Source organism: Zalophus californianus, chromosome 11 (genome assembly GCF_009762305.2).
Source record: "Zalophus californianus isolate mZalCal1 chromosome 11, mZalCal1.pri.v2, whole genome shotgun sequence".
Lineage (NCBI taxonomy): Eukaryota > Metazoa > Chordata > Mammalia > Carnivora > Otariidae > Zalophus > Zalophus californianus.
The window spans coordinates 24131254-24381736 of NC_045605.1; the positions used below are offsets into that span (position 1 = coordinate 24131254).

Sequence of the window (250483 nt, forward strand, 5' to 3'; positions counted from 1 at the left end):
CTCCTACGTAATCACTACGATTGTGAAAATTATAACATAATGTGTTCACTTAAATTAAAATATAATTTCAACAAATTTTAACATGTTCTACAATGTTTCAGCTTTAAAATAACTCCCAAGATTCTTTGTTAACTTTAACTAGGTCTGACATCAAATTTGGCTAATCTTTGCACACTTCGATAATCTCTAAGTAAGATAGAATACTCAAACATTGATCATAATATATATCCTAATTTATAGATTTTTATTTCTTACTTTTATATGTTATATGAGAATATACCTCTGGGTCACATTATTGATGATATTCATTTTCATCCATTTAGAAAGGCAAAAGTGGCTACAGGCAGTTGTACCATGTGATACCCTTGCAAGTCTGCTAAAATGTTTGCAAAAGGACAAATAATTATCAACCATCTACCTCCCAATTTTTTCATATAAAAGTGGAAGTTAAGTAATTTAGTTACAAGTTACAGTTAATATGGGTCATTAAGACCATTCTAGTGGAGACAGTGGGTCTCCAGCAGGCTGGAGACCCAGGGAAGAACTGATGCTGCAGTTTAAATCCAAAGGCTGTCTGCTGACAGGATTCCCTTTTGTTCCAGAGAGGTCAGCCTTTTGTTCTAAGTCAAGCCTTCAACCAATTAGATGTGGCCCACCTGCATTATAGAGAGCAACCTGCTCTACTCAAAATCCACCAATTTAAATGTTAATCTCAGCCAAAAACATCCCCACAGACACATCCAGAATAATGTTTGACCAATTATCTGGACACCTTGGCTTAACCAAGGTTAAGCCAAGTTAACAAATTAACTAAAACACTATTGTTTCTCAGGTGCCCATAATACTATCTTAATCTACTTTGAGAACTCTTGAATTTATTTTCCTGAGATCGTATTCTAAATTGGAAAAAAAACTGAACCACTATAATGTACACCTGAAAGAGATATAACACTGTATGTTAACTATACTGGAATTAAAATTTAAAAACTTAATACAAAATAAATAAATTTGGACCCCCCCCCCAAAAAAAAGCAGTTTCTTTTATACCCAAAACTATTTTGGGGATTTCCCAGAAAGCCCTGGACAATCACAAAGATTTATTCTTTCATGTAATATAAAGAAAAATACTAGAAGTGATTAGGTATACTTGGTATGGTCTGTAATTTTTAATTAGCTCAGTGATATTTCCAGAGCTGCATGGGAAGAGTTGTTAAATCAAAGGATCATTTTATGTAGGTAAAATGTCATTAATATAAATGTTTCAGAGATTGTACACTTTATGAATTAAAAGTACCTGGAGATTTATTAATGTCTTCACTCTCTATAATATGTTCTTATCCTCAGGGGAAACATTTGTCAAACCCTTATGAAACAGTTATGTATTGTCCTCCAATAGAGAAGTTTGCGTACCTCCGTTTGGATATTATTGATGACTGTAATAAATTAAGGACACAAGCTATGATTAATTTAATTTCATCCACAAATATTTTCTGCTTTCCCCTGATGCTTACCGCCTTTTTTGTGTGTGCTCAACAAAGGACAATGTCAGAGCCTCATGCAAAGGACTCCATTTTTAATTACCGAAATTCAGAGTAGAAATTCCTAAGGGTGGGCTTCAGAGCTTAAAGCTTAAAGCCTTTTTAGTTCAAAAGCAGATGAATTCAAGAACACAGACTGAATCCAGCATCTAGCAACACAAGAATTAATTGCATGGACAGAATGAATAGATAAGGGATAGTTCGTTAAGTTCATTATGGTTATTTATTTGGCAGATTCTCTTCATTTCCAATATTTTGATGGAAATAATAAGGAAGACCTTTCCTTTCTCTTCATAATCCACCTCAAACTTTCAGTGTGGTAAACTATGCTTTTGTGAACTTAAACTTGTGTAAATAGTATCTGATTCTCAATGACCACTCAGAAGTCAGAAACAGTTTGAGGGTTTGCAGACCGTATGGTCTCTGTGGCCACTGCTTAATTCTGATAAGTAGATCAAAATAAACATAGTGGTGAGTATATCTAAATTCTAAGGCAGCCATGGGTTATATGCAAATGAATACATATAGTTGTGTTCCAGTAAAACTTTATTTAGAAAAACAGGTGCTGGGCCTGATTTTACCAGGTGGGTCATATTTCATCAACACCTGAACTCAAACATCCAGAAATTTCTCATTTGCTGCCCTACGGCCTTGACTATTCCAGCATCCACCTAATTGCAAAGTCTAAAGTTTATCAGGCACAAGCTTTTGTGGGTAAATCATTTTTAGGGTCTGGATTGGTGAGGCTTTTCCTCTACCTCTGTCTAAATGGATATTTTATCTCTAATGTGGTAGAGGCTAATAAGCACCAGTCATCTTCCACCCAAAGTGGGAATTAATTAAGAAACATGGGAGTTAGACAGGCAGGAATCAAAATGGCACTTTTACTGCAGATAAAATGTATTTTGGGAGAATGCAGCCGAGGTTTGCAGTCAAGTGGGAATGCTAGTACTTGATTCTGAATTTGGCAGGCTTGCTTACACACTTACAAGCTCGTTTGGAAGCAGACCCTCCTTGTGGACCTATCCTGTAAGAATCAGAGTGCAAGTAACAAGAATGAATACACTCTGCAGGAATAGCTTAGCAAAGGCATAAGGAGGGGGCTGGATAATTCATGCCCGGATTTTATCTCCCAAATTCTCAATCAGAAAATCCTCACTCCCTAGGGGGTAATTGAACTAGGGGATTCTGATGCCAGGAGTATTTCTGTAATGGAGGTTTATTCACAATGAAATATAAACCGGGGGAAGAAGAAAGGGTTTCTCCCAATACCTAAATAATCTCTGATCCTTAAACTCTCCTGATCAAAATGTTCAATGACCCCTCTTTCCTTAGAGCACCAATTCTGGTATCTTAGTCTGGTATTGAGCTATCTGGTTTTAATTTACCAATGTAATCTTCTTAGTTACTACCCATTGTGACTCTGGCCAGATGAGTGGACTCATGATTTCTAGAAGATGACATTCATACTCCTGCCTCCTTTCTTTTCCCATGCCATGGCTTCCACCTGAAATGCCCTCCCTAATTTTCTTCTTCAATTCATATCTATCCTTTAGGGCCTAATCCAGCCTCTGGGGAAACTTCCTTGGTCATTCTAATTCTCTTCACCCTTGAACTTCTAAATTCCTTCATGACTGTCCCGCTCATTAGGTATTTGCAGTGTGTGTTGTCAGTAAATTTTGCATGATTGCATTCTATTGCCAAACTTAGATTTTTCAGTTCCTTAAAGATCAGAAGTGTGTAGTAGTATTCTTTGGATTCTCAAAGCCGCTAGCATAGTGATTTCACCTAAGGTCGGTACTCAGATGTTCGCTCGTTGATTGTTACGTACCTCTTAGAATGATTTGTTAAACGCTTACAAATTTCTAACACTAGGATTCTTCACTGATCCAAACTACTCCCATCAGTAAAAATTAATGAGGAATTGCTGTATTCAGAATAAGTTTCCAGGCAATTTTACAGGTTTTTGTGCTGTTGTTGACCCAGAACCATTAAATGAGTTTTTAGCAGCGTTGTTCTCAGCCCTGTGGAAATGCAGGCATGCTGGACTTCCTGCCCACTCCTTATGTGAACAGCTCAGATATTAAAGTTATTTGTTTCCAGGGAGAGAAATGGACTAGATTCGGGCACCTGGGAGGCTCAGATCGTTAAGCGACTACCTTCGGCTCAGGTCATGATCCTGGAGTCCCCGGGCCGCATTGGGCTCCCTGCTCAGCGGGGAGTCTGTTTCTCCCTCTGACCCTCCCCCCTCTCATGTGCTCTCTCTCTCTCATTCTCTCTCTCAAGTAAATAAATGGAATCTTAAAAAATAAATAAATAAATATTAAAAAAAAAGAAATGGACTAGATTCTTTCTTTCTCCTCCAAGGAAGTGTTGAATCATCTTTCGCAATAATACAAGGTAATTTGGAAGGCTTAGAACGCTTGTATGGATTGCGTGAGTTCTTTTAAAGAACACTGTTCCCTGGGTGATGGACATTGGGGAGGGTATGTGTTATGGTGAGCACTGTGAATTATGTAAGACTGATGAATCACAGACTTGTACCCCTGAAACAAATAATACATTATATGTTAATAAAAATTAAAAAAAAAATAAATAACACTGTTCCATGAAACATTAACGTTAATTTGTTAAAGCAATTTTTTTTTACATCAGTGGTTCAATGCAGAGGTAGCTCCATGCTGGTAAAATAGCCTTAGAAATCTGAAGTGAATTTTAGGTTGTCACCATATCGAGAGGGGATGCTACTGTCATTTAGCAGGCAATGGCCAGGGATGCTAATCATGGAATGTATAGGACATCACCATGCAATCAACAACTAACTTCAGAGAGTTTTCAAATGTCCCTCCAGACATTCATGTGGGTGGAAACCTATTTATAATTCTCTGAGCCTAATACTTAATTGCATTTACAATAAACACCTAGGGCCTAACTTTTGTATAATTTTAAAACATGGTTTTGTGCGGTTTGAATTTTCCATAAATGCAACTGTAAATCGAGGGAAGATTGCATTTTGGCTTGTGTGGAAATTTAACAAGCTTCGTTATCATTCTGAAAATCATATTTCCAATGGCAGTACCACTTATGGCATTTGACTGCCCATTGCAACACACTCTCAGATATAGAATCATTTCAGATTTCCTCTGTAAAGCATTTTCCAGAAACTTCTTTTCTCCAGCTGTATTCAACCCACTAATCTACACTGCTCTTATCAATACTAAAAACATCCTCAATTGTACTTATTAATGTGGGCTACAATCTTTATTAATGTTCATGTACCAGTTTCTAAACTGTGAACTACCTTAAGAGCAAAGACTATGCCTTATTCATTCTTATACCTTTAAAATCTTGCATGGTACCTAATATATAGAAGGCACTTTAGAAATGTTTTGTGAATATATTAATTCATCCTTGCATTTGTTTTATAACAAATATTTATTTAGCACTTACCATGTATAAAATAATGCTAGATGATAGGAATATTTCAGGGAGCAAATCAAATATAGTCTCTGATCTCATGGAGCTTAACCTCTAATCAGAGAGAGAAAAAGTATTATTTACACAATTTTTAGCTTTGATAGAATTGTCATACCTACTACAGTTGACAAGCATAAGGTGCTATGAAAGTGGTAAGTGGGAGAACCAGATCTAGGCTAGAAGAGAAATAGGAAGTCATATTAGAGTGTATGAGCTATCTACCGCTGCATAACAAATCAACCTAAAGTGAGTGGCTTAAAACAACCACCATTTATTGTTGCTCACAAGTCTGGAGATCACTTGAAAGTTTCTGTTGATCTGAGCCAGGCTCTGATCTCAGCTAGGCTTCCTCATGAGTTTTGGGGGCTAGAGTTAAGTTGTTTGGTCTGGGATGGTCTCAGCTAGGATTCTCCAGGAAGTCAGACCAGGGCCATTCACATGGTGATGGTGGGGTTCCAGGAGAGGAAGCAGAGCCTGCAAGCCCAGCTGAGGCTCAGGCTCAGAACTAACATATCTCTTCTACAGCATTCTACTGATCATGGTAAGTTGCATAGGCAGCTCAGATTCCAAGGGTGGGCAGAGGGACCTCCCACCTCTTAATGGAAAGAGCTGCAAAATCACGTGGCAAAAAATGCAGAGGGGTGGGAAATTATGGCCTTTTTTGTAATCAGCTGCCAGGTTAAGACCAAAAGAATAAGTAGGAGTCAAGCAGACAAACAGAGAAGAGAATTGTGGTCCGCGTATAAAGACCCTAAAGCGGAAAGAAGATTGAATCCTTCCAGGAAGTCAAGAAAGCCAGAGAGGCAGTGTGCTGAGTGAGAGGATGAGCTGTATCAAAGGAGGCTGGTGAAGAGGGAGGGGCCACATAGTCATGTTAAGAATCTGGACCTTTCTCTAGGAAAATGGCTTAAGCACAAGAGGGACGTGATCAGATTTTATACACATATATATTTAGATCTTTTATCTTATGCATGGACCACATCTCAGACAGGTTAAATCAGTATTTCTGGGACAAGGTACCTGTACTAGTAAAATCTTCCCAAGTCATAACAGTTTGCAGCCAAGGTGGAAACTCTCTCTATCAGAGAGAGGCAAGGTGTAGAATGTTATTACTACCTGTTGTCTAGGTGAAAGATGGTAGTAGCTTGAATTAGCTTCTTTACTGAGTGAATGAATGAATGAATGAGTAAATGAGTGAATGAATGCAATCGAACCTAAGTGAGAGGTTTAGGACCTGCTGTAGAACTGCCTTGTTTCAAAACACAGCTCCATCGCATACCAGCTGGGGGATCTTGGGCACCCTACTTACTCTCGTTGAGCTTGCACATCCTCATCTGCAAGATGAGGATGGCAATCATACCCACCTGTGCAATGTGTTATGCAGACTAACGAGGTAATCCTCCCAGGGTGCCGAACCCTGGGCCAGTGTCCTCATAGGCATGCAGTAAACATTAGCAGCCGTTCCTAGCAAACGGATGGTAAATGGATGAAATCTACAACAGTACGTGGTCTCACGCTGTGAACAGCTTCACCCCCATTAGTCTCCCCGAGGACACTCTATGCTAAATGCAACCACACTATGCAGCCCCGAGTTTGCTCATGTGGTTGCGATTAAACCAAGGCCTGAGCTGGGACAAGATAGTGTCCATTTCTGCTTGGCTAGCCGTCGACCCCCAGTCTGCTCCTCCTCGGAGCTAATGTTCTGTCATCTGGCTTCAGCCCATCTGGGGGAGGACAAGTAGAAGCCAGACAGCCGTGAATCTTGCTGTCTGCTCGCAATGTCTGCCGTCTAGGGAGGATTGAGAGGAGCTCCTGTCAAGGGAAATGTATAGCTCAGTAGCAGAGGCGGATGCCCTTTGGCTGTACCACAGCCCAGGGTCAGCTGAAATCTTTCCAGAGAGAGCAGGGCTCAGGTGGGGCCTGGGTTTACCACAGACTCCTGTGCGACTCCCAAGTGATAAGCAAAGGAAAAAAGTGGGCACCAGAGCCTGAGCCAGAGCTGTTTTTGAGTGTATAGAGCTGGAGACTAGAGTAGAGTTCAATTCCCAAGAAAGAGGTGATCTTGCACCATTACACGTAAAGAACTGTTTTGACTCAATTACATGTTTTAAGGAGGCCTGGACAGAAGACGGAACACTAAGATATCGGAATGATAATGGTGATTGTCTCTGAGTAGTCAGATTAGGGGTGTTTTCATTTTCTTCACCCCCCTTCTCAATATTGTTATGTTTTGCCACCAAGCCTGCAGTGAAAATTTAAAAAATCGAATGTTAAGTATGTCAGGAGTTTCCCCCCGCATTCTTACTGAATTAATGAATTGTTCTTTATAATTCTATAGAGTGGTTCTGGAGAAAAGAAGGTTTCACTTACAAACAATCCCAAGGTACTCCGCCTGGTTGTCTTAGATAACTATGGGACCCCAACGAAGCAGACCCACAGTCTCCCCTTGCCTTTCCCCTTTTATGCCTCCTCTCCATCAGCTCCTGCTACTTGAGATTTCCCGTACCCACTCCTTAGGGCTCAAGAGCCCAGTTTATGGTATTAGAGGTGAGCTGAATATGAATCAGACACTTCTCAGTCATATAAGCCTAACTGGATCCTCAACTCAAGCCCATCATCTGTAAAATGAAGATAAAAGTAGTGCCTGTATCACAGAATGTTTGTGAAAATTAAGTGAGATCTTAGATAGAAAGTACTTAACAGTACCTGGTGTATAGTGACATTTAAGGAAGTATGATCTTTAGTTCAGCCTCTCTCACTCTAATGCACTTGATATTGACTGTAATCTGTGGGCTCTGGTTCTTTGCCTGATAGAAAATATAAACAGAAAATAAAAATTAAGTCAAATAACAAAAACAGGTCAGTTTTTATTATGGCAGGATATGCCCTGTTGAAATCACCTGGGTGGTGTTGGCAAACACCAAGTGTTTTCTGAGGAGTTTGAGTGGAGAGGATGCTGCCCCAAGTATCTCCCCACCTGATAAGAGGCCTCTGCCTGAAACTGATGGTGGTTAGGAGCAGAGCTTTGAAGACAGACCTTGTCCACACCCTCTTTCCCCTCTTGATAGCTGTGGGACTTGAGCAAGCTGCTCTGAGGGTTTTTTATGTCTCCCTGGGGTAATGACACCTACCCGAAGAGCCGGGGTGCAGGTCCTAGTCTGTGATGCCTTCCAGCATGGGCCCAAGAACCACCCCGAGGGCTCCTTCACTTCTCTCAGGCTCTGATCAAACAGCAACTTCTTGGAAGACCTTCTCTGATCACCCGGCATCCAACAGAGGCTCTCCTCCATCCATCCCCACACATGCCCATGCCCATACTGGCTCTCCCTCACCTCCAAGATGAGCTCCCCACAGCTCGATGTGAGAGGAAGTCCTGACTGGTCTCAGCCAATTAATTACTCAGTGAATACAATGCTGGGCTAGTACACTGCTCTCTGAGCCTCAGTTTCTCCATCTCTAAAGGCAATACCATACTTACCTCAAACAGCTAGGCAGAGGATAAATTTCAATCGTGGAAATAAATCTGCCTTGAACACTGTAAATCACCATATAAAAAGGAGATGTTAGCAACACTTTTTTTTAAGTAACACAGCAGTTTATTTCCTGGGTGACACCCTAAAACAAGAAAAAAAAATGTTCCAGTCAGAATGGGACAAAGAGAAACACTTCATTTGGGACCAAAGTCTGATTTGAAACCTTGTTGCCTCTACCTGACTCACCCAACACCCCCTCACCCCCTCACTCGCCTCGGCCTCAGCTAGCTGCACAGGCACTGCTGGGAGCTGGGCTCTGGAACCCTCCATCCATCCTGGCCAGCAACACGCCTTTGGCACATCCCGCCCTGGAGCCAGCCCAGGCTTAGTAATGGGATACAGAGCTTCTTGCTGGGCGAAGTAGAGTTTTGCGTCAGGAGAGTTGTCGCTTTCTGCTGGTTGCCTGGTGACCCTAATGGAAAATGAGCTGTGGCGGACAATACCACAGAAACCACTCCCTCAGCTGGCGGGCTCCTCGGAAAGCCCTAGTGCCACGGGAGGGGGAGGGGGCTGCCTCCAGAAGCGTTGTCACTGGGAGCCTCTCTGTAGGTGGCGGTAGGGATAGGCACACAAGGGCAAGGCCCGAGGAGGGCTGGGCCACAGCATGGCTCTCCTCTCTGCCTGACCTGTTGCTCATGAAGGAAGGGTGGGCCCCACACACTCATGAATGCTGGTCCAGGGCCCAATTTTAGATAAAAGCGCACACACACACACACACACACACACACACACACAAAGTTCCATCTGCATTGACACTCCATAGCTCCCACAGCATGTGAGGATGCATTCTGAAGCTTCCATGAGGCCCTCTCTCAGACTCACGGCCCGAGCTGGAAGGCTGGGCACACTCGGTGGAGTGACCCAGCCAAGAGAAGCAGCTCACCCAGGACAGGAGGAGGCTTTCTGGTTGGGTGGCCTATAGGAAAGAATACAAAGAGGACACTGGTTAGTTGTGAAAATATGTGGTGAGTGTCATCAGTGGGAAAATAAATTACGAAGTACACTTAAAAGAGCTCGTGCCAGAGCCAGGCCCGCTGAAAAGGCCAACTTATCAAAAGTGTGCAGAGACCCTACTGTGTGCTGAATACGCTCTCCCATTCTTGTCTCATTTAATCCCCAGGTTATTATGATAATATCTGTAGCTATGAAAAGTCTGGATTTAGAGATGAAATTGAAGCTCAGAGAGATTGGACAATTTGTCTGAGGGTCACACAGCTACTCAGAGTCAGGATTTGACACTTGCTCTTCTGATTTGAAGTCTAGTGTTCCTTCCCTAACATCCCCCCACCAAGCCCCAAAGAAAATTCTTTTCCACCACCACGCCACCCCTCTTTCCCTCCACTATTCCCCTTCACCCAATCTCTGGCAAGCAACATGCCCCACCCCAGGGGTGCCTTAGTCTGACCTTGATTCATCGAGAACAAATGTTATTGATTTAAGTCAGTCAGTCAGTCACTCAGCCCTTGACCAACTCTTCTGTGAGGCAAATTTCAGGCCATCAAGCCTAGGTGCCGGGGCTGCCACAGCAAACTTAGGGGCACCCCCCCATCCTCAAGGAGTTGTATTTGTTTATCCCTTGACAAGATAGCTTCCAGACTTGCGAAGCAGTTTCACAAATAAGCGACAGCCAATACCCTGCTCCACACTGCGCTCCCCATTACGCCTCCCGCTATATTTGGAAAGAAATATAATCTGCATTTTTTTCCATCCTCCTCTATTCAAATGACTGCCTCAGCGGCATGTCCCTCATCTTCCCAGTCATGCTAGTGATTAGTGTCTGTCCAATGAAAAGGTTATGAAAAATAACAAGGAATATTGTCTTGATTCATATTTTTGTTTTAGGCTTTGAAAAGGATTTTGCTGAAAGTATTTCAATGAATTTGTTACCAGCACTTACATAATGGTCTGAGTGCAATGAATAATGGCTGAGAGCACAGCTGAGATCAATTCCATTCATGAGCAAATGAGTCAGGGAGACCCTGCCAGGAGTTCAACCCTCCCTGTCCGCCTCCAGGCCTCGGAGTTTGGAGCAATCCTCAGGTTTCTGGGTGCTTCAGTTCATTTGTACTTGGCTGAAGACAGTTTCCTGTTTCTAAGAAAAGACTGCTCGGATGTCTTACAAAGTCCTTTGGACAGCAAGTCCTGCTGGCCCAGCTAGGCATGGCCCAGGGGTGGCACGGTAGCGGGGGAGGGGAAGCTACACAGGCAGGGTTGGTTCTCATTAACCCCCTGAAGCCCAAAGGCGTCCTGGGATTCACAGAATGAGGTGAGTACAAATATTTGTCAGACCGGCTGAAAAGTGAAGAGAAGGGTAGGACTGGGCCAAGTACGCCCAAGCTCTTCGAAGAACATCTGGATTTGCTCAGCCTCAACCAAAAGACAAGACATGACAAGGCCCACAGAAAGGGACAGGTGCGCGGCGCACCTTCCAGCCCTGGCGGGGAAGCCACCCATCGGGGCGGCGGAGCCCGGGTTCTCTCCAGCCCCCAGCTCCTGCCTGCAGCTCGGCGGTCCTACCGATCGCTTTTCCAGCCACACCGCAGGCTGTTACCATGGAGGCAGCTGTTAGGGCAAAACAGAGCTGTCAGATCTTCACCCTGTGGCTTGCAACCCCAGGCCCGACGTGGAGGGGAGCCATCCTGTGGCCACAGGCCTCGGTGGGGCGCTCTGGGGACAGACGTAATGGGAACCGGGGGGAGGCGTGGTAGCCGGAATGAGACCCCGTGGGGAAAGCCCACGGGAGGGTGGAGCCCAGCCTCCTGCTACAAGGAGGCCAACTCCCCGGGCACCAACCCCAACCCAACCCCAGCTGGACTCTTCTCCCCATCCCAACGGTTGGCTAGCCACAGGTGACAGCATCACGCAGTGACTTACACAGGCTTTTGGTGGGAGAAACCGTGCACTGAAGTTTTATCAACATAGGCTCTGGAAGCAGAGCCTTCAGGGTTGGAATCTTATCTCTATTGCTTACTCCGGGGTATGGCCTCCCTAAGGCCACTCAGGCTCCCTGAAGCCTCAATTTCTCAATTAAGAAAATAGCATGTCACCGCTTGTCATGTTGTTGTGATCATCAGTTGAGATAATCCTCCTGACAGATCTCCCGATTTTCACTCTTGCTTCATTCTGATTCTTACGAAGAGCCAGAGAGCTCTTGTTAAAACGCGAATCAGATTATGTTGCCTCTCCCGAAATGATCCAATGGCTTCCACTGGAAAGAAGAGTCTTAGCGGGTCCCACAAGGCCACACTCATTGGCAGCCGCATAAAGCTCAGCTGCTGCCCCGGTCCTGCTCATGGGTCTGCTGCACCACCTAGGACCACTTTCCCCTCTTCAAGTTTGCTTCTGCCTCAGGACCTTTACACTTGCTCTTCTCTTCTCCCAGGAACACCTCCCCCGCTCCATGTGGGTGCCTTCTTGGTTGGTCTCTTCTATCTCAGGCAACATCTCAGAAGGCAACCATCTATGTGAAACTGCTGTGCTCCCACCCCCAGAGACTCTCTATCTCATTTTCTGTATCATTTACTTCTTGGTAGTCATTCAAGTCCGAAATTGTCTTCATTACCTTTGTACAATTGTTTACTCTCTCTCTCTCCCCCAGAAGAAAGTTTAAGTCCCAGGAGAGGAAGGATATTGTTTTCAACCTTATTGCCAGTTCCTACAACAGTGCCTGACACATAGTGGGGCACTTAAATAAATGTCTTATTAAGTTAAATTATTTAATGAAATGTCTGTTAAGTAAATATTAGCTGCTTATATTATTAACTGATAGCATAATAAATATATATCATTAACGGATAACCTACTACCTTGTTTGAGTGGTGATAGCAGTCACCTCAGACACAGAACGGTCCATTACAGATTTACGAGAGGTTTTCACATTCATGCCTCACTTGAGCCTTACGGCTAGCCTACAAAATGGCCAGCATACTTTTGCTTGTAGATGGGGCTGGAGGAGACTCGGCAACGTGCTGGACTTGAAACTAGGCCTTCACCTTCAGACTCCAAGACAGAGTTTCAACCACCCATACGATCTGCCTTCAGATAACATCACTTCTCAAACTAGGAAAAAATCATGCTTATCCTCTTCAGAAGGCCTCACTCCTGAGGTGAGGGGAGGCCAGGATTTCAGGCCCTGTGGCAGGCAATGGTGGGAGCCCCCTCTGGTCACCTTCAAATCTCAATTGCCTCCATTGCCAAGAAGAGCTCTTTCTGACTGGTATCACCTCGGTTGGCACATCTTCCAGCACTCATGGTCTGAGGCACAGATTCCCTCCATCTCAACAGCTTCCTCCCGGCCCTCCTTCCCCTAGCCCTTGTCCCTTTAAGGCAGTTAGAAGATATGCAAATCAAGGCCTGGGAGAGCCTACTGTGGGCTCTGAGGGCCCCAAGAATGCAGAGCTTGCTTAAAGGTCACAGCTGAGGGAAGAGAGTTTGGAGCCCACTCACCCGCTCTGCTTTCTCATCTCTCCAAAAGGTCAACAGGGAGTTCCCCATCCAAGTGTGGAGCACTGGGGCCAGAGGAAGAGAGGAGGCTCTGGGGCTAGAGCCTTTGTGAAGACTGAGGCAAGGGGACATTCCCTTCTTCACACTGTGGGATGCATTCATCAAAATAGTCAAAATAGTAATAATGCAGGTCCCTGCCCAGGGTGACCACCTATGAGATGTCCTACTGAGCTCTAGGATATTGCGGAAGGACCCAGGTCCCTCTGGATGAGCTGGTTGATCATAGGACATTCCCCCTGGTTCGCTCAGACCGCAGAACACTTAATCACTGTTAGCTGTCATGCTTGCTCCTCTCGTTGTTTCTATCATGTCAAAGTGCGCGGGGAAGGTTGGAGGGATAGAATCACCCATCTCTTCTCACATTTCCTTTGGATTTGCTCAAGGAAATTGTATAGTTGTGTCCTGGCATTTCCAGGAATATTAATACTCCTTTACACATTTTCAGTAGGTAACAACAGCTAAGGCTTCCATTCCCACCCACATCCAGCCACTGAAATGGAACTAACATGAGAGCCAGAACTAGAGATTTGACCAGGAATTATTCTCAGGAAGAAGGAAAAGAAAAATGTTGAGCATCCAATTCCTGGAGACCTGTTGTCTCAGTACCCGACATATCAGTGGGGGGACTAGTTAAGGTAGCAAGGGTACATCACGTGACACTGTGAGGACATTCAGGGCTGAATGCTGACTTATGATTCAGAGCTCACAGTTTCTAGAGAAGGAGCAAACATGGCTGGGGTGAGTATACCCTCTGTAGTCAATCAGCTGGGGTACAAATAACTACTTATTAGTTGCATGCATTTGGGCAGGCTGTTTATCCTCTCCCCCCCGGCCTCAGTGTTCCCATACACAAAATGGGGGTAATAAGAGTCCTTTCCTTTTAGCATCGTCGTGACAATTAAATGACATCATTTATGCAGTATGATTGGCACAGTGCCTGGCACAGACTCAACAAATGGTAGATGTTGTCATTGCCATTACTATTATCATTCAGTCGAGGCCATGTACACTGCTGGATTCAAACATGCTTGCGCATTTCTGTCAAATTCATAGCTGAGGCCATCTCCAAATTTTTACTTTTATTAGCCATGCAGGGTATCTGGGAGAGAACTCATTCAAAGGAAAGTTGGAACTAGGTACAGCTATAGTGAATTATCTCAGGAACAAAGCTTTAGCCAAACAAGGCTGTGGGGAGATTCTCAGAGGCTCCTGTAAATGGAATCAAGACCCTTCCAATGGGACCTTGCACCTTTGTCTCTAGTAGGGATGGTGGGGGGCGGGGGGTCATCTGTTCATTTCAGTGTAGACATTCAAAGTCTCTCGCCATTGCCCTTGGGCTCTGATATTAGTCATTTACCTCTTAGTATGAATTTTGCCAGGCTCTCCGATCTCCCTCACAGTAGGAGCATTAAAAACTCATTCTCTGGGCCAAATGGAAGTCTGTAGCAAGTGCTGTGGAAAGCGGGAGTTTCTTCCTTGAGATCCTAAAAGACACATGGGAAAGACACTTGTATAATGGGAACTTTGAGTCCTAGGTTGTCAGGAATGGTCTCAATTTCAAACAATCTCATCTGTTACTCTCATGACCCATCAACTTTTTCTGGAAACTACATTTCCCAGGCTTTTCCTCACACTTGGATGTGGTACAGAAATCCTTTTTTATACCATACAAGTCTCAGATTTGGTCTGTTAGAGGGGGCCAGTTCATTAACAGAAAGAACTCTAGATGAGAATCAATTCTGCTCTCAGCCGAGGACTTTGATGGGCTAAGAAGTGGAAGAATTCATGGAACATAACTCAAACCAAGCACTCTACCACAAGGGCCCATTCTAGATCCTTTCAAGGCCTTCAGAAAGAACCACCAGTCCCTGAAATTTCAGTAAAAATCTCCCTGCAAGAATGATGGAGTTCATAATAGAGAAATAGATTAACACCATCCCTTGGGAATCTTAAAACAAAATATACTTAGTCCTAATACGCATCATTTGAATTTGAAAGGCTGGTCTAACAAAGACCTGGGGCCTGAACCATCTATGGCAAGTTTCAGTGTCTATCAGAGGAATTGGACTGGAACTTGATTGTCCTAACAGGTTCATCTGTGATTGTGTTAGCCCATGAACCTAGGGCCCTAATCTGGCTCTCACCAAATGTCAACATAAAATAGCTTCATTGGGACACCTGGGTGGCTCAATTGGTTAAGCATCGGCCTTTGGCTCAGGTCATGATGCCAGGGTCCTGGGATCGAGCCCTGCATTGGGCTCCTTGCTTGGCAGGGGACCTATTTCTCCCTCTGCCTACTGATCCCCCCCCCACTCTCTCTCTGACAAATACATAAATAAATTTTTTACGAAAAATATCTTCATTAAATAGAAAGCAGCTTAAATTTAAAAGGTGACACTGTTACAGAGAAACTCAGTTTCACCACCAGCCCTACAGAGATTCCACAAATGGCATTTCCTATTACTTAATTCTGATGCTCTCAGCCTCTGCCTCACTCTGTTCTAATTTGGCCACTATTCCAAGTCATTTGGGTGTGCTCTCCCTGCCCCTGTTTACTTTGCTGTGAAGTCCGTGGGCGGCAAGCAGAGAGCAGGAGCTCCAGCACAGACCTGGTCTCTGCAGAGGCTTCCTCATGGAGGGACACCCTTGTGCTTAGTGGGCTGGGGCAGGCTAGTGTGCAGAAGGCTGTCAAGGCTCAGCTGCCTAGAGACTTTGACTCTCTGATTCCTACCAAGAGGTGTAAGGAAAGGTCTGAGCCCTAACCTGGATTCACACACACAGGCGCACACACACACACACACGTATATACTGCCCCCATCCCCCCACCTCCCACTCATTGTACGGAGGAGAAACAGAGCAGAGATCTCCCATGCCTGGCTTTCTTTACCAGCGCTCACCAGCCCTCACCAGCCTCTGCCGGATTTGGCTCTTTCCAGTGAAAAATGAGCCCTAAAGCCCTGGAGCCTTCTTGGTGATTTACCGAGAACTTTACTTCCACATGGGCTTTCCGGCTGCATCCAACCCCAAAGAGGCAGGGGGAGGAAGAGGGAGAAAATCATAAATGGATAGTAAGATGAGAAACAGATGTTTGGAGCCTTCACTGGCAGGGAATTCTCCCCTTCGACCCCCTCTTTTCATGAGATTAGAAGGGCTGAGTCCCTGAAAGCAGTCTCTTGCTCTACCTACATTTCTCCTTCCTCCCGACCAAACCCCCATCTGCCACTCCATCTTGCAAAGCTCTTCACGGCACCTTGCCATGTGGGTATCTACCTGGTTAGGTTATTTCTTTCTGATAACAAATGAATGCTAGGTGCTCTGACCATAGGCATGTATTAGACATAATCCTTTGCCATCGAGGAGCTCACGAGCTAGCAAGGGAGGCAGGGAAATAAACAGGCAGTTCCAAGAGGGTAGGGTCTATCCTAGGACAGAGGTCAATGCTGGACATTCTGGAAGCACATGGGAGGGACCCTGAACCCAGTCTTGGGGCTCAGATGAGTGCTGGAATGTCAGAGGACATGTGATCTGAGTTTTGAAGATGTTATTCAATGAAAGGTGGATAGAAGTCAATTTGGATGTATTAACTTAGCAGCCTTCAAGAGCTTCATATATTTATTTAGTATAACACAACGGTTAGGGGAAACCTCCCCAAAGCCAGGCTGCCTGAGCTTGAAACCCCAGATCAGCAACTTATTATCCCATTAGGCAAGTTAATGAATCTCTGTACCTCACTTTCCTGATTTGTAACGTGAAGACAATTATACCCATCCTGTAGGGCTGCTGCAGGAAGTATGTGAAATATTACTTCTAAGGCATTTAGACTAGCACTTGGCACATAGTAGGCACTATACCATACGTGTTTTTCAAAGAAAAGAAATGGAAAGCTTAAGAAGTATTTTGAGCCTGCTGTATATCAGGCAATACGCAAGGCCCTCTGGATACTTAAAAGTCACAGTCTGTTTTTTCGAGGAAGCCCTGAACGAGTGTGGTTGAATTCTCAGTGAATTATAATGCAGTACTTTAGGAGGGAAGAGAGAGTCATCATAGGCATGGCATCTTCTCCATCCTTCCAGATGATCAAACCTGTTCTAGGAGCCAGTGTGGACCCTTCCACAGCCCACCCCCAACCTCTCACTTCCCACTGGCGTATCCTACAGAGTTAACTACTTAATGATCTGTTGAATCCCACCCCTTTGCTCCTTTCCTGTTGCTGATGCTTCTTCTGGTTCCTTGTGACCTCGCACGAGGACTAGTGAGTGCAGAGCCAGGCTCCGTACCTCCAGCTCTCTCCTACCCACCGAGTCAGTTCCTTTCCTTCTTCCTTTCCTTTTTCTTTGGAGAAATGTTTATTCAAGTTATTTTTAAAATTGTGTTATTTGAGGTTTTGTTTTGTTTTTTGGGGGGGGGTTTGCTATTGAGTTGGAGGAATTCCTCACCTATTTTGGAAATTAACCCCTTGCCATATGCATGCTTTGCAATATTTTCTCCAGTTATGTGGGTTACCTTTTCACTCTGTTGGTGCTTTCCTTTGCCATGCAGAAGCTTTTTAGTATGCAGGAGTTCCACCTGTCTATTTTTGCTTTTGCTGTCTGTACCTTTGATGTCATAGTGATGAAATCCTCAGACCAATGTCATGACACTTTTCCTCTATGTTTTCTTCCAGGGGTTTTAAAGTTTAGGTCTTATTTTAAATCTTTAACCCATTTTCAGTTGATTTTTGTGCATGATGTGAAAAGGGTCCATTTTCATCCTTTTGCGTGTGGATATCCAATTCTCCCAGCACAAGTTGTTGAAAAGACTGTCTTTTTACTATTGTATATTCTTGGCACCCTAGTCAAAGATCAGTTGACCATCTATGCTTGGAATTATTTCTGGGCTCTCTCTTATGCTCCATTGGTCTATAATGTCTTTTTTAAGGCCAATAACATATGGTTCTAATTATCAAATCTGTTTTTTACTGCGCTAGAGTCATGTTTTCTGTACTCAAATTTCCTCATAGCATTCCCCAACTCAGAATTTCTCCATTGATCCTCCATTGGCTACAGACAAATATCTAAATTCCTTAACATGGAAGAGCCCTTTGTGACCCGATTCTTATTTTTCTTCCCACTTACATCTCTGGACACCCTCAACCCCTCAACCCAGCTGACACATCCTTCTGTGAAATCACTGTGTTGTTCACGTGAGCGTTGCTCTCCATGTTAAGGATGTGCATCCTACTTCTTTACTACAGAGTGCATGCATCCTCTATAACAAATTCTCTGATCCCTCCAGTTCTGTTTTCATCAAAGTTCCTTGCAGCCTGAACCTAACTACACAATGATGGGGAGAGATTGAGGGGACAGCCCATAGCACCCATTTTTCCTATATGAGCCCTGAAATAATTTTTTTTTTAAAAAGACCAAATAGAAAAAAAAAACTGTACTCATTAAAAAATACTTTTGAGCATTTAAAAAAAAAAGACCAAAAAAGTAGATGGAATAAGATCCCCAAATATTACCCTCATCAGTGATAAAGCCAACATAATAGTGTGAAGTTAATGGCAATGGGCAACTGGACAAAGGAGCTTCCTAATAATAACCCCAGAATTTGGCTATCTTAACCTTCAAGTCACAGACTCCAGTGGACTGCATCAGTCTTCCTGACGGCAGGGCCTATGACTGTAAGATTTAGAGCATGGGCTAACACAAGAGAATATGAATCTTAAGAGCAGGACTAATTTCTTCTTTCAAAACTCAGCAAATATATTAGTCCTTGGAGTGGAGCAAGTAAAGGACAGAGAAAGGCTAGGAGTGTTACACTAATGGAGCTCCTTCCACATTAAAGAAAACACCAGGAATAGAGAAGACAATTACCTATCCCTGGTCTGGTCTCAGGAATTCAGCTGGTTAGGGATCAAACCATTCTGAACACCTACGAACTCAACAGGAGCTCGAAGGAAAGGATAGCAACAACTCTCTGAATAGAAAAGCGACCACTTACTGGAAGGTAGGACGTGTGGAGAAGTGAATCCGAGGCGATATTCGGGAGGATAGATGGCGGGGGAGGGGGCCTCCGTCGGCCGCTTCTGGCAAGTGCTAGAGCCACGGAGCACAAAATCGGAACTTATAGAAGCCGGCTCCGCTGAGGGATGTCGCTCCAGTGGCTAAGCGGGGGGTGGAACCCTCGCGGGACAGTGTGGTCTCAGGACCCTCGGGGTCACAGAAAGACCGGGGGTGCCTGAGTGCGGCAGAGCTCCCAGGTATCGGAGCGGGGAAGCTGGCTGCAGAGACAGAGCCAAGGCACGGGCTCTCAGCTTGGGGTTGCCATAAACTGTGATTGGTGACACAGTCGGGCCACTGCTCTTCCAGCAGGGACCCAACAAGCAGCAGATCCGGGGAGACTCCCCTCCCTCCCCCGGGAGGAGCGGCGCGGGAGTGCACTGCAGGGATCTGCTGGGTTTGGAGACTCCACACGGGGTCGGGTGCCAGAGATAGAAACACTCGGTCACAGGCTGGGTGAGCACGGAGTGTGGCCGGGGACCAGGGAGACAGGAGTGATGGACTGCTTTTCTCTGGGGGCGCACTGAGGAGCGGGGCCCCGAGTTCTCGGCTCCTCCCAGGCGGAGATTGGGAGGCCGCCATTTTCACTCTTGTCCTCCAAAGCTGTACGGAGAGCTTGCAGGGAACAAAAGCTCCCGAGAGCAAACCTGAGCAGATTACTTAGCACAGACCCGACAAGGGCGGGGCAATTCCGCCTCGGGCAAAGACACTTGGGAACCACGGCAACAGGCCCCTCCCCCAGAATATCAGCAAGAACAGCCCGCCAAGACCAAGTTTACCGATCAATGAGAACGGGAGAACCCCAGCGCTACAGGAATACTGCACATAGAATTCATGGCTTTTTTACCATGATTCATTAGTCTTTCAAAGTTAATTTTTTTAAACTGTTTTTTCTGTTTTTGAATTTTTCTTTTTCCCTTTTCCAAACAACATCTTATCAATCCCTTTAAAAAAAAAAAACATTTTTATTTTTGATATTTAGAGTCATATTCTATCCCTTCATAGTAGTTACCTTTATTTTTGGCATATATATATACATATATAAGTTGCTCTCTCTTTAAAATTTTGAGATACAGTTTCTTCTAACATATCAAAATATACCCTAAATCTCTAGTGTATGGCTTTTTTCCAGTCTCCTGACTGATCACATTCTCTTCCCTTTTCTTTCTTTCTTTCGTTCCTTTTTTTTTTTTAATCCTCTTCTTTATTTTTTCAAACACCTTCTGATCAATTCCTTTTTTAAAATTTTTTATAATTTTCATTTTTATACTCATATTACATCCCTTCATCGTATCAACCCTTATTTTGTACATATATAAGTCTTTCTTTAAAATTTTAGGAGTCACTTTCTTCTAACAGACCAAAATACACCCAAAATCTAGTGTGTGGCACTGATCTATGCACCAGCCTGATCATATTTGATCATATTCTGTTTTTGTTTGTTTTTATCTTTTTCTTTTTCTTTTTTTTTTCTCTTTTTTCTTTCTTTCCCTTTTTCCCCCACCAGTTTCGGGTCTCTTCTGATTTGTTTAGAGTATATTTTCCGGGGACGTTGTTAACCTGGTAGCATTTTGTTCTCTCATTCATCTCTTCTCCTCTGGACAAAATGACAAGATGAAAAAATCACCTCAACAAAAAGAACAAGAGGTAGTACCATCTGCCAGGGACCTACTCAATACGGACTTTAGTGCGATGTCGGACCTAGAGTTCAGAATCATGATTTTAAAGATACTAGCTGGGCTTGAAAAAAGCATGGAAGTTATTAGAGAAACCCTTTCTGGAGAAATAAAAGAACTAAAATCTAACCAAGTCGAAATCAAAAAGGCTTTGATGAGCTGCAATCAAAAATGGGGGCACTAACTGCTAGGATAAATGAGGCAGAAGAGAGGATCAGTGATATAGAAGACCAAATGATGGAAAATAAAGAAGCTGAGAAAAAGAGAGATAAACAACAACTGGATCACGAGGGCGGAATTCGAGAGATAAACAATACCATAAGATGAAACAACATTAGAATAATTGGGATCCCAGAAGAAGAAGAAAGAGAGAGAGGGGCAGAAGGTATATTGGAGCAAATTATAGCAGAGAACTTCCCTAATGTGGGGAAGGAAACAGGCATCAAAATCCAGGAGGCACAGAGAACCCCTCTCAAAATCAATGAAAATAGGTGAACACCCGACATCTAATAGTAAAACTTACGAGTCTCAGTGACAAAGAGAAAATCCTGAAAGCAGATTGGGAGAAGAGATATGTAACCTATAATGGTAGAAACATTAGATTGGCAACAGGCCTATCCACAGAGACCTGGCAGGCCAGAAAGGATTGGCATGATATCTTCAGAGCACTAAACGAGAAAAATATCCAGCCAAGAATACTATATCCAGCTAGGCTGTCATTGAAAATAGAAGGAGAGATAAAAAGCTTCCAGGACAAACAAAAACTAAAGGAATTTGCAAACACGAAACCAACCCTACAAGAAATATTGGAAGGGGTCCTCTTAGCAAAGAGAGAACCTAAAAGCAGCATAGACCAGAAAGGAACACAGACAATATACAGTTACAGTCACCTTACAGGCAATACAATGGCACTAAATTCATACCTTTCAATAGTTACCCTGAATGTAAATGGGCTAAATGCCCCAATCAAAAGACATAGGCTATCAGATTGGATTAAAAAACAAGACCCATCCATATGCTGTCTGCAAGAGACTCATTTTAGACCCAAAGATACCCCCAGATTGAAAGTGAGGGAGTGGAAAACAATTTACCATGCTAATGGACACCAAAAGAAAGCTGGGGTGGCCATCCTTAGATCAGACAAGTTAGATTTTAAACCAAAGACTGTAATAAGAGATGAGGAAGGACACTATATCCTACTTAAAGGGTCTATCCAACAAGAAGATCTAACAATTGTAAATATCTATGCCCCTAACGTGGGAGCAGCCAATTATATACAGCAATTAATAACAAAAGCAAAGAAACACATTGACAACAATACAATAAGAGTGGGGGACTTTAACACCCCCCTGACTGAAATGGACAGATCATCTAAGCAAAAGATCAACAAGGAAATAAAGACTTTAAATGACACCCTGGACCAAATGGACTTCACAGACGTATTCAGAACATTCCATCCCAAAGCAACGGAATACACATTCTTCTCGAGTGCCCATGGAACATTCTCCAGAATTGATCACATCCTAGGTCACAAATCAGGTCTCAACCAGTACGAAAAGTTTGGGATTATTCCCTGCATATTTTCAGACCACAATGCTTTGAAACTAGAACTCAATCACAAGAGGAAAGTCAGAAAGAACTCAAATACATGGAGGCTAAAGAGCATCCTACTAAAGAATGAATGGGTCAACCAGGAAATTAAAGAAGAATTAAAAAAATTCATGGAAACCAATGAAAATGAAAACACAACTGTTCAAAATCGTTGGGATGCAGCAAAGGCAGTCCTGAGAGGAAAGTATATAGCAATAGAAGCCTTTCTCAAGAAACAAGAAAGGTCTCAAATACACAACTTAAACCTACACCTAAAGGAGCTAGAGAAAAACCAGCAAATAAAGCCTGAACCCAGCAGGAGAAGAGAAATAATAAAGATCAGAGCAGAAATCAATGAAAGAGAGACCAAAAGAACAGTACAACAGATCAACAAAACTAGGAGCTGGTTCTTTGAAAGAATTAACAAGATTCATAAACCCCTGGCCAGACTGATCAAAAAGAAAAGAGAAAGGACCCAAATCAACAAAATCATGAATGAAAGAGGAGAGATCACAACCAACACCAAAGAAATACAAACAATTATAAGAACATATTATGAGCAACTCCATGCCAGCAAATTAGATAACCTGGAAGAAATGGGTGCATTCCTAGAGATGTATCAACTACCAAAATTGAACCAGGAAGAAATAGAAACCCTGAACAGACCTATAACCACTAAGGAAATTGAAGCAGTCATCCAAAATCTCCCAACAAACAAAAGCCCAGGGCCAGATGGGCTTCCCAGGGGAATTCTACCAAACATTTCAAGAAGAATTAATACCTATTCTCCTGAAACTGTTCAAAAAAAATAGAAATGGAAGGAAAACTTCCAAACTCATTTTATGAGGCCACCGTTACCTTGATCCCAAAACCAGACAAAGATCCCATCAAAAAGGAAAATTACAGACCGATATCCCTGATGAACATGGACACAAAAATTCTCACCAAAATACTAACCAATAGGATCCAACAGTACATTGAAAGGATTAATCACCACTACCAAGTGGGATTTATCCCTGGGCTGCAAGGTTGGTTCAACATCCGCAAATCAATCAACGTGATACAATACATTAACAAAAGAAAGAACAAGAATCATATGATCCTCTCAATAGATGCAGAAAAAGCATTTGACAAAGTACAGCATCCTTTCTTGATCAAAACTCTTCAGAGTATAGGCATAGAGGGTACATACCTCAATATCATAAAAGCCATCTAGGAAAAACTTACAGCGAATATCATTCTCAATGGGGAAAAACTGAGAACTTTCCCCTTAAGGTCAGGAACGCAACAGGGATGTCCACTATCACCACTGCTATTCAACATAGTATTAGAAGTCCCAGCCACAGCAATCAGACAACAAAAAGAAATCAAAGGCACCTAAATCGGCAAATAGGAAATCAAACTCTCACTCTTTGCAGATGATATGATATTATATGTGGAAAACCCAAAAGACTCCACCCCAAAACTGCTAGAACTCATACAGGAATTCAGTCAAGTGGCAGGCTATAAAATCAATGCACAGAAATCAGTGGCATTCCTATACACCAACAACAAGACAGAAGAGAGAGAAATTAAGGAGTCGATCCCATTCACAATTGCACCCAAAACCATAAGATACCTAGGAAGAAATCTAACCAAAGCGGCAAAGGATCTGTACTTAGAAAACTATAAAATACTCATGAAAAAAAATTGAGGAAGACACAAAGAAATGGAAAAACGTTCCATGCTCATGGATTGGAAGAACACACATTGTGAAGATGTCAATGCTACCTAGAGCAATCTACACATTCAATGCAATCCCCATCAAAATACCATCCATTTTTTCAAGTATATGGAACAAATAATCCTAAAATATATATGGAACCAGAAGAGACCCCGAATAGCCAGAGGAATGTTGAAAAAGAAAAGCAAAGCTGGCGGCATCACAATTCCGGACTTCCAGCTCTATTACAAAGCTGTCATCATCAAGACAGTATGGTACTGGCACAAAAACAGACACATAGATCAATGGAACAGAATCGAGAGCCCAGAAATGGGCCCTCAACTCTATGGTCAACTAATCTTCAACAAAGCAGGAAAGAATGTCCAATGGAAAAAAGTCTCTTCAACAAATGGTGTTGGGAAAATTGGACAGCCGCATGCAGAAGAATGAAACGGGACCATTTCCTTACCCCACACACAAAAATAGACTCAAAATGGTTGAAAGACCTAAATGTGAGACAGGAGTCCATCAAAATCCTAAAGGAGAACACAGACAACAACCTCTTCAACCTCAGCCACAGCAACTTCTTCCTGGAAACATCCCCAAAGGCAAGGGAAGCAACGGCAAAAATGAACTATTGGGACTTCATCAAGATAAAAAGCTTTTGCACAGCAAAAGAAACAGTCCACAAAACCAAAAGACAACCGGCAGAATGGGAGAAGATATTTGCAAATGACATATCAGATAAAGGGCTAGTATCCAAAATCTATAAAGAACTTATCCAACTCAACACCCAAAAAACAAATAATCCAATCAAGAAATGGGCAGAAGACATGAACAGACATTTTTCCAAAGAAGACATCCAAATGGCCAACAGACACATGAAAAAGTGCTCAACATTGCTCAGCATCAGGGAAATCCAAATCAAAACCTCAATGAGAAATCACCTCAAACCCGTCAGAATGGCTAAAATTAACAAGTCAGGAAACGACAGATGTTGGCAGGGATGTGGAGAAAGGGGAACCCTCCTACACTGTTGGTGAGAATGCAAGCTGGTGCAACCACTCTGGAAAACAGTATGGAGGTTCCTCAAGTTGAAAATAGAGCTACCATACGATCCAGCAATTGCAGTCCTGGGTATTTACCACAAAGATACAAATGTAGGGATCCAAAGGGGTACATGCAATCCAATGTTTATAGCAGCAATGTCCACAATAGCCAAACTGTGCAAAGAGCCAAGATGTCCATCGACAGATGAATGGATAAAGAAGAAGTGGTATATATACACAATGGAATATTATGCAGCCATTAAAAGGAATGAGATCTTGCCATTTGCAACGACGTGGATGGAACTGGAGGGTGTTATGCTGAGTGAAATAAGTCAATCAGAGAAAGACATGTATCATATGTCCTCACTGAATGAGGAATTCTTAATCTCAGGAAACAAACTGAGGGTTGCTGGAGTGGGGGTGGGGTGGGAGGGTTGGGGTGGCTGGGTGATAGACATTGGGGAGGGTATGTGCTATGGTGAGCACTGTGAATTGTGCAAGACTGTTGAATCACAGATCTGTACCTCTGAAACAAATAATGCAATATATGTTAAAAAAAGAAGAAGAAGGAGAAGAAGAAGAAGAAGAAGAAGAAGAAGAAGAAGAAGAAGAAGAAGAAGAAGAAGAAGAAGAAGAAGAAGAAGAAGAAGAAGAAGAAGACAGCAGGAGGGGAAGAATGAAGGGGGCAAAATCGGAGGGGGAGACGAACCATGAGAGATGATGGACTCTGAAAAACAAACTGAGGGTTCTAGAGGGGACGGGGGTAGGGGGATGGGTTAGCCTGGTGATGGGTATTAAAGAGGGCACGTTCTGCATGGAGCACTGGGTGTTAGGCACAAACAATGAATCATGGAACACTACATCAAAAACTAAAAAAAAAAGAAAAGAAAAGAAAAGAAAATTACCTATCCCTTCCCCTACACACACACACATTATAACTCTTTATCATCTTATATGGTGTTTTCCTTTTTTTGCCTCTCCATGAGATTAAAAGATACTTGTAGACAAGAAACATGCCTTTTCATCTTATATAAGTATAAGTCAAATACTTATACTTGACTCAAAGTAGGTGTTCAGCCTATTTGTTAAACGTTGAAGAGTGAAGAGCCAAAGAGTGGCAGGTTAACTTGAGGAGGAACAGCTCTATCAGCAGAAGTTGGAGGAGAAGGATAAATTGGGAGGAAGACTTCATGAAAGAGGAGATATCTGAGCTGAACTTTGGCAAATATGTAGGCTCTTACTACACAAAAAAGCCAAAGGCAACCACAGTTGCATAAACCCAGAGGCGTGAGATTTTATAGCAGGTCCCTGGATGAATGTAGTATATAGAGTGTGGGAGATGAGGCAGGAAGGGCTAATTGTGTTTCTCCACCCTGGAATACTTAATAGAAATACTGAAAAATTTAACAGCCGAAAGAGTGACTCTGTCCATGAGTTTAATTTTTTTTTTCTTTTAGTTTAATTTTGATCGTTAGTATAGTAGGGAGAGCACTTTAAGCTATAGAGAAGCTTCCTCTAGACCTGTCTGCTTACTGTTCCTAATCCAAAAACTCATACTAAGAGTACTAAGAGCCTCTGGGCTCACATCTGGGAAAAACCCACAATGCTGATGTCACTCCAGCAGCATGAAGCAACAGGGAGTTGGAGCCACAAACCTTGGCATCAGGGGAATCACATACTGCATGTCTAGATGATGAAAAATGAGAGTCTGAAAAGGCTGCTAGTTGCAGATGGTGTGATTTTTCTATTGAAATAAAAATGAGGAAGATAAGATGATGTTTCCTTTATTTGCATTTTCAGGATTTTTTTTCATGAAATAATAACATAAAATTTTCCAGCATAAACTTAAGCTTTATTTACTCAGGAAATCTATATTTGAACCTAAAGTTCATCAACAATGTGTGGAATATATCCCAAATTTTGATTTCGGATAATATTTGAAACTCTATGATGTTTCGGTGACTCATGTAATGACCACCTACAGAGTTTTCCTCCCGGACCCTCTTTTCTGGGAACAACATGCCCCACCCACAGGGGCTGGTAACCAGTCATATTTCTGCTGTGTGACCCTGACCCCTGGCTATAACTAATTGGTTCAGAAATAGGAACGTGACTCACGCAGAGAATTTGGATTTGGGACTGAGTTAATTTGTCCTTTATGTGACTTAAATTATAAAATCTAAACTTGGGAGCTGAAGATCTGCCATTTGTTGTCTTTTTGTGGACTGAATAATAGAGATGGATGGTGAGCAGAAGGGAAAGAAAGACGCCTACATGGATGGCCAAAAAACATGGCAAGAGACTGGACACAGCAAAGGAGGGAAAAGGAGTAGTCCAGGTTGATGTCTCGGTTTCTGGCCATCAATATTGTAAGAAATTATCGTACTAACAACAGAATAGAAAAGCAGTTAGGAAGGGGATATGGATATTGAAGATCAATATTATAAAAGTGCTAAATGAAGTTACGAGAGTTGGTAAGTTCCTGAGAGGGTGCACTCCCTGAGTGCCGAGTCCAGATCCTTTGAGGCCACCCAAAATTAGGGGCAGAAGAAAAAGAGACTCTAGGAAAGGAGTTAAGGAATGAGTTAAAGACACAGGAGAGATGTTCCACTTTAGGAAAAAGATGAAATGTTAGATTCTCTCTCTCCACTATTTTAATTATCTATTCTTTTAAAGATTTTATTCATTTATTAGAGAGAGAGAGTGAGAGAGAGAGAGCACCAGCAGGGGGAGGAGGGGCAGAAGGAGAAGTAGGCAGGGAGCCTGACGCCAGGCTCTATCCCAGGACCCTGAGATCATGACCTGAGCCAAAGGCAGACGCTTAACCGACCGAGCCACCCAGGTGCCCCTCCAATATTTTAATTACCTAAATTGAGTATTACAATTATCTAAACTGAATATTACATGACTACTTGGATTAGTGGGACAGACTACAGAGTTGTTATTTTATTTAGAAATAGTTGCTTATATACACTATCAGTGGAAAAGTAGACCATTTTGGAGGAAAACATGGTGATATACATTAAAATTCTTACATTCCTAGACTTTGACCCAGTACAGTTCCTACCCAGACAATCCTCTCTAGACACTGCCTGCCCTACCCACAAGAGAAGCTCCTGGAAGGAGGGTACCTTTCCCATTGCTACATGCCAGAGGTGAGCACTTGACCCATGCTGAACTACTCAGAGCCCTTTCCTCGGGATTTTAAAAATTATGACAGAGAAAGAGAGAGATTAGGTTTCTTGTTATATGGTTGGACCCATGCCACCTAAACTCTGGAACTTTACAAGGCCATGTTTCCTATCATATGGAACAAGAAAAATGGTGGAAGCTTGCCTACAAAGAGAAGGAATAAAGCTGCAGAAGTACAGAAAGTAGAAATAGGAGATGGACAGGAAGTCCTGATGATCTTTCAGCCTCTGGTTCTGGAAACTTCATAGTTCCACCTGCCTTCCTGACAGCCACAGAGGCCCATCACTCACCCCTGAATCCATAAAATGCATATTTCCCTAGGATACCTCAAGATGTCTTCTATTACTTGTAACTAAACAAGTATCAACAGTAATCCCATTGGATGGTGATGGATGTTAACTAGATTTATTGTGGTGAACATTTTGTATTATATACACATATAGAATTATTATGTTGTACACCCGATACTACTATAATGTTGTATGTCAATTATACCTCAACAAAAACAATTTTTAATAAAAGGCACTAAGAGTTTGGCCTTAGGAAATAGTTGCAGGTGTGTGAAGTTATATATACGTTAAGGAGAGAGCGCCGAATCCTAACCACTAGACCACCAGGGATATATACGTTAAGGATAAATATCACTCTTCCCATACAATCCAGCAATCAGACTTTTTTTTTAATATTTAAAAATATATTTATTGGCCATTTGGGTTTTCCCTTGTGGATATGCATATTCACATGCTCCAACCTTTATTTTATTATTTTACTTTATTTTATTTTATTTTATTTTATTTTATTTTATTTTATTATGTTATGTTATGTTATGTTATGTTAGTCACCATACAGTACATCATTAGTTTTTGATGTGGTGATCCACGATTCATTGTTTTCGTATAACACCCAGTGCTCCATGCAGTACGTACCCTCCTTAATACCCATCACTGGGCTAACCCATCCCCCCCTCCCCTCTAAAACTCTCAGTTTGTTTCTCAGGGTCCATAGTCTCTCATGTTTCATCTCTCCCTCCGATTTCCCCCCCTCATTTTTCCCTTCCTTCTCCTAATGTCCTCCATGCTGTTCCTTATGTTCCACAAATAAGTGAAACCATATGATAATTGACTTTCTCTGCTTGACTCATTTCACTTAGCATCATCTCCTCCAGTCCCATCCATGTTGATGTAAAAGTTGGGTATTCATCCTTTCTGATGGCTGAGTAATATTCCACAGTATATATGGACCACATCTCCTTTATCCATTCATCTGTTGAAGGGCATCTCGGCTCTTTCCACAGTTTGGCTATTGAGGACATTGCTGCTATGAACATTGGGGCACATATGGCCCTTCTTTTCACCAGATCTGTGTCTTTGGGGTAAATACCCAGGAGTGCAATTGCTGGGTCAGAGGGTAGCTCTATTTTTAATTTTTTGAGGAACCTCCATACTGTTTTCCAAAGTGGCTGTACCAAGTTGCATTCCCACCAACAGTGTAAGAGGGTTCCCCTTTCTCCACAACCTCTCCAACATTTGCTGTTTCTTTCCCTGTCCATTTTTGCCATTCTAACTGGTGTAAGGTGGTATCTCAATGTGGTTTTGATTTGAATTTCCCTGATGGCTAATGATGATGAACATTTTTTCATGTGTCTGTTAGCTATTTGTATGTCTTCTTCAGAGAAGTTTCTTTTCATGTCTTCTGCCCATTTTTTGACTATGAAGGACCTCAGTGTGAGACAGGAATCCATCAAAATCCTAGAGGAGAACATAGGCAGTAACCTATATGACATTGGCCACAGCAACTTCTTTCAAGATACATCTCCAAAAGCTAGTGAAACTAAAGTAAAAATGAACTTTTGGGACTTCTTCAAGATAAAAAGCTTCTGCACAGCAAAGGAAACAGTCAACAAAACAAAGAGGCAACCCACAGAATGGGAGAAGATATTTGCAAATACACTACAGATAAAGCGTGGTATCCAAGATCTATAAAGAACTTCTCAAACTCAGCAATCAGACTTTTTGATGTTTTACCAAAGGAGTGGAAAACTTAGTACACACAAACCTCAATAAAATTTCTTTATAATGTTATCAGTGGTTGATTAGCTCAGGTGGTTGATGTCCAATGTCAGTGAGGCCAAGACCATGAGCTTGAGTCATTCATAGGCCAGTTAGTTTCTCTATTTCCAGCAGCAATAAAATGCACCTGTATTTTTCCTCAATTTGGGGTCATTGAATTACCATGTGAATGGCTTAGGGAAATTCATACATAACCACTATAAGGAAAATACAATTTCTTCAAGTAAATTGTTTATAGGCAATGGATCTTAGCAGACCCTTGGCTGTAATGGAGAGCACTGTATTTTCTAAAAGTGGTTTCTAACTAAAGTATACTAAACTGCACCCATATAAAGTGTATAATTTGATCTGCTTGGAAATATGTATCGTCTCATAAGACCGACACCACAATCAAAATAACAAATATTTCATCAACTCAAAAATTTCCTTCAAGTCCCTTTGTAATCCATTCTTCCCTCCCCCTCATTCCCAGCAATGATAGAACTGCTTTCTTCAAAGCTGACAAATTTGCTTTTCTCTATCATTTTATATAAATGGAATCAAACAGTAGGTACTATTGTATCCCTCATTATATTTTAATATCTTTAGAAACCAGCTATGCCACCTTTCTTATTCCTGATATCAGTAATTTGGTTCTTCTCCCTTTTTATTTCCTGACTAGTCTAGCTAGAAGTTAATTGATTTTAATGAGCTTCTCGAAAAACCATTTTTTTTCTTTTTTTATTAACATATAATGTATTATTTATTTCAGAGGTGCAGGTCTGTGATGCAGCAGTCTTACACAATTCACAGCACTCACCATAGCACATACCCTCCCCAATGTCCATCACCCAGCCACCCCATCCCTCCCACCCCCCTCCACTCCAGCAACCCTCAGTTTGTTTCCTGAGATTAAGAGTCTCTTATGGTTTGTCTCCCTCTCCAATTTCGTCTTGTTTCATTTTTCCCTCCCTTCCCCTATGATCCTCTGTCTTGTTTCTCAAATTCTTCATATCAGTGAGATCATATGATAATTGTCTTTCTCTGATTGACTTATTTTACTTAGCATAATACCCTCTAGTTGTATCCACGTCATTGCAAATGGCAAGATTTCATTTTTTGATAGCTGCAAATATTCCATTGTATATATATATACACCACATCTTCTTTATCCATTCATCTGTTGATGGACATCTAGGCTCTCTCCATAGTTTGGCTATTGTGGACATTGCTACTATAAACATCGGGGTGCACCTGCCTCTTCAGATTACTACATTTGTATCTTTGGAGTAAATACCCAGTAGTGCAATTGCTGGATCATATGGTAGCTCTATTTTCAACTTTTTGAGGAACCTCCGTACTGTTCTCCGGAGTGGCTGCACCAGCTTGCATTCCTACCAACAGTGTAGGAGGGTCCCCTTTTCTCTGCATCCTCACCAACATCTGTCATTTCCTGACTTGTTAATTTTAGCCATTCTGACTGGTGTGAGGTGGTATCTCATTGAGATTTTGATTTGGAGTTCCCTGACGCTGAGCGACGTTGAGCACTTTTTCATGTGTCTGTTGGCCATTTGGATGTTTTCTTTGCAGATATGTCCGTTCATGTCTTCTGCCCATTTTTTGACTGGATCATTTGTTCTTTGGGTGTTGAGTTGGATAAGTTCTTTATAGATTTTGGATACTAGCCCTTTATCTGATATGTCATTTGCAAATATCTTCTCCCATTCTGTCGGTTGTCTTTTGGTTTTGTGGACTGTTTCTTTTGCTGTGCAAAAGCTTTTTATCTTGACGAAGTCCCAAGAGTTCATTTTTGCCCTTGCTTCCCTTGCCTTTAGCAATGTTTCTAGGAAGAAGTTGCTGTGGCTGAGGTTGAAGAGGTTGCTGCCTGTGTTCTCCTTTAGGATTTTTTTATTATTGTTATGTTAATCACCATACATTACATCATTAGTTTTTGATGTAGTGTTCCACGATTCATTGTTTGCATATAACACCCAGTGCCCCATGCAGAACGTGCCCTCCTCAATACCCATTACCAGGCCAACCCATCCTCCGATCCCCCTCCCCTCTAGAACCCTCAGTTTGTTTTTCAGAGTCCATCATTTCTCATGGTTCATCTCCCGCTCCGATTTCCGCCCCCCTTCATTCTTCCCCTTTCTGCTATCTTCTTCTTCTTTTTTTTTTTTAACATATAATGTATTAGTTGTTTCAGAGGTACAGATCTGTGATTCAACAGTCTTGCACAATTCACAGCGCTCACCATAGCACATACCCTCCCCAATGTCTATCACCCAGCCACCTCATCCCTCCCACCCCCCACCACTCCAGCAATCCTCAGTTTGTTTCCTGAGATTAAGAATTCCTCATAACAGTGATGCCACATGATATATGTATTTCTCTGATTGACTTATTTCGCTCAGCATAACACTCTCCAGTTCCATCCACATCATTGCAAATGGTAAAAATCTCATTCCTTTTGATGGCTGCATAATATTCCATTGTATAAATATACCACCTCTTCTTTATCCATTCATCTGTTGATGGACATCTAGGCTCTTTCCATAGTTTGACTATTGTGGACATTGCTGCTATAAACATCGGGGTGCATGTACCCCTTTGGATCCCTACATTTGTATCTTTGGGGTAAATACCCAGTAGTGCGATTGCTGGATCATATGGTAGCTCTATTTTCAACTGTTTGAGGAACCTCCATACTGTTCTCCAGAGTGGCTGCACCAGCTTGCATTCCCACCAACAGTGTAGGAGGGTTCCCCTTTCTCCGCATCCCCGCCAACATCTGTCATTTCCTGACTTGTTAATTTTAGCCATTCTGATGGGTGTGAGGTGGTTTCTCATTGAGGTTTTGATTTGGATTTCCCTGATGCCGAGCAATGCTGAGCACTTTTTCATGTGTCTGTTGGCCATTGGATGTCTTCTTTGGAAAAATGTCTGTTCATGTCTTCTGCCCATTTCTTGATTGGATTATTTGTTCTTTGGGTGTTGAGTTGGATAAGTTCTTTATAGATTTTGGATACTAGCCCTTTATCTGATATGTCATTTGCAAATATCTTCTCCCATTCTGTCGGTTGTCTTTTGGTTTTGTGGACTGTTTCTTTTGCTGTGCAAAAGCTTTTTATCTTGATAAAGTCCCAAGAGTTCATTTTTGCCCTGGCTTCCCTTGCCTTTGGCGATGTTTTTAGGAAGAAGTTCCTGTGGCTGAGGTCGAAGAGGTTGCTGCCTGTGTTCTCCTTTAGGATTTTGATGGACTCCTGTCTCACATTTAGGTCTTTCAACCATTTGGAGTCTATTTTTGTGTGTGGGGTAAGAAAATGGTCCAGTTTCATTCTTCTGCATGCGGCTGTCCAATTTTCCAAACACCATTTGTTAAAGAGACTGTCTTTTTTCCATTGGACATTCTTTCCTGCTTTGTTGAAGATTAGTTGACCATAGAGTTGAGGGTCCATTTCTGGGCTCTCGATTCTGTTCCATTGATCTATGTGTCTGTTTTTGTGCCAGTACCATACTGTCTTGATGATGACAGCTTTGTAATAGAGCTGGAAGTCCGGAATTGTGATGCCGCCAGCTTTGCTTTGCTTTTTCAACATTCCTCTGGGTATTCAGGGTCTTTTCCAGTTCCATATAAATTTTAGGATTATTTGTTCCATTTATTTGAAAAAAGTTGATGGTATTTTGATGGGGATTGCATTAAATGTGTAGATTGCTCTAGGTAGCATAGACATTTTCACAATATTTTTTCTTCCAGTACATGAGCATGGAATGTTTTTCCATTTCTTTGTGTCTTCCTCAATTTCTTTCATGAGTATTCTATAGTTTTCTGAGTACTGATTCTTTGCCTCTTTGGTTAGATTTATTCCTAGGTATCTTATGGTTTTGGGTGCAGTTGTAAATGGGATCGACTCCTTAATTTCTCTCTCTTCTGTCTTGCTATTGGTGTATAGGAATGCCACTGATTTCTGTGCATTGATTTTATGTCCTGCCAGTTTGTTGAATTCCTGTATGAGTTCTAGCAGTTTTGGGGTGGAGTCTTTTGGGTTTTCCACATAAAGTATCAGATCATCTGCAAAGGGTGAGCATTTGACTTCTTCTTTGCCAATTCAGATGCTTTTTATTTGAAAAACCATTTCCTGATTTCATTGATTTTCTCAATTGCTTCTCTATTTTCTAGTTCATTGATTTGGGCTCTGATTGTCCTGTGTCTTTTCTTTCTTTAGGTTTCATTTGCTTTTCTTTTTCTAGTTTCTTTTATTTATTTTTTAGTAAGGTTTTAATTTCAATTCTGGTATAGTTAACATACAGTGTTACATTAGTTTCAGGGGTACAGTATAGTGTTTCAACACCTCCATATTACTCAGTGCTCATCCTGATAGGTGTACTCTTAATCCACACTGCCTTTTCACCCACCACCCCACCCACTCACCTCTCCTCTGGTAACCACGAGTTTGTTCCCTGTAGTTAAGAGCCTGTTTCTTGGTTTGTTTTTCTGTTCTTTTTTTCCTTTTCCTGTTGCTTTGTTTCTTAAATTCCACACATGAGTAAAATCGTATAATATTTGTCTTTCTCTGACTGCCTTATTTTGCTTAGTGTAACACTCTCTCACTCCATGTTGTTGCAAATGGCAAGATTTCATTCCTTTTTATGGCTGAGTAATAGTCCATTGTATATATCTACCACATCTTCTTTATCCATTCATCTGTTGATGGACACCTGGGTTGCTTCCATAATGTGGCTATTGTATATAATGCTGTAATAAGCATACAGGGTGCATGTATCCCTTTACATTAGTGCTTTCATATTTTTGAGGTAAATATCCAGTAGTGCGATTACTGGATCATAGGGTAGTTCTATTTTTAACTTTGTGAGGAACCTCCATACTGTCTTCCAGAGTGGCTGCACGAGTTTGCATTCCCACCAATAATGCACAAGTGTTCCTTTTTCTCCTCATCCTTGCCAACACTTGTTATTTATTGTGTTTTGATTTTAGCCATTCTGACAGATATGAGATGATATCTCATTATATGTCTGATTTGCATTTCCCTAACGATGAGAGGTGTTGAGCACCTTTTCATGTATCTGTTGGCCCTCTGGATGTCTTCTTAAGGTAGAAGCTGAGTTCATTGATTTGAGGTCTTTTTTTTTCTTTTCTACTATGAGAACTTTTGTGCTATAAATGTTCCTGTAAGTACTACTTGAATCCACATCTTCTAGTATTAGGTGTGTGTGTGTGTTAGTTTTTTTATTTTTGCTCAGTTCAAAATACTTGGCAGCTTCTCCTTTGATTTATTCTAAAACCCATGAGTTATTTATGAATGTTAGCCTCGGACTACTTGGGGATTTTCCAGCTATCTTTCTGATACTAATTTGTAATTTAATTCCATAAATAAAAATCTGTTATAGAACAGATTTTCTATGATTTGACTCCTTTTAAATTAATTAGATTTGTTTTGTAATACAACATATGGTCTGTGTTGGTAAATGTTTCATTGATACTTGAAAAGAAAGTACATTCTGCTGTTGTTGGATACAGTGTTCTATAATTGTCAATTAAGTCAATTTGATTAATAATGTTCCAATCTTCTGGATACTTACTGACTTTCCGTCTATAATTTCTATCAATTACTGAAATCTTTGACTATAAATGTGGATCCGTTTGTTTCTCCCAGTGGTTCATCCTTTTCTGTCTCATGTTTAGTGTAGCTCAGTTGTTAAGGGCATAAATATTTAGGATTGTTATATCATCTTGGCAAATTGACTAGTTTGTCATTATTAAACGGCCCTCTTTATCCCTGGTTATATTCTTTGTTCTAAAATCTACTTTTCCTGATATTAATATACCTACTCTAGCTTTATTTTGACTAGTATTAACATTGTATATCATTTTCCTTCTTTTAATCTTAACCCATTTGCACCTTTATTTTTGAAGTGCATTCTTCTAACAAACGTATAGCTGGGACTTTCTTTTTATCACTGTGACATTTCTGACTCTCAATTTGGGCTGTTTAAACTATTTCTGTTTAATGTGATTATGTACGTGATTGGTTTTAAATTTACCAGCTGGCTAATTTTTTCTATTCCATCTGTTTTTTGTGACTTTTGTCTACTCCTTATGCTCTCTTTTGGACTAATGGCACATTTTTATTATTCCATTTTATCTCTTTTTTGTAGTTTTTGAATGGTTGATTTAGGGTTCATAGAATATGTCTTTAATTTATCACAGTCTGCCTTCACGTAATAGTGTGCCTCTTCACATACATTAAAAGAAACTTCCAACAATACACTTCCCTCCCCTTCTTCATGGACTTTGGGTGACTGTTGCTGTACATTTTATTTCTTCATAAGCCCCACATACGGTGCTCTTATGTTTGCCTTAAACAATCAGTGTTCTTGCAGAAAGATTTAAATAATGAGAAAAAAGTATATTTTATATTTCTCCATATTATTACCATTGCCAAGGCTTTTAATTCTATTGCACACATTTCCATCTGGGATTATTTTCCATCCTTATGGTATCTTTTTTTTTAATTGTTTATTTTATTTTATACTTTTAAAAAATATTTTAAATTTTATTTTAATTCCAGTATTGTTAACATGCAGTGTTACATTAGTTTCAGGTGTACAACATAGAGATTCAACAATTCTATACATCACTCAGTGCTCATCAAGATAAGTGTGCCCTTAATCCCCCTCACATTTCACCCACCCACCTCCACCTCCACTCTGGTAACCATCATTTGTTTTTTAGAGTTAGGAGTCTGTTTTTTGGTTTGTCTCTTTTTTTTATTTCCCTTTGTCCATTTGTTTTGTTTCTCCAATCCACATATGAACGAAATCGTATGATATTTGTCTTACTCTGACTGACTTGTTTTGCTTAGGATTATAATCATTGGATCCATCTATGATTTTGCAAATGGCAAGATTTTATTCTTTTTTATGGCTGAATAATATTCCAGTGTGTGTGTGTGTGTGTGTGTGTGTGTGTGTGTGTGTGTGTATGTATGCCACATCTTCTTTATCCATTCATCTAGCAATGGACGCTTGGGCTGTTTCTATAATTTGGCTATTGTAAATAATGCTGCAATAAACAAAGGGGTGCATATATCCTTTCAGAGTAGTGTTTTCATATTGTTTGGGGAAATACCCAGTAACATGATTACTGGATCATAGCATAGTTCTATTTTTAATTTTTTTAAAGATTTTTATGTATTTATTTGAGAGAGAGTGAGATCAAGAAAGAGAGAGCATGAGCGGGGTGAGGGGCAGAGGGAGAAGCAGACTCCCGCTGAGCAGGGAGCCCAGTACAGGGCTCGATCCTGGGATTCTGGGATAATGACCCAAGCTGAAGGCAGATGCTTAATGGACTGAGCCACCCAAGCACCCCTATTTTTAATTTTTTGAGGAATCAAAAATTTTGAGTGGTTTCACCCCCTTGCATTCCCACCAACAGTATAAGAGGTTCCTTTTTCTCCACATCCTCACCGACACTTGTTGTTCTTGTGTTTTTTATTTTGTCCATTCTGACAGGTGTGAGGTTATTTTATTTTCTTCTTGATTAAATATCTCTGTATGTTGTGAAATGATCACAGTAAGTCTAGTTAACATCTCTCACCACATATAATTACAAATGGTTGTCTTATACTGACAACTTTTAAGACTTGATGATTTCTCAGAGTGCAGTTATGCTAGTGATAAAATATTTCAATATTTTATATCTGAAAAAAACTTACTTTGCTGTTGTTTTTGATATTTTCACTAGGTATAAATTCTCGGTTGACTTATTTTTTCTTTCTGTTCTTTAAAGGTGTACACTGTCTTCTTGCTTGAATTGCTTTTGATGAGAAATCTGCTATTATTCTTACTTCTTGTTCTCTGTATGTATCTTTTTCCTTTCATTACCTTTAAGGTTTCCTTTTTTATCACTGGTTTTCAGCAATTTAACTGCCATGTACTTTGCTAAATTGTTTTCAAGTTTCTTGTTCTTGGGGTTTGTTGGACTTCTATATCTTGGATCTTTGAGTCTATAGTTTTAAGCAACTCTGGGACAATTTCAAGCATTAACAATTCTTTAAATATTTTTTTCTATCACACTCTCTGCCTCTTTGGGGACTCCAGTTACATGTTTATTCAGACACTTAAAATTTTCTCACAGCTCGCTGGCTCTCTGTTCATTTTCCTTTCAGTCTTTCTTTTCTATGTGCTTGATTTTGGCTAGTTGCTATTGCTATGACTTCAAGTTCACCTTTTTTTCTTCTGTTGTGTTAAATCTGCCCTCAATTCCATCCATTGTATCTTTCACCTCTTACCTTATAGTTTTCATCTCTAGAAGTTTGAATTGGGTCTCTTTTTTTTATGTTCCACATCTCTACTTAACATGTTCAATCTTTTCAATAGCTGTTTGAACATGTGAAATTGTTACTCTCCTCTAATGTCTTATGCACTAATTCTATTACCTGTGTCATTTCTGGGAAATTTCCCAACTGATTTTTTTTCCTCCTTATGGGTCATATTTTTCTGCTTCTTTGTATGACTGGTAATTTTTTATTGGATGCCAGACACTGTGGATTTGTTGGGTATTTTTGTATTCCTAAAAATATTCTTTTTTTTTAAGATTTTATTTATTCATTTGAGACACAGAGATACAGAGAGAGAGAGAGGGAAAGCATGAGCAGGGAGAGAGGCAGAGGGAGAGGGAGAAGCAGGCTCCCCGCTGAGCCAGGAGCCTGATATGGGGCTCGATCCCAGGATCCCCGGATCATGACCTGAGCCGAAGGCAGACGCTTAACCATCTGAGCCACCCAGGCACCCTCCTAAAAGTATTCTTGAGCTAAGTTACTTAGAAATAGTTTGACCACTTTGAGTCTTGCTTTTAAGCTTTACTAGGCAGGAGTACACAGCATTTAGTCTAGGGCTAATTTTGTTCCATGACTGATGCAAAACCTTTCTCAGTACTCAACCCAATGCCTTATGAATTATGAAGTTCGAGAACTGGCAAAACTAACCAATGGTAATAGTAATCGGAATAGCGATTCACTGTAGGTGGATTTGGGAACTTTCTGGAGTGTTGTGTACACAGATATATCATATTGAACAATTAAGTTTTGTGAATATTCACAAATATCTTCATTTATAAGTTTTACCTCAATAAAAAGTGTGTTTAGTATTAAATACACACGTATTCAATAGTTAAGAACATTAGGTGATCTGTAAAATTATCTTCTGAATATTTTTCATTTACTTAAGTTTTCAGTAAATGTACAATCTTTTTAAAACATAGGTAAAACTAATATTAAAAAACGAATTAAGGTATTCTGGGGGGACTCTCTGCCTTGTAGAAAGGATGAAGGAGAGAAAACAAATGTTTACTGGGCATTTGCTATATATTAGCCCTTTAAAATCACTTTATTACATTATTCCATTTGATCAAAATGACAGCTCTGTGAAGTAGATATCCCATTTACAAAAGAAGAAATGATGGTTCAGGCAGATAGTTACTAGTTCAAGGTCCCTTGACTTGATCTCAGGTCTGCCTGTTTCTGGAGTCCACATTTTGATTCTAAAAAGAGACTTAAGCTCCTGGTATGGTCTTTGGAAATTCAGAGAATAAAGAAGAATTGGCAGGATGGGAAAGTCCCAGGAATATATCACTGTCTGCAGGCCGAGGAATTGGCACCTGGACTCGGGGAGTTCACTCTCTGGCAAAGTGAATTATTGGTCAAAGCAGCCATGAATCAAGTATAGTTAATCTGAAACTCAAGGAAGTCTGATCTAAGACAAGAAAAGTGGGTGGTACAGAGAAAATCCAACCAATCTAGGACCCTGCATGGCTAATGGTGGGAGCTGGAGCGATGTGTTTTTCCTAACAATTTGTCAACAGCTTATAAGGACAAAGGCTGCTTTGTCCCCAGATGGAGTAACCCCTCTAAGGTCAGGGGTTGGCTGTCAAGTTACAGGAATGGGTGCATTCCCTGTATCAGCTGCCTCCTGCCCAGGCAAGCCTGACTCACAGGTTGGTCACCTGTCTGGAATGGACTGTGGGAGAGCACACCAGTGAGGTCACCCAGAGAGCAGTGGGCCAGAGCTGTTTCCTTGTCAACTTGTTCAGGTCACACCAGCTCACTCCACCTTTTGTTGAATGCTCTTTCTTTGTGTAGTGAGTCTCTTTCAATAACTACAACATACTTTGACTGCTAGGCTTTAAAAATCCTCATTTGCTTTCTATTTATTGGTCATTTTCTTAAAGCTTGTGGTATGGAAACTCTGATTTCTCAAAAACCCTCCCAGGTCCAATTGTAAGGGGAGCGGGGAGATCTGGGATTGACTTGAACCTAAATTTAGAATGGGGTGGGGGTGGGCTCTGACAGCTATGTGCAAGCTGGTCGGTGTTCTCTCAAAGCTAGCATATGACTAGGGATCATCGAAATCCTAGTCTGAGCATCATTTATGGAGGGGAGTTGGCAGAGAGGAAGAGTATGGCTCTCACACTCCAATGTGAGAATGTGAGCACCCTTCATCTTGTATCCTTGTGTGCAAAATGGGAGCTGGGGAGAGGAACCAGAAGAACTGAGCCTCACTCCCCACGCCACCCCCACACACTGCCTCTTTTATAACAGGGCTGGGCTGGGCCAAATCCTCTGCCAAAGGCCAGGCCCCAGGCTCGGTGGGGGCTTCCCAGTTTCCATGGCTCATTCACTTCTGAGACCTTTGGCTGAGTTGCATGACGGGGGGCTAATTACTGCCAATTGTAGGGCTACCTTCTGACGTAAAAAAAAAATGGTCTGCTGGGAACTGGGCTAAAACCAACATAAAACCATTTATTGCACACTTGTTAAGAAGCCACCAGGAAGGCCTACCCAGAGTGGTTTTTAAACATACACATGCAAACCTTTCCTCTTAGAGCCAAGAACAGCCAATCAGTGATTATTTTGAAAAGCAGAGGCTTACCTTCTCAACCCCAAGGGAAGGACGCTCTCTGAGGGGCAGTAGTTAAGATTTCATGGAGAATGAGCTTCCACTTAAACCCTTGGATCTTCCCTAGTTTCCCAGCAGAAGCAAGATGAGAATGGGAAAGCAAAACATTTCTTTAGTGCTTACTATATGGTAAGTACTATTCTGTGCACTTAATATAAATGAATTGATCCTCAAAATTGACCAGTGAGTTAACTGCTCTCGTTGTCATTTTGTGAAAACTGAGGCTCAGAGAAATTATATGGATTCCCAGAGACACATAGCTTATTAAGTGTTGGAGTCAGAAGTTAAACTCAGATTTTAACTGAATGCAAATGCTAAGCTTCCTCCACCATAAACAGAAATCTCGCAGGCCCACAGCATTTATTCCAAACTTTTCTGACCCTGTATTCCCATCAGTAAATATCTTGAAGCACCGCCTCCAATATATGCATATTTCTTTATAAATTAGAGGCACTAGTTAATAGCTATTGGCATTGATCGATAATACAATACCCCAGGGCATTTATTCTCGTTATTGACAATAGTTGTAAATCGACATTTAATATAATGTTGATAATTTGGAAATTTTTTTGGCCGAATCTAATTAAATTATTGTTGTTTTAACTTCAGTATGTGACTGACAATTTGTTCCAGGAGTAGAAGTCATCTGGCTTTTATTCTTATCTTTGTGTGCCAGAATGGTTCTTATGTCAACAACCCAGTTTCATTACAGCAAACACTGGAAGGCACTGGTCCACTCTGTGAAGGTTATTTGGTTAAAATTAGATATTCTCGTTTGTAAATCTATTCATCGTGTATATGCAAACCATAAAACACCGTAAGATGCTAAAAATGAAAAAAGAAATAAGCGCACCACCGTACACACCCCTTTTCCATTGCATAGTTCCCACTTTCTCCTAGGGTGTTTGGAATATATGCAAATGACCCAAAGAAGCCTACCCTAGGCACCAGGGTCAACATGTACATTCAATATTAGTAAATAAAAATGTATTTCCCAGTTTTAGACTAAAAACAAATATGAGTAGAACTTCTAAATGGTTTCTTCCACACCCCATGTCTTCCTCTGCAATTCCCGGAGCGTGCACAATCTCCCTGGGAGACCCCTGCCCTAAAGGAAACTGACGCTATATTCCCACGCAGATACAGAAGGCTGAGGGTTTGGAGAAGAAAAGCAGCCAGTCAGGAACTGCGGAGTCAGCGCGTGGGGCTGGGACGAGAAGATGCCCAGGCTGCAGGTCCACAGTACGTGCTTGGAGCACAGGCAAGAGAAAGGCTCCAGGGCCATCCAGCAGACCCCCCACCCAGGAAGGGTCGGTCAGTCCAACAGCCTGGTTTTCTAGATTTCATCCTTTCTGAATCCAGGTCTTTGAGAGGCCTCCCTCTTAACTGCGTGAATACCAGAGTAAATGAAAACACTCTGCAGCACAATGACCCCTTAAGGTTTGTTTTCCAAGATGGAAAATAAAGGCATTTCAGCCCTTCCATGGATAAAAATAACTCGCCGTTGATTTTGAAATCCCTTTCATTTGTCTCCCACAGACCAGCCCCATACAATGGCACTTTGTGTGAGAACTTTCGGCATGGGCCAGCCAGGCCCTGCTTCCTTCTGCCTGCCAATGGGAGGAGATGAGAGGCAGGCTCCAAGCCTGGCGGTGGGAGAGGACTTTGGGCAGGCCCAACGTTGCTGTTGGACGTCATTCAGAAGTCCCCACTCCGTGGGGGGAGTCCAAAGAGGAAAGCAAACAAAGCAAGGAGTAGTGGAAAATGCTGAGTCCTGGAGCAGCATTTGCCTTTCCATGCTCAGAGCCAGGCGCACTGCCCACCTGCAGCTGTCATAGCAAGCAGGCCCACAGAGAGCAGGGAGGCCTGGGCCCCCAGCACCCTGGCCAAGGGCTAGGAGGGCAGGGGACAGGACTGGGAAGGGAAGGACTCCCGTCCCTGCAGACAGGCCCTCCAGAGCCTGTGCCCTGAATGTGAGGTTTTCTCCTTGTCCGGGGACTCTGGGGGCAGGGCTGGGGGGAGAAAGTTTTTCAAAGAAAGTAGAAAAAGACTTTCTTGAGCTGTAGTTTCAGATTTACTAATAGCTCCCACTTACATGACACTCCGTGTCAAACACCAACATATATTAATTGGCAATCACCATGTCAGTGGGGTTGATACTATTGTTCCTATTTTATGGATGAAGAAATTGAGGCACAGAGAGGTGAAATAATTTGCCCAAGTCAAATAGCTCAAAAGCAGCAGGGCTAGGATTTATCACTGTGCAATTTTGCATCAGAACCCGTATTCTTCAATGTTACCGACCTTCTCTTTAGCCTGTCACATACATTTCCTCTCTAGAAATAGACAATATGAAGGACAGAGAGAAGGAACTCAGATGAAGAATAAAAAGGAATGGATGAGGAAAGAGAGAGGAGTGGTCACCAAGGACTGGAATAATAGACTTAAAAAAAAAAAAAAAAAAGAGAGAGACAGGAGGCTATCAGTCTAGAAGGCGTGTGAGACCAAGGTAGAGAGATGGCAAGAAATGCGGGGTTGGGAATGGAAGCCATGACCACATGGCTAAACAGACACCTGTTCTTTTGTATTTCCAGAGAAATAATACTCAGAGATCACTCAGCAAATGGCGCTCAGACAGCTCTCAGGGAGGCTGGAGAGCAGGCAGCTGGAGCAGAGAAACGAGCACCTTCTCTCTCTTCCAATTACAGCCTGGGGTGGAGGCAGGTGTCCACGGCTCCAGGGAGAGATTATTCCCCTGATGAGAAGAGATAGCCTGTGTCAGTCACCCAGGGAGCCCTGTCACATCCATTTGTAAGCTGAATAGTTCTTGTTCCCGGAGGAAGGAAGAGTAGGAAAGAAAGAAGGGAGGGAAGGAAGAAAGGAGGGAGGGAAGGAAGAGAGAGGTTATTTGGAGGGACAAGCCCTTGACCCTCATCAGATACATAGGATTGGCCTTGGAGTCAGAAGACCTATGACCTAATTTTGTCTCTGTCACCAGTTAGCAAGATGATCTCAGATCCATCACCTAAACCCTCTTACCTTAAACACTTTATCTATACAATGAGGGGATTTGACTTTGTCTCTAAGATTTTTCCAGATCTAAACTCCATAGAATGGTGATCTTGGGACCAAGGATAAGTCATCTTTGCATAGTCCCCAAGTGCTGGTCCTAGCCCAGTGGCCACCACCCATCCACACCAACCAATCACCAAGTCCTAACCATTCAATCTCCCGAGTACCTATCTGCTCTGCTCACTGCTAATTCTCTTGGAGGCTTCTTTTCTGGACAAATGAAGCCATTTTCCAACCAGTCCCTCCATCCTTGGGCCCTCTGATGCATTCTCTGCTTTACAAATAGAATGATTTTTCTAAGACCAGATCGGATCATGTGACTTGGCCTGCAGGAAGGTCCTCCGACCTCTGCCTTACCCTTTGCATGGGACAAGAGTTTCCTCATCATCTCTTCACCACTCACCATACTCCATTTCACCCTGTGCTCTGGTTCTGCAAAAGGACTTCCAGTTTCTCTAGCAGTCCACGAACTTTCTCACATCTAGGCCTCAACCTGAGCCTCCTTCTCTTTCCGCTTGGCTGACCACTATTCACCTTTAGGGCATAAATTCTTCCAGGCTGGGTGCTTCTCCTAGATATCAAATCATAACGTTATTGCACTGGACAGTCATTCTCTCTTTACTTGCCTATATAGTCTTCATTTACTAAAAGCAGAATCATGGTAAAAGTTGTGCCTACCTTTTCCTTATGGTTCCCTAATACTCAGTCCAGTGCCAACCACAGAGCAGGTATTCGATGAGTGTTTGCTACCTGAATAAATTTGTTGAGTAGTATCATCACATAGGGTACCTTCCAGCCCTGACATCCTATAGTCTCATAGACGGCAGTCTCATACCTCCCGCATGTTCAGTTTCTGAAAACCAGATGTTAAGACCTTCCACCACCCAAGGATCTCCCATTCCCAACCTGAACATGAGCACCTAGCTGATTGTTGGAATCCACCAGAACTCATAGAAAGAATTGTCATGATCAATTCTGAATCTACTAGGATCAACTTTAAACTAAGATGTGTTGCCTGGAAATTGGATGAGATCCAATACAGTAGAGAAAGGAGAGGGCTGGGAGCACACAGGGAGAATCAGATCTACTTTCTAGTAGGAAGTCTGTCTAGAATAGACAGATCTGTCTAGATCTACTGTTCTAGTAGAAAGTCTATTTCTGTCACTAATCAGGTGACTTTGGGCAAGTCTTTTGGCCTTGGGTTCATGCATGCCTCATTGAAAAGGCTGGACTAGATAATCTTTCAGGTCCCTTTTAACTTGAAAATGTAGAATTTCGAATTCTGGTGTTTGCTCTTTCACTCATCAGCTGCTAGGCCATTCATGAGTTTTATGAGGAGACCATGTAAAGTATCATGGAAGTGGAAGGAATTGCTATGAATAATTATTCCAGGACAATGGGTTTACCCCGGGACTGTCCCAGGTACACAAGTCTTTGTGGTCACCCTTGTTTTAATTCAGTCTTTGTTGGCTGGGTTTCAGGTTTGTGGTTGTTACTTGTGGTGGCCGAGAAGACAATTTGGAATTTGTGGGATTTCTGCTCTAGGATTTCAAGCAGGCTGCACACACTGGTGCCCAGAACAGCTTACATGCCCCACCTGGTTCCCCTACCTGCTCCCGAGCAAGAAGCCTAAGCACAGGTGAGTCCGTTCCCTACCCCAGTGGTCTGAATTCAGTCAGTGAAGAAAATACTTTAAATCCCCTTGGGTTCAAGTACACAGCTCTGTGCTATCATCATGAAAACTTGACCACAGAGAAAACATACCTGAATGAAATGTCTATTTACCCTCCAAACAATGGTCATTGTCTTTACCATCATTCTTACCTTTCCCCTAATATGTAAACATCTCAGACAAAAGGTGCCTTGGCTGCACTCTGATTGTAAATTTTCTTAATCCCATGGAAACCAGAACAAATGGGACAAAATTGGTCTGTCTGAGAAGTAGATTAGCAGAGAAGATTCCCCAGTTCAATCACCCTTGAGGTTCTGAACTTGCATTCCCCTGAGATCTGTAGGAGCAAGGACCCATTCATACGAACACTACACCATTCTCAAAGCCCTTTCGAATTTCCCAATCTCATCTCTCCTTCTCCCATTTGGAATATTCTTGCCTCAAAAAGCCAGATCCCAGATCAAAGCCCAAAGTCGTCATCAAACTTTCCAGCCGTGTGAAGACTGTTGCCACCTCTTTGAGTCACTGTTTCCAGGCACATCTGGGGGACAGCCCTCGAAAGGGGAGAAGAAGGGACACAGCTGAAATTTCGGGATTTGCCTTAAAAATAACCTGCTACTGCCCAGGGTCAGTGTGGAATGGGCAGGGAGAAGAAGATAGTGGCTCTCTCTTGACCTCCTGTAATTCCCACAAGTGGCTGCTGGAAACTTCCGCGTTCCTCCCCACAGCACCCCATGGAGTAAGCAGAGCTAACCCGACATCAAAGCTCTGTGAAAATGCTGTGGCTGAGAGAGCACTGGAGCCAGAGTGGCCGGGCAGAGAGATTAGGGACAGGACTGTGAACTCACAAGGGCTTTGGGGATCGCACATGTCATGAGACCTGGTGGTCATTGTTGATTCTCTTGCGTTGCCATGGGCAGATGAGCGTCACTCTCATTACTTTGGACGTCAGCACACTGAGATAGACCAGGCAATTGAATGAACCTTTCTCAGGATAGAAATATTTTCCAGGAAAATGGAAAAGGGAAAAGGGATCGGAACACTGAGTAAAACAGGAAATGGCAGTGGCCAAGGGGCAGAGGCAGAGCCACCTGAATCCCTGATGTGCAGTTTGAAATTCTTATTAAGGGTTTCTTACCTCAATTTCAAGCCTTTTCTAATTTTCACCTATTGATCAACACCTGCTTTTATCAGCATCCCCAAATCTCTGCCTCCTTGCCAGCAGTGCCAAGAAAGTACTTTTCTCTTCTGTCATCTGTTGTTCTTAGGTGAGGATCCTCAAAGCATGGAGGGGTCCTCAAGAGCAGTAAACAACCAGCAGCATGCTGAGTCTGTTTACCCAAAAAATGGCAGAGCCAGCTACCCAGGTCAAGTATCCCTGTATCTGAACCAGAGAAAGGCCTCTGTACAACTGAACTTGCATTACATACCACTTTCCTGGAGCCACCACTGGGGAAAGACAGAGGAAGGGTTGTGGAAGCGGAAATGCTTCCTTATAGAAAGAAGACGTCCTTGTCCCGTGTTTGATGTATGAAGTGTATCTCCTAATAACTGGGGCTGTGGCTCCCGTGGACGGGGGCCATTAGCCAACATCATCAAAAGAGACCTTCTGGAGCTGCTGGGTGGCAACATAGCCTAATGGAAAGAACAAGGGCTCAGAAGCCAGATAGTGCTGATGAACATGATGACCTTTTGTACTCCCTTCCACAGTAGGTTCTAGAATAAAATGAGCTTCCTGCCAAGTAAACATGGAATGTGAATAGATAGATATCATCATAAGGGTCACAAAGTCAAATTCTACAGGGACCAGGCAGGAGTATAAATGTGTGGGGCTGACCTCCTGGAGACAGGAGACTCATGTTCACTTTGAGGGGCACCTCACACTCAGTGTCGACCGTGGGTGCTTGCTATAAAAGAACACTGGTATTCAAAGACCTCCCATGACCCTACTGGATACATGAGTCCCAACGCTGTGAAGGCTGAACTGAACATCTTTAAGGCACACGATCAGCCCACAGTCTGCCCACATGTAACATCTTATCTACATTGCCTGCCTCGTTTTACCCAAAGCACAAATCACAGTCTTCTTCCTTTTTAGATTAAAATAGTTATACCTCATTATACAGGAAGCTCTGTTGCTGTTGTTTTGGGGGTTGTTTATTTATTTGTTTGTGTGGCATGAGTGTTATAGTTTGCTCCAAAGCTGTAGCAGTGGTGAGCCAGATTACCCTTGGTCTATTACTTTATCCCATAACTTCCTGAAAGCCTGTCAAATCTAGATTTTTGGTGACCCACTTCTGAATGAGTCCCCTTTTCATTGCATCTCTTTTTATCCTCACCCTACCCTATACCCCCAAATCCTGCAGTTGTTTTAGAAGAAATGGTCTTGGCCCAGTTGCAATATGGTGGCCTCGGTAATATCATTAAGAGAAATCACTTCCCCTCAACTCTAGCTCCTAGTTGGAGAAACAGAGGTCTAAGCTTATTTCAGTCAAGCATATCTTGTCTCTTTTAACCTGGTCAGCATTAAATCAGATACTTTGGGAGAGAACAGCAACTTGGCACCGAAGCTAAGCTCTTTGACCAAATTCTTGACTGAGGCAGAAACCTATTCTCTGTGCACTGTTTATTCAGTGGGAGAGAGCTCAGATGTGGCCTCAGGTTGGCTCAGGAGTTGTGGCTTTGCTTGGGGCTTGCAGCTGAAGACTAAAAAATATAAGGACTTGAAGCCAACTTCCCAAAGTCTCCCAGTGAGTGGTGGTGGCTTGACTGAGGTGTAGGACCCCGAGCCCCCCCTCGCGGCCAGTCCAGCTCTATAACCACTAGACCACACAGTCGGTGTTCAACGTGCACTCAGCAAACCTCAAGCTCCGAGCCGGGAGAAACAGATTTTCCAAAAACAGAGCTGTCTTTGTGAACAATTCAGCAAAAATTCTCTTTCCAGCTGTGAGTCGGGGATTCATGTTGCAAATGCTGGTGTTAATTAAAAACATCCACCTTCTACAGTTTCAACAACAAGAGAAAAGTACCATGCAGGATGTGTTCCTAAGCACTCCTCCCCAAAGGCACTTATAAATATGATTTTATTTACGACACGGGCTTCTGGGGGTTCAGACAGATATTATCATTCCCCCTTTTCAGCCCCCAGTGAAAGAGTTGGGGCCAAGAAGATGAAGGTGAGGGGTCCAAATGTGCACAGAGCAAAATCAGTATCAGAAGAAGAAACCAGAATACTGTTCGTGTCCAAAGCATCAGCTAAGCTGTTCAAATTTCTGTGTTAATATCAGGAACTTTACCCAGTTAAAATCAAATGTTTATCTGTTGAGTCATTAAAAACTGATGCTTCACGTGGCTCTTCGTTCCTTCAGACATGAGCAAAACACGGTGTGACGAGGCCAGGAACATTCCACAAAGGATGACACCATTTATTCAATAATCGGGGCATTGCATTATACTTCCCTGTGTTCTCTTTACAGGTTTAGTAGGAAATCTTTATCTGAGCTGGTCTTGAGATCGTGAGATCAGCAAGATTGAACTATATTTCTTCCTCAGCTTGTCTCTGGTTGGAGAGTCTGTCCTGCTTTTTCACACGTGCACCAGACAGGAAAGAATCGAGCCAAACCCACATTGTTATGAATGAATTTCTTTGTTTTTAATCTCACACAGTTTAAAATACAATATGAAATCAGGCTACAGTATATAAAAAACTCTCCAGCAAAATGATGTGCCAGCATCAGCTACTAAAATAAACAAACAAAAAACTCCCCCATAAGAAATTTTTTTTTGCATTTAAAAAAAAAAACACATAGACACTTACATCGCTACATCTCTAAGCTACCTCAGTTCTGATTTTTAAAAAGCACCTGCTTTTCCTTTTTTCATCTTGCTTTTAAATTTTCAGCTTTTAAAAAATATAAATTATATGAAAATACAAGTTGGAAAATAGTCAAACACAATATAACATCTTTTTCACCCCTAGACTTCTCAGCTTAAAAAAAAAAAGTATTCTTAAAAAAAGTTCAGTAACTGAGGCAGTATTCCTGATAGAGATAATTTCATTTTAATATATATACTTTATATATGTATATGTATACATATATTTATGGTTCCTCGAAACTTCTTTGGAATGTAGATATGAGTTCAACGCATTTACATAGACCCCAACAGAAAGCAGCATGCACAGCATGACTAGAACAGAGAAGGGGTGATTTTCACCATGAAGATTAGGCAGGTTAATGCTCTAAAACCCAGAGTGTTCGTCTCCAAAGTGAGGAAAAGCACATCTGATCTTTGAATGCTACTTCCAATCCCCAAAGCCACAAAATCAGGGCTCTGTGTAGGGAAGTCCCTCCCCTGCTTGGAGAAGGAAACAAAAGTGACCCCGAACCCGACAGCCAAAACCAACATGGGCTAAGGCATCTCCAGGAAAATAAGGGTTTCGTCAGCTCAACCAGATTTGCCCATCCTTCCTCTGAAGTTAACATGTGTTTTTAAAAAGCATAAATGCAACAATTCTGCTACATTTCCAGTGTATAAACCACCCACCACTCTTCCTGGGATGGTCTCTGGCCTCTGGACAGAAGGAGAAAAAGCATCTGGCCAGATGGACAAAGCTGTCTTCACTAGCGCACTATCTACAAATACTGAAAACGGTGGACCTAGAGAGCAAGGCATCTTAGCAAACAAGCGGGCTGAGGAGTAGGAGGAGGCACTTTCTTATCTCTTATCTGCTACGGAGTTCTTGCAGGACTTAGACACGCTCACACAAGGGGAGTTTCCAGCAGAAATGCAAGAGGAAAGGTGGATGCACTGAGAAAGTCATGTTAGGCCTGGTTGCGAATAGCAAGCAATGACCGATGCCCTGCCTTGGTTCTACTCTTGCCCGTTGCTGAAATGTGGAAAGACTTAACTGGAAAACCCAGGTATTATTTTAGCGGCAGTTCTGCACGTCTGCACACACACACACACACACACACACACACACACGCACACACGCACCCACACACGCGTGCGCACGCACCCGCACATACGCTCACCTTTGCCAGTGCCCAACAAAGATCACATAATCTAAGAGAAAACAATGGAATCCAACAGTTCCGCCTAACACTCCCTGAGCAGCTCCTAAAATATTTCGAGAGCTTCGTTAAGGCACCTGCATCCGGAAGAAGATGAGAATACACAGCTGGGCCAACTCTGCCTTTGCTTTCCAAGTGGACACTCCAATTTATCAGTATGAGGAAACTCATGAATCACAGAGCTAAGTTCCTGATAATTCAGGGTCTGCAAGAGGACCTGGGAGTAAACGATCCACTTTCTTGAAGATACGCTAGCAGGTAGTTAAGTACTTCCAGTCTCTCAGCCGGAGCCCAAGAAGGGCTCGCCCTGAGAAGCCCACCTTAAATGTCTCTCCGCCTCTCCCACGGAAGTCAGGGAGAGCTGTCCCTCTGTCATCACCATTCTTGATCAGGCATCTATGTGGGGGAGGTGGGGTTCAAGTGTTTTAGGCACTTCTCCTCATGGGTTAGATGTTGCTTCCCGCCCTCCCCACCCTGGAAAAAGATCCAAACCTTTGAAGACCACCCTTCAACAATGCCCCAGTCAATTGAGCTTGTCGTTGAACTTTGGAGGAACTAGAAATCTACTCGAATCTCACGACCACCTCGTTTTCTCAAGCTCCTTTTCTTGTTCCTTTGCCTTCAAGTCATTCTTCCCTTCTGCAATTAACCTTCACTTACCCTGTGCCAAGGTAACAGCTGATCCAAGCACGGGCCGAATAGTGTCTGCACTCTTCACTCTGCATACACGGCCCCACCTGACTCCACTAGCTTAAACCCTTCAAAGGAAAGCCTTGCACTTCTCCTCCCAAAGACAGCCAAGCCACATTTTGCTTCTATCCAACCTTAATTCCCATTGTTCCTAAAACCCAGGACTTCGAAATGGCTTTGTCTGATACTCTTCACCTCATGTCATGACTGCCTTTCTCTCTACTGGGTAACAGGGTGGGGGGAAGGAATAAACATGAGATGCTGGGACAATGACACATAAAGGAGAAAGAGTAGAGTGTTGGTTTGGAATGACATGCATTCAGGACTTACTTCCTAAGACCGGAGGGGTAATGCCCATGCACACAGCTTTTATTCCAAGTCATATATGTTACAGGTATAGAACCAATAAAGAACCAAGTCAGTCCTCCTCCTTCGATCTCTTTTCTATGACTTCAACAGTGCTCCTACATTGACTGTGGTCCAAAACCAGGGCTGCAAAATACATTCAGTTCAAAGACTTAATGCTTCTTAGTTCAACGTTAAGTCCAAACCCCAAGAATCCACTAATGACAAGTAAGCAGAGGGGCGTGATCATTTTTTAAAACACAGATGAAATTCACATGCACAGGTCCCGTGTACCCAAATCAGCATGATTTTCTTTTCCTTCATATAGAAGTCACATGAATTTGGGATCCCCGATCTCAGTGACAGCACTTTGCATTTCCAGTGGGGTCTATATAAACAGTTTCCTTGCACTGTGACAGAATCCTCAGCCGGCAAATAAAAACAAACTTGCATGATACCGCAATACTGAGACCACCTTAGAGCTTAAGACGATTTTTAAGAAAAAAAAAAAAATACTGGCACAAAATTTAATAAAATAAATTTTAACACAAAAACAGTTTGGGCCCCTCCCCACTGAAGTCCATCTTTGTTTCAAAAGTTGAGTAAAAAGTAAATAGTCCTTGGTTTTTAGTGCATCCCCCAAACAAATGTTTTATCCCACCTCCCTCTTTTTTGCCCTCCCAGACCTAAAAACAAAAGCAAATCAATTGCCTTTTCATGGGTCTCATGACTCCTGATGTGTCAATCTCTTTTGCTAATAGGTCCATAACTCAAGACACATTTTTTTCATGGACGATTTAAAAAAAATAATGGGACACGTTAGTCTCCTCCTCCCTTAAGCCAGATTCTTCAAGCTTCTAAGAAGACCCTTCTCTCTCTCTCTCTCTCTCTCTCTCTCTCTCTCTCTCTCTCTCCCCTGAAAATTTGCTCAAGAATTTCTCGTCCCACCCACCCCACAAGTCCTGGCTCTCTTTTTCCAACTGCGCACAACTGACTATAGCTGCAGCTCACTTAGCTCCCACCCCTGAATGTAAAAAATGAGTTCTGAAAAATTAAAAATAGAATAACGATTAAAAATTAAGAGTCCGACCGACGTGGTTGTTCTTTGAAATGTCTCAGCAGAGTTTTCCCCGACCCTTTTGGTGTCCATCACTCATCAGCGTCAGGTTTGACGTCCAGCATGGCATGGAGTTCCTCGGGCGTGTAGCCCAGGAGGCTCTGCAGGTCACACACAAAGCGATACACGTAGCGTTTACCAGCTGTCTTGTGGATGATGTTTTTGTCATAATAGTAGCGTAGGCCACGGCTCAGTTTCTCATAATTCATCTTAGGCTTGTTTTTCCTTTTTCCCCATCTCCTGGCCACCTGAAATTAAAAGAATAAAAAGTGAAAAAGAGACGGGGTAAACACCTAGAAGATAACCCAAGTAGACACACTGATATGCCCCTATATCCATTCATGGTGACCCATGATATCTAAGGAAGATGGCTAAAGAGTCACGTACATGGAAGATCTTCTTCTCACCCACCCATTCTGAATTCCCATCTTCAAGAGATGGGCAAGATTCTTTAAATTAATGAAAATACATTGACCCTGTGTTTCTGTGTAATACAGTTAAAATACTGGAAAGCATTAAAGAATTGGGGGGAAAAAAAAGACATGCAACACTATAGGCTCCTCTCTCCTTATGTTGTTGGTAGCCTAATCTCGCTTTGAAAGCGTGAAATTTAGTGTGAGGGAGTGGGGCCGATCATGCCTGCGTTTCCTCAAAGGGAAGCATTTTTTCTGTACTGGGATGCACTATCTTGTCGCATCTGCCAGACCAGAGATGTTGTCTCTCTTGTTCAATGTTTTCAAGTCTGTCATGCTCAGAGTTGGGCATGCCACAGAGCAACCGTCAACATGCATTTGTTGAGTAAAACAAGACATTAGGGAACAGATTATACTGATCTTCCAGGATCTCTTGAATTGTCCAACCCCTTCCAGAAAAGGCAACCCATATTGACGAAGGGCCCACTATGTGCCAGGCATTTCTCGTGTATCATATCCGTGAATCTTGGAAAACAAATGGGCAATGTAGATATTTCCTCTATTGTCCAAAGGATGCAACTCAGCCTCAGACAGGCTACGTAACTGGTTCGAGATCATACAAGTACCAAGGGGCAGAGGTGGGGCTGGAATCCCAGGAAATGTCATCCCGGCCCACATAACCACTTTCCAGAGTTCACTCTCATCCCCCTTCCACACGACGCTCGCAAGTCACTCCCTTCTTACCTCATCTGGGTCAGAAAGCTTGAACTCCCAGCCATCTCCTGTCCAGCTGATAAAAGACTGACAGGACTTATCAGTGAGTAATTCCAGAAGAAACTGCCACAGCTGGATTGGTCCACTGCCTGGAAACACAAGCCATTGTGAATCATTACACCAGATGCTCAGCACCGCCAGCAATGAATCCCATTATACACAGCATTCCTCCTGCCTGCTCCCTAGTCCACCCAGGCCCAAGAGGATGAAGGCGGCACATAGCACAAATGTTGGAGGAGGTGCTATGAGTTCAAAAGGACTGAAAGGTGAAAAACTTCCTACCCCCTCCTCGAAAAAGCACTTACAATATACCATTATCTTATCAATATTATTTTGATTGACTTGAAGGTCAGTCCATTTTTATTGCCATGAAAACTCTAGAAAGAAAATTACTGGATCTATCCTCTGAGACAGTCTAAGGCAGCATAATCTTTGGTGCCTTCAAGAACTAAGTCATTATTTTTGCCTTAATTAGCAAGAAAGATTAAGGAATATCTTTGCCACTTCCTATCTGAAGTCAAAGCTCATAAGCGCTTCTCGATATCAGAGAGCCTTTGGCGCCTGATTTGTAAGTGACAAGGATCGCTATCCTGGGGTCATCTAACAAGGACAGAGAAGTGAGACATTCTTTTGGTCATAAGGTCATAAAACTCTCCACCACCATCCCGTCCCCCCAGGCCGCTTACCACAGGCACCCAAACTAAGAAAGGAGAACATCATCACTCTATAAGGGATTAACCTGCCACCCACGAAATCCTCAGAGGTCAGGTGAGGACTGTCTCAGAAATTCTTCATGGGTCCGTATATTCTAACTTACACACACACACACACACACACACACACACACACACACACACTTTTCTTGTCTTAGCCATCAACACTGCCAAAGGTCTTAGTTCTGGAAAGCCAGACATACTCTGATAGTCCATTTATCTTATGCTAAAGGATTTATGCTAATAGATTTCCTTTTAAGATAAATTTCTACTCAGATATGACAATGTTGCCAGTGACTGCTATCTCGTTCACGGGTGTAGCCAGAGAAACAAATATGGGTTCAACTGTCGGTGGTGCTTGCTATTGGTCTACACTGACAGCATCATCTTAGAAGCCATCTGGACAGAGGAGGGAAGATGAAGGAAGCCAGGAACACTCCAACTCATCAAGGAAAACTTGACTTTCTAAGGCTCGAATCCTTAACCTGAGCTTCAGATCTGTCTGATCCAAAGTAAAGTGAGATTCAATAGGAAACAAGCAACAAGCTTTTTTAATCTAAAAAAAGAAATGTTCCTTATGATCTAGAGGGGTCATCTCTTGTTATACCTTATACGTCTACAAGGTATGTTCACATGCATCATTCTGCTAACTCCTAAAATCCACTCCCTGGCCCTCTCTATAGGCAAGGCACAACTGGTCTTACTGTTTCTATCCTGTTAAGAAAGAAAGAGAAAAATGCTCAGAAAAGTGGATGTGACTTCACTCCAGGGTGCAGTGAGAATGTGATTGGTGCTGGGTCTAGCGCACAGGCCTTCAGACTCCAGGCACCAGGACAACAACGGCTGACGTGGGTATTCACTGGGCAGCCAAAGGAAGCATCCCCCAGCAAATCCCAGCGTCCTTTCCAGCCCAGGCCAAGCTCAATGTGGAAGATGAAATAGCTCTACTTCATCCTTCTAGGAATGCACCTTGAGCTCTCTAAAACCATCCTGTAAGAAACGCCTTACACGTATACTAGAATAAGATGATTCAGTGGACTCTACAAAATAACTGAGCATTCAAAGAAACAGCCCAGAATGCTACCCCAGGAAAGCCTTACCCTCCTCTGTCGCCGCACCCCTGCCCCTGGCCCGTGAAATCACCACTTCGCATACCACTCCGACACATCTGCAGGTTTCCTGGGAGTGGAGTTAAAGTTACCAGCAGCTACTGCCTGCCTGGGTTCACGGGACGAATAGTGACATTATGGGAGGAATCCGTGGAGAAGCCATTCTGGATGGGCAGGCATCAGTCCATGTGTCTCTAGTAAGAAAGGCTATGGAATTTCTGGCAGCCAAGAAATTCAGCAACAGCGGCTGAAAGCACCTTGCGAAGAGGAAGGCTTCTGGAAGCGGCACAAAGTGACTACACACCCAACAGGACATCATTGTCTTCATACTTTTTGGAAGAGATGTAACAAGGAAAGGTCAACTACTCAGAAACTAGGTGAATGAGCCCCGGAGTCTGCAGTCATTTCCCCGGCCAAGCCCACAGATGGAAGACATAACACAGAGAGGACTCACTGTAAGACGCCAGATGAAGAAAAATGCGAACAAGAGCGAGGACTTGGGGCGCACTCACTATGCAGTGGACGCTGTGCATGATGTGATGCTTTATGTTCATCCCCTTCATTCCGTACATTTATTCCTACTCCAGGGAGTAGATACTAGGATTATCATATTTGCTTTTACCACTTTTACAAGAGAGAACACTGAGATCCTGTGTCGCTTGGCCATTGGCCTCGTCTAAGGCCATTCAGAAGTAAAATGGCCGTGAATGGAACCCAGGCGATCTCACCTCCAAGTCCTTCACCTTGGCACCGTTTTGTCCTTAGACAAGACCAACCCAGAGGCGGGCATCTGAGCAGCCTGCCTGGTTGAAGTGAGCCATGGGATAAAAGGACAAAGCTTTTTCGAAAAAAAACAACAACAACCCATCTCTCCCTTACCTCTCACAGCAGACACAGGACACTGGGCTGGGCTGGCCAGTGGTTCTCCTGACCATCCGGCCACTGGGGACCTTGGTGTTCACCTCCACAGGTGACACGTCCAGCCCCATGAGTGAGTCCCCACCTGGCAGCTGCTAGGCTAACGTTACTTCACTGCTTCTCCCTCCCACTATTTACCTGCAAACCTCATCCCCACTACTCATCCTCACATCCTTTTGGGGAGTGGAGGGCTAGTCCCACAAGCTGAAGGAAGGGGACGGAAGGACATATCGGGCTCCTTCTACCCAGGCAAGTCCTAGTCACTGGCAGGGAGCAGCAAGCGCGTTCCAAGTCCCAAAGAGAGAGGCCCAGGAACACACCCCAGTCCCTTGCCCTTGGGATGGGGCAGCCAGAAAGTGCAAAAGGGGAGTTTAAGTCTTGTCGCTGGAACCAGCTCAAAGACGCAGGGATGTCAGACAGAATTATTCCTGCTGTTTCTCCTGCCCAGGGCCATTTCCCGAACCGGAATGTCAGAGGTGCAAGCTCCATCTGCCTGCTCCAGCCCCAGCTCTGCGTGCATGGGATCCCCAGCAGCCTCTAGGGCGGGGCTGCAGGGGGGAGGGTGAGCACGGTAAATCCTTGTCTGGGGGTTTGGTTTTTTGTCTCATCGTGAATTTTCCTCTGTTCATAAGGAACATAACACTGTGAAATTTGGGAACTAGGAGCCCAGGTCATGGGTGAAGTCTTCTCAAAGTTCTTTTTACTAATTCCTATTTACACCAAAGGTAAGAGGGAGCATAAATAGGAAAATCAGATGCCTAACAAAAGCATAGGAACTTGACTGGGGAGAAATGTCTCTGGTAAGCTCTACAACAAGAAAGTCAAAATAGGGTGATGTCAGCTCAAGTCTCCTTTCCCCTGATTCTGGAAGAAAGATCCTGTAAGCCCACCTAGTGCTGAAAGGCACACACAGCACTCCTGCCATGGGATTCCTCAAGTGGCTGTTCACCCTTCAGAAAGCACGTATGTGGTACCAAATGAAAGGCATCCATGAGATCCACCCCGCACTCCCCCCCACCCCTCGCCCAAAGATTCCTCCTTTTGGCTGACTCCTAAACCACCCTTTTGGTGGCAGGGAGCTGTAAATAGGAAGGACGTGAAGTATTCTCCCAGCTGGAAATGCCTGGTCTGGGTAAGCGTTCTGGGTCCAGGGTAGGTCCATTCCCTGGCTGGACTCGTGGACAGTCCTACACAGGAGCTTGCTTCCACAACCGGGGTCAGGCTCACTGCAGGTCTGGGAAGGGATATCAGGGCCCCCTGATGGAAGCACCCGGCTGGGAGGTAGCTCAGGATTGTAATGCACACTGGCGACCCCACCAGTCACATCCACATCTAGGCCCATGGGAACTTCTTATATCCCAGACTTGCTGAAACCCGGAAATGAGGTTAGCACTCCCGGTTACAGACTCTCCCAGAGGACATTCTGGATTGCTTAGTGTAGTGCTGCCCAAATCCCCAGGGCTGCAGGGCTCCTCCAGCCCTCACCCTCGCTCCAACATATCCTCAAATTGTAAAGCCTCTTCCTCATTCTCCCTGTATCTCCTCTCACCCTGGGCCCAGCCCCATCCACCCACCCAACTGGACGGTGCTCCCAGGGACCTTTGTCCCAGGGAGCAGAGAATGGTACTAAGAATAGTGCCAGTCATGGGAAGGGGGAGTTCACACACTCGATGTGACTCACAATGGTGTCCCTGTCTGGGGGCCCCAAGGCAGTCAACGGCGTCCTTCACCATGCTGCCCTGGGGTGTCACACATCAGGAATCCGGTGGCATCACTGGGAAACTATGCTTCTCAAGTAGAAACTCTCAGCCACAACAACAGAGGGGTCCCTGTTAGAAGGGAGTCTCTCTCCAAAGAAGTGAAGGAGGGAGGGCACCCCCCCACCCCCCCACACACACTCGGGCTGGGCCTGCACACCCCTGCTGACTGCTCCCTCCAACTCCCTCGCTGGCTACAGCGGGGGGATTTCCTCTGACTGCTTTGTTCTTCTCAGCTTCTGGGTAAGAGAAGGGTTCTTAGTACAACACTGACAGTCCTGATTTGAAGAACATGACAGAACCTTAGAAGCAGAAGTATCAGGTGGGGGACCCTCAAGGCACTTGAGATCCAAGGTGTCAGTCTTTTTTTTTTTTTAAGACAAAGCTTCAAGTAAATTCCTACTCATCCGGGTGATGTTTCAAGCCCCTTCTCCTTGTCTAAGAACTGGAAGGCCCACCAATCTATCCGGATGAGAGCTGGTTCTGAAAAATCCCGTGTTGTTTTGCTGGTGTGGCTGGCAGTGCTCCCTTACTCTGGAGTCTAAGTGAACAAGTTCAATATACAGCAATGGGCAAGGACAAAATCTTAGTAAAATTCTCCTGGGAATCATCCTTTTCACTTGGCAATCTGTCAGTATCTTCTCATTTTCTAGTCCATGGCCACGGACTCACTGCTGGTGAACAGGGAGCAGGGCTGGACTGCAGTTTTTCCTTTTCCTTTCAACTGCAAGTCCTCACCCCGTCATCTGTGCCCCAGCATGAGGCTAACAGAGGGTAGCTGATTTCCATGCAGACAGAGGTCCGCACGGGGCAGTCATGCTCTCGGGTAGCCTTCTATTATGGGTTTGCTTATACCGAGACCAAGCCTGATGGTCTGTCTGCTCTGAGCCCATCTCCCTCTCGTCACGAGGATATACGCTCTCAGGGCAGAGATGGTGTTTTTTCCACTGGTGCAATGCAAAGCGAGATGGTGCCTCACCAACAAATACCAACAATCAAAAAGCGCCTTGCTGTTGAAGGAGCTGTGCGTTCCCTGTGCGCACGGACCGCATCTTAGTGACCCTTCTTTTCTCGGCAGGTGTGGGGTTTCGGACAAGCGCTCAATAAACATTTTCTGGCTCATGCTGTTGAACACTGGTCCCCTGCAGGAAGGTGTCAGGATCGGAAAGCCTACCCCAGCTGCTTCTCTCTATTAAACCCTATCTGGGACTAATCAACATGAGTGACTCCCAGGCTGTTGGATCAACATGTTCCCCAAAATAGAAACGCCCACATGGCCTGTCCTTTGGGGATTCATTTGCTACTTTGAGAAGTTAATCTCTTCAACTTGACTCTAAAAGTCAAATCAAATACCTCAGTGTGGGCAAGACACCACATTTATTTTAACCTATGAAACTCTCATGGTTGGTCACCCTTGCAACAGGGCAGACTCTGCCTTAAGAGCACACATCTGGCAGGTGGTCCTAAACCAGAGGAACGGGCCTTGACTGGCCCCTCCCTTCCCCCCAGGTGTCTCTACCCACAGCCAAACAATGATGGCAAAAACAGAACACGCGAATCCTGAAATGACCCATCTGTTCACAGATCTATCTTCCTTCTCCTGCCACTGTAAAGGTGCCCACTGCGGCTGGTACGGGGGTGACCCTGGAGTCTAATAAGCATCACACCCTTCCTGTCAACCCCCTTCTAAACCAAAAGATGGCCAAACCTATGTCCACTAGGCCCTTATGAAATGAAGTTGAATTTGACTAGCAGCAAACATCCTGACAATGTCTTGCCCTCCTGCTCCTGACCATTTCTTGCCCTCTGGACCAAACCCAACCTGAAGATACAGACATCTTCTGCCTGAGGATGAATAACTCTTGGATGGTTTGGCCACTGAAGCACTAAGAAGATTGTTAAAAGAGATGGAAGGGCAGAGACTGCTTGATATTTTGGCATGGGGTTATGTCTGTAGGTACCTTCTCCCCACTTCTGAGTGATGCCCATCCTTTGCCCCCCCCAACCCAATCTCCTCTCATCTCCAACACGATCTAAATATGGTACATTCCATAACCAACAATGTCTTGGTTCAATGAATCACGTGTTCTATCAATAAATTCCTATATCAATGGCTAATAACTCAAGGGCAGCAGGTGGGGATATAGGTTCTAATAATTCAACGTACAACTACAAAGAACACTATCTGACAGGTGCTTGCAAAACACACTCCATGAACATAAGGGACAATAACTTCATGAACTTGCATTTATTTGCTGCTGAATGAGCCAGTAGCTAACAATGGAAGCAAGTCAGAAAACAGCTCTCAAATCATGTAAATCCAGCCTTTGATGTCAAGTCCGTGTCCCTGGCACATTAGACCAAAAGAAAGGAGAAAGAATTTCAAAAAAATTTAAAACAAACAAACGTGTCAGGCAGTGGAAAACTGAGAGATGAGAGCAGACAGTACCTTAAGAAATTTAAAAAAATATATATGCCCAAGGAATGCCCCAAGTGGGGAGGTCAAGCATCCAGCACTTTGCACCCACCTCCTCCCTGATTCACTGCTCGATCTTACATAACAAATATAACCTCTCTGGGCTTTAATTTTCCCATCCCTAAAATGGAAATAGTTATCCCTGCTCCTCCCTACTTTATAGAGATGTCAACTGAGTCCCTGTTATTAAAAAATATATAAAAATAAATTTAAATATATATATATATACACACATGTATATACAGAGGCAACCATGGTGTCAAACATTTTGGGAACAATCTAAAATACAACAGTGGGATTGAACAGAATAATGAAGCAACAGAAAATGTACTTTTAAAGCAGACTTTTCAAAGAAAGACAAGCAAAAAGGATGAAATTTTTAAAAACTAAACACAGCAAAACACTAGATAAAATTCAATTATTCTTCCAAGAATTAAACTGGCCTTTTACATGGCAACTTTCGAAAAGGATAAAGTTGCAGTCTAAAGTGTATAAATGTGACCTTTTAAAAAAATACCATACATGAGAACAACCAGTGCGGATCTGTTAAACTTCGGGATAACTCTGTGCAGTTCTTGCTCTGATTCAAAGTAGGTGCGCACAAAAAAGAACAGATGCAAACTACTTTGCAAGTGAAAGTATCACAGACATTTACGGTTTGGGGAAATCTTCGCCACAGACAGACTTAGATCCTCTTTCCCCCAGTGTGCTTTCCTCCCTAATCATTTATGCTCCTCACAAAGCACACTCCACCTAATTATTATGTAGGGCTGACCCAGGAATTCAGCAGCATTGCCCATAAATGTCGGGCCTAGAGTTTGGGCCTAGAGACGGATCCCACAGCGTGAACTGAAGATAAAGCGGAAAAGTCCTATCCGGCTAATCAATGTCCAAGACAGACCGGGCCACAAGTTCAGGTGGCAGGCCACAGGTCGGCCGGGCTGCCCCACCTGGAACAGACATAAGTGAGGCTCCCCAGCCCATCTGTCTTGGCCCCGAGAACAAAACAGTTACACGCTCTAGAGTGTGGAGGAAAGACCCTTGTTATCGCCTGGGCTCCTCGCACCTGCACGTGTTCAAGTACACCTGTGTGGGGGTGGAAGGAGAAAGGAGTCTTCTCTTAAAGGGGCAGCCTATATTCAAATGCAGCCACCTCTTCCCTCCAAACCCAAGGACGTTGTCTAACCATGCTCAACCTACCACTCAGACACAGACTCGGATAGAAAGCTAGGAAAGCTCAAGTCAGGAAGTGGGTTCTTATAGAGCTTTTCCTTCTGATGTCTTCTAGGTAACTGACTGTTTTCAGAAGTCACCAGAAATGGGTTAGGTTTGGATTTGAGGGTACAGGGTGAGAATTTTGTTAGAAACCAAAGAAATGCTTCTTTGAACCAATGCAAATGTCAAAAGACAATGCCTCCCCATGATGTATCGAGGGAACAGGAAGAAAGAAAGGTATGTTCGCTGATTTGGATTAGAAAGATGAACTTGAGGCGTCTGAAGCCTGTAGTTTGTGGGCTGAGTGCAATCTGTGGAATTTATTTTATCCTAACAGTATAGCTGCCCCTGCATATCAAGGATGAGAGAAATGACTAGCAAAGTCTGTTAGAAGTCTTGGGGAGGTGAGCTACATCCCAAGTGGTCATTGGGACATTGAAGTTTTCAAACCTTCGTCCAGAAAACAATTTCTGAGCACCCCCACCGAATGTAAGGCGTGGTAGCCAGATTGGGCTGGATGACAAATAGAACGTGAATGACAGCGAGGAGGCAACCGAAGAAACACGTTTTGTTTCACCATCGTGTGAAGAGCTGAGAGTGTCCTACCTACGCCTTGCTTTTAAAGAAGAAAGGACCGAGAACCTAGCCTTGAGGGGCCTGCACAAGAAACTGCACCCACCTCGGCTCTGAATGTCAAACACCTCCTCAGCTCTGCGCCCTGTGGGCACCTCTCCAGCGAAGAGCCTCCCGGCCTCCCGTCAAAGTTCAAACTTTCACATTCACTCACTTTAGGAGAACTTTCACTCTTGTGATTCTCAGGGAGAGGTGAGTCACACAGAAGACAATGCCATTTGCTTTGTTACAGTCAGCAATATGCATGGAGCGCCAAAGCCTACGGCGGGCCACTGAGGGAGAGCATCGGGACCAGGGTCGTGAGCCCTGCTGTGCACCTAGCCAGACAGAACGACCGTGCTGGCCTATCTGACAATGCACATTCATCAGTCAGGTGCGGTGTGGCAGTCACCCGAGCGGCGGGAGCCATGACAAGGGGCAATGGAGACCTCCCGCTGCAGGAGGAGGGGACGCGAGCTCCTCCAGTGGGCAGCGCCGACCTGAGGGTCCCCCAGGAGCCTGGCCAAACCTTTCTTAGAACCGAGCTGCAGATGGAGGCTCTTCTCTATCCAGATCCTCCTTCCCTCTCTCCTTTTCCAGGTGACAGACCTGCAGCATGGTAGAAAGGCTCCCCCACCTTCCCTAGCCATCTCCCCCTTTGTCCTTTACAGATCTCCCTCACACCCAAATACATGTCTTGCGAGTCTAACCATGTCTTGCCATCTACGTCTTAGCAGACCCCAAACAACACACTAACAAGTGACTGTTTTCCCACTAATTGTCTGATATCGTGAAAAACTTGGAAGGGCATCTTCCTTGTGGTTCTCTGTGTGACTTCAGGCTAGACCTCTTTCCCTGTCTGAACCTTGATTCCCTCATTTGTACAATAAGAATAACTGAAGCTACCTCGTGGGGTTGTCAGTGATAGTTTAAAAAAAAAAAAAGGTAATGTACATGAAAGAGGCTAGGACTCAGCAGGAGCTTCATACACATGTGGGTTGAGCTGAATAGCTGAATACACATGACCTAATCGAATATGAAATATCTTCTGGGCCCTACGTCACTGCCACCAATACTGGAATTCTCTAAATAAAATACACTATCCCCTGGACCTCAAGGAATATAAATATAGAATTATAGTGGAGGGGCGCCTGGGTGGCCCAGTCGGTTCAACATCTGCCTTCGGCTCAGGTCATGATCCCGGGGTCCTGGGATCAAGGCCCACATCAGGCTTCCTGCTCAGTGGGGAGTCTGTCTGTCCCTCTGTCTCTGCCCCTCTCTCCTTCCTGGGCACGCTCTCTCTCTCAAATAAATAAATAAATAAAATCTTTAAAAAAAGAGAATTATATTGGAAAGACGGAGGCTGGAGGATAATACGGAACAGTAGTATGCGCTACGTGCCCAGCAAGGGTCCTGAGTGCTTTCCACAAACTATGCCCTCAATTCTCACAACAACCCTCTGAGATAGTAACTACTATTATTAGCATCTTGCAGATGAGAATCCTGAGGCACAGTGATGCTAGCCTGGCTGAGGTCACACGTGGTCCGTGGCAAAGCCGGGCCACACTCAGGCTGCCTGGCTCCCGAGTCTGGCTCTTCACGCATACAGGAAACTACCCAGGGCTTACACAGTCTGACAAGGCCTCCCTCTCGGATGTTTTACCGGGACTGAAAAGAGAAGGCAGACCCTCCAACCAGCGGGCCGCACATGAAGGCTGCCATCGGGAAGATGGGGAGAGAACAGATTCCCTTGAATTGAGTCTCTGCCGAGGACCAGTGAGTGCACTGCTCAAGCTCCAGAGCAGTGAAGACCATCCAAGGAAAAGAGAAAGATGCCAAGGGGCACCAGCAGGAATATGTCTGGCAGGACCTTTCCCAACAGAAGCTGCGGGGAGTTTCCAGGGCCTGTTGGTTAAGGGCAACAAGGTATGGAGGCCTTAGCAGCACCCGGGTTGAATTTTGCTCAGTGGAAACATTTTACTTCAAAGACAAAAAAGGTGGAGCCTCAAACTGGAGACAGAGTCGAATTCCAGAACAGTCACCACCCAATTCCATCATATGTAGTTAGATTGTGTTAAAGAAACAGTGACCCACAAAATGTGAGACTTCGGGACACCTCTGAAACAGGCAGGGAGCTGTCCCCAGAAGAGAGGGGTGCCTTGCAAGTTTCCTGCAATCCCAAAGCCATGCACCCGCTCAGCCTCGGATCGCTGGAAACAACACCAGGGACTGAGGCCCATTTTGCGAAGTAGAAATGGGCAGAGACAGCTTGCAAGGTATTGCTGTAACTGAATCAAGACAAGGAGGTGGTTCAGTCAGCCGGGGTCTTCATAAACACCTGGCGGAGAAGGAGAACCTCCCTTTCCACATTTTTTAAAAGACATTTAGAGAAAAAAAAAAATTAGCCAGAAGGCCGAATCCTGCTACCTTGTGATCTTTTTCTACTTGTGGCCAATCAAGAGGCAGAGCAGTGAAAGTGTTCTCTGGGCCACGGAAAGGAACTTCTCCTCTCATCCAGTTCAAATTTCCCAAGGGGTTTCCCTCTCCCATGCTCCAAAGTATTTTCCCATCAGTCTCATAACTGAGCATCACATTAACCCATTATTCCAGGCAGATGCCCCCAAACCATTCCACGCACCCCCCAGGACCCACCGCCAAACACAGCACAGAGAATGGGAATCCCGCCCCGCTTCTAAGATGCTGGCTGGCAGCAAGGTCCCATTTAGGCCAAGGGGGTCTGCCTGGCTTCCTGCAACCTGCTAAACACAGGGCCTCTGAGCCAGAAAGGGGAGACATTCTCTGTTGCTGCCTTTCTCATTTCTAAGCTCTTTGCCCCCATTCCATCCAGGCACTGCCCACGGATGCCCTGCAGTGATACTGTGGCAGCCCCCAGCCATCTCCAGCTTTGCCTGCCCTAAGAACCTCAGGGCTCCTGGAAAAGATGGCTCCTGCCCCAACAGAGTTCTATATTCCTGTCAACAAGCTGTCTCTTGGGGCGCCTGGGTGGCTCAGATGGTTAAGCGTCTGCCTTCGGCTCAGGTCATGATCCCAGGGTGCTGGAATGGAGCCCCGCCTCAGGCCCTCTGCTTGGCACGGAGCCTGCTTCTCTCTCTCCTTCTACCCCTCCTCCTGCTTGTACTCTCTTGCTCTCTCTGTCAAATAAATAAATAAAATCTTAAAAAAAAAAAAAAACAAGTTGTCTCTTCTTCAATTCACACTGTCTTATACTGATAGTATACAGACACTATATTCCAGAGCTTGGGTTGGGTAATCATCCCTCCCTTCGCCCCCAAATTAGAAAGCTCTACGCTATTCCTAATAACATATCCACCTGGGTTAGGAATTTCAGAACTCTTCTGCACAAATCCACGCTGCACTATGAACTGCTTAGGTGACCCCCTCAGACCCTTTCCTTATCAGTAACTGAGGCTCGTACCAAAAGCTTCCTCAGTTGTTATTTGTACCTGAGTACCTTGAGATTATTTTGCAATCCAGTTTTCCTTCAGAAAACTGTGATTTCAGGTAACGCTGCCAAATCTCAGGTTTCATTCTGAATTGAAGGGCTTTGAAGCACTTCCTTTGCAATGAAGTTATTTATTTTCAAAAACATGTTTTAGCAGTCGCTCTGGGTTACTGAACTCTAAAACTTTACTACAAGCCAGAACTCCAAGGTTCTGGGCTTGGCCTAGGGACTTTCTTACTGTGTGTGACTTGAGACTGGTTCTAGACCCACCTATGACATGGCGAGAAGATTTCTTTCAGGCCAGAAGCAATTTGAGAGAACCTACGGGGAGTGCCTGGGGCTTCTTTTTCTACAAGACTGTGTGTGATGTTTGGTGCAAAAATATTTGAAAGTTGAATTCCAGATGGTCCCAAATTTAGCCAGAAGGAAAATGAGGAACTGCATTTTCACAAATCTGCACAGCACTAGAAGAAAGAATTTTGTGACAGTTAATGAGTGGCTTTGGGTTTAGCCTTTTTCAGGCTTCAGGACGAAAAAAAAGACCCTAGCCACCTCATTCACAATGATGCAATTGTGGGTGGGGACATACCCGGGCAATAGAATTACTACCAGGCCGACTCAGGAACAGGTGCAGAAGTGCTAGGAACAGATGCCTTATCTGTGGCAATGCCTTATCTGTCTGGCAATCTGGAGTGAAGTTCGATGAAGGTGACTTATAGGCCAATAACTCCAGACTGAAGCCAAAGGCTAGCACTATGTCCTACACACCGCTAACCCATATACACACAGAGCTAATTGGTAACAAGTGGACACAAGGCCCCTAATCTACTGTATGAAAGCAACTGAGATAAGCAATGAGTATCCTCATTTCTTAACATGGAGAAAGATTTCGTAGTCGAGTGAGACATCTGGCACTTAAGATTCAACTCATGAGCTACTTCTGTGCACATGGCAATTATCTGGTCTTGAATAAGTCACTTTTTGTGCCTCAGTTTTATCATCCATAAAATGGGGCTGGAAGAGGAGAGAATACCAGTCGACAAATCAGTATATTCTTCTATAGCTACTGCAGTTGGAGAGAAAAAAAAAAAATCAGAGAGCCCTACATTTTTCAGGGATCTGGAAAGCATACTGCTTAGGTCTATTAAATAGGCAGAAAGCGCTGGGCCACTTCTCTTGGATTGTTTTGTAATTAGATGGGGTTCATAATGTATCTTCAAACAAGAGAAAATGGAGCTTTCTGATTGTATCAGTTTGATAACCGTAACAGTTCACAGTAAGGTAGGAAGGTACATTTTGGCGGAAGCCAGCATTGCATTTGATGTATTCTTAACTCAGCTCACAGGCAGGCTTTCAAGCCATGTTATCTGCCCCCACATCTTGACCTAATTTAACAAGTTGCCATGGGAGCCCAGTGAAGGTTGATGCAATTTTCTTATCTTCGGAGGAAGAATGTAACTGTGCAAGAGAATGTGAAAATTCGGTTTCTAACTGATTTCCACACGTACAGTGCAGTAACTAAGACATCATGTGAAGAAGTGAAATGTATTCCTTTGAAGGTGATATAGACAAAGGCCCCCCGTGTGTAATGGCAGAGAAATGACTCTCTTCCCAGCTTGAAGGATCCATGCATACACACTGTAGTTCAGGCCAAATAACAGTGATATAAAGGTACCACTGCTCCTACCGTGTGGCCACACAGACTCTGGAGTATTCGGATTTTAAGGGAATGAACAAAAAGGAGGCAGAACTTGAGATGGAAAATAGGTCTAATTTTTACAAGAAACAAAAAGTTTGCCAACATTCATACAATGCTTTCCACTTTCCAAAGCACTTTTCCAAACTTCAGCTCATCTTAACATGTCCGTGTAAGGTCAGAGCCCCGTTTCTAGGAACCCCAGGCACCGCATGCTCCCAGGCTGGTGGAGAGGGCTGCAGAGGCTCCCTATCCCCAACTCCCTAGGATGTACCTGGAATGCTAAGGGACCACAGTGAACATGCAAGGGCAAAGGAAACACCACATAGAATTAGTTTGCAGTGTGGACAGATGTTCACCAGGCACCGAGCCCAGGGAAAACGTCACCAAAATTTGGGCTGCCCCCCACGTGCCTCACAAATCCTGACCTTCATTCAGACCACAGCATGAAGAAAATCCAGTCCAAGTCTAAGGACAATTATAATATCTTGAATTCGACAAGATAATGAACCCCCAAGGGCAACTGGCCCTTATCTACACTCAACATGTGCTCAGAAACATTTGCTGAAACAATGGATTGGTTATAACGGAGCTCCCTGCACCCCATGTCTAGTACAATGTCTAGCACTCATTTGTTTAATTAATTGATTTAGTTAAATTACATTTTCACAGATCTCCCACCACCAAGATAAGGATGAACACTTCCACTTCACTAAAAGTAGAAAAAGGTACAAGGTAAATTTGCCTAAATCACACAGTGTGCTAGAGCTGGGGCCGGGGGTGGGGGGGGGGGAGTGGCCCAGGGGACTTCTGTTTTCTGGGCTATTGTTCTTACCACCATCTGAAACGGTGTGAAAAGTTACATCCCCAGGGTCAGAGAGCAACACTGGATGGTGAGACGCTTAAAACGTGCTTTTTAATATAAGGGACTACTTCAGTCTTCGAGGCCTTTAACTGAGTCACCTTTCCTTTCCTTCCACTCACTGAATATTCCCTTAGAGAGAGAGAAGGAGAGACAGAGAGAGACAGAGAGACGGAGAGAGGGAGGGAGGGGAGGGAGAAAATGAAAGCACCTTTTAAAAACAACCCATCCAGATAAGGGGGGACATCCACTGTAACTCAGACCTCCAGGACATGCCTATATTTGTGCTGAAAGAACTTTCTGGGGCTCTTATGTGTTTGGCTCTGAGTCTGGATTGCCAGAGAAGACTCTTGGGCAGCACACTGGTGTTGGCTCTCTTGATGGCTGTTCATTTATCTAATTTGTATTTCATATTCGTCCCTAGTTCTTAGAATTTCTGATTCATCCCTGTCTGTCTCACCCTGAAACTGGGACACTTGGAAAGATTCCCCAACTCTCAGATAATTCTTTCAAAGACTAAGCTCATCTAAGTTAAAACGCTTTAAGTCACTCTTGTAGACTGTTAGCTCTGTAGGCTTCTCCCACATAGAAAATGCAGTAACTAATACATGTCACACGTTCAGAGGGGTTTCTATCTGAGGTGGAGACCAGGCTTTTACCCTTCCCAGAAACTTCTAGATCTTCTGCAGGGTAGCCAGGGATCCTTACCAGAATCTTATCCCACGAAGGTTGACCTCAACCATAAGGCTTTCTTTGGCCATAACCCAGACTTTAGAACTTAAAGTCAGTTTACTCAGTCTCATTATCCACAAAACTACCCTAAGTAGCAAACTTCTCATTATGACGTACCTAGCTAAGAGAGAATGATGCCATGGGGTTAGAACAATGATTGTGGATGCCGGTGGTTATAGGGGACATGATGCCAGAGAGAATACAGAAATACTTCCAATAAGGACAAAGCAATTTGAGGACTTGGTGCAAACTGCAGACGAGCTGGCCTTTACCTGCAGCAAATGGCAGAGCAGCACGAAAACAGAACCAAGCGCAACCAGTTAGAGACACCGCCGCCTGCAAAGCCCACAGAGTCATGCTGGAGGCTCCTTGGCCTTTCCTTTCTCCCCCTGATTAAGCTGCACTTCTCCCCTCCTTCATCAGTATCCAACTGGAGTTCAGGGCTTAAAATACCTAGGAGCTAAAGCTACAGGAGCCAGGACGGACTCTTGCACATCTTGAAAGAGACTGAACTTTCTTTTCCTCATTCCAGATGTCCTTCAAGGAAAGCGGTGACTTCTCTAAGAGTCTGCTGTCCAGAGATGGGGGAGGATTCCCTTGAAAATCAGCACGTTCCCACACACTAGTGACGTTCAAGCAAAGACTATGGGAGGTTCCAGTAGAAAAAAACAGGGTAGGGGACCTTTACGTGCCTTTCTGGGTCCTGACTCTCTATAGAGAGCTTGTTGCTACCTCAAAACACAGACATAATTCCTGAGCACCTCTTCATGCAATGCACTGCCCTAGGAGCTATGTGGGATGCAGCATAAAAGGCACACTCCTGATCTCTGAAGGAGTAATTTCTCCAAGCTTTTGAGTTGTTCTCAAAGCTCAGCTCGCTTTCCTAGTAAAATCTTGAGGCTTCCCTGACACAAGAATAAGGATCAAGCACACTCTTAAGATCAGACAGGTACCTCCCTGGAAACACAGGTAGGACTGTTTGCCTCCATCCACATAAAGGGTACCCACATGTCAACCTGTCCAGGGTGGAGTCAATTAGAAGAGAGTAGTGGCCTACACCACAGCCGAGTAATCAAAGCTTAAAATAAGCTCCACTCACGACACAATTCCTAATTCTTAGAGAACACTACAATCCTATAGAAAGGATCTGATAGTCAACCCATGAACACTCCTTGGACATTTCTCAGATACACTCGTCACGCATCTCCACGGTTAGGCAGCACCCATGCTGACAGCTCATTCAGACAATGAATTGTTTTACTAGCAGATTCTTAATCAAAGCCTAAGCTCTCAACATACATCTTTTTTTCCCTATGCTCTTTCTTCATTCACCACAACTAGAACTTTCACTCCTAGAAGAAAATCAATAATAAAGCTAAATGAGAAAAACAAAACAAAACAAAACAAAACAGGTTTCCTACAGAGGCCAGATCTGGACAGAGTACAATGTGACTAAGGACCTTTTCCCATTTGAACAGCAAGCCTAATGAGAATTCTACTACAGAAGAATCTAGAGTGTAAGCCATTCAGTCAGTGATGCCCTTGAGAGAGAAGGTCTTCCTACCACTCTTGGAAATGATCCCCTAGGAAAGAATGATGCTGTTTACTTGCAAAAACTGATGGCCAGTCACAAACAGAGTGGTGTGAGAGACTGACCAGACCTAGAATCTTCTTCTCCCCACTCCTCCAAAAAAGAAAGAGGCTGACTTCAGTCTCTAGGAATATGCGCATGGTGCCTTCTACAGAGCCCACCCATGGCGACAAGCACAGAGAGGCTGCTGAGGTAGGGGCAGGGCGCCTACCTGTGTAGCCAGCCAGGGCAGCAGCAGGAATGACAGGTTTGTCCTTGTTGAGGTCAGCACGGTCACGCACATAGTCCTTGAAGGTGCCCTTGGGCTTGTGGTTGGGCAGGGCGGCTGGATAGTCCTCTGAGTCGAAGCTGTCATAGGAGGGGACGCGCTGCAGGCTGTTGAAAGATGACTGGCTGCTCCAGGACTGGGTAAGGCGGTCACAACTATCGTAGCTCTCCACGCTCTCAAAAGAGTCCTGGCCCCCGAGCTTACCTGGAGGTAGAGGAGGTAGGAAGAGGGCAGGGGAGGAGGGATTGGGAAAAGACAACTGTAAAAACCCTCTTAGTGAGGACGGATTGCTCGTCAGACCTGCAGGAGGGATGGAAGAAGGGAGAGGCCAGTGGAAACGGAAGCTCATGGCTTTCCTCTGGGGAAGGGCACCACACGGGGCCACAATCCGAGGGCCCATTGCCACTGTGTTGTCTTGTGTTTCAGGCCTAGGACAGAGATTCCTTGCATGCTGCTCATACTGTCAGAGGGAGACAGCAGTGTTTGGGGCCTCAAGACTTCTAGAGCCGGAAATCCAAAAGTGGAGAATCACCCTTGAGATTACGGAATTTCTGGCTGACGTATTAGACTCAACGAAGAGATGAAGAAATCTCAGCAGTGTCAGGCTCAACTCCCTATTCCCACTCAGGCCAATGAGATGATTTCAAAAGGCCAAATTTGGCAATATATTTTGGTCATAAGAAAAAATATTCCATTAGACTAAGAGCAGATTGAACTTCCTTGACCTTGGAACATAAGTGTTATTTTTTAGCGTTTTTTTCCAAATACTATTTTAAAATGAATTATATGCCCTGCCTCCACGCCTTCTCAAATCGAGAAATAAGTAATGAGATGCTTTTTCCAGGAGTTAAAAAAAAAAAAAAAAAAAAACCACTATCGCTCTTCTAAATAGAAAAATCCATGTTCTTCATCCTCTCCAAGTACAACTTTGTACTTGGAATTTATACTTCAGTGGGGGAGTGTGGGCAATAAAACACAAAGGAGTTGATTAAAGAGTTAAGGTCCATAGCAAAGTCAGAAATCCTTTACTCTATGAGTTGCTTAAGGCATTCTTAACTGACCACAAGATCATGCAAGTTCATTAATTTCCCAAACCAGGTTATAAACAGCTGCTACGATTGCATAAGAGCTCCTAGAGAAATTTCCATTGGCAAAAATGCCATGAAAAGGAAGACTAACCCAAAAAATAAATAATTTGGAGGAAAATAAATGTATCTAAAAGCTGAAAAGCACACAGGAATATTTTCTATGTTCCCCTTTCAGATACTTTTCAGGCAACCTAAATTAAATCACCACGGGAGACTACATGACGACCTCAGGTCAGCACTGGCCAAGAGGCAAATGGATGTGACAAACGTGTGTGTAGAAATACTAGGTCAACTCTCAATTGTTCAGGGGTGGCTGGTCTACGATAGAGTTTAAAACCCAGAATACGGTTGGCCGATACAAGCTAATACTGGTGGTTTTCTGGTGTATTCTCCCCTTCATAATAGTGGGGAATGGCTAAAACAGTGGAATTCAAACATTTAATTATGGTGTCTAAACCAAAATTAAATATACAGTAATTAGGAGGGAAGATACGTCGCTCATAAAATTTAAACAAGCAACCAAAAACAATCCAAGATTAAGAGGTATTCAGTTAAATATATATATTTTTTGTAAAGCCACTGTTGTAAGATTTCCTGAACCTCTTACCCCCTCCAATACTGCTGTTAACAGAAAGGTAGTTATTTATCCACTTGATCTCATTCCTTCCTCCAATCATCCAAAGAAGAGTAATCTCTAGAAGGCAGACTAAGAGCTCCATGGGTTACTGGCACCGCCTACCCCATCCACTGGCACATATGTAAGTTTTTTATTATCATAACAAATGAAAGAATCGTCTTTTCCAGAAATTCACATGAAAAGACTCAAGAAAACAGCCTACAACCAGAATGCAATAGCCTCTTTTTAACAGAACAAGGAAAATTTGCGGCATCTCATAAAAAGGCGTTTGCTTAGACCAGCTACCCATCTTAATGGTCATTCAATTTCTCTGTGAGACAAACACACCAACAGCCTAAGAAAGAGAATTCATCTTTTCGTGGAGAACACCCCAGCAAGTCACCAACACTTTAGGCAGCATTTATACTTCAATCTTTCTGAAACGATTCTCTCGCTATCAGTCACTTTTCTATTTGGAGGGCATAGAGACTGAACTTTCCAAAGCAGGAGAGTTGAGTTTCCAAGGAGCCCCAAGAAGCAAGGGCACTAAACTAGGCCATAACCACCCTCTGGCAGCCTCTCAAACATGAGCCAAATGTAACTCTGTTGAGAGTTGCGGTTTATAGCAGTAGGCTGCTTTCATTTTAGCTCTATTTCACAATCCTGGAGCTGGGAACCTTCGTTTACGGGTATTTTCTCCAAAAATGGGTTGGATCCAACTGGATTAGGCACTCAGTTATGCTACTGTGCTCAGGCAGGGAAGCCTGTGTCCTCTAAGACGCCCACTGGCCGGCTTCTCTGTGAGCTGTCTCAGAGCAAGGCCTTCCAAAGCCATCTGACTCCACCAAACAGACCTGAGAGGACGCTACACAGTAGACGAGGTAGCCTCCCCAGCAACGCTCTGGACACCCTGACACAAAGACAGTACTCAGAGTCCAAAGAAGTGGGACACAGAAGCACTTTGTAGCCTATAATGCAGTATAGGGACACTGTGATCATTACTACTAATCATCAGCTAGCAGTCATGCTCTCTGTCTAACCGCTCACCGCACGTCCAAGGGCTGGTGTGCGGGACCTCTAACATGCAAACAGCAGCTGAGAACAACAAGAGCTTCCTCTCCGGTGCCGATGGTCAGTTTGCTCGGAGGGAGGGGGAACGGGGTCAGAGAGAAACATCTCCTGCCCCTCTGCTCGGGTTGCTATCTGGTCCCCCAGTCACTGACATGGGGTTGGAAGGATGGTGGGGCCCTAAACCCAGAGCCGAGAGAAGGAGAGGGAGAAGGGACAATCACACAAAAGCAAAGCCAGACGCAATTTAGAAACAAGGTGACGGCAGAGCTCCCCGAGTGACACCGTGCCTGGGCCCAACCCTCAGTCAGCCCCGGCCTCATCACATCTATGCACAGAAAGCCCCATGAGAAAGAAAGTAGTTTTGTTGCTTTGACCTGTCTGAAAAAAAAAAAAAAGAAAGAAAGAAAGAAAGAAAAAAAGAAAAAAGAAAAAAATACACATACATGTGTGTATGTATTTAAATAGACATGCATCCAAAAATAAAAAAAAGAGTCAGAAAGGGGAAGGCAAAACTGGTTCCACCCAACCCCTTCGGTCTGACACACAAACACCCTGGGGCCCTAAGAAGGAAGATTGCAGGTTCAGATTTTGCTAGGGACTTTCCCTCTGCAGGGCCCGCCGCTCTTCCTAGGGCCTGCTGGGAGGAAGCGTGAGGCTGAAGCTCGAAGAAGACGACAACATGGATGGCCCCTGGTGCCTGCAGAGTGATTCTTCAAAGTAAAGATGTCTTTGGGATCCGCTCTGAGAGACTCAGAGGAGGGGCGCAGGGTGATCCCTAAGCAGAAATCACTACAAGGCCGGCCAAGCCCGACTCCTGCAACCAAATGCCTCAGAGCACCACTCGGATGAGCTTCTCCTGTTCCTCTTCCTGTTCATAGTTTTTTTCCCCTTTATCCACTGGAAAAATCTTTTTTTTTTTTTCAACTCTCTAGAAATTGGCTAGTTCTTCCTCGATGAACAAATCCCTCCTTACAGAGGACTGCACTTCTCTCAGACACAAAACAATCTGGACACTTGAGGAGGTGGGCTGCACCTCTGAGCATTCGTGTCCTGATCTTAAATTCGGGTGTACTTAACTTTCTTCCTTTTTTATTTTTCTTGCTTTATAAAGTGAGTCAGCTCTATTTTGAAACATTTACTTCACTGTCAGTGGATATTTTATCATTGTCATAAGTCATGTCAACAAGAGTACCTTCTTCTGGAAGCCTCTGGCCAACTCTCTCCCTGGTCCTCTAGCTAAATACACACTTTCACCACACTGCTGATGACTGGTTCCAAATAAACCGTTGGTTAACCATCTTGTATCTCCCCAAACCAAAGAAGTCGCAGGAGGCTAGAGAGCCCAGATTGAGAAACAGAGGTCATTCAGATAGCAAGCCCAGGTCTGCAGTCTGACGCAGGACTACTCTGGGAGGATCGCTAGGCTACGTGGGAAGCTAAGAGCTTTCCAGGAAGATCACCTGAACCATTCTTATCAGATTATGTCTTCCCCAAGCAAAATGCTCTCACAGAAGATAGCTCACACCTTAAAAAACAACCACCTTCAACTAGAGTTATCGTTTCATAAAATATTTTACCCAAATAAGAAATGGGATCGGTCATCACACCAATTCCACCAACGGACGCACCGTCTTTGTCATCATGGTGGACTTGGCAACACTTCCATGTTGGAAAGCTCTTCGTATCTAGACATTCTAATGGAAAGGCCGAAACTTAAGGAATGCACAGGAACAAGAGCAAAGAAAAAAATAATGGGACCTGAAAAACTCACAATGTCAGGTACTTCTTGGAAACCCAAGAGCTTCTAGAGAAGAAATCTGACCTACCACGACTGGTCCTCCCCATGCACATGTTGTCTGGGGTTACAACTTCTTGTTTGATGGCAAAGTAGTCAGTCTGCAAGGTGTCCGTCTGCAGAGGGTCCCGGAGAATGACCGAGGGGTAGTCGTTCTCATACTTGAGGGAGAGGAGCTCCTCCGAGCTGATGGGATGGAGTGTCTGGTAGGACTCTGTGATGAAGCTAGGCTCTGAGAACTCCGAGGGAGGAACGCACTGAGCATGCTCGATACCATAACCTGGAAACACAGAACATGTGCTGTTGGAGAGAGAGCCAATTGGTACCTACAACAGGCAGGTCTTCACCATTCACAACAGCCCCACAAGATGAAAACAAGCTGACGACCTTACAGAATGAAAGGAACGTATTTTAAGTCAGAAGGGCCTGGGTGTTTCACCTTGCTCCACTACTTAACAAGATACTCCCTTGACAAGACACTTCCCTTTTCTGGCTTAATTCACACATCTCTAAAATAGGGATGATTGCAATTTCCCTCAGAGCGCTGTGAAGAAGCGCAAAGGAGAGTATATGTGTAAAATGCCTACCAACACTTCTGGTACACAATAAGCCCTTGCTACCGCAGTACTTAATATCATTGCTCTTATTAGAGTAAAAATCAAAATAAAATAAAAAGGTAAAATGGAAACAAACCTGCTCAAGACTCCCTTCAAAAGCAAGGCCATCGGATAAGAACAGCCCTTTCCTAATTCTCTTATTCTGGCCCCTCTCCGTGAAGGTTAGGCATCACCTACCATAAGGGAGAAGGCTTTATTTTCTGTAACAGAACCTGAAGCCACGTGGAACACTCTTAAGGAAGGATCAGAGGAAATGTTGTCATATCTACTAGTAAAAAGGGAAAGAACAAGGGCCACAACCAAGTCCCTAACCCAAACCTCTGATGGCCACCATGGTACACAGGATCAAGTAAGATCAAAGTTCAGGGGTCAAGTTGTAGTCCCTCTGCATGACTTTCAATGCTGAAGATATCGAGAGAGATCCTAGTGTGTAGGAGTTGGCAGGTTAATAAAAATACCAACATGTAAATAGGCTGAAGCCTCATGCCTCGTGGGAATAACAAAATTAATAACAAAGAGGCCACATTTAAGAAAATACTATTTTCCGCAGAATTACCATGAAGGAGCCTGAGATCATCTGGGACAGGAATCCTTTCCTAGGTTCCCACGCTAGCAAGCGAAACGAGAGAAGAGTGGAAGACGAACTTACTAATGAAGTAATCCGAGGTATAGCGGGATTCTGGATAGGTAGGGTTGACGCCATTCACTTGATATGGTTTCACATCCTCTGTAACAGACAGGGCAGAGAACCAAGCAAAGAGGTCAACAAGCAAGTAGCATTTGGCCTAAAAGGACTTTGGACACAGGACTGCAATGATCTCAGTCCCTCTTCTAAGAAATCAGCATGTTCATTAACTGAGCGGGTGTCTGAGTCTACCCTGACTGGGGCCTTGTCTAGAGATGAGATCACAAAAGTATGGCTAAGTCTATTATTTCAGTAGCTGCGAGATGGGATTTAATATCTTGGAAGCAGCACCAGTGAGTAATCTCTAAGGCTTGGGAAGGCATCCCACCCTCATTCTGATGCATGCGTGCACCACGTTACCATCAGAGGCTTCGAGATGTCTTGGGAAGTTACCCGAATCAGTCCCCAACACTCGAACTGATTGGTTCCAAAACTTTTTTCGGAAATATATTACAATCTTTAGGTAGTTAGATTTTAGAGCCTCCACTTCTTCTAACGGATGTCTGGTTTTTGTGTTGTGTTTTTTTTTACATCGCTCCCAGATTTCAAGTGTAGGCCCAGAGAAGAACCGGACACCGGTAAGGCGAATATTTGGTGGCTATGGCAGGGCTCACGGGAAGACAGAAAACAGTTATCACCAACGGCTGTTGGCAACCAGATGCCAACTCCCCTTGGCATGAGAATGGAATGTGGTTGAAGCTAACGAAGCACAGACAGGCTCTCCACTGAACTCAGGTGAGCTCGAGGATCCTCTCATTACCCTGGAATCCAATGGTGTGACCTCGACCATTGTATGGAGTGCTCTGATTCTATTTCACTGTAAGACTCAGACATACAGAGGGAGTGTTGGCTTGGGTTTTTCCTTGGATATCTGATAGCTTGTTGGGAGCAGAGGCTGCTGGGAAAACAAGTTTATACCTGCACAGAAAAACAGGTCCCAAATGAGATAAAATTATTAAACTTTGCTTTAGCAGCTTATCAGATTGAAACATCCCCGTACCTTTGGCCTTCCACCGCACCCCAAAGAGCTATGTTCTGGGGCTGTGCTGCTCTAGTTTAATTACACAACAAAAGCTGTAGCCTCCATACAAACCTCGGGCTGGGCTCTTCAGGGATCTCAAGAGAGACGGTTCCTATCGCCCCTCCCAGGAGCAAACGGGTGGGGTGATAGGACTTTTGTCCTCCAACATTCTCAACGATTTCCCGATTGGCCTAAATTCTCTTAAACCTTTTCCTTTGCAGGAAGGGGCTCACCTGCTCCCCTCCCCACTGCGAGTCCATATTGTTATACAAAGAACGCAGGGCAGGAAGTTAAATTGAAAAGACTAAGTTTAAGGAAATGAGTGATCTTGAGGAAACCACCTAATCTGCCCTCATTTTACAGATGAGGACACCAACAGTACATGGTCCTCTTATCTCACAGGGCTGTTTTGAGAATCCAACAAGAAAATGCATCGCAAAGCACTCGGGAAACAAGGAGCTGCTCTACAGTTATCAGTCATAACTGTGATCACAGACACTCCGGCACACCTGGTCGCTCCATGGAGATAAACAGAGGGGAAGACCATATTAGTGGGATATATTTGGGTTACACGGTCCGGTAGAATCCACTGTTGTGTTTACACGCCAACAGTTACATCAGATCTGTTATGAGCCTGCCCTATCTTTTCCCCTCTATAAACAGGTCACTCATGTCAACCCATAGGAGTGGGTGTTTGTGCAGTTAACGCAGACACCCCGTCGGTGCTTCGGGAAGCCTGTGCCCTGCAGTCCTCACTGGAGGCAGCCTCAGCAAGATTCACCTAGTTCTGGACTGTGTTTATTTATTTATTTTCCAGCAGACGCTGAAGAGAAGGAAGAAAGATAACACTTCTGGGCCCAGAGGAATCTAATTTGGGGCTCTCCTGAGCATTGCGGAGTGGAAAATATCCTTACACAAAGGAAGGTATTATATGGAACAAAAGTGCTAATCCGGAGCTTTGCTCCCTGCCCCCCGGAATCTGCGCCCAGGCTTGGAGCTGGTGACCACAGGGAAAGGGTGGGCCTGGGTCAGAGAGGGCAACGGGCTTCTAGGCTTACAGTCAGCTGGAGGCCACTGCTGACTGCTGGAAACTGCAATTTATTTTAAGAAGAAATTCAGAAAAATAAGTGCAAAAACACCCAGGTTTGCCGCCTGTTGCTGTTTCTATACTCAGCCAGGACTGTGGGACATGAGTCACTTGGTCCAAAAAGGTTGCAAGAGGCTGGTAGGGGAGGCCATGTCATTACAAGGTTGCAACACGGTGTCCTGATATAACCCCCAGTTCTGCTCCAGATGAAAAAGGTAGCCCACATCGCCGCAATCCCCCCACCCCCCGGGAGTGGGCGGAGAAGCCAGTCTTAGTAATTAGCTCTGAGATGCTAAGCTCTCTTGTGGAGGTGGACAGGTATCACACTGCCACGGATCAAGGGAATGTGTATTAAGATGGCCAGGGGAAAAAAACAAAAACAAAAACAAAAACAAAAACAAAACAACAACAAAAACCAAAAACCAACGATCTGTCTTGGGAGCTGGTTGCTGACACTGCTCGAACAGCCCATGAGTCTAAGGTAAGGACTGGGATCAGAATTCTGCATCCTGAGAAGCTTCGGGAGTGCAATTTTGCGAAATATTAAAATCTGAACCTCCAATACAAAAAAGAAAAAGAAACTGACATTTATGGAGCACCTGCTCCCTGCCTGCCTGACGTGTCTCCGGAGACCGTATATACGCTGTGATCGGACACCCACACCTAATGGCATCGGTGTCCTGCCCTGGGGTTTGCTCCCCTACCCACTGCTGCAGCAACCCCACATGGCTTCCTCCTTGCTCTGTGCCCACCCTGTTACCTTTCTGCAGGATCTCGAGATGTTCCCACAAGATGTCCCCAACGAAGTCTGGGGCCAGTTCAAGAAAGCAGTCCTTCCCGAGTGCACAGAGGGCTGCTCCATTCATACAGAACTTCTGGAAGTCCACACCTTTCAGGCTGAACTCATTCACAGCCCACATCACCCAGTCCCGAACATGGGTTTCTGTCCACTGCCGGGGGTCTGAGGAGAAAGATCAAAGGAAGATCCAGCAGGTCAGGCTTTCCCTCATGCCCAAGCGAGGACATTGAAGGATCTGAACTCACTTGAGGATGTTCTCTGATTTACAGGTTTAGGAAGCACCAGCCTGTAAAGGCATGTCACGGGGCACTTTCCGTAACACTCCCCCTCACACTCAACATCCCTATCCAAGCTAGGAGATCACTACCATCAGCCAAAAAGTAACAGAGGAATAGTCTCCACCCTCTTCAGACGGACTCATAAATCTCCTCTCTCACTGCCTTACTTTCATGAGACTTTTTTTTTTTTTTTTTTTTTTAAGCCCAGGACCAAGGAACAGAATGACATCTTTCATAACAATAAGAACAAAGTCAAGTGCATTCAGAGACTGCACTCACCTATCCCTGCTCTTCCCTGTCATGACCGACCTGAGGCATTAGAATTAATCATTTTTATCTTCGCTAACTATGGCTAGTCATAATCATAGCAACTAGTAATAGTAAGCCATTCAAATGGTCCTTAGTCATAACAGCATTATCAGGGGCCTGATTTCATCATAGCAGACGCTGTGCAAGTGTGGAGTAGCATCTGAGAACCGACAAGACATGCTCTTCCCGCGTGGCTGAGGCTGAACACGACTACACCAGCGTGGTGCTCTCAGAGCTCAGAGGGCGGCAGGCAGGTTGTGCTGTCCACATCGCACCTGCTGTCCAGGTCCGCCCCTCCCCCCCGCCCCTGCCTCCTTCAACTAGAAGATGACTTTATGAGATGCTACAAAATCCAGGGGCGGGCAGAATTCACTTGATTCTGCTTTGTGATCCTAATAGGATGTTGGGCATTGTTGTCAGGTTTGTGGTGAAGTAGTATATACGTGAGAAAAGGTTTGGAGGTATAGTCACAGACTCTGTCTAAGATGTGGGTGTGACTGGGCTGGAAGCAGCAAACGGTGATACTCTCACTCAAGAGAAAAGTGTTCTCTCTGCTCTCAATTGTTCAGGAAATGTTGCTTGCTGGAGGCTTAAGTGTTCTCCAGTCATTTGTCCTTTTTGACAACTCCAGTCCCCTTACATTCCTGAATAAACCCTTTCAGATGAGAACACCCAAGCATAAACACATTTCACCAAAGCACATGGAAAAGAAAAGAGCAATCAGTTAAATTCCAAGGAATGTAGCTCACTGAGTTCACCCAATGATGGCCCAGAATGACTCTCACACTGTTTTCCAAGCTTGATTGTGCTTTGGAATTACCAGGAATTGCAATTTCATGGGCCTGGGACATGGCCTGGGCTGTGAAATTTTTTGAAGTTCCTGAATCTCATGTGCAAACAAGTTTGGGAATCACTGTCCTACGACCAAGATGGCTGTGTCAAAACCTGGGAGATGGGGAAGACTTGGCATGGGTCTATGACTGTTCTAGCAGACGTCTGCAACCAACTGTAGGGGCTGACCGAACTGTGGTTAGTCATAATGTCTATCTCTACAGCTGAGAAAACTAACCTCACCCAAAAGTCTGATTCCATCCCTCTCTTTTCCCATCAACAAAACACACCTTTTGGAATTCCCAGTCGTTGCTGTTCTTTAGAGAAACCACTGAAAGTAGCTTTCAATGCTTGAGACATCATTTCTTTGCTGCTTGGAGTTAATAGTGGGACATCAGCACATTCCATATCTGTAAGGAAAAAAAAACATATGAATAATAAAAAATAGCACAGGTGATGAAGACTAGACACTACAGTCATCATTAAGCAACAGATACAAATATCAAATCATTATGTTGTACACCTAAAACTAACATATGCTAATTACAACTCAATTAAAAAAAAAAAACTAATAGGTAGTTAACCACCCATAAAAGATAATAGGGCATGAGTGGCCTGAAGAAGGCAAGCTGAGAAATAACTGTACTAACATCCTCACCAGGGCAGGTAAAATTTGGGGGGCTTTCCACAGTGTGCTAGGCCCCTTAAAAAAAGGAAAAACCTGACTGTTGCCTAGAATGTTTTGCATCCTTGACCAAAAAAAAAAAAAAATGCTTATTCTTTCTGTATAGCTTTACTAATTCACTCATAGTCCCTACTCATCCTTCACATTCACTGAGAGTATTAATGTTGCTACCTACTTCCATGAAAAGGAAATGACAACATTCATTCATTCAACACATCGTTGAAGAAGACAGAAATGATCTCTGCCCTCATGGAGCTGGAGATCAGCCACTAGCAGAGGATTTAGGTATCACAGAACTAGTTACACACTGAACATTCAAATACGTCAATATGGGCTTCATGAGAAGCATAAGATGAGATGTTAACATAGAACAAGAATTCCTGAAAGTCCGGAGGAATCAGAAAAGGCCTCCCTTAGGAGAACAGAGATGCTTGACCTGAGATCTAAAGCATGCATACTAGTTTAAAAGAGAAAAAATACTCTAGACCAGAGTTCTCCAAGGTAAGAGTTGGAATAGTCTAGACCAGAGTTCTCCAAAGTAACAGAGGAATAGTCTCCACCCTCTTCAGGGTGGAAATTGTTAGAAATGCAAATTCTCAAAATTCTCAGCTCCACTCCAGACCTCTTGAATCAGAACCTCTGGGAAGGGGTGGGGGGAGCCCAGAAATCTATGTTTTAACTCACAATCCAGGTCTCCTGATGACCACCCAAGTTAGAGGACCATGGTCCTAGACAAGGGAAAGAGCAGAGATGAAGTTTATGAAATGGGGGGAGGAGGAAACCTGGCCAATTTTAGTATCAAAAATATCAATGCAGCTGAAGCAGAGGAACCAGGAGGGCAGCTGATTGAAAGGAGGTGGAAAGAGAAGCATGGAATCTATTAAGGCCCCATAATGGACATGAAGTGGTACCACGCTGTAGTTTTGACTTGCATTTCCCTAATGACAAATGATGTTTAGCATCTTTCCATGGGCTTATTGGCCATTTTTGTATCTTCTTTGCAGAGATGTCTATTCAAGGATTGTGCCCATTTTTAATAAAGTTGTTGGGTTTTTGTTGTTGAGTTTTAGGAGTTCTCGATATACCTGAAAGAGCTGAAGCAGGCTCCTCAAGATAGATTTGTATACTTCTGTTCACAGCAGCATTGTTCACCATAGCTAAAATGTGGAGGCAGCCCAAACGTCCATCAACAGATGAATGGGTACACACAAAATGTAGTATATATACACACAATGTGATACTAGCCTGAAAGAAGGGCATTCTGACATGAACTATGACCTGGATGAACCTTCACATTATTCTAGGTGAGGTAAGCCAATCACAAAAAGACACATTATATGAGGTACTTAGAATAATCAAATTCATCAAGACAGACAGTGGAACGGTAGCTGCCAGAACCTGGAGGGGGAAAGGGAATGGGGAGTTGTTATTTAATGGGAAGAAAGGTTCAGTTTTACAAGATGGAAAGAGTTCTGGAGTTGGATGGTGGTGATGGTTGTACAACACTATGAAGGTACATAACACCACAGACCTATATGCTTAAAAATTGTTCAGGTGGTGAATTTTATGTTATGTGTATTTTACCCCAATATAAAAATGGATAAAAAAGAGAGAGAGAGAAGATCAGCTTAGCTATTCTGTAAAGAATGGTTGAGGAGGTAACTATGAATAGATGTGGAAAGACTTGGTAAAAAATCGTTGCGGTGAAAGGTGGATGGTGGCTTTCACTAGGGAGATGGTGATATAGGTCATGTAAGCAGATGAAGTCGAAATGCACATGGGAGGTAGTGTCTCTAAAACCTGATTTCTGTAGGTGGCGAGGAAGAGTGAGGGATCAAAATCTGCACGTTCACGAACGTATCATCCTTTGTGACATCCATCTGCATTTTTATCTCCATGTCCAATCCCTCTTATACTCGCAGACCATGTTCAAAGCAAAGATACATAAATGTGGCTCCGGTTAAAAATCCTCAGCATTCACCTCAGGCACAAGCTCCCATAAAAAGCTAACAGGCAAAGAAATGGCCTGAGAATTCCGACGAGCCATCGCGTGATCTTCAGGCAGTGATAACACTTTGCTGTAGTAATTTCCAGAAGCCCTCTTCCTCACCTTGGATCTTGAGGGTATCATATGAAACTGACTTATTCAATGGCTGGGTTCCAGGCACGACTACTAGAGAAGTTCCACTTCTAGAGAACTAGCCATCCCTATTCCCTGACCAGTTAAAAAAAAAAAAAAAAATTTCTTGGACATACATATGTGTTACTGGCTGAATGAAATGGAAACATAGAAGGGAAAAGATGACAATTGGTGATCTCTGAAAACAGGGGCAAATAGATTGCTTCTGAACATCAAAATGAATGGAAACTACATTGCAAGAAAGCACTTTCTCTCTGGTTTGCTTTGAGTGATGCCCTCAGTAAACAGCTTGGAGTCCAGCTCTGCCCTAAAAGCACAGAAGGGTTCACGGCAGCTGCTCCCCAGGCCCTGCGACCAAGGGTGAATCTGAAGTTCTAGGGAGTGGAGACTTTGGGCAGCCCTGGGCCATGCCCAAAAAAATCTAGTAATCTAGTGGAAAAATCAACATGCCTCCAGGAAGGTTGACAAAATGATGGAAAATCCCAGATTGTTAAGAGGGAAAACGGGGGGGGGGGGGGGGGGGGGAGGGGATAAAATGTTGATTACATAACATCCAGCCCTTCAAACAATGGAGTAATCATCAAATGAGTCACCAAGAAAGACATCAATGCTGCCCCTTTGTGAACAGCCGAGTGCCAGGTCCAGAAATGTCTCCACTCAGTAGAAGTCAGTGTTACCTCAGAGAAAGGGACTTTTTATTTCACCCAAGAGCACTCCTTTTGCAAGGGACAATGGCAGCATCCCCCACCTCCTAGCACAGGGAGAACACAGGAGTCAATCAACAAATGTATAGTGAATTCACTGTTTTCCAAATTTGAAGCAACTTTCCTTCCCTTCACTCCCGTCCAACACAAATTCATGAACTTGAACTGTGTGAGTTTTGTTTTGTGTGTTTGTTCCCGCCATTGATTTATGATTCGATGAAAAGAACTTTACTGATGGCGGAAATTGGCCAGGACGACACATGTGGAAAATACAGGCCAGGCCAAAGGCACAAGCAGTGGTTGTGCGAGAAGCTGGAACTGAAGGATGAGATTGGCTAGGAGGCCCCAGACATCTTCTACACAGAAGATGCCAAGGTGATGTGAAGGCCATGGATGACAGCAGAAAGCCTGAGAAAGGGGTTTCCTGGAGTCGGCTTCCTATAACTCCACACACTCTGGCAAGTATGGTCTGGACAGGACCGCAGGGCTGACAACGCCCCATGCAGGTTCCTGTTAGGGAACCGGCCTTTGCAGGCTCTCACTCGCTCTCTCCAAGAGAAGCAGCTGGAATGACTTTTGCCTGTCTACCTCAGTGCCATCTCCAAAAGCCTGGTCCACGTGCTATCAGCTGCAGCTGCAGAGCGCCCATCAGCTCTGCCCCTGGCTGCTGGATCTCTTGGAAAAGTGCTCACAGCCCAGCTGGCTGGCGAAGGCCAACCCCGCACACTTGGGACACCTGCATTTGGACGCAATGAGCTCGGGAGAAGGCATGTCATTGCCCTTGGACCCAAAGGATTCAGACAGGAAAAGTCAGAGCTTTTCTCCCTTATTAAACAGTGTGGAACACTGGTTTTAAAAAATGCAAACCCCCTCTCTAAGTGAGTGAACAATTAGCCTGGATTGTCTTTATCAGTAGTAGCCTGGGCATTGCATTTAAATGATGATGAATAATCACATTTGAAAGCAGACATTAATCTAAAAGATTAAACCCCTTCATAGAAAATATGAACGCAAAAATTCCCCCTATGGTGCTAGTTTGTGATCGCAGCAGTTCTGTTAATTACACTGATCAACAACAATAATGAAATCATTACACAGGTGGAGAATCCGACCTAGTTTAGCCCAAGAAGGCATCTCTGTTATTCCTGCCATGTTTTATCTCATAGTCTGTTATAATATTTTTGCATCAGGTACCAAATATTTCTAATTTTAGGGATGGCATCTAGAAATCAATCAATGCCCCCCCCCCCCCGGAAATTCACTAACTGTATTTCAGGGACAAGCACTAAAATTGTCTTTTGTTAATATTTGTAATTACAGTATCTTAAATTCAAATAACACATTTGTCCCAAAATGCTGAGAACCTGACCGAAAGATATATTATGCCAATACACTGGAGACTCTAAACACAATGCATGAGAAACTGAAAACATTTACGAGCATATTGGATTTCCTACCCCGTGATTATCCCTCAGGACCCTAAACGTGAGTTAATATTTATAAGAATCACCCCAAGTTTCAGAGAAAAGAGTTGTACAGAAGCTCGTGAATGAGTAACAGTCCCAAACTCTTGTCTTACCAAGACAACACAGTATTGAGGCGGAAACGAACAGGGAGCACTCCCTGAATTAATAGGGGCATAACGAACCAGGGCCATTCTGAATGCATGGAAACATCTGCTCATTTTGCATTGTGGCCTGACCCTGAACAAAAGTTTATACACACCCCATGGATGTTTTAAGTCAAATGCAGAACAGTGGTTTCAATTCACTTTTATGTAACTCAAGGTTAAGGGCTGTTCAATATCAAAAAACCCATCCAGGACGTTTTCATGTGACTTTTCATGCCATTCTGTTCAGTTGTTTGGAACCGAATGACTCATATCAACCATGTTACATAGAATCTATGCCTGAAGTGATGTTTGTTCCAGGAGAAGGGAGGACAGTGCCTTACTGACCTAAGATGTTTGTCCCCTCACCTTTCTCAAATAAACAACAAAATAAAGTGGAGTGTCTGGGATCTGAGGGTTAGGTGATGAGAAACAAAACTAAGAACTACAAATGCCAGGTGCATTATTCCAGTCTTGCACAACCATCCAACTGGCCAAACCCTAGCAGGTTACCGTGATGATACTATCTGTGTGTGTGTATGGGTGGGGGGGCTGCTGTCCCAATCAAGAGGAGCATGCAAGAAACACCAAGAATGAATAATATGCGTGACATCTGAAAACCAATTTATGGTCCTCTAAGACCCTTCATGAATACTATTTCACGATACCACCACACATGAAACTTCCAAGGGTCCTCGGGGGGTACTACGGAATCCCCATTTTACAGATGAGGAAACAAAGCTCTGAGAGATCAAGTTTGGTGTAAAATCAGAGAGCCAGGAGGGCCCAGCCAGGGCTGGACCCCAGTCTTTCAACTCTTTTAACTCAAGCTCTTTCTACTCCATTCCACTGCTGCAGCAGATAGGAATAGATCAGAGATCCAAGAACACTAAAATTTTTACAACGCAGAGAGAGAAAATGGGACTTTTATTTCTTAGTTGGAAAATTAGATACATTTGAGGAAATAACTAAAAACTTAAACAAAACCTTTCCTGGACTGAACAAATCCAGAATTCCATATGGCTAGCCCCATAAAGACATAATTAAAAGGCATTTACAGAATCAACTGTAATCTTGTCCCTTCTCGGGACTATGGGTAGCGACACTTCCTTCCTTCCATACAAAGTGACACAGGTTAAATGACAACCTGGCTTCCTTCCCCGTCTGTGTTCACCCCTGAGTCACCTTGACGGGCAACTGTGCGCATAATATAAGGTTAATTAGTTACATAAAGTCTTACTGAAATATATTTCTTAAAGTGAAAGGAAATCAAGAAGAAGCCTTCTGGTTCATACCGGGAGGAAATAGAACAATAGCCCCAACTGGAAACAGAATTCTGAAGACAAGGGAAAAAGACATAGTAGGGCATGCAGCTCAGTTTTGCCACTAATATAATCATACTGGATAAGTCACTTAATCAGTGCATTGCTAAAAAGAAGTCTATTAATAGGTTCTAGGTTAATGTTGAATAGCATTTTTAATTTTCCTTACCTCAATTTTCAAACATCCACCAAAGTATAGGGAAGAGTACAATGAAATCGTATTCGAACTCTATCAACACTACCGGTCCCTAATTCATCTCCTTCCCCAAACACTGAAGAACTGTAAAGCTAATCCCAGACCACATGTCATTTCACCCGCAAACATCTTATTGTCATGCAGACATTCTCTAGATAAAGGAGGATCATAATACGAAAGCTGACAAGAGACAGATAAACTGATGGAAAAGGAGAATAAGGCTTCAGATTACTTTCCATGGTGCTTACATCAAGGTCTACATTTTATTTATCAGCCCATTTGAACCACAGAGCTTGTTTGAAAGCAACACTGCCATGATCTGGAAAGTGAGGAAGTTGGATCAGAGAGAGAGGAGCTCAAATCAGGATGGAAAGCCAGTCCCTTGGACTCCCCTGACCTACAAGCAGAGACCGCAGGGATCATTCTTCCTAAGGGTTCATGAACTTGTAACTGTAACTAGGAGCATGCAAGAAAAGGCTGGGGATGTTGGCAAGCAGCCAAAGGGCAGTGCCAACCTGCCTAGAAAGTCCCAGTGTGGGAAAGATGGCATCTTTACTCCTTTAGATCAACAGAAATAGAAAAATGGCTGTGGCCAAGGGCTGCTCACTCTGACCCCAGAGTTGACTGTCCTGGAAAGTTGTTACTGGTCCCTAAGAGGACCTCCCCCGTGAAGACACTAATATCTCAGTAGAGTGTGACAGGGAATCCTCAACCCCATGTCTGTTGCTGTCTCTCATTCATGGACAGGTGGATGGGAACTAGAGATCAAGAGAGCAGTCAGGGTCTTCTTTCTCCCACATGCCTGATTCTCAATCCTGTAACAGGCCCTAGAAACTTGGCAGGCAGGCCTTCCGGCGGAGGGAGCTGGTCTAACCCACAAAGCCCCCTGGGCTGAGGTTAGTGCAAAGAAGGGAAATCAGTGTGCCTCCTCGGACCCTCAGCTCTGTTTTGGGAGAGAGGGTCAGAGCAATGATGGGGCAGAGCAATGAGGGAGGGGCAGGACTGCACTCCGGCAAGCACAGAACAAGATAGACTTTGGCGCCCCTTCTGGAACCACCCATCCCTACCCAATAGTCCATCACTGCCCCACGTCAGGGGACAACCGGAGCTCTGAAACAGACTCCTATCAGTTAGGAAAACCTACAACCAGGCTTCCGCCCTCCTCTTAATACCCAATCTCCTACAAGCTACCCGCCAGTTTTAAAACACAGTCCCAAGAGGGGAGAAGAAGCAGCACAGAAAAATCCCCAATTCACCCTCCAATGACCTGGCTGACCCAAAAGGCAAGCCAGTGTCCAGTTACAGCCTCTTGGACCTGCTGCCAATGCACACTGCCACCGGGGAATGCACACGGGCTTGGGTACAGCGTGCCACTGCTGAGATGGATGCCCCCTCTCAGACGGAAGCCACCGCGGGACAAAAGAGATGGTCCCCGGACCCAGGCAAAGCACGCTCCCAACCGCACTGGAGAAACCGGCCCCGGGTCCCGCAGCCCGGCCTGGGAAAGATGCCTGCAGAGAGGGCTTCTGAACATCCGAACATCTGTAGGAAGTGACTTCAGTCCTCTCCCTTCTTCCCTCCATCCATCCCTGCCCCATCCCCCACTAGGAGTTTTAACACATTATTACCACTGAAGTCCTGAGGATTTGGTGACTCACCAGGCTCACACATGGTTCCAATGAGCCCTTGACCATTACATGGTAGGGGAGCAGGAAAAACAAATGAAAGCGGTTGTAATTCGGCAGCGCCGGAGTTCAGACCTGCCAGACAAAAGGGATTGCAGGCATGTTCCCAAATCCGTTCAGGCACCTGACATGCAAAGCTATTTTTAATCACTGGATTTATTTCTTTCCTACGCCCTCCACCATCCTCCACCTCAGCAAATGTTTCGAAGTCAGAGCAAAACCCAAATTAATTCCAGGTGTTCAGGGAAACCCAGAGAGTCTCTTCCGTTCCAGAATCTGAGCCAGAAAGCAGAACTGCCCCCTGGGTCCTGGAGCTAAATTTTCTTGCTCTCTACTTAGAGTAGTTCAAATCTCCTACCCTACACATTGGGCAAATGGCCTGAAAGAGGAAATATTTGAATGAGTGAACCCTGCCAGAATGACTCCTCAATTCTGTGTTTTTTTTTTTCCAACAGCCCTGGCAAGAGAAGGTGCATGAGGACAGGTCTCCAAGAGCAGCGAAGATGGAGCATTCTCTCGTTACCCAGGATTCTCACCCCACCTTGCAGGGAGGATTAAATTAAATTAAAAATGTGTGAAAATACCAGAGCCTAATACATAGGAGGTGCTTAGTACGTGACTGGTGACTTGGACAGAACTAAAAAGTATCTTGTAAAATATCAAGACTAAAAAAAAAAAAAAAAATACAGAATTTTATTTCCTAATGCTTTGAGAGACAGCAAGGAGACGGAATCTGGCAATTTTCCCAGGTACAAGGAAGCAACTGAGAAAATAAGAAAAAATGAATGCAAAAATCCGATCCTGAGATGTCAATGGAAATTGACATCTCCGGAATCTGGCTCTTTGTTTAAAACAGAATAGACTAATTTCTGACCTACGCTGCACCCTCCAGTCTGCTGTGGGGGAAACCTGTTTTGCAGCAATATCATCTCAAATGTGTCTTGCCAAGACAACACCTCACAGCTCCAGGTTCCAACCCACCTAAGATGCCGTTTGGTTTTCAAAAGGTCCTAAGAGTGCCATTTCAGAGTCAATATGGCACAAAACAAAATTGTAATTTGGGCCTCAAGACCCTTTTCTAGATGTTTGAAACTTGCCAAAACCCAAAAGCTGCATTTTACCCTCGTCATCCACATGCCCTTCAATGAATGACACTCCCACGATTTAGAAGGATGTTTTAACTGTGGAGATTCGGATTCCTGCATAAAAACGGACAGCTCAACAGAGTATTTTAAAGAATAATTGAAAGTTCTGACATGATCCTTTCAAGCCATTTATAGAATACGTCACATGCATCATATCATTTCCTATGTCTCCCACCACACCACACATTTTACAGGTTCTGAATGTCCCAGAACTGTGTGACTTCTTTGTCACGAAAAATACAGAGAAAAACACAGAGCCCCGTTTCCATATTACTCAGGAGGAAAGCCTGAACTGGTCCCTTTCAGGCCCAAAGCTTTTCAGATGGCCACAGGCGCTCCTATGGGCTCTTGCCATCTTACGCTTCTGAGTGAGGCCAAGCTCCGGCTCTGCCATCAGCTAAAATCCTCATGACGGAACCATAAGGCTTTTGGTGCCAACGCGGCCCAGGATCACCCCACTCAGGAAGACTCAGGAAAATATCTAACATGCCCCCTCTTGCTATAATATAATCCCAGCTTCCTCTACTTGGACTTTACACATGGGCCTTTGATGCCTCCCTCCCAGAGACCCTGGAGATGCTGGTTAATTGGGGCCTAAGCAATTTATCTTCATTTCACTTGCCTCCCGGCCTCTGATTTTTCAGAACTGTTGTCAGAACAGAATCTTAGATTTTACAGAACCTTTTCCCCTATACTCTAACATGATCCTGAAAACGACCAGGTTTGCGGTATTATCTCCATCCCATAGGTGAGGACACTGAGGCTCACAGAGGTCCCCTGAGTGACTTTGCTAAGACGGGCAGGCCAGGGCAGTGGTCTGACTGGCACGCAAACCCAGATCCTCAGATGCTAAAGCCAGGTAGGTATTTTGTACCCAGACCTATCAGCAGAGGTTAAAGCAGGGGCGGCGGAAATGCTGAACACCAGGACATTTCTTTCCGTTTTCCCCATCATTTTCATGATAGAGAACATTCTTCCTAACCCGCTCAACTCAGCGCCCACCTGACACTTGGTCTGGGGGGCAAGGCAGGAATGGCGGGGGGGGGCTCATGAGAATCACCAGGAAGGCCAGGCTGGTCAAGGTGGAGGATGAGGAAAGCAAAGGAAAAATCTGGGCAAACAAATGGAGTGGAGCCCGTTTATTTAGGCTGGAAGAGGTAAAGTTTTTCTGCACTTTTGAACTGTTTTCTCAAGGCCTGCCCCTCCCTCCCACGCAGGAAACAAACACAGAGAAGGGCCTCTTGCAGTGAGGGCTCTAGTCGCGGAAGGCTAGTCCAGGAGAGGCAGAAGGAAGAGGGGCGCAGGGTGGGCTGCGGCGGGGTCCGTGGGCAGGGGCGGCGGGGGGGGGGCGCAGACAGGGAGGAGCTGGGAGAGGAGTGGGAGGAGAAGAGCAGGCAGGGAAGGCAGATGGCAGAGAAGGAAGAGAGGGAAACAAAGGCAAACGCAGAGGAAGGAGAAACCGGGAAATCTTACACCAGAATAAAGACCAGAGAGCAGAGTGAAAGAAGGCTGGGAAGAGCCAGCAACTTCCAATTAATGATGTTCAGAAAGCAGCATTTTTCCATAAATTTTGAAAGGAAATTCTCTCTCAGCTTTCTTATTTATTTATACATTATATAAATACATTTTTAAACCAAAAAAGGACAGTTTTTTTTCCAATGGGAAAAAGCCTTGTCTGAGATGAAAGCCAGTCTTCAAAAACCCCTTAGAGGAAGCTGAAACCCCACATGTCTTGGTGCTACAGAAAGAAAAACAAAGTGGACATTCTTCCTGTGTTCTAAGGCTTTTTTATGCAGATGTGTTTTTCTTTTAATAAATAAATCTGGACAGAGAAGGAAAAAACGTACTCATACACATTCACACAGTGCAACTGTCTGTTTTCAACCCAGGGAAACCACAGTGAAAAAGAATACATAAGTCCATTTTCCCAGCACAGGGACAAATATTCTCAACAGGCTGGCCACAGCCAGTGAAAGCACGTAGCCCGCCCAAGTTCCCCAGATGGACAAAGGACAGTGTGCTAACGAGTAATGACAATCAGAGGTAGGGCCGGACCTGAGACCCAATCACCATGCTTCCCAGAAGGGCCCCCAGCGGTCCTTTAGGATGGCACCTGACTTGCTAAGACATTCAGTTGCTCTGTCCTTTTTGAGCCACTCAATTTTCTTTATGGACTGCCATCATGATTTCTTAAGGATTACACACCCTGAGCTCAAATCTGCCTTCTAATGAGTTCTAGCCTTTGACCCTCCTTCTGTGGGTTGAAGCCATGCATACAAGTTTCATCTTTCTTCATCTATGGGTTTCCCAACCGCTTTACCATTCCTTTGTCACCACTTCTATCCAGGTTTTTAAATTCCTTGGTGGTTCCTTCAAGCATTCATGATGGGATGGTTCTGTCCATCCCCCCACCCAGAAGCATTCCTGCATGCCCATGTACCTCAAGAGCATCAGGAGCATTTCCAGGCGAACATCATGCTCCTCAGGAGGAAATGAGACCATCCCCCTACACCGAGCACTCCTGTGGGTACAGACCAGCACTGAGTTTTCCAACAGCCACACGACAAAAGCCACTCAAAGTACACTGAAGCTGAGCCAGTTCTCTACCCTGTGACTGAATCTTCTTAACCTCAGCGTAAGGCTTCACATTTATCCATATTGAACCTGACCCTGTTTGTTTTGATCCCTGCTTCTAGGTGCAGAGATCTTTTTTTATATCACGAATCTGTCCTCATCGCACTAGCTTTGCACCATGTGCAATTTAGTATGTTTTCTGTATCCTTCTCTAATCTGAGCCCCTGATAAAAAGGCAATGTTGAAAAGGCAATGACCAAGTCCTGAGCCCCGGAACAGTAGAGACCATGCATCATTCTGACACTGACACATTCATCAAGACCCTTTTGGGTATAGTAGCTCAACCAGTTACAAATCCTCCTGATTTTACCATGGTGGGATCCACATAGCCTCATCTTGACCACAAATATATCATGGAAAGACTTGGACAAAAGCTTCAGTGGAATAAAAAGACAAAGCTATAAGATTCAGATGATGTGCCCCATGCGGGGCCAGTTCCCCTGCAGGTTCTCACTAAGTGCCAGACAAGTGCAAAGGCAGCTGAGGGAAACGGAGCTGGGATTCAGATCTGTGCACACAGAGAGAAAGACAGAGAAAGAGACCCAGAGAGGGAGGGAGGTGGTAGGAAGGCAGGGAGAGAGGGAAGGCGGAAGGGAGGGAAGGAGAGCGAGAGAGAGTGAGAGAGAGGGGTATAGCCACTTTGCATCCAGAAACAATGGGCACTTAGAGAACAATGGCTACAGACAAAGTCTTGGTCTATTTATATCTGCCACTGTTAGTCCCAGACAGGAGGAACTGGAAGTCTGCCCTGTACGCACAGCTCCAACTGGACCCGATTTGGGAGGAAGATGAGGTCACCCAGAATGCTGCCTGCTTAGAACAGGCTCCTTTTTTGCTTGCAGAGTTTCTTCTTAGCCTAAAGGATCTCTTTAGGCTGCTAAAGAGATCTGCTGCTAAAATACAGTCACCGCTGAGGGTAGGTCACAAACATTAACTACTGCTCCGCCCAGCCCAAGGCAATTAAGGCCTTTGTCTACAGAGGTCAAAGGAAGGTGGGGATGTCAAGGGAAGACCAACCAGCAGATGGAGGTCAACTCTACGGTTCCTGGAACAAGAGTCCTATCAGATCTGTTCATTACACACATCTCCGGGTACCATAATAGAGCTTTTCTGTGGGAAACTTCCCTCCTCACCTCTTTGGAGCTAGCATAAAGAGGCTAGGAGCTGCAATTCACAGATTTGTGTGTCTCATGCCTCATGAAGATCTCTGCCTCCTCTTCTGACAGTCTCTTTCTTTTCTCTGGAAAGGTCATCTTCTGTTCTACCATGACTTCGGAGTGATCATCTATTCTAATCCTTCCCGTGTTACTTATATTCTTTTCTTCTGTATGGTTCCACTTCTCTTTTAAGTTTTTATTTTATTTTAGCCTAATTCCAGTATAGTTAACATACAGTGTTATCTTAGTTTTAGGTGTATAATTTAGTAACCGTGTTACCTAGATTCTTAATCCTCCAAGAGGCCAGCTAAAGAGGATCGGGGGTGGTCACATCAGCCTGTGATAGACACCAAAATGAAGATGAACAGAGCTGAGCCAGAGAAGAAGGGGTGGGGACACAGGAGTGAGCAGGGCGGTCCCCCTACTGCACCCCTGCATTGTCTGTTTCCCCTGACAGCCCTCAGCATCCACGGGCAACTGGTAGCCAGGAACTGCGCCTCCTGGATCCAGTCCAACCTGACAGCCTCCTAGAATCCTAAGTGCAAACCCGGCATCTCCCAAAGGCAAGAAATTCAGGGCTTCAACAGAGATCCTCTGAGGAGTAATTTCAGCTTCCCACTCATGCCTACCAGTTCCTACCACAACTCCCCTCCTTGCTCCTAGAAAACCAACACTAAGAAGGCAGAAAGGAACCCAAATAAGATCATTTTCCTCCTTTTCAGTTAACTAGCCTAGGATGTGTCATTGAGACTATCCCAGGTCACGTCACCACATTCACAGGGAACTAGAGGCAACGTTTCTGAATATAAAAGCTTAAGCACCGATCAGGCTAGTGCTGGACATGGCTGTAGTGGGTGCCACCAGCGAATGGTTAAACGTGAGCGCTATGTTCCTTCACCACCCCAGCCCCTCCTCGGTGACTTCAGAAGGGCCTGCGTCAAGATGCTCAGGGTTTCGGCCATCTGAGGGTGGTGTAAGAAACTTGAATTACAGGCTAACTGAGATAATCTGTACAAGGCCACCACATGCAAACACTCCTGTACATCTTTCCTTCTAGGCAGATGGTGGAGACTGAAACCCAGATGAAGACACTGGACCACCTAAACTACACCAAGCAGTGAAGATCTAAGTGGGCGCATGGGCCACCTCTCCTGCTCCACTAAATTCATTCCAACACTGCTTCCCTGACACCCTTCCCACCCCACCCCCAACGTGCTCCCAACAGGCTAAAGGTTCCCTTCTACTCCAAGGGCCCTGTTGCACCGTACCCCGTGCAATTCAAGAGAGCCACATGGGAGCCACATGGCAGCAGTGGGGAGAAGGCAGAGAGACACACATTCCCACCCTGAAGCAGGGCTGACATCAGAGGAGATGCAAGAATTCCCACCCATCGTATGTTTGGCAAGTGCAGGAGACAGCCCTTCTCTAGACCTATCTATCAGTCTTCCCAAATGCCTGCGTGCCAGATAAAATGTACCAAAGACTGATGGCATGGCCTGAACATGGAACATCTGGAGTTTAGAGCATCAGGCTTTATGGACTCAACAGCTCCTGGACTAAAGGCCGCACTCAGTTTAGTAAATCCAAATGTACGTTCCTAACGAGGAATCAGAAATCCTGTTGCTTTGAGGGATTTATGTAGTAACTGCAGGGTACGAGCTCAAGTTCCCTGAGCTGCTAAGGGGGTACTTAGGACCCAGAGAGAGTGCTTCAAAAGGATTATGGGTATTCTCCCTAAACCATCGGGTTTGCTGCTAAACCTATCATCTGAGGCTACTCCAAGGTTTGTTTAGACCTACCTAATCTATAATTTTGGCCCCTATATCTTCAACTTTGGCCTTTTTTATGGCATTGGGCAGTAACTCTCATCTCATCCACTCTACTTGTGTGTTCACACTTTTCCTTGGCTTTCTGTTCCTCTATACCGACCTCACTATGGCTATATGACACATAAAGCCTTATCTGGGGCCCAAAAGCAGGAATGAGGAATTTATAGAATTTGCTATAAAACTTTAACAACTCCTGGGAGGGAAGTTCTTCTTCCTGGCAACTTGACGTAATTATAAGATGAATGAAAAGGAGGCTGTGGGTAGAGAGGAGGAGGCCCCGAGCTCTGTCAATGGTCAGGGGTCCTACACTATTCCCGGAACACAGGCTTAGAAGGCCCTTCAGACGTCAGCTAGATCAAACCCTTTCTTTTACAGACAGGGAAAATGAAACCCAGAGAGGTGACGTCAACTTGCCTTTGGTCACAGGGTTACTAATTCTAGACCTCTTGACTCCCTGTCCAATACTTTTTTTCCTCTATACCACTACTGTTTACTCATAGCTGTGGATTGGGAAGGAGCTGGTCTCCCCTATAACTTTGCCACTGTCAAGCCCTGGTTCATCCTTCTGGACAAACACTGCTCTTCCCCAAGTTCCTAAGGATCAAAGAGGAACAATCCATCCAAAGATCTAAGAATTAACGTGGCTTGGGACTATACAGACCCACGATGCCGCCTGTTCCAGCTCCAGACTATAAGCTTTCAATATCAGTGGTCAGCCTCTACAATAGAAGAGCTTCCTTGGAGCAGAGATTCCAGTTGAATACCAGGAATTATAAAGCAAGCAACCTTTAATACCTAACTTCAATTGCATGATACCGCTGTGTATAACAGCTCTAAAATTTGAGGGTGCTGTTCCCATCAATCCAGAGTGAAGGCAGCAGTTAATTTTAGTGATCTATTGACCTTTATCTTTAAAAAGCACTGAAAGGAGAACAGATCACCATCATGCTATTCAAAGGTTCTATAAGGTTACCCAGTCCAGTCCCACTGGTATTCCAAATACAGTAATGGAGACACAGCGATAGGGTTCAGGGGATACAACAAACCCACTGACAGAGCCAGACATAAAATCAGGGGCATTGGCCTGTACATTGAACCTGATGCTTCTAATTAATGAGGCCATATGTCTGACTCAAAAGGCCATGTCCTAAAGCAACATCAGCAGCTCCAGTTCTAAACGAAATCCATTTAGAATGCAGGGAGCTAAGGATTTAGGGGGAAATACACCAAACTATGACCTCTTCGCCTCTACGGGTTTTTTTTTTTTTCTCTCCCTCCTTTCAGAACAGGCCTCTCCTCATGGCCCCAAACCTTCTGACAACCCCATCACTGCCCCACAGTGTCACCCACACTGGCCCAGAGCAGACAGCACCAATGCCTCTCCCAGCAGCAAACCCTCGTGTCTGAGAAGTCGCCAGGCAGACCAGATCTCCAGATCAATGGGTGTGATAGGTCAACAGGTGGTGAGCAGAGAAAAAGTGATCAATGCAAAAGAGGGAGGGAGCAGAAACCACCCTCCATCTGCCCAGGTCTGGTGGGAAAGGGAGACTGAGATGCGCAGCCCTCAGCCCTCATCCGCCGCTAATAAATGGCTCTGCCTCATCAGGAAGCCATTAGGAAATTGCAGCCACCACAGCCCTCAGCTCTCGGACTGAACGGTCTGCATGCAGATGGTGAAAGCACTCATTATCTCTGCCCAGACATCCACTGGCTCGCTACACGGTGAAGCCAAAGCAAGTGAGCCACCAAAATAAAGCTGGGGCTTGCCTGGTGAGGCAGCAGGGAACCAGAAGGTCCTTAGAGCCTGGAGAACAGGGAGAGAGCACCTCCCCCACCAGGAAAGTGCATGGAGCATCAGGGGAGAGTAGTGGGGGCTCTTATCAGGACACACGGGTCCACCTCCTCCCGTCCTCTGCTGGATAGCCTTGCCGGCATCAAAAAAAGCTACCCTCTGCTAACGGGGGTATGGGGTCTCTTTTGCGGGTGATAAAAATGTACTAGAATTATGTATCAGCAACCGCTGTACAGCTCTGTGAATGTACTAAAAACCACCAAATTGTACACTCTAAAATGGTGAATTTATGTTATGGAAATTAAATCTCAATTTGAAAAAAAACATATATATATATATATATATATACACATATATATATATATATATATATATATATATATATATATATATTGTAGGAGCTAGTGAGCCACCTGCTATGAGCCAAGCAACAACTCGGTGATTGGGAGACACAGACCCTTCACTTGGAGTTTCCCTTTTCGTGGGGGAAACAAACCCCACATAAACACACAAGCAATAGCCACACAGTCACATCTCGCGATGAGCGACAGAACAATGACTAAGACAAAAGGTTTTGCAATGGAGACGAAGTGAGGCGGGAGCTGGGCTCCAGAAGCCTTGGGGAAGGGGGCAGGAAACGGCCTGCTGATGTCCTGAGTGTAGGGGGTGCGAGACAGCCGGGGGGGGTGGTGTCATGGTGTGATGTACACCTCCAATGGATGGCACTATCGGGAAAGGGAAGCCAGAGGGGCTGGGACTCTGCCACGTGAAAGCCTCCTGAGATAACAGAGAGGCTCTGCTCACTGGAGACCAGGTGAGAGGCTGGGCAAAGTCCACTTCCAGAGGCCAACTTGCGGTGTCTACAACTTCCGGGGTGGGATGCTTAGGCGAGGCCTGGGAGGTAGGGTCACAGACTAGGATGAAGTAGAACACCTCCCATTCTCCTAAGCCAAGGATGTCCCCAGAAGACGCTGCCCAAGGACTTATACCTGGATCTACAAGGCTTTCAAGAGAAAACAAATCTCCATCAGACCCAGTTCTTTCTGGACGTTTCTCTCCCCACCCCTGGAGGGAGACAAAGGAAGGGCAGGCAGAACAGAGCTTGGGGCAAACAAACCCCCGGCCAGGCTCACTGGACGTGAGCCGGAGGAAGGTGCAGTCACAGCACTGTGACCAAAAGAGATCTTTTGGAAAATTCTTTTCCAAGAGGGATCATGAGTTTTGTCCCCTGGAATGCCCCAGAGCAGTTCTGATTGGTTCCGTGGCCCTGACTCAGAATGAGCACAGTTCCACCCTCAGATGAGTAAATAAACTGACCCAAGGAATGGAGAGAGGGAGAGGAGAAAAGAGAACAGACAGGCGGAGAGCAGAACGGGAACCAGGAGAAGGCAAGTGCCGACTCTGGGGCAGGGAGCAGACAGATGAAATTTCGAGTCCATTCCAGAGTCGGGTGGTGTGGCAGAATTCAAGGAAGAATTCTCTGAGCCTTACACCCCACTCCAGTTGGGATACAGCCCTGCCTTGGCAGCCTGCTCATTGCTGCTTTATAATATACTGAATTAGTCACTGGATTAGCAAGCACATTTACACACACTGGCACACAGCTGTTTAAAGACACAGGATCCCCTTTTCTAGGTGCCAGATATTGGCTGTAAATCAACCATTGCAATTGGCAACAGGCAGACTCCAGAGGTGCACGGTTCCTACAGGCGTCTTCAGCTGCAAAGCACGTTAGGGACATTTGGCCAGAACTGGGAAGATCTAAGAGGCATTGCTGGGGGACAGAAGGGGCAGCATGTGGAGAGGAAAGAAAGTAGGATTTTTCAGTCCTGAAGCTGATTATCTTCAGGAGGTTGCCAAACGGATTCACTGGCCCCGACCTTCCCAGGGAGGAGTGATCTCTCCTCCTCGGCTGGCTCTTTTCACAAGGAGCAGAGATTCTGTCCCAGACCTTGGATGCCTAAGGTCCCTCCCAAGGAAAGAAAGCATCCCAGGGCAAAGAGGAGAGTCCTTACGCAGCTGAAATCATCCTCTGCCCTCCCTGATCGCTACAATTCCAAGAAACGTCCTTGTTGACAAGGCAAGGGCAATGCCTGTAAATAACACTTGTGCGTTGGAAACGTGACCCAAAGTCCTAACTCAAGTTTGGTTAAGTATGCGTGAGAGGAAGAAGATGTTGCTAACTGGCCACAGGGACTGCTCTGGCCCGCTGGTTATGGTGGTGTCGAGTGGAAAATTTTCTGTAACCAGGTTAACAGTAACCACAGTTTTAACAACCACTGAAGTCATAAGAAGTGCTGTCAGCAATGAACACGGTGGCCTACAAGATAATGATAAAATACCATTTACTGAGACCCTGTGGCAGTGGAAAAATATTGTCTCAAATTACCTCAAATCCGGACAACAGTCCTGAAAGCTCTTTATTAGGATCTCCATTGTAAGGATCAGGGAAAAAAAAGGCTTACGGAAGTTAAATACTTTGCCTAAGGACAAGTTAGCAAGCAGAGAGTCTGAATTCAAACCCAGGGCTGGCTCACATCAACACTTCCCTTCCCAGGACACCATGGTGCCTGCAGTGAGGGACTTCTTCATCAGCCACATCATGAATGGCAGACTGTGATTTAGGGACAAAGATTACTTTCTACCGAGCAACCTAAATGCAAATCCCTTCCCTTGGACTTAGCTGTCTCATCCACCAAATGGGAAAAAGAGAATCTAGAGAGATCTGAAGATTATGGGAAGAAATTGTGGCATACACAAATCTGCCTGGCAAAGAGAAAAAGCAAACACAATTACTAAAAAGGGTACACTGCAGTGAGGCATTCTGAGATGATTTGCAAAGAGATTTGAGACTGGTTTGCGTAGGAGGAACCTATCTTGCACCACCAGCTTTTAGAAATTCAAATATTAATTCCTTGGAATTGGTGTGCCCATAAAAACACTGAAAATATTCTCTTCTTAGAAAGCAAGGCAGCCGAGGGCCACCAGAGACCGGACTCATCCTTGCTCCTTGCTCTCTGTCTGCAACATGCCTGTGAGCAACCTGACCAAACCCTATGAACCCAGAGGCAAGACACCAGGGCCTGATCTCATTTAAAAAAAAAAAAAAAAAAAAATCGCTGTTTTGTTCATCCAGCATCCCAAATCCTTTGGAGACATTGAAGCCAGTTTGGAATTTCACATTTCCCCCATCAGCCCATCCATCACAGAAGACTACAGGTGAGGGCGTGGAAAAGCCACAAAGCCCCCCTAAGAGAAACCTTCAGAAATCCAGAAATAAAGCCAACAGATACTGTTTAAAAAAAAAAAAAACAACAACAACAACAAAAAAAACTTCAATTGAATCAGAGGTTAACTGCAGGTCCGCCATGTAGACATTGATTCATTCCATGTGTGTTTATTTATCTACAAACATTCCTGTTGCATCAAGTGGCCTCAAGGCCTAGACTTGTGCCTCTGAACATCCCCTCCCTGGAGAATTCTCAAGCAAGGGTGGAGCTCTTACTCCATTCCTCGATTTCCCAATCCGGAAAATGGGGGCCAAAGCCCCAGTTCTGTACATAAGTTTGGTGAATTTAGTTAGCAACTTTTCATTCATGCATTTTGAATTTGAAAATGCACAGTGACAATTCTAGGAACTATGGGGGGGGGGGGCTTTCTCTGTATTACACATCCAATGGTAGCTATTTAAAGATCTACTGAATGTTTTCTTCCTTACCCTGATAATAATGAGGAGGCTGGAAGAGCATAACGCACAAAAGGATGTTCCAAGACTCAAAGCCTCTGATGAGAACGTTAGTAAATTCTCTCTCCAAGCAGACTCTAAACTGGTAGGACTTTGTAATTAAAAAGATCTAAGCTCAAATTCATGACTTGAGAGCTCTAGAACCTTGGAAAAATTAATTGAACCTTTCTGAGACTCAATTTCTTACCTTCAAAATGGGGATTAAAACACCAAGCTCACGAAGGTTTGTTTAAGGAAGGTGATTATTGGAGCAAAGCACCCTACCACGTGCCCGGCACACAGTAGGTACTCTATAAATATTAGTTTTACTTCTCTCTCTCCTCCAAACTGAAACCCAGACACATACAAAGACCAAAAACGAGCACCCAGCAGTTTTGAAGAACGTTTGGTTTCCATTAGGAGGCAAGGAAGGTGTAAGATTGAACTCTTGATCTGACGTGAAATCAAGGATGCATTTCCTGTACACACACACATGACTCACCCTTAGTTTGTATGCATTCAGGATTGTAACTCTGTATCATATCTCTCCCTAATTTAATAACATTTCTTGCATCAACAATGACTCCAAGAGTACTTTCTAAACCTGAGCTCATGAACTCTCTCACTCTCTCCCAAGGAGAGGCAGCTCACTCAGGAGGAGCGAGCGAGCACCCTTCTTCCAAAAGAGTAGAGATGACAAAGAGATGTGGTGATACTCTGGCATTCCAGAGTAAAAAGAGACTCAGCTCTCCTCATTCCCACACCAGACAAGAGAAGGAAAAAGGTTGACCAACCTAGGTAAGTGGACCTGCCCGGTTTCAAGCACAGAAAACGTTCAAACCGGGAAAAGGTAAGACCAAGGACTCCTTATGACCCAAACTCCCCACAGGTGGAGAGCACGAAGCCAAAGTTCAGGTTGAGAAGGAGACACACTTCCAGCCACACTAAGATTCGCTTTACAAGACTAGATTTTCCTGGCAAGCATTAAGTTTAGGGCCGAGATTCAAAAGTGCCAAACTTAAAATGATGATCTCTGTTTTTGTTGCAATCAGGGGTACCACCCTCTACTCCCCATTCCCATCTCCTTTTGCCTTACAATCCAGAGCCCTCCCAAGGGCACTGCTGGCTACTCAGGATTACGTTCACCCATAGGAAAACAACAACATGCTAAGGGGACACTTCTCAGTGTAACAACCTGTCACCCCACCTTGGAACGCTCTAGTTTCCAGAGTGACCAACACAAGGAGGGAGGGGACTTATTTTTATTGCTAAGGAACAACACATTGTATGAGTTAGCTAAACTCGGGAGTGTATATACCTGTTACCATAGCAAATGCCCCTGCCCCAGATGAAAACAGGGGGGAAAAAAAACCCCACTCATCTAAGATGCCATTCCTTCTTATACACCTCTTTGGCACAATTCTTGCTCATAAAATGCAGTATGAGATTCAAAGGTTTTTGGTTTTTGATTTTTGGGTTTTTTCCCTCCAGCTACCTGAAGTTCCTGCTAGTCATCAAAATGGACCTCGCTTGCTAAAATGGGTAAACGGAGGCACAGAAGACTATATATTTCAACACGGGAAAGCAGGTTGGACAGGGATTCTATTCAAAATTCTTTATATTTAAAAAATAATGTATTTCTCAAAGTCCAGGGTCAACCCATCCCAGAGGGAAACTGCGTATTTATCTAGAAACCTGTGGAGTAACTCACATTTTTTTTCTTACTTCTTGAGAAGAAACTAACTTGCCATCCTACTTAAAAATTGGCCAGTGGGTTGGCATCATGGAAAGCTATGCAGATTTTTCAGATCCTATGTCAGAGTCATCTGTGCAACCCACTCAGAGCTCAATAATTAGCCAACTGTGTGGGACCCACTAACTACATATAAAATATGTGGGGGAAATCTATCTCTGGCAAAAGAGGAGAGGGTGTCTTGTTGGCATTTCTTATCTCCAGCTCATGTTTATTATTATGATGATGATTACTATTATCATTAACATTGAATGCACTACATACTCACCAAATCAAAGAAACAGGGAAAATGTGTGTGGCTAAACAGAAATGTCAGGAGGTTTGGAGGAATACAGCTTCCTGTTCTAACTCTGCCACTGAACTTGACCATGTAAACTTGGGAAAAAAATTCAGAATCACTGCTCTGCAGTTGCCCCATTTATAAAACGTTACTAACTAAAAAAAAATTACCTTGAGGTTCAAGTGTGGTGAAGTCACGTGTCTAACTGTAAAACTGCTACCAAATTATAACCAAGTATTAAGGGACCTGGTCGATAATAAACACAAACACACCTGAGTGTTTCCCCCAAACTCAACAAGCATCCTAGTTTTTCTGCACGTGTTGGAGGCAGCAGACCCAGAACTTGAGTGAGTGGGTCTGAATCTAAAGCCCTCCACTCCCCAGCTGTGTGAGCTCAGGCAAGTGGCTGAACCTCTCCGTTTCTCCATCTGTGAAATGGAAATAATACTTAGCCATTAGGGGTGAGGGTAAAATAATGAGGTCCTCAGCACATGAATACCCTCACGGATTAATAAGTTGGCACCTAATAACTAATAGGGGGGAAAAAGGGGTCAAGATGAGGGAAGAGAAGCGCCCACATTAAGTACCAGTAGATAAGGTGTACCTTATTACCAGTGGCAGTTTTTCTTGTTTTTCCCCAAACTGGCACGCCGCCCTTAGATGCCTGCTGCTGACAGAAGAGGGGAGAAGTGTGACAGGCCCTTCTCAAAGTGTAGAAATAACATCAAGAAAATGATTTTCAGATAACGGCTGTGTGCAGGCGACACTCTCCCATGGCTGCAAAGAGAGGCCTTTGAGAAGCAAGGCGGCCTGGGCTCACCACGCCCCAACACCCACTTGTAGCGTCAGGGACACGGCTGGGGCAGCTAAAGCAGGTGGTGTCTTGCGTGAACAGCCAGAAGCCAGAGGGCCCGGGCCCTTCCCTCTACACAAACAGGGGGCAGAGGCCTTGACTCACTGAGTATGTCAGGAAGAGGCACTGAGGGGGCTTTCAGCAGAATACATTCCTGCTGCAGGAGGGGACTGTTTACCTACAGAGCAGTGCCCTGAGAAGTGGCAACTTAGACAGAATCGGCTCACTGCTCAGACCACATGCTCAGCCCTGAGGATGCAGCTGGGGCTGGCCGCTTCACCTACCGGACCCCTAACCTACATCTCCTTCCTCCAGATGAGACCCCACACTGAAACTGCCTTCCGCTGCAACTCTAGCAAAGGCCGATGGGACAAGGAAGCTGTTTCATGGAGGGGGACTAAGAGGAAAGTATGATTCCTGGTCCAGTGTCACCCCTGAGACACATGCCCAAGTTTCTCCGACGGCAAGCAAGGCCGGGAACAGTTCCCAACACCTCCCTCCATGAGAGCTATTAACCTTCACAGATGTAACCCTAGTTCTCCCAATGATTGGCAAAAGTTGAGGATTAGGAGAAAAAACATCCTCATTTTGCCCACCTCTTGAGTGACATATACTATGTTCTCTCCCAGCCTGAATTATTTCAGATGTTCTCTACGATCATAAAATGTCAGGGTAAAGAGAAACCTTATGGGTCATCTTCTCTGGCTCATGCATTTGACTAAGGAAGAACATGAGGTTCAGAAAAAATGAAATGATTTGCTCAAGGTCATGCAGACAAACAGGTGCAAAGCCATGGCTAGAATCCAGGGCTGTTGACTCTCTAAGCAATGATGGCCCCCCCCAGAATGTACACTCCACTCACAATATTTATTCCTACTATGCTGCTAAGTCTCCCCTTACCATGCATGAATCCTCACTGTATTCCATACATTTAATTAGTATTTCAATGACATAAGACAACCTTTGCATAAGGTATAGAACTCACTTAAGTTTTAGGCAAGGAACACCAGGTAGGAAAATAATAGAAGTATAAAGGTCATCACATGAAAACTCTTCCACCAAAAATGTCCTGGTGATGGATTTTCTGAAGGGTATTTTAAAATCAGACTCAGCAACGCTTTTATTTTAAACATGAACGCTAAGTAATGAATTACCCTAGCACCAAACTGTTATCACAGAAAAATGACATTTGTTAGGAGCTGTTACAGTACCTGGCACATAGTAAGAGTTTCTAAACGCTTCAAAAAAACATGGATCTACAAACACTCCCTGGGTTTAGGAATGCCCTTGCCTGACCTAGATTTTTTATTTTCCATTTGTACCTTGAAAATAAGTACCTGATTGATTCTGTCATCTACTCTGAGGTTTAACACCTATTCTGATAAACTGATACAGAGGTTTTAACAACTAACAGTATGAGTAGGAGGTAGAGTAACGCTACAAAAAAAAAAAAAAAAAAAAAAAATCATCTGTCTCAGAAGCCTATTCAGTAACACTTCTCTGTCCTTAAAACCTCCCTACCTTCAAAGGTAAAATTCATCCTGAGATTCAAAATGTTCTTACACGGGTCCTGCCTTCAGGTTTCCTTCTCTCTTCCCTTTCTACAATCAAGGTAGTTTTCTTCAGATTTATGTAAGCCTTTCTTTTACTCTAAACTTTCAGCATTCTTCCCACACTGTTCTTTCTATCTAAAATAATCCTTTCCCTGTTCTTACACCTCCTTCAAATGCTTCTGAAATAGCCATGTTCTCCCTGAAGCTGACCCGTGAAATTATTCTAGCCTAGAAGTGTTGGAAGACAGAGCCCAACAGGCACAGAAAATATAAATAATCATTGATCCACACGCAGGTCCATAAATTCACACCATGGTCCTCCTGCACTTTCAGCCATGGAAGCATCTGGAGCCCAGGGAAGATCTCATCTGATTGACCCCCACCGGTCATGCATCCACCAGGGATTTAAAGGCTCCTAAAAAGATTCCACAGATGAAGAATGGAGAGCCGAGGTCACCTACCTGACCACCCAAGACTGGTCAATATGAGGATTTTTCCAAGAGTCTATGAAATAATCACTTAAAAGCTTTTATTCATTTTTGATTATTTCTTTTTGTTCCTTTATGAGTTCTTTCATACTTTCCTGCTCTTTTTTTCTCTCTCTTCCTTTTTAGCCAAAAGGGATGTTGCAGTTGAATCCACTGTTCCCTTCCTCCCCTCCTAAAGCAGTGAGGGCTCGCTTTTTACTTTTGTTTTTGTGTTTACGCACTTTAATGGTACCAAAAAAAAAAAAAAAAAACTCTTTTTTTTTTTTCTTGCCCTTTTTGATCCCATCAGTAAAACTTCTCATCTTGGACAAGCATTAAAACAAAACAAAGCAAAAATGTTAATTGTCTTCACTCGTGTAATGATGACATTTCCCCCCAAACTCAAAAGTTCATTTTCACACACACACACACACACACACACAAACACACACACACACCCTCCCTCCCCACACACGACATACACAAAGTTTACAGTTCCTCTGCAGAACCTTGCCAAGCAAAAATCAACAGCTTAGCATAGCTCCCCAAAGCTACCAAGAGGTTTCAAATGCTTGAAGGGAACTTGTTTGAGGTTGATTTGTAGTTTAGTTGTTTCTCAGGCTCTGAGAAATATTATATTATGCGTCAAAAACACATTTAAAAATATAACTCATGGTTGGGGGAAACCACACTGAACTTGAATTGTTTCAAACTCTTAATCCGGCCCTCGTAGGTTACTTTGGATGGTCTAAGCCCCAAAATTAGCAATTGAGAATAGATAATTATAAAGAATATTGTCATCTAAATTCAATATCTAACTGGTGTGACCCTCATTTGCTGGGAGAGTCCCAGCTTATGTCCATCATTCTAGTATAATTATTCACAGTGTCCATTACATTCTCAAAAGTGTCCCAGTTTAGATGGTAAATTATATTAATTCACTACCTATACACCATCAAGATCTGAAAGCCAATAGCCTAAAACCAGCCAATACTACTTTGGGTCTTAAAGCACCATCCAGGTCAGTATTCTACAATTCTCAGGGACAGAACTAAATGCTACAGAAAAGGACAACTGAAAAAAGTTGATGGGACAGTAAGACGCGACATTTGGGAGTGTCCAGTGACAGGCCTGGACCCAAGCAGCAGAAACTGGAAAGCACCTGGGAAATATGACGAAGTTGGCCAAATAATCAATAAATATTTATGGCTTGGACAGCAATATTTTGAGTGTATCTGTAAGCATGGCTCCCTGCCAGTGAAATTGGATCTACTGCAACCTACACCACAGACCAATTTCTTTCTGTATCTGCACGGAGCCTCTAAACTACACAACTAAAAGAAAAAAGTAACACAGATAGGCACAGGGCTTTGGACAACTAGCCAAGCAGAAATAGCCTGTTTATGCAATTTGAAAAACATCTACTGACATTTTGAAAAAAAGATGCCTTTAACCCAACTGAAAAAAGTGAAGCTAAAGACACATGACAAATAGAAATGATAAATTTGGGAATTGTCTTGACGTTCTCAATGCTGGGTTAAGGACTGCTTAGCAGCTATAAGCAAAGAGTGGGCCTAAGAGGCTGTGAACACGAGAGCAGATCTCATCAGACATTCTGTCTGAGCAGGGAAGTGGGGCCAACATTTCATTCTGGAGCAGCCGATAAAAAATATGGAGACTGAGTTGTCAATAGGCAAATGCACCTCTATGATGACTGTGTAGGTCCCAGGATATTAATTACTCGGAGAAAATGCTCCCCATAAGGCAGTGATAGAGAAACCCATACCTTACCCAGGGACAAGTAGTCGGGGCGTCTGTGTCTGGATTAGCCAGGGTTCGTGGAGGTCTGGTAGGTCCGCGAGCAGAATCCCAAAGCTCGCCCTCCCTCCTTGTGTCGTAAAAACTACACACAGTCCCCTGGCCCATGAAACAGACTTGAAAATACTACATTTTAGTTGGAAAAAATAAAACACTTGGTGTGTAGACAGCAAATGTAGGGGCCTATGGCTTCTTGAGGAAGCAGGAAAATTGAACTACAGCCGTATTAAGAAAACAAACTAGTTGCTGATCTAGGTCTCTCATTGGCCAGATTGTGAGTGAGATTATATGCAGAGCTGTGTCTGTGATGCAAGAGGCAAAACAGGCAGCATCAGGAGGCTCCAGGAAGGATGTGACCTTGGAAGTGAACATAATCGCCTCCCCACCTGCGAGAGAGAGAGAAGTACATCTGGAAGACATTGGAAAAACAAGAACCCTGGCTCTCTGCTTGGTGATCTGAGGCAAGCATGGCTCTAACCTTCAAGTACCTTCCTAAAGCACCACATCTGGACTGGCAGGCCTGAAGACTGCCCACGGAACAGGCCTCTCCCTAAGCTCAGAACAGTCATGCAAGGTGGCCGGGAGCCCTGCACCTCCTCGACCCCCAGAGGACCCACCCTCACTGCTTCCTCATATGCCCCCTTTATACATATATGTGTGTGTGTGTATATATATATATATATATATGTAATTGTTTATATATATATATGTAATTGTTTTAAACATATGCCCCTTTTAATTTCCAGAGTTTCTATGAATAACATGGTGCTTTTACTTTAGGTATAAAATGCCTGCCACAGCTCTTCAGTTTGTAAGTTTCTAACAGTGTGGCCTTGGGCAAATTATGCATCTCCCTGAATATCATTTTCCTCATCTGAAAAAAGGGATAAAATGATAGCTCTCCCCACCTGAGTTAGTGTGAAGAGTAAAAAAGTGTTATTTGATGTGAGAGTGCCAGGTACATAATGTAGGCTCCATAATTTGTCATTTGTGAATAGCAATCTACCTTCAATGCTAGCTCATGGGATACCACTAGAGCCACGGGTCATTCATTCCACAAACCAGAGAGACGTCTGTAATTATGCTGTTGCCATAGCCCTTGTAGAGTCATCTGTGCTCCTTGAAAGAGAGAGCCCTGCTTTCCTGAAAAATCCTGACTTATACTAACCAGCTCTCTGCCTTGCAGAGATTTTGCTGGAGCCCAGGGTCAGCTTGGTTCTTGGAGGCTGACCACAGGCTGGTTTGTCCCCTGGGCGGGGGGGGGGGGGGGGGATGGTGAACCTCCTACAGGGTGGTCTGGTCTCTTTAAGAAAGAAAAAAAGTTACATAGACAAAAAAACAGCAATACAAACCAACCAAAAATGCCAGGAATGCAAGCTCTGCCAACCAAATAAATAAATAAAATGTGAGATACTTTATAATAACTGGACACGATGCCTTTTTCAACTCTGCATAACTGAAACACTGCTTTTTTCATCAGCCCTTCAAATGTCCCCCCGGCCCCTAGTCTTGGTGGCCCTCTTGCTTAGAGGTAGCACTGATCACCTCCATCACCCAAAGTAACTGACCAACCCCTGTGCCTTTCTTTAGCTCTGAGTTGGGACCTGGAGACACTCAGACACTCGGAAAGTTACCTGGTTCACTGTGTTGGCTCTGTGAGGCATAGCATGGAACCTCACTGGCATGAGATCTCAGCTAAAAAAGGAGAAGAGGTGCACAATATAGCAAGCAGTGGCCCCTGTGAAACATTTCAAGGGCCCCCGAAAATTCTACACTGGTCAGGCTCATTTTCTGTTGACTTGTTTTCTAGTTAACTGTTGAGAATCTGTTATGGGTCAGTACTGCTTTAAGATTGTGTGCACACCAGTAGACCTAATTTTCCAATCAACCCGATGAGATAGAACAGTCATTACACTCATTTTGTGGATGCAGGAGCGAGAGCACAGAGAGCTGAAGTAATTTGCCCAAAGTCACACAGCTAGTAAGTGGCAGAGCTGGGATTCCAACCCAGACAAGCTGGCTCCAGAGTCCAGGCTCTGAACCACCGGGCTCGTTAGTCACTAATGGAGTGTGGTCTGCAGGGGTCTGGAAGCACAGTGAACGAGCGAGCTTAATAGCCTGGGCAGCTCTGACCACCTCTCTTGTCTATGCTGATGAAGACACAAAGACTGACCAAAGGGACAGCGAAAGGAACGAATCTTCCTATCTCTAAGGTCAACAGGGGTCCCCGATGAATGCACATCCCCTGCCGGGGTAGCGAACATCCAGAGTTAGAACTCCTACTCCTCCCTGGACATTATGCTCACCTCACCGAGAAGGTGGAATGGGAAAGGAGGGGGAAAATGAAGCAGCTTGGGAATGTATTTGCTTTGGCACCCAGCCTCCACCCTTCTCAGTAAGCTCCGCACCAGGAGGGAACTCCATAGACTCTCCACTCTCCGTGGCTTTGTTTGTTGTAGCCCATTTAAGATCCGAGAGCCCCTACAATCACATATTGCAATCAAAATGGTATACCCACTTTACACTTACAAGGGATGTCCAATTCCCAAGTTATTTCAAAATATATGTTAATTTGGTACTTAAAGCTGTTAAAAATCCTGGGAGGTCTCAATCTAGAAGAAATGTGAATAAAGGTTCTGGATCAGGTCCTAGCCACAAAGACAGGCAAATAACCCAGGACTCCTGTTTCAACACCCACTTCCCTACTGCCTCCCTACTGGCTCCCATGGATTGGGGTGGGATGGGGGGGCGGAATCCTGGTTTAATTATTTAAGCCAGATAAGATCCCAAACTAGTTGTCTCCACACATAAGAAACTAAACGACCCAAAGAATCATTCTGAAATATATTTAAGTCACAGCTGTGGACACAAAGCCACGTTGTGAAAAGTTAAACTTTAAACACATGTCCTATATGGTCTGATGGGCAAAGCAAATCCCCACTTACCCAGTGTCTTCCCCACCCACCAACAAAGGCAGGCAGCCCCGGCCAATGCTTCTTCTATCCGTGCACCTGCAAGCTTAAGCCTCAACTGAAGTTTCTTTGCTGAGCTTTTCAAAGGCAACTTGCAGTATTACTCAAGGCAACATATACCGAGAAGTTAGAAAAAGGGATTAATTTTACTCTAGCCACTGGCTTACAAGATTTTCTTAAGTAAGTGACTTACCTTCTCTGGGCCTCTATTTTCCTCTCTGAGATATGGGTATAATATTCACATCTACGCTACTAAAAATCCAGGGGAAAAAAACTAAACTAAAACTGCTATATATATTTTCAAGTTTCTCTGTTTTCCCCAAGACAGTGCCAGAAATCAAATCTCATTATGATGAATGGCAGAAGATTGCTCAATTTCTCTGACCTGTTGAAATTTTGTTGTATCGAAGGCTGCTTACAAAACCTGATCAGTGGCTTGTCAACCTTTTTTGAAAAAGAGAGGCACTGTAAAGACACTTATCATAATAGATGTTGACTGTAGCATTAGGGCTTACTGTCCCATTTTACAGATGGGAATGCCAAGCAAAGTTACTTGCCCTGAGGCTTATTTTTATCAATAACCAAAGTAACAACACCATATGCTCAGAATCTCTAATATATAGTATTAAATTACCCGCCCCCCAAAATGACTTCAGCTGTTTACTGCGATCTAAAACATGTGTTTCCAGGGGCGCTTCTTCATTCCCAGCACACGAAATCCACTGTAGGTATGTGGACTGACCTATCTTACACGATACTTCCCAGACAGCCAAATCTGTCTCTTCCCCATAAACACACATATAAACAAGCCATTCTTAAAGAAAGAACCTATTAGTTGAGTTTCTATCTTTGCTGGCAACTATCCCTTCATTTCTTTGATACATGGCTTGGATCAATTGTGACTAAGAGAATTCATTCTGGCTTCCTTGAACCCCAAACACAACCAGCACAGCGACATCATTTCCGAACCGTAGGTCTAAGTGCCTGAAATGTCTCCGTGGTTCTAGTTGATCTCAGCATTGCTCTGACCGTCATCATCCTTGTAACAACAAACAAGCTTAGCCTTCTTTGTGCACTCCCCAGTGGAACTCCCAATCCTGGGGCTGAATGTTAGGGGGTCTAGCAGGGGAGGACAGGGCCATGTCTTCATTAACATTTCGGGAAGATCTCCAAGGGACAGAACATCAGCTTGGCTTGTGTTGGAAGTTTAAGCAGGTGAAGAAAGGGTTAAAATAAGCAACTGATGATGGCAGAGGCAAAGAAGTGTTAACCAAAGGCAAGAGCAGCTAAACTTATCAATAATCAGATACAACAGAGCAGCAGTTAATTATTTTCCAGAAAGCATCACCTTCTCTCCATATCTTATTATATATACCTTTACCTCTAAAATCACTGATCTCGAAAGGATAGCTGGCAGTTCCCTATTCTAAAAGAAAACATCTATTCTTCTCAAACTGCATTTATTCCTGGACTTCTGGACCCCATGAAACTGTGTAGGATCAAAAACTGTGTCTAAGACAAGATCAAATTTCTTTCCTATCCCCTTCTTCTAAATCCTTCAAACCAAAGAGTTGGGTAACACCACCCACCAAAGACCCAAAGTCACGTTTGGGGTCAGGATGTTTTCCCTCTTCTAACAGATCTCTGGTACCAGAGGACAAACGTATGGCAGATGAGAAAGCTTTGGATAAAGTAAGTAACCTGCATGTATAGAATCGGGATGTTTCCAGAAAGTTAAGATGATCATTTCAGTTCTCCTACCACCTCCTTGCCCTCAACCCAGAAAAGAGGAGCTAGATAGCAAAGGGGCATGTGACAGAGGAGCTCAGGAAGGCAAGACGTTTGAAAATGTGCTTGTAGGCCAGACAGCGAGACACTGTTTCTGTTCTTACTGCCCAGGGCCCTCCACCCAGCTCCAAGTCTGGGGGATGCAGGGGCTGTGGATGATGTCTTCTGCGCAGTGTCCATCCCCCCTAACGCTAAGGAATAAGGCCAGAGCGTGCTCGCTCATTTGGAAAGATTTAAAAAAAAAAAAAAAAAAAAAAAGCAGGAATGAGGGTGCTGGACATTCTATAAGCTTTTTCTCACTACTCACAAAAACACAGCTGTGATAATAAATACCACCCCCTAAACAAGGGTCTCAGGCCACCAACAGTCCTCCTCTTCTCTACCTTGCTCCAGCTGCCACCAGCATCGCCTCGCTCAGGCAGAAACGCACTGCCTGGGAGGGAACAGCGGAAAGGGGGAGAAGCGGAGGGGACCCAGCCTCTGGCCGAAAGCTGGCGTGGGGGCCTCGACAGTCACCACTCACCCGGGGAGGGGAAAAGCTCCAGATCGACTTTTTCCGTCTTGATGATGGTGAGAGTCGGTTTGAGATCGACGGCCGCCTTCATGGTGCCAGGAGTGGGGGGCAGACAGGATTATAGCAAGTTTGCTGTTATTCTTGTTGTCTTTTTAATGGGGATTAGTAACAGGGGAAGGGGGACCGGGGGAATCCGACTTTCTTCCCTAAGATCTCAAATTCCCGCTGACTTTTCCCCGCGCCCAGAAGGTGCGCGCCCGGCACTCTCTCCCGGGAAGTTGGCACTTTGCGGAGAAGTGCGCGCGCCCCGGGTCCCAGCCTCGCCTGCGCCTCGCCCCGCTCCTCCTCGTCCTCGCCCCGCTCCTCCTCTCCGCCGGCAAGCAGCTTCAGCTCGCTCTCGCTCTCCGAAGCCGCGCTCTCCCTCCCTCTCTCCCTCCTCTTTAGGGCGTTTCTCGCGGCGCGGAGCCTCGGCCGCCGGGTCTGCGCGCCCGCCCCCCCCATCCCCCAGGCTCTCCGCGGGGGGGAGGGGCGGGGCCGGAGGGGCGGGGGCGGTCCGGGGGCGGGGCCAGAGAGCCACGGCCAATCGGCGGCGGTGGCCCAAAAACGAAAGGAAGGCGGGGCGGAGCTCCGCGGCCGCCCGCGCCCGCGCCCGCGCCCGCGCCCGCTGCCTGCCGTGGCCCAGCCGCCCGGCGGGCGATAGCTGAGCGCGGAGCCAGCAGGGCGCTGAGCCCGGTGCCCAGCCGGGAAGGGCTCAGAGCGCGCGAGCAGGCTGGGTGGCGGAGGCTGCTGCGGCCGTTTCGGGAAAGTCCGTCTGATTCGCCACGCATTCTTGAGGACTTGGTCACCCGCTCCTGCCCCCCTCCCAGTAGCAGCATAGTTTTCCGAGTGCGTGTACATCATTCATTCACAAAGACTGACACACAGGACGTGAGGCATGCGGAGGAAGGGGCGTGCGTGCGAGCGGGCGCAGGGGGTTCTGGAGCCAGTGTCCTCCAAGGGCTTTGGGAGTCCTGGACTCTCGCCGGTTAGTGAGTCAGGATTCGGTGCTGTGTTTCTGGAGGAGCCTTCGATTTTTCAGAGACCACCCCCCCCCCCCCCCCCGTGTCATGGTTAAGAAATGAGTTAGGAAAAGACGGAGGCAGCGTTCCTGAGCAGAATTCTCGCGGCCCTTGAGCAGCATCAAGCCCAAAGCAGCCTACGGGAGACCCCAAAACAAAGGCCCAAATGCTTATTATTGGGAGAGCAGCGAACAGGGCCCCCAAACTGGAATCCAGTCATGGGCTTCCATAAGCGTCCAGTTTACCTCTAGCAGCAGTTGGGTGTTAGGGGAAGCTATTATTCTGTTCCTCTAATTAGGTCGCCATTGGCCTTTCCTTTCACACACTCTCCTCCACTAGGTAAAACTGACAACCCTACTACTACCACCACCACCGGCAAAAAAAGTGATGCAGAGGCTCCTGGTTTTGAATTTCTGGAGTACATCATTCGCAGCTGTGACAGAATCACAATGCACAGCCCCTGTTCCATTTGGGAATTCCAGACACTTCGGACACCACAACACGATCCCAAGTAATTAATGACTGCACTAATACTTTGGTTATCATAAGTGGACCTAGTTGGTTCTAATTAACACATCAACCAGTAAATCTAGAGGAATGTACACAGACACACGTGTATAGCGAGAGCCAGACACTGAGGTCTACCTTTGATTAACTAGAAGATTAAACATCAGTCTTTCTGAACAACCTCAAAGAAAGCTATTTTTAATACTGTTTCCTGATTTCTAAGTCTATATTGAACTACCACCACTTGCCTGCAACTGACTCAGATCAGTTTTAACACACCTGCTTACCTTCACCTAATCCCAGTTTTGTCTTCTTGAAGTATTAGTAACTTGCTGTTTTCCCACAGCAAATGAGAAAAGGAGCCAGGAACAGAAAATAAATCTCTGGCTCCGGGTTCCAACTTCAGATTACGCCCGTCCTTCAGTGACCAGAGGAAAATATTTGTATGTGACAATTCTAATTTTTGAAAGATTGTTGTAATCCAGCTGTGTTTCCAAAAGGTGTGAGAAAACAATGCTGGCCTCCAGATGACAAGAACAGACACTTCTGATCCTGGGAAAAGCCAGAGGAAATGGCTGGAAGAATGAATTGGATATTTACACGTCCAAAGGAGCAGCAAAAGAAAGGATCTTGAACCCATCCTGCCTTGCCTGCTCTGAATACATCAGCAAAAGAACTGAGCAAATCAAGAGTTGCTTTGGGGAATCTTGTTTTATTGATGTTGTGTTAAGAAAATGCTGTTATTTTTAAATCAAAGTGAGTACTTTTCTACTTGCAAACGAAGCTGCCTCAGAGCCAGTCTTCTCTCTTCCCCAGAATCCTCTTCAGCTTTCTTCCCCAGGCTAGCCTGAACCCTGCTGCCAACACCCCCCACCATCAGACACTAAAAGAACCCACCAGGATCCAACCAGAAGCACTTTCCACTCCACTCCCGCAGTGGGGGAATTCATTCTTTTGGTTCTTCAACAATGACATCTCACCTTGTCCATCACCCTTTTGTAACCCAGTCCTGCAGCACAGAAGCTCAAAGTATTTGAAGGTCCGAATCAAGGAAGGGGGTTAGGCAAGACAGGACGGTGGGGGAGATAGCCAGGGGCCGCCACAGACCTCCAGGAAATCTCCTTCTACTTGAGGCTGATTGTGAACAGTGAAATTATCGCAAATTATGCATCTAACTTCGGATCTAACTGAAACTTCGCTTGGGACAAGGGGCACTGATGTAAACAAGTTAAAATATGTTCACAAATGTGGGATATTAATAATCCAATCGGGCCTGCAAGTATCAAATCGATGTTGATAAATGAAATTTGCATTCTCCTTACGACATGAGTAGATTCTTGTAAGTGTTCTACTTAACTTAACTTATATCTTACTGGAGCCTAAAAAACAGTCCCTAGCCCAGTGCCTGACACATTGCAGACACTCAGGAAATATCTTTTCAGTAATGAACTATCAACTTCCTGGTCACTAGGAGCGTCTACTTCACCACCAACTCTCTGTAACTCAAAGGTTTAAGTGAAGCTGGTTCTGCTCTGGCTTGTGAAGATGAACTTAACCATGTCAGCGACTCCGCCCCTAGGTCTGCCCTGTGTCCCCCGTGTCAGAGCAGAACCCCTATTCCCCAGCATTTGTGCCCACTCAGGTTCATTTGTGCCTCAGTTTCCCCATCAGCAAAACAAGAGCAGCCGGGCCTTGCGTTCCAGCTACTTAGGCAAGTTGTTCCAACTTGTGAGGCACTCGAGAAAAATCAACCAAGGAAATACTTCCTTGCTTTTGTTTGTAATGCAGCAGTCTGATCCTCCTACACTTGGGAGAAAACAGGATTGTATTTTTAAACATTCCTAAACCCTAGGGAATTACACCCAGCAAGCGCTAAAACTCCCTAAACTAGGAACTTCATGTCAATAAGGGTCAAAACAGGGCTGCAAGAGTTGGGGGACAGGGGTGTGCAGTTAGACATTAATGATATCAAGCAACTAGTCACATTTTTATAAGAATTCCCTCACACGCATAGAAGATATCCAAAACATTAACTTTCTCTTTACTACTCCTCCCCTCAACTCCACACCAGCCTCAATAAAAAAGAAAGATAAAAATACACCAGATTTCAAACAGTCATGGAAGACAGACTCTCCCTCTCCACAAGCGTGCTAGAATAAGTTATTTGTCTCTTTCTTGAATCTTAAACTTCACCAAAGCAAAGAACCTCTGAGTTTTGAGCTAAAATATGCTGTCTTGGAGGTAGGTGCAAAAAACATTCAGACCACTAACGGCTGATCCAGAACAAGTTTATGACTCACAGATGTTGATTTACAGGTTCAAATGTAAGATTAAAAAAAAAAAAAAAGTCCTCAATTAACAACCTGTCTGAGTTGCGTTTGTGGTTGTTTTTTCTCTGAGAAAAGGCAACAGTTCCCGTCGCACACAGGGACCTAGAAACAGACCTCTGAAGCTTCACTCTAAAGCAAGTGGTTTCTCCGTGATAAGTTGAGTCATTAAAAAAGCACAGTGGGGCAGAAAACTGCCTGGGGCTTCGATATCTACCATTATCAAGCAGCAATAAAATGGCAAATTGGAGATCGAAAGGAAAATGAAAATAACTCTCTTAATTAAACTCTGATGCCAGAAGGCCTGAGGGTCAGTTTAAAAACCCAAGTGGCGGGCTCAGAGCTGTAGGGCTGCAGGCTGGCTCTGTGACCTCAGCAGAGCCACTTAACCTTTGTGTGTGACAACCTCATCTCTGTTTCAGGGAATCAAATCACCCCTGGCTCTCCCAACCATGTAATACACACTCATTAGCTATTGTTTAGAAGGTACAATAAACAATGGGCCGTAAGAAGAGCCCTAGTTAGGGGGAAGTAGTGGGGGGAGGGGGCCAGGGAGAGGGAGGACTTAGGGGCTGCTTGGCACACACAATCAAAGATGAGAGTGAGCACTGTAGGCTTGGAGTAGGACTCAGGTTTGAACTCTAGCTCTACCCGCTAACTGGCTAAATTCCTGCTCCTTAGTCACTTACTCCAAAACCTCAGCTCCTCCACACTCAAGGTAGAGACGATAATAGCACCCTGCTTTTAGGGTCGTTTGGAGCATTAAATGGGATACTGCATGCAAAGCACTTAGCACGGTGTCCAGGTCAGAAAACATGACCAGTTAAATTGTTGTTACTGTTATTAAGATCCAGGATGAGGTAGAATAGTCAAGAAATCCTGTTCAATCTCTAGGACCATCCCCTTTGCAGAGTAACTTGCATCCTCTATTTACCTGAACTGTCTTCAGGGACAGATAGGGAGAACGATCATGTTAATTTAAAAATCTCTCCAGACCCCTTCCTCACTCAGTTCCTGATTTGGGAACTTGCCCAGCTTTGGCCTCCTTTGAGACATCCCAGCACTACCTGATTAGAAGAGAAAACTGCAGATTTGTATTTGTTTTAAGAGTCATGGAAAACCCATAGTTCAAGCTCAGAAGGAAGATCGTGTGGGTGGTACCTCGGTGGAGCCAACGTCTTAGATCTTGGCTTTGTCATGTGTTGGAGCTAGCTGGGAGTCTCTTAGAAATTTTCAAGTCTAGCCCTCCTGCTCGCCAGAGGGGAAAAAATGAGTTTGAGAGGGTAGGTCATTCTCCCCAAGGCCACACAGCCTGAAAAAGACAATGTCCAGTCCTATAACAGTATCCCCGGGACTGCAGTTCTGTCCGTGGCATCTCCTTGGGTCTGCGGATACCACACTTGCAGAAGCCACGCCATTCAGCGTGGTCTGTTATGCGACACTCTTGAGACACAAAGCAGGAGCCAGTGTACACAGAAACAGATAGATCATCAGCCTCAATTTCTAGAAATCTGACAGTGTTCTCTGCACCCGATGTGTTGTCTTTGGGCAAGTGCAGTGCAGGATAACCACACTAGCATTCCCTGTGGGAGCCAGCTTGGCATGGGCTGTAGGGAGAGAAAGGGTCTGGGTTGGCTCTATTGCTGTCTGCAGTTTCTTTAGACTGTAATTATGAACCATTCAGCTGCATCTGCAGCCCCAACAATGTGGGATGGATTGGCCTAATCCACAGACCAAGCGACACTATAAAATCCACCAGTTTAGACATCACGTATTCCTCTAGCAGCAAATCGGGCTCCACTCCCCCAGAAAGAGGTGAGGAGCTGCCTATCAAGGCTGCAGGGCTCCGAGGCTTCCTACACGCCCACACTGAGCCCATTTCCTGGGATTGTTGCTCCCTCCTGGGCCTGGATAATGCAGAATGCAGGCTACCCTATGAGCCTTTGGGGATCATGTAATTTGGATTCCAATTTAATTTGTCCTAAATTGGCCTCTTGAGGAGGTAGAGGGATGATAACCTTAGTGCAGGTGGCAGGGGCACCAGCATTCTTTAATAACCTGAAGAAGCAGCGAAGCAGGCTCTTAGCAAGGAGCTCCGTACCCCAGGAGAACAGAATCCTGGCCCCCTCCCCAGCCTGCAGGTGGTTTCATCTGGTGGAAGGCTAAGGCCTTCCTCTGATCTTACCCTGCTTTTCTCTTGGGTTACAAAGACAACAGCAGACTTCAAAACAGATGTTCTCTGCAGTTGTGGTCTGAATCTCAAATTAAGATAATTTCATTGTGGGATCTTCCCCCTTTTCCTCCCCCTTTCATTTTAAAATGCCAAGGCAATTGCCCCCAAAGACTAGCATTTACCACCCCCAGAGATGAAGGAGCAGAGATAGGGTGGAGAATTTCTCCAGCCTGTTCTTGATGCTGGAAGTGAGGCGGGGGAAGCCGAGAGCACCAGAAGAAGAAGAAATCACCCTGATGGGAAAAAAGGACGACGGTACAGGAGGAAGCACTAGCAAGGGACCTTCTTGGAGAACAAAGGAAGGACAAGTTGGGGTCGGGGGCAGGCATGAAGAGTCACAGCAATTCTATGTCCTTGGCATTCGGGGACTTAAATCCCTAAGATCTCAAAAGGAAATTAAAGCCTGGTAATGTGTCCAGTATGGTCACCGAGCCCATTTCAAGGACCTGCATGACCATCAGCCATGGAAGGACAATAAAGCGAATCCATAGGAGGTTCCCAAGCTGGAAGGTTGCACAGGACACCGAAGGGGAGAAAGGGCAAAGGATCTCAGGAGGGGGGACACAGAAGATGCAAGGGAAGTTCAAGCTGGAAATCGACCTCAAAGACAGACTTTCCCCCCACGTGGACATGCTGCGCGCAAAGAATCTCCCTCCCCATCCCCACGAGGTGCTCCTCTTGCGCTCAGAGGCCTGTGCAGACACCTAGTGAACTTTCGAATGGGCACGTCTCCCTCCGACGCTACCTAAAGGCAGCAACCGGCCTGAGCCATCACAACCTCCAGCACCCAGCTGAAGATGGCAGGAGCTTAATAAACCCATTGGTGATTTAATTAATGAACAGGTGACTTCCTCACATTCCAAATATGGGTCTTGAACTCAGATATCTGTCTTCGATTTTATTTTATTTACCTACTTTGTTTAGTTTTGTCTAATATGCGACTCAAAGTTGCCCAAAGTTCAAGAGCAAAGACCCAGCCAGGTGACGCTTTTCCAACTAAAAAGGTCTTTATGAAGTTTTACTGGGCTCCTGTCCTCTCTGACCTCCTTTAAAGGAAAATGTTGCTGAAAGTCAGCATATTCATTTTATTTTTCATCTGAGCATATTCGGTATGGGTGTTTGTGAAAAATGGCATCTGGCTTACCACAAATCCAACCAGCTGCTTTGTTGTCAGTCTGAACTTTTATGTAACCTACTGTCCATAGTCTCACTCTGCTGCTCAGAGGCAGTCTTTAGGGCTTTCTGAACTTTAAGTTGAATCTTCTATTTCACTGATTATCGTGAAGGTAAGATGCCCAATCATTATATCCATAAAGATTCAAGAGAATGCATGAAAGGAACCCCATTCTCTCCATCTTTGGGAGGAAGAATAGACTGTCAGATGCTGATAGGGAGGCCAGTACCTGTTACAAATCCCCTTTACCTTGTCAAATTTGCTCTAACTGGTCGGGTTTCTGGAAGCACGGGCCATACTGTAGGCATGCCCCAGAGTGAGAGAACGTGAACGGGGAAGGAATGGGGACAAGGGAGGGCCTCAGGACCTAACTGAGGCACTAGCACCAAACAGGTGGCGCACACACACACACACACACACACACACACACACACACACACACACAAACAAAACAAAAAAACACCAAACACCTAAAGAAGGCCTAACCCCTCTTGCTGGCTGCACTGTGGCAGACCACTGCCCTCTGTACTTGGTTGTATATCCACTACTGGATAATGGAAGTATTGGCAACAGAAAAGCAGGCTGATCTTAAACCATAGAAACCAAGGAAATAACAGGTCCAGTTAGGGTCCACAGTTACCACCAAGCTGTGATGAGGATCATGAAAACACATTCTTTTATATCACCTCAACCAGAGGACCTAGGTCCTTTTTTTCTTGGGCTATTATATGAGAAGAGGCCCAAGAAAAAATTGAATGTGTCACACCGAGAACATCTTCCTAGCCAATAACTCTAACATTCTGTGGGTCGTCTACAAACATCTTACTCAGGAACGTCTGTAGCACCTGTCTCACCTTCAGCATCCTGCATTGAACGTTATCATGTCATAAGGAATTCATACGAATACCATCTTTGCCCCCTGCTGAATTGTGCAATGCGGAGGACTTTTTAAATTCCCTTGCTGTTTCAGATCTTCTTTTGTACATGGACTGCCCTGAAAAATGTACACAAAATCCAGAGTTCCGTGCCTATTCAGGAATGTAAATCCATAAAAAACTACTCTAGGGTGTCCAGGGAAATTACTCATTTTTGGAATTGACTAAGTACCCCTTATGCCACTGATAGAAAGTTGACAGTTGAGAAACAGCCTCAAGAAGGGATATGTCAACTTCTCCGGGATTACAGTTCACATGTAATTCTCTGCTCTTAAGGGCCGAGGAGAGATGAAGGCTTTTCTCATTTGCAAGGAGCCAGCTGTGCTCACTCTGTGTCTTACATCACCTCTCGGGAAGGAGTCAGAATGGAGTGGATAGTTCTGGCAATGACACATGAGGTGAAACAGACCCTAGCTCCCAGCTCATCTATCTGGATTGGCTTCTATACAATAAAAACCTTTCTCCCTCAGAGTTAGTGAAGAGGAGAGAAGCAAATCCGACACGTGTGATGTGCAAAAAGGCGCCATTTAATCAGTCAGGCCTGTGAAGCACTTTCAAGCATTCAGGGCTTGAAATGATAGGTAATGATAGGTAATGCGGAGCACGAAGAAAGTAGAAAATAGAGAAGTTACTTCTCAATGGAAATGTATTTCATCAAACTGATCAGAAACATGTGTTTTCCCCAGACTGGGAAACCATCTTGAAAGACTTCATCACAAAAAGGCCTTGGGTGGGAAGGGCCACTAGGGACCTGCTGGGGAGGGGAGGAGGGAGGTGCAGCTGGGTGGGGAGCTGGCAACAGACTGTGGGAGAAAGAATAAACAGCAGTCAGCTCTCTGGCGGCAGGTTCCCAGGAGAGATCCCTTTCCAGGAATTAAAAATTCTAAATAATGTTGAGAATTGTCAAGAATCAAAAAGATTACAGACTTTTCTTTCAGGGAATTCCACAGCATTGAGAGAGACCAGATGGCTGGCAACAACCATTCCCAGATCCGGGAGAGGCCCAGCATCCCATATACTCTTCATTTTCAGTGAGCTAACACTTTCTGTCATGGAGAGTATTTTTGTTTTGATCGAATTGAATTGGGCTGAGGTGTTGAGGTAAAGAGACAATTCCAAATAAGTGTTCCTGCTTCCAAATAGCCCATGTGAAGACCTGCAGTTTCTTGTCAAATTGACTATTGGGCTTTGGTGTCTTAACTTCATAGAATGCACTTAAGCTTGAAAATAACTGAGGAGGCAATGTAGTAGAGTGGTTAAGAGCAAAAGGTTGAGTTTCAGCTTGCCCCCCTCCAGCTGTCAGTCCTTTGGCCTCAGAAAGCCTCAATTTCTTCATCTCTAGAATGGAGGTGATCATCATGCCCAGCTCACAGAGCTGAACGAAAGACAGAATGAACGTGTGCCAAGTAATTTGCCCTGGGCCTGATGAAGAATGAGCACTCGACAACACTTGGCTCCTCTTATTCCCTCAAAAAATCAGAATTGTGACTTTGGATTGGGTGAACATAAAATTTTCATAGAAGTTAATCCAAGCTGTGGTATACAATGTTGCCACGATGAGATTAGGATATGGCGATCCCTCTTGGTGTGTGCCATGAAACCCATAACATAATAATAAAGATTATTTTAGGTCTGAGTATCCTAATCACAGCATCCTCTTGGATGAGAGGGGGTTGAATCCCATTATAGAGACGTGACATACGGGTTATGGAAGTTCTAATCGTATGTTCACGTCTACATTACACATTAGCAGCAAAGAGAAAAATATTCACCCTTGGGACTCTTCCAATATTGGACTGTCCCCACCCAGGGCTGCAGGTCTCATACCCATTCAGTGATTCTGTACAACCGTAGCAAAACAAGAACTTGGCTTATGCCATCTGGCTGCTCAGTGGTCTTAGTGGAACCTCACACACTATCTAAGACATAGCTTGTTCCAGGCTGTCTGAGGCATTCCTCGAGCCGGCCCCCGTTAGGCAGTACACCGCCACATTCATTCCACGGAAGTCTTGTCTTGTGTTTTCCCATCTTACATTTCTCTAGGCTATCTCTTTTTCTGACAGCTAGAGCTTTCAAACAACTTAACTTGGGCTGTAAAGCTGAACCTCAAACCATCTATTGCTCCATGCATTTTAGTTACAGAATTCTGGACCCATGTAGCAAGCTTGGACTTGCCACCCAGAATTCAGATGGAGTGTTTTACTTGCTGGCCTCAATAACCTGCGCTGACCAGTGGCCCAAAAGAACCCCAGGGAGAGGTATTTCACGTTGCCCCTTCTGCCGCCAGTCAGAGCCCTCGTGGCTCTGTGTTGCTCAATAGCAAGCCGGATTTTCCTATTTCGGGGGCACCAGCTACATAATTTGTATTCTGGCACCACCAGCGCCTGGCACCTAGCCACCCAGGCTGGTATATTTGAACACACGTAGTCTCCGCACTCGTTGTCTGCTTCATTTTGGCAAGATTAATGCCACATCGCTGGGAAAATGGACTTAATTGGTTTTCTGGGGGTGTTTGGTTAAGTCACCCCACCTCAGCTCCAAGTTGATTAAAGTGTAGCTTTGCCCTTTCCAACAACCGTGGCAAATAAATGATGGGGAAATACTCCAAAATGCACATGGCTGGGTCCTCTCATTCTTTTTTTTTTTCCTAGTGACTTTGGGGAGGTTTGGGCACTGATCCTGCATACACAATACTGTTCTTGTTCTTCTTTTCTCTACAGAGCAGCCTTGAATAGCTCTGTCTAAAATTATAAGCAGGGGCAGCCCTAGGCTCCAAGAGATCAGAGCCCTCATGCTGGGTCTGAACAAAGACCTTGCTTTTCCCCAACAATTAGCCCTGTAAAAAAGGACATCTATCTCCCTCTATTAAAGCCACCACGTGCCTTCAAGTCAGCCCATTGTAAAGCTAATTAAATAACACGCCTCTCTCCCCATGCAGGTCTCCTGATTAGCTTTCTTCTGTCCAAGACCTCTCTGCGAGGCGCCTAGAGATAGACAAGCCAACGTTCGACTTCTCCTAAGCTCCCCCTTTGAAAAGCCATCTTATCAATATTGTTGAGTTTGTTCATGCTCCGTGTTCTTCCATTAGCTCAGACTTTAGTCACCTGCACCTTCAAGGAATAGATAAAATTTATTATTACCTATTATTATTATTATCTGTTATTATGATTTAGCATTATTTTTTAAAAAATGAATGACACGGGAGGGCCAAATTTCTGTCCCAGTGTGAAATCTTTGGTGGGAATCCACCCACTTCGGGCTGAAGGCACTGCCACCACCCCCGGAAGGGTGGCACGTGTGAGGGACTTGCAACAGAAGTCGCAGAGCCTGGGGAAGACACAGGGGTCACAGGCCGTTCCCCACCATACAAGTCTTCAGACGGGGTTGACCGATGATGAAGCACGAGCTTCTCGGAAAGGTATGCTATAGGAAAGCAGAGACAAGAGTTCAACCAAAATGTTTTAAACATGATGGAGAAATAATGAATTCCTTCAAAGCCTCCTTACTGCCAAGCAGATAAAATCCAACTACAGCCCAAAAGGCCAAAATTGGCCCCTGCCGGCCTTCCAGCCACCCACTGAAGGACACTGCACCCCAGTGCACCTGTGGGGACCCCTCGAACACACCCCAGTGCCTCATCTTTCTGTGCAATTCTGTGCACATCCTTCTGCCCTTTCTGGAAAGCCCTGGCCCCCCTGTCCCACTCATTTGTCAGGACAAAGAAGCAAACATTACCCACTTCCCCACTTCTCCCCACCCCCACCCCCGCCCCCGTGAAGGTTTCCTGGGCCTTCCTGGATAAAATCAGGCACTTCCTTCTCTGCTCTCTCAGAGCAAACTGCCTCCGAGTCAGCACCTACAGGCTTCTGACTGGCCACTTCCAACACTGCTGACCACACACTTCAGCCCTTCAAGGGCAGGAACCATATTAGATTCAAATGGTAATTCCCAGCTTAACATACAGTGACTTGGACATAGTGACATAGTAAATGCTTAATAAATGTTGAAAGAACACACAACTGAAAAAATGAGTGAAAGAAATAATGAATAAATAGATGAGTGAATAAAACAAGCTTCTGATACGAAATGTGATCTGAGATGGTAGCCTCAGGCCTGCTCCCCGCTTCACTACACCCAGCCCTGTGTGCTTGGAAAAGGGCACTGTTATCTTACGATATCTTACGATATCTTATCTTACGTTCTCCCTCTCTCTGAAATTGTCTGATCTCAGGGTGCCTCAGTGGCTCAGTCAGTTGAACGTCCGCCTCTTGGTTTCGGTTCAGGTCATGATCTCAGGGTCATGAGATCAGGCCCCACATTGAGCTCCATGCTCAGTGCAAAATCTGCTTGAGATTCTCTCCCTCCCTCTCCCTTTGCCCCTCCCCCCGATTGTACACACACACTCTCTCTCTCTCTTTCTCTCTCAAATGAATAAAGTCTTTAAAAAAAGAAAAAGAAATTGTCTGATCTCATATGCATGCACACACAAGCACATACTTCTCAGATACATTTTTTTTTTTTTAATAATAGAATGGAAAGAGACCAGGCCAGCCATTTTCTAAATCTGCTTAATAGTTCTAGAGCTTAACTTTTCAAACCAACTTTAGTTTTTGAGGTTTCTAGATCATTGAGTCACTGGACCATATAAATCTTCCCTTCCAAGTGTTTTTAAGAAGACTCACCAATCTTCTTGAATGTCCGATACTGATGAGTAGATGTTTAAGTTATAAAGTAAGCCCATATACCATTTAAGTTTTCCATGAAATACTCATGGGCCTCCAAACTAGCAGAAATTTTAGAAAGAAAGAAGAAAGAAAGAAAGAAAGAAAGAAAGAAAGAAAGAAAGAAAGAAAGAAAGAAAGAAAGAAAGAAAGAAAGAAAGAAAGAATTAAAGCACGTAGCAAGAGATTTTGAACTCTGCCAAATCCCCAAACATTTAAAAACAGCTTACTATCTTTAAAACATAAGGCCTTGGGGCGCCTGGCTGGCTCACTCAGTGGACGGTAAGACTCTTGATCTTGGGGTTGTGGGTTTGAGCCCCACATTGGGTGTAGAGCTTACTTAAAAATTTTTTTAAATAATAAATAGATAAACAAACAAAACCTCATAGCAAAACTCATTGCCTGCTGATTTGTTTATAAATTCACATCTAAGCATGATGACTTTGCGTTGGTTCTTTCCTCGTTATTTTCCCATCACAATCTCAACTTTAAAAAGATGTTTTTCTAATATTTGAGGGTACCTTCCATACAGAGAGAGAAATCAAGGCATAAAGACAGACAGGGAGGAAGATTCCATGGTCCTACAACAGCAAGAGATAACCATTTCAGCAAAAGAGTTTGTAACCTATAACCTGAAACTATGGGAGAAAACACTGTCATTCATTTGGCAGTCACTTTGTTCTGGCCAACTTCCTACTTGCTAAAGTGGAATGCTCACTTTATAATGATCATAATGCATTGAAAACCATAAAATTAGATTCTGGCTGGCAATAAGCTCTTTATTACTTGGCTTTACCACAATGTGCCTCATTCTCAGGTCTTGCCTTAAGGAAGACTCGTCCAAGACTTCTAAGAAATGTAAAAATTGGATAATAAATGAAGACAAATAGATCTGCATTTCTATATAGATCTGACTCTCAAGATACAGCTTGGTATGAATACAAAGCAGCCATTGAGCATTGAGCATGTAAAAATCACACCTGTTAATTTATCAAGGACAGATCAAAGAAACTACATGGCAGAAATAAACTATTACAACAAAGATAAATAGAAAACATGGTAGCAAAGGAAGAATGATTGGAAATGAATATAAGTGTGAATGCCACCATATTAATCAAAGAGAAATATCAGATGCATATAATCAATGCACTTTAAGCAAAGAGTAGGAACGTAAGATAAGAACTATGTTTTGTAAATGTGAGTACTGTCATGGAGATATTGGGTACAAGAATTAGGTACATTGGGTAAACACAATATTGTTAAGGTCCTAGAAAATAGCATAGTTTATATAGGAGAGACATCGCTGCTTTCTAAATCCAATTGAGGTTTTCAGCAATATTAAAAGCCATAAAATAGACAAATCAAGACACATAAGAACCCTCTCATTAGGAGGAGGAAGAGTTCAGAATTGACGGTACATTGCAGCCGTGTTGATAGTTCATGTCAATACATTCCAGTTAGCAGGTTATTTAAGCAATGACATCAGAGTAAGCTGGCCATGTAACTCTGCAAATGGGATCCCTTAGAAGAGCAACCAGAAGACATCCATGTCACCCTACCTTCATAGAGTTTGGGTCCTTTTAAATCCTTTATGTGCCAAACCTCAGAACTAAATGTGAGTAAGCACGGCTCCTTTCCTCTGATTGAATGAACAACAGTACTTTTCCTTGTCTGGCCTGGAAGGTCACAAAGCACTTCCATCAGCATCATGTCCCAACACCTCTGAGATATGTCTAGGAGGAGGGCATGCATCCCAGCCCTCAGCATGCCAGTGTCTGTGCAGGGTAGAGAGACTCTCCATTGTTTTTGCTCAACACTGATCCACGAGAGCTGGGCAAAATACTGAAGACACACGTTTGCTCAACTCTTGCAAATTATTCATATGTCCCACATCTTTCTCACCAACCACTAAGAGATCTTTAAATGTGGTTTTTGCTCGCCAAGTCTTTTGTCTTCATTTGTTGGATTTCTTATTAGATCTTTTATCACTTATGGACCATAAACCATCTGAGTCCTTATTTTCCCACCATGAAAGGGTGAGGGGGAGAAGGAGGGAAGGCATGGTGTGGTGGAGAAGAGATTATCAATGCATTAATTCCCACCCATCTTCATTCAAAATAGAAATAAGTGGAGCTCCTGTCATTGGGAGGTGGATAGAGTGGGGTCCCAAGTGATGCATCTGGTTGAGCACAAGGATGAAAGAGAGGAAAAATGAAATCAGGGTCGGGATTAAGGGAAAGGGGAGGAAGGACTCAGCCCCCTTCCCATGCGAACTAAGAGGCAAAGGAAACTGACATGGAGTAAGCTCTGCGCTCAGAACACTCAATGTCTGCTACATATCTCCCCCACAGCTGCAGCAGGAAAATGTTGGGAAGCATTAGAAGGAAGAGCAGCTGGTCACAAAACACATATTTCTAAATTGTCTTTTTTCTATTTATATATGTATACTGGGATTTTATAATAACATGTTCCAATAGTGACTTCAGGACAAGCAGGACATACATTACAAATGCACAAACAATACATTCTGGGAAATGTTCCATTTTCCTAAAGTCACATACCCCCATTCTTCACCAAAGGCCAAGTGAGCACCTGAAAGAAGGGAGGGAGAGAAGAGGGATGGGAAGAGAACTTGGCGGGGGGGGGTTGATTGCAGATATAATACTTATTGACACCGTGGTTATTCCTTCAAGATGCCCAAACTGAATATACTAATTTTCTTAAAAGTCTTATTTATGGCAAACTCTATAGATTCAGAATATTTGCCAGACAACTCTTAGTGACTCTTTTGAAATCTATCAAAAATAAGACAAAAAAAGCAAAAAGAGAAATAGCAATTTTAATCTTGGAGAAACAGACATGCATTAAATGAGATTTATACAATTAATTCATAAAGTGATTTCATAAAATTTTCTTAGAAAAGTTGCTGTTTTTTTTTTCTTTTTGGAGTTAAAGAAATTCTAGGAGATTGATTGATTGATTGATTTATCCTTTGATTTATTGACTCTTCTTAACATCCCCAAGACTTAAAAACAGTACACCAAGAAAGAAAAAGAAACACACTTAAGTAACATAAAAATCAAATACTGTTTGTTTTAGTTTAATTGTAATACAAGAGGTAAGGGGAAAGTGTTATGTTCCCCTTTAGAGATGAGGAAATTGATAACCATTTAGCATAACTAGATTTTTAGATTTTGCATTCTTCACTAATTGCACACATAGTGGCCACTTTCTGCTGCCTTTTTCTGGTAATTATTATTTCACAGATACTGTGCAAGGCCCAGCACGGAGTTTAATATTAGGCTATGGAGTCGGGCTAACCTGAGCTCAAAATTGGGGTCTGTAACTTATTAACAGTGCAACTTTTAGCAAGTTACTTCAACTATATAAAACTTGGCTTGCTCCTCTATAAAATGGACTCACAGGATTTTTTGGTAAGATTTAAATAAGATAATATATGTAAAATATTTAAGTGTTTTGTTCAAAATAAACAACAAATGGCAATTTCGTTTTAGGTTCAAAATTTTTAAAAAATCATATTCCAAACCAGACTTAGAACTCAGGCATCCTCAACTAACTAAGTTCACTATATTTACCATCAAAAAATATTCATCACAGTGAGCAATGTTGAAGAACCACTTAATACAAATGAATATCTCTGCCATAGATAAGAAATACATAGGTGGCCTATGTATTTAAAAATATCTGTTTACAAGAGTGCCAGAACAATAGAATAAGAAAAATTTTTACTTATTTAAGTAAACTGTGCCCCACGTGGGGCTCGAACTCTTGACCCTGAGATCAAGAGTTGCATGCTCTACTCACTGAGTCAGGCCGGTGCCCCAGGATAAGAAAACTCTTTTTACAAATAGTGCTGGGACAATGAGCTATATATATACAAAAGAAAGAAATTGGGCCTCTTACTTCACACTATGCACAAAAATTAACCCAAAGTGGATCATAGACCTAAATGTAATAACTAAAGCTATAAAACTCTTACAAGAAAATACAAGAGTAAATCTTCATAACCTGGGCTAGTCAATGACTTCTTAGCTGTGACACCAAAAACACGAGAAACAAAAGAAAAAATAGATAAATCGGGCTACCATAACTAAAACCGCTGGTGCTGCAAACCAAAACATCAAAAAAGTAAAAAGATTACCCATATTAAGGGAGAAAATACTTGTAAAGTATATATCTGATAAAGAACTTATATTCAGACTATATAAAGAACTCTTATAACTCAGTAGTAAAAAGATAACCCAATTTAAAAAAAATGGGCAAAGATTTAAACAGACATTTCTCCAAATACAAATGGCCAATAAACAGGTAAAAAGGGGCTCAAGATCATTAGTCAGTAAGAAAAATCAAATCAAAACCAGAATGAGATACTATTTCACGTTCACTATGAGAGCCATCAGAAAGACAAACAGTAACACATATTGGTGAGGATATGTAGAAAGTGGCACCCTTGCACATTGTTGGCAGGAATGTAAAATGGTGCTGCCACTTTGGATAATATTTTGTTAGTTCCATAAGAGTCACCATATAACCCGGCAAATCCACTCCTAGGTATAAACCCATGAGAAATGAAAACATAGTTTCACACAGAAACGTTTATGTGAATGTTCATAGCAGCGTTACGTATAACAGACATAAAGTGAATACAACTCAATTGTCCATCAAATGATGGGTAAATAAAATGTAACATATCCATGTAATGGAATATTATTTGGTGATGACCAAGAATTAAGTACTAATAAATGGTACAACATGGATACTAATAAATGGTACAACCTCTGAAAATAGTCAAAGAAGTCAGCCACAAAAGGCCACATGTTGTAAGACTGTATTTACAAGAGAAGGCCAAAATGGGCAAATGTATCAACAAAAATTAGACCAGTAGTTACTAGCACATAGGGATGGGAGGGATGAGGGAGAATGGGACTGACTGCTAACGGGTATGGGATTTCCTTTAAGAGAAACAGAAACGTTCTAGAATTAAATTTTGTGCTGTTTGTGAAATATTGTGAATATATTTAAAACCCTTAAATTGTACACTTTAAATGGGTGAATTGTATAGTATGTGAATTATGTCTCAATAAAGTTCATCTCAAAACTGTCAAAAAAAAAAAAAAAAACCAAAACACAACAACCCTCTGCTTTTCCAGAGGTGAAGTCAAGACAAATAAAAGGGAGAGAAAGAATTTCCTATCCTCCAGTAACTCCTGCCCAGTGGAGTCTATGAACAGCATCTCAAGACCATTTGCTTAACCAAAGTTCAGTGGAAAAACATCTAACATTTCCATGACCTTCTTTTCTAAACTTCCTAAGTGGCTCAGAGAGAGGCTGCCCGGGGAAACTCCAAATGGAACCTAAAAATATTATCTCCTGGCTTTATAAACATCGGGAACGCTAATGAAGTGAGGAGCAGCAGACCTAACGAATGGAACATTTCATTCAGGTTGGGAGGCCCGAGCAGAGTCTGAACTCATCTCTGAAGGCAGTCAGGAAGGCCCAGGAGGGGCCAGATGAGGACCAGGGAGGTGAAAATCAACACAGGGTGAAGAAGGAAAGAATAACAGTGAACTAGGATACATAAAGCAGAGCAAGAGTGACCACTATTCTAAACATCAGTAAAACAACCCCCTTGCAAATCAAACTCCCCATCCTCATTCTGCTGACCAAGTTTGGACAAACGAGTGCTCCTCAAGGCAAACGCTCTGTATCTTCACTTTCACGTAACTTGCAAAGAGGCCAGAGGGGGAACCAGGTTGTCTTGGTCTCTCCTTACTCTAGTGTGCTGTAGGAATATTCTTATAATTCCCACTCTCCTGATGCTCACCTGGCTGCCCAGCATGGGTATGTCTGCCTTAGCTTCCCATCCCCCTTATGTTGATACTCTTTGAGGACAAATGTGCCACCCTACTTTGTATGCCCAATACCTCATGCAGAATAAAGGCTCCACAACTAAGCATTGATTGATGACAGACAGAATAAAAGTGTTCTACTGTAACCAAGACCCTAAACCAGTCAAAAACCTTGAATTACCGCTGGTCCAACTGAGGACCCAAACAACAACCACCCTACCAGTAGCTCTGACGAGTCTGGACAACCAGGATGCAGATATTGATCACATCCTCTGCTCTATGGCAAGTACTGGGCTACGCATTAGGACTATGGAAATAAACAGTAAATTCCCTTGGCTTAGAGGGAGAGAAACTGAAGACAAAGAGCCTTCTGGAACAACCTTCGGATTTTGTTCTGAAGAGTTTAGGGTGTTTTTTGGGTTGGTTGGTTTGTTTGTTTTTTTTAATTTAGTAACTTCTTAACTGATTTTAAAATCATCCCGACGGATGACTCTCATAACCCTGTCTTGTTTACCCAACAAACATCAACTGAGTGCCTATGACAGTCCAGGTACTCGGCCAGGCACTAGGAACAGGGCAAGGACGAAGGCCTACCCTCGAGGTACATACAGAGGAGCAGCAAAGACAAAAATCAGTAATTGCAACACAGTGAGATGATCTACAATTCAGGTACTCACCAGTATTGGGGGCATGCAACTGGGGCCTAAACCAAGAGATTGATGATAATAGTAATAATAATAGTAGTCCTTATAAATTCAAGAGATATTTAGAAGATAAGATTGACAGGACTTGTGCCCAACTCAGTATGAGGATCCGGTGATCACCTGCTCCTTTTGTATTCTAGAGTTTTCCCCTCTTCTGCTACCAGACCCCTCCCACTTCCCTTTTAGGAAAGACAAGAAGACAGGAGCTAAAGAGAGAGAAGGAGGAGACAGAAGAGGAAGAGAGGAATAAAGAGACCCAGGAAGAGCAGGGCAAGGGACTTGAGGAGGTTATTGCTATGCTAGAGTTCCCCCGGCTGGCTCTTCTGGAACTTCTCAGTTCTGTGAGTCAAGAAATTCCCTCCTCAGCTGAAGTTAATTGAGCCAGATTTCTGCCATGAGCCTCAAACAACATAAGGGTTAAGGCAAAAAGGAGGAAATCAATACTAACTACTAGTTTCCTAGGCTGGTGATTGGTAGATCGTTTGACTTTGGCCAAGACAGGATGGAGGGTCTAGGTTGCGTTATGGAGGCAGGAGAGAAAGGGATGAGCTCAGGTGTAACTTTGAGACGACTGTGTGATAGCCAGGTGAACTATTCACAGGAAAATATTCATGGAGTAGACTTTTTAACATTAACCATTAACTGATGAAACTGAAGTACCCTTTCCCCCTAAAGTATTCTTTAATTTACAAATTTTCTTTGAAGGGATGGATTGTTTTTATAATTATTATTACCAAAAAAATAAAAAATAAAATAAAATAAGCCTGGCACATCTGCACATGGCAAAGTACTAGTTCCCAGCCAGAAAGAGGAAAACGATTATGTGTTTGAGAGCAACCCAAACCGGGGCGCCTGGGTGGCTCAGTCAGGTATGCGTCTGCCTTCAGCTCAGGTCATGATCCCAGGGTCCTGGGATTGAGCGCCACATCGGGCTCCCTGCTCAGCGGGGGATCTGCTTCTCCCTCTGCTTCTGCCACCCTGCTCATGCTCTTTCTCTCTCTCTCTACCTCAAAAAAATAAAATATTTTAAAAATCTTTAAAAAAAATAAAGTAACCCAAACCACACAGATTCTCTCTTGCTTTTCCAGCAGGTCTTCCACTTCGGCTGGGGGGAGGGGAGAATGATTAATTTCCACCTGCCCACCTGCCACAGATATCAGGAAATACGGGTAGTGAAAAGAATAAGTGAACAATAACAATGGGAAAAATGCAGAAGGACATTTCAAACCCTCAGTCCTTTGCCCCCAAATCTTATTGGTTGAGCTCTCATGCCTAGCTGAGTCCCCTTTTTGCTTCACTCACTGAAGCAGAACTAAAAGATTATTCTCGAAATCAATAGCTTTCTTTTCATATCTGACCTGCTCGTTCCCACTTGATAGATTCCTAAAACATTCCCTTGAAGTTCCCTTAAAAGGTTTTTAAATTTTTGTCTTTATGTGATAGGAGCAGAAGGATAATAAAAAATGGCTTAGGCTACTTTTGAAATGTCCTGAGAGATATTTGAGGGGATAGGCAATTCACAAACTCCTTTAATAATGGATTTCAGAGTTAAATTTCACCATAGCTAATCTAAACCTCTCTTTTCCCATTTTTTCCCATTTTTCCCCCTCAGTCTTCAATGGATCTAAAGACCAGCTGGTAACTCTCTGATGATACATTATGAAGAGTTAAATCTGCATAGTTTTCCATCGTAATTGATTTTATACTTCGTTCCAACTCACTGCTTACCTGAAGCTTGATTTCTATGAAAGGCAATGAATAATTTGAAGAGGAAAAGTAAGTCAAGCAAGGGAAGAGGAGAGGACATTTGGTGTAGCACTGGATGTCATAGCACCAGTAAAGTTGAATATTGTCCTAACTATAGAGACCACCCTAAGTGTTAGAGGAAAGCTGTTTTCCTTAGAGATTTCATTGTAATTTCAATTTTTTTTTGTTTTTTTTTAAATATTTTATTTATTTATTTGACAGAGAGAGAAAGAGAGCACAGGAGAGGGGACACAAGCAGGGGGAGTGGGAGAGAGAGAAGCAGCCTTCCCGCTGAGCAGGGAGCCCGATGCGGGGCTCGATCCCAGGACCCGGGGATCGTGACCTGAGCGGAAGGCAAACGCTTGACAACTGAGCCACCCGGCGCCCCTGTAATTTCAAGTTTTTAAGTGCTCTCTGATATAAAAACAGGTAGAGAGCAAAACAAATGTTCCTTCAATTCCATTAAAAGTTGTGAGATCAGGAAGAAATGCTGAAAGGGCAGATGGAAAACTGATTAATTGTTGAAAGAAAGAAAGAAAGAAAGAGAGAGAGAGAGAGAGAAAGGAAGGAAGGAAGGAAGGAAGGAAGGAAGGAAGGAAGGAAGGAAGGAAAAGGAAAGGAAAGGAAGGAAGGAAGAATATGGAATTTCCCTCCACTGCAGCCCAGTCAGTAATGCTGGGAGAGGCAGGCCGCCCCCGGGGGAATTGCGGATAAATGCACTGAGGTTTAGAAGCCTCATCCCAGAGCCCCTCACCCCTGCCTGCTCCCAATTCGGCTCAAAGACATTTCAATTCCATTCTCTTCCAAGGCTCCCCCTCTCCCATCTCCAGAGCAGCAAGCCCGAATCACATCATTGAGTTTAAAATAAAGAAATGCTTTTCCTAAAGAATTCGCACACAAATAATCTCATTACCCCAGTGCTTAGGTTTATACAGCAGACGTCTTCTGCCAGGAGGAAAAAAAAAAAAAAAAGCACTCTACGCTCACTCACATGGAACAGCTGCGGGGAGAAAAATGGTATTTAATTCATTGTGAAATATTCAACAATGGCTACACTGCACTTTTAAAAGCCTTTTGATAGTAAAACCCACAGAGAACAGCCCATCCTGTGTGCTGAAAAGCAGCTTCCCCACAATTAGTCCCTCTATTCAGAGGTCTGAGAAGTCTGTGTAAACTTCAGCACGTGCTGTGTACACTGTGGATAGCTTCAAGGGTATAACCTTTCACAAACTTCTTAGGGTTTAGTCTTGCTCAGTGACTCTGTCTGCTCCCAAAGCCAGCTGATGGAGGAGAAAGGGGGCAAAGGGGGTGTGATGCTTAGGGGACAGACCCTAAAGGATTGCCCAGCAAAGGAAAACCCACTCTCCCAACGGGCCCTGCAGATGACCAAGCTCCTTCATGCCCGATGTCAGACCCAAAGGAAGAGAGAAGATCCAAAAAGATAGGCTACACAGGCTCGTTTTCTCTATTCAGCACTAAGATTTTCATGGGTCTCTGGTTTGTGGGACAATGAGGAAAGCTTATATTCTCTTACCCTCTAGGATGGACACTAGCTACCAGGGATGAGGCAACAATGAAGACCTAAAAAAAACATTTTAGAGGCAGGCCAAGTTTGCATCAAGGTCAGAGCATGGGTTTTGCAGTAGGATCCCAGTTTTACTGACCCTCTCCCTCTCAGAATTATAGTTAGACTTCTTTGGGAGGTCCAGTTACCTCTCTGAGCCTCATTCATCTCATCTGTAAAATGGGTCATAATATCATCCTCAGAGGAATGTTTTAAGAGTGAAATCACCACACATGTGTGATTCTTAGTATATAGAAAGTATTTAATGAATGACAATTACTCCTCCTCTCTAGTTGTTCTAGAAAGAAGGCAGGCCTTCTCTTGGGACTTGCTACAATAAGATTATTTAAAATTGAACAAGAATAGGATATGAACTATTTTAACTCTACATTCTTAATTTTTTTTATTAATCAGGAGAGAATCAACAGAAATAGAGATAGGCACAGATCTCCAACTGGAAATTCTGAGGGATCTGAATTATGTTGGAAACAAAAAACCTACCAAAAGTCAAGCAAACTTTACATCATGATAGGTTGGTGTTGTTGTTCAGGAACTTTAAACTCAGATTTTCAAGGCACAAAGTACCGATGAAATGCCTGAATATCTCAGGTATGGTTGAAGCAACCACTCTTCCGTTAATTCCAGGCTTCCCTCAACTCTCCAGGAGCAGGACCACAGACGTTTCAGCCACTTTCCTTATAAAACCCGACATTCAACTTATCAACATCACGTAAGCCTTAAGCCCTGTTCAGTGAAGAACGTCCAGCTGTCCTGACCAAAGAAGAAGGAAATGCTAAGATGTCACTGGGCAGTTCAAAGGAGCTGACCTAGGGTGGGGTCATCTCTCTCCCTAGATTTGAAACTTCTGAAAATGGTCTCCACTTGACTAAGCCAGTCTGTGACAGTGGATAGAACAGTTAGTAGTTCCACAAGAGGCCAAAGATCAGAAATGGGGGCTGAGATCCTGCAGGGCGCCCAGAGTTGGAGGCAGTTGGGTGGGGGTATGCAGCATCTGGAGGCCTATGTGGGCGCCATGGTTGTTTTTGCACACATTGTTGGTGGGGGGGGGTGTGAGCTCTGGACTCTTGTCCCCTTCAGAGGCAGTGTTTCTACCACTCACTCTCCCCCCTCACACACACACACACACACACACACACACACACACACACACACACACACCCGCAGGGGGCAGCTGAGAAAGTCTATCACTAGAGGCACATCTGCGAGAAACAGATCACAGCGTGACTCTCCCCTGTGGCTCTGGAGGAGCCTGAAGTGCTCCCCTCCCTCCCCGCCCCCCCACCTCACAGTAGAGAGGCCACAGGTCCATAACCTCCATGGACATTTGCAGAGCTCATTCTATGGAACACGAAATAAAAGGGGATGTTGAAAGGAAAAAAAAGAGAGAGAGAGAGAAATATGGCTGGTCTTCAGTCAAGGCTTCAATGCCCAGTGTCTCTGGCACAATGGGATAGAATCCGCTTCCAGATTTAAATACACTCTCTTGGGACTGACCAGAGCGGTGAGGAGGGATTGATAGGGAGGAAGCTCCTACCACGGAATTCAATCCAGTTCCACAAAATAGGCTTTGCATACTCTCTATGTACACCATGCTTTTAAATGCTGGAGGGGATACTAAAGTCCCTTTTCTCCTGGCCAGTAGTTCTTCACTTCTTCTTGGGGGTCCCAGACCACTCGGAGAATCCGAGGAAAGCTACAGACCCTTCGGAAACTCCTTGCACACCACTGCGGAAGGATCGCACATTTCGGACGCTCAGCCCGGTCAACCACCCCTGCTCTTACGAGAATCTGCAGTTCTGAGACTTGGCAGAAAGTTGTCAGGGTTGATTTAAAAAAAAAAAAAAGTGTAGGAAGCAGGTAAGAAATCAAGAGAACAGCAAAGGCGACTAGAACCCTGCTTCTGTGGATATTTACAACCCCGGTACCCCCCCGTTTCTCAAGCAGCTGGGCAGCAAGTCTGAGCAGACACCGGGAAACACACAAAACAACTTCAGGAGTTAGCAGCTCTGTTGTCTTGTTTTGTTAATGTTCCCTGCAAGGATGAGCAGAGGTTCCAAAGGCATATTTTCTTCAAAAGCAAGAACATCAAAAAGAATCAAACATTTTTTCCGGAGGTGGTAAGTGAATCGAACTGGGGTGTTCAGGATTGGAGTGGGGAAGGCACGCCCCTATTTTTAAAAATAGTGATCTGGAAGAGGGGATGGTTCCCTGACTAGGCGGTCAGGTGGGGGCAGGGTCTGAAATGAGAGCTGCTGGACCACTCACACTGGCAGCCAAAGGTTGCCCTATACATCAGTGGAAAGGTAATTTCTCTCACAGTGCAATTAGGTCTCATGTTTGACCTATGACCTCTGGCCCATGCCATATTTATGCTCTCCAGACAGGCAGCAACAGGGCCAGTGAGTGAAGGTGGACGCTGAAGCAAGGTATTTAATGGGGAAGGGAAGGGAAGGGAAGGAAGGAAGGCAGGCAGGCTCAAGAAAGGAAGGAGGGAGGGAAAGAGAAAGGAAGGAGGCAGGGAAGGAGAGAGGAAACTGATCAATTTACAACAATCTATGAAATCATAAATTGAGACCCATGCTTTGGTATTTGCCATTTCCACACTCAATGCGGTGTTTTGTTCCCCACCATAATTCTGTGAGGTGGGCACTATTATATTACAAATGAGAAAACAGGGGGCTCAGAAGGGCTCAGCGATTTGGCCCCGTGGTTGCAGAGCTAGTAGGTGGCAGGGCTATAACACTGACCTGAATCCTTCCCACTAAATCCTCCTGCTCATTTCTAAACAGTGACAATCCACACGTGTACTCTGGGTCGAGCGTTGGGCTCCCTTCCCTATCTCTCCATCTCCCTGACCTACCTAGAACTCCCTCTGACCTCTTGCAAAACTTCCATCTCAGTGCAGAATCTATGTGTTCCAACCGTCTCTTTCCAAAGCCCGGCTTGGGGCAGAGGTGCTACCACAGACTGAATGGAAGGCATTCAGGCCCAGGGAGTCCACTCCTCTCTCCTCTCCTCCCTGCCTGGACCTGCATTTAAAAACTCTGGTCCTCGTCCTCGGACGCCCTACCTCCCGGCTTGCTCGGCTTGCTCGGCCCGCGCCAGCGTCTCTGGCAGCGCCAGGGTTAACCGGCCAGCCCTGCGGAGCAATGATTTCTGTTTTATTTCAGCAGGGGAAGTGTGTGCCTGCCTGATTAGCCTGATGGTTTCCTCTTTTCCCATAACCTCCAGACCCCCATGGCCCAAGTGTTTACTCTCTGAAATAAAAAATCTGCTGGTGTTTTTCTTTTTGTGTGCTCGTGTATTTTGGGAGGATTGCAGAGGAGGGAGGCGGGGTAGGGGTTAGGGACGCAGAGGCTGGGGGAGGGAGCGAGACACCTCCCCCTGCGGGGCGGCCCTCCCCCACCGGGCAGCCCTCCCCCACCGAGCCTCCTCCAGCTGCGGACTCTGGGCTCAGACCCCTGGCCGCAGTGCAAGAAAGAAACTTATTAATGAGGGAGCTGGGTCTCCGGCTTCAGCAGCTATAAACACAGCGAACATCTGGAAAGAGAGAGTCAGAGTCTCTCCGCGGCCAGACACTGAGAAAAACAGGCTGTCTCTGCGCATCCAGCCCCCACCCCTGCGCGGTCCCACGCAGCAACCCTCTCCTCCCGGCCGGACTCCAGCTCCCACCCCATTCACCCAGCCTGAGCTTTCCATTCACAGAGTGGAGCAGGGCCGGGCCAAGCCAAGCGGGGGCCGACGCCAGGCGTGGCATCCACCGTCCCCAGCCCCCGCTCGAGGAGTTCCAGAAGAGGGGTCAAACTGCTTGAATCAAATAAGAACTCGCTGCCCCGGGGACCTTTTCCCAACTCAGACCAAATATTTGTGGTTTGAAAAAGTTCAGAGAACTTTTTTCTCCCCAGCCCCCTGGGATTTTCAGTGCAAGGCCGTTACATCCTAGGATTTTTGAGAAGGGACGCGTCGGAGGACAGCCAACAGAAGGTTTGCATTCTAACTGGAACTCCACTAAAGGTTTCTTCCCTGAGGGGACCTTCCTTCCCAAGCACCTACAGAAATGATTCACATCTGCAAAGACGTTTGCAATCCTTACTGCCCTGGGCTGCTAGGCACAAGTCCAGAGAGACACAAGACTCTGGTCCCATGGGGCAGAGCGTCTCTTCTTGGTCCTCACCAGGCTTCCTTCACTGGTAAAAGGAGACACGTGAACGATAAGGTTGGCAGGTGTCAGAAAATAAGCCGTGGGCAAGATGAGTGGGCAAGAGTCACTGGATAACGGTGGGACATCTACTTTCTTTGGCTCACTTAAATTCACACTCAAATCGTGCTGAAAGGAAAAAGAAGGAAGGTAGCATTTATTGATCACCCGCTATAGGCCATGACCTTTTAAGTATATACCCCATTTGATGGGCACAAGACCTCTTTGCAATCAGCGCAAGTATCCCACCTGTTAAAGGTGAGGGGACAAGATTCCGGGCATGTTCTTGCTCTTTTCCATCACACCACTGCTCAACCCTTGGCTTAGACTCATAAACATTTATACCACTAAGTTCTTGTAATGTGCATATGACCTAGCAGACTCGAGAGCTGCCAAGGGGTCAGGAGATGGGAGTAGAAAGAAGGCGGCGATGTGACATTGGTAAATGGGAGCAAATCCAGTCTGTAGTGGGAGTAAGATCCTTCACTTATGGAGAACAGAGTCAGGCAGTCATAGATACCTCCTCAGAAGAAGAACAAAATAATATACAAGGGAATAGGGTAGGTTTTTTGCATATAGATTCTCTTCCTAATGCACTACAGAGCTCTTGCCTCCTGGCAACCTCTGGTCCTCTCAGAGGTGCGATGTGGGGCGGGGGGGGAGGGATTCTTGTATCCAGCTTCCCTCAGCCCTGTCCCCTGGTTATGACTTGCCAGGGCAGCTAGGCCCAACCATAGCCCTCAGTGCAAGGTCGTGAGACAGGGTCATAGCTTCCTCCTTCCCCAAGGCCACAACTATCAAGTCAGCAGCTGAGAAGGTCACAATTTTCCCTGTGAGGAATGACCCACATTACAGCATCCCAGAAACACATACACACACAGAGGATCGGAACTGTTTTTGAAGAACAAAGAGACTGAAACAGGTCCTCCAGAGAAGGAACACACAGCCTGAAGGAGGAAAGAACAGATATGTGCAGCAGATAGAGTTGAAAATACTGTTCTTTTAAAACCACGGGGCCATCTGAGATGGTCAGCGGAAAGGCCAAACCTGCTATGCGAATAAACACTTCGGAGCAAGGTGACTCTCCATTCAACAAGTCGGCCTGGCATTCTCTCGACATTCTCAACGCTTAAAAGCCATACTGGAGGCATCTGCTTCTCCCGCTGAAACTTCCCACCTGGTTGTCAACTAGGCCAGGTTTGATCTCTCCCAGCTGCCTGGCCATCTGAAAAAGCCCCAGGAGAGACCAGAAACTTGGGCTCCCAGTACATCTCCCACTTGAACTTCCAAAGTTTATTTGAGAAACACTTTCTTTCGTTCTACCATTTTACTAGTAACTTTATTTTAGAAATACTAAATAGCGAGATCCAAAGTCACACACACTGCCAAACATTATCTTATGAGTAAGTGTAACATTTCACGTGGGAGCCATTTCTTCTATCATGTAAGTGTACCCCACCCCCCCGCCCCGTAACACGCTTGAACAAAGGCACTTAGAGACAAGGAACGAGTCTTCCCCTTCTCCAGACATCTGCTCTGTTTCCAGTATGTGGCACTGACCACCAAAAGTATTCAACCAATCAGCAGGTCACTTCATGACTCAATGATACACAGACATTTCTGGACACTTCGGGGCGATGAATGATGATGGCGAACATTCATATGGTGCTTGCTAAGTGACAGCGCTGCTTCAGGCTTCACATATATTAACTTAGTGGTTTTCAAAGTGTGGTCTCTGGACCAGCAACAGCAGTAGCACCTAAGACCTTGTGAAAAATGCAAATTCTTGAGTCTTACCCTAGACTCACTGAGTCAGAAACCCTGGGGATAGAACCCAACACCCTGTGCTTTAACAAGCCGTCTAGGTGATTCTGACACACTTTGAGAACCACTGGTATAGGGGAGGAAACGAGTACGGAGATACAGTAAGTTGCCTAAGGTCACCCGGTTAGGAAGAGTTGATGTGCAAACCCAAGCAATCTGGTTCCAGAATCTGGATTCTTTACCAATATACTATGCATACTTCCTCTCTCATGAAGAAGAAGTGGAAGGTAGGCTGTAAACGTGGGTAGATGAGGTTTTTATTATGTTCAATGACCAAAAACCTACCAAACTGCATTATACAAGAAGAAATATAGTATTGTCTTGCTTCTGAGGACCACGGAACGGAGACCACAGGTTCATTCCCGTAGGGCTAAGTTGGGGATATTGTCTTATGCGGCTATAGACTGTTTGCCAGCCCTAAGCAACTATTTCACAAAAGGGAACCTTAGTTACAGCATCATATCCATAAGTTTGGCTGATTCAAGACAAATCCACCCAGGAAATGAAAAATAACTTGAGAGTATATCACTCTGGAAGGGTGCTCATCAAGCGTCATATTTTCTGATACACACTGTTGTCATTCATAATATTAAAATTAAATATGGGCAGCTGTCAACTGGTGGGATGGACTGTGGTCTTGTGGCCTGGGTGCTCAGTTGGGTCTCTGATGTCAGTTTTCTAGTTTCCAGTGGAAAACAGGCATTGCATGACTCCAGCTCACTGGCTCGATCCAAAAAATGGTGTACCATCTACTGTGCCCCTTCTCAACAGGACTGTGGTTAGGAACTCGTAATAATAGTTAATGGCAGTGAAATGTTAATGACTTCTTAGAGACAAGGAGTAAGAGACTGACCTAAAAAAGGATTCTTGCTATGATGATTGAGAGAAAGGGCTGATGTTGGGGACAGAAGAGTAGACACGAGAACAGAGAGGAGGCAGGGTCAGTGGGCTCCACTCCAGTCAGACTATAAACAGTAACAGACATTTCAGCCCTGTCTAGTGTAAGGGGCTCCATTGATTCACAAGGCTCCCTGACAGAGGGATGACGAGGAGCCGACACAGAAAGGGCCATTCATTCATGCAGAACACCAGCTCCCCGTCCCCATTGGCTCTTGCTAATGGCTCCAGGCTCAGAGGGATGAGGGGGAGGAGGCGGACGGGGAGGAGGAGGAGAAATAAAAGAAAATGATGACTACGAGATTGTCATGAAGAAATGTACAGCTGCACGGGCAATTGCATGCAAATGTGGCTTCCCTTTTTAGCCGTATAGTTAATGTCCTCAGATTCATCTGGTTTCTTCTCTTTCATATCTTCCCCTCCCCTTCTTGCCTTGTCTTTTTCCGGGCTCCCCTTCTCTTGCCTTCCCATTCAGCTTTCATTTTCTCTTCCCACCCTGCTCCACCTGTCCACCCAAACCTCTATTTTCTGTCCATTCCCATGCTTCTCTGTCTTCCTGGGCACCCTTCTTACCATCTGTTCTGTCCAACCCATTCCTGACTGTCTTGGTTACTGAACATTCTCTCCCGCTCACCTGGTAGGCTCTTCCCCAGTCATGTTTCCTCTCAGCTCTATTCCCTGTCTCCCCACCCCCTTCCTTACCGCCCCCCCTCTTCCTCAGCCTCTGCCCCTTCATGAATAGGAGACACATTATTAGGAAGGGGCCTGATGTTCCTCGATGGCCCCTCCTGCCGGGTATTCCAGTCACTGACAGATGTGGAGTCCTTGGAAAAGAAGTTCATTCATTCCTTCTGAGAGCACAAAACGAGAGATGGGAGCGGGGGTGGGGAGTGGCCATGAGACAGAGGACGGGAAGGAAACTGAAGTTATAAATAGGATAAAAGAAGATGAAAAAAATGTAGCGTATTTTTTTCTCTCTTTCTTCTTACTCAACACATCTCCAAGGAAATGTGCTGCAGCTGGAGATATCATTGGTTGGTCTATGTCTTCATCTCCCTTCTCTATAACCCCAAATCTCCTTCCAAAGGACACCCATCGCTGAGGAGAGCTGGACCACAGCCCAGAAATAATCACTGCAACTATTTCGTCTGGACAGCTCAAAAGGCAAAGGAGGGGCTGGAAAAGCTCAGGGTTCTTGCCAGATATTTCCATCAGAGGGAGCCTAGGGCAGAAGGAAATAGAGACCTCACATTTGCCACCAAGGCACCGCTCCCCACGGACGCTTTCTAGTATTTCTGAGCGGTGGTTGATGACAACCAGGTCATTTTAGGACTGGTTATTATACACACCCATCTTCCCATCCTACTCAGAAGCCACTAGTCTGTGTGACCCTGGCTTCCTTCTTGCAACAACGAAGTCGACTGTGGGAAGAAGACTATATTATCCTACTATGAATCCTCACATTTTAAAGCAGCTTCATCCCCAGAGGTTCTTCATGTGCATCACAGACACGGTGTCCTTGGCCCTGAAATAAAAATTCTTTTGCCTTTGAGAACCTTGACAAAGAGGAGAATGAAAAATCATCTTTACTTGGGAATGTATGTACTTCTCATCTGGAAAAAAAAAAAAAGGACCATGTCTTTTAGCTATGAAGAAGGGGCATTCTGATCTTGAGGCTATGGACCAGCATGGAATAACCTCAGCTCTTAACAAGATGTAACTTACAGCAAACAGAAGCACCATCCAGAGCGGAAAGTGTTAAGGCAAGGTAACTTTAAACTGGGTTGCACTGAAAGATACAAGACTTAAGCCTAGTGGCACTGATAGGATTCAAGAACTATATAAATGTAGGTACAACCATCCTGACCTTTTGCTTATACAAATAAGATCTATTTGTTTAGGGGCTCCTGGGTGGTTCAGTCGGTTGGGTGTCTGCCTTCAGCTCACGTCATGCTCCCAGGGTCCTGGGATTGAGTCCTGCATCAGGCCTTTTGCTCATCGGGAGCCTGCTTCTGCCCTTCCCCCCCTTCGATTGTACTCTCTTGCTCTGTCAAATAAAAAAATTAAATCTTTTTAAAAAGATCTATTTATTTAGAATAGTTTGTAAAGGATGACTTTTGTCATCTCTTAAAATCTTAAGTCCTTAAGTCTAACCTGTGAACAGGTGCGAAGTCCTCCCTGTCTCTTTTTCAAATGGATAAATAGCTGAGACATTTGTATTTATGCTTGGAAGAATCAAGCAGAAAGTGACAGCATAATATACCAAGTCTGAAATCCAAGGGCGATGCCAAAGAATATCACAAATATCAAGGCTATTGAGTCAAGTCAATACAGGGATTGATTTCATTCTGCCCTAGAGAAGAACTAGATCACTGGAAAGCGACTCCCATGCCTTCCCCCCAACCCCCACCAAATGCTACAGCATCTTGCTTTATGCCTCTATATTTCTGGTCAAAGCTAAAGCATGGGCAACAAAACAAACATTTATTTTCTGTCTCTGCTATTATAAAAGTAGTCTACCATATCGTTACGTGCGGTAAAGAAACATTGAACAAAAAAGTTGTATTTAAGTGAGCTCCCAGTGGCTTTCTCCCTATGTCATGCCTTAGAATTACATATTTTCAACGTGTGAGAGTTATGAGATTTCTTAGGCTAAGAATTCATCCTGAGAAAATACGTATTTGAACTGGTTTTTTTGGCATTTGGATATATAATCTGGCCTCATGATAAATTGAACTTAATACCCAAATCCATCACTTCAGAATCCCAAATCAAATTTTACATTTTGCGTTAAAAGTAAAGTAACAAAAACGCTAACAGGTCAACACGGACTCGTGGAATTTGTGAGATACACAGTGACCTTTGCAAAACAATGGGGATAAGGACTCTCAACCTGTCAGGTCTCTGGGAGAGGGGACCCATGGGAGAGCTCTCTGGAGGAATGCGATTCCTGCTCACCAGGGGGCAGCACGGTGACCAGCAAGTCAGGGAGAGAAGAGAATGCTGGGAGGAGAGGAAGGAGGTCTGCGAGGGAGAGTTGGGGAGAGAGAGAGGATGGAGGAAAAAGGAGCCAGATGCAGGTGGGCACCGGCCAAGAAGTTGAGGACAATGGGGAAAAAAAGATGAATAAAGAAATTCCGTTTTGTAAGAAGGCTAACTCCAACTGCAGAACTTCTAGGCCCTTTGTCAACAACCAGGCAGAAACGGGTGAGTCTCAGGAAATGCATGGTGCACAGAACTATTTACAGAATGAAGACCTGAAGCAACCTCTCTTGGGCTCATTCCTAGAGTTTCATCTTCCTGTCGCTGGAGAATAAAGTGGGACTTTCCATTAGAGAACAATAGCATCTTGTCCCCACATAAGCCGTGACAGATGTTGTTGCTGCAGAGAATGCAGCCCACATCACCCTGCCACTGTCCTCCGACTCTTTCTGTAGTCCGAGCCTTTGTTCATGTTCCTACCTGAGCCACAGTGTTCCAGACCAGTAGGAACTTCCTGAGTGGCTGCCTCATCCCAGAAGGGGTAGTAGGCTCTTTGCGGGTGATAACTGGACTGGAAACCACAGGCCATTCGAGGATCTTCGTAGGAGTTGATAGGTCCCTGCCTCTGTGACAAGGGAAAAAAATAAGGAAATATATTAACAGGAAAATCTCTATACTCTAGCCCGAATGCAGTAATAACTTCCTATCATTCAACCACATGTGAGTAGGAATCATCCATAGATGATAACAGAGTAGAACCAACTACTGATCACATACCCCTACCCCCAAAAAAAAGACAGGGAAGGAGAAGAGTCTCTTACTTAGATTTTCATCCATTTCTTCAAGCATCTGACAACTACCTTTTCTAATTTTCAAATAAGGACCCATGATTAGCAGCAAGGCAGAATCTTGGCCATCTTTATCCAATCCTGGCCTTTGAAATTTTTTGTGTTCTTACTCTGTAAAAACACCATAAACTGATATTCTTACAAAACATTCTACTCTCATAGAACCAGTAGGTGACAAATGCCAAAGGAAAACCAAAAAATGGGCTAATGTAATAATAATCACTCGTTTTTCAGTTAATCCATTGTGCATGGGTTTTAATGATATTGATAGCTAGACAGAAATTTTCAGTTTCTCACAACATTTGGGAACTTGTGCCACTCTTTCATCCATTTTATGAAAATCATAAAATATACCATCTACCCAGTACTCTTTAAGGAAGGCAGATGTGCTTCCTTAAACAGATGTGGGAGGCATATTTTGCAGTGTTTGAGACCCTATTCTTTGAAGCTAGGTATATACATGGATTCAAACCCTGGCTCTACCACTTACTAATGGAAAGCCTGGGCCTGTTCCTTTACCTAAACCTGTTTACTCAATTATAAGGTGAAAATAATACCTACCTCATAAGGTAGGAAGGATTAAGTAAAATATGTGTAAGAAAATTATATTTAAAGCGAAAGAAAATATGAAATGCATGTGTAAATTGTCTATGTGATGCCTAATAAAAGGTAGATATTATTTTAATATAACAGACCCTTAACATTCCTGGGATTGAGCAAGATGGTTAAAAAGTAAGACACAAGGGGTGCCTCAGTGGCTCAGTCATTAAGCGTCTGCCTTCAGCTCGGGTCATGATCCCAGGGTCCTGGGATCAAGCCCGGCATCAGGCTCCCTGCTCAGCGGGGAGCCTGCTTCTCCCTCTCCTCCCTGCCCGTGCTCTCTCTCACTATCTCTGTCTGTCTCTCTCTCAAATAAATAAATAAAATATTTTTTTAAAAAAGTAAGAAACAAAAGAAGCAGCAGATTCACAGGAAGATTTCCTGAGGAGTCTAATCTACACTGACCCATCCTTTACTTCTTTTTTTTTCCTTTTATCTTCTCTTATGGTCCCTCTACCTCCATAAAAAACTTTAACTAAGATAATCAAACTCTGCTATAATTTGATGTGGTTAAATCTACTGATGTTAAGGGGCTAATTAATAATTATAGCTACTCAGATGGTATTCTCATCTCTGAAGGGTAGCTTGCTAACCCCCAGTAAGACCCTCTCATTGGAGAACCTCCTATGCCCTCTCTCCCCCTGAGCAGCAGGACAAGAACTCAGCGCTGTTCTGTTAGATTCAACATTCCCTATCTACTTTCTCTTCCCCATTTTGTGATTGTCCATTAACTTAAGCTCAGAAAAAATAATGTAAGAGAGTATACTGGCACAGAGAAAAATGATAATCGAAGCCAAAACATAGAAGGACATTTGTGCACATTAAATAGGATAACATTTTCCATAATATTCATAAAATCATTCAAAATAGGGCTGGATGAAGTTTACTTTGGGGCTGTTCAACTTCTAACTGGGCTAAAGGTACCAAGAACATAATAATGCCCTTGGAACTGAATGGAGTCTCCTTGAGTTGTTGAGGAGCAAAAGCTAACAAAAGCTACTTGGCTTCTGCTACCAGACCCTTGTGAGAACCACTAGAATGTAAATGGAGCAGTGATGTTCTGCTATTTGTGTTTGTGACCAAAAGATTTAGGGAAATCATTGGCAAGAACACTCTACTGAGCTTCAGTCAGAAAACGTTTCCTGAATTCTGGTTAAAACCCTTTTGGGGACATTGTATGTTCATATTGTAAGCTCCCAAGGCAACAACTTTTGAATTCCCAAGGATAAGTAGGTCTTCAACAACACTTTGCCACTGAATCAGTTTGAAACACATTTCCTAGACTACCTGTGTGCTCTCGATATCTATCCCCAACTTTTGATATTTCTCTAGAGTCTTCCTCAAAATCCAATGTCAAGGATCAGAGTTGCAGGAATTGGGTCTCGAGTGAGGAAATTTTTATTCTAAATTATATAGAGGAGAATTCTAAGTTGCCTACCCCTGTTCTTTTGGGACAGTATATGCATGGTTTGCCTAAACCCTCCTTGTCGGAGCCTTAGAAGATGGCGGTAGACTGTACAAGTAGAATCCTTGTAGATAGGTAGTAGGTAGTTTGTTATAGGCTCTGCAAGGGTATTAAAAACCTGAGGGGAAATTTTTGTTTTTGCATTTTATATCATTTACTTATTTTTTTATATTTGTTACTCAAGTATAGTTGACATACAATGTTATGTTAGTTTCAGGTGTAGACCATAGTGATTCAAGAAATCTGTATATTACACTATGCTCCCCATGATAAGTATAGCCACCATTTGTCACCATACAACGATATTACAATATTATTGATTATATTTCCTATGCTGGAATTTTATAACTGGAATTTTGTACTCTTAATTCCCTTCACCTAATTCATCCATTCCCCAAGCCCTCTCTCTTCTTGCAAACACCAGTTTGCTTTCTGTATTTAAGGGTCTGTTTTTGTTTGTTCATTTGTTTTCTTTTTCTTTTTAGATTGCAAATGTAAGTGAAATCATACAGTATTTGTTTTCATCTGACTTATTTCACTTAGCTTAATACCCTCTAGGTCTATCTGTGTTGTCACAAAAGGCAAGATTTCATTCTTTTTTATGGCTAAGCAATATGCCTGTGTGTGTGTGTGTGTGTGTGTGTGTGTATCTCACATCTTCTTTTGTTTAAATTTTATTGTTATGTTAATCACCGTACATTACATCATTAGTTTTTGATGTAGTGTTCCATGAGTCATTGTTTGTGCATAATACCCAGTGCTCCACGCAGAACATGCCCTCTTTAATACCCATCACCAGGCTAACCCATTCCCCCACCCCCGTCCCCTCTAGAACCCTCAGTTTGTTTTTCAGAGTCCATCATCTCTCATGGTTCATCTCCCCCTCCGATTTCCCCCCTTCATTCTTCCTCTCCTGCTATCTTCTTTGTTTTTTTTATACTGTTGAATCACAGATCTGTACCCCTGAAACAAATAATGCAATATATGTTGAGAAAAAAAAAAACAAAGAAGAAGGTATCTCACATCTTCTTTGTCCATTCATCTACCCATGGACACTTAGGTTGCTTCCATATCTTGACTATTGTAAATAATGTGGCAATAAACATAAGGGTGCATGTATCTTTGCAGTTAGTGTTTTTGTAAATACCTAGTTGTGGAATTATTGAATCATATGGTAATTCTATTTTTATTTTGAGGAACCTCTATACTATTTTCTATAGTGCCTGCATAGTTTGCATTCCCATCGACAGTACACAAGAGTTCCTTTTTCTTCATCCTCACCAACACTTGTTGTATCTTGTTTTGTTGATTTTAACCCTTCTGACAGGTGTAAGGTGATATCTCATTGTGATTTTGATTTGCATTTCCCTGATGATTAGTGACATTGAGCATCTTTCCATGTGTCTGTTGGCAATCTGTAGTCTTCTTTGGAAAAATGTCTGTTCATGTCTTCTGCCCAGATTTTGGATTATTTGCTTTTTTGGTGTTGAGTTGTATAAATTCTTTATATATTTTGGATATTAAACCTTTATCGAATATACCATTTGCAAATATCTTTTCCCATTTGGTGGATTGTCTTTTTGTTTTATTGATGGTTTCCTCCACTGTGCAAAAGCTTTTTATTTTAGTGTAGACCCAACAGTTTATTTTTACTTTTGTTTCCCTTGCCTGAGGAGACATATCTAGAAAAATATTACTAAAGATGATGTCAAAGAAATTACTGCCTATGTTTTCTTTTAGGAGTTTTATGGTTTCATGTCTCACATTTAGGTCTTTAATCCATTTTGAGTTTATTTTTGTGTATGGTGTAAAACAGTGGTCCAGTTTCATTCTTTTGCATGTAGCTGTCCAGTTTTCCCAACACCATTTGTTGAAAAGAATGTCTTTTCCCCCATTGGATATTCTTGCCTCCTTCTTTATAGATTAATTGGCCATACACGTGTGGATTTATTTCTGGGCTCTTTATCTTGTTCCATTGATCTATATGTCTGTTTTTCTGCCAGTACTGTTCTTTTGATTACTATAACTTTGTACTATATCTTGAAATCTGGGATTGTGATACCTCCAGCTTTGTTCTTTCTCGGGATTACTTTGGCTATTCAATGTCTTTTTTTGTTTCATACAAATTTCAGGATTATTTGTTCTACTTATATGAAAAATGTTATTCGTCTTTTGATAGGGATTACATTGAATCTGTAGATTGCTTTGGGTAATATGGATATTTTAACAATATTAATTCTTCCAGTCCATGAGCATTGTATGTCTTTCCATTTGTTTTTGTCATCTTCAGTTTCTTCCATCTTCTTCTTACAGTTTTCAGAGTATAGGTGTTTCACCTCCTTGGTTAAATCTATTCCTCAATGTTTTATTCTTTTTGATGCAAGATGGGATGGAGAACATTTTTCGGGTTTACAAGCTTAAGCTTTCTCTGCTAAGGAAAGACCACTGATGGTAAAGTGTAGTGTGCAAAGAAGTGTTGAAGGAAAATTATCTGGATGCGCTGTGCAAGGGGGAGATGGAAGGCCGAAGGAGTACTTTGTGGGTTTGGGATAAAGCAATGAGGTTCCAGACACAGGCAATGACAACAATGTAGCAGTGTGAAGAGTCAACCCCCCACCTCTGATTAAAACCATGTTCAGCGTCAGACTGAATATGTAACTGGCTTTTTTTTTTTTTTTTTTTTTTTAGGACTCGCTCCTGCCCCAAACCAGGCTTTTTGTTATGAGGGATAGTTCATATATTATTTTATAAATGGAAATTTATTTTTAAGACATATTTTCTCTTCAGCTGTCCTCAGTGGAGCCAGAGAACCCTATTTTTAAGAATGAGAAGGAGGTAGTGCACCAAGCCTACCATGAACCACAAACATCTTTGCTAGCGGATACTCCTGGAAGCACCATGACTCTTGTTATCTAGACACCTGCCTGTTTATTAGACATTTCACAAACTGACTTAATACCTATTTCATAGAGTATGAAAATGACATTTTTACTCAACAGAACCACATAGCTAGTTCCAATTCATTTTGAAACTGTCTTAGTTGAGAAGAAAGAAGCAGGTTATTAACAGGTCAGAAATCTGGGCTGCACAACCCCCACCTCATTGCTTTAAAAAAGCGCCACCCAAAATAAGTTTGAGTCTCTTTGTTGACACTGTCCTTTCCTGGCTGCAACTGGAGGTGAACTCATGAGATGCAAGCAACATTTTCAGTCTCTGTCACAGTTTTAAGAAACCATCCGTCCTCACTCATTCATGCCACGGGTGATTTTTGTAAGGAACTAACGTACATCATGCACCTGCTCTATGCCAGTTGGGTGTGCTAAGCATTGTGCAGAAATGGTCACATTTAATCCTTACCACACTCATGCAAGATTAGTATTTCTAGCCCCATTTTGCAGAACAAACTGAGGCTTTAAGAAGACAAGTAGTGGTGCCTGGGTGACTCAGTTAGTTAAGCATCTGACACTTGATTTAGGTTCAGGTCATGATCCCAGGTTCCTGGAATCAAGTCCCAGGTCAGGCTCTGCACTCAACATGGAGTCTGCTTGTCCCTCTCCCTCTCTCTCTCAAATAAATAAATAAATAAATAAATAAATAAATAAATAAATAAATAAATAAAATCTTTTCAAAAAAGAGGACAAGTAAATTTCCAAAGGCCACACAGCTAATAAAATAATAAAGATAGAATTCAAACCCATGTCTATTGGGTTTCAGACTGTCTTTTCTTCTACCTGTCCTACATAAAGCTTATGTGGCCCTCAGACAGATTTCTCAAGAAGGGTGACAGCTGTCCTAGGATAGGTACTAGGCAAGTTATGGCAATGTGCATTTATGGAGCAAATTTATATCATGCACCCAGTCTATGCCAAGCATCATGTTAGATGCTAAGAACACAATATGAACAAGAAATGAACTTCACCCTTAGGAACATTCAGACAAGTAAACAGGAAATTACAGCGAGGAGATGTGACAGGGTTAAGTACCAATGTGTAGGGGGAGGGGCATGGTGGCAGGTAATACTTCCTGGAGGAAGCAAATTAAGGTAACTAAAAGGCTAGGTAAGATTTAGCCTAGAACATGTGGTGAAGGATCTAGAGAGCAAAAAACGATGATCACACACCTTAAGGTGAAAAGGAACATACAATACTACGAAAGAAGAACAAGAAAGATTCAGATAGGTGATCTAAAGAGATAAAGACCATGTTGTTTGGTGCTGAGAAGTATGAGGGAAAGGTGTGCTCTTGGACAATGTGGATGGTTGCCCGGGGGGGTAATTAGTAAGAAATAAAGCTGGAGGGACAGGATAAGATCCAACGTTGAGGGCTGTAAATACCAGACAGGAATTTGGCTCCAGGAGAAAAGCTTTGGAGGTTGCATCAGAGGTAGTGACATGGTGAATCAATGTTCTAGAAGATTCGTTTGATGGTGCCAAGTGGAATGGGCTGAGCAAGAGAAGGAGGTGAGGAAGCTGACATAGGCACTAGAGTGCCTCACAGAGCCATATTGGAGACTGAGGCAAAGAGGAAAAAAAATCAGTACTACTAATCCTAACTTTATTTAAAATTTTTATGTTTTTTTTTAAGATTTTATTTATTTATTTGAGAGAGACAATGAGATAGAGAGAGAGCACATGAGAGGGGAGAAGGGTCAGAGGGAGAAGCAGACTCCCCACCGAGCAGGGAGCCCGACGTGGGCCTCGATCCCGGGACTCCAGGATCATGACCTGAGCTGAAGGCAGTCGCTTAACCGACTGAGCCACCCAGGTGCCCATAAAATTTTTATGTTCTTTAATAATTTTTGCATTAACTCTGACTTTTGAAAATATCGCATTAAAATATCATTTAGCTTGATTCCTGAGTGCTGGGGCACCCCTATGTTTCACGCCCACATGAGGACTCCACTGTTGTCCTGCTAGTTCTGGAGCTGAGCAGGAGTCCAGGTACGAGGAGAGCATTAGATCAGGGTCATGAGTGTAGAGATGAAGAGGAAACAAGAAATGTGTGTTTGTGTCAGAGGAAGCACCTACATGATTTTCTAACTGATAGGAGATGAAGGAAGGGGGGGGATTCCCAGATAATGCTCAGATTGCTTGCTTCTATCATAACAACAAAGGTGAGTATAATACAAAAGGAGAGAGGAAGAGAATTTCACCCTTAGTTGTGTTTAGGTGGAGTGATGGCAGAACAACCTGGTGGGGCTGGGGGTCCCGAAGGTGGATGCAGGGTAGGAGAGGACCAGAAAGGGTGCAGTTAGATCTGGAAACATGGAGCACCCAATGAGAGTACAAAGTCAAGAAAAATGGTAGTTCAAACAAAACCGAAAACAATTAAAAATGGGTCTGTAAAGTTGCCTACAGTTATGAGAGATGAAAGGGGAAAAAAAACAGCCAAGAGGGGCTGGTTGAAGACAGATGAAGAAAAACAAGACAGGGTACAGAATTGTGGAAACCAAAGGCAGAACTTCAGAACCAAGGGTGGTTGGCCAGTGGCCACCAAGGGAAGGATGGAAGCCACAGGGCCTTGGAGGGATTGGGTCGCCTCCCCCAGGCATCTTGGGAAAGCGCACTTTTGCCCTGCTCTGTCCCACACATGGTGGCAAGCTGCCTAGGGAAGGGCACTCCTCTCCCTGTCCTCTTGGGGGCTGTCAGAGGACACAGCCCAAGCCCACATGCTTCACCTTTATGACACTGGAAACAAATAACACAGAGCCCCGGAAATCTGGAAGCTACTAGAATGATGGGCACACCCTATCCCTGCTCTGTTCTGAAGGTGAGCCTGCTCTAATGACCAGCACCACAGCGGACCACATCCATTCGCCCTCCAGTCAAGGTCTTGTCTACTTTATTACCTCTCCCTAGCTCCACCCCTCAAAGCTTTAGAGTTCCCTCCCACCCCCCACAACCCCCTGCTGCTCTCTCTTCAGGAGCATCTTCTCGCCCTTCCCCTCCCAACCCTAACAAACCTCGCAACCATTGCTTTTGCTCATTGTCTGCCTTCCCCCTGCCCCACCACATTTGGAAAAAAAAAAAAAAAAAGGAATAGGGGAATATTTTCCCAACACTACCTCACAAACCTATGGTGGGGTCCGCATGTCTATAAGACTACGTGTGTTCTGTTCTTCGAGTTCATATCTGCCTTTAGCCAAGCAACCATAAATGTCCCCATGTTTGCCTACTAATTCCCTCCTTTCTATTCTGTGTGTGGACTCAGCACACAAACTCTGTGGGAGCAAATCTGTCTTTTCTTTGGTCAACTTCAGAATCCAGGGCCACGAGTATATGAGACACAAGAGCTATTTTTAGATGTTGCTGTTTAAAAAAAAAAAAACCAAACCAATGACAACAAAACAAAGATTTTACATCTAGGGGCAAAGCTGAGCGAGCATTGGAAGGGTGCCTCTGTGGGGATAGCCATTTTTCTGGGAGTGTCATAGATGTCCACACACTCTAGTGGGAAGACAGAAGATGCAGAATCAGGGAGCCTGGATTCAAGTCCTGCTCTGCCCCCAAGGAGCCGCGTCACCTCCAGCTAGTCACTTAACCTCCTAGCTTTGGGTTCCTGAGGAGGCTGGCCTCAGTGATCTCCACGCTCCTTTCCAAGTCCACCGTCTTCTTCTTTTGATCCATCCACATTCTTTCTCCTGACCTGTGACCCACAGCCTTCATGGGTGGGGGAGCCTCTAGAGCCAAAAGTTGTCATAGTCATAGTTTGATTCATGACATACAAGGCGCCCTTTAAATTTATGAAGGCCTTCATATTGTTGCTCTAATTCTTTCCTAAAACCATGCTCAAACACGTCTTGGATCCCATGTCCCCCATTTTTTTAGCAGAGAACAGTGAGACTTTGAAAATACCTGTCTACAGAAGAACTCTCAGGCCTCCTGCCTAGTTGATGCTCAGGAAAAGTCTGTGCAGCCAACAGACGGTCTCTCAGCTTTAACCCTTTCACCCCATTGCGCGCAGTGGGCCTTCCACATGGGGCCGAACTCCACAGACTTTAATCTAGTCTGGGCTTCCTCATCATCAGAGGATGCTAGAACAGACGCCTCCTTTCACTCATCCCCAAGCACGCCGCGGAGAAGCTCGTTGGGCAATGCTAAGGGCAAGTTTTGGGCCGACCACATCTGGCCTTCATAAGGACACAGAGGCACATCTGCTTCGGGAGGGCACGTGTGTCCTGCTCCCTGGAGAGGCAGAAGGGAAGGAGGCAAGCAGAAATACTCCTGAGCTGAGATTCAGCCTTCCTCAGCACTCCCGTCGAAGAGGAGGGAGGGGCGGGTGGTGCCGCCACAAGAGAGGCAGGAACAGACAAAATAGGAAACTCTCAAAGGGCAGTTTAATTTTAGACTCAAGGCCAGGAAATTCTTCTTAAAACAATAAGAGTGATGGGCTTGGGCCTTGGTGAAAGGGCAGGCCTGACCTCCTGCAGGTTTCTAAGGGAGAAACACGGAGCCCGGATGCAGTGTCACAGAGCCGGGCACCTCCAACTCCTCCTGGAACGGGGACCACGGCTGAGGCTGCTCGTGGCAGCCAGAGACCACAGCGCCCTCCACCCACAGCCAACCCTTGGTGATACCAGCTGACACTCCCGGGTCTCTGACCCTTGCCACCAGCCTGAGCACCTGGCCTTGACACTTTCCTGCTGAGAGATCCGCAGGGAGACACATGTTCTTTGTTGGCTTCTATCCCCTCCCTTAGCATGAAGCCTGCAGCCTCCCAGGGACTCCAGAGGCGACAGCTTCGGGCACCCTGTAGAGCAGAGATTAGAGGTGCCAGATGACTGAGGGCCTCGGTCCAGGCCCAGGGGTCATGGGTGGAAAAACTCACCCAGGCTACAAGACCCAACAGTAGTTCCAATTTGCTGAGTGCTCTACAAAATGTAGTTTGGGCTTTTTCCTAAATCCGGAAAGACCCCTTCCTCATAAGTAAGACAGCTAGATGTGTGAATGAAAGTCTATTATAAGTTCTTTTACATTACCACATATCTAAAAAATGATGAAGATAAATTCAGTAGTAAGGAGTGTCCTTAGCCGGGAGTCAGGAGATCTGGGTCAGACACCATTTCCCGCCGGCTCTGTAAAGTCAGGCAACTTATTTAATCTCTGAGGACCTTAAGTTCCTGATATCAGGAGATGGCCTGTAGGTTGTGTCCTGGCTCTGAAATTCGCTAGCTGGTGCTCACTGAACCCAGTATTTTAGAAAAGCCCCTCTTTTTAAGATGCTGGAAAAATATACGTGATTACTCTTTCCTTCAAAGTTTCTGACCAGCACTAAGAGTTACAGCTGTAAATAATTTCCCTAAGCATTGTGCTCCAGCAATTTCTCCAGGGGTAAAGCCATCGCCATCCCAAGCAACAAGGAGAAAAAGAACAACAACAAAAACACATTTTCCAGTGTTCACTTATATTCCACGTTTCTTTTGTGTGTTTCTACTTCTCTAATCCCAAATGCTTTATCCATTGTTCTCCAGGATCCACACAGAAAAGGAAAGGGCATTCTGTGCCAGGCTTTACAGCGACAAGCGCGAGCCCTTCCCCAGAGGACCAGGGACAGCGCAGACTCCCCGGCGACCACTGCAAGGCTGCAATCCTGAGACATGCGGGCTGGAGGTGAAGTGTGCGAACAGCCCTGGGTAAGCAGGGAATTGCTTCCCAAGGAGGCCCAATTAAACTGCAATTACTCAAGATAAGAGAACCAGGTCTGTTTACACAATGGGGTTGTAAACCACCAGCCCATGACAAGGGAACTTTGATCTGGTGGCGAGGGAGCTGTTTCTGGTGCAGGGTAGTGGTGAAGCAAGGAGCTTGCTCAATAAGAATGTCTCCATCTTCACCCCAGGAGCCCCCATCTTGCCCTGGCAACACCCTCGGATGGACAAGAAGTGGAATCATTTCCACTCCTCCCTCCATGTTTCCATGCACTGCAACCAAAGAGTCTGGAGAAGAGCAGAGAAGAGACAGTGAACATAAGGGAGAGAGAATTAGCTAAGGTCATAGCTGTGGGAGGCGCTCGACAAGTATTTTCTCACTGAACCATCATGATGGTCTTGCATGCAAAATTATACTCTGCCTCTTACACAGATGAGGGCACTGAAGGTCAGAGAGGTTAAGTCATTTGTCCAAGGTCACATGTTAAAGGAGTAAGAGGCCAGAATTTAACCCACATCTCTCTGACTCCAAAATGCTTTCCATCATAATTGGATGGGCTGCATTCCACAGCTGCCTGGTCCAGGACTGCAGGCTGTCCCCTGTCTCATGTGAAAGAGGCAAGAACAACGTGGGTCCCCCTCCTGTCTCACCAAAGAGTCAGAAGGTAGAACTAGAGTTATGTATCCAAAAAAACAATCGATCCATCAATCAATGACAGAAGGAAGAAAGAACATGTACAAAAGAGGATTTGCTCAAACCATGAAGTGATTGGCAAGATCCAATCTCAAAGGTCTCTGTGTTGGCAAGCTGTGCCTGAGGGCATGGTTTGGAGCCCATTTTTTGCAATGAGCTTAGTGAAGCCCAATGGCCATGCTACTCCCTTTTGCAGGCACCACACTGGAGATCCGGAAGGCCTGCCAGCCCCACGAGTTCCACTGGAAAAGGACAGGAAGGACAAAGGCCAACGCCCAAAACCAGCCAGTGGCTGGCAGCCTTCCTCGGCCCCCCGAAAGCTGACATCCGATGTGCACTCCGGCATATGTGCATCACCCAAACTATTCAGTGATCCCACGTCTGAAATAGCCCTGGCTTCATAGCATGTTATTCTACACAATTATAGCAATTAAGTGTCTAGTAAGTATGATCACATTCATACCATTCATATAATAAAGTCACAAGTCAAAAAAAAAGGGGGCTTTTGTTGGACAGTTTCTGAAACACTTCTTTTCATTCAGGAAATAATAGTGACCATATTTATAAGAGAAGAACATTCGATCCAGAAAGTGGAAGAATGTCAAGTTTTTCATGCAATTACCCCATCTCAGAGGACATGGGATGTTCCTTAAACCCAAAGCCTTATCCTAGGAAATTTTGGCATTTGGGACCAACCTCTCTGTCCTTGGTGTCTTCCACATGACTTGGCACTGAGGACAGTCTCTCTTGCACTGGCCTATTACTCTATCCCTGGAGGCCTCACTCTGAGAGGAGGTGAGTGGGCAGCACTAGTCCTTTCCTCTGAACAGTTCAAGGTGCTTCCTAAAGTTTGCATGGCCCAGGGGTCATTAATCCCGGGGGGACCTCCTCCACACATCCTCCTTGCTTTCAAGGTGGGCCAAGGACTGGGACATGTTTGGTCAAAACCGGGAGTGACCCATCCCTCCCACTCCCTCCCTCCCCCAGCTCCGCAGCCTCGGTGGCATGGAGGAGAGGGTGATGCATGAAGAGGCGAAGGGACCAGCACCGCTGGGGACTTCCAGGGCTCACCATGGGCTTGCTGAGGTAGCATAACAGGAAGGAGCACTTCCTCCCGTTGGATAAAAGGGTCCCTGACACACAACCCATATTCGTACCTGAAAACGTCACCCCCTCCCACACAATGGCCAGACAACTCCCCAAAGTGTTGTTGCTTGACCTCCCGGCTATGACATCACTTCATTCATGACCATCGGCTCCCGAAGGACTGACCTTACAAGGAGGAAAGCATGCATTCTGATTTTGACAAGCTGACCCTGAGGCGGATAATGTGGCATGAAGTCTATAACTGTTGCTGGGATGATTTCAAGCCTTCGTCTGGTACTGCAAATGATCAAGTCACGCTGATGCTACCTCTAATTTATGAATGAGGAATTGGAAAATTAGTCATCTTTGGGGACTAGAAAATATTCATATCCTGCTTTACATTGAACCAAACTTTAGATTGAACAATTAAAGCAGCATCCTAAGCAGAACCCCTCATAACACGAATATATTCTCACTTGTTTTTCTTTTTTTAAGATTTCCCTCTCTGAAGCAGTAATTTACATGCAGCAAAGACCTGCTTAGACCAATCTGTACACAGAGCGCCATCCTGCCTTCAAACCTGATCTTGGGGCTACTGCCACCAGGGCTTCTCCACCTCAACAGTACTAACATGTGGGGCCGAATAATCCTTTGTTGTGGGAGGGACTGTACTGTGTATTGTGGGATGGCTAGCTACCTCCCTGGCCTCTACCCTCTAAATGCCAGGGGATGCCGCTGCCAACTTCTAACAATTAAAAATATCACCAAATATCCCCCTGGGGGCACAGTCAGCCCAATTAAAAACCCACTGCATTAGTTTTCCTTCCACCCTCAACTTCCCACACCCGAGACAGAGTTTCTTTTCTTCCTTGCCCGGCCTAACCAAATTGGAGCCCAGGGCACCAGGCAGGAGGATGCGGATTATCAGATTAAGTTCCGTGGGTTGACTAGATAGAGAGGCTCCAACAGAAACTGAGAAGACACTGGTATCTGCAGCTTTGACTTTCTTGTCTGGGAAAGTTAATGAAGCTGTGCTCACTCCTTCCCAAAATCTTAGATTGGGATCGAGGGTGTGAGATCTGTTAGTTTTGCTAATGCCAGTGTCCCAAGGTTAGGGTCTGCAGTTTATAGATTCTTTGACTGTTTCTTACTGTGCAGGCTAAGGTTGGAGGTTCTCTGCAGGGGCTGCTTGACTGAGCCTGAGCTCATACAGATGCATTTTATTTATTTGTTTGTTTATTCATGCATTCATCCGTATTAGGGAGATTGTGTAGGTAAAGAAGTTATAGGACTTGCCTGCTTGCATTATGGTTCTGAAAAGTTGCCTAACTAGTCCCAGTGATGGAGAAACTGAGGACCAGAGAGAAGTTAGGAGTGAAAGTGCTGGAACAATAGTTAGCAGTTCTTATGCAAACTTCCACTTTTACCCAAGAGACTCTGAAATTCACAGCAAAAAGGATCCCATACGTTGATAATGCTTTTCAGATATGGCTATTGGGGCTGGGGGTAAATGAGTTCTTTATTTTGCAACCAGTGGAAACCATTTAAAATGCATTAAAACTAGCCAGTGTCTTCAGCTGGGGGTGGGGTCGTTCATTGAAAATATGTACCCAGAGCTTGGTATGGTTTTCTAATTTCATGCATTTTCCAGATACCCTGCCAAGGACTATTTAATATTATACCTATAGTTTGAATACTTGTAATACCATGTATTTCGGTGTATAAAATACAATGCACACAAATTTGCATGGCATTGCTTTTTTGGAGAAGTTATTAATCTTGTTTACTTTGATTACCATACTGGTAAAGATAATTAACATAGGCTGGCTTTTAAATCTATTCTTCTAAGCCAATGACATCTTTTGCCCTGAAATCCCAATACCCTTTATTTGTTTTAGCAGATCTCTATAATATCATTTTTAAGAAAAATTTAATGCAATTTGTGCTGACCTCAGATGATAACCTCTGTGTGAGAAGCAGGAGGAGCCTTTCCCTGGCAACTTTTCTAGCCCCTTCTCTGACCTGCAAGTGCAAGTCTCTGGGCGATTTCTGTTAAGCAAAACTGAGTGACTGCTGGTCTGGACTTGTTGTGTGTGTGTGTGTGTGTGTGTGTGTGTGTGTGTGTGTGTTTCTAAACATATTCTGGTGTTAATTGTACTCTAAACCTTTTCCTGATTCTAACTTTTTTAGAAAAGTGAATGGGGGTTATATGAAAACAACAGTCATTTAAAACAGAAAAAAGCAGGTGTTTCAGAAAAGCCAGTAAAGAGAGTAGTGATAATCACTCCTTGAATGTAGAATAGCTTCTGAGCAATTATTTTTTCAATGCTACAGAAAATTGCAAATACATCAAATCTTTCAAAATACAATTTCAGTGAGCAGGCATGGTTAATTCAAGGATACCAGCGTGAAAAATTCTGCAGAACATCAGGCAGGACAGTCCAAGACCAGAGTCAGAAAAGAGCTCTGATGTCTTGGTGTCTATTTAGACCCATAAATGTACTGGGAAGACTTAACATTAAACTTATCTGTCCATTTCCAGAGTAAGTGAAAAAAGTTCAATGTTTATGTTGGCTTTCTTCATATGAAAACATACAGAATTTAGAATGAATAGTTAATAATACATCAGCTAATATTAAAGTTCATTCCACATTGCCATTGATCGATGATAGCATCATGGGATCGCTCACACAATCAATTTATAAGAAATTCATCTAAACATTTCTACTGATCAACACATAGCTTGGGTGAGGGTCTTCTTCCCTAAGGGCAAGAAACTTTATCTAGTCCTGATTTTAAAGTTCCTTTTACCTCTCTTATTCTGGGATTTATAACATTTTCCTGTAAACTTTCTGTTATATTTCCCAGTTTTAAATTCTGTGATTAGAAGGCTTGTGTTGCTTAGCTTTTACATATGAGGCCCAAAATAAATTTAACTATGTTAAGATAAGCCTAAGGTATATCAATATGTGAAAAATCTTCACCAAGTGAACTGAGCAGTGAAAAATCACCTGGCTTTAACCATTAATCAAGTTTGAGTCATTTTCTCTGAAACTCAAACACACTAAAAAAACCTTTCTCAGCAAATCCATCAGTCTTGGATTTTTACTTTATGTACTGATAAAAAGATAGATGATCTCACAATTTAGCTCCTCCAAAAGATTCCAGGCTGATTCCAAATCTGGAGTCAGGTCTGGGCTTCTCTGTCCAACAGAGGTCAGGATGCCGGAAGCAAGGGGAAGCCAAGAGAGGCAGGGTGGGCAAGGGGAGAGCAGGGAGGGGGCCCCACTTACCGCCATTGCAGGACGTGCAGCTGAATAAGGGGCGGGGCCACTGGCTGCAGAATCCACAAAGTAGCTCATCCTCACTCTCAGCACCTGCGTGGGAGAAAGCCTTCACTGAGCCACTGGATGCACCAGTGTGTGCACTAGAAGCCACAGCGGGTTCGAATCTTAGAACTGGGTGTCTCCTAGGAACCATAGAGCTCACCTCTTCTTTTTTTTTTAATATTTCTTTTTAAGAGGGGAGGAGGGGTAGGAGAGGGAGAGAGGGAGAATCTTAAGCAGACTCCTCGCGAAGCCTGACATGGGACTCAATCTCACAACCCTGAGATCATGACCTGAGCTGAAATCAAGAGTCAGACACCTAGCCGGCTGAGCCACCAAGGTGCCCCTAGAGTTCACCTCTTTATGCTACAGAGAAGGAAACGAGAATTCAGAGAGATGAAATGATGGATCCCGGGCACACAGAGAAAGGGCAGGCCCTTGGCTGCAAAGTTGCAGGGATAGTGCACAGCCTCTGTGAGCTAAAGTCAAGAAGCAGGAAAAGCAACTGCAAAAAGACCCTTTTGTAGGGTTTCTGGACAAGGACCAGGTCTTACGTGTCATTTTCAGTAACATCCCCATCCATCTATCACCCTCCACCCCAACCAGGCCTGACACAAAGCAGGTGCACTCAGCACCCAGGTGTGGCATAAATTTGATAAAAGAGTAAATAAAGAAAGGTCTGGGGGGAAGAAGGATGGAAAAGCCCGACTGAAGAGACACATCAACCAGGACGCTGAGACACAGATAAACAGAGAGAAGCCCTGAAAAAGGAACTGAACATTATTCATCTGGAACAAAAGGAGAAACACTATGAAGTAATTCTTGTCCAGAGCTGTTATCTACACCAAAAATCTGACTGTCAAGAACGCTTGAGGAATGTTCTGGCTGAAGGGATTTTCCAGCTGGCTGTCAGTCATCAGGAAAATCATTTATGTATCAAACATCTCTGTTAATCTAAATGCTTCCAAAAGTGCATTAGTTCACACACTTTAATAAACTCAATATTATATACTGAAAAAAAAAGTCTTTCTCGAGTCATTTAGAAGATTTAGTTCCTAAGCATAGCATTCGAAGGCCAAATTCCTATGGTTAAGAAGTGACATTTTAGGGGCGCCTGGGTGGCTCAGTTGGTTAAGCATCTGCCTTTGGCTCAGGTCATGATCTCAGGGTCCTGAGTTTGAGTCCCACATCAGGTTCCCTGCTCAATGGGGAGTCTGCTTCTCACTCCCCCCTCGGCCCCTCCCCACACTCGTGCTCTTTCTCACTCTCTTTCTCAAATAAATAAATAAAATCTTTAAAAAAAAGGAAGTGACATTTTAGTTTTAACTTGACTGTTTCTGGATTGTACTTGCCTTTTCCTTTATTCTTGCTAATATGTAAAGCTACTGGCACATTTCAAGAAAAAAAAAGAGTATTATACATCCTATGTTCAATTTGTGGTTTTGGTTCACTGTCTTCATTCAGTTGACAGCCAATGAGCATATCTTCCTTCCTATGAAATGTATTTAAACGATATAGTTAAACTGACTCAGCAATATGAAATTATACCAACTAAGGACTACATTCACTTGGCTAATATTGCATGGTTGAGATCAATAAGCTAAAAACAGTCTAAAGACATACCTTAATCCAGAACTGTGCTTATTTTTAACTAAAACTTTACTTTTCTTATGATGCATTTTCTCCAAAACTAAAATGCAGACAAAATAATATTAATTTTTAAAAATAAAATAACTGAGGGTCGCCAGGCTATGTTAATCAAGATGCTGTTCTCTTGTTTTTCAGGGGAATTGATCTCCATTGCAGCAAAATGGCTGCTGGAAGAACCCCCGATTGGTGAAGCTGAAGAGGAGACAAAGATCAAAGTAGGCTAGTCCGAGGATGTTGTTAAAATCTGTATTCGTTAATATCACCTATTTCTCAAAATAATGAGCAGCAATCGCGAGTCAGACTGCGCTGGACACTGAGCATGAATTTAGAATAAGGAACATACAACATAGGTCAACAAAGACTGGTCCTGACCATATATCGTGAAGATAGTCTCAATGAGTTCAATGTTTCCTTCCTACTAAAACATTCCTTACCTTTAATCTTGAAATCGGACACGAAAGTCCTAATGAATCATCATCAATCTGTATATCCCTACTTGAACTTTTTTGATCTACTCATGGATGAGACTTACAAGTTAACAACATGGAGTTTGTCATCCTGAGAACGGATTAACCATGGGTTAGGGTACATTTGGTCTCCCCTCCAGGGCCCTACAGGGCAACCTATACCTTTGGGAAATGTCAGGTTTGGGAGCACCTTTTATGCCGGCCATTCAGCTCTCCGATGCCCTCCGAAAAAGTCCCACGGACCCCCCGAGGCATCACAGACCTCAACCATTCATGCAACAAGCACAGTGAAGGCGTCCCTTGCTAGAAACTTGCTTATCCATTCAGTAAATAGTTACTATGTGCCTGCTATGTGCTAGGCACTCTTCTGGTCATTTGGGACCCACTTGGTAAACAAAGATTCCTGACCTCGTGGACCTTACATTCTCTCTGACTCAGAATAAAGTTGAGAAAGACAGTCTCTATCTTCAGACAGTGGAGAAAACAGACTTACATATGACTATAATATAATGTGACGAGCAGTTTACCAACAATATAGAAAAAAATAAGCGGTCAGTTCTGCTAGGTGTGGGGAATGGGAAATTGTGGAAGATTGCACAGTGTGAGGTGCAACCATGTGGCCATATAAATCATCCCTATACTCCCACAAGCAGCAAAGACCTTTCCTCTTCTGACTTCCTATTTTATTTAGGTATTAGTAAGAAAAAGGACTTTTGGAAGGGGCAGCCTTGTCCTGAAGCCCAGCTCAGGGGCATCAAGAGTTTCAATCAGCCAGCCAGACAACACCCCTCAGAGCAACGTGGATTGGGGAAAGTTTCAGTGGAAATATGTTTTCTCTTTCCAGCTGACAGAGTGAGGGAGGAAACCTAGGGCCCCACATATGGTGGATTCAGTGCGGGGCTATGTTCCTGCGGCTTCGTTAGATGAATGACACTTCCCTTGGGGAAAAGCCCTTCGCCCAGGGAGGAAGCTGAAAAGAGGGAGTTGCCAGGGCACTCAAGGGCTCTCATCTCAGGAAATAACTCTGGGACAGAAATGGATTACTGCTGTATTATTTTTTGGAGAAAGAAAAAAAGAACTCACCCTTTTTCCACTTGTAGATTGTGACACAGAACAGCTGCTTGGGACATAAACCCTTTCAGGAAAAGCAAAAGGAGTGTCTGGGTGATACTTTTTTTTGACTTGTTGGCCAAAGAGAATTCCCTCCCACATAACATGAAACATCAGCTGGACCAACTTTTTTTTTGTGTGTCTTGGCATTATAAATGTTTATTACCTAAGTACAAAACAACTGTGTGATTTAAGATTTACTCCCTAGCCTAGAAGCATCCATAGGCCTGTCAGAATGTAGAAAGTGTTGTGAAAAGCAGAGCTCATTTTTCCTGAATGGGACCAACAATGGCCGAGTAGCAGATAAATGTGTCTGAAGTGACTTGATCCTCGGGATCCTGCCCCGGCCTCCGGGGGCAGTGCTCCTACCTCTCAGGCCTCATGAGTCCCCACGCCCCACTGCACCTCTGCTCCTGAAACGTAGAACTTCTGTTCCCCTAAGCTCCCCAGGCCAGTCCTCGCTTCCCTGCCCTTCTCATGTGACCCCCTCTGATAGAAATGCCCTCCTGTACTCCTGCTCCTTAGCCATCTACCCGCTTCTCCTCCAGCTTTGAGGCTCCTCTCAGAAGTTCTCGCTGCCGGGAACCCCTGAGGCCCTCCCCTTCACCCCAACCAGGGCTAGCTGCCCTTGCGCTGTGTTCCCCGCGTGTGTTTCTATCACGGTGCCTAACGCACTGGTTTATAAACATCTGTTTCTATTTGCCTCTCCCACTAAACCCGGAGCTATTTGAAGGCAGGCACTAGGCCTTTTTCATCTTTGTATCTCCAGACTTTAAGACGGACTAGGCAGCATAAGAGAATTCTTTTTTTTTTTTTAGTGAATAGTAGAATGACTTGGTCTCACAAGACCAAAAATGTAAAGTGGATCAGATGTTCATTTGATTCTCAAATTAGAGAATCTGAATAGATTGCAGAGCTGAATAAAGATCCACTTGAAATAATAGGTGTGGGAGCTCCTGGGTGGGTGGCTCAATCAGTTGAGGGTCCGACTCATGGTTTCAGCTCAGGTGCTCGTGATCTCTGGGTCCTGAGATCGAGTCCCATGAGTCACCACTCAGCAGGGAATCCACTTCCCCTCTCCCTCTGGCCCTCCCCTCTCTCTTGCATGCACACTCTCTCTCTCTCTCTCTCAAATAAATAAATCTTTAAAAAAAAAAAGAAAGGTTTGTTGCATGATCCATTTCTAAGTGTTCACTATTAATGTCACCTTATAACAGAAGTGTTTTCCAGCACCCCATATGACACTTAGCTGCTTGTTGATTGTCTCACCAACAAACAGCCCATTAGAACTTAAGGATTTGGTCCCCGTCTTCACTCCGTACCCCGTGCCTTACACCAGTGCTGGTAGGAGACAGGCACACAGATACTTGGTGACTCGAGGAGTTAAGTTAGAAAACGTGTACATGCCCTTTAACTCGTCTAAGTCCCCCCCCCTTTTTTTTTACAGATGAGGAGAAAGACACAGGCAATGCTGTAAACGGGCCAGGCTGAGATCTGACTCTAGGACTTCAGCCACCTTCTCCTGGGCTTCTCTCTCCTCATTCTCCTCAATTTTCCAGATAAAAATGCTCAATCCGTGCAGAGGACAAAAAAAGATAACAATTTGGTTTATGTGGGTGTATCAGTCCAGTAATGGACTTCGAATAGTTTTCTGTGGGACTCTGGGGAGAGCTCTAGCCTTCGTAAAGCATGCTACCCACGGACTGTTTCTGGACCTTCCACCCTCTGCAAGCCTAGTGACAGGGCCTGACCTGCAGGTTGATGCTGCCTTTCACCCAGATCCCTCCAGGGCAGGGTGAGGGATGCCCAGGGTGCAAGGAGGCTGGGGAGGAGCAGGGGTATGTCAGGCCAAGGCAGCAGGAAATCCCAAAGAGACGAGGCCTTCATGAAGGCTGAATCCAGTTCACATCAACCCTGCCCCTGCTTGGCTGCATTTCTGCATGAGCACTGTGACATCACTGTTTTTCATTTTGGGTTCTGGGCTCGTCAAGGAAACACTATGCCTTTAGGGAAATAGCAAACTACACTTAAATGCTTTTTTTTTCTTTCGAAAATGATTGTTTTTGGCAAAATAACATACATTTATGGAAGAAATTACAATAAAAACACAGAAATGTCTAAAAGGAATGCCAGAATCACCCAAAATCCCACCATCTAGAGGTAATTGTCCTAATACGCTGTTCAACATTCCTCTGGGTCCTTTTTAGTGTCTTTTCGAATGTAGATATAACATATACATAGGATCATAATTTTATCTTCGTGATATAATTCTCTGCATGCTATTTTGTTATCTGCTTTTTTCATTGACATTTGACATATGCTACGAACATTTTTCTATGTCAAGAAATATAGCTCTACATACCAAAGTTATGGCTGTTGAGCATTGTATTTTATGTATGCATATTCTTTTCTTAATGAGCCTCTTATTACCGTAAATTAAATTGTCCCCAATTCCTTGTCATGATAAAAGTTCTTAAAATATTTTCTCTTGTCATTAACTACCTACAAGTGGTATTGTTGGAACAAGGAATGTGTACCAACTGCCTTCCATAATAGAGAAGCGAAAATTATACAGCCACCAACAACGGCATTGTGTTCTAACTTTGACCTTACACTCCAGTCTTCCCATTAACTTCATAGGTCAGGAATCATGGCTACAATCTATGCTAGATATAAAGATGGCACGTGGAGGATTCAAAATTGGAGTAAAGCTATGATACATAGGTAATGTAGATAATTTGCTATGCAAAAATTAAATAGATTTGCAACTAGGACTTCTCCTAATATCAAGAATTTAGGATTCCCATTAATTTGTATTAAAAAGACACCGTTTTGGCCTAGAATGCAGGAGAAAAAGAATTTGACTTCCAAAAGGACTATCCATTCAAAGAAAAGTGACAGAACCTTTGCCAAACTAAAGACATTGCCATCCATGTCCTCAAGGCAACACCTTGAATCTCCAATGAATAGTTTGAATTTCTTCTTTATGAATGCCATGAAAATCTGTTCTTAAAGACTCAGAGTGAGCACTACCTCTTTGGGAAGTTTTTCCTGAACCTCCTAGGCAGTTAGATGGGCACCCTCAACCCTCCTCCATGGGACTCACTGTAACAATATGCCTACTTTGGTATTTGGTATTTGGTTCAGAGTACTTCCTGTATAGATGTCTGTTTCTGCTCCCGAATCCTGAGTTGCTTGAGAGTAGGGACTGCCTTTTTATACCCTACATAGTAGACATGCAACAGGTTTGTTGACTGAATGAGAGAACCTGTCCATGAAATAGAGTTAGATTGTGCAACAGTATGTCTCATGGTCTGAGTATATCCAGGAGAGTGAAGATATCTCTAGAACAAAAAAATGATCCATCACCTGTGATGATGTCCGTCCATAGGCAACACTAAGATTAGACTTCTTTAATGTTAACTACAAGCAGAATCGTATTTTTCTTTTTTTAAAAAAGATTTTATTTATTTATTTGAGAGAGAGCAAGCGAGAGAGCAGGAGTGAGAGGTGAGGATGGGAGGCAGAAGCAGACTCCCCACTGAGCAGGGAGCCTGACACGGGGCTCCGTTCAGGGACTCCAGGATCATGATCTGAGCGGTAAGGCAGACACTTAACCAACTGAGCCACCCAGATGCCCCAGAATCATATTTTTCTTTAAACTAATGAATGCGTCAGATTGACAAGTTTATCTATTATATCATTCTCTTAACTCTCATGAGTAGTTCATTGGTAATTTTCCAGTCATTTGAGTAGATCTCTCCTTTGATCTGCAGTGTAACAAAAGCTACCAAGTTCAATTCCCCCAAGAACTCAAATTTAAGCATATTTAGACAGTTTCCCAAGGAAACTTTGTGGTTGCAATAAAGAGAAAAGAGAAATAGTTCGAAGAATTGGAGATAGCTTCTCTTCCTCACTCCTAAATCTTTAAGAACTTTGTTTTCTTGACTGGGTATTTCAACATTACAGTAGTAAACATTCCTTCTTATTTTAAGTAGCCAACCCTGACCCATAAAGGCAGTGTTCTGATTTATGTGCTATTGCCTTCTGTGTCTTAAACTAAACGCGGCACCTTCACTAAATTCACAAAGCAGCCACTTAGGGTACAGCTAACATCACAGTCTTACTTCTCCCCTGCTTCACTGATAATTAGTGCTCCAAGCCTTACTTGAATAGAGGCATGAACATGACTCATAGCCATCTCCTATTTCTCTAAACCACCCCCATCTCCTAACTAAAGCATAACACTTTCAAGTTCTGTACAAATTGACATAGCTCAACCAATCTTTCTTGGAAGACTAAAAATACACTTATGTTATACTATTACAAGAGTATATTGCTTTGCCCTTCCTCAAGGAGTAACTCGTTAATATGTCCTGAAAAAGAGAGAGAATATAAGATGGTTTTAGTCTGCTGTACCATAGCAATTAGGAAATTAGGAGTACCTCGTAGACTATTTTATGTTTCCTCATCATGGAAACAAATCCTTCCCAGTCACACTGTTGGAATGGCATTGTGAACAGTGGGCAGAATGGAGTTGCTTCTCATAAACATCAAGGGAATACGTTAAAACCTGCCTGTTCTTAAATGAGAGGAATTTTATGACCACGATGTCAATCCTAATCTCTGAAACTTAGCAGAAACTAGCACTCTACTTTTTCTAGTCAATCAGGCTTCATGTGGGAGCATCCTCTGGAAGACTGAAGGTAACATTCAGTACACTGTTTTACAGTAAAAGTGCCCACAGCCTCGTCTCCAAATGTCATTCCTCAAATCCTATATTTAACCATGAAATTCAGCAAATGATCACAGTTGGCCACCATGCACATTGTGGTTACTATGAAGAACTGAACAGATAAATTAAAATTGTTTTTTACTAAGAAACTAGAAACAAAAAAAAATGTAAGCTAGAGAAATGACATTAAGTACTCTGCTTCACAATGACGGATATGGCAGAGGTCATGGTATATGAGATTCTTGGCCAAGTTGAATCCAAAGAAGGTCTGCAAGACTAAAAATGTCACCTCTAACCCGATGGATGCTGCCCAAGAAATCCCAAAAGAGCCTAGAATTTTAAATAATTACTTTTCAACTCACAGCGTGTGGAGCACGTTGGATATAATCTAGAATTTAGATATGGTTCGGGATCCTAAGAAGCTCTCAACAAAACCGAAAGACATCATGAACAGAGGTAGATACTAAGAGAACATGAAAGGGGAACAGGATAGATTTGAATAATGCCCTTTTCAAACTGAACCAAAGGACACCAGCTGCCTTAGATCTCTCAAATCCGGCAAGCAACTTCTTGGACTATGTCCGATTATGATTTTCATGGTGTTGTTTCATTTGTTTTACTGCCCAAATTGTAAGGTTCAGATTTCTGGATATAATGTTAAACAGCTTGCTGCCCCTCTTATAGAAAGAGGGATTTTGCAAAGTCAGTCAATTTTGGAGTTGGAAAAGAGCCATCAAGCCTGCCATTTTTTTTTCTTGGAATACACTGGGCTCAGAGAGGTTAAGTGTTAACCAGCAATAAAGAGCTCTGGAGTTACAGACTGTGGGTTAACCTGCAGCTCCTTACTGAGCATATGGCCACGGGCAAGTTTCTTAACCTCACAAAGTCTTAGTGTCCTCAACAATAAATTGGAGGTAATAACACCCATCCTTTCAGGATCACTGAGAAAGGCTGGATAAAATAAATGTGCTTAGCAGAGTGCTTTACACATGATAAAATGGTCAACAAATAGTGGTCATTATTTATTGCTATTTTGTCACAGAGCTTGGCATTAGTAAGCATTCATGCATTCATAGTCATAGTGGGTTTTATTAATTATTATTTTCAGTGCCCAAAACAGCAGAAGCTATTCATTCAGGTATTAGAGCTAGAACCCAGATGGCCTAAATCCCTTGTCTCTTTTTCTAAAGGACTTGCATTTAAATAATCAGAAAAGGATTCTCTTCCGTAAGCAGGGGTTGAGTAGGCATTAGTCAAGAATTTCACTGGAGAAAAGAACCACAATTTCTGTTGAATGGTAGTCTATTTGTACCATTGTTATGCATAAAACCAAGAAGTAAGCATTTTTCTTACAGTGAGGAGCAAACCCATTGAAAGATTGCATGGCACATAGAGGGAAATATTGTAGCCTTTCTCGAGTTAAACCAACATCTTTTTGATATAAATGTCTATCTTTTGTGGAATAACACTTCAGCAACTAGATACAAACATAAGGAAGTAGTAAGCTGCTACGGAAAATACTGCAAGAGTTTTTGCTTGTTCGCGTTTTTCATTTTTTGTGTGTTTTGGCTTTTTTTTCTTTAGAGCCACACTTCCCCAACTGATTTGCATAGGAATCACCTGGGAATGGTGTTACAATGCAAAGCCTGAGTCAGCAGTCTGAGGTACAGCCAGAGGACGATCTGCATTTCCAGCAAGATCCCACATGATGCTGATGCTGCGACTCAGAGGACCTCACTTTGAGGAACAAAGAAGCGTCTGGACAAACTTGGTTAAATTCATGAGTGATTACAAGGCAGGTGTTCAGGAGGCAAAGCCCACTGAGGACCAGGCAAGAAGACATCTGTGGCACAGGCTGAGCAGAAGTTTGATTTTTTATCTTAGCTACAATCCAAGCCTGACCAGGGGAACCTGCAGCTCAGGACCTGCCCGTGCCTCTCAAGCCACGTGCCTGAGGATGGCCGCATTTGACAAGGCTTCTTGCCTTTCCTAGGAACTTGTGGTCTTAGCCTCTAATGTCAAGAAACTGGCATTGCTGTTTCTCCCCATTGACTGGAACCCTTGTGGATTAAAAAGCTCACTGGGAGCACCAAAAGATGATCAAGGAAAATAATTTTCATTATATTTTTCACAATTTTAAATGACCTAAAACTTGGAAACTCTCTGATTTGTGTTTTGCAACTTCCGATGCATTGGAGATGATTTCAAAATGAAAAGTTCAAAAAATGTAAATGCAAAAAAAAAAAAGGCTAAAATTCTGGGGGGTTCTACTTTTCCACATCGCTTGAAAATTTCTAGATTTTATTTCCCCCATTGAGAGTATTTTCTTGACATCTTCACTAAGAGGTTGCTTCTTGACTCTCCTTCTAGTAAGTACTCTCCCAGGCTTCTCCTCTAAGGTCTTGAGACAGCGGCAGCCCTTGGTCAACTGGAATATCAAATCTATCCTCTTCTATGAGAAACGAAATTGATCAGAAATAGATTTCACTCCCTGCTCTAGACACGATTTCTTGCTATCTGAAGTCCCAAAACACTCATAGATTGTGTCACATAGCTTAGCACTTACATGGTCTTTTATTTTCAACCTCTTTTCAGGTAAGATCTTGTGTTCTAAAATAAAATTATGTTGATTTTAAAATGGAACTCCCATTATTATTCTTTCTGTATCTGTCACATCACCCAACACAAGGCTGGAGACAGCTCAGAAATTCAGTTAATATTGGTCACAAGAGACACTGGAGGAGAGCTATGCTGATCTAGTCAACCGGATCTTGTAACTTTTCTACACAGTGAGTATCTCTCTGACGATGGTTGATTCACAGATCCCCCTTTGGAAAAGAGGACTATTCCACAGTACCCTCCCAAATAAGAGTAAATCATGAGTCAAAGCAGAAGAATCCAGACTAAACTCGTGTAAGTATCTGAAAGCTACAAAGGTTCCTTTGAGATCCAATGCCAGCCCCAAGGCATGGACTCACAGCCCCTGGGTTCTAATCAGGTCCCACCTCTAAACTGGTCATATTACCAAGCCTCCATGTCTTCATCTGTTAAATGGGAGTAACAAGAGTGCCCACCTCAAAGACTTCGATGTGGGTTAAATGAAGTGGTCTGTGCAAAGCACTCAGCAAGGGCCCCGGAGCATGCTAAGTGCTCGATAAATATTAGGAATTATTATCCTCCAGAGGTAAAGTGGAGGAAACTAGGTGTGATACCCGGAGAATCACCAAGATTAAAAGGTGGAGTTCCCTAAAGCTACATTTTCAGTAGAGCAGGGACAAAGGAGATGAAGAGACATAAAATGAGTTGTTTTCATATCTGAGTTTCCCCAGGATTGAATACTCACAAATTTTGCCTCCCATGCCACTAAATTGCTGCCTACCACATTTAGTTTGCTCAAATACTAAATACTTTTTAATTTCCATATAGAAAGAAAGAAAGCTGGGAGTGTGGAGGGTGTCCCAGCTTCTGAGATGTAACCCTTCCTTCTGCTGCTTGATGCAGAAATGGGAATTTTCAATGGGTAAGTAGAAAAGGAGAGTTTCTGTGGAAAACAGATCTGTTCATCAATGAATAAAATCAGGAGGTACGGCAGAATGGGAATTATCGATGAGAAATTCAGTGGTACACTGAGGCTCTGGGTGTAATCAAAGAGAAGAATGTCAGGGCTAATCATTTGTTTCCCCACCATGTGTCTGTCTTCTGCCTCACCCTCCCCAAGGGATCTGCCCCCACACAACCAATTTGTTACAATATTACTTCAGACCGTCCCTCAACAGGATTGGCACTTTTATTCTTTATGCTGTTTACTCATCTTTATGGAATAGGTGGGGCGCAAATCATCGTTCACATTTTAGGAACAGTCAGGTTAAATACCTGTTCTCAGTTACTAAGCCAGTCTCTAATGGGACCCAAATGCACATCCACTTTCTCGATGCCAAATCCAGCGGCTGGTTCCAGTTCTGACCCCACTCGCCTTTGAACGTCATTGTAATCTGAGGCAGGCAATTGGCCCAGGTCCATGCTCTCAACCAGCGCTCCAGGGCCACAGATTACCAGGTGTTGAAGGATGACACCTTTAACCTACCTTCTTCCAGGATCTACTCTTGGACCTCGTGGCCCCTCTACCCACTAGCACATCGGTTTAAGGAGCCTGGAAGCAAAGGTGCCCTTCTGTAATCAGACTCTCTGCCTCCCTCCTCCTCAGCAGCGGAACCAGGACGGAAGAGGCTGTGAGGCTGCTTTTGAATGTTTGTTTTTTCACTACTGAGTTGGCAAGGATGGAAGTTGTTGATTTACAATTAGAAGCAGCATGCTTCTTCAAATATTAATATTAATAACTACAATACTGAACACATGAAAAGGGCTTTTCATCTTCAAAGCACTTTGCAGACATTAACTCATTAGCTGTCCCTTCCCTCCATTCAGGAGCAACAACAGGTAAGTAAGAATCTCATCAGCAACAGGGGCCACCCAGCAAACCCTCCACGCATAGCCCCTGCCTGCAGAAACAAAGGGTTTTCTTTTTAGATAAAAAGGAGACGACGCAATCCAGAGCCACAACCGATGAAGAGTCAAAATGTCAGTCATTTTACAAATCAAATGGAATTGTCAGAGTTATCATTTTAGAATCTGTTTTTCCTGTTGTTTAGCAGATATCTCTCTTTTCTGTTGCCCAGCAATGGTATGAAATAAGGGGGGAAATGGCTTAAAAAAAACTTACCCAAAAAGTAGTAAGGAAAAGCTACAAGTGAATGCCTTGATCTCAATACCCCAGAATTTTTTGAACAGTTCGTCCATGTATAATGCTACTTTAAAAGGTGGGATAACAGGGGCTTGTTAAAGCAGCGGAGAAGCCACAAAGTGGCATTACAGGAGAAAAAAAAAATCACCGAATGGAGGGGGATGTCCACACCCCCTGCTGTTCAGCTACAGTGCCACTGAAGTCTGGCTCTGCGGGGGAGAGAAGAAATACCCCCGTGACTTTGAGCCTCTCCCTGTCTCAGCTACAGCCCCCCAAAACAGGTAGAATATTGGAGGAGTAGGAGTCACAAAACAGGGAAAAGCACCCAAAAAAATACAAAAAAAAAAAAAATTGGCTACTTTGGCTTGCAAGACTCAAACCTGTAGCAATTTCCTCTCTATAAAAATTCATTAAGGGGCTGGGCAAAAAAAAGGAAAGCAATAGCCTTGCTAGGAGTGAAAGAGGAAAAAAAAGGAATTTCTATGTTTAACTACAGCTTTATTTCTTTGGAACTGCTCCAATATGTGAGGAAAATTCAGAGTTTCTGACAAGTAATCTGCGAGTCTCTAAAACGTGTATGATTTTGCTTTTATAAAGCAGGGAAAAGAGTGAAACACTCTTGATTTCAGACTATTTTAAGAATGTTAAGAAGTATTTTTGAAATTGTTATTAAGTAATTGAATGGAATATACAGAAAAATGTGAAAAGAGAAAGAGAAAACCCGCCTGTATCCTGAAAGTCCCCATCAATTTACTGTTTAATCCCCCAGGATGAAACACACACACACAAAAAAAAAAGGGGGGGGAAAGAGAAATAGCAAAGTTTTAGGCAGAAACTCACACTTCACTTACTACTTTGCCGGAGAGCCTGGGTGAAGAAAAGGTCCTGAGTGAGCCTCCCTCAGTGTCTGTGGTCTCTTTCCAACTACCTGCGGGAATGCTCCGCTGGATGGCTATAGAGGATGCAAAGACCATAATGTTTCTAATAGAGCTGCCTCCTTAAATTGGGGGGTGTGGTCAAGACCGGGAAAGCTGGGAAAAAAGGCCATGCGCCCTAGTCCCTGACACCGTGGAGGCAAGCCACCAGGACAGGCTCTTTGGTCTAGGTGGAAAAGCAAATGTTGTTACCGGCTGGAGTAACACTAAATCACACCTTATTTTCTATCCTTCAAATTATCCTTCAATTAAATATAACTCAGCCATGGAGAGTAATGAGGAGGGAGATGAGCCGAAAGGAACTAGCTCTGTGGGATAACGTGTCTCATCCTCTGTTGATGCATTAGATTTACTTTCTACTGAATATGTGAATATTCATGGATTCAATGGAGTCCTATTTAACCTAGGCAAGGGGTCTGGAGAGTCAAAGCCTGATGTAGAATCAGGTCCCACAAGGCTGTCAGAAAGCAGGATATCTACCAACCAGTCACCTGCTCAGGCTTTTTATTTATCTCTGTTAACCTGATGTGAAATGCGGTATTTCCTAAGGAGAAGAAAATAATTATATGGAACAGAGCTGACCAAATAGAGCCTTGGAAATTCTTTAAAATAAAGTTAAAATACCCTAGTCATGTAAGTCTGGCCTTAGGTGATGTCTAAAATAGATTAGTTTCAGTGGCCCTGACTCTGACACAGCAATTAAAAGACAGAAATGTTCATATACTTCCCATTTAGAGAAAACGTGAGCAATGTGAAAATCATACATTTGTTTTAGATGAAAACATACAGCATCTTTTATTCACATATTCAGAACCACGATAAACAATGTTACATTCATGTAACATCATTTCTATGAATATGGTTATTTTGTTAGAGAATTTTTTTTGAAAAGTCATTATTTGGCTGCCTAATTTAAGACTTTTATGCTAAAAGATTGCTTTTTTTTTTTGAGGAATAGATGGGAGTTAGGATTTGTCATAGTTGGCTCCTTTCCCCTTCTAATGAAGTCACAAATGCTTAACTTGGAAAGTCTATGAAAATCTAATAAACGTCACTCAGAGCAACGTCGTCATTATCCTTCACTATATAAAGTTAGCAGTGCAGTTAAGATGGTGCTGTAATTGAAACAGGATTTTACTGCTCATCTTTTGCCTATGCACTTTAATATGGCTTCGAAGAAAGGAAGACATGGTGCCATTGGTGCAGTTTTGTTTAATAAATGTCTATGCCAAGCACTGTGCTAGACGCTAGAAAAATAACAAGTTTGCACTGTCGTGGAAAGAGAGACCTAAATCAACCATTGCAATACAGTGCAATGCATGCTATTTAAAAAGCTCATCGTCAATTAAACCAATTGCAACTAATTGTAATTGTATTTAATATGTTTGCAAGAGACTTGAAGAAATGCAGAGACGACTTGAATTCTTGTCCTCCAAAGGGGTACAGTGTGATTATTAAGAAGTTCCAGAGTTGGACGTTGTCTACATAAGGGTTCATACAGACAGCAAGCCTTTAGGACCTTAGCTCCAACCTCTTCCACTACCTGTCATGGTGAGAAAGAGCATAAGCTAGAAATCTGAATGGTGCCAAATAAGTTACCACTGTTGTAAGTTGCCAGGAGAATGCCCAAGAAAGCAGGAAGTGTTGTTTAAAATAGTATTTTCTAAAATGCAGCATTAGATCGGTATCCACGTACAATAAATGAATAAAGTTGAATCCTTATCTTACACCATATACAAAAATTAACTCAAAATGGATCAAAGACCTAAACATAAGAGCTAAAACTATAAAATTCTTAAAAGAAAACATAGGGGGAAACTTCATGACATTGGATTTGGCAACGATTTATTGGATAGGACACCAAAAGCCCAGGCAATAAAAACAAAAATAGGTAAGTTGGAATTCACTAAAATTAAAGCCTTTTGTGCTTCTAAGGACACTATTAAGAAAGTGAAAAGGCAACCCACAGAATGGAAAAAACATATTTGCAAATCCCTGCTAAGGAATTAATATTCAGGATACATAAGAACTCCAAACAAAACAAATAACCCCATTACAGAATGGGTAAAGGACTTGAATAGACATTTGGGCAAAGATATACAAATGACCAATAAGCACATGAAGAGATGGTCCACATCACTCATCATCAGGGAAATGTAAATCAAAATCACAATGAGACACCATTTCACACCTATTAGGACAGCTCTTATCCAAAACAAAAAACAAACGAACAAACAAACAAACAAACAACAACAACAAAAAAAAAAAACAGCACTAGAAAAGAACAAGTGTCCGTCAGGATGTGGAGAAATTGGAACACTTCCACAAATCCTGGTGAGAACATAAAACCGGTATGCCCACTATGGAAAACAGTATGGTGATTCCTCCTAAAATTAAACATAGAATCATCATAGGATTCAGAATTCATTTCTAAGTATACAGCCCAAAGAATCGAAAGCAGGGACTCAAGCAGCTATTTGTACACCAAGGTTCACGGTAGCATTATTGACAATAGCCAAAATGTGGAAACCACCCAAATGTCCATCAAGACATGAATGTATAAACACAATGTGGTAGATAAGAACAATGGAATATTATTCAGCTTTAGAAAAATGAGATTCTGACACATACTAGAACCTGGATAAACCTTAAGGATAGAATGTTAGACAAAATAAACCAGACCCAAAAAGACAAATATTGTATGATTCTACTTCTATGAGATACCTAAAATAATAAAATTCTTAGGGACAGAAAGTAGAATGAGGTCAGCAGGGTCAGAGGGGAGTGGGAAATGGGGAGTTAGTGTTTAATGGGGACAGGGTTTCAGTTTAGGATGATGAAAAGTTCTGGACATGCATGGGGGTGGTCATTACTTAAAGCCACTGAAATATACATTTAAGATGGTTAAAATGGTGGGGTGCCCACTGGCTCAGTCGGTAGAGCACGTGATTCTTGATCTTGGTGTTGTAAGCTCAAGGCCCACATTGGGTGTAGAGAGTCCTTAAAAATAAAACCTTTTAAACAAGAGATGGTTAAGTGATAAATTTTATATTATGTGTATCATACTAAAGTTTATTTTTTAAAGATTTTATTTATTTAATTACTTGACAGAGAGAGAGTGAGAGAGCATAAGCCCGGGGGAGTGGCCGAGAGAGAGGGAGAAGCAGGCTCCCTGATGAGCTGGGAGCTGGACTCGAGGTTAGATCTCAGGACCCCAAGATCATAACCTGAGCCTAAGAAAGATGCTTAATCCAACTGAGCCACCCAGGTGCCCCTATAATAAAGTTAAAAAAAAATAATACACCACCCTGATGAAGAAAACATAGAACTCCAGGGTAAATTAGGCCATCCACAGAAGGAATGCTTTCTGATCCACATGGATGGTATGGGGCAAAAGAGAATGATCCTCCAAAGGAAGAGGGTATGCACTCGTAGCAGCATGGAACCTCCCTTCCCTAACAGAGCCCCTCAGTCAAGTCATCTGTCAAAGAGGGGATAATATGCCAGCCCAATTTCATGAGGTTGTTGAGGCTACTATATAATTGGATGATCGGGGGGCACTTGGGTGGCTCAGTCGTTAGGCGTCTGCCTTTGGCTCAGGTTATGATCCCAGGGTCCTGGGATCGAGCCCCACGTTGGGTCCCCGCTCTGTGGGAAGCCTGCTTCTCCCTCTCCCTCTCCCCCTTCTTGTGTTCCCTCTCTCGCTGTGTCTCTCTCTGTCAGATAAATAAATTGGATGATCGGGTATAAACAGTTAACTGCAAAAGGCAAAGCTGGTTGTTCTTTTCCATGCTATTTGATATCAAATTCTATGGAGAAGGACCTCAGGGAAGATAACTATATATTTCAAGATGCTCAAGAAAAAAAATTAAAAACCCAGTTACCTAGAGGACATATATATCTTTGGGCTCCCATGTGAAAGAGTAGGTTGAAAGAATTGTTTGCTTCTCTGAATATCTGCACAGCCCAGCCTGAAGAATGGTAGTTTCAATAGAGTTTAGGCACATTTGGAATAGAGCCTGAATGAATTTCTAGAATAATTACCACCAAGCAATTTGCTGCTCTTAAACGTGAAGAAATCTTTTTCCTTTTCTCAGCATAACAAATGACATTGCAAGTTAATATTTCCTAAGAGGAAAAAATGAAGATGAATTCCCAGAATCTTAGTCTTGCAAGGGTGCTCAACCCTTCCACAGGTGGTGAGGGGCAGAGGGAGAGGGAGAGAACGAGGGAGAGAAGCAGACTCCCCACTGAGCGCAGAGCCTCCACATGGGGCTCGATCTTGCAACCCTGAGATCAGGACCTGAGCCGAAACCAAGAGTCAAATGCTTAACCAACTACGCCACCCAGGCGCCCCAGCAATCCATATTTTAAACCTCTGTCTGCACACAAAACAAGTTTAAACTCAGCAATGGCATTAAATTTAATGAGAAACAAAGCAAAATCGTCATTTATTGCATTGTAAATGCTACCTCTTTTCTCCTTCCATCTCACTGAAAAAAACCTCTGATGTTTCAGAAGACTCCATATATGCAGGAAAACAGCATCTAAACAAATTATCAAAACTGAGTGGAGGTAAAATCCAGATACCGTTACAAGTTCAGTTGTCACCAAATATCAGAGGGGCCCCAGAAGATAAGATGAAAGGAGAACAAGGAACAGAGAACCTTTGTCTATTCACGCTCCAGCTCTGGAACTTCTTATCCTGTACTTTGTAATGAATCTATCTCCTTTCCGTGATCAAAAGCCAAGCCTGTGTCTTGAGCCCCAGATGGATCAACAGTGGCACACATACGTGTGTGCACACATCTGGAGCCCAGGTGCTGGTCCTTCTCTGTGCCAGCTGGCCGATGGAGAAGCTAGAGTTCTTGGCATAGTCCTCCCAGGACCCCATGCTGCTCAAACCAGCTTTCTTGTTGTTTCCCTCCCCTCTCCAATGTGAAATGGGCCGGGGAGAGGGCCCCAGATGGACACCCTGCAAAGTAGCTTAGATCAGGTTTGTGAAAGATGCTTCTCCATCCTGGTTCTCCTGGGTTCACAGAACATCCTTTGAATTCCACAAATTCAATAAGTTCCAACAGAGCAGAGCAGATGATGATGGGGTATATGATAGCCCACTGAAACCCGTCTCTAATTACCTCCTTTTTGACTCTATTCCTTTTTCCATTCCCTTGTCACTGTGCCCCTTGTTCCTCGAAATACCTTTCCTTTTTCTCTCTGTCAATCGACTTCGGCCCGGTTAGTGTTAAATCTCAATTTTTAATTATAAAATTAATAGGGGGTTGTAGTATATTCAAACAATACAAAGGAGTATGGATAAAAACTAAAAATCACCATCCTGCCCCCTCCAACCGGTCTCACACCAAAAAGGTAACTATTGTTTATGGTTTGATATGCAGCCCCCCTCCCGCCCCCACACACACTTGTTCCTACACCTTTCTCAAGGGATTATGTTATATGCATTGTTTTGTGACTTGCAGTTCATTTACTGGTGTTGTCTTTCTACGTTGCTCATTGCTTGGCGGAGCTACCTCATTCATTTCAGCAAGCAAGCCTACTCCTCTATCACATTGCACATGAATATGAATGTTATGAGTCTAACAGGTTATGGCCTGACAGGTCAAAATATAGTATGTACAGCATGACACCATTTGTTTGAAATTTGAAAGCACTAATGACCTACGTCATTTCTGGTGGCATGGGAGATGTTTGTTTTATTCTTGTTATATGTTTGTGTTTTCTGCTTTGCATACAAACTTGTGCTCCATTTGTATTATGAAATAAAGCAAAATTTTCTTTTTAAGTGTGTGACTTTATTGATCTGATCATGATTACAGTAGAGCACTGTGTTCTAGCACAGTGCTGTAGACTTGAGATTAAACTGTCCCATCTTGAATCCCAGCCCCACTTCTTATTATGTTACCTTGGGCATTTTAAGCTTTCTGACCTTTAGTTCCTCCTATGGAAAATGAAGGATACATACACCTCAGGGATTATTGTGAGAATTAAAGAGGCATTGAGTGCTAAGTATTTAATTCATTAAGTTTGCACTTGATGAATATGAACCATTGTTATCAATGGCAGTGCAGGCTTCCATTTCCCGGCCACCATGCTCCATGAATCCTGAGAATGCGGGAGCTGCTCCTCCCTTGTGGCTGGAGTGCTGGTCTGCTGCTCAGGACAGGAGAGCCTGATGCAGCACTCAATAATGCAATTAGGACAAGCTTGCTGACAAAGGGGGTCCTGCTGGGTTTATAGAAGACCAGCCCCAGCTTCTTCTTGGTGGCTCATACCAAACAATGTTGCTTGCATTAATTTTCCCTTTAGAAACAGTCCACTGATTACAGATTGAGCCCAGTCTTGGGGTCAGGCCCTCCTCCCCAAATGACAACAGGGCCGTCCTTTTGAATTTTCCCAAGCAGGTTTTCTAGTCCCCAGTTAGAAGGCAAACCACTTTCAATGGAGGCACACTGAGACCATTAATATATTTCCTGATTCATACTGGATAGAGTAGTCCTAAACTCCCTCCCCTTCATGGGAGGCTGTTTGGGCTGCTGGGAGGCTGTCTGAGCTCTGCTTTCTCTAGGTGCTCAAGATTGGCTGCCTCTGTTCCAACTCTACATTCTCTGTGCCTTGTGCATCTCCCTATCCATGCTCTTCCTCTGGACCAAATCAGGAGCGTCTGCTCAGACAAGATATGCTTCCCAGAACAGTACCATCATGACAACAATTCTAGCAGCCATGAGCTTGTGAGCTGGGAAGAATCTTTAGGGATTCTGCAATCTCATCACCTTTCAAATAAGTAAACTGAGTCACGGAGATCAATCTTTATGTTAAGGAAGCTAATAAATAAAGTTGTGACATCTCTTCAAAGCTAAATGGTTAACCTATTGTCAGCTGCATATTGAGCATCCTGGGTGAGTCTATAGGTCTATGTTTGAAGCTAAGATAACTAGCACTATAGGAGCAAAATTCAGATTAATTGAACTGTTGATGGAATTATTCTCCCATTTTCACATCAGATACCTGGGGACTCAGTAGATAGCTCAGTCCCCAGTAAACCAGGGAGAGGAAAGAGCAATCCAATGTACCACCAAAACATCACCATGGATTTGCTGTTTCAAAACATGCTGAAGACCAGAAGTCCAATTAACCGCAGTCAGCTATAGCCATAAATGCACTGAGAGATTTATAGAAAGCCACATTCATCAGTTATTAATGCACTCTCTTATTTTGGCCTGGTGCTGATGAATGATTAGAAGTAGATTGGTCTGTTTTTGTGCTTTTGGGAACACCATTTCAATCAACTACCAGGTTTGCTGTTGACATCTTTATCCTTGATACTTCCCTTTCTAACTCAACGTAGCTGAGATGATTCCTCAACTCAGGGACCAGGGAGACAAACTAAGGTGATCTGTAGGTCTCAGCCATTCACATATGCCTGGTTTCAACCTGAATGCTACCCCTGTGAGGAGGCTTTCTCTGATCACCCCTCCCCCTCTCTCACTAGATTGTCTTCTCATTACATGTTTTAATAGCATACTACTTTCTCTTTTGTAGGAAAAATGATGTTGTAATTACTTGTGTAACGTCCATCTCCCTTGTTTATTGTAAAATCATGGGTGGGGGGTGGGAAAGAAATTTATCAGTCTGGTTTACCATTGTTCCTGTAGCTCTTATCATTATACCTAAGACCTAAAGTAAAGGCTGTATAAATATTTGATGGATGGATGAATGAGTGGATGGATGGATGGGTGGATGGATGGATGGATGGATGGATGGATATTTGAATGTTGGTTATACACTCTCCAATCTACCTATAATTTCTTAACTTTTGTTCTTTGATCTTTAATCCTCCTTTCATTGCTCCTGCTGGTGTCACACGCTTTACCAAACTCTGGCACCCAACTCCGTCCCCAGAAAACACAACTGTTTCAGCATGAACTCTTTCCCAATCAACATAAAAATAAACCTGTCAGGAGAATAATTTATCTTTTACATAGCACAAAGTGAAGTGAAGAACTGACAATTAACCAGAAAATTCAGGCTGTGTAAACAGGCAGAATGAGTCACCACTTCACACCAGATTTCTTTTTGTCTGTTATCTGGGTAATTCAGCCGACATCTGGAGTGTTTTTCCTTTACTATTTGAGTAGTGGCATCAGTACATCCTTCATCTTATTTTTCCTTAAGGATGAGAAAAATAGAAGCAATTGACTTGTGATTGCTGGACTGAATCTAGACTTTTGGGTTTTGTTTCCATCCTCATTTGTTTGCCAAGAGTTTCAGGTCTGAAAAAAACCTGAAATACGTTACTCATTCTTATCAATGGCTGTTGGTCACAGAAAACTCTTCACAGTGTATAGGTGTATAGAAAAGGGACTCCAGGACTGGTTGAGTGTAGAGTATGGAAAGAAACACTGTGATTATACAATCCAGTTTTTAACTTCCCTTATTGCATACAAATCAGTTATCTACAGTACCAATTTCTTTCTTTCTTTCTTTCTTTCTTTCTTTCTTTCTTTCTTTCTTTCTTTCTTTCTTTCTTTCTTTCTTTCTTTCTTTCTTTCTTCCTTCCTTCCTTCCTTCCTTCCTTCCTTCCTTCCTTCCTTCCTTCCTCCCTCCCTCCCTCCCTCCCTCCCTTCCTTTCTTCCTTCCTTCCTTCCTTCCTTCCTTTCTTTCTTTCTTTCTTCTTAAAAGGGCAGCTAAGGAAATCATATAAGCTTGAACTCAAACTTTGCACCAACCAGAAAACATCTGGGATAGCCAACAATGCTGACCTTGCTCCCAGGGAGAAGCACTTCGAACATGGATTTTTAGAAATTTTGGGTGTTTGGGTAATAGATACATCGAAAGAGGGCCAAAAACCCCCCCAAAAGAGTAAAAGTGAAAACAAATATTATTGTTCCTTGCTTAGTGTAAGGCAAAAAAATCCTCTGATGGGTCAGAGGTACAGAAGGGCTAGTACTTGTCCAGATTGTAGAAGTCAGCTCTAAAGATGACCAAAATTCAAGGAAGCTTGGAGTGAAGAATTTATATTGAAATCATGCTCTTCCTCTTAAATCACTTCCCAAGATTGAAATTCAAGAACTTTAATCTTGAATCCAAGAACAATTTTGCCTTCTATCTCTTTTTCCAAATAATTACCTTTTTTATTTTTCTATTTTTTTAAGATTTTATTTTTTTATTTATTCTGAAAGAGAGAAAGAGCAGGGGGAGGGGCAGAGGCAGAGGAAGAGAGAAAATCTCAAGCAGACTCTGCACTGAGCAAGGAGACTGATGCGAGGCTCATCTCATGACCCTGAGACCGTGACACTGAGATCATGACCTGAGTCAAAATCAAGAGTCAGACAATTAACTGACTGAGCCACTAGGGGTGCCCTAATAATTACCTTTTTTAATCCAAAAGTAATACATGTTTACTGTTTAAAATTTGGGAAATATGAAAAAGTAAAAACAAGATTAAATTCATCTATAATTCTCCATTCAGAGGTAGCAAATGATAATAGTTCATAAGGATAATGTTTTTCTAGTTTTTCTACTAGATAAGTATTTTTAATTTATATAAAATATAATAGTCATATTACACATGATATTTTAACCTATTTTTTCCTTAGTTATAAATCTTAACATCTTTTTAGTGCCATTAAATGGTTGCCTTAGACAGCATTTTTAACGCTTCATGGGATGCTTATATGTATTCCTAAAAAGTCTAGAAATTTACCATAGGACTGAGCCTTCATTTTATACTTTACCAGTAATGAAAGAATCACGAGACCTGGATGCAATTCCTAGTTCTACTAACTGCCTGTTATGTTTGGGGGCAAGGTCTCTGGGCATCGGTTTTCTCAACTATGAAGTAAAAGATTATATAGGTAATTTCTAGAAAGTCCAAGAGAAGGACTTCTGGTACATAAATCATATAATGCATAGTTTCTTAACTATTCCACTTTGCCTACTATGTCTACTCCATATGAGAGGGATTTCCCCTTTTCCTTCATCCTTTGATTTGCTTTCCTTTTATTTTTCCATTTCTCTTCTCCTGAAACAATGAAATGTGATGCCTTTGATCTGCTCATGAGAAGAAGGGTAGCTGGATTCTTCTTCCACACTTGGGCAAATTTGGCACCACTCTCCTGCTGTGAAGTGTAAGGTCTGTTTTGAGCCCCAGGGACCAGAAAGGTACTTCTACAAGTGCTCCTGCCACCAGGCTCCTTGGAGCTCCATGCCCCTGGTGTAGAAAATCAAGTCCTAGAGCTTCAAGTGAGTCTTTGCTTTCTTGAAGTCTCCAGCCAGACTATACGAAAATATAAAAGGCACATTCATTTTCTTTGGACCAAGAACAGAAATGTTAATCTCTCTTGCTTTTAAAGGGGCCAGTAAGGATTTTGTGTTCCACATCAAAGAGAAGCTAGGAAGAGACAATGTTTTTCCACTGTAACTTATGAAAATGGATGGGGAACTCAATTTGCCCATGAGTTGGAGTCTAAAGGAATTCCTGAGGTCTGATACAGTAGTTGGGAGAAAGATTTGTCAGGTTTCCTGAAACTTCTGCCTGCAATTCTATACCACTGAGTTCACAAAGGTATTTTTCATGCCCATTGCCTGAAAGGAAGGGTGTCCTCCTCCCCCATCCCTGCCCTTCAGGTCTCACCAAACTATCCATGTAACTGGCCCAAGACTGACAAAGATCAAGAGATTAAGTACAGATCTGAATATTATCTCTGTATATTTCTGGAGTCTGTCAACTTGGGTATCTCCAGAAGAGCCAACATCTTACCAGAGAGCTTTCTGTAGCCCATCCATAGAGAAGATGTGAAGAAGGCTCTGATGTTTTGCTTTTATCATGAATTCCATTGACCACAGAGACTTGTGATTCTGGTGAGAAATAGAAGGACAGTGAGGAATAGTCCTGGCACATTTCATTATCTCGGGAGGTGCTGATATTCCCACATATCAGCAAGCAGAATTCCAAAGGATGATGGCATCAGATCACTGAGCATCTTCGGAGACATTTCCTTCTTGATTATTTCTCTCGCATCCTTGTCAGTGTTACTAAACACAGCAATAATATTCATGGAAGGAGGCACCACTCCCTACTGCTGCCTAGGCTCCTAGCAGGTCTTTTCTCATTGAGATGTTGAAAAATAAAATGAGATAATAGAGACAGAAAACGCTTTGAAAGTCAAACGCTTTGCATATGAAAGGGATTAGAGATTTTGTTTATGATAGCTCCGATGAATCCTGCCTTGTCTCATTGCAGCAGTCTGTTATAATATTTCATTGTTAGAATTGAAATTGCCTCATAATAGACAAGTGTCATAGAACTTGAATCAGTAGATAAACATTAAGGGAAGCATATTTTAGATCAAAATGATGAAGTGCTTTTGAACATTTAGAGAGCTTTTGAACATTTGGAGCCATTCAAAAAAGAAATGAGTGCCTGGAAAAGCACTGGGTAAGTTGAAATAGAGCTGTAGAGCCAACCAGCAGGGATGCTGTAGAGAAGTTCCCTGCATTGTACCAGATAGCTAAGGTTCCATCCGGCTGAGAGAATCTGTGAAGCCACTATTATGGTGATCTCTCCTGCTATTTTTAAACATGTAAAGGGCTGTAATGGAGAAGATGAAGTGTTTTATTCCAAAAACATCAAACTAGGCCTTGTTGATAGAAGTTATAAGAAGCTGAGCTTTGGCACAACAGAGAGACAATATTCAAGTCTTTAGAGTTAATTAATTGATTAAAACTTGAGCAGATGTAACTATGGACGAGTAACCTGACCAAAGCTAACCCACCAGTTTTAGACCACAAACTCCTGATGTTTGGTCCAGTTCTGGGTTTCTATCTCATGCCTCCTCCAGTCCAAGGCCACACATACTTGGAAAACTCGTATTTTAAAAATCAGAAGAAAGCCATGTGTTGGTGACCACTCATCAAGAGTCCTCCCATGGTCTTGCTGCCTTATAACCCTTTCCTTTCTTAGACTCTCTCTCTCTCTCTCTTTCTCTGTCCGGGGGGGGGGGGGGGGATGGGTGTGGAATTAAGTTAATATGCTTGTGCTACTCTCAGACCTCCAGACCTCCAGAAACTAGATTTAATTGAGTAAAAACTCTTGATGGAAATTTTCTGTGTGTTGTTAGGTGTTCATGTGGTTCCCACCATTTGGAATGCACCCATAATGCAATCCTATTCAGCTTCATCTCCTATCTGGATCTTCCCTGCCTGACTTTTTCTTCTCACCAGCAGCTGCACTGTGAGCTGTGTTCACATGCCCAATTCGCATTTTCAATTACTTTATACGTAAATCCAATGTGTTTGCTGCCTTACACATTAGCTATTCATTTACATTCAGGGTAAGGACGATGACTTATTTATCTTTGTAACTCCAGCATTTCACCTGGTACTTGGCCCTCAGGAACCTCTCCGATTAAGCTTGTTTGATTGAAAATATATGTAGGTTTTAATTTATTTTAGAGCCTACAGTTTAGTTACAAATGCATCCTGTGGCAGCCTCCAAAGCAACAAGATATGAGTATCTTAAAATTTTAGATGTAGTTAGGAATGTCCCAAAACACCTTTTTGCTCTACTACGGAGAAGGGTCAAAGAGGGAGAGAGTTCCTACCTCAGTGCCTTTTTATTTGCCCTTCCTGCTACAGTTATACATAGTTGCCCCTGCCACTTCATATGTATCACATGAAAATATTAACTTATCAGTGAAGTCGTGCTGGACTATCATGTATAAAATAAAACCGTCCATTCCCGTCCTCAGTACTCCTTATCCACCTTACTCTATTTTATTTTTCTCTTATTTTTCTTCAAATTTTTTATTGTTATGTTAATCACCATACATTACATCATTAGTTTTTGATGTAGTGTTCCATGAGTCATTGTTTGTGCATAACACCCAGTGCTCCACGCAGAATGTGCCCTCTTTAATACCCATCACCAGGCTAGCCCATCCCCCCATCCCCTCCCCTCTAGAACCCTCAGTTTGTTTTTCAGAGTCCATCGTCTCCCCCTCCGATTTCCCCCCCTTCATTCTTCCCCTCCTGCTATCTTCTTTTTTTTTTCTTAACATATATTGCATTATTTGTTTCAGAGGTACAGATCTGTGATTCAACAGTCTTTGCACAATTCACAGCACTCACCATAGCACATACCCTTCCCAATATCTATCACCCAGCCACCTCATCCCTCCCACCACCCCACTACTCCAGCAACCCTCAGTTTGTTTCCTGAGATTAAGAATTCCTCATATCAGTGAGGTCATATGATACATGTCTTTCTCTGATTGACTTATTTCACTCAGCATAACACCCTCCAGTTCCATCCACATCATTGCAAATGGCAAGATCTCATTCCTTTTGATGGCTGCATAATATTCCATTGTGTATGTATACCACATCTTCTTTATCCATTCATCTGTCGATGGACATCTTGGCTCTTTCCACAGTTTGGCTCTTGTGGACATTGCTGCTATAAACATCGGGGTGCACGTACCCCTTCGGATCCCTACATTTGTATCTTTGGGGTAAATACCCAGTAGTGCAATTGCTGGATCGTATGGTAGCTCTATTTTCAACTGTTTGAGGAACTTCCATACTGTTTTCCAGAGTGGTTGCACCAGCTTGCATTCCCACCAACAGCGTAGGAGGGTTCCCCTTTCTCCACATCCCTGCCAACATCTGTCGTTTTCTGACTTGTTAATTTTAGCCATTCTGACTGGTGTGAGGTGGTATCTCATGGAGGTTTTGATTTGGATTTCCCTGATGTCAAGCGATGTTGAGCACTTTTTCATGTGTCTGTTGGCCATGTGGATGTCTTCTTTGGAAAAATGTCTGTTCATGTCTTCTGCCCCTTCTTGATTGGATTATTTGTTCTTTGCATGTTGAGTTTGATAAGTTCTTTACAGATTTTGGATACTAGCCCTTTATCTGATATGTCATTTGCAAATATCTTCTCCCATTCTGTCGGTTGTCTTTTGGTTTTGTGGACTGTTTCTTTTGCTGTGCAAAAGCTTTTTATCTTGATGAAATCCCAATAGTTCATTTTTGCCCTTTCCCCATCAAAATACCATCCACTTTTTTCAAAGAAATGGAACAAATAATCCTAAAATTTGTATGGAACCAGAAGAGACCCCGAATAGCCAGAGGAATCTTGAAAAAGAAAAGCAAAGCTGGCGGCATCACAATTCCGGACTTCCAGCTCTATTACAAAGCTGTCATCATCAAGACAGTATGGTACTGGCACAAAAACAGACACATAGATTAATGGAACAGAATCGAGAGCCCAGAAATGGACCCTCAACTCTATGGTCAACTAATCTTTGACAAAGCAAGAAAGAATGTCCAATGGAGAAAAGACAGTCTCTTCAACAAATGGTGTTGGGAAAATTGGAGAGGCACATGCAGAAGAATGAAACTGGACCATTTCCTTACACCACACACAAAAATAGACTCCAAATGGTTGAAAGACCTAAACGTGAGACAGGAGTCCATCAAAATCCTAAAGGAGAACACAGGCAGCAACCTCTTCGACCTCAGCCGCAGCAACTTCTTCCTAGAAACATCTATTTTATTTTTCTCAATAACACTTACTTATTCTGTATCAACTTGTGCATTTGTTTATTGTTTGCCTCCTCTCTAATCAAAAGGAAAGACACTTTGTAGGTTTGGTTCATTGCTGTATCCCATAGAAGAATGCTTGGCATATAACAAGGGCTCAATATGTGTTTACTAAACAAGTGAATGATGAATGAATGGTTGAAAATAAAAAATATGATTTCCCAATAAAAATTTAACAACATACCTGGAAAAAGTCAAACAACTGTCTTGGGACAAAGAGTAAAATGCAAAGAGATGCAAAATATCAAATAATATAAGTTTAGAGACATAGATTAATCTAGGGTGTCCAACATTCACCTCAAGAGGTTTCCCAAAAGAGAAGAGAGAAAATAAAGGGTAGAAAGTATCAGAGGAAAATTTATGAGAGCTAAAGAAAGTCACAATCTTTTTTTTAATTTTAATTTTTATTTATCTTTTAAGTAATCTCTACACCCAAAATGGGGCCCAAGGAGATCAAGAGTCGCATGCTCAACAGACTGATCCAGCCAGGTGCCCTGAGAGTCACCAATCTTAAAATTGAAGTTTCATCCAAGGATAAGATTCAAAAAGCTTTTAGAAAGAAGGTAGCAAGTCATTTACAAAAGAATGAGAGTAAGATTGGCGTCGGTCTTCAAATTTTCAGCATTGGATGCTAAAGGATAATAAAGTCATGTCTTAAAGACTTTGAAGAAAAATTATTTTGAAATTAAAAGTGTATACCTAAACTATCAAGCAAGTATTTATAACAAAATTAAAACAGTTTCAGGCATACAAAGAATGTGAAAATTTACCTTCCATGAAGCCTTTCTGAAATGAAAAATAAGATGTACTTTAGCAAAATAAGAATAGAAACAAAAAAAGAGGAGAAAATAAGATCCAGGAAACAGTGAACCTTATCCAGGAGACAGGTTTACAGTAAGTTTTAAAAACAATCCTAGAACAGGAAAATATCTTTAAAAGAAGGTAGATTCCCCTGTAACATATAATTAATAAAATGTTGGATGAAAGGTGAAAACATAAATTGCTTTAATTAATAAGGAAAAAAAGCAATCAGAAACACCAGGAAAAACAAAAAGCTACATAAGAAAGTCATATGATGAAAATCAAAATGTGATCTGGTTTTAACGAATTTATAGAATATAAGAAAGAGAATTCATTTGATCCTGAAATTTGGCATGGTTTTCATTGGCACACATGTGTATGATATAGAATTATATGTGTATGTGTATGATATAGAATTCTATGAAATCTAATCATGCAATTTGGTTCTGTGGTGAACCATCTTAATATGAATACATAGTCTTAATACAAATGGGATTTTGATTTTTAGAATCAGTCTACAGACAGAGTGTGACTGACTTAATTATGGTTACAAAATTGAATGCAAATGCAACTTTGATGATATGAGGGGGTAAAGAGTATGTAGAAAGGTAGAGAGAAACATAGGAATGCTAATTTCCTCATTTCACATGACATGAGATCAGAGATGTTATCTACAGATGATGCATCAAGAAACAAAAATTTGAGATGTATTATTCAAAGTTACAATGATAACTAAAAAGAAAAAAAACCCTAAAAACTGAAAAATCACTTAAAGATTAGGAAGCTGATGGGGTTAGGCATAGTGTAAATGAACTACATATTTTATGTTTTGTATTGATGGTTAATTGGCATGGTTTAAAGTGATTAAGTCAAGAAATAACAGAAGTATATTGCATAAAATATGGAATTAACTACCAAAATACTAAAAATAGAAATAGTATAAGTGGCTACCTTTTGGGAGTGTGACTCACTATGAAATGGGAATGTGAACTTTCACTTCTCATTTCATAATATCTGTTCTGTTTGACTTTTCATTATCTCATATATATATATATAATATATGTATATTAAAAATCTCTGCTTTTTAAAAAGAGACCATTTGTGTTGGAAGATAGTGGCCTGTAATCATTTCCCTTATGATATTTGATATGTCAGCATGAGATAAATCTGAGCAAGAAAATCCTAAGAATGAATATATGATTTTATTTTTCTGATTTCGTTTACAGGTGGTATGAGGACCTTTGGAAAGACAACAGAATTTGGTATTTAAAAAAAAAAAAGGGATCTTAGATATATCTCTTAATAAATTTCCATGTCTCCATCTTCTCATCTTTCAGTGGGGTCTTTGCTGATGTTTTACTCCTTTATTCAGTGTCCCAAGGAGATGAGAAGTTCAAATCCTAAACCATAGGAAGCACTGCTGGTGATTGTTTTCAGACTATGTGAACCAGGAATTGTGGAAAAGAACAGGGCAGTTTTTATGAATTTTTCGGCATGCAAATGAATGTGCCAAACGTTGTTTAAATTATGCGGTGTGATTTCTAAGTCAACAGCGTCCATGCTCCTTGTGGCATAATCAAATTACTGCATGAAGAGCTGACTTACTGAACACTCTGCAACCACCCACCCAGCTCACAGCACACCTCAAAAACACTCAGGTGGGGTGAGGTGGTGGATGGAGAACTGTCTTCACAGAGACCTGTAGCCAGCCTCATCTTCCTATCTCAAAGACCTGGATTTTTGACATTTTTCAACAGGCTCTGGATAACCACCCACTCTGTTGCATCAGGCTCTGAGAGGACAGTGGAAGGTGCCTTGCAAAATTCCTCTCTCCCCCCCACTCACATGCATGGCTTTCCTCTCTCTTAAACAAAGGGCTCTCCAGTTTCTCTCTCCAGAGTGGTGGTGTTTCCAAGGGGTGCATTGGGTTGGGGTGGGGGTGGACAGGAAATCTACAGAAAATAGAAAACAAAAATGATTTGTGCAAATTCTCATCTGGGAAGCCGGCATTCCTGGTTGCCTGCATTTATAATATTAAGGGGGAAATTACAAATAAGGCAGTCAATGAGTTAGTATGAATCAGATCTTTGTTCTTTGGCAATTCCTGCCTGGAAAGCTGAGTTCAGCCTTCTCATTGACTTGCAGCATCAATATTATAGAAATGGCTTCAAAATGTGTCCAACGCCCTTTCTCCTCCCACCAGGCCAGAAAGAGTAGGAGAGGGTGGCCACACAGCTGGATCCCCTGTGGTCTGGCTTATGAAAGGGGCAAACTCTATGCAGTGCCTATGTACTCCTCAAAAAATCTGGAAAAGAGATGAGAAAATGGTCCCATGGAGGGACCTGAGAACAGAAAAAGGGAGCCAATAAGAGTAATAATTCTCCTGGCTCTGTTATATGCCACCCACATCCATGGGCTAGATACTTTCTCTGAATGCCAAAACTGCCCTTCCCAGTCACCCTGCAGCCAAAGTGTAGTTTGAGAAGGCAGCCAGAAAATGTTACTGCCCAGGCAAGCAAAAGAGTTTGACTGTGTACAAGACCATGGGGTTGAAAGAGAGAAAGGTAAATACATGTGTAGATCCATTTTGAAGTTCAAAGTGCTTGCACTTTTCACTCATTTGTCCTCCAGATAAATTTGTGGGGCAAGTCGATTTTCCCCATTTAATAAATTTTGATAGAGAAGTTCAGATTTGATTTGGTTCATAGCCATTCTGCACAGATAGGACTACTCTATCTCTTGGCCTTCTTGTATTATGGTGTTTTCCCCAGAGCATATTACCAGTAGATGTCATTATCTGACCGGCAGATAAATGCTTGACAATAGAAATTCTAGCCACTTGGTGGGAAGGCAAGGTTCAGGGAGAGCTTTGCCAGAATCAGAAAGGCTTAAGACTTGTCTTCCCTACACAGAGCTGGAGGACTAGATTTCATATGATCTCCCAACATCTTATTTCCTTTCTCTTGGACACTCAATGACACCTCACTGCCACTCAGATCTTCTATCTCATTGAAGCCCCACTACCCTCAAAATGGAGGTGTTGGACCACATGTTTTCCCTCCAGATTTAAAATATAATTCCAAGGGGTTTATTTTTATATTGTTAGTATGTTTTATTTTGTTGTTGTTGCTGTTGTTACTTAAACCTCTCTGGTCATGAGTCTGCTACACATCCTAGAACAGGTGGGTTCGTATAGCTTCCGTTCTAATTTTAATTTCTACGTGAACGGATTAAACATGGCTGCCTTGATATCTCATTTTCCTGTGCTGATGGAAATTAAAATCCAGCCCCTCTCTCACTGGACAGCTTGCTGTTTTGATGCTCCTGCCATTATTAACATGGCAGCTGTCATAGCAGTTAGCCATGGAAAGACCCATTAGCTCATCTGATCCCGTTTCCCTGCCAGGACAGGATATAGGCCCTAAAAATGCTTCCTGGTCTAATGACTGCTTCAGGGTTTATTTATCCTAGGTTACAGAAAACATGGCTTCAAAAAACAGGAAATAAAGTCTCATCTTAGTTAATTATGATACCAGTTATAACAACATAGTGGAGGCTTTCTGGAAGCAAAACTTGCACTTCCATACAAGGCTGTGTTGGAACCTCATCTACTATCAGAGAGCTGGAGAATGCAGCTGTGATAACTCTAATAGGACCTTGGGAATATTGCATATTCCTACCGTTACATTTCATAGGGCCATCAAAAATGAAGAAAATTATATCTGTTCATGCCGTTCTTAAATTGGTCCTAATTTCCTGAGCTCCCTGTGGGCAAATTATCTCATTTGCCTGCGATTGTGGCCAATACTTAAGAAATGCTCAATACAGTTTTAATTAGTTAAGACTGATTGAAAAGGAGCCCAGGTTTATCAGATTGGAGGGGAAAGAGAAAGTGCACAAGGATTCTGGGTTCCTTTGTATGGGAGAAGCCTGGGTAGGTAATATCTCAGCTCAAATTCAAGAATCATCTCCCCTACTAATTAGTACATTCTTAACAAGAGTAAGAGCTAACACTTACTGCATACTTACTACTTTGTCCAGCCCTGAACTAAACCCTGGGCATGCATTATCTCAGTTAACAACCCTTAAGGGAGGTGATATTATTATTCTCATTTTGCTGAAAGAAAAAAAAAATTAAGCCACAAGAAGTTAAACAATTTGCCTAAGGTCACATACAAGTAAATCTGAATTCAAATTCAAGTCGATCTGACTGGCTGAAGCCCATATTAGTGACCACAGTGTTATACTACCTTTCTGCCCTTGGTTTATTTTTGGAGAACCCGTGCTTTCAGAGAAGAGAAGTGAGAGGCAATACCATTGCTGCTATTCATGAGATAATTTTAACTCTTCCGCCATTTCTAAGAGGTGGTTGTTTTCCTTTTCCACCCTCCGTGGTCCTCAGCTGACCCTCACCAGGTCTCCCACTGCTCTACTCTTCCACTTTCTCCTTTTAGCCTCTTTCCTATTATAACAGTACATGATGGGTGAACTAGGAAGGAGTAACCTAGGCTAACTCCACTTTCTTTCCATTCCTGCCTCAAGTTCAGGAGAAGAAATCATCTCTTGGGTGTTACCTTCCATGAGGAGGGTCTAGCAACAACTAATATTTACATGCAGTTCATCCAGACTCTCAACGTCTTATTGGATAAACAAGACAACATATACATTAGGCCAGGTGGGATTATTAACCTGTTTTACAGATAACAAAACTGAAGTTCAGAAATCAAATGGTGTCAAATCTAATTTCAAATCTCATGTTTCCCCCCAAACTAATCTCTAATGAGAATTGAGCCTGCCTGTTCATGCCATCCTAAAGAGGTGATCTGCTCCATCCAGGATTTCAAGGTCCAAGCCAGGCAGCCCTGATGTCATTCATGTAAGTGAGGTTTTCTTGGTAAGCGAAGGCTTTCTGTGAGATCTCATTTTATGTAGGCATTGCATCACTCTTCTCCTTGCATGTAAATCACATTATTTTGATTTCTTTTAGTTGTTTCTGTATTGCTTTAAACACTGTCTTGATATAAAGGGGAAAATATAAGGTCTTAGGTATCAATACAAAGTCTATCAGCATGTCTAAAAGGAAATATGTGCATCATTACAGAGCATAAAGAACAGTGAAATGTAAGTCGAAAGACCTGGATTCTAGCACAGATGACCCAGTGAATTCTAGGAAACCTCAAGAGGGTCTTGCAAGCTCTCCAAGACTCCATTTCTGCAAAGGTAAAAACAGTGGTGGGATAGAGGATTCATGTAGAGTCTCAGCATTAAAAAAAATCAGTGTTTTTAGGATTCTTGGCCCTGCTGACCCTGATCTAAGCAGGGGAAGTGTATTCATTCTAAACAATTGCTGCTGTAGAAGACCAGGTTGTTTTCTTTATGGAGTGGCCAGGCAAAAAGGTACAGGTGAGAAGGTGCCCAAGAAACAGAACATGTGCTAAGCCAGAGTGGGCTGGTCTGTGGGGGAAAGACCAGGCGTGCTGAGAACCTTCCCTGAGGAGAGTGCTTTGAGCCCACTTGATGATGCTGGTGACTCTCCATGGGTGGTCTTCCAACTCTCTTTCTTCTAAGAAACCTGTTATGAAATGGGCTTAGCAGGATTAACTCATCCAAACAACATGTAATAAGCCTTTCTGTGTTCCAGATATTTGATAAGAGCTAAAAATAAAAGATAAAACAGTATCTGTTCTTCGAGCTTACAGTTTATCAGGGAACAAGAAACTAGATGATCCACATTTTTAGTGGAGGTTTCTCAAGTGTTAGACGAGGGAAAAGTTAGGGAAACTAAATCTGATGATCTCTGAGGATCCTTTCATCTCCAAAATTTGTGTAATTACTCTATCTATTTGAACATCACACTATCTAGGGCATTTTTTGCAGATCAGATTCTCCTCATTTGCCTCCTCACAGCTTGAAACACTGTATTTGAAATCCTACTATTCCTTCCTTTGTGGTTCAACAGGATACATTATTTTACACCAACTAACCATGGTCTTCAACCACTGGATGTTACGGCAAGTCCTGGTTCCCCATCTACATAAATAGCTCCTTCAGGGCAGGATCGGGACTCTTGTCTATTTTGTTTGTTCCACAATACCTAACCCAATAGTAAGCATATCAAATCTGTTCTCCAAATGTTGTAGTCCTTCCCCAATCTGGGCACGCAGTAGAATCTCACTTCCCTGTGCCCTTGAAATTGGGAGTAGCCTTAGGACTTGCTTTCACTGATGAAATTCGAGCATTTCTGGCAGAAGCTTGGAGAGCCCATGCATAGTTTCAACCATTCTGTTTTTCTCTCTGGCATGTGTCAGGTGACAGCTGCTTGTCATCCTGGGGCCCAGAGTCACTCAGATGCTATTGAACATAGTCCCCCAGCCGCCACAACCACCACCAACCTGTGACCTTCATGCAGCGATGTTGATGAGTAAGAAGCGTTGCTTCAAGCCACTGAGGTTTGGTGTTTGCTTCCACAGCATAACCTAGTCCACACTGACTGGTACAGGAGTGCTCAGCAAATATTCACTGAGCTCTGGACCAATGGCTTCATCGTAGCAGATAAGGTAAATAAATCAGGTTAGCCATGCCCTAGGGAAAAGCCCACCTCCATCGGAAACTACTTTGCTAGCTCTCTCCAATAAGCTGTTCTTCTTGTTTCTAGAAAAGTATTGACATTTCATATCTTTTAGCATTTCTTTCACTTTGAGTCCACTTTACCTTAGCAGGAAATGTCTGTCTTTGCTTCTGAGATGTTCACTTAATCTGTCTACCCATTATGGTTTCCTCATCTGGAAACCAAGGGTAAGACTAGAACTCCATTCTGAGGGTTATTGAGGACCTAAAAATGTAATGTTCCTTAATAATAGGGAAACATCTTTATATTTTGTGCTTTTAAAAGTAGCTTCAAGATAAGTGAGATCATTTTCTCATGCACTTAGCACAGTAACTAGAACATAGTAAGTCTCCAAAAAGAAAGATGACTCTAAGAAAACAAAAGGATGAGGAAGCATTCACTCCGGGCCATGGGACATAAAAGAGAGCTCTGCCAGGTTTCAGCTTCCAGGAAACTCTAAAGTGCTTGCCCAGAGCACAGCAATGCAGGCACTGGCCCTCACCCACACCCTGATGATTCATTTTCCAGATATCAGAACTTGCCTAAGCTTCAGCAGTTGAAAGTGCTCTCTGAACAGTGCTCAGTTAGCTTCTTGAGAAGCTTAGGTGACCATGGGGAGTGAGGGGTAGAATGAAATAAGCAGCTCATTCTTCCTGGGCTGAGTTACAAGGGTAGCCAGAACGTTGGAGGTGATTGGCTTTTGCTCTGCACACCTTACTCTGAGACACTGGCCAGAGGCCCCAGGACAAGAGAGAACATGGGAGGTCCTTTATCCACAAAGGTGGCCACCCTTGTCTTCTTGTTCCAGGAGGATGTGGTTCCAGAAAAAGCAGTGAAGGAGGAAAGGCTTGCTCTGAGTTTCCGCCACCTCCCTCCTTCTGGGCCCTCTCCCTTAACCAGAGTTTTTGCCTGGGCCCACGCACCCTTAACTCTCCGCCCTTGAGAACACTACTCCCCCCCGCCCCTGGTAGGCTGGAGAAAAGAAAAGTTTTGGAATAAAATATCTGATGCTGAATGCTCTCACAGCAGCTTTTAAGTAGTGGCCCAAATAATAATTAATTATTTTATTATCTTCCAGCAGTAACAGATTTGGGGTTGATCTGAACAGCAGAGACAAAGACAGATTCATTGCTACTCTTGTAGGTGAAGTAAAATTAAGGGGATAAAAGTCCCTGACCGGCCTGTTCCACTTATTTTGCCCTCAACCCTTTCACTCAATACACATCTATTTGGTACCTCCGAGTGTACTAAACAGTGCAAGTAAGGAGCATGAAAGGGTACGTAAGGCAGAGTCCCCAACCTCATCACGCTGATGACCTGAGGAAGGGACCAGGGACAGAAATAGACTGTAAGGCAAAGCAACAAATGCCACGTTTGCAATATGGCCAGCATATTGCAAAGGAGGAACACCGATTCATTCTAGAGAGTTCGGGGAAGGCTTCGCAGGGCAGGCTGTGCCCGACCTGAGCGTGAATCGTGGCCAAGAGTGCAACAGGGAAAAGAGGCACAAGGAAAGGCAAGCAAGGATGGGGAGAGGGGGGCAAAGGTTAATTCAGGCAAAGGGAGGCAAGACAGGGACGTGGGCAAGGAGAAAAAGCATTTCCCTTTTGCTGCCACATTTAGTAAGAGGTGGAGAGTTACGAAAAATATAGATGTTCCTCGCACCCAACAAACTTTCATTTTAGAAAAGAAGCCATAAAGTGAAGCCCTCCTCCCTGGAACCAGTCTACAGTCTGTCCTCCACACATTCCCAGGTCCGCTTAATCCATGCTGAACATGGAAGGAAGAACAAAGTGTGATCATCAAAATGTTCAAAGCCTCCTCCAAGTCTCTCTCTCTCCCTCTCTCTCCCTCTCCTGTTTTCTGTCCCTTTTGTCAACACCAAACCTCCAATGGTAGGAAACATTTGTCTAAAAATAGCCCTTCTAAAAGACCCAATCTTTTCTGAGTTTCATAAAACATCTGCTGAACAGTTTCCTATAACTGTTTTTGGCCATTAAATCAAAGCCGGGAGAAACAATGATCTGTTTCTGCCCTTAAAGCAAAGAATTGCCATGAGACCTTCCTCTCAGACCCCGACGACAATGGGGCCAGAAATAGCCACAGGAGACTTTGAAACACCTTGAGGCCCGGGTACAAGAAGAGACTTACTAGTGTCTTGTTTTTCTTTCTTTTTAAAGAGGCTCTTCATCTCCCAAGAGCAGAAAAGAAACTTGGATAGGCAAAACCTCATGGGAGAGGCTAGGCTGCACCATGCAAATCCGCACCTGCAGCGGTGGGGCTGCTGTGGCCGCTTGTCAGGGACAGCCGCGTGTGGAGCGGAGTGTGAGCTGCTTGGTGGCTGGCTGTGTGTTTGTGCTATGTGGCCACCTCGCTTCTGAGCCACGGCTGAGTATTCACGGGGCTCCCGCTGGTTCCCGTGGCACAGAAGCTGGGAGTTTGCACCATCCAGAAAGCATCTGGAGTAACCAACAACGATGCTGACCTTGCTCCCAGGGCGAAGCTTGTGACCAGAGAGAATCTGGCTCATTATCTAATGACATTGAACTCCTAGTTAGAGCTGCCTCTTGCAACTGGTATAGCCCGGCCCCGGGCCATGCACAACGTGATCCAAGGATGTTTGCTGGTCCCAGGGGAAAACTCACAGACAGGAGGTCTAAAGACCTAGTAGGTGCTGTCCAGATATGCTTCCAACCAGCTGAGGGTGCTTGGCAAGGCGTCTCCCCGCTCTTCTCCTCTGACCGCGCTGAGCTGCAGGCTGCCCTCATGTGAACGAGAGCATCGGTACAGGAACCCCTGGGCCTTGAAACTACGGCAGATGGCAGCAGGAGGAAGCCCAGGGTGATGCAGTCTGGGAAAGTGCCCAGGGCCAGGGCTGGCTCTGTCCAGCAACAGAGTGGTCAGCTCGGCACTCAAGGTCGGCCGAGAGGCCGACGTGGGCAGATCCAGCATCAGCAGCAGTGCTGGGAGCTGAGACATCCTGGACAAGGCCCAGTCAGGGGCCGGACACACATAAAGCCGGATCCAGTCCCCTGGGACACCTTCTCTCTCTAGGACATGCCTTCGGTCTGTGCAGCTGACTTGAAGGTTAGGTGAAAAAACCCAAGGCACAACAGGAGAGGGACACAGGGCACGAAGGATTCATCTATAGCTTGTGTCAAAGGCCCTGCATAGCACATCATTTGGGCCTCAAGACAACACTGTCTGAAAATGGTGATGAAGCCAAATTCAGGGCATACTCTGTGCCATTGTCGGGACCAGGTCAGAACAGAGGGGGACCCCAGGACCTACACGTAAGCACAGGTGTGAACAGGGGATGCGGGGAGCCAAGAGTACAAGGCTGGACTTAATGAGCTGTCACCCTCCTCCCAGATTCAGCTCTCTCTGATGCCGTATGCTGTCTCTCCATTTGTGAAAATGGCCCCAGCATGTTCTGGTGGAAACTGGTTTCCATGTTTCATGCCCATGGTAATTTGTGATTAGATCAGAAGGCAATGGAGGTTAGCCCGTCTCATCTGTGGGCACAGTTAGCTGGATCCCATGTCTGTGATTGTGAGGGCAGAACCAGAAGTGAGAGCTGGTCAGTGCTTCCCATTGTTTGTAGGCTTGCCCTGAACATGGCCAAAGGATGGTCATGCCAGGAGAGAGGTGGGCTCGTTGTCTTTCCGGCTTCTTCCTTCCTTCCTTCCTTCCTTCCTTCCTTCCTTCCTTCCTTCCTTCCTTCCTTCCTCCTGTCCTCTCTCCCTCCCTCCCTTCCTCTTTTCCTCCCCTCTCTGTCTAGATGCCAGGTAGCACTAGTAATGCTCTAAGAAGTGTCTAATAAAAAAGATATAGATTCATATTTTATCCAAAACAACGAAACCAAAAGCCATTTAAGATGAACAATCCATTCTAATACAGTTGGGAAACCCTCCCAAAATCTGCCTGAAAGCCCACAATCCAGGAGATACCTACAACAACCAAGCAAACAACGCAAAGCAAGCCAACACTTCAGCTCATTTATAAGATCATTTCTGCATACTTTTCACTTTTTGAAGTAGAATGCAAAGTCTATTTATAGATCTATATTTATTTGATAGAATAGCAACAGCAGTGAATAGGCTGCTTTAGGGTTTGCCTGTTGCAAATTAAGTGTGTGTTGCGTGTGTGTACATGTGTGTATGTGTACGTGTGTGTGAGTGCACGCGTGCATGCCAAGCTGGGAAGCAATAATGGCCAGCTCAGGCTGTGCTCACGGCTCCTGAATCCCTGAGCCACCCACACTGTTTCCCAGCCACCGCACCCAGAAGCCCAGCCCCGGGCTCGACACTCTGTCATGTTGCCAATGAGCAAAATGTGCCTCCTGCTAGTGAAACAAAACCACACACAACTTTTTGGCTTTCGGCTCGGGGAGGCAAAGGTGCGACTTTCTTTGGTCGTCCCAAATCCGGGTTCATCCAACACCAGCCACCTCTGCCATGCCGCCTAAGTTCGACCCCAATGAGATCAAAGTCAGTGCATGCTTTAGATATGGCTGGGGCTGCGAGATGGAGCATCCCTCCTCCCCGCAGCCCGTCGGGCCTCTGGCCCAGCCGCCGTTGCCTTTCCCAGGCCAGGCTTTTTTAAGTTGCTGCCTGCTAGAGGCCTTTGCAGTGCAGCAGTCAGGGCGCTGTGAGGTCCTGGCCGAGTCTGACTCATTCTGGGCCTCAGCTTCCCCACGTGTAAATGGGGAGGGAGGACCGCACACCTTAGGTGTACCTGAGGTGCACCGGTGGCGAAGTCGGTGCCACGTCTGCCCTGGCCCCGAAGATAGGCCCACTGGGTCTGTCTCCAAAAAATGTTGGTGATGACATCGCCAAGGCAACCGGTGATTGGAAGGGTAAAAGGATTACGGTGAAACTGACCATTCAGAACAGACAGGCCCAGATTGAAGCGGTACCTTCTGCCTCTGCCCTGATTATCAAAGCCCTCAAGGAACCACCAAGAGACAGAATGAAGCAGAAAAACATTAAGCACAGTGGAAATATCACTTTTGATGAGATTGTCAATATTGCCCGACAGATGCGACACCGATCTTTAGCGAGAGAACTCTCTGGAACCATTAAAGAGATCCTGGGGACTGCCCAGTCTGTGGGCTGCAATGTAGATGGCCGCCACCCTCATGGCATCATAGATGACATCAACAGTGGTGTGCTGGAATGCCCAGCTAGTTAACTACAAAGGAAAATGTTTCAATAAAGGATCATTTGACAACCAAAAAAAAAAAAAAAAAAAAAACACACACACACAAGTAGAAACACGAAAGTCGCTGAACCTCAATGGGTCATCATGGTCATGTCCCATACTATAACCGTGGAAAAAAGCTTCATAATTTTTTTTTTTTAATGATCCCCTCAGCTTGCCATTGTAGTCTTATCCTGCCTGCCCAGGGAGACAAAAGATAAGCCGTATATCCGGGCATGTGCTACCCGGGTGGGGCAGTGGCCAGCAGACTCCTGGGTTTGCCAGGACCCCTAAGCCCGGGGGGGGGGGGGGAGTGTCTCTGGCTGTCCCACCCTACTGCCCAGCCCTTGGAGGCTCTGCTGCAGCATCAGGAGACACCTGCCTGGAGCCAGCACAGAGCTCCAAGGGGGCAGGCCTGAGCCTCTCTGGAAAGGCAGCTGCTTCTTCTCTGGGGGCTGCTGGTGGCTACACAGCCAGATCAGGGTCTGCCTGTGGCCACGGGGTGAGGTGCCCATCCTCCCCCGTCCAGCCTCGTCAGCGAATTCAAGGCACTTTCCAGTTGGCTTGGAAGTGCAGCCCCTGGTTTCTCCCCTTCTGCTTTTAAAGAGGACCTTGTTTTGCTTCCTCTTTCCCTTTCCCTTCCTGTAGAAAAGAGCAGTGGATTCCTCGTGGTAGGCAGATGTGAGCGTGGCACCTGCTCTGGCGGGGAAAAGCGGGGAGGACCGTTGGGGGGCCCTCAGCTCTGCCCACAGGGAGCTCGCGTTACTGAGCCAGGCCCGGTGCGGCTGGCTCCTGCCCGGCGGCATCTGGACAGGAGGGACCCTGCACTTGGAGGTAGCTCAGGTGCTGCCATGTCATATTCGAAACCTCCAAGGCCACGAGCTCTGTGTTCACAGAGATAAGACTTTGAACGCTTTGTTCCCTAGGAAGCCACAGATTTGGTAGGGCTCAGAGGCCAGTAGGCAGTCATGGGACCTCACAGGGCTGGGCAGTGGGGCTCAGAGTAGGTTTCTTGAGAATACAGAAGCCTGAAGAATAGAGGGGCTTCTTAAGCGAGAGGTATGGCAGCCGTGGACCAGCCTCCCTATAGGGGGAGCAGCTGCCTGCACAGGGCAATACTGGAGGACAAACGTGGATCCTGACACGCGCATGCACACACACATGCACGTACATACACACACGCAGACAGACCCAGGTTCAAGGCTGGCTCCCCCTCCTAGCTCTGTGTCTCTGGGCCTCCCTGAGCCTCAAATCCTTCATTCAAGATAGATAGATAGATGATAGATGATAGATAGATAGATGGATAGATAGATAGATGATAGATAGATAGATAGATGATAGATAGATAGATAGATAGATGATAGAAAGATATTGTGCCTCGATAGGCCTCTGCCAGATACTACGAACACCATGGAAAATAAAGCAAACACACTACTGATGTCCAGGGAGAGACAGATTACAGACCAGCAAGGACCCAAGTAAATATGCATTTTACACATTGTGACAACAAGCTCTGGAGGAGGGTCCTGACAGAAAGCAGCAGAGAGGGCTAGAGGATCCCCTTTCTAGCTGGGACGGTCCCTAAGGAAGTGGTGTCCAGCCCACAGGCTAAGAGTGAGAAGGAACCAACCCTTCAAGCCCAGCAACACTCTGTCCATTACACAGCAGCTGTGATGTGTCACCAGGCTCTTGGGACACAAAAGACAGAGGTCCCTGCCCTCGTGGGGCTTACAACCTGGTGAGGGGACAGAGCCGGTAAACAGAGAGCATAAGAAATAATGATGGGGGCGCCTGGGTGGCTCGGTCGTTAAGCATCTGCCTTCGGTTCAGGTCATGGCCCCAGGGTCCTGGGATCGAGCCCCACATCGGGCTCCCTGCTCGGTGGGAAGCCTGCTTCTCCCTCTCCCACTCCCCCTGCTTGTGTTCCCTCTCTCGCTGTCTCTGTCTCTGTCAAATAAATAAATAAAATCTTAAAAAAAAAAAAAAGAATGATGGAAGCACCGTGGCCAATACGAGGATGGGGGTGCTGGGAAGGGAATGGGGGCGATGTTCTTTCATACAGAAGGCTCAGAGCGGGACGGATGGCAGAGTGACGTTCAGCTAGACATGAGCAGGGTGTGGGAAGAGGAGAACCTGACAGAGTGGTCTGTCCCCTCCGGCTCCTCGCGAGGCAAACTGCCGGGAGGACAGCACGGACCGGGTGGGGACGGCAGCCAGTGTGGAGCTCCGGCGAGGCACGACGTGGCTCCGACCGGCTGGGTGGCAATGAAGGGGACAGGAAGCTGCTGGATACCGGACAGAGTTTAAAAGTAGGGCCAACAGGATTTGTCGACAGGCTGGATGTGGTTCTAAGAAACTGGGGAGTCAAGCACCCTCTAAGGATCTGAGCCTCAGAATCTGGAAGCATGGGAGCCTAGCTGTGGGCAGAAGGCTGGAGTCAGGCGTCCCATTGTGGCCACATTCCGAGGGGTCTGCTCTGTGGACGTCCCCTGTGTGTCCGGAGTCAGAAGGGGGTTTGGGCTGGAGATACAAACATGAGGTTGACCTCCCATATCACTGCCTCCTAAAGCCACAAGACTGGATGAGTTCACCAGAGAGGAAAGAAGAACCCAGAACCGAGAGCCAAGGACCCTCCAGTGTCGAGGTGGCAGGAGGGCAAGGAGCCAACAGAAGGGGCTGAGTAAAGACGGCAGAGTAGGCACAAAACCAGAAAGAGGGTCTTCTGGAAGGCCCTGCGAGGAAAGCATCACCAGGAGGGAGGGATGATGGTGTCTTCTGCTTCTTGAGAGGGAAACGAAACCGAGGACAGACAATGAATAATCTTACCTCAGAGTGACCTGAAGGGGGTGTCCAAAGCCTCATCCTCCAGATAGTTTCCCTTCCTGCTCCTGGCCTGGAACCTGGCCTAGAAGGCCCCCTGGGGACAGAACCACAAAGGCCAAGTCCTCTTCGAGTCTGGGGGGACACCACAGCGGAATGGCCTGTTCCCCGAGCTGCAACCAGCCTTCCCGACCGATTCATAAGTACCTTTGGGTGAGGAAGAGACGGGGTCAGTCTAGGCTCAGAAAGTGGCACCGCACCCTGATGGAAGGGGGTTGACTGAGGACTCTTCTGGTAGGAATGGTGTGGTGAATGGAGACTACAGGCCGCTCTCAATATTCACACTCTCTGAACAATTTTGAAACATCTACCCGATCCCTAAGCCCCTCTCCACTGACCGGGTGGGCAGCTAGAGGCAGCTGGACACCAGAGGAGGCCCGGCTGTAGCATCTGTGGTCAGTGGGGGCGAGGAGGAACAGCGCCCAGGGCAGCCTCATCTGCAGGCCCTGGAGCCACCTTCCTGTCCCCTGCTCCACGGTGTTTATGGATAGGAAGGCAGCGGGGCTGGGCCACAGAGAGGAAAGCCAAAGCCCTGGTCTGCTTGCTGCTGATAAGTGATTCTACAAGACAAGCAAAAGGAATCCAGACAGAGATCTAAGAACATCCAGATGCTCCGCGCAGCGGCGGGTTCCTGAGGTATGACAGGCTTTCATGTGTGCCCCAGCTCCTGGGGAGAGGGGCCTGGCTGCTGGCCGCCCCCAGCTCCAGCTCAGACCCAGGCCCCCCCAGGCAGGGGAGGGGACCAGGTCTGTAACCAGATCTCCCCAGTCCTGGCCTCTTCTTCTCTATACCCCCTGAAGGCACGGTCCAGGCTCTGTACAAATGAGGTGTACAGTATGTGCTTCGTAATTGAAATGAGGATTCTGCATCAGGCACCATGCCCGGTGTTTTAGATACTGTAATAGATTCAATCCTCACACACCATCTAGGAAGTAATTATTATTTTGTCTCCATTTGACAAATGAGAAAATAAGGCTCAGAAAGATGAAGTCACTTCCCGAAGGTCACACAGCTAATAAGTGGCCATGTTGCGGCTCACATCCCCCCACCCCCCCCAAGCAAGCGCCATAGTATCCCTGTGCTTGTGCACGTAGCCCGCCACAGAGCCTAGCTTCCTTGATAATCAGGGGAGAAAGACCGCTTACATTTGACATGTCATTTTTCTACTCCTAAAGCATCTGACATCAAGAAAGAAAGGGAACCAGGGAGGATTTAACAAAAGCAAGCTACCACATACCAAAAAGCACAGTACCGAGGTTTCTGGGTCCTCCGATCCCTGCATTCTCCCTTTTTCAGAAAAGGAAAAGTAAATTGCTTAGTTCCTTCTCCCCTGAGTTTGACAGAACAAAGAAGCATAGGACAAAAGCAGGGAGGGATGAGATGACAAGTGTAGAACTGTGGCACATTGACTTGGCCCCCAACAGAGGACCATAATTAAAACAAGATCTTTCCATGTGGCTGGGGGAAAAGATGAGCTGACCTAAGAGAGAGGCTCTCCTTCCTACCTTGTGACCACTTGTCATCCTGTGGGACCGATGGGATAAAACACCAGGAAGAAGGACAGAACTGGAGAAAAGGGGCAATAGTGAATGAGGGGAAGAGAGGCAGAGAGAACAGTGAGACACACAGATCTAGAGAGAGCCAGAGAGCAAAGGACTGGGCCCACTTACTTTTTAGGTCTTTTCCGCCCCTCCAAGTCTGTGAGATCTGGTGATTTGGGGGGATGACCCAGAACCCAGGGCTCCAGAAATTCACTGGAAAAAGCCAAGTGCAAAAGAAAAGGAAAGCTTTTCGGCTATCAAAGCTCCTGATAAATAGAAACCAAAGATTGACAAGGACCAGCAAGAAGAGAACAGGGATGGGAAAAACGGAGCGTGGACCCAAGCTGAGCAAAGAAAGAGAAGTCACTGACAGATAGAACAATCAGGGGGATGGAGGAGGAAAATCTCATCACCTAACCTTGTTCCTGACATTGACCTTCAGGTCCAAAGCAGGCGTCACATAGCTCCCCAACTCAGGACCCTATTGGCTCCTTCCTGGCCCTGAGATCCATCTGTAACCATGGTTTGGTGACCTCATGGGGGAGGGGGGGCATCCGAGGCCCCCTGCTAGACAGGAGCTCAGTGAGGACAGAAGGGACGGCGGGCGCTCAGTGAACACAGGGTTGGGTGGACTAATGCGGGATGGAGCTTCTCTGCCTCATGTGACTGGTCCTCTGCTGGGTTCTTTCTCAGACGTGCCACCCCCGTGCCCCCTGGGCTCCAGCTGCGTTTCCCAGAGCCGCGTCCTGCAGAGGAGGCTGCTGTCTTCCCCGTGCTGACTGTCAGCTCATCCGTTCCTGTCCCTGACTTTCCCCACAGGGAGTGTGAGAAACCTCCTGCGGAGTCAGGAGACAGGGAAGGAACTGGCCCAGCACTGGGACAGGAGGGATGGGTACAAGGGTTGTCTTCTGTGTTCTTTTGCCTGCCAGCCTCCGATCTGTGCCAGGGTTGGGGGAGGCAGGGGGAGGGTCAGGCTGGGCGTGGACAAGGAGAATTGAAGCCAGAGAAGGATTTTTCTTTTTTTATTGCAAGGAATGCAAGAAAACGCAGTAGGGCAGGGATGTCCTCTCCAGGCTGACCCTGGGCTCAACACAAGAAGAAAAGATGAACAACTTCCACAGTGTGTCTGGGAGGTAGACTCCTTGGGTCCTGGACCAACTGGCTTCTAACTCCAAGTCAAATCCAAAGTACGTCTTCTACAAACATATCCTGCTCTGAGCCAGGCACTACGTATACTCAGTGTCAGGAGCAAAGCAGAAAATACTACACAACAGGTCCCTGTCCAAATGGGACATGTGGGCCACTGGAGAAAGTGTGTCAGTAAAGAACTAATCATATGGTTGCAGGTGCAATAAGCACCATGAAAGAAAAGCATAAGATGTTCTGAGAGCATATTGCAGGGCCATCCGCCTCCATCAGCAAAGTGTCCCCCTACGAAGTGACTTTGAGTGTTCCCCTAGGAAGTGAAGGGTGAGTAGGAGCAACCCTGCCAAAGATGGTGGCAAGGGATGTCAAGTGCGGAGGCTGGAGTAGCCTGTCGTGTCCCAGAGACAAAAAGGCCGGTATAGCTGCAGTGCAGTGATTAAGAATGTGTCCAGGTTGCCCCACTGAGGACGGGAAAACAAAAAGGCTGGGGACACTCCATTCTTGCTTGTAGAGTCAAGACCCTGGATATTGAAAGTCATCCAAAGCAATAGATCGACATATCTGTAAAGTCCAGGCCCGCAACACCTGTGGCTCAGGGACAAGGTGGGTCTGCCTGAGAGGCCCTTAGGAAAGGTGAGGCAGTAAAGGGAGTTGGGCATGACAGACTCAGAAGCCCGAGGGCCCCCAGGTAGGGTGGGGAGGTCACTGGCAGTGTCAGGGGATGGGGCCAGGCCCTGAGCCAGGAGTGGGATTAACCTGAGTATAAACAAATACTAAGCTAAGCATTACAGACTGAAGAGATTGCACAGATTCAGAAAAAAGAATGGGCTAAAATAATTTGGAAGTCTTAGAGAAGAAAAGTGGCAAAGGTTAGATTTGAGGAAATTCAAAGGATAGGCAACAATAGGACCGTTAACAAAGAGTGGAGCATATTCCCAGGTGGGGAACAAAAGAGCAGAGCTGAAGGAGGTATGCACCTCACATGGAGCGGAAAGTCTGATGGGAAAGTCAGTCAGAGAGATGGGTCCAACTGATCAACCTCTGCACCAGCAGGGCCTTCTGAATTCTGGGTGGAGGTTTTCCAGAAAAGGCCACGGGAGCACCGAAGGGTTCTGAAAAGTGAGCAGCAAACTAACAAAGATGGAAAAAGAAGTTTAGTTAGGGCTGCGCGACACAGAAGGGGAGGAGAGAAAAGTGGGTTAGATGCCACGGCGATCTCGGCCCTGAGACAATGGGACCAAGGGTGCCACAGCAGGTGGAGGAGAAAGTGCTGAATCTGAGAGGCATTTCCAAGGCCATAGATGAGATCTCCTGCAGAGGTGGGAATTAGGCACCTCAGTGTACCCAAGCTCTGGAGTCTGAAGGACTGGGAGGTTGGTTGTAATAGCAAAGGAAGGGAGGGAAGGGGAAAATGGAGAACAGATCGGGGGAGGGGCACATTTAACTGAGGACATTTTTTTTTTCAGAGTGGGGAGGGGCAGAGGGAGAGAAAGAGAGAGAGAGAATCTCAAGCAGTCTCCATGCCCAGAGCAGAGCCCATTGCGTGCCTCGATCTCACGACTCTGAGATCATGAAATCAAGAGTCGGACGCTGGACGCTTACTGAGCCACCCTGGCACCCCTAATTGGGGACATTTTAAATTTTAGCAAAGATGGTTTCAACCTAAAAGGCAATGGTTGCCAAATTTATTTTAAGCAGCAAGCAAAATCTTAGGAGGAACCTAATACATATGGTAGATTGAAAGGGAGATGTGCTAGTTTAAAAGTAGGCATGCTGGGAGCCCTAGTTCCTTGGCACCCCTCCACCTGCCTCTCAGATCCTCGGGGCTCCTCAGAATTACATGGGAAATCCACTGCTATAGGCAGTTGAAGGTACTGACCAAACTCGGGTGAGAGATTAAAGTCAGAGATGAAGATTTGGGGTTCTCAGCATAGAACTGATAACTGAAGACATTTACGACGTCTCTCAGGAAGAAAGAGCAGTGGGGACGCCCTGGGTAGGATCAAGGAGAGCGGCTGGTGACCCTGAGCCAAGACTCCAGACTGCTTTTGTTATTTCAAACGTTAAATTCATGTTTGTAGTTCATGTATGCCTTAGACATGTCTTCTCTCCAAGACTCTCCCTCACTCTCCTCTGTCCTGTGTCAAGGCGTGTGTCTTGTCCAGCATCCATTCCCCCCCCTTCCCCCTCTTCCTCCCCTTGCTCTCCTCCCTCCGGCTCCACTGGCATCTTTCCATCTCCTATCTCCCTGCTCTCAGCTCTTCACCACCCCCACCCCACTGCTCCTCAATGGGGTCTGTTTGGTCATGGTTTATTTTTAGCTCCCATGCCATCCTGAGGATGTGAACAATATTCCTGAGTCATGGTTTTGCAAGGAAGCAGAAACAGAGAGCTCCCTCGACGTCTCTGAAGATCACTTATCAACCCCCAGCCAGGCGTGCAGTGGAGAGAGCATCATCTGCCAGTTCCTCTTCTGGATGGAACCCCCAACTCAGCCTCTTAGAGAAGCTCCTGCTGCTCCCAGGGAAGCACCTTGAGCTAAACTCACTGCATCCACAGCACATCCTCCACCGAGCCCATATCAGGAAGAAGGACCATGTCGGAGCCTCTGTGGTCTGTGGGATTGAAAGCAGAGAAGAAGCCTGTTCAGAAAAGAACATGTGAGGGGCGCCTGGGTGGCTCAGTCGGTTGAGTGTCTGCCTTTAGCTCAGGTCATGATCTTGGAGTCCTGGGATAGAGCCCAGGCTTCCTGCTCAGTGGAGAACCTGCTGCTCCCCCTGCTTGTGCTCTCTCTCTCTCCTTCAAATAAATAAATAAAATCTTTAAAAAAAAAACAAAAACAAAAACAAAAAGAACAGGTAAAAATCAATTCTAAAGAGCCCTGAATTTGAGTCCAGAGACTTGGGTTTTAGGACCCTGAGTAGCTTATCAGTTCTACCCAACAAGTATTTACAGAATCTCTTCCCTGTGTAAAGTGCCAGTCTGGGTTCTAGATTCATCCGACAAAACTAGACAATTACACTAGATTGTAAGAAGGGCTTCTATCTATCGAATAATTACCATATGCAGCGCACTATACGAGATCCTCAGAGGCACTCTGACACTATCCATAGGGAGAAGTTGAATCTCAAAGCACTTTAAGAAAAATAAAATTTATTTATTTGAGAGAGGGAAGGAGGAAGAGAGAGAGAGTACACGCAAGCTGGGGAAGGGGCAGAGGCAGAGGGAAAAGCAGACATCCTGCTGAGCAGGGACCCCAATGCAGGGTTTGATCCCAGGATCCCAGGATCATGACCTGAGCCAAAGGCAGATGCTTAACGACTGAGCCACCCAGGCGCCCCTCAAAGGGCTTTAATAGAGCCATATGGCCAACAAGTCAGGATTTAAAATCATTTAAGTGTCATACAAATCCCAGGCATTTCCACGCCACCACTCTGCCTCCTTGGACCAGTTCCAAGCTTTACCTGTCATTAACACAAAAGAATAGCAACCAAGTCTTGTAAATGTATCCACTTGCCAGGACTCAGGCTGGTGGGGTGAAATCAGGAGTTACAGCAGCACATGCACTGTGAGTAAGGATTTGGGGCTCCTTCTTCCCCCTGGATGACAATAACCGAGCAGGTGCCATGTTTAGCCAGGAGATGGGGAACAAGCTCCAGGTCAGAGCCAACTGATTACTCCTCTGAACATTGTCCCCTGCTGGACAATGTCCCCAAATGAGGGAGAAAGGATTTTTGTTCTTGTGACACTGTTTCGCCCAATTCTATAATCCAAACATCTACAATGTCGTCATGCAGTAGCAAATATGACAAAATTATTAATTATAATATTACAGTAGTAAGCCTTAGAGACCCGGCTTCTTCCTGGCCATTTTCCTTCCACATTCTTCTCTCTCTGTTTCTGTCTCTGTCTCCATCTGTGTGTGTATGTGTGTGTGTGTCTCCTTTTTTCATTCCCTCTCTCCTTTCCTTGCAGCTCCTTGCACATTTACCTCTGGCTGCAGCTTGAGTATCCCTGCTTGCCTTTCAGATGCTTTGGGATTTCCCAACATAAAATGCAAAATGATGTGTAAATCACACAGTCGGGTGAGAGGTGGGAAAGAGAAATAAGCCCTGAACCAGACTCAGAGATGAGTTTCTTCCAGATGGACATGAACAGTCCCAGGGGTGTTGCTCAAAGGGGGGCTGGGCTGCTGACCCCGCTGCAAGTCCTGGGACCCAAATGATCCCTGTAGGATATTAGTCACTCTATAAAACCTCTAGGCCAGTTTCCCAGGCTATGGGGTCCTATAGGCAATCTCCCATAGGGTCTCAGAGCCTGAGAACCTATGCATCTCACCGCTTGGCGGTGGGTTCATGTTGCATCGGATGGGATTTCTCTTAAAACATGACTTAGCAAATGTCCCAAGACAAAGCTGTAAACTTTCTCAACTTCTCTCCCAGTGGGAGCTCTGCGACCCACCAGGTCACCCTCCTCCTGGCCACTGAGCATTTCCAAGCCTGAAGGAATCCAGAGTCCTTGCCACATGTGTTTCCAAGAAGGCACACTTTGGGAGTCCCAGAGATGGTCTTAGGGCAGACCAGGTGGCAGCTAAGAGCTGGGAGAAGGAAGTCCGTCCCTCAGGAGCTGGAGGTACAGGAAACACAGCCTCTGGGGGCAGCCCTCAAAGATCACCTGGCATGAATCCCTCCCACAGCATCCTGGCTTCAACTCCTCTCTTCCCTCCCCAGCAACCAACTTCATCTTTGGATTCCCTTCCATGGTATCACAGTTTTCTGTCACCGATGATCCAATAAAGCAGTGACAGAGAAAGAGAGCACATTCACTCATGACCCACTCCATCCCTCAGTACTACGGGCCTCCGATGTCTGCAGAAAGGAATTCCGATTTAGAAGAGGAAGCAAGATCAGAAGGAGCAGACGTTGGGAGAAGAGAGGAAGGAGGGGGAGAACGTGGCCAGGTGACAGACAAGGAGGACGGAGCTATGCCAGCTAGATGGCGGGGTGTGCAAGGAAGTGGCTCAGGCCTGGCTGCCGTGCCTGACAAGGGTGGTTCATACTCTGGGCTCAGCACAGCCAGACGCCCTGCGGGAATGACTTCCTGGTGGCACTCCTTTCTTCCCGCCCCCATCCCCAGCCACCTGAGTCCCCACGTCTGTGTCTTCTCTACCCTAAAATAACACTAGCAACTCAAGATGAAGCCCAAAGCATTCCTCCTAAAAAGCAAAAGTGGTATTTTATGGGTATTTTTGCTCTTGAGGATGACTTACGTGAATGTACCATATCGGCCACAAGGCAGTAGAATCAACCCATCAATCCAATAACATAGACAGCACAGTGGGTTCCAGAATCAAAGGCCTCATCCTTTATTCCAACCAGCACAGACAACTGCTCCCCTGCAGAACCCACGTCTTATCCAAGAAGCCAGAGTCTGAATCCCAAGCCGAGGAGGAGGGCAGGGAGAGAAATCCGGGAGACTGGAATAAGACGAAAGGAGAATGGCTGGGCCCTCAAGAGGCCTCACTTGCCAAGTCTTAAACGGACTTTCTGAGCCCCAGTGCAATCTAAACCCCTGGGCGTGGGGGCTGATTGACACTGGCCTGAGGTGATTTCCTGTTTTTGAAGAAAGGAGGTGGGTAGGAGCTCAGAGACATGTTCTGGGCACCAGGCGGCTTTTTTGACAAAACACACCTCTCCTGACTTCAGCTTTACTGGGGCAGATATGGCAAGATAAAATTACTCCCCGGGCCAGAAGGTTTTAAAACCAGGCAGGCTCTGTTCTGAGGAGAGGGGAAGAAAGATGCCAGCTTGAGGGCTGGGCTCTGGGGGCCTGACCCGGGTGGGCGCAGGCACTCAGTGAGCTCACAGGCCGTCCGGCTTCGGCTGCCTTCTCTCGGCACCAAACAAAGAAAGCAGGACCGAGAGTGACAAGAGAGCCAGAGACAAGTGCCAACTTCTGCTGCTGGTGGCTGGCTTTCTTGCTGTGTGTCCCTTGTTTCCTCGCCAGGCAGGGGCTGCCGAGCAGGTGCGTGGAACCGAAGTGCAGTGGCCGGTCAGTAGGACAGCAGCCCACTCGGGATTTTCTGGGCAAGACTCAGTTTCCAGTTGGTGATCCGAATGTGTCCAGACGTCGAACCGAGCTGTGAGACCGCGCGACTTCTCTCAGCAAGGGAGCGAAGTCACCATGACCATGGACAGCACTAGATGGGGCGGGGGGTGGGGCGCGGGGCCGCATCTCGCTTCGGGTCAAGCCTGTGCCCTACTCACTGAGACCTTCCCGGACCGCTCTGCAGAAGGCAGCGCAGGGGCTTCACCCTAGTCCCCTCCACCTTGAGCTCTTGCTCTGAATAACAGCGACGATCCCCACCTGACACGTTGTTCGTCCCCGGGTCTTCCGCCGTCTCGCCCTCGCAACATAGTAAAGCATCTGATAAGTACTGTTTAAATTAGCGAGCACTCGAAGGAACCTCTTATTTACTCCTTCTCAGGCTACGCTTCTCAAGGACATGGTCCGTGTCTAACAATTCTGCACTTCTTTAGTGCCTTGGGAGGAGGAGGTGCTCTCATAAACCTACGCTGACCGGTTCTAGTGGATTCTATCTCTGGAAGAAAGGAGGGAAGACAAGAGGGTGGGAGGCCCCACAAGGGGCTCTGTCGAGCAGCCCCCAGAATGCACACATCATTGGACCCTCCACCTCGGGGACTCGCTCAGCACCCCTCCGCCTGGGTCCCTCCTTGCTCCGCTCCCCTGCAGGCTTCCCTTTTCCTCCAATGCTCTGTTTACATAATTTTCCACCCTACACTCAGCGGGACCTGGTTACTCCGGGTCTCCAGGCATTTCTATACCCAAATCAACCAGACCCACCTCTGCCTGACCCCAGTTGAAAGACACAAAATCCCCCGGTATTACCTAGCACCCCAGAACCATGGCAGCTGACTTTCCCCAGGGACGAGTTTCTTTGGCCAGGAAACCACAGTAAATTCAGGATGGAGTAGGAAGGAAATCAGAGCGGGGAAGGGTGTAAGAGTCCTCCTTACCTTACTTTTTTGGGGGGAATGCCTGCTCATTGCAGATGATTTACCACAACCTGCTGTGCTTAGCAAACACCCTGAGGATGGCAGTTAGCACTTCCATTTTCACCTCACTCACAGATGAGGGAGGTGCAGAAAAGTCAGGAGCTCACAGGGAGCATCGGGGAGAACCAAACTCAGGGTCCCGGTCCTTGGGCCCTGCATGCACGCACCAAGTACCCGCGCAGGTGCTAAGGGGCAGTACAAAAGAGCCCAGGCTTTGGGGTCAGAGAGGCTTGAACATGAAGGATACCATTTTGCCAGCAGTGTGACCTTGCAAAAGCAATTTTTTTTAAAGATTTTTTATTTATTTATTTGACAGAGAGAGAGAGAGCACACAAGCAGTGGGAGGGCAGAGGGAGAGGGAGAAGAAGCCTCCCCACTGAGCAGGGAGCCCGATGCAGGGCTCGATCCCAGGACCCTGGGATCATGACCTGAGCAGAAGGCAGACTCTTAGCAGACTGAGCCACCCAGGCGCCCCCCCCAAAAGCAATTTGAACTCACTGAGCCTCGGCCTGCGTGACGTGAAAATGAGAAAATCACATGTACCTCACAGGGTGGTGTGCTATTTAAGTGAGGGAGCCGACATAATGTGCCCGGCCGGCGTCCAGGCATCGCAGATATTTGGTAAGACCAAAATTAGCATGCGAACCTTTTGGTTTTGGTAGAACGCCAGGTACCATACAAGGCCCAGCAGAGATTTCAAAGATATTATCCACTCTTTAAAGAGAGGAGAAAGAGATGAAGAGAGAGAGAAGACAAGGGAGAAGGAGAAGAAGACTTAAGAGCGGTTAGCAGTGTATTTGAGCGGAAGGAATAATGACGGGGATCGGAAGTTCGCAGCTCTTTAGATGGTGGAAGGTGGCCGGGCGAGCGAGGGGGAGATTCTCTTTGTATAGGATGGCCTCACACAGTCACAATGGACAAGAAAGAATTCAACAAGGAGCAGAAATGCATTGCAGGCAGAAGGGATCACACATGCCAAAGAACCAAGGCGAAAGGTCTCCCCTCCTGGTGGCCTGCACCATGGAGTACACAGGGGAAGTAACAAGAAATGAGACCAAAGAGGCAGGCAAGGCCAGACAGTGAAGGACTCAGTTTGCCTGACTGAGTAGTGGGACTTCATCGGAGTCCTCCGGGGTGTCCTTTGGGAGGTGGGGGAGACGTGACCAGATTTGCTTCAGAAAGATGACTCAGGCGGTTGTGTGTGTGTTGGCGGGGAGGGAGGGTGAGGGGAAGCTGGGCCAGGGAGACGGTGAGTAGCCACCCGACGTAGGAAAACATACAGGTAGATGGCCCCCCAGGGCAAAGGAGTAGAATCTCCAAAGCCAAAGGTGAATTCCAGAGTTGTTAAAATCTAAAATATGAGTTGGATCGCCCAGCGTGCTCTGTTTCTCCTGCTCTGTGTGAAAGTCACTGTGAACCCTATCTCTGCTTCCCAGCTGCTTTGTAATCCCAGAGATAAAGGTGAGTAATCCAAAGGAAAGGGCCCCCAAAACCAAAGGGAATATTTATTTTAAGGAGATTGACGTCTGTAGGAAAGGGAAAAAAAAAACCTGCCAAGGCCTGAGTGGAGAAGGCTGACATTCACAGATCCTTGCCATTGTATAAAGAGAAAAATTCCTCAAGATTGTGTTTGTCCAAGAAATCAGACAGTTTACGGTCCCTCAGTCAAAACACTCAAGGATTGGAAGCCAGAGTTTCCTGGGCTGAACCCAGTTACTAAATAAAATGAAAAGGAAAGAGCAATTAGATGCCATGAATTGTTGTCAGGCGGGCAGTGTTGGTTGCCAAGGCTGTACTCCAGCAGATGCCACAGAAAAAAGCCAGGAACAAGGCACCCGGGTTTGCCAGCCCCCCTTCGCACCCTCCTCTGCAGTCCACCTCCCCAGCCCAACTGGTGCTGGTGGTGCTGCTGGTGAGCCACAGGGAGACCCTCTGGGATCTGGAGATGCCCTGGGACCCAGTGGAGGCTGTGAACCTGGCCACGTCTTCAAGGCCAGCCTGCTCAGCACTGGGCCCATCCCAGAAATCAAAAGAAATTTCCACTCTTCTTGCTATTTGAGTAACAGCCTTTGCTAGTGTCCTGCAGAGAATGGCCACCAGAAGGAGTCTGCCTGTCCTCCTTCATCCTGATGGAAAATGCTATGAGGAGTGGGGGTGGGGGGCTTTATCACCTCCGGGGGAAGGAGATTAACAGGGAAGACTACCCATAAGGGAACAGTGAAAAGGAAAGGTGGGGGAAAGAGAGAGAAGAATGAAGGGGAGGCTGCCCCAGAACATTCTGGAACCTACTCACTTCCTCCTGCACCCCCCAGGGAGCCCAGAAGCCACCACCACATGCAGGCTGTAAGTAGAGAGCTCTCTGTTGGCAACAGAGCTCTTATCAGGACCACCCTGGCTGAACACTCAGGGAAGAAATAGGGACAGTGATGAGGAACGAGTGTGCTTGACATTGTAATGCCTCATCTGGGCTTCAAGTCACTGAAAGCGACCTGTTTGTAGTAAGTTAGAATCCAGCTGCCTCCTGCCTGGGGAAAAAATACACCAGGCCACTTCTAGCCAGGCTATGTGTGTTTGGGGTTGCCCAGTGACCCTGGACATTGCTCAGCTGCCTCACGCATGGCCACACCTCCGTGGCCCGCAGAGGGGTGCACTTTTCGAAGTGGTGTTGCCCATGGAGTGGTATTTGCTGCCCGCGGATCCTCCAGGAGGCAAGTCCTAGGGATTGCATTTGATGAGAGATCCTTCAGCTCGGCATTCAAAGTAATGACAAATTCAGAGGGAGGTGTGAAAGCTCTTAAAGGTGAAGAGCGGAAAACGTTTCGTAAACACATGAAAGAGGAAAAACCCCAGCCAACGTCTGTAAACTATTAACTGTATCTTGGTTTATTTCAAAAAAGTAGATGGACTCCGCTTGCTTTTTTTTTTAATAAATTAAAGGCTGAGATTTTTTTTCCCCTTTCAAGTTCTTTTTAAGGAAACCCCATTTTTTCTTCTGAGAACAGGCCTAGGTGTTTTCTGGAGTCGAGGCTGATCCTGTCAGCATCACCCTGAGGTGCGGCAGGGATCAGCCACACTATGTGGTCGAAATGGCCCGAATGTTCCAGCGCAGATGCCATCAGAGTGTGCGGAAGGTGGATAATTCATTCTCATTTCAGGGCTCCACCTTATTCTGTGGAGATCTGCTTTCTTGGGTAGGTGTGGAGGGTGGGACCCATGTTTTGAAACAAGCAGCAACACCCTGTATCTGAACACGCTTCATTTTGTCAAGGGCAGTGTCAGAACCCTCCACGCAGGACCAGGGGGCGGGGGGACCCTACAAGGCAGCACCTCATCCCTTCTTTTTTTTTTTTTTTTGCTGACCCTCCTGCTTCTGCTCCCACTCCTAGTTTTTTTTCAGCCAAAAAAAGGAGCTGTCAACTAGATCACAGACATTCGAGACTAAATTAGCCATCCCTTACGGAGGTGTTTGCATTTTCCACAGCAGGAGAATTCTCTGGACCAGAGCTGCAGGAGAGGATGGTGGACGTAGAGCCAGGAAGGCCAAGACCAGAATAGGGGGAGGCCGGGGGTGGGGGTGGGGGTGTCTGGCGAGGCTTTCCCAGTATACCTCCTATGCCACCAGATTGGCCCTGATTGTCAGGCCGGAAGTGAAGACCTTTTGGATAAAGATGACCTTTAGAGAGTGGGGAAGGGGGGCGGTGAGACAGAGCAAAAGGTGATCTTATCACCCTCCCCTGGGAAGTCCTGCAGACAGGGTGGGGAGACGGCCAACGAAGCTGAGTGGATTTGATCTTCAGCCCGGTGCTACTCAGCAAGAGCTGAGGATCTGGTTGTTGAAAGGCCCCTGGACTTATTTCAAAAGACCTGGAACCTCCTCAAAGCCCCGCTAGTAGCCGGGGGACATTTCAGCCACTGTCCCCCTCTGGACCCTGTAAAACACCGACCCTCACAAGCGATTGTGGGTAACGAAATGGGCTGATACCCTTGAAGATGTTCCATTTAGAGATGGTTTTGCCCAGTGACCTCCAGACTGGCCATGTTTTCTCTGAGCAAAGTAGCTCTCTTCCACATTTGGCTGATGCCTGCCACAAAGAGCCACCGCCCCAGTGCACACCGTTTCTGGGATAGAAGAGCAATCACGGGGACTTGGACAATTCTCCAGGAGCCCAGAGCGTGAGCACAGGGAGGCTGACCACAGAGGCGGGCCACAGGGTCAGGCCAGGGAGCAGGGAAGTGGACGTGGCAAGGCCCCAGGTGGGAACGGCCCGCGTTCCACACGTCGGGCACTGGGTCTCTCCTGTTGAGAGCTTTCAGGGAAGCCACCCAGTTTGGAACCTCAGATGTGGCAAATAAGCAAAGGGAACATTGGTCCCAATAATTTTCCAGGGCATCCATTCTTTCTGACGTGTTAGATTCCCATTAGCATTAACCAGAGGCAAACATTTGTTTTATTCTGTCGATGGGCCATCGGGCTATAAAACACCTTTCCTAACAAGGTTAAGGCCACGGAGTCTGACATTGATACTATCTTGAGTTGTGTGAATGTGTGTGTGTGTATGTGCCCATGTATGTATGTGTGTGTGTGTGTTTTAAGGTAGCTTTATAGTTTTCTGTTTAAAGTATACGGGGCAAAAAAAAGAAACAACACACATCGCAATAAACTTGACTTCTGAAAAGTCCTCTCATCCCTGTAGGGGAGCAATTTTGTTTTTTAAGAGCTGTTTCTTCATAAAGACAAAAGTCTTAGCAGTTTGGATTTCAGCTTTTGAGTTTTTCTTTTCTTTCCGTGGTATGTAATTTCAAATTGCGCTGAGGTTCCATCTGCCTGGAACTTGGTGAATACAGCTCAATGGCGCCCCCTGAAGGCCAACGGGGAGGGGTGCAGTGAGAGAGGAGGAGGTGAGGAACCCGGAGCCCTGTCCCATCCACCCAGAGAAGTCAGTATCTAGGTAGGCCCAAAGGGAGAGTCAACAAAACCAAGTAGATGCAACTGTTTACGTACATGCCCACCTAGATGAAAAGAGATTGGGCTTTGGCAAAAACAGTCCTCGGATTGAATTCCAGTCAAGATGAGTTATTGGATCCCCCCGACTCAGTTTCCCTTTCTGTATAATATGGAATGCAAAGCAATATTTTTTTAGTTGCTTACAGAGTGGCAGGCTCCGAGGGTGCTCACAGAAACCCTATGGCTTACATGCTGTTATCCGTGTTATACAAAGGAGGAAACTGAGGCCCAGAGTGAGTTACAAACTTTCACCCTTGGTACTTGGCAGAACCAAGTTTGCAGCCTCTTGGTGGAACAGGGAGCCTGGACTCATCACACATCGCACAGCCTCCCATGCCTCCCCAGCTGGGCCCCCAGAGGACTGAGAAGAAAATGGCCACTGTTGAACTCTGAGGCTGGCACAACATAAACGCTCAAGAAATAGTAGCTATAATCAGGTTCTTCTTCTTGGAGCCACTTCCATATGCATGACTGGAGGCAAAACACTGTGACTTCCCTGTGCCTCAGTTTTCCCATATGGAGAATAGGTCTGTGGAAACGTCCTCCAGGTACTATTTAGATATTCAAATGCTAACCTGAGTCTCAGAGAATCTACCAGATAAATCACTCACTTCACCCCTCAGGACATTTCCTCATCCATGAATAGAAGTGGTTAGTGATCCTTAAGAACACCGGTGGCATCACTGAACACCATTCTGGTTCAAAGACAGTGAAGTCATTTCTGTGAACCACTGAGAGAGACAAAGAGTATTAAGGACTGGAGGCATGAGAGCCAAGACCTTTGGGCTCCCCCTCAGTGCTGCCCTTGCTGAGGGAACGTTCTGGAGCCCTCTTAACAGAAAGGCTGGGTGAGTCGACAATGTGATCAGCAAACAGGCTTGGAAGCAAAGAGGTGTTCCGAAGGCTTTCTAGTGTTCTGACCCAGCCTTTGGGCTCACTTGTCCATCCAGTGACACAGCGCGTCTAATCTCTACCTCACTCGATTAGAAATAGCGTAAGAAGGAAGAACGCATGTAGGATACAGTGGGGTCTCTACTTAGTTGGGCTGAGCTCTACTTCCCACTCTTAGGTGGGAGAGAATCCACACTGAGTTGGGCTGAGCTCTACTTCCCACTGTTAGGTGGGAGAGAATCCACAATGATTTAGCACCTCGCAGTAAAAATGATCATACATGCAGGGAATCGGTTAAAAGAGACCACTAAGAGGATGCTTGTTGCATTTTAAAACTCAATTAGATCTTGGGTGACTGCTTTTTTCGCTCAGCGTAACATCCTCCAGGTTCATCCACATTGTCACGTATGGAAGAATTTCCTACTTTTTGGAGGCTGAGTAATATTCCTGTGTGTGTGTGTGTGTGTGTGTGTGTGTATGCCACCTGTTTTTGCCCACTCATCTGTCAATGGACATTCAGGTTGTTTCCAGATCTTGGCTACTGTGACCAGTGCCGCTGTGAACACGGGAGTGCAGATATCTCTTTAAGATCCTGGTATCAATTCTTTTGGATAAAGGCCCAGAAGTGGGATTGCTGGCTCATAGGGTAGCTCTGTTTTTTATTTTTTGAGGTACCTCCATGCTGTCTTCCACAGCTGTGCCATTTTGCATTTCCACTAACAATGTGCAAAGGTTCCAATTTCTCCACATCCTCGCCATTGCTTGCTGCCTTTCTTTGCTCATAACAGCCAGATGGACAGACGTGAGGTGATATCTCATGGTGGGGAAATAGGAAAATGAGTTGTCACATTAATAGGTAAAGAAACCAGTAAGTAAGTATTGGGGCAATAGGCATACCACATCAGAAAATAAGTGATGTACACATCAAATAATACGGTTAACTCTTACTTTAAATTCTTGGCCTTCTTATTGTTATTAACTTGTGACAACAGAAAAATTCAGTTCAGGGAGGACTTCCCAATTATATCGGTTACACACACACACACACACAATGTTATTATACAAAGAAAATCCCTGTCTGCATTTCTAAAAAAAGGACAGGTGACTCTAGGGGTACAAGGTGAGAAGAGAGAAGCTGTCTTGAAACATGCCTTCCAGAGGGAGGCCAAATATAGGGGCATATCTTTGGAGAAGGGAGAGGGGGGTTGAGGTTCCTCCCTATATAGCAACCAACAAGCATGAGCCAGATTTTCAAGGAAGTCTGGCTTTTGTCCCTTACTAGAAGATGGCCCTCTCAGCAGCTTCCCTTGACTGCAGCATTGGGAACGTGTGCTCTGCGGCTAGAGAGACCCCTTCTGCTCAAATGCTGCTGGTGCAAGGCGACCAACCACGGAGACCTCACAGGAGATGTGGGGAAACAGGAGATGCCCAAACCTGCCTGGGGTCTGGGCCGCCCCACGAGCCAGAGCACCCCGCTGCCCCTCGCTGTGCACACCCTGGGCCCCCATGTCATCCAGCCAGCTCTTCCCAGCTCCCGTGACAGCTGGGGAGGGGGCCGCAAATGTGGACACATTGCTGTCCCTTTCCACTAAACGCTCGGAGCCCACCGCAGGAGAGGGTGGGCACGTGTGTCAATAATGTGGGTGGAGGGTCTTTAACGGAGGGAGTAGCAAGGGCAGTGATGATCCTTTTGGAAGAACACACAGAACCTTCTCAGAGGCCTGGTGGAGGAAGGCCTGGCACTGTGGGACCCCGGGGTTTTTTCCGGGGCTGGGGCTTGCGGTGGGAAGCCGAGAATGGGAAAAAGCCAAGGCTGGAAAACCAGGATGAGGGGATGTGGAAGGGTCCTGTGGGCCCCACAGAGGGTTTGCGGTTTGTCCTGTAAGTAATGTGTGGCCTTGTAGGATTTTAGTGAATGCTCAAGATTTAGAAAGGAAACCTGGGAGTCCTCCAGGATGCACACCTGGCCTGGGTTTGGAATGACACAGGGACAACGTGACAGGACAGTAGTCTCCCAAAGAGCCAGAGACATCTTCCCTTACTTAGCCTCCGTTTTTCTGCCTAAACGTCATTTATCACCTCTTTCCTGAGGACAGTGTGATGTATTTATGACCAGAGGAGCTGGCTATGGAGGCCCACACCAATTCCTAATTTAAAGCACATAATCAAGACAACAAAAAGTCTCTATCCCTCCATGGGACTTCTGAGGCAACTAAAATCTAACTTAGAGTAAAGCAAGGGTAAAGAGATGAAAAAACAAATATAAGAAAGTAAGGCATTACTAAATTTACCTTTAGAGTGCATGAGTTTTTTAAGAAAGATATATCACATCACCCCAGTCACTGGGTGACCCTTGTGATGGAAGAGGTCAGTAATGACTCGTGTCCCAAATGGCCCAGACCTTTAGCATCTCTGCAATTTTTTTTTAAATGCCCATAAAAACAATGCTCCCGACAAGGCCCAAATAGAATAAGTGACCAGAAATCAGAAGCCTGAATTCCTGCTCAGGCAGAGCCTGGCCCTAGGTGGCTCTCCCGGACAGACATCTGGGGCCGCCCTGGGTTCTGGACCCCACCTCCTGCCGTCTGCGGGTCCTGGGTACAGAGAGGATGTGAAAAGTCCGTTTGGCAGCAAGGAGCAAACGGAGGGATTGCTCTGTTGATCCAGAAAGTGGCACCGTTGTCCTAAAGCCCCTGGAGCTGCTGAACTGATCCCAAGCCCAGGGAATATTCCAAAGCCTGGGGCTTTGCCTGAAAGCCCCTCAAGCATCTACCCTCTCCACGAGGTCGGCAGCGGAAAGCGATGGCCTCCCAAGCTCCTGTTACCAAGCAGGGGCTCCAAGTTGGGTAACGTGAGCCTTCCCCGGGGCCCCACCCCGTGGCTTTCTCATAACCCTGGCTGCCCGGGGCAGACAGACTCAAAAGCTGCTGACAGTCCTCTTTCTGGAAAAAAGCAGGAAATGGGGCTCCCCAAGATCCTGGAGGGGTCTCTCCTCAAAGGCCCTTGCAAGGCCAGGGGCGTCCCCTTGTGAAGAAGGGCCATCTGACTAAAGCCACAGAGCCTGGGGGCTTCACGGTGACCCCCCCAGGTATAAAGAAGTCCAGGCTCCTACCTCTCAAGGGCAGGGGCCTCCTTTGTTTGTCCTATGCTGCCCCTGCCTGGCACACTTCTGGGCATGCATTAGGTGCTCAATCATTGTTTACCGAATGCACTGAGTTGATAGCAGAATTACATCTTCTTCATCACCTCCATCCCCATCATCACTGTCATCACCCAAAATACAGCAGCAACAGCCGTCTGAGCGCTTCGGGCGCCCCCACCCTACCGTCTCCAGCAATCCTGTGAGGTGGACCCCGTTATCTGGAAAACTCCACATTAGGGCTGGGCGCTAGCAGAGCCGGGCTGTGCCCCCGGCCTGGCCGACCTGCAGCGCGTGCATAAGTCGCTGCCTCTCAAAGGCACACTTCTCGTTGCCCAGTCCCCAGCCCCAGGAGTCCCCGAGACGGTGCCTCAAGAAACAGTCTCCTTCCCAGCCAAAGGGATGACAGCCAGGAGGGCACTTTCTCCCCATTTGCAAACCCACAAAATACTGTTGGCATCGTCCTCCTCCCCCCCTCGTCTTCCGTTCGCACAGCAAAGAATTTTGGGGTGCCTACGGTGTGGTCTGCTGAGCACGTGAGATAACTAGTACCCATGACACGTGTGGGTCTGTGTAGGTGAGTGTCTGCGTGTTACTGAGGCCAGTGGGGAGTGAGGGCTGAAGACGGGGATGAGCAGGAGTTACAACAACCAGAAAACCCCTGTATCCAGTCTCCTTGCCTCTAACGTCTGCTGCCCTCACAACCACCACCCCCCACCCCCCCCAAAGCCTGCCTTCCTAGATGACATCCAGAGAGCTATCTCAGGTACCTGCTGTCAGCCCCTGCCCACTAGCATCGAGTTGTGGGAAAAGCATAGATATTAGAACAAATAAAACCTAAATCTGAATTCCAGTTTCACCATTCCCTAATTGATGACCTTGCTGAACCTCAGTTCACAGCTGTAAAATAATTTCCCCTTTGGGGCTCTTGGATCAGCCGTACAGGTGTGGAAAGGTAGAGAAAAGCACAGAAGTAGCTGGTAGACACATGGGAATGGTGATTCCTGATCATGACCCCCACCCCCTTTGGTTTCTATGAAATTGGAGTAAGAGCCACTGCGAAGACCGGGAAGTGAAATATTTAAAGGAAGCTTGAGGTGGGGAGGGGAGAAGATTTGAGGTTTGAACCCCAAGGGGGTCATGGAAGAAGGGGGTGATTAAAAGCAGGTAAAAGAGCTGATGGGAAGCTCCGAGTTCTAGCTGAGTTAGGAGACTGTGAAGTTTAGTTGTAAAATTACACTTAAAAACAAAATGTAGTTAAAAAATGGCAGAGGATCATGAAAAGTCATACGGAGGACTCCTGTGGCTCCACTGGGGGTGGAGGTGGGGGACATGGGGGAGCCGGGACTTGATGGGACGAGAGAGAGAAAATGGGCAGTGGGTAGAGGGGCAGGAAGGGGTGCCCTTACGATGGCCCAGTGCCACAGGGATAAGCAGCATGGCTGGATGTAGCCAATCTCAAATACCTGAGCTTTGGTCCAAATGTGTTTGGAGCCAAAACTCACCTCAGATCTGAGACAGAACTAAACCTGGCCTCGGGGAAGCAAGAGGGTCGTTCAGTCACTCAGGGAACATCCTCCCATTCCACGCCCGCCCTATCTCCTAGAATCTGCTCCTGATGAGCTGTCTCCTTGTTGGGAGTCAGGCTGAGGGACCAGGGCAGGGGCTAGGCAAGCCAGGTGCCCAGGGCATAAAGCACAAGGAATACTCGCTCTGGGTGATGTGCAAGTTCAGGTCAGAGCTGCCCATTACCCTGCAAAAATGACTGTCCTCAGCTCGGCTGAGCTCCAGGCTGCAAAAAGAATGAAACAAACTCACTGCCCAGTCTTGAACTTGAACTTGCAGACTAACACGGGCAGTATTCTAGAAACAGGCAAAAAAAAAAAAAAAAAAAAAAAACCTGCACAAACTCTTAAAAAATAAATAAGTAAACAAAATCAGCATGGTACAAACATGTCCTGCTTTTGCCAGGAGATGATTTAGGAATCCAGTACATTCACGTTGTTTTTGCTGTCTATAAAAGATGGGGCTGTGAGAGCCTGAACCACCATCAACCTGGGCTCCGGGATCTACTCCCAACACCACCAACAAGCAATTACTGAACACTTCTCATGAGCCAGGGGTTCTAATCCCATCCAGGGTCCTTCGTTTCTGGAAGTTTTCAGTTTGCCGAGTCCCGCCCGGGCCCGCCCAGGAGCCGTCCGGTGCAGGACTCCCACCACGGGAAGCAGCTCCTGGCCAGTGGCTCCGAGAGCCCGCCCCCTGGTGGCCACACGCCCTGCCTGCACCGTGCGAGCCCGCCCCCCCCAAGCACGTGAGAAAGCTGTCATTCCGACAGACCGCGAAGCCCCACCTAAGCTGCTGCCCCTTCCTTTCCCTTTCTCCCCACCTGTTTCCACGAATTAGAAGCCACTGAAATGTAAAAGTAAATAAATAACAAATCGTAGCAGGAACGACCGAAGAACCTGAGAGAGCTACTGAGTGTCCCCTTGGCCTTCCTGCACATGGGAGCCGGCCACAGGCAGCTTGGGAATCTCACCCTTGAGGTGCCAAGAGTAACAGGAGCCGCCGACCAGAAATACGTGTGCTTCTTCCCCTCCCTTTCCCGCTGGATTATTTTCCCATTACCTCCAGCTTGAGGGCCCACGGGAAGCAGGCAAACTCTACTGGCAAACTCTGGAGAATGACAGGCTTGGGCCATATTTCCACATGCTTCAAGTGAGCCCACGGAAGACCCTCCTGGTTCTCTCATAAAAAAAAAAAAAAAAAATCTATGGTGTCTTAAGGAAAATGGAACAGGTAAGGACGGACCCTGCAGATGAATCTCTGTGCCCTCTGCAGCTCTGGCCCCTGGCAGAACCTTCCAGCTTCCTTTTCATTGCTCTCCTACAAAAGGATGGATCCCAGGGAGGCTAAGATTGGTACAGGCTGTCACTGAGAAAGGAGGCTCTGGCAAATTACATTTCATTCTGTTATTGTCAAAGCCAAACAGCAAAATCCAAGAAAAAATAAAACCTGAGTTATTGGATTTGGATTTTAATGATCATGATGACTATGTGTTTCTTATTTGTCATATCTTCACTCTGTTGGATGGCTATTTTCACATAGCCACAAGCTGGAATGACAGGTGATCAGCAGAAGGAGGAAGAAAGAAAGGGGGGAGGGAGGAAGGAGGAAGGAAGAAAAGAAGGGAAGGAGGGAAGGAAGGGAGGGAGGGAGGAAGGAAGGGAGGAAGAGAGGGAACTGGGCTGACTCCATTTTCAGATGCTTAAAGCCCATGTCAACAGAGACTCTCTACTGTGCCATATACCTGTGTCTTTCAGGTAATATCCCCCATTCTCCAGGTTCCTTGGTTCCTAAAAGTCACTTGTTTGGGGGTCTCATGCCTGTAGGACCCTTGGGGGGAGCAGGGGGAGCAAAGAGACTAATGCATACTGTGGTATCAATGAGTAATATTTACCTCCTCTCATTTAACATTTGGAATTCCAGCAGCCTTTATTGCCCTGACCTCAGTGAGTGAGGGTTATGAAATGCTGATCCCTCTCCCAGGGGGGATGTATTTGTAGGGCAGGAGGGAGAGTTGGGAGCTCTTTAATTACCTACAGATTTTATACTGCCTGTATGACTGGGCCAACATAACTGCTTTACCCAGAGCCGAAGGAGGCCCATGAGGGTCCTGGCCAAACGCAGGCTCTGGAGCTCACGGTCTCTGAAATCATCATTTGGAATTTACAGAGGAAGTCTGAGGATTTGGGGCAAGTGGGGAATGGAGCAGAGATAAGAGAAAAGAAGGAAGCCAGCAAGAAGGGAAAAAAGAACTCCTTTGGGAAGCATTCAGTGCGATTTGACTCTCCTGTTGCACACACTGTATCCATGAGCCGGAAGTCTCTACAGGATGTGTTGGTTCTGATGGAAACAGGAAACTTGTGAAGAAGTATCTAGAAGAGGAAGAAATGTTTCAAAAGATAAATCAACACTCTGTAAACCCAGTTATGGTGCTTGTTTGGACACAAGCTAAGACAAACAGGACACCAAATGATCCTGAAAACACAGAGCTTAGCAGACCACGAACAGGGACCCCAAGGCTGTGGGCTGTTGCCACCAGTCAGGAGTGCTGACCCCCAAACCCACAATTGCTTTTCCTTAAATACCTAGCATTTCAAGCAAACAAAATCTAATGCCATTATAACCTCAGTGGACCTCCATTCCTCCCTTCCTTTTATAAGCATAAAGAACTTCTATCAGTTTCGACTCCACTTTTTTGGGAAATAATTTCTGACTGCCCAAGACCAGGGAAGGGATCCCTCCCGCATGCGCCTGGTTTCCAGGACCGTGTTATAAAATAATCTGTTCTGTAATCGCCTGATGACTTATCTGAATCCCTTACTCTATAAACCCAAATAAGGCAGAGCCTAGGTCCTGTGTGCTCTGATATCCACAGCTAAGCACAAGGCCTGGCACATGTCAGGCCCGCATGGGCCCTCTGTACCCCTGGCACAGGACACATTTTCAATTAATGTGCATTGAATTGAATCACATATTAGCCCTCCTTAATAATAACAGCAAATGTTTATCCAGCTCGTGCTGATCTGCATACTTTGAACGTATTAACTCATTTCGTTTTCACCAGAATGCTCTGAGGTATGTGCTAGTATTTTCCAGTCAAAAGAACTGACACACAAAGAAATGGAGTTCCTGTCCAAGAATACCCAGGAACTTCGTGTCACAAAGAGGCTCTGGACCCAAGGCCCTCTGGCTCCAGAACCCCTGCTCTCACCATTATGCAAAGCTGCCTCTTGAAACTTTTAGAGAAACTTCCATTTCAACAAACACTCGCCATCCACGACTCCAGACCTGGAGGAAGACCTAGGAGCAAACCACGATGCCTGTAAGGAATTGACAGGAACATCTCATGTCCAGCAGGGTCAGGGCTACGCCAAAACATTCATCAGTGAACCTCCTCGAACACTGGAGAGAGACTGTGGAGCAATATACTAGCACATTTTAGACTTTATTTATTTATTAGAGAGAGACAGAGCCCAAGCAAGAGGAGCAGCAGAGGGAGACGGAGAAGCTGGTTCTCCACTGAGCAGGGAGCCTGACCCCGGGACTTGAACCCAGGCCTCTGAGATCATGACCTGAGCCCAAGGCAGATGCTTTTTTTCTATTTTTATTATTATGTTAATCACCATACATTACATCATTAGTTTTTGATGTAGTGTTCCATGAGTCATTGTTTGTGCATAACACCCAGTGCTCCACGCACAATGTGCCCTCTTTAATACCCATCACCAGGCTAACCCATCCCCCACCCCCCTCCCCTCTAGAACCCTCAGTTTGTTTTTCAGAGTCCATCAACTCTCATGGTTCGTCTCCCCCTCCGACTTACTCCCCTTCATTCTTCCCCTCCTGCTATCGTCTTCTTTTTTTTCCTTAACATATATTGCATTATTTGTTTCAGAAGTACAGGTTTGTGATTCAACAGTCTTGCACAATTCACAGCACTCACCATAGCACATACCCTCCCCAATGTCTATCCCCCAGCCACCCCATCCCTCCCACCCCCCACCACTCCAGCAACCCTCAGTTTGTTTCCTGAGATTAAAAATTCCTCATATCAGTGAGGTCATATGATACATGTCTTTCTCTCATTGACTTATTTCACTCAGCATAACACCCTCCAGTTCCATCCACGTCGTTGCAAATGGCAAGATCTCATTCCTTTTGATGGCTGCATAATATTCCATTGTGTATATATACCACTTCTTCTTTATCCATTCATCTGTCCATGGACATCTTGGCTCTTTGCACAGTTTGGCTATTGTGGACATTGCTGCTATAAACTTTGGGGTGCACGTACCCCTTCGGGTCCCTACATTTGTATCTTTGTGGTAAATACCCAGTAGTGCAATTGCTGGATCGTATGGTAGCTCTATTTTCAACTGTTTGAGGAACTTCCATACTGTTTTCCAGAGGGGTTGCACCAGTTTGCATTCCCACCAACAGCATAGGAGGGGTCCCCTTTCTCCGCATCCCTGCCAACATCTGTCGTTTCCTGACTTGTTAATTTTAGCCATTCTGACGGGTGTGAGGTGGTATCTCATTGAGGTTTTGATTTGGATTTTCCTGATGCCGAGTGATGTTGAGCACTTTTTCATGTGTCTGTTGGCCATTTGGATGTCTTCTTTGGAAAACTGTCTGTTCATGTCTTCTGCCCATTTCTTGATTGGATCATTTGTTCTTTGGGTGTTGAGTTTGATAAGTTCTTTATAGATTTTCGATACTAGCCCTTTATCTGATAGGTCATTTGCAAATATCTTCTCCCATTCTGTCGGTTGTCTTTTGGTTTTGTGGACTGTTTCTTTTGCTGTGCAAAAGCTTTTTATCTTGATGAAGTCCCAAGAGTTCATTTTTGCCCTTGCTTCCTTTGCCTTTGGCGATGTTTCTAGGAGGAAGTTGCTGCAGCTGAGGTCGAAGAGGTTGCTACCTGTGTTCTCCTTTAGGATTTTGATGGACTCCTGTCTCACGTTTAGGTCTTTCAATCATTTGGAGTCTATTTTTGTGTGTGGTGTAAGGAAATGGTCCTGTTTCATTCTTCTGCATGTGGCTGTCCAATTTTCCCAACACCATTTGTTGAGGAGACTGTCTTTTTGCCATTGGACATTCTTTCCTGCTTTGTCAAAGATGAGTTGACCATAGAGTTGAGGGTCCATTTCTGGCCTCTCTATTCTGTTCCATTGATCTCTATGTCTGTTTTTGTGCCAGTACCATACTGTCTTGATGATGACAGCTTTGTAATAGAGCTGGAAGTCCGGAATTGTGATGCTACCAGCTTTGCTTTTCTTTTTCAATATTCCTCTGGTTATTCAGGGTCTCTTCTGGTTCCATACAAATTTTAGGATTATTTGTTCCATTTCTTTGAAAAAAGTGGATGGTATTTTGATGGGGATTGTATTGAATGTGTAGATTGCTCTAGGTAGCATTGACATCTTCACAATGTTTGTTCTTCCAATCCATGAGCATGGAACGTTTTTCCATTCTGGAGAAGGTTCCATGGGCCCTAGAGAAGAATGTGTATTCCGTTGCTTTGGGATGGAATGTTCTGAATATGTCTGTGAAGTCCATTTGGTCCAGTGTGTCATTTAAAGTCTTTATTTCCTTGTTGATCTTTTGCTCAGATGATCTGTCCATTTCAGTCAGGGGGGTGTTAAAGTCTGCCACTATTATTATATTGTTCTCAATGTGTTTCTTTGCTTTTGTTATTAATTGCCTTATATCCAAGGCAGATGCTTAACCGACTGAGCCACCCAGGCGCCCCAAGCTACAGTCTTTATAATACTGAGAGTCAGCAAAATATCAAAGATGTCTGAATTTAGTTATTATTTCAAAGGCTTGATTGATATAATGGAACAACAATGTTTGGGTGAGGATAAAATAAAGACAAATATAAATAATAAGTTGTTCTATATATTTACTCCATAAACTTTATTGTTCATGTCTACATTTTGGTCAAATAATTAATTATACTGTTATAATCAGAATTTTCAAATAATTTATGTCCTATTGACAGTGCTAACTTAAAAATAAAAGGTAATTGTACTTAGGGCTCCTGGGGGGCTCAGTGGGTTAAGCATCTGACTCTAGATCTCAGTTCAGGTCTTGATCTCAGGTTCATGGGTTCAAGTCCCACTTTGGGCTCCATGCTGGGTGTGGAGCCTACTTATACAAAAAAAAAAGGTAATTGTACTCAAAGTGTAAACATTTTGAATGTATCCTATCAAAACCCTAAATTAAAGTGAATGCTAAAAGGAGAAAATCAATGATTGTTTTTTTTCCCCCAGTGTCCTTCATCCGGCATATACTTCCTTATCATCACATCAGTCAAAACACCAACTATTGGGGCACCTGGGTGGCTCAGTCGTTAAGCATCTGCCTTTGGCTCAGGACCTCATTGGGCTCGCTGCTCCACGGGAAGGCTGCTTCTCACTCTCCCACTCCCCCTGCTTGTGTTCCCTCTCTCGCTGTGTCTCTCTCTGTCGAATGGATAAATAAAATCTTAAAAAAAAAAAAAAAAAACTATTTCTCTTGCCAAGATTGCCTTTTCCCCTACCTCTCTCCAAATTCCGATAGGAGATATTTGAAACATTTTCCTACTCCTTACTCCTCTTTACTCCAAAAGTGATCTTTTTATGACATTTTTCCTTCCCCATTTTACTAGTTCATTTTGTTAAAAATATTTAGTTTCGGGTGCCTGGGTGGCTCAGTTAGTTAGGCAACTGCCTTAGGCTCAGATCATGATCCTGGAGTCCCGGGATCGAGTCCCGCATCGGGCTCCCTCCTCGGCGGGGAGTCTGCTTCTCCCTCTGCCCCTCTTCCCTCTCGTGCTCTCTATCTCTCATTCTCTCTCTCTCAAATAAAGAAATAAAATCTTTAAAAATATATATATATTTAGTTTCAGGATATTGTTAGAATGTCCCTTACAGTCCGTATGATCTACACTTTCTTGTCTGAATCGTTATTTAGCATTTACTATACATGTCCAAACAGATAACTATTAATCCACTTGGGTTCTGCTCAGATTATTAGTTGTTGGGTTATTTGACCATCTCCTAAGGTCCACTGGTGCAGATAAGAAGTCAGATGCGAGTCTGATCACTTCTCACTTATGTGTCATGTGTTCTTTTCATCTGGAAATTCAGTACAGTTTCTCCTTTACTTTGAAGCTCTGTAATTGTATAAGAATGTACCTACCAGCACCTAATATTTATTGAGCATTTACTGTATGCTGGGCACTGATCTAAACAACTTTCATGTATTAACTCATTTAATGCTTGCAACAACATTTTGAAGTAAATATTATTGTTATTTCCATTTTACAGATGGGAAAACAGGCCCGGTGATGAAGTTGGTGGCCTAAATTCAAACAGCGCGTAAGTGATAGAGCAGACTTCAAAGGCAAATAGTCTGGCTCCAGAAACTGTGCTGTTCATTGCTCACCCTATGTGTACCTTTTTAAAAAAAATTAAACTGGGGACACCTGGGTGGCTCAGTCCGTTAAGTGTCCAACTCTTGGTTTCAGCTCAGGTCATGATCTCAGGGTCATGGGATCGAGCCCTGCACCTGGCTCCATGCTCAGTGGGGAGTCTGCTTGAGGTTCTCTCTCTCCCTCTCCCTCTGCCCCTCCCCCTTCTCTCTCTCTCTTCCTCTCTAAAAAATAAATAAATAAATCTTTTAAAAAATTAACTTGAGTGGATCTGGGTGTCTCTTTTGATTTTGCAGATTGAGGTCTTCTTTCAACTCAGGAATATATCCTTCCATACTAGAGCTTTTTAAAATACTGACTCTCTCCTATGTGTCCTTTTTCTTTCTAGAGTTTATGCATCACTTCCTTCAGGAATTCTTCTTTCATCTACTGAGATTAGTTAAATAGTCCCCTCCTTTTCTCTCTCATAGTACCATGCACTTACCTCAAATTCAGGTCTCAACACATACCATTTCCTGGCTACTTGTCTCTACCCACCAATGAACTGCAGGCTGCTTAAGGGCAGAGAATGTGTCATATTCACTGTTGTATCCCCAATACCTATTTCAGTGCCCAATACATGGTAGGGTCTCAGGAAATACTGGCTACTATTAAATGAATGAAATCGGCTCTGACTTCCAAATACAGTAGGTGTTGCTGGCAAATATTCCAGCAAGACTTCCAGGCAACTCCCTTCTGTTGATCCATAGGTACTTCTATCAGGGAGCCAGCTAAGTCTATGCAATGTCTGGGGGTACCCATAGGTCTTGTTGGGGCACACCTAAGGGTCTCAGTCTGCCAGCACCTTCTCATCTAAGCTCTTCCCATGCAATTAGATTCTACAGCACTCATTCTTTTCTCTTTCTTTCTTTCTTTCTTGCTTGCTTGTTTGCTTGCTTTCTACTTTCAGAGGTAGAGTTTAGTGATTCATCAGTTGCATATAACACCTGGTGCTCATGACATCAAGGGCCTCTTTAATGCCCATCCCCCAGTTATCCCATCCCCCACCCACATCCCCTCCAGTATCCTTCAGTTTGTTTCCTACAGTTAAAACTCTCTTATGGTTTGTCTCCCTCTCTGATTTCATCCTATTTTATTTTTCTGTCCCTTCCCCTATGTTCATCTGCTTTGTTTCTTAAACTCCACATATAGGTGAAATCATACAGTATTTGTCTTTCTCTGACTCATTTCACTTCACATAATACCCTCTAGTTCCATCCACGTCATTGCAAATGGTAAGATTTCATTCTTTTTCATGGCTGAGTAATATTCCTCTGTGTGTGTGTGTGTGTGTGTGTGTGTGTGTGTGTGTGTGTGTGTGTATGGCATCTTTTTTATTCATCTGTCTATGGACATCTGGGCTCTTTCCATATTTTGGCTATTGTGGACATCGCTGCTATAAACATTGGGCTGTAGCACTCATTTCTAAGCACGTTATAAACACCCTATTAGAAGGAATGAAACAGTTTTAGGAGATGGATGAGATCTCAGGATCCCCCAGACAGTGGAGATCTTCGAAGTCTAAGAGGCGCGAGTGAGTCTGGAATTTTAAGTCCTTCAGAGTGCAGCAAAAACAATAGTTGATCCCATGCTGAGGGGCATAGTCCACGAGCCACCTGCTGCATATCATCGGGCTGGCTCTCACCTTGTCCTCACCTTTGCCCAAAGCTTTCATCTTCCTTGATTAAGATTTATTTCTACCGTACCACCATGCAAATTGTAAAAGAAAAGTACAAAATGTCATCTGGCCTCAATTTAAGACCTTCATTGAAAACTCTGCGAGCCTCCCATTTACCATTCTTATTACGATAGAAAAAGACAAAAATTCATGATACCAACATTTAAGACTACTGATAAATCCGAGAAGGCCCACCGGCTACAGTCCTTATAGAACTTGGCTGCTAAAAAGCACCCAATCAGGTGGGGGAACAAGGCAGATCTGCTCATCGCTCCACTTTGCTTCAGGCCACAGGATCAGCAACAGTCGGGAGGCCAACGAGCTGTCCCTCTGTCGTGAGGGCACTTCCGTCCCCAACTGTGCCACTTCCCCAGTCCTCTCTCACTCTCAGATCAGGACTTGCTTCCACAGCTACTTCAAGGCTGCATATCTGAGAAAAGAAACTGGACAGAAGCTGGGTGGGGGACTAGCAGCAGCCCATTGCCTCCTGCGAGGCCTGAGCATCAGAACAAAACCCAGAAAAGCCCAGTGGCGGAAGGTAGAGCTACAGAAGCAGGGGGAGTCCCCAGAGCCGCAAATGCTGGAGCTTCAAGATGTTCATGCAGCCTCTGTGTTCAGCTTGACAGAGCAGGCGGTAACTGAGCAAGCTGGCTGAAAAGCTAGCAGACTCTGAGTCTATATCAGCCCCACATATGTACCTGTTGAAATAAACAGGGAATTGAAGATGTGCCTAAGGACACAGAGGGCATATACAGGTAATCTACATACTGAATATTTGCAAACATTTTGTTTAGTTAGCCATGGGTCTTTTCTTTTTTTTTTTTTAAGATTTTATTTATTAATTTGAGAGAGATAAAGAGAGAGAGAGAGCCCAAGCGGGGGAAGGGCAGAGAGAGAGGGAGAAGCAGGCTCCCTACTAAGCAGGGAGCCCGACATGGGGTTCAATCCCAGAACCTGAGATCATTATCTGAGCCGAAGGCAGATGCTTAACCGACTGAACCACCCAGGCGCCCTTGGTTAGCCATGGGTCTTATGGGGAAAAAGGTTACAGAGCATGAGAAAATGTACATCATCTTAATGGCTCTGGAAAATGTCAGACTTCTAAAATGGCAGCTTCAATAGATTTCCAGAAGATATGGTCTCTTTGACATAGTAACAGAATGCCTAAGGAGAGACAGGATATGATTTTTAAAAAAGAATACAGAAGAGGGGCACCTGAGTGGCTCATTTGGTTAAGCGTCTGCCTTCGGCTCAGGACATGATTCCAGAGTTCCAGGATTGAGCCCCACATCGGGCTCCCTGTTCAGCTGGAAGTCTGCTTCTCCCTCTGTCCCTCACCCTGCTCATGCTCTCTCTCTCTCACTCTCTCTGTCTCTCTCTAATAAATAAATAAAATTATTAAAAAAAGAAGAGAAAAGATAAAAAGGAGATGAGTCAGAATATGGAAGGTTACAAACTAATGAAAAATATAGTCTCAGAATTACATTGAAAGCAAGAAAAAGGAGAATGGAAATTGCAGAAAAAAACACAATTGGTAACTGGGCAATAGACTTGAAAAGTTCTTCCAGACTACCAAGGAAAACAGTCAAATGAAAACAGAGAAAAAATAAGAGACACAGAGGACAAAGAGTGAAGTTTGTGTCCAAGACTGACAGTGACCCCGAGGAATAAACCAAAACTGCTCAAGCCAGAGTAATAATCAGAATCATAACTAAAGAACACTTTTTTGAGGAGGAAAAAAATGTCCTTGAAACCAAAAGTGTTCACCATGTCCCAAGCTAAATCAACAACAAAGAGGCATGTTCTGGAAATGTATTATAAACAAGATAACAGGAAAAAAACCTGCAAGTATACAGGTAGAAAACCAACTTACCTATAGTGGAACAGTAAATAATATTGTCAGAGTATTTATGGAGAATATTGAAATATAAGAATTCCATGCTCAGTGCTGATGTCTTTCACTTGTGAAGGAAATGAGAAAATATTTTCAGGTATTAAAGAGTTCAGAAAATATCATGCTATATACCTTTTTTGAACACACATACCAAATGAGGGAGGAATTTCAAAACGCAGGAGTGGGGATGTCTTTTAAATGAATTACATCTAGAATTAAATCTAAACAATTGCCCTAAACCAGGATTACAAAATTAAATGCAAATGTCAGAAGTGGTTTTTTAAAAGGAAAATGCAGAGTGTAAAAAAATCATTCTTTTGCAACCATCATCTAGACTAAAAACTCAGGAAAAGGAAAAAGGTGTATGGAAAATGCTTAGCTGCATTATTTTCTGTAGGAAATGCTTCAAGAAGCAACTTTATTCTTGACTTCGTATAATTAAAAAAATGCGGATTAAAATATTTTTATAAGTGTCAAGGTAACCGATGGATGGTGCAGTTAAAAGCATAACGCATTCCACTGCTTCTATATGTTTCTTTCCCCTGCAGCTCAGTATTACACAAACAACTGTACTTTCTCTTCCTTCCCACCTAGACCCCTCCTATCAACAATTAAGCACCTTCAAGTCTATGCAATCCTTAAAATATATTTGTTTATAATTTCAACCCCACATCTCCTTCTAAGCTGGAGATTGTCAGTTTGGGTTGCATATTAGAGTCACCTGAGAGATTTTAAACTGTCCCAATGCTTGGGTCCAACTCCCAGAGATTCCGATTTAATTGGTCTGGAGAATGGCCTTGGCATTGGGATTTTTAAAAGAATTCCACATGATTCTAGCATACAGACAAGGTTGAGAACCACATTAGCCTTCTCTCCCCCACCCCTTGCCCCCAGCAAAATTCCTAGAAGTTTTTCATAAAACCTGCTTCCATTCCTTTTTCTCCTAACCTTTCCTCAAACCACAACCAGGCTTCTGTCCTCATCACGTCTCTGAAATAGGTCTTGTGAGAGTCACTAAAAGCCCAAATGCCACAAAATCCAACAGCATGTTTCAGTGCTCATCTCTGCAGATCTCTCTGCAGCTTCATTTTTTTTTTTAAGATTTTATTATTTATTTATTTGACAGAGAGAGAGAGATAGTGAAAGCAGGAACACAAGCAGGGGGAGTGGGAGAGGGAGAAGCAGGCTTCCCGGAGAGCAGGGAGCCTGATGTGGGGCTCGATCCCAGGACCCTGGGATCATGACCTGAGCCAAAGACACATGCTTAACGACTGAGCCACCCAGGCGCCCCTCTCTGCAGCTTTAGATGTTTATTATGACCCCATGTTTCTTGACACACTCTCTTCCTTTATATGCCGAGACTCTGCACTGTTCAACTTGTTCTTGGATATCTCTGCTGCTTCTTGGAGATTTATCCTCCCCACCCAGCCATCAAAAGTTGATGCTCCTGAGCAACCAAATGTCCATCGGGAGATGAGTGGACAAAGCACGCATGGGCACGCAAACACAGATACACACACACACAAAGGAGTATTACTCAGCCATAAAAAAAGCATGAGATCTTGCCATTTGTGACAATATGGATGGACCTAGAGGGTATTATGCTAAGTAAACTAAATCAGACAAAGAGAAACAAATGCCAAAAGACTCCACTTATATGCGGAATCAAAAACAAGCCAAACGAACAAACACCAAAACAGAAACAGACTCATAAATACAGAGAACAAATTGGTGGCTGCCACAGGGGGAGCAGCAGGTGATGGGTGAAATAGATGAAGGAGATTAAGAGATACAAACTCCCAGTTATGAAATCAGTAAGTTGCCGGGATGAACAGTAATATGGTCACACAGTCAGTAACATTGTGATAACTTTGTTATGGTGACAGATGGCAACTACACTTATCATGTTGATAATTTTGTAATGTATATAAAGGTTGAGTCACTATGTTGTACACCTGAAACTAATATAAATTAATATAATGTTATATGTCAACTATACTTCAGTTAAAAAAAAACGTTGGTGCTCCTGAAGACCTACCCTGGACCATTTTGTGACTAGCAATCTCATTTATATCCTCCTTCATGAAGGACAATCTCCTCCATGCCCATGACCGCAATTTCCATCTTGTCTTTGATGATTTCCATGCGTTTCTCCAGCCTAGACCTTTCCTGTGAGCTGCAGGCCACATGGTCCATGCCACGTGATGGCCCCACTGCCTCAGGCTCTCCTGGCCGACACTATACTCAAACCCTCTCTGTCAGTGCGCCCCTCCCTCCATTCTCATGAACCCAGAAACAGGGTGTTTCTTCCACTCACCACATCCACCTGTCACTAGGCCCCTCCTTAGGGATCAACATCTCCTACCTACAGCTTCTCTTCACTTTCTCCACTACCCACCCAAACCAGCAGCCACATCTCTCTAGATGGTGGTGGAGCTTGCCACCCAGTATCCTCCCACCTACCCTGCCATAAGTGAGCTTTGCTAGCCCCAGATCAATGCTATCAGCTCCCCACCAAAAGTCTTTGATGACTCCCATTTGTCTCAATTAGGATAAAACAGAAAAAATAATTATTTTTTTATTTTTTTAAAAAGATTTTACTTACCTATTTGAGAGAGAGAGTGAGAGTGAGCAAAAGAGAGCACGAGTGGGGGGTGGGGAAGAGCAGAGGGAGAGGTACAAATAGACTTTCCCCTGAGCAGGGACCCCGATGTGGGGCTCGATCCCAGGACTCCGGGATCATGACCAGAGCTGAAGGCAGATGTTTAACCCACTGAGCCACCCGAGTGCCCAAGAAAAAAAATTTTTAGAGAAAAGAAAAGGTCCTTCCTGGTCTGGTCCTTGTCCTCCTATCAACTTTTTTCCCCACTCTCCCTCTGCACCTCACCTCCCCTCAACAGCCTCACCCCCACTTTCCCTTCTTAGCTTCATCTCAGGCTTCTCTCTCAGCCTCATGCCCCTCCTCTCCCTTCCATGTATCTCAACCATGGTGATCTTCCAGTTCCTCAAATGTGCATACTTATCTTCTGACCCATGGCCTTTACCCATTCCTTTTCCTCTGGGGAGGAGTCTCCCCTACCCCATTCCCTCCTTCACTCCAGCTTTCTTTGCCTAATCCACTCAAACATGATTTCTGCATGGAACACTTCCCTTCACTTTACACCCCTCCTTCCTGTCTGTGCACAGGTCTACCTGTATTCCACAGCATTCTAGCATCCTGCACATTTCCTCTCCTTTAACATAAGCCTCACTGTGTAATAATGCATTTATCTTTGTGGTTTCTGACAGGTGCCAGCCCCCCCCGCCAGACTGTGAGCCCCATGAGGGCAGGGACTGGTGTTATTTGATGCATCAGCCCCACAACCTATCCCTGGCATGTAGTAAGTGCCCAATAAATGATTGTTTAATGAAAACCAGATCTACCTTATATAACACAAGTGATAAAAATTGAAATTACAAGACATTACAAAGGAATACATAAAATGTACACCTAAATACTAAGTTCCATCCAGTAGCTTTGAAAAAAATATACAAATGGTTGAAACATGTTGCCATTTAAAAAATTTTTCATAATGATTACAGAGGGCCATGTAAATTTCCATATCATATAATGTTCAGGAAAAAAATTCAAGAGATAAGGCTTTTTTTGTATAATCTTAATTTCTAATTTGTCCTCAATAAAAACTGAAAAGGATTCCCCAAAATGTTAATAGCAATTATTCTGGGTTGCAGAATTATGGATGGTATTTTTTTCTTAATATTTTTCAGAATTTTCTAAATTGTTTGTAAGAAAAATATACTAATCAGCAAAAGTTGTATCAGCCAATTATGCTTTCTGTTATAAGTGACAGAAAACTCAATTCAAAGTGGCTTAGAAATGACAGAATTTATGGGTAACATAACTGAAAATGTTTGGTTATGGTTTAATCAGGACCCTGGCCTCATTTCCTGCAAATACTTTGTGTTTGGTCTATTTCTGTGTTTAGCTTCATCCCTAGATTGACTTCCCTCGAAATCTCAAAATGGCTGCAGTGGCTCCAGGCTTTCCATCTTTATAGCCTTTCCATCTTTATAGCTTTATAGAAGGAAAAAAGCCCATCTGTGTGCCACTCAGATTGGACCCGCTTAGGAATGGACTTACTTCTGAACCAGTCACTGTGGCTTAAGGATGCTGCTAGTCCATTTCTCAATAGCTAGAGCTGGAGCTGTAGTCAGATGCCCTAGAACCAATATGGACCACCAAACACAAATTCGGGGCCATTGGAAATTGTCAAGGAGGGAATGGATGCTTGATGGACATGTCTGCTGTAAACATTTAAAAATAAAATACTTGCTTACCAAATTTAAAAGATTAAAAGTCACTATAGTGCAGCGAAAAGGGCACTGGGACAAGACAAGGATGTTCCCTTCTTACCACTCCTTTGCAACATCATACTGGATACAATACTAATGCAATAAGAAGAGAAAAGGTATACAGATTGGGAAGCCAGACATAAAACTATCTTTGTTCCCAGATGACATGATTGTCTCTGTAGAACATCCAAAAGAATCAAGGAAAAACTCTGGAACTAATAAAAGATTAAAGCAAGATTGCAGGATACAAGGTTAATATACAAAAGTCAATTGCTTTCCTATATACCAACAACAAACAAGTTGGATTTAAATTAGAAACACAAACCATTTACATTCGTGCCCAACGAACTAAAATACTTAGGTATAAATCTGACATATACATATATATATAAAATCTATATGGGGAAAACTTTAAAACTTTGATGAATAAAGCCAAAGAACAAAATAAATGGAGAAATATCCATGGATAGGAAGACTCAATATTGCCAGGGTGTCAACTCTTCCCAACTTGATCTCTAGATTCAGTGCAATCCCAATCAAAATCCCTGCAAGTTATTCTGTGGAGATCAACAAATTGATTCTAAGGTTTCTATGGAGAGGCAAAAGATCCAGAATAGCCAACATAATATGGAAGAAGAAGAACAAAGTTGGAGGACTGACATTACTCAACTTCAAGACTTACTATAAAGTTACAGTAATCAGGGGCACCTGGGTGGCTCAGTCCATCAAGCGTCTGCCTTGGGCTCAGGTCATGATCCCAGGGTCCTGAGATCGAGCCCTGCCTGCACTGGCCTCCCTGCTCAGTGGGGAGCCTGCTTCTCCCTCTCCCTCTCCCCCTGCTCATGCTGTCTCTCACTATCTCTCTCTGTCTCTCTCAAATAAATAAATAAAATCTTTTTAAAAAAGCTACAGTAATCAAAACAGTGTGGTACTGGCAAAAGAATAGACAAATTATCAATGGGACAGAATAGAGAGCCCAAAAATAGACCCACATAAGTACAGTGAGCTAAACTTTGACAAAGGCACAAAGGGAATATAATGGAGCAAAAATAGTCTCTTCAACAATGGTACTAGAACAAGTGGACGTCCACAGGCAAAACAGTGAATCTAGACACAGACTTTGTACCCTTCACAAAAATTAACTCAAAATGGATCACAGACTTAAATGCAAAACTATAAGCTCCTAGAGGATAAGACAGGAGAAAACCTAAATGATCTTGGGTATGGTAATGCTTTTTTAGATACATCACAAGGGCACAATTCATGAAAGAGATCATTGATAACCTGGGCTTAATTAAACTTAAAACCTGCTGCTCTGCGAAAGAAAGTATCAAGAGAATGAGAAGACAAGCCCCAGACAGGGAGAAAACACTGGCAAAAGACACGTCTGATAAAGGACTGTTACATAATACATACAAATAACTCTTAAAACTCAACAATGAGGGGCGCCTGGGTGGCTCAGTCAGTTAAACGTCTGCCTTAGGCTCAGGTCATGATCCCAGGGTCCTGGAATTGAGCCCCACATTGGGCTCCCTGCTCAGTGGGGAGTCTGCGTCTCCCTCTGCCCCTCCCCCCAACTCATGCTCTTTCTCATGCGTTATCTCTCTGTCTGAAATAAATAAACAAATAAATAATAATAAAAATAAAAAATAAAACTCAACAATGAGAAAACAACCTGAATTTTAAAAATAGGCCAAAGACCTTAACAGACATCCCACCAAAGAAGATACACAGATGGCAAGTAAGCATATGAAGGGATGCACCACGTCATAAGTCATCAGGGAAATGCAAATTAAAAAACAATACAACTACAGACCTGTTGAATGGCCAAAATCTAGAACACTGACAAAACCTAATGCTGGCAAGGATGTGGAGAAATAGGCACTCTCATTAATTGCTAGTGGGAATGTAAAATGATACAGAACTTTGAGAGACATTTAGGCAGTTTCTTACAAAACCATTTATTCTCTTGGGGTGCCTGGGTGGCTCAGTCGTTAATCATCTGCCTTTGGCTCAGGTCATGATCCCAGAGTCCTGGGATCAAGCCCCGCATCAGGCTCCCTGCTCAATGGGAAGCCTGCTTCTCCCTCTCCCACTCCCTCTGCTTGTGTTCCTTCTCTCTCTCTGTATCTCTCTCTGTCAAATAAATAAATAAAATCTTAAAAAAAAAAGCTATATATATTCTTACCATGTAGTCCAGCAATTGTGGTATTTACCCAAGGAGTTGAAAACATACAACCTGCCCAGATGTTTATAGTAGCTTTGTTCATAATTGTGAAAGCAACCAAGATACCCTCCAGTAGGTGAATGGATGAACTGTGGTACATCCAGACAATGGAATATCATTCAGCCCTAAAAAGAAATGAATGTGAGCCATGAAAAGACATGAAGAAAGCTTAAATGCATATTTCTAAGCAAGAGATGCCAATCTGAGAAGGTCAATGCCATGATTCCAACTAGATGACATTCTGAAAAAGGCAAAACTATGGAGACAATAAAAAATCAGTGGTTGCCAGGTGGAGGAGGGGGGAGATGAATTAGGCAGAGCACAGAGGATTTTGAGGACAAAGAAAATACTCTATATAATGTCTTAACGATGGATGTATGTCATTATCCATTAGTCTCAACCCAATGAATACACAATACCAAGCATGAACCCTTAGGTAAATTATGGACTCTGAGTAATTATGTGTCAATGAAGGTTCATCCTTGGTTAACAAAAAAAAAAAAAAGTACCATTCGGGTAAATGATGCCAATAATTGTGGGTGCAGAAGGTATATGGAAATTGTGCCTTCCTCTCAATTTTATTATAAACCTAAAACTGCTCTTTAAAAAAAAATAAAGTCGGGACACCTGGGTGGCTCAGTTGGTTAAGTGTCTACCTTCAGCTTAGGTCATGATCCCAGGGTCCTGGGATTGAGCTCCACATCGGGCTCCTTGCTCATCAGGAAGTCTGCTTCTCCCTCTGCCTGCCACTCCCTCTGCTTGGGCACACACTCTCTCTCTCTCTGACAAATAAATAAAAATCTTAAAAAAAATAACCAAAAAAAAAATGAAGCCTATTAAACAATGGGAAGAGGGGGAAGGGCCCTGGGACCAAAAATCAGGAGACCTGAGTTCAAATTCTGCTACCACCTTTTACTTCCTGTAAGATATTGGACAGTTCTCCAGGTCATTCTGCATGTTTCCTGCTCTGTAAAATATCTACCTAAAAGACCCATCATAGGAAGGAAGAAGGGTAACATGGGGCAGATATAGGATGAAGATTTGGTGGCAGGAAGTTAAAGGCTTTCCCAGCTGATGGCTTCCATTTTCTCAGTGAGTGAGATATGCATCACCTATAGAGCAGGAGGTGAAGTGGGAGTACTTGAGGTACAAGGAGTGCAGAAAAGGTTTAAAATCATTGCTGCAAAAGTGGGATAGGAATGTGGTAAGATCATCCTCACAAACCAGTAACTCAGTAAATATCTCTAAATAAAGAATAGTTTTAAAAATTGTAAAGCAGCATTGTATAATGAAAACAAAGATGAGCTAGAAGAATGAATGCGCTATCCAAATATAAAATAATATTATGATTGAAGTTAGTGGCTAATAAAAGAATTCACTTACCAGACATTTGCTTTGGATTTTCTCAAATGCAGATGTTCTATTTCAGTAAGACCACTTTATAGGACAAACTATAAGTATTTTCACATGAATCACCACTATTCCTATACAATTTGGACTCATGGCTGGGTAGCACGGTAATTTAGTCAACTTGAGCATCATCAGGACTAAACAATTATTAAATTTAACTCAACCTGGAAAAGGTAAGAGAAGCTATTTAAAAAAAAAAAAAAAGCAAAGTGGCATTTTCCTGGAGTCAACAAAGGGATGTGTAAGACAATGACATAGCAAGGGAACATGCAATTAGGGATAGCTTATGTTATATTTATGTTATGTAGGTGTCCTAAGAAAGGGATTCTCTGCCTAGGATGTAGGCAAGATTATTACTAAGTCCTCTTTTTCCCCCCACCACCAGGCAGAGCGGGGCTATATAAGGTGCCATCAGGCTTCCCTTCAAAGGGAGCTTACCCTCTTTGGCCCTTATTTTCATCCCGGTGAAAACTTTGCCTGGCATCCCAGCACCAAGGGAATTAACCTTAGTGGAAAAAAATTAAGTTCTTACTTCTTGCCCCAACTCTCAACAAGAATACTGGAGCTGTTTCTTGTGAGCCTGGCAGTCTTGTTTGACAATATAATGAGATCTGGTTAAATAGATGAAAAATGCCTTAACCTGAGTGTTTATCTCAACCCTGCCAAAGCTTTCAGCCCCCCAGGCACTCCCTTCTCTGCAGAGAGGGTCAAGAACCTTTCTTTGCAGCCCATGACTCTGACCGGGCGTCTTGCTACACCAAGCCACTTTTGCAATAGCAGAAGGCAGGGTTTCTGTCAGTTTGAATTTCCTGAAGTGTACTGGCCTGTGTCACGATCTCAATGGTGTCTGAGGGCCGTCTGTTCTCTCAAATCCCTGGAATAGAATGGAAAGGGAAAGGAGAAAGTGAGCATTAGAAAGCGGCGGAAAAGCAGGTTGGTAAATGATATTCAACAGTGTTCCGCTAGGGCTGGGCTGGGTGTGCGGGGGCTGGGACCCCACGAATGAATAAACCTAAGAAAGCACCCTCTCAAGGTTCTAGAGAACCAAACACATAGCCTAGGCAGAGTCTGGAATTCAGGTGACTCATTGATCATTCCTTTAAAACCAAGTCTACGAAAAACAGAGTGAAAAGGAATTGGGAAATTATCCAATTAATGTAAGTAAATTATGTAACCAATCAGGATAGTTTTGAATGAAAATGCAATTTCTTACTTGAATATTTAGTGTGAGAATTACTCTGACCCCTTGGATGATTCCCAACCCATCCACTTGGGGGTTTTGCGTTCTAACCTGATCTTTATCTCCTGCTAATCTCTAGCACAGATCCCTAACACTTACTGCACTGTGCTGTAGTTGAGTGCTTACATGGATTTCCTCCACCTGATGGAGCGCCTTGAAAGCTAGAAGTGTTTTCTCCTGCACATCTTCATTCTTAGAAGGTCCTCTATAAATAGATGGCAGTTGAATTACCCAATTAATTAATGAATAAAATAAGGTCATTTGAGAAAGAACACAAAAAGATATGCCTTGGGGGTAGCACTTTGGGGTCTCTGGGAACCAGATTACCATGCACCTTTGCCCTTACCCGCCATACTCCAAATAAAGGGATATCTTTCAACACAATACAATTGCCCCCAAGTGCTTCAGAAAGAGATCAGCTTCCCCTCCACTTCCTGTTCCAGTGCTGGGCAGCATTGACATGCAACTACCCATGCTTGCACTATGTAGACTTGATTTTAATGAAGGATCAAGTGATTTCCAGAAAGTCTCTTGAAGGGATAGAAACATATCAATATAGTTAGATATTCAAAAGTTTCATAGGATATATTTAAGCAAGTTATCATTACCTGGGATTTATTTTCTTTCAGTAATTCACTTTATTTTAGGACATATTATACTGTAGTCAGAGCTAGTCTACTGTTTATTTCCATGGAGACTCTAAGCTCCTTGAAGACAAGGAAGGGTCTTGACTTTTTACCTGCCACATGCTTGGCACACGGTGGTTGCTCAATATTTGCGGAATAAAGAAATTAAAAAGTTTGTTTGGGAATGAACCCAAAGGGATCTAAGATATACCCCTAATTTATATTGGGCTTTGCCTCCCTTTGAGGTGGTTACTGTTGCTCTTTGTTACTCTTGATGACGCTGAGCATCGTAATTTAGACATAGAGGAAAACCGTAGACTTTAGTGCCTTGTGTGAAGCTCTTGTTTGTATCTGTTTGGGGGTTTTACTTTCTCTTTTCAGTGTGTGTAAGTGAAATGAACACCAAATAGTTTGGATTGCACAAACTGCCTTCCCCAAATGGTAGTTTGCCCAACACCCAAGGAAGTCAGATCTTAAAAATAAAAGGAAAGCCCACGGTGGAGAACATGATGCCATAAAGAGAGAAGGGAGACCAAGCAGTGGAGGAGAATGAGGCTAAAGACAAAGCTGGCAGGAACAAAGGAGATGTTAGAACTGAAATAAAGCGGCATGTTCCTCAGAAAATTAAGATGTCCCTTTTAAAAATGATCTCTCCAGTGATCATCAGAACAGCCTGTGTCCCGAGGGTCGTTAACCTTCTGCCCTCCATCCCTAACCCTGGGGCACTGGGGGTATCTGTCTAAGAGACTGGCTTCCAGAGGGGGTCAGTATTCCCTCTGAAGAGCCCCCAGAGCAAATGACTGAACAGATTAGGACGGATTAGACAGATAACAACTCAGACCCTTTTACAAGCACATTTTTCACTCGACACTCAAATTCCCTTCTGTGCCCCACAGTGTCACACAGCCCAACGACTGGATAGTATTACTGAAATATCTTTGCGCCAGCCGAGTGCGTGGAACTGTGCAAAGCCAGATGTTCCTGTAACCCTGTTTTACTGAGTTATTTATATCCATATAATATTTGACATTTCCTGTGTTGTTAAAGAGTTGGGGGCCTTGACGTATTTTTAAGAGAACAGTGCCGACTTTTTATTTTTTTCTTTGATGCCCAGCACCAGAGCTAAGTAATAGAGAAGAAGGGCTGAATTAAACAGATGCTTAGATATCTGAAGTCTACCTTATTTTAATGCCTTTCATCTTAAATGATCTTCATGAACGGCAAGATGCTAGAGTCATCTAGACTGAGAGTATGAATTAAGCTTACCATGCAATAAAAGCACATGCCCATGGGCTTAAAATAAGTCAGCCAATAGACAAAAAATTTTAATAAATACTGAA

The 250483-nt window shown here is 44.3% G+C and overlaps 1 protein-coding gene and 1 long non-coding RNA gene across 5 annotated transcripts; both read right to left on the reverse strand.

Annotated features, from left to right (window-relative positions):
* Positions 1–8805: 8805 nt before the first annotated feature.
* LOC113915422 lies at positions 8806–14530 on the reverse strand. Its single transcript, XR_003517658.1, has 3 exons — positions 14409–14530; positions 9432–9464; positions 8806–8975 (listed from the first exon to the last, which is right to left on the reverse strand). It is a non-coding gene; the product is annotated as an uncharacterized LOC113915422 (long non-coding RNA).
* Positions 14531–49703: 35173 nt separating this feature from the next.
* ETS1 (ETS proto-oncogene 1, transcription factor) lies at positions 49704–177743 on the reverse strand. Of its 4 annotated transcripts, XM_027579154.1 has the most exons (10): positions 177697–177743; positions 164110–164193; positions 147958–148102; positions 82387–82506; positions 80640–80840; positions 77736–77813; positions 76501–76749; positions 71843–72103; positions 54458–54576; positions 49704–53548 (listed from the first exon to the last, which is right to left on the reverse strand). In XM_027579154.1, exons 2-10 carry the CDS (start codon positions 164176–164178, stop codon positions 53333–53335), a joined length of 1458 nt encoding a protein of 485 aa, XP_027434955.1. In that variant the 5' UTR covers positions 164179–164193; positions 177697–177743; the 3' UTR covers positions 49704–53332. The 4 variants fall into 4 exon arrangements, with proteins under 4 accessions (XP_027434955.1, XP_027434958.1, XP_027434959.1 ...); XM_027579157.1 differs by lacking the exons at positions 147958–148102; positions 164110–164193; positions 177697–177743 and adding an exon at positions 90411–90438; XM_027579155.2 differs by lacking the exons at positions 147958–148102; positions 164110–164193; positions 177697–177743 and adding an exon at positions 114726–115191 and having other exon boundaries at positions 53333–53548.
* Between the last annotated feature and the right edge of the window lie 72740 nt (positions 177744–250483).

Excerpts from the sequence above, each read along its gene's own strand:
- ETS1 (XM_027579154.1), bottom strand. The coding sequence starts at position 164,178 with ATGAGCTACTTTGTGGATTCTGCAGCCAGTGGCCCCGCCCCTTATTCA. Across the intron at positions 82,507-147,957 it reads TCTGGAACACTGTGGCTCAG|ATATGGAATGTGCTGATGTC; the intron begins GTAGGAACATGA and ends TTTTCCTTACAG. Across the intron at positions 53,549-54,457 it reads AGCTTTCTGACCCAGATGAG|GTGGCCAGGAGATGGGGAAA; the intron begins GTAAGAAGGGAG and ends TTTTAATTTCAG.